Below are 211894 nucleotides of genomic sequence, written 5' to 3' on the forward strand. Positions count from 1 at the left end.
TCCCACTCCCCTTACCCTATTCCCCAACCTGAACTTAATCCATTTCGAAACATGAAAGTGATTACTGTAGTACAGTCAGAGAGTTCCAGGAGAAGCCCTCTAATTCTTGTTTGAGAAGTGAGAGAAGGGGGAAAGTCCGTCATTTTCCCCTTTATTTCTCTTCTCTAACATCCCAGGCCTCAGCCAGTCATTCAGTGGCAGCAACAGTGGCAGCAGTGAAGCCGTCAGAAACCAATACTCTTGGAAAGGGGAACCCTTAGTCTCTGCTGAAGCTGTGGCCATGAGAGCAGAATCACTTACTGTTGCTCTTTTTATCTCTCTGTTTTCCCACTGCTTGTTTTCAGATGTGGCACAATTGCAGAAGTGAACAATTTCCAACTGGAGGCATGAAAGGGAAATCCCAGGGTAGCACTGGTGAGATTGGAGAGGTAGGAGTCCAGGAAAGGGACCCCATAATGTTTTTTGTTAATGAGCTCCTGGATACCCACCAATAACCTGTGCCTATGTTGATTAGATCCCAATGAGCATAGCAAAGAACTGAGATAACTGACTTTTATCTAGATTCCAGACTGACCACTTAGTGGCACATACCAGACAAATCTGAGTTAACATTTGAAAACTGAACTGACATTGGACCGTTAGCCCACAGCAGGCTGGTGGGAACATATGGCCTGAACCTAATCAGATTAACTGCTAAAGCAAAAATATAAATGCTTTCCATACTTAGAGTTTTATAATGTCATATCTAAAATGTCCAGGATATACTCCAAAATTATCAGGCATAGAACAAACCACGATGATTTCAAGTTGCATGGCAAAAAAATACATTTAAAATTAAAAATAAAAATAAAAATAAAAAAACCACCACAACCAAAGGATGCAGATGTTGCACTTATCTGAAAAAGACTTTGTCAATTAACTGTTAAAATTAGAAATGAAAAAAAATAAAATTAGAAATGGATAGCAGAAACACTCTTGGAACAAATGTTAACATACAAAGCCTAATGAGATAACTAGAAGATATAAAGAAGTAAAAACTAGGTGACAACTTCAGAATTGAAAAATGCAGCTGTTGTTGTTTAGTTGCTAAGTTGTGTCCGACTCTTTTGCAACACCATATGGACTTTAACCCCCCAGGCTCCTCTGTCCATGGGATTTCCCAGGCAAGAATACTGGAGTGGGTTGCCATTTCCTTCTCCAGGGTATCATCCTGATTCAGGGGTCAAACCTGTGTCTCCAGAAATGGCAGGCAGATTTTTTTTTTTTTTTTTTTTTTTTTTTACCACTCAGCCACTAGGGAAGCCTGAAAAATACAATAACTGACATTAAAAAAAATTCACCAAATGGGCTTAATAGCAGAAGTATGATGTCAGAGGAAAGAGTCAGTAGACTTATTTTTTTTAATTATTTAATTTTAATTAGAGGATAATTACTTTATATTATTGTGATGTGTCTTCCCCAATGCTGAAACCCCCTCCCACCTCCTTCCCCACCCTATTCCTCTGGGTTGCCCCAGAGCACCTGATTTGAGTGCTCTGCTTCATGCATTGAACTGGCACTGGTCATCTATTTTACATATGGTAATATACATGTTTCAATGATATTCTCTCAAATCATCCCAACCTCGCCTTCTCCCACTGAGTCCAAAAGTCTGTTCTTCATGTCTGTGTCTCTTTTGCTGCCTAGCATGTAGAATCATCAGTACCATCTTTCTTTCTTTCTTTTTTTAAATGTATTTATTTTAGTTGGAGGCTAATTACTTTACAATACTGTAGTGTTTTTCCCCATACATTGATATGAATCAGCCATGGGTTTACATGTGTTCCCCATTCTGAACCCCCCTCCCACCTCCCTCCCCATCCCATCCCTCTGGGTCATCCCAGTGCACCAGCCCTGAGCACCCTGTCTTATGCATCGAACCTGGTCTGGTGATCTGTTCCACATATGATAATATACATGTTTCAATGCTATTTTTTCAGATCATCCCACCCTCACCTTCTCCCACAGAGTTCAAAAGACTGTTCTATACATCTGTCTCTTTTTCTGTCTCACATATAGGGTTATCGTTACCATCTTTCTAAATTGCATATATATGTGTTAGTATACTGTATTGGTGTTTTTCTTTCTGACTTACTTCACTGTATAATAGACTCCAGTTTCATCTACATCATTAGATCTGATTCAAATGTATTCTTTTTAATGGCTGAGTAATATTCCATTGTGAATATGTACCACAGCTTTCTTATCCATTCATTTGTTGATGGGCATCTAGGTTGCTTCCATGTCCTGGCTATTATAAACATTGCTGCGATGAATATTGGGGTACACGTGTCTCTTTCAGTTCTGGTTTCCTTGGTGTGTATGCACCCGTGGACTACAGCTCGCCAGGCTTCCCTGTCTATCACCAACTCCCGGAGCTTGCTCAAATTCAAGTCCATCAAGTGGTTGGTGGTTGGTTGATGGTGGTGATTCCATCTAATCGTCTCATCCTCTGTCGTCCCAGTCTCCTCCTGCCTTCAATATTTCCCAGCATCAGGGTCTTTTCCAATGAGTCAGTTCTTTGCATCAGGAGACAAATTATTGGAGCTTCAGTATCAGTCCTTCCAATGAATATTCAGGACTGATTTCCTTTAGGATTGACTGGTTCGATGTGCTTGAAGTCCAAGGGACTCTCAAGAGTCTTCTCCAATGCCACAGTTTAAAAGCATCAATTCTTTGGTGCTCAGGTTTTTATTATATTCTTTGACCCTCTCTCACATCCATACATGACTACTGGAAAAATCATAGCTTTGACTAGGTGGACCTTTGTCAATAAAGTAATGTCTCTGCTTTTTAATATGCTGTCTAGGTTGGCCATAGATTTTCTTCCAAGGAGCAAACATCTTTTAATTTCAAGGCTGCAGTCACCATCTGCAGTGATTTTGGAGCCCAAGAAAATAAAGTTTGTCACGGTTTCCACTGTTTTTCCATCTGTTTGCCATGAAGTTATGGGACTGGATGCCATGACTTTGTTTTTTTTTCAATTTTGAGTTTTAAGCCAGAAAAACTCTTCTCTTTCACTATCATCAAGAGGCTCTTTAGTTCCTCTTGGCTTTCTGCCATAAGGGTGGTGGCATCTGCATATCTGAGGTTTTTGATATTTCTCTGGGCAATCTTGATTCCAGCTTGTGCTTCATCCAGTCTGGCATTTCACTTGATGTCCTCTGCATGTAAATTAAATAAGCAAGGTGACAATATACATCCTTGATGTACTCCTTTCCCAATTTGAAACATTGTTCCATGTTTGATTCTAACTGTTGCTTCCTGACCTGCATACACATTTCTCAGGAGGCAGGTAAGGTGGTCTTGTTTTCCAATCTCTTGAAGAATTTTCTACAGATTGTTGTGATCCACACAGTCAAAGGCTTTGGCATAGTCAATAAAGCAGAAGTAGAAGTTTTTCTGGAACTCTCTTGCTTTTTCTATGATCCAGCGGATGTTGGCATTTTGATCTCTGGTTCCTCTGCCTTTTCTAAATCCAACTTGAACATCTGGAAATTCTTGGTTCACGTACTGCTGAAGCCTGGCTTGGAGAATTTTGAGCGTTACTTTGCTAGCATGTGAGATGAGTGCAATTGTGCAGTAGTTTGGGCATTCTTTGGCATTGCCTTTCTTTGGGATTGGAATGAAAACTGACCTTTCCTAGTCCTGTGGCCACTGCTGAGTTTTCCAAATTTGCTGGCATATTGAATGCAGGACTTTAATAGCATCAACTTTTAGAATTTGAAATAGCTCATCTGGAATTCCATCACCTCCATTAGCTTTGTTTGTAGTGATGCTTCCTTAGGCCCACTTGACTTCGAACTCCAGGATGTCTGGCTCTAGGTAAGTGATCACACCATCGTGGTTATCTTCATCATGAAGATTTTTTTGTATAGTTCTTCTGTGTATTCTTGCCACCTCTTCTTAATATCTTCTGCTTCTGTTAGGTCCATACCATTTCTGTCCTTTATTGAGCCCATCTTTGCATGAAGTGTTACCTTGGTATCTCTAATTTTTTTGAAGAGATGTCTAGTCTTTCCCATTCTATTGTCTTCCTCTATTTCTTTGCATTGATCACTGAGGAAGTCTTTCTTATCTCTCCTTGCTATTCTTTGGAACTCTGCATTCAGATGGGTCTATCTTTCCTTTTTTCATTTGCCTTTAGCTTCTCTTTTCTCAACTATTTGTAAGACCTACTCAGACAACCATTTTGCCTTTTTGCATTTCTTCTTCTTGAGGATGGTTTTGATCACTGCTTCCTGTACAGTGTTTCAAACCTCTGTCCATATTTCTTCAGGCACCCTATCAGATCTAATCGCTTAAATCTATTTTTCACTTCCACTGTATAATATTAAGGGATATGATTTAGTTCATACCTGAATCGTCTAGTGGTTTTCCATACTTTCTTCAATTTAAATCTGAATTTTGCAATAAGGAGTTCATGATCTGAACCACAGTCAGCTCCTGGTCTTGTTTTGCTGACTGTATAGAGCTTCTCCATCTTCGGCTGCAAAGAATATAATCAGTCTGATTTCAGTGTTGACCATCTGATGATGTCCACGTGTAGAGTCATCTCTTTTATTCTTGGAAGAGGGTGTTTTCTATTACCAGTGCATTCTCTTGACAAAACTCTGTTAGCCTTTGCCCTGCTTCATTCTGTAAGGCCAAACTTGTCTGTTACTCTAGGTATCTTTTGACTTCCTTCTTTTTCCTGTTCCCTATGGTTAAAAGGACATCTTTTTTTTGGTGTTAGTTCTAGAACGTCTTGTAGGTCATCATAGAATGGTTCAACTTCAGCTTCTTCAGCATTAGTGGTTGGGGCATAGATTTGGATTACTGTGATGTTGATGATTTGCCTTGGAAACAAACAGAGATCATTCTGTCATTTTTGAGACTGCACCCAAGTACTGCATTTTGGACTCTTTTATTGACTATGAGGGCTACTCCATTTCTTCTAAGGGATTCTTGCCCACAGTAGTATATATAATGGTCATCTGAATTAAATTCTCCCATTCCAGTCCATTTTATTTCAGTGATTTCTAAAATGTCGATGTTCACTCTTGCCACCTCTGATTGACCACTTCCAAATTACCTTGATTTATGGACCTAACATTCCAGATTCCTATGTAATATTGTTCTTTACAGCATTGGACTTACTTCCATCACCAGTCATATCCACAAGCTTTGGCTATATCTTTTCATTCTTTCCAGAGTTATTTCTTCACTTTTCTCCCAGCAGCATATTGAGCACCTACTGACCTGGGGAATTCATCTTTCAGTGTCATATCTTTTTGCCTTTTCATTCTATTCATGGGGTTCTCAAGGCAAGAATACTAAAGTGGCTTGCCATTCCCTTCTCCAGTAGACGATGTTGTGTCAGAACTCTCCACCGTGACCTGTCCGTCTTGGGTGGCCCTACATGGCATGGTCATAGTTTCATTGAGTTAGACAAGGCTATGATCCAAGTGATCAGTTTCGTTAGTTTTCTGTGATATGTGGTTTGCATTCTGTCTGGCCTCTGATGAATAAGGATAAGAGGCTTGTAGAAACTTCCTGATGGGAGGGACTGGCTGTGGAGGAATGTGGGTCTTGCTCTGATGGGTGGGGCCATGCTCAGTAAATCTTTAATACAATTTTCTGTTGATGGGTGGGGCTGTCTTCCCTTCCTGTTGTTTGGTCTGAGGCCAAACTTTGGTAGGGGTATTTGTTAATGGCGACCTCCCTTAAAAGGACTTATGCCAGCACTGTTGTATTCAGTGTCCCTGACCCCACAGAAGGCCACTGTCAACCCACGCCTCTGTCGGAGACTCCTGGACACTCACAGGCCAGTCTGGCTCAGTCTCCTGTGGGGTCACTGCTCCTTTCTCTTGGGTCCTGGTATGCATGAGGTTTTGTTTGTGCCCTCCAAGCATCTTTTTCCCCAGTCCTGTGGAAGTTCTGTAATCAAATCCCACTGGCCTTCAAAGTCATATTCCCTGGGGATTCTCAGTCCCTTTGCTGGACCCCCACGGTGGGAAATCTGTTATTGACCCTGAAACTTTTATTACAGTGCAAGAACTTCTTTGGTATAATTGTTCTCCAGTTTGTGGAGTGCTGTCTGAGGGAGGACTAGCATGGTGTGGTGAATGTTGATTTTAGGATCTTGCTAGGGTGTGGGGAGTGGTGAGAATCGGCAGGTTCATCTCCGCAGCATGTGTTCACAACAAAGCCGTTAACTGCTGGACATCGTGCTGGGCTTTTGGAATGGAGGGGTTGTAATAAATGACCCTTATGCTTTGCAGGCAGTTGGGTTCAGGGAGTTATTAATGCATCACAAACATATTCTTTACTTTTAAATTATGTAAGCAATGCAAAAATACATTATAATAAAAAATAGATAACTCATACAGCACTTACCGTGTAAAGATTTGCATGGATTAAACCGTATAGCAGTTAGCTGTGGAACCTTCAAGAACCTAGTCGCTAAGTCCTGTCTTTTAAGACTGCATGGTCTGTAGCTGGCCAGGCTCCTCTGTCCACGGGATTTCCCAGTCAAGAATGGTGAAGTAGGTTGCCATTTCCTTCTCCAGACGATCTTTGTGACCCCAGGGATTGGATGTCTCCTGAAGTTTTCAAAGAAATGCCTCTTTTAAATACCTGACTGCCCATACCCTATAGACCTAACTTTGAGAGCCCACCTGCATCTCCGTTTCCTGAAACTAGCCAGAAGAATCTACAATGGTGGAGGAAAAATTTCTTCCTCTTGACAGTGTGAACCTGCAAAACCCTAAGCACCCCAACCTTGGACCCTAACAAAGGCAGAGCCGCAGATTCTGTCTGAGTTCTCTCTCTCTCTCCACTTCTCCCACCCCATGACTTCACAGTGTGGCCCTGGAGCATGTTGTGTACTCTCCAAAACCTGAGTTGCAAATATCATTACTTCCTATAGTCCAGCTGTTACCCATCAAGGTTAAAGGAAGGAGTCAGAGAATTGACACAATTCATCTTGGCACAGTGAACAGGGGTGACCTATTGGTGACTTACCTCCCTTCTGTGCTTGCTACTTATTAGCTTGCACGCCTCAGAGATCAAGCCCTGAGCCTTTGGAGTGGGAGCACTGACTCCAAGACCCTAGACTACCAGAGAATGAACCCTAGGGAGTATCACATAGTCAGAACTCACACAAACGAAATCCCTTGAATACAAGTCCCAGCATCACCCAACCACCAGTAGTACCCTGTGCAGGAAGCCTCATCTAAACAACAAACAAAACAAAAATACAAACCCAATCATTAGCAGACAGGATTATCACCTCACTCAGCCTTACCCATCAGAGGAAAAACAAGCAAACAAAAACTCAGCACAAATCTCACCCTATATGAAGCTTACACAAACTGCTGGACCAAACTTAAGAGGGAAGAAACCAAAAGAAAGAAAGAATTCAACCTTCTTCAAGGAAAGAATTCAACTTTTCTTGAAGCCTGTGAAAAGTAGACCTCAAATACAATAAGTTAAAAAAAAATGAAAAGGCAGAGAAATACAATACAAATGAAGGAACTAGAAATGCAGAAGTCCAAATAAATGAACAGGAAATAGGCAAACTACCTGAAAAAGAATTCAGAATAATGATAGTAAAGATCAAAACCTTTAAAAAATGGAGAAAATGCAAGAATCAATTAACAAAGACTTAGAAGAATTAAAAAATAAACATGCAGAGACAAACAACACAATTACTGAAATTAAAAATACTCTAGAAGGAATCAATAACAATATCTAAAGTAGAAAAACGAATCAGTGAGCTGAAAGGTAAAATGGTGGAAATAACTTCTGAAGAGCAGAATAAAGTGAAAAGAATGAAAAGAACTGAGGATAGTCTCAGAGACCTCTGGGACAATATCAGACACACCAACATTTGAATTATAGTTGTCCCAGAAGAAGAGAAAAAGAAAGGGTATGAGAAAAATTTTTGAGGAGATTAGAGTTGAAAATTTCCCCAACATGGAAAAGAAAATAGTCAACCAAGCCTAAGAGGCACAAAGAGTCCCATACAGGATAAACCCAGAAAAAATGCCCCAAGGCACATAGTAATTAAACTAAAAAAGATTAAACACAAAGAAACAATATTAAAAGTAGCAAGGGAGACGCAACAAGTAACATACAAGGGAAACCCCACACACTTAACAGCTGATCTTTCAGCAGAAACTCTGCAGGCCAGAAAGGAATGGCAGGATATATTTAAAGTACTGAAAGGGAAAAATATAAAACCAAGATTACTGTACCTGGCAAGGAACTCATTCAAAATTGATGGAGAAATAAAAAGATTTTCAGACAAGCAAAAGTTAAGAGAATATAGTAGCACCAAACTAACTCTACAACAAATGTTAAAGGGACTTATATAGTCAAGAAATACAAGAGAAGAAAAAAGATGTACAAAATCAACCCCAAACAATTAAGAAAATGGCAATAGGAACATATATATCAATAATTACTTTAAATGTAAATGGATTAAATGCTCCCACCAAAAGACAAAGACTGGCTGAATGGGTACAAAAACAAGACCCATATATATGTTGTCTACAAGATACCCACTTCAGACCTCAAGATGCATATAGACTGAAAGTGAGAGGATGGAAAAATATATTCCATGCAAATGGGAAGCAAAAGAAAGCTGGAGTAGCAATTCTCATATCAGACAAAATAGACCTTAAAATGAAGAGTATCACACTACATAATGATTAAGGGATCAATCCACGAGAAAGACATAACAATTGTAAATATCTATGCATCCAACATAGGAGCACCTCAATACATAAGACAAACAGTAACAGACATAAAAGGAGAAACTGACAGTAACACAATAGTAGTAGAAGACTTTAACACCCCATTCACATCAATGGACAGTTCATCAAAACAGAAAATTAATAAGGAAACAAATGTCTTAAATGATACATTATATGAGATGGATCACATTGATATCTTCAGGACATTCCATCCAAATGCAGAAGAACACACTTTCTTTTCAAGTGCACATGGAACATTTTCCAGGATAGACTACATCTTGGGTCACAAATCAAACCTCAGTAAATTTAAGAAACCTGAAATCTCTGACTGCAATGCTGTGAGACTAGATATCAATTACAAGAAAAAGATTGTAAGAAACACAAACACATGGAGATTAAACAACATGATTCTAAGTAACTAACAGATTACTGAAGAAATCAGGGAAATAAAAACATTTCTAGACACAAATGGCAATGAAAACACGACAACTCAAAACCTATGAGATGCAGCAAAAGCAGTCCTAAGAGGGAAATTTATAGCAATACAATCGTACCTCAAGAAACAAGAAAAATATCGAATAGACAACCTAACTTTATGCCTCAAACAAATGGAAAAAGAACAAAAATCCCTCAAAATTAGCAGAAGGAAAAAAATCATAAAGATCCAAGCAGAAATAAATTAAAAAGAAATTAAAGAAACAATAGTAAAAACTAATAAAACTAAAAGCTGGCTTTTTGAGAAGATAAACAAAATTGACAAACCTTTAGCCAGACTCATCAAGAAAAAAAGAAGAATCAAGTCAACAAAATTAGAAATGAAAAAGGAGAGGTTACAACAGACAATGCAGAAATACCATGGATTTTAAGAGACTATTATGAACAACTATATGGCAATAAAATAGATAACCTGGAAGAAATGGACAGATGCTTAGAAAAGTTCAATCTTCCAAGACTGAACCAGGAAGGAGTAGAAATTATGAACAACCCAATTACAAGCACTGAAATTGAAGCTGTGATAAAAAAAAATCTCCCAAAAACAAACGTCCAGGACCAGATGGCTTCAAAGAAGAATTCTGTCAAACATTTAGAGAAGAGCTAATGCCTATCCTTCTAAAATGCTTTCAAATATTGCAGAGGAAAGAACACTTCCAAACTCATTCTCCAAGGCCACCATCATTCTGATACCAAAACCATTCAAAGACAACACAAAGAAAACTACAGGCAATATCAGTGATGAACATAGATGCAAAAATCCTCAACAAAATTTTAGCAAACAGAATTCAGCAACACATCAAAAAGCTCATATACCATGATCAAATTGGGTTTATTTCAGGGATGCAAGGACTCTTTAATATATGCAAATCAATTGATGGGATACACCAAATTAACAAACTGAAAGATAAAAACCATATGATAATCTCAATAGATGCAGAAAAAGCCTTTGACAAAATTCAGCACCCATTTATTATTAAAGCTCTTCCAAAAAATGGTCATAGAAGGAACCTACCTCAATATATTAGAGGTCATATATGCTAAGTCTACAGCAAACATTATTCTCAGTGGTGAAAGACTGAAAGCATTCTCTCTAAGATCAGGAAAATGACGAGGATGTCCACTGTTGCCACTATTATTCAACATAGTCTGGATGTCCTAGCTACAGCAATCAGAGAAGAAAAAGGAAAAAGGAATCCAGATTGGAAAAGAGGAAGTAAAGCTCTCACTGTTTGCAGATGACATGATACTATACATAGAAAACCCTAAAGATAGTATCAGAAAATCACTAGAGCGAATCAATGAATTTAGCAAAGTTGCAGGATACAAAATCAATACACAGAAATCACTTGCATTTCTATACACTAACAATAAAAAATCAGAAAGAGAAATTAAGGAATCAATCCTATTCACCATTGCAAGAAAAAGAATTAAATATCTAGGAATAAACTTACCTAAGGAGAGAAAAGAACTGTACACATAAAATTATAAGACACTAATGAAAGAAATCAAAGACAACATAAACAGATGGAGAGATATTCCATGTTCCTGGGTAAGAAGAATCAACATTGTGAAAATGACTATACTACCAAATGCAATCTACAGATTCAATGTGATCCCTATCAAATTACCAATGTCATTTTCCACAGTAATAGAATACAAAAATTCACAATTCATATGGAAACACAAAAGACCCCGAATGGCCAAAGCAGTCTTGAGAAAGAAGAATGGAACTGGAGGAATCAACCTTCCTGACTTCAGATTACACTACAAAGATACAGTCATTAAGACAGTATGGTACTGGCACAAAAACAGAAATATAGACCAATGGAACAAGACAGAAAGCCCAGAAATAAACCCATGCACCTATGGGTAACTTATTTTTTACAAAGGAGGCAAGAATATACAATGGGGCAAAGACAGCCTCTTCAATAAATGGTGCTGGGAAAACTGGACAGCTCCATGTAAAACAATGAAATTAGAACACTTCCTAACACCATAAACAAAGATAAACTCAAAATGGATTAAAGACCTAAATGTAAGACCAGAAACTATAAAACTCTTAGAGGAAAACAGGCAGAACACTTGACGACATAAATTAAAACAAGATCCTCTATGACCCACCTCCTAGAGTAATGGAAATAAAAACAAAAGTAAGCAAGTAGGACCTGATTAAACTTAAAAACTTTTGCACAGCAAAGGAAACTATAAGCAAGGTGAAAAGATAACAATCAGAATGGGAGAAAATAAAAGCAAATGAAACACCTGACAAAAGATTAATTTCCAAAATATACAAGCAGCTCATATAACTCAGTACCTGAAAAACAAACAACCCAGTCAACAAGTGAGAAAAACCTAAACATTTCTCCAAAGAAGACATACAGATGGCTAATAAACACATGAAAAGCTGCTCAACATCAATCATTATTAGAGAAATGCAAATCTAAACTACAATGAGATATCACCTCACACCGGTTAGAATGACCCTCATCAAAAGTCTACAAACAATACATGCTGGAGAGGGTGTAAAGAAAAGGGAATGCTCTTGCACTGTTGGTGGGAATGCAAATTGATATAGCCACTATGGAAGAGGGTATGGAGATTCCTTAAAAAGCTAGGAATAAAATCACTATATGACCCAGCAATCCCACTCCTGAGGAAACCAAAAAGAAAGAGACACTTGTATCCCATTGTTCATTGCATCACTATTTACAATATGTAGAGCATGGAAGCAAGCTAGATACCCATCGACAGATGAGTGGATAAAGAACTTGTTGTACATATACACAATGAAATATTAGTCAGCCATAAAAAGGAACACATTTGAGTCAGTTCTAAAGAGGTGGATGAACCTAGAACCTATTATACGGAGGAAGTAAGTCAGAAAGAGAAAGATAAATATCATATTCTAACGCATATATATGGAATCTAGGAAAATGATACTGAAGAATTTATTTACAGGGCAACAAATGGAGAAACAGACCTAGAGAATAGACTTATGAACATGGGGAGAGGGGAGGAGATGGTGAGGTGTGTGGAAAGAGTAACATGGGAACTTAAATTACCATATGCAAAAGAGATAGCCAACTGGAATTTACTATATGGCTTGGGAAACTCAAACAGGGGCTCTGTATCAACCGAGAGGAGTGGGATGGGGAGGGAGATGGGAGGGAGGTTCAAAAGGGAGGGGATTTGTATGCTTATGGCTGATTGAGTGCGGGAGGAGAAGGGGACAACAGAGGATGTGATGGTTGGATGGCATCACCGACTCAATGGACATGAGTTTGGGTAAACTCCGGGAGTTGGTGATGAACAGGGAGGCCTGGCATGCTGAAGTCCATGGGGTTGCAAGGCGTCAGACATGACTGAGTGACTGAACTGAACTGATGGCTGATTCATGTTGAGGTTTGACAGAAAACAAAATTCTGTAAAGCAATTATCCTTTGATAATAAAGAAATAAACCCAGGCAATTAATAAGTAGAAGAAATTAAAAAAAAGATCAAACCAGTCAATCCTAAAGGAAATCAACCATGAATCCATTGGAAGGACTGATATTGAAGCTGAAATTCCAATATTTTGGCCATCTGATTTGAGGAAACAACTCATTGGAAAAGACCATGATGCTGAAAAAGATTGAAGGCAAAAAGGGTGGCAGTAGAAGAGATGGTTAGATAGCATCACTGACTTAACGAACATGAATTTGAGCAAACTCTGAGAGACAGTGGAGGACAGAGGAGCTTGGCATGCTTCAGTCCATGGGGTCACAAAGAGTCAGACATGACTTAGTGACTGAACAGCAACCACAGTTGGGAAAGAGAGAGGCAAGACAATGTAACAGACATCCCAGAATTAGACCCACACAATTATGACTATTTGATTTTTGAGAAAGGTGCAAAAAACAGTTCTGTGATAATTGCAGTCTTTTTTACTACATGGTGTTGGAGCAATTGAACATCCATATGCTAAATGATGAACCTTCACCTAAACATCATTCATTATACAAAAAATGAGCTCAAAATGAGTCATCGATTTAAAACTAAAACATAAAACTATGAAACCTTTAGAAATCAGTATAAAGGAAAATTTTTGTGACCTGGAGTTAAATTTGGGTTTCTGAGCAGCAGCACCACTGACATTTTTGGCCTGACAATTTTTTGTCAGGGAAATGTTGCTGTGCATTGTAGGATATTTGGGTTTCCCAGGTGGTGCTAGTAGTAAAGAAGCCACCTGCAAATGCAGGAGACATAAGAGACATGGATTGGATCCCAGGTTCTGGAAGATCCCTTGGAGGAGGGCATGGCAACCCACCCTAGTATTCTTGCCCGGAGTATCCCCATGGACAGAGGAGCCTGGCAGGCTACCGTCCATGGGGTTGCAAAGAGTTGGACATGACTGAGCAACTAAGCAATACATGCATGTGAGATATTTAGCACCATCTCCAGCCTTTACCCATGAGAAACCCTAATTCATGACAGCCAAAAATGTATCTAGACATTGCCCAATGTCCCTGGGGACAAAGTAACCCCTGGTTAAAAACCACTGAGTTGGTTTTTTAGATATGACAATAAAGTACTGTCCATAGAAGAAAAAAATTATGAATTGTTCTTTTTATAAAAATGTAAAAAGTTTTCCTTTGAAATATATTGTTGAGAGGATGAAAAGACAAACTATGAACTGGCAGGAGATATTTGGAAATCATATATCTGAAAAAGAACTTGGATCCAGGATATATAAAGAATTCTGAAAATTCAATAATGAGTAAATGAAAAACACAGTTATAAAGAGGGAAAATAATTTTAGCAGCTATTTCACCAAAGAAAACTTGAATATGACCAATAAGCACATGAAAAGATATTCAACATCATTAGCTATTAGGGAAATGCTATGAATGGGTGCCACTGAACACCTGTTAGAATGGCTAAAATAAAAATGACTGAATATCAAGAGCTGGTGAGAATGTGTAGGAAGTGAAACTTTCAAGCATTGCTTTTTTGTATGCAAAATGGTACAGCCATTCTGAAAAACAGTTTGGAAGTTTCTGATCAGGTTAAACATGCATTTATCATATAATCCATCAATCATACTCCTGGGTATTTATCCTAGAGAAGTGGAGACAATAACCTGGATATACATGTTTATAACATCTTTATTAATAATTGCCTAAAACTGGAAACAAACTAAAAGTCCTTCAGTGACTAAATGGATAAAGAAACTAGTAGAGCAATATAATGGAATGCTATTCAGCAATAAAAAGGAACAAGCTGTTGATCGTATAACAACTTGAAGGACTCTGAAAGGCATTATGCTGAGTTAAAGAAGCTTGTCTCAAACGGTTACATATTCTATGACATTCTTGAATGGACTAAACTGTAAGGATGGCAAATAGATAAGTGGTTAGAGGTAAGGTTAAGTTACCTTAAAGGAATTATACAGGACTTCCTGGTGGTGTAGTAAAGAATCTGCCTGCCAATGCAGGGGACACAGATTATATCTGTGGTCCAGGAAGATTCCACAGGCCATAAAGCAACTAAGCCTGTGTGCCACAACTACTGAGCTTACATGCTGCAACTATTGAAGCCCACACAACCTAGAGCCTATACTCAGCAACAGGAGAAGTTGGTGCAATGAGAAGCCCTTGTACCACAACTGGAGGGTAGACCTGCTCGCCACAACTAGGGGAAGCCCATGTGCAGTGACGAAGATCCAGCACACCCTAAATTAATTAATTTAATGGAATTATATGAAGGAGATTTATGGGGTAGTGGAAACTTCTGTATCCTGATACTGATGGTGGTTACATGATTATATACATGTGTTAAAGTTCACCAAATTATACACCAAAAGATAAAAAAGCAATTCTATTGTGTGATAATTAAAAAAACAGGTAAAATTCAATTCTGATGGTACTTTACTAGGTTTATAGGATGTAGTGTAAACTTTTTAGCATGAATTACAGGGCCCACCCTGGTGGTAGCTCCTCAGTAACAGGGCTGTTTCCCTCATAAAACATAAGAATATCGTTTTTATGGAGCGACTGATGTATGGTCCTAAAGGTCACAACTGTTTTGTCTCTAAGTAAGAGACAGATTTTTTGGCTCAGATGGTAAAGAATTTGCCTGCAATGCGGGAGACCTGGGTTCAATCCCTGGGTTGGAAAGATCTCCTGGAGGAAGGCATGGCAACCCACCCCATTATTCATGCCTGGAGAATATCCATGGACAGAGGAGCCTGGCAGGCTACAGTCCATGGGGTTGCAAAGAGTCAGACATGACTGAGCGACTAAGCACAGCAGCACACAAGAGATAGTAGTACTGGAAAGTTGAGGATTTAGAATATCCATTCTTATGTGGTGAGAAATGCTGGTATAGCATTTTGTGGAATCCTGGTCTAGTATAGCCTCAGTTGCCTCTATTAAATGTGACTAATAACTGATTCTCCCAGTGTCACTGTTGGGCAGAAACTGAACCACTTTTTTTTTTTTTTTTTTTTTTTTTTTTTCAGTGGGTTTTGTCATACATTGACATGAATCAGCCATACAGTTACATGTATTCCCCATCCCGATCCCCCCTCCCACCTCCCTCTCCACCCGACTCCTCAGGGTCCTCCCAGTGCACCAGGCCCGAGCACCTGACTCATGTATCCCACCTGGGCTGGTGGTCCGTTTCACCATAGATAATATACATGCTGTTCTTTCAAAACATCCCACCCTCACGTTCTCCCCCAGAGTTCAAAAGTCTGTTCTGTATTTCTGTGTCTCTTTTTCTGTTTTGCATATAGGGTTATCGCCACCATCTATCTAAATTCCGTATATATGTGTTAGTATACTGTAATGTTCTTTATCTTTCTGACTTACTTCACTCTGTATAATGGGCTCCAGTTTCATCCATCTCATTAGAACTGATTCAAATGAATTCTTTTTAACGGCTGAGTAATATTCCATGGTGTATATGTACCACAGCTTCCTTATCCATTCATCTGCTGATGGGCATCTAGGTTGCTTCCATGTCCTGGCTATTATAAACAGTGCTGCGATGAACATTGGGGTGCACGTGTCTCTTTCAGATCTGGATTCCTCAGTGTGTATGCCCAGAAGTGGTATTGCTGGGTCATATGGCAGTTCTATTTCCAGTTTTTTAAGAAATCTCCACACTGTTTTCCATAGTGGCTGTACTAGTTTGCATTCCCACCAACAGTGTAAGAGGGTTCCCTTTTCTCCACACCCTCTCCAGCATTTATTGCTTGTAGACTTTTGGATAGCAGCCATCCTGACTGGCGTGTAATGGTACCTCATTGTGGTTTTGATTTGCATTTCTCTGATGATGAGTGATGTTGAGCATCTTTTCATGTGTTTGTTAGCCATCTGTATGTCTTCTTTGGAGAAATGTCTGTTTAGTTCTTTGGCCCATTTTTTGATTGGGTCGTTTATTTTTCTGGAATTGAGCTTCAGGAGTTGCTGATGAAAGAAATCAAAGAGGACACAAACAGTTGGAGAAACATACCGTGTTCATGGATTGGAAGAATCAATATTGTCAAAATGGCTATTCTACCCAAAGCAATCTATAGATTCAATGCAATCCCTATCAAGCTACCAACACTGATGAAAGAAATCAAAGAGGACACAAACAGTTGGAGAAACATACCGTGTTCATGGATTGGAAGAATCAATATTGTCAAAATGGCTATTCTACCCAAAGCAATCTATAGATTCAATGCAATCCCTATCAAGCTACCAACGGTATTTTTCACAGAATTAGAACAAATAATTTCACAATTTGTATGGAAATACAAAAAACCTCGAATAGCCAAAGTAATCTTGAGAAAGAAGAATGGAACTGGAGGAATCAACCTGCCTGACTTCAGACTCTACTACAAAGCCACAGTCATCAAGACAGTATGGTACTGGCACAAAGACAGAAATATAGATCAATGGAACAGAATAGAAAGCCCAGAGATAAATCCACGAACCTATGGACAGCTTATCTTTGACAAAGGAGGCAAGGATATACAATGGAAAAAAGACAATCTCTTTAACAAGTGGTGCTGGGAAAACTGGTTAACCACTTGTAAAAGAATGAAACTAGAACACTTCCTAACACCATACACAAAAATAAACTCAAAATGGATTAAAGATCTAAATGTAAGACCAGAAACTATAAAACTCCTAGAGGAGAACATAGGCAAAACACTCTCCGACATAAATCACAGCAAGATCTTCTATGACCCACCTCCCAGAATATTGGAAATAAAAGCAAAAATAAACAAATGGGACTTAATGAAAATTAAAAGCTTTTGCACAACAAAGGAAACTATAAGTAAGGTGAAAAGACAGCCCTCAGATTGGGAGAAAATAATAACAAATGAGGAAACAGACAAAGGATTAATCTCAAAAATATACTGAACCACTTTTGATCCGAGGCCTAGCCAACTTTGCATCTGACAAGAACAATCCTTCCCACTCCAACCCTTCTGGAGGGGAGAGGAGTATGTGATGTGTGGTCAGTTGAGGGGAGTACACTGTATTGTCGAGAGTTTTTCTAGTTACTTTTTGCATTTATGCATCTAGTTAGCAATCTGGGCTGTACTCCTCTACCTCACTTCACCTCCCCTGTAACCTAATTCATTTCATTGGAATCTGGATTCTGCAGAGAACTGGCTTCTAGAAGAAATATGGTAGCAGGTATATTTCCCCACAAGTTTGTCCTGAGTTGTTTTAGGTTTTAGAACTTTTTGAGGCAGCCCTTTTAGTGTTATGATCACCCTGACGGAGAATCTTGGTTTGTGCTGCTGCTGTCCCCATCCCACCCCCACTGCCACATGCCATTTCCTACATGCATGTGGCTTATTTAGAGCTTGGATGACCACCCCAGCCCACTCCCCATTTCCACCACCATTCAACTCCTCCAATCCTGAGGTAAATGATGAGATATTGGTGTTAATTATGCTTATCCATTTATTAAAATACTTTAAGAAGCAAAACTTTATTAACTTTGAATACTGGTGTTCCATTTTGTGGGGAGGAGGAATAGGCACACTTTGTAGACCTTTACTTTCTGCTTTTTTGCATTACCCCATAACTACCCCAGTTTCCTCCCCCCAACAAGCCCCTGGCCCCGCTGCTTATTTGCAGGGGCCTTTGAGGAATCAAAACAACAAATAGAATACAACATAGATTAAAGATTAGACAAATAGACAGATGCAGTTCCACAAACCATAAAACCAATCAAGATCCTTTACAAGGATGGAATGGTGCTAATGAGTTTGGTTGCCTTGGTATTATTTTCTACTTCTTATGAAACAAAAATTCTTCTACTTGTGTCTCAAGGGAAGATAACGTTGACCCCAACTATTGCTTCTGCTCAACCTTTAACCTAAGTTATTAAGTTGAAAATGTCTTCCTTATTCTTCCCTTGTTCCTTTGGACACAACACAGGCCTCTTTTTGGTGAAGGGACTGATAGCCGCTGACCTCCTGTATTGTTGACACCAAAAGCAGTTGATGGCAGTCCAAATCTACTGGCATTCTGCTTCCCCACTAGTTCTTCTTACTAGGAATTGCCCACTCAATCAGTCCATCAGAAAGTGCCAGAAAGATGCAATCAAATCCCAGAACTTTGGCTCTTGATGGCAACTTTGAACAGAATTGAGATGGATATTTGGTGTCTGGCCCCACCACCTGAACAACTATATTACTGCAAGAAGTTAACCATGAAGTCCTGAAAGGAGCTTATGCTTCCACAGGCTGAGCCAACTCCCTTGAAAAAGAGATAACCACTTCTTGTTTTGTTTTCAAGCTAGTATGAGCAAGAACAAGTGCTCAGCAGAACTGTCTCCCTTTTTGGGAAAACAACTGGTAACTAAGCAGTGTAGGAGGTAACCAAGTGATTTAGCTAGCCACATCTGCTCCTATGTCTCATGGCCTATCAATTCTGCTCCGTGACTTGACTCCAGCTTCCAATCCTAGTGGTTTTATTCAATATCATTCTGAATCAGGCTGGGAGGACAGGGTGAGTGAAACAGAATCCAGGCGATACAACAGAGCAAGAGTAGTATTACAACATACAAAGACATGTAGTAAGTCAGCAAAGTAAGCACAATAGATGGAGTACTATTACAGTTTACTGTCACCGGTGATTAAAAAATAATTACAAGACACAGCTCTGCTTAGGCACTGCCAAGTAAAAGCTACCCTCTCCCAGGACTTTCTTTTGTTTCCTTAAATTTACTCATTTGACTCTTCTGAGAAAAAAATGCAACTTGGTTCCCAACTCTGTGAGTGAGCATGTGTGCAGCTGTTAGTGTGCAGCTGTTAATGTGCAGCCACGGAGGAGTCAAGTTGGGCTGCAACAACTGTGGCCTTACTGATTTGATCGAATACCTCCTCCTGGGAAGAAAGAGTAATGCAGAGAAAGCCAAATACACAGGAACAGCACATTCCCCACTTAAATACATACAGTAAGTTAACATATTCTGATGCTTAATTAAGTCTTAAATGTTTTCTCTCAATGTTTTTCCATTAACTTTCTTAACTAGTTGTAGAGCTAAGACTTTTTTCTTTGTTTGGCACAGCAATCAGACATCTGGGGACTATCCCCTTGTTAGTATGTTTCTCCTCACCCCTGCAGAGGTGGAACACAGGTGGCTGGTTTAAGTGGGCTAGGCTGGTGGAATTCCAGAGTTGAGAACCAGTGCTTAGAGTTGGATTGTGCACCTCGATGAACCAGCCAGTGGACTGAGTCAGGTAACTGAGCACGCTAAGTTTGTCTGAGAAGTGGGGAGAGGCCAGTTTCCTGGCTTTCTGTTGTAAATGGGAAGGGACATTTACCTAAAGGTATAAATTGAAGGTGGGTGGGGATACAAGGCAGACTAGAGGAAATCACTGGGGAAATACTGGAGTTTGATTAGATTTGCCTGATTGGGCACAGGCATTCAAAAAAAAAAATGCTAATTGGGATTTGGAGCAATTTTGGCCTGGTTTGTTTTCTTGAGAAATTTGGAAGAAGAACCATGGGAGAAGCAGAAGCTTTTAGCCTCCACTTTCCCAGGCCCTTGTTCTCTCTGATCACTTTGAATTTCCCTCTGGTACTCAAGGGAAAGGAGCAAGAAGGGAGATTCAAAGGTGATTTGGGGACTTAACCAACAGCAGACCAAGATGGAGCTTGTGGGGAAGGGCCTAGGCTGTGGCTTGATTGTCAGGCAGTCCTTTGCTCAGACATCTAAGTCAGAGAGCTCAAGGCCTCGTTGCTCCATATAGTTTCTTGGGTGAGGGGACAGCATAGGTTGGGGCAGTTGCTGATGTCGAGTCCAGGACAGATAGAGCAAAAAGGCAGCATGCCAGCTTAGCCCCCTTCTCTAGGGCATTGATGTTTTTGTTCCCCTTTCTGTGGCCTGGCTCAGAATTTTAAGGGGGCGTCGGAATCAGCTGGGCCATAGGTAGATCCCAGCCACTTCTGAGACGCTGAAAATGCACCAAAAGTTTAGGAGCTCCACCAAGAACTAGGGCAGTTGGTAGAGGCATATGTGTGTGTGTAGGGTAGTGGGGGTGGGGAGGGATTCCTGGGTTAGCACAATTAATTATAGGGTCATTTAGAGGTCGAGTTGTATTTTCAGTTCTTAAAAATATATATATATATTTATATATATACATCTTTATATGTCTCTATATATAACTATACTGCAGCACAGCAGCAAAACATTTAGTTAAAAAATCCAGCAAGAATGCAGCAAAACACTCCATGGAGGCATGCAGGCTAGGATGAAGGCAGTAGGAGGGGAGCCTGTATGGTTGCCATAGGGGTGAGTTCCAACCAATGGGTGGCCCACCCAGCCACCAGAGCACCACCTGGACATGTGCAAAGACATACATGCGCACATGGAAAAGCAGAAAGGTTTTGCAGAGAGAGCAGTCACCACAAGAAAAGATCTCACATGGCCATTGTAACAGGCAACTGCACAAGCCCCCATGACCTAGTTCTCATTTTAATAAGTCAACTAGTAGAGACCTCCTGAAGTTACAAGTTGCAATTGGCAGGGATTGGGGGAGAAATACCACCACACCTGGCTTTCCTGACCCCTCTCCTCACCTCCCTGAGAGTATTTCTTTCATTCATTCCCTAGCATCAGCAGTTTTTCTGCCAGTCAGAGAAAAACATTCCCCAACTCCCTGAAAAAGTGAACTCCCTTGAATCCTTTGCAGATCCCAGGCCATTCACAAAAAGCATATCTCAATTAAATATTGTAGTTGCTCAAGATGCACGAAGAGAACTGAACAAGACAACTCGGAACAAGAATCTTTGGCCAATGAGAAAATGTAAACCTCTAAGGAGACCTGATTGAGTCCAGACAAAAATGTATTAGTGTAAAGAATTGGAGGATCTTTCTTGGTGGTGCTCATGTTTGTTCTGAAATAATTTAGTCTAGCCTGTATTGAGGTTTCAAGAGTTTTCAGTAGAATTCTAAATGTTGTCAGTTCTTCCAGCTTTCCAGGATTATAGTTGAGATCCTGATGGAGTTGGAGGATCATCATATTTTGCTTCATCTTCATGATGTCTGCGATGCCACAAATTTCCTTTAGAGAAAAAAAGCAAATATAGAAACAAAGAGGTTAGCACATTGCCAGCCTAAATGTAGGGACCCTAAAGAGAGCAAACAGTCTTTTAGGAGACAGACTCATTTGTTCATATTGTATCAACCATCTCTGAACCATCTTAGAAAACCAGCTGATACCATGAGAGCCAAACACAGATGGGATGAGTTCTTAGAACCTGATAATCCATGAAACTGCTATTGACCCCTTCTGAGTATTCAGAAAGACTCTCAAGCACCATGGGTCTCCTAGTTGGCAGATTCTTTGGGACTCAACATAGCTGGACCAAACATAATTTGATCCAGGAAATTCTCTCTTGGCATCTGTGCAAGTCTTAGTTTCTCAAAATACAAAAAACTACCACCCTCCATCCTTTTTCCTCTATGTCCACAATTGTTATCTCTCTCAAGCTTCCAGGTCATCTAGGCTCAGAATTTAGGAGAGACCATTGACGTCAGAATTGGTATAACTGACAACTCTAAGGGAACATTCTTTTGAGTTCCACTGACATGTCAAGAACATTTAAGTCCAATTCTGAAGAAGTGCTCAGTCACTTTAGTCATGTCTGACTCTCTGTGACCCTATGGACTGTAGCCCGCCAGGCTCCTCTTATTTCCCAGGCAAGAATACTGGAGTGGGTTGCCATGACCTCCTCCAAGGGTTCTTCCCAACCCAGGGATCAAATCCATGTCTCCTGTGTCTCCTGCATTGGCAGGTGGCAATCTTTATCACTGTGCCACCTGGGAAGCCTGTATTCTGAAGAGGTGGAACCAAAATTCAAATAATGAAACAAAGTTTGCATTTCCAGGGACTGACTATAACAGATACAGAATAGGAGCGTTTAGATAGATCATAGAACTGTTCCTGATACTGTAGGTGCCCATACCGACACCCCCAACCCATGTCAAATAATACTGCTTTCTGGAGCAGGACCAGAAGCTTGTAGTTGTATTTGACTGGGAAAGAGATATAAATATGACTATTTTGCAATACTTTATCAACAAAGACAGGAATGAGTCAAGTGGAAAGTTAACCGCTTATTCTCTTTTTTCTCTGCAGCTGTTTACATCACAGAGACTGCACTGTAAGGTTGCCGCTCAGGCCCTCTCCTTGTCAGTGTCCATAACCACTTGCTTTTTTTTCTTAAGGGTCTTTCTTTCTTTCTTTCTTTCTTTTTTTTTTGGTCACACTGCACAGCACATCGGATCTTAGTTCCCCAATCAGGGACCAAGCCTGTGCTCCCTGCAGTGGAAGCATGGAGTCCTAACCACTGGACCGTCAGGGAAGTCCCTCCATATCACTTTCTAACTCATACCTCATCCAAGAGACTTCTTGGCATCACCTAAGGTTGGCTCCCAGTTGGCTGCCTCCTCCATTACCACCATTTCTAATGTGAGCTTCAGGTCTTTAGGAGGGAGGAATCCAGGCTGCTGGGAGGTCTTCACGACCTTGATGCCTGTGGGGGAAACTTACCAATAAAACCCTGGATGCCTTGGCCTGATTTAGGCTTGCATTCCTCTTCTGACTTCTTTTTCCCCAATTTGGGGAACTTAACTTTCAATCTGAAGCTTTTGCTGTCAGTGTCTGAGGACTTTTCCTAGTAAAGCACAACAAAAGGAAGATCAAAATGTTAGTTGCCTAATAGAAACAATTCTTAGAGGCTTGGAGAGATTGTGAACAAGGATGGCTGCAGGAAGCCGGCCAATCTGCTATCTATTCAGGTATGGGAGACATCCCTACTCACTAGTACCATACCTGAGAAGGCATCTGGTCTTTACCAAGATCCTACTCTGTGCCAGATGCTTTGCTAAACACTTTAATGTGTGTGTGGTCAGTCGCTCAGTCATGTCCAACTCTTTGCGACCCCCATGGACTAGCCCCACCGGGTTCCTCTGTCCATGAAATTTTCCAGGCAAGAAATACTGGAGTGGGTAGCCATTCCCTTCTCCAGAGGATCTTCCTGACCCAGGGTTAGAACCTGGGTTTCCTGAATTGCAGTTGGATTCTTTACCACTGAACCACCTGGGAAACCCCTAACCCCCAAATAAATGCTCTCATATGTATAACTGATCTTCTGAATTGCCTTTCATAAGAAACCTAAAGTAAGGGCACAGGACCTTCCCTCTCAACCAAAACTCTGGAAAGCCCAATGAATAACTGACTCTTCTCCTGCTTTTCCCCATCAAAGTGGATCTGCATCTTCTGTGGCATTAAGGCAAGCAAGTTGGGTGTTAGGTGAATGATCAATATCTTCCTGCCTTTCTTTCAATCTACTCTGCCATTCTTTAGAGCCTCATCTCTTCATCTTTATGGAAATACTGAAGTCCAGAAAAGAGATTATGCCCAGACAAGGCAAACTCAAACATTGAGACCTCAGAGCATGGACTGTTTGTCTTAGTTCTCTCAATATCCAGTCTATCTGTCTAGGTCAGGGGCTTGGTGCTAGACAGTTGAACTGAGGAAGAAAGTGCTACAAGAGTTTGCTTCCTTTTCTGCATAACAGCATGTTTTCCTTCCCCAGAGGGCTGCTGGTCAAGAGCAGCAAAGGCATATGATAAAGTTATTAAATTATTTAAGACCTGAATTTGCCTGTGGCTTTTTCTCTTAAATGGTAACCTAATTGCTGCACTAGTCCAAATCCTTGTATGTCTTGCTCACATTCATACAACTGGTATATAAAGTCAGAAAACAGGTATAATGAGTAGAATAAATAAGGATTCCTACACGGTGTTGAAATGAGCAATTCCATGGTAGAGAAGTTTAGAGAAAAACCCTGTCAGACCATAATGGGAGTAACTTACCTGGTGATAGGTAGACATCTTCCAGTCATTTGATTTATGAAATGTACTATTTTTCCATCTCAGGAAAGCACTCAGAATTGTCAAAAAATGACAACATCCCCAGAGCTATATTGTAGCCACTGCTGCCATGCTTGATTTTCTTTAAAGCCACACATCTGCTAGGGGAAGGCACTGAGAAAGCCTGCTTTCCTCCCAGAGTGAGAAAGACAGAGAGCAGCAAGGGAGAGGTGATACTTGGTAGATTTAAACACCAGTATGGCCTGGGCACCAACCATTTAGAACAAATGTTGGCTGTAAACAACTGGTATTGGCCCTAATGGTATGTACCAGATGAAATTCAGTCCTGGCAGCAGGGGAAGGGAATTGTGACCAGAAGAAAAGCACAGAAAAAGACCAATCTTGCTTATTCTTTTCCAATCTTCTCTACAGAGCTGTTCTTTCTGGTTATGTTCCCATGGTCATCTAGTTTTTCAATGTGCCTTCTGCCTTGTCTACTTAAATGGTGAGGAGATGCAAGGAGGAGGCTCCATTAAGCATAAGCTGAAAGCCACTACTAGTCTGCCTCTGCTATATCAGTCATTGTGTCCTGGCTTACACTGGAAGGCAAAGCCCTGGGGAAGAACCCCTCTTTCCCTTTATTTCCCAACCCACAGGTCACATACCTCCGGAAAAAGGATTGAATTCATCCAGTCAATCTTGGATAGCTTTTCAAACTCCTTATTCATGGCATCCAGGGAAATTTTCAGTGTGGCCTCATATTCAGCATTTCTCAGCTGATGAAAACAGGAAAAAGAGTGAGTATCCAATGCCTAGTACTTTACCTTCAAAGATTCTTGCTTTCTCCCCAACTCCCAGTCCATGCCTAGTGGCCATTAGACCACAGGTTGCCAACTTATACCTCCTCTGGTCCATAGGGTCACTGGAAAGTATAGTCAGCCAGCTCTTTACTTTCTCAATAGGGAGATTCAGGAAAAAAATCAGATAGTGATGCTTTCCTTGGAGCTTGGCACACTCACAGTTTGCAAGCAGAGAGGCCCTTTGACCAGTACAAGTTAACACTGAGTTGTACCCCAACAACTTAGGGTCCAGGATAAAGGTCCTACTCTTGATCCTCAAGTCCCTGGAGACATCTAAATGTTCTCATAAAAATGGCTACCAATTTTTGAGCACATACTATATGCCAGGCACTATGCATACATGATTTCATTCCATCTTCTCAATAGCTTGATAATACCTTATGATGTACTGTTGTTCTCATTTTATAGGTAGAAAAATGTACTCGAAGTTTAGTGCTCAAGATCGCATGACTAGACAGAAACCAGATCTATTTAACTCTATAGCCTACCCTCTATACCATACTAAAAAGGGTATGTGGGGTGGCTAGATGTTAGGGTTGGGGGGAGGGAATCTTTATTACCCAGTTACCATAATTTAAAGGCTGCTTTATGAGGCAAAGGGGAGGGCTAGAGAGAGACAGGCTCAAAATCTCTCTTCCTGGCAAAGAGGGTCTGCCTCTCTAGGCTGTGCTTTTAGCCCCTAGCTATTCACTCTTAGTAAATAAGAAATAGTTTCAGATGGTTTGTCTCACACATTCAGGAAACAAAGCTTAAGCATTCCCTAGTATCCCCCAGCACCCACAGGATGAACTCTGTATACTCCATGGAAGAGTTAAAATAGATTCTTCTAAAACCATCTCCAACTTAGAAGACCCAAGTCCAGACCAACAACATAGGTAAGATAGTTCATATTCCATTAGTGAGCTGGGAGGACAGATACATGCTGATATCATCAGCCCTGATGTCCTTTCCAGCTCACCAAACTTGACTTTGTCTCTCCTCCCTGGTATGTGCTCTCCTTTCAATTTGGTACTTATGTGACTCCTTGCTGTGCATGAGCCAACCGTCACAAATGAGTGGCAGGTGAATGAGCAGGGAGTGGGATTGGAGGTTATGACCAATCAGGATGGGATATGAGAGGGTGACCAAGTCATGCTGACAAATGATCTCCTGCTCTTGCTTTACAACTAATGATTTAGGACAGTACAGGGTAGCCCAGGTGCACAGGACATGTGTGTGCACACAGTGGTGGGCTGGGGATCAGTGGTGACAGATAGAAATGGCCATCACTTGAAGGTAAGGGGGAAAGGGGCAGGGGTCCTTGTGGGCACACTTACAAGCAATGCTCAAAAGGGATTTGGTAGGCAAACCCAAAGCCACAGAGTGAAATGAGTAGCTGGGGCCTTAGAAAATGATTCCTGATCATAATAGCAGAGGAATAAAATGGCTTCCTAATAACTTCCTATTTGGCACCTAGAGAATTAGGCTCTGAAAAATAGTATGTGGGTGGGCCTGAATCTCATGCTATAGTCTCTTGTCCTTCTGGCTCCAAGAGAGACCTTGTCCAGGACTCTTCTCTGAGATAAATGTGCAAACTGACTCAGGGGACTTTGTTGCTCACTTCTTGTTCCTGTCCGAACACATCACTAAGTCAATTTGCCAAATAAGGGAAGTGGGAGTTACTGGATGGGATTTTCTTCATCAAAAGGCTACAACCCTCTCCCAACACTGAGCTCCTTATTGTCCTCCTCCTTCAAAGGGAGGAATAACAACATTTAATGAAATAAACCTTATGTCCATGTCAACTTCATGATATGGCCTTTCTTAGCTTCCATTTGCACCCAGGTCTCATTTGGATGTTTGTATATGTGTGTGTGGGTCCTTACCAGGTTCTTTATTAAGTGTGGTATGTGCTCAGTTTGGGTTGTTGGCTGGTATAAATAAATTTTCATGAGCCCATGAGCCTCAAGAAAGCCTGAGTGTCAATGAGAGGCCAGGTTCCCATATTTCCTTCTGCCCAAATTGGCAAGGTCATTGAGCTCTACCTATATATAGAAGGTACTTCTGGTGCTGTCTCTAAAGGTTGAAACTCTAGCCTGGGGCTCAGATGCTGGGACAGTCTGGCCTGATTGTCTTTGCCACTCTGCCACCTGTGCAGTGTGCCAATTAGATGTGCAAATGGAAGGGGGAAGTGGATGCACTTCTTTCAAAATCAACTCAGAGGCCCCTCTTCAAATAAACCTTAATTAGATGAGAAGCAAGAACAGCATCTTCCTCAGGGCTGTAGCAGTGAAACTCAAAGTGGGATGGTCATGATCAGTTGCCTCATTAGCACACACTCACCAGGTGTGCCTATGGGCTTTGCAGTATGAGAAATAGCAACTCTTCTTGTAGCTCAAAAACTGAGCCTCAGTCCATTTTCCCTAACACTGATAAAATCTACCATCTGTCAAGCTGCTAGGCAGAGCTAGGCACTTAATAAACAGTAGTTTGTTTAATCCTCACGACAACCTGGAGAGGTAGAGATTACAATCCCTATTTTGTAGGTTGGGAAACAGAGGTGAAGTTACCTCACATAGATACTGTTATGGATTCATTTGTGCCCCTCTAGAAAGATATCTTGAAATCCTAACTTTCAGTACTCAACTATTGGGAAATAGGGTCACCGAAGATGTAATTACTGAGATCATTGGCCTGGTCTGGACCCTGGTGTAGGGTTGGCCCTCATCCAGTATGACTGGTGTCCTTTAAGGAGATGGCCATGGGAAGACAGAGAGACCACCATGTGAATATGGAGGATTGGAGCAATGCATCTATATTACAAGCCAAGGAATGCTCCAAACACTGCCAACAAATCACCAGGAGCTAGGAAGCGGCAAGGAAGGATTTCCCTACAGGTCTCAGAGGGAACATGACCCTGCTGACACCTTGATTTCAGGCTGCTAGCCTACAGAACAGTGAAACAATGACTTTCTGTTGTCCAAAGTCACCCAGGTTTCAGTGTTTGTTACAGCAGCCTTAGGAAATTAATATAGTTAGTAACTGTCAGATTTGAACTCAGAGACTGCCAACTTTCCCCACTATTCCTTACTCTCTTCCCACATGGTGAAAGACGTATTGTGGAAACTTGGGAGATGCAGAGCAGCTCAAAAGAGCTCACCCTTTTCTACTGAAGCTGTATTGGGTATAGTGAGAACACCCTACTTCTGTTTGGTCTCGTATGGACCTAAGAGACATTTGCCAAAGGAGAGGAGGAGATTTTTCTTTAAGGATATGATAGTTCCTATGGACTCACATAATTTATGAAATGACATGATCAATGATAACTCTAGATGAGGATGACACAGCAGGGACTGCCAGATAAGCACCTGGGCAAAATGCTCCTACATGTTTTTCAATGCCCTACAACCAAGTGCAGACTGTGACCAACTTCATATGGGATACATTGCCCTCCCTTGTTCCAAACCCATCCACTCACCAAGTTTTCATCCAGGAAAGCTTTGGTGTCATCGTAGAGCCCTTTAAGACTAAACGTAACATCTACTGCATCATTTCTGGTTAAAGTCTGAGAGGAGAAGAAAAGAAAGGAAGGGAAAGGACAAAAACAGAGGAGTTATTGGTTAGTAAGCATGCAACTGGCTTTTCTATGGGAAGGTAGGGGCAGGCTAGTAGGGTGTGGCTGTAAGTGAAAAAGTAATATTCACAATATAACACAACTAGTAGTTCAGCATGGGTACCAACTAGTCAAAACTGATGCCAGCTATCAACTACAAGTACAGCTGTACTGGTGTGTCTTATGTAGTGACATAGGACAACTTTGCATTTCTCATCACCGATTGAGTACTCTGGGTATTCGGAAACACAAAATATGCAAACTGGACATAAGTTTGAGGCCACTTCTTGCCACTAGTTAAAGCCACCTTTTCCAAGGAATGTGGAATTAGGCATTGTGGAATTAACCATCTCTCTTCTTGAAACTCCACGGAGAAGGCAATGGTACTCCACTCCAGTACTCTTGCCTGGAATCTCCCATGGACAGAGGAGCTTGGTGGACTGCAGTCCATGGGGTCGAGAAGAGTCAGACATGACTGAATGACTTCACTTTCACTTTTCACGTTCATGCATTGGAGAAGGAAATGGCAACCCACTCCAGTGGGACGCAACTGAAGTGACTTAGCAGCAGCAGCAGCAGCAGCTTCTTGAAACTCCAGGCCCCTTCCAACGAAGATTTGGCCCCCAATAAATAGGTTGCCTATATTTTAGGAGGCCCTGATCCTGTATGTGGCCCTTTTGTATGGTTTTCTTAGCATAAAGTTACTTTATAAAAACATCACTTAAAAATCTTCTGCCAGTGGGTCAAGTCATGAGATGGCACATTTAACATCAAGCATCCTAATCTGGACCATCCCTCAAGAGGAAAACCAAGGCAGCCTGGAGTTTAGGTTTCAATGACAAGTATCACCTTAACAGGTTATACAGGGATCCACTTGGGATGAGGAAGGGCCAAAGCCAAGTTCCTCTCCATTCACAGGCTACTTCTCCTTGAGACCAGTGTGCTAGATAGCTCTCAGGCTGATGAAGTCTGCTATGGGATTCTCCCAGTAGCCATTCTGAACCTGTAACAAGTCAAGGAATATCTGCTTCCCTTTCTACTCCATCCATCAGTTTCCTGCCATGTCATTTGCTCGGTTTTCCTATCCAGCCTCTGGTTCCTCTTCCTTCCCTTCTATTCCCTTTCCTATTTGGTTGACCCCTTTCCTTCATCTGCCCCTTCCTCCCTTACCTCAATGGGAATGCAGGAAGCTGCAGCTGTCTCATTGTTACTCTCTTGTTTGTAAAATACATCGTTTAGGGTTTTAGCACTGGCATTCACAGAATCCATGAGGACAGACACATGCTGGTGGACCTTGCTTAGGTCAGTAAGTCTGTAATAAAACAACAAGAGATAAATGAGTCTAGAGTTCTGAAGGACGTCTGGTCTGAGGTACTTGTAAGGGTTAGGATTAAAAGTAAAAATGAAAGCTCTGAGTACCTGAATTGTATTCTTTACTCCCTCCTGTTATTTCTACTCATTTCTAGGTAGCCACTTATGCCAGAAAATGTTTCTACTCTTCTGTAGGTATTCACTTTTGCCCATCCTCTTTTGGGGGATCTTAGTTTCCCAACCAGGGGTTGAACCCCAGGTCCTGGCAGTGAAAGCACCAAGTCCTAACCACTGGACTGCCAGGGAATTCCCACTTTGTCCATCCTTATCTCACCTGAATTAGATACTAAGTACTTTGGAAGAGTGGGAGGCTAGAATAGAGGAAGGAGCTGATTCCAGAAACTCTAAGGCCTTCCTGATATTTAAGGCCAAGGATAAACTATTTTATTTTATTTTTTTAGGAAAGCATACTTTTTCCTTTAATTTCTTTAAGGCTACATATATATATATATACACCATTTATTTTTATTAGTTGGAGGCTAATTACTTCACAATATTGTAGTGGTTTTTGCCATACATTGACATGAATCAGCCATGGATTTACATATGTTCCCCATCCTGAACCCCCCTCTCACCTCCCTCCCCATCCCATCCCTCTGGGTCATCCCAGTTCACCAGCCCCAGTACAGTATACTAACACATATATATGGAATTTAGAAAGATGGTAATGATAACCCCATATGCAAGACAGAAAAAGAGACACAGATGTACAGAACAGACTTGGACTTTATGGGAGAAGGCAAGGGTGGGATGATCTGAGAGAACAGCATCGAAACATGTATATTATCAAGTGTGAAACAGATCGCCAGTCCAGGTTAGATGCATGAGGATAAACATTTTAAATCCTACTGGGTCTGAGGCAGCAGGAAGAGATCAAAATTCATCTTTGGACTTAATGGGAGAAGTCCAAGCTGACCACAAAGACTATTTACAATCTGGATTGTTAGGGTCCCTTTCAATCCTCAGAGCTCTTGGGCAAGACTCCTTTCTGAGGTCAGGCTCTCCAGTAACCTACAGACACAAGTTGGCTCCTTCTCCCCATCCCTTCGTGGGATTCCCAGCCTGTATCTGGGCCAGACCACTTACCTGCTGATGAGGTTTTCTGCAAGCCGAGTTAAGTGCTGCATCTGGGCATACTCCTCATCAGAGAGGCTATCTTGAGATTCCTGGGTATCCAGCTGGGGCTGAGAGGCAGCTTGGATTTCAGAATGCTTGCACTCCCACATTTTCATTGAGTTCTCAAAGTCCTAGAAATGAAGACAGTGGCAGATCCTAATAGTTGCTGTTAGCTAAGAGGGCAAATGACAAGGTCTGTCTGTGAGTCTGATATGTGTGGGCCAAGGGGAATGAAGGCCCCACATATTCCCCCATACACCCATCTCCACACTTCATACATCTGTCCAACATTTTATACAATGTCTTTAATACTAAGCACTTTTAGTTTTGTTGTTTTTACTGTTACCATGCCAAGTCTTGGGACAAGAACCTTGAATCAGACAGATGTCTGCCTTCCAGAAGATTCTATAGGAAGGCATCATGATCAGTAAGACAGTGAAGCCCCTTTCATGCTCGCTTCTTTGCCAAATCTAGGCAATATATGCTGATGGATTTTAGAGTCAGATGTATCTAATTTAATTTTGAATTGTGCTTCTGTCATTCACTAGTCATGTGACTTTTAGCTACATATTTAACCTCTCTGGTCCTTATTTTCCTCACCTGTAAAATGGGAATAAGTGTATCTACCTCATAGAAAGAAGAGAGTGAAAATGTTGGCTTAAAGCTCAACATTCAGAAAACTAAGATCATGGCATCCGGTCCCATCACTTCATGGCAAATAGATGGGAAACAGTGGAAACAGTGGCTGACTTTATTTTTTAGGGCTCCAAAATCACTGCAGATGGTGATTGCAGCCATGAAATTAAATGAAACTTACTCCTTGGAAGGAAAGTTATGACCAACCTAGACAGCATATTAAAAAGCATAGACATTACTTTGTCAACAAAGGTCCATCTAGTCAAGGCTATGATTTTTCAAGTAGTCATATATAGATGTGAGAGTTGGATCATAAAGAAAGCTGAGTGCCGAAGAATTGTTGCTTTTGAACTGTGGTGTTGGAGAAGACTCTTGAGAGTCCCTTGGACTGCAAGGAGATCCAGCCAGTCCATCCTAAAGGAGATCAGTCCTGGGTGTTCATTGGGGGGACTGATGTTGAAGCTGAAACTCCAATACTTTGACCACCTGATGCGAAGAACGGACTCATTTGAAAAGACCCTGATTCTGGGGAAGATTGAGGGCAGGAGGACAAGGGGACGACAGAGGATGAGATGGTTGGATGGCATCACTGACTCAATGGACATGAGTTTGGGTAAACTCTGGGAGTTGGTGATGGACAGGGAGGCCTGGCGTGCTGTGGTTCATGGGGTTGCAAAGAGTCGGACACGACTGAGTGACTGAACTGAACTGAACCTCATAAATTGTTGAGAGGATCTATTTGAGAGAATATATGTAAAGTGCCCAACACAAAGCAGGTAGTTTATAAACTAGACATCCCATCCCTTCACTATTGTTGTGTCTATGGACTGTGCATAGGCCACAGTTTAAGAAAGCCTGTAATCACTGAACACTGATTAATAATGGCTCCTTTCTAGCTTTAGGTGGTCTAGCTGAGGTGGGTGATATTTGTGAATGCAATATTTTAAGATGCCGTGAAAGTGAAAGTCACTCTGTGTGCCCAAATCTTTGCGACCCTGTGGACTATACAGTCCATGGATTTCTCCAGGCCAGAATACTGGAGTGGGTAGCCGTTCCCTTCTTCAGGGGATCTTCCCAACACAGGGATTGAACCCAGGTCTCCCTCATTGCAGGCAGATTCTTTACCAACTGAGCTATCAGGAAGGCCCTTTAAGATGACTTAGAGGAACCTAAAGATCCTATTCAGTGAAGAATCTCTTGTTGAGGGAGCAGATTTCTCCATAACCACTGAGGTCTTTAGCTCTCTGTGCATTGGAAGAATGAGGACAACTTTGTTGAAAACCACAGGAGGCAGTTCCTTGTTTCACTCTCTTGGACAGTGCTTTGCAAGTGTCTCTATGTATAAGAGTATCTCAGAGAGCTTGTCTGCAATTGCAAGTTCTCAGGTAATACCCATCCCCATTCTGATGCAGTGGGACCTTGCGGGGCCTAGGAATGAGCATCTCTAACAGGCACCCAAGGTGACTCTGAGATGTCATGCAGACCTCCCTTTGAGAAATTCTGCCTGACTGGAAGCATTCAGTACTCAAGTGATAGCTGTAGATGAGACAATGGAGGAGCCCAAGATGAGCCTTTCCTTTCTTACCCGATCTCTGGTCAACATCTGAGCAGTGTTCTTGTATCTAATCTTGATAAGGCCTGGCCTCTGAACCCAGGCCTCCCCATCCACCTGCACTGGGATACCTTCTTCACCATTGATAGTTATCATCACCTCACGGCACTGCCAGAGAAGAGAAGGAGGGAGAATGGGGAAGAAAAATCAGGCAATGACTACAGACTAATCTGATAATCTCACAGTCACAGCCTAAATGCGTATCTGAACAGGATCAGCAAACATGTGAATCAGATTATCCCAGGGAGGAAACATATGTTTGCTATAGACTTTTTGCTCCTTTGGTCCCTACCACCTCTATTTCTAACCTCAGCCAGCACCTTGCTGCCTACCAGATACCCTACTCCCTCCACCCTGCCATTCTTATACCTGGTTAATTCCTGGGAGCAGCCCACATCCTGTGCTGTAGCCACAGGGCTCAGACCCTTTTTGGTGCCCACCCAGTGTGTTCCTACCTGGGCGATGCGATGATGATGCAGGTTGATGATACGAGACATGGCCATCTGTACAGAACCAAAGATTGCCACTACCTCTAGCTTCCCATCATCTATCGCAGGAGCCTCGTATTCCTGAAGAGAAAGAACTGTGTCACAGAGCTCACTCTCGAAGAACCACACTTTGTCACAAGCAGGTATGCTTTGAAAGCTCATGGTAAAGGTTTTTCTAGCTCATGAAGAGTGGAGAAACTACTACATTATTAAAAGGGAAAGGATGAGGTCAGGAAGCCAACTTGGGAGAAAGGCACTGAGATCTAAACTCAGCTCCTTTTGAGATCACAACTCTTAGCTGGTTCCCTCCCTGTCCAATCTAGCATCATAAATCCCCAAAGCCACTGGTCTCATGGCCTTCTTGGGTGAACTCAGAGGAAAGGATTCATGACCAATTTCTTAGGAGATTTTATTGACAGACCTCCTTAGAGAAAAGGTCATGATGTAGCCAACCTTTCAAGGATCTGTCAGGTTTGAGAAATGGAAAATTCAAAGTCCATGCAATACAGAAGAATTAATCTGACCCTCAGGTTTTCGGTTGATTCTTGTGCTCTAGGGTGGTAATTGCCTTAAAAATACTCGTCATACAGCTGCTGCTAATAATGGTCCCCAGCCTGCCTCCTTTTCCCCCCACACTCCAGTCAGTTCAGCTCTCCTTTCTGATAGACTTTAGAGGTGTCAAGATTTTCTCCCTCCTCATTCCCTGTTCCATACTCACTGTGGTTGCCGTGCTGCTTCCCCAAAAGTTGACACCTCCGGCATAGCTGGTAATGTTGAGCACTACAATGCCTTGCAGATTTGGCAAGGAGATGGCCTCTCCATCACACTGAAAGAAAATAGTAGCCCTTATTGGCTGGCTCTTCAGATACCAGTGAGAAGGGATATTTACAGACATGGGGGAAGGGCTCTGTCTTCTCGTCATGCTATCATTTTCTTATCCATAAAATGGAAAACTATCTTCATGCTTTCCTCCCATGAGTGAGGATCAGAGTTAAAGCTTGAGAAGAACTAAGAATATAGAGGGAAATTGATTACCAAGGTCATAATATTTCCTTTCTTCATGCCCAAGAAGGATCATCCTCTTTTTCCACTAACCTCCAGGTGCACTCGTTCTTCCAGTTTCCTATAAGAGCGCTGAAAGAGTTCCTTGCTTCCCAGAAGGCCATACCACATCTTGTTCTTAAAGCGGCTACTACAGGGAGATAAAGGTAAGGAAAGATAGTCAGAGGGTGAATAATATAAAGGTAAGAGGATAAAGACAAGTAAGACGAGATACCATCTTATTCCTCAAGTGCCTTGTTATAGGGTGGAGTCATGGTAACGTGACACAAGAGGGGATGCTAGGATAGTGTAACTGGAATCCTTATTCATATACCAGCTGTAATGGGTTCCTGGGTGTCCCTGAGACCTCAGCATCCCATTGATTTGTCACTTGCTGTTGATATTGGTTCAGTTTTGCAAGAGTCAGACTATATTAAAAAATAAAGCTCATAAAAAGCTGTGAGCACAACTGGGTTGTACGTGTTAAGTCACTTCAGTCATTTCTGACTCTTTGCAATCCTTTAAACAGTAGCCCATCAGCTTCCTCTGTCCATGAGGTTCTCCAGCCAAAAATACCGGAGTGGGTTACCATGCCCTCCTCCAGGGGATCTTCCTGACCCTGGGATCGAGCCTGCTTCTCTTACATCTCCTGCATTGGTTTCTTTATCACTTGCATCACCTAGGAAGCCCAATTGGCTGGTACACACCAGCAAGTTCCACTCTGGGAGGTCAAAATTTCAGCCGCTTGGAATCTGTTTCATTTGAAATATGTGACAGACTGCAGTTTCTTTGAAGCATAACTTTTGTGGCAAAGTGGAGGGATTTTGTAAGACCTGTATCTCAAAGACTTCAGTTCAATTCAGTTCAGTTCAGTTCAGTCGCTCAGTCGTGTCCAACTCTTTGAGAATCCATGGACTGCAACACGCCAGGCTTCCCTATCCATCACCAAATCCTGGGGCTCACTCAAACTCATGTCTATCGAGTCAGTGATGCCATATCCAACCATCTCATCCTCTGTTGTCTCCTTCTCCTCCTGCCTTCAATCTTTCCCAGCATCAGAGGCTTTTCAAATGAGTCAGTTTTTTGCATCATGTGGCCAAAGTATTGGAGTTTCAGCTTTCAGCATCAGTCCTTCCAATGAATATTCAGGACTGATTTCCTTTAGGAAATCCTTGCAGTTCAAGGGACTCTCAAGAGTCCTCTCCAATACCACAGTTCAAAAACGTCAATTCTTTGGCACTCAGCTTTCTTTAGAGCCCAACTCTCACATCCATACATGACTACTAGAAAAACCATACCTTTGACTAGATGGATCTTTGTTGGCAAAGTAATGTCTCTGATTTTTAGTATGCTGTCTAGGTTTGTCATAGATTTTCTTCCAAGGAGCAAGCATCTTTTAATTTCATGGCTGCAGTCACCATCTGCAGTGATTTTGGAGCCTAAGAAAATAAAGTCTGTCACTATTTCCACTGTTTCCCCATCTATTTGCCATGAAGTGATGGGACCTGATGCCATGATCTTAGTTTTCTGAATGCTGAGTTTTAAGCCAACTTTGTCACTCTCTTCTTTCACTTTCATCAAGAGGCTCTTTAGTTCTTCTTCACTTTCTCCCATAAGGATGGTATCATCTGCCTATATGAAGTTATTGATATTCTCCTGGCAATCTTGATTCCAGCTTGTGCTTCATCCAGCTCAGCATTTCAGATGATATACTCTGCATATAAGTTAAATAAGCAGGGTGACAATATATAGCCTTCACGTACTCCTTTCCTGATTTGGAACCAGCCTGTTGTTCCATGTCCAGTTCTAACTATTGCTTCTTGACCTGCATACAAATTTCTTAGGAGGCAGGTCAGGTGGCCTGGTATTCCCATCTCTTTAAGAATTTTCCACAGTTTGTTGTGATCCACACAGTCAAAGGCTAAACACTTAATTCAGTGCTATAGAATAGAGTTAAGCTTACCAGACAGATTATAAAGGAAGGCCCAGTGGAGAGAATATGGGAAAGGCAAGGATATCAGGAGACTTGTGGTGGAGGTGGGAAGAACAAGGTCCTGCTCACTGTAGAGTCTCTGATAAAAGCAGGCAGGATACTCACAATCCCTAGAAAGGCTGGATAGAATCTACTCTGAACTCTCCAAGTAGGGTCACAGAAGTGAGCCACCACAAGGCACGGGTTTTGAAATGTAACAAGGCTAACACAAAATTATTTGCACTCTGCTTCAAACCATAAATTCTCTGGACACTTTAGTTTCCTCATCTATTAAAAATCAGAGCTTAGTTTGCATATGGAAATGCAAAATACCTAGAACAACTAAGACCATTCTTTAAAAAGAACAAGGTTGGAGGACTTTTGTCTCCCAATTTCAAAACTTACTATAAAGCTATAGTTATTAAGACAGTGTGGTGCTTGCATAGGATAGATACATAGATCACTGGAACATACATGAGAGTCTAGGGGAAAAGCCCTTATATTTAGGGTCAACCAATTTTTGACAAAGGTGCCAACACAATTTGTTGGGGGAAACACAATTCAAAGGATAGTTTTAAAAAATGGTGTTGTGGGGGAAAAAAATGGTGTTGTGGTAATTGGATATCCATGTACAAAAAGATGAACTAAGTTCTTACCTAACACCTCACATAAAAATTAACTCGAAGCAGGTCACAGACTTAAAGGTAAGAGAAAAAACAAAAATTTTGGAAGAAAACAGAGCAAATTTTTAAGACCTTGGGTTAGGCAAAGATTTCTTAGATACAGCATCAAAGTCATGGTCCGTAAAAAGGAAAAATAATAATAGGAATGCATCAAAATTCAAAACTTTTGTATATCATAAGATACCATTAAATTAAAAGACAAGCAATAACAACAGAAAAGCAACTGGAAAACAATATTTGCAAAACGTTTGTTTCTCAGCCCAGACCTGCTCTGAGAAAGAATTTCTGGTGGCAGGTAGCAGGGGTGATGATGGTGGATGGAGGAGGTACTTATTTTTCTTCATAATTTCAATCTACCAGAAGAACTCTGAGGCTGCCTTAGGGTATATCTGCAGTACAAAAGTACTGGAAGGTGCCAAGCAGGCCAACCCTGGATGGGGTAAAATCAGTAGGTCCAGGGGAACCAGGTTAAGAACCCTAAGAACTGGAGAAGGCAATGGCACCCCACTCCAGTACTCTTGCCTGGAAAATCCCATGGACAGAGGAGCCTGGTAGGCTGCAGTCCATGGGGTCGCTGAGCCGGACACGACTGAGCAACTTCACTTTCACTTTTCACTTTCACGCACCGGAGAAGGAAATGGCAACCCACTCCAGTATTATTGCCTAGAAAATCCCTTGGACAGAGAAGCCTGGTAGGCTACAGCCCATGGGGTTGCAAAGAGATGGACACAACTCAGGACCTATGCATACCAGCATACCATATCATGGTGCTGCCAAATATTAAAAGCTGAGAACTCTTAAAGCCACAAGCACACATGTGAGCTGTCTTCCAAAAGACAAAACAACAACAACAAGAAACCCCAAATTATGTTAATTTGTTCAGAGGTATGAATGATGTAGCATACACCATTGTAATTGACTAAGCCAAAGCCTTTGACTGTGTGGATAACAATAAACTGTGGAAAATTCTGAAAGAGATGGGAATACCAGACCACCTGACCTGCCTCTTGAAAAATCTGTATGCAGATCAGGAAGCGACAGTTAGAACTGCACATGGAACAACAGACTGGTTCCAAATAGGGAAAGGACTACGTCAAGGCTGTATTTTGTCACTGTGCTTATTAACTTATATGCAGAGTACATCATGAGAATTGCTGGGGTGGATGAAGCACAAGCTGGAATCAAGATTGCTGGGAGAAATATCAATAACCTCAGATATGCAGATGACACCACCCTTATGGCAGAAAGCAGGGAGGAACTAAAAGGCCTCTTGATATAGAAACGAATGAAAATGAAAACACAACAACCCAAAACTTATGGGACACTGTAAAAGCAGTGCTATGGGGAAGGTTCATAGCATTACAAGCTTACCTCAAGAAACAAGAAAAAAGTCAAATAACTAACCTAACTCTACACCTAAAGCAACTAGAGAAGGAAGAAATGAAGAACCCCAGGGTTAGTAGAAGGAAAGAAATCTTAAAACTTAGGGCAGAAATAAATGCAAAAGAAACAAAAGAGACCATAGAAAAAATCAACAAAGCTAAAAGCTGGTTTTTTGAAAAGGTAAACAAAATTGACAAACCGTTAGCCAGACTCATCAAGAAACAAAGGGAGAAGAATCAAATCAACAAAATTAGAAATGAAAATGGAGAGATAAAAAAAAAAAAGAAAGAAAATGGAGAGATCACAACAAACAACACTGAAATACAAAGGATCATAAGAGACTAGTACCAGCAGCTCTATGCCAATAAAATGGACAACTTGGAAGAAATGGACAAATTCTTAGAAAAGTATAACTTTCCAAAACTGAACCAGGAAGAAAGAGAAGATCTTAACAGACCAATCACAAGCACGGAAATCGAAACTGTAATCAGAAATCTTCCAGCAAAGAAAAGCCCAGGACCAGATGGCTTCACAGCTGAATTCTACCAAAAATTTAGAGAAGAGCTAACACCCATCTTACTCAAACTCTTCCAGAAAATTGCAGAAGAAGGTAAACTTCCAAACTCATTCTATGAGGCCACCATTACCCTAATTCCAAAACCAGACAAAGATGCCACAAAAAAAGAAAACTACAGGCCAATATCACTGATGACGATAGATGCAAAATCCTTAACAAAATTCTAGCAAACAGAATCCAACAACATATTTAAAAAGTCATACATCATGACCAAGTGGGTTTTATCCCAGGAATGCAAGGATTCTTTAATATCCACAAATCAATCAATGTAATACACCACATTAACAACTTGAAAGATAAAAACCATATGATTGAGAGAGGAGCCAAGATGGCGGAGGAGTAGGACGGAGAGACCACTTTCTCTCCTAGAAATTCATCAAAAAAATAACTGAGCGCAGAGCAAACTTCACAAAACAACTTCTGATCGCTAGCTGAGGTCATCAGGCGCCCAGAAAAGCAGCCCATTGTCTTCGAAAGGAGGTAGGACAAAATATAAAAGATAAAAAGCGAAACAAAAGAGCTAAGGACGGAGATCCGTCCCGGGAAGGGACTTGATAGAGGACGTTCCCAGACACCGGGAAGCCCTCGCACTGGCGGGCCTGGGGGAAGTGTTGGAATCTCAAGAGTTTGAATCTGACTGGGAGGGATAGAATAAATAAAACCCACAGATTACGAGCCTAAAAGCAACTCCCAGCAGAGGAGTACCCCAGACGCCCGCATCCGCTGGTGGCGGAACGGAGAGGAGCGGGCGGCATTACTTGGGGCAGGGTCCGGGCCTGAGCGCCCTGAGGACAATCAGAGGGAGCTTTTGTGAGTTGCCAGCTTGAACTGTGGGAGAGCAAAGAGAGAGAGAAAGCTAACCGGCCCGAACACACTGCCGGCCGTTCGCAGAACAAAGGGACCGAGATTCTGGGCGACCGAAGTCCGCCGGGAGGGTCGCGGCGAGACGGAAGGCGCGGGCGCCTGACCGGCGCGGGCGGGGGCTGGGGCTGGGGACGCGGAGGGCAGAGGGCGCGCACGCCCGACTGGCGCCGGCGGGGACTGAGTCTGGGATCGCGCGGGGCAGAAGACGCGCCGCACCTGGGGAGAGAGCGCCCGTCAAGCGCCTGGCTGCCTGGGCCGCTCGGGCGGCGTGGGGCCGGAGCGCGGGCCCAGCTTTGTGTGCTGCGCTTTTGTGAATCGCCCGAGGGCTGGAGCCGCGCGCAGAGTGGCGCGCGCTTCAGACAGAAGAGCCTGGAGCCTGAACAGCGCAGACCGAGAAAAGAGCGCAAGCCTCTCCCGGGAGCGCCGGCCCCTCCCCGCACGGCCCCTCCCCGCACAGCCCCTCCCCGCAGCGCGACGGAACTAGCTACCTGAATAAGAATCCACCTCCGCCCCCTGTGTCAGGGCGGAAATTAGGCGCGGAAGAGAGACCGGCAACAGAACCCAAATAAAGGGAACCGCTTCAGAAGGGACCGGTGCAACAGATTAAAATCCCTGAAGAAACCACTGACTGACTACACCGGAAGGGCCTGTAGATATCGAGAAGTGTAAGCTGGAACGAGGAGCTATCTGAAGCTGAGCCGAACCCACACTGACCGCAACAGCTCCAGAGAAATTCCTAGATATATTTTTTCTTTTTCGTTTCTTTTTTTTTTTTTTTTTTTTAAGTAAGGAAAAAAAAAAATTTTTTTTTCTTTTTTCTTGGGTCTCTTTTATTTTCCTTTAAAAATTCCTTATTACTCCCCCATTACTCCTTAACTTTCATAGATTTTTACGATTTTTTTTAATTAGGCAAAACAATTTTTTTTTCTCTCTCTTTTTTCTTTTTTTTCTTTTTCTTCTTTTTCTTCTTTTTTTCTGTTCTTTTTTCTTCTTCTCTTCTATTTTCTTTTTCTTTTTCTCTTATTTCTTTTAAAGCCCTCTAGCACTCCTTTTACTACGCCTTAATTTTCACTTTCAATCCACTATAACCTTACAGAAGAAAGGAAAAAAAAAAAAAAAAGAAGAGAAGCCCTATTTTTATACCAAACTTCATATATATTTCTAAAATTTCTTTTATGTGTTTTGGTTTTTGTTTTTAATATAGTATTTTTAAGAGTCTAACCTCTACTCTAGATTTTTAATTTTTGTTTTTCAGTATATGATATAAATTGTGAACATTTAAGAATCCAATATTCAGCTCCCATTTTTATTCACGAATGTGTTGATTATTCTCTCCCAATCTTGACTCTGTTTTCTACCTCAGAACACCTCTATTTCCTCCTTTCCCCTTCTCTTCCCAATCCAATTCTGTGAATCTTTGTGGGTGTCTGGGCTACGGAGAACACTCTGGGATCAGACAACTTCGTAGATCTGTCTCTCTCCTCTTGAGTCCCCCTCTTTCTCCTCCTGCCCATCTCTATCTCCCTCCTCCCTCTCCTCTTCTCCATGTAACTCGGTGAACCTCTCTGGGTATCCCTAACGGGGGAGAAACTTTCCACCATTAACATAGAAGTTTTATTATCAGTGCTGTATAGTTGGAGAAGTCCTGAGACTACAGGAAGAATAAAACTGAAATCCAGAAGCAGGAGACTTAAGCCCAAAACCTGAGAACACCAGAAAACTCCTGACTACATGGATCTTTAAGTAATAAGTGACCGTACAAAAGCCTCCATACCTGCACCGAAACCAACCACCACCCAAGAGCCAATAAGTTTTAGAGCACGACATACCACGCAAATTCTCCAGCAACGCAGGAACATTGCCCTGAACGTCAACATACAGACAGCCCAAGGTCACACCTAACACATAGACCCATCTCAAAACTCAGTACTGGGCACTCCATTGCTATCCAAAGAGAAGAAATCAAGATCCGCACACCAGAACACTGACGCAAGCTTCGCTAATCAGGAAACCTTGACAAGCCAATCGTCTAACCCCACCCACTGGGTAAAACCTCCACAATAAAAGGAACCACAGACCTGCAGAATACAGAAAGCCCACTCCAGACACAGCAATCTAAACAAGATGAAAAGGCAGAGAAATACCCAACAGGTAAAGGAACATGAAAAAAGCCCACCAAGTCAAACAAAAGAGGAGGAGATAGGGAATCTACCTGAAAAAGAATTTAGAATAATGATAATAAAAATGATCCAAAATTTTGAAAGCAAAATGGAGGTACAGATAAATAGCCTGGAGACAAAGATTGAAAAGATGCAAGAAATGTTTAATAAAGATCTAGAAGAAATAAAAAAGAGTCAATTAAAAATGAATAATGCAATGAATGAGATCAAAAACACTCTGGAGGGAACCAAGAGTAGAATAACGGAGACAGAAGATAGGATAAGTGAGGTAGAAGATAAAATGGTGGAAATAAATGAAGCAGAGAGGAAAAAAGAAAAAAGGATCAAAAGAAATGAGGACAACCTCAGGGACCTCTGGGACAATGTGAAACGCCCCAACATTCGAATCATAGGAGTCCCAGAAGAAGAAGACAAAAAGAAAGGCCATGAGAAAATACTCGAGGAGATAATAGCTGAGAACTTCCCTAAAATGGGGAAGGAAATAGCCACCCAAGTCCAAGAAACCCAGAGAGTCCCAAACAGGATAAACCCAAGGCGAAACACCCCAAGACACATATTAATCAAATTAACAAAGATCAAACACAAAGAACAAATACTAAAAGCAGCAAGGGAGAAACAACAAATAACACACAAAGGGATTCCTATAAGGATAACAGCTGATCTATCAATAGAAACCCTCCAGGCCAGAAGGGAATGGCAGGACATACTGAAAGTAATGAAAGAGAATAACCTACAACCTAGATTACTGTACCCAGCAAGGATCTCATTCAGATATGAAGGAGAATTCAAAAGCTTTACAGACAAGCAAAAGCTGAGAGAATTCAGCACCACCAAACCAGCTCTTCAACAAATGCTAAAGAATCTTCTCTAGACAGGAAATGCAGAAAGGTTGTATAAACGTGAACCCAAAACAACAAAGTAAATGACAACAGGACCACACCTATCAATAATTACCTTAAATGTAAATGGGTTGAATGCCCCAACCAAAAGACAAAGATTGGCTGAATGGATACAAAAACAAGACCCCTATATATGCTGTCTACAAGAGACCCACCTCAAAACAAGGGACACATACAGACTGAAAGTGAAGGGCTGGAAAAAAATATTTCACGCAAACGGAGACCAAAAGAAAGCAGGAGTCGCAATACTCATATCAGATAAAATAGACTTCCAAATAAAGGATGTGAAAAGAGACAAAGAAGGACACTACATAATGATCAAAGGATCAATCCAAGAAGAAGATATAACAATTATAAATATATATGCACCCAACATAGGAGCACCGCAATATGTACGGCAAACACTAACGAGTATGAAAGAGGAAATTAATAGTAACACAATAATAGTGGGAGACTTTAATACCCCACTCACAACCATGGATAGATCAACTAAACAGAAAATCAACAAGGAAACACAAACCTTAAATGATACAATGGACCAGCTAGACCTAATTGATATCTATAGGACATTTCACCCCAAAACAATCAACTTCACCTTTTTCTCAAGTGCACACGGAACCTTCTCCAGAATAGATCACATCCTGGGCCATAAATCTGGTCTTGGAAAATTCAAAAAAATTGAAATCATTCCAGTCATCTTTTCTGACCACAGTGCAGTAAGATTAGATCTCAATTATAGGAAAAAAATTGTTAAAAATTCTAACATATGGAGGCTAAATAACACGCTTCTGAATAACCAACAAATCATAGAAGAAATCAAAAAAGAAATCAAAGTATGTATAGAAATAAATGAAAATGAAAACACAACAACCCAAAACCTATGGGACACTGTAAAAGCAGTGCTAAGGGGAAGGTTCATAGCATTACAGGCACACATCAAGAAACAAGAAAAAAGCCAAATAAATAACCTAACTCTACACCTAAAGCAATTAGAGAAGGAAGAAATGAAGAACCCCAGGGTTAGCAGAAGGAAAGAAATCTTAAAAATTAGGGCAGAAATAAATGCGAAAGAAACTAAAGAGACCATAGCAAAAATCAACAAAGCTAAAAGCTGGTTTTTTGAAAAAATAAACAAAATTGACAAACCATTAGCAAGACTCATTAAGAAACAAAGGGAGAAGAACCAAATTAACAAAATAAGAAATGAAAAGGGTGAGATCACAACAGACAACACTGAAATACAAAGGATCATAAGAGACTACTACCAGCAGCTCTATGCCAATAAAATGGACAACTTGGATGAAATGGACAAATTCTTAGAAAAGTATAACTTTCCAAAACTGAACCAGGAAGAAATAGAAGATCTTAACAGAGTCATCACAAGCAAGGAAATCGAAACTGTAATCAGAAATCTTCCAGCAAACAAAAGCCCAGGACCAGATGGCTTCACAGCTGAATTCTACCAAAAATTTAGAGAAGACCTAACACCTATCTTACTCAAACTCTTCCAGAAAATTGCAGAAGAAGGTAAACTTCCAAACTCATTCTATGAGGCCACCATCACCCTAATTCCAAAACCAGACAAAGATGCCACAAAAAAAGAAAACTACAGGCCAATATCACTGATGAACATAGATGCAAAAATCCTTAACAAAATTCTAGCAAACAGAATCCAACAACATATTAAAAAAATCATACACCATGACCAAGTGGGCTTTATCCCAGGAATGCAAGGATTCTTTAATATCCGCAAATCAATCAACGTAATACACCACATCAACAAATTGAAAGATAAAAACCATATGATTATCTCAATAGATGCAGAGAAAGCCTTTGACAAAATTCAACACTCATTTATGATTAAAACTCTCCAGAAAGCAGGAATAGAAGGAACATACCTCAATATAATAAAAGCTATATATGACAAACCCACAGCAAGCATCACCCTCAATGGTGATAAATTGAAAGCATTTCCTCTGAAATCAGGAACAAGACAAGGATGCCCACTCTCACCACTACTATTCAACATAGTGTTGGAAGTTTTGGCCACAGCAATCAGAGCAGAAAAAGACATAAAAGGAATCCAGATAGGAAAAGAAGAAGTGAAACTCTCGCTGTTTGCAGATGACATGATCCTCTACATAGAAAACCCTAAAGACTCTTCCAGAAAATTACTAGAGCTAATCAATGAATATAGTAAAGTTGCAGGATATAAAATTAACACACAGAAATCCCTTGCATTCCTATACACTAACAATGAAAAAACAGAAAGAGAAATTAAGGAAACAATACCATTCACCATTGCAACAAAAAGAATAAAATACTTAGGAGTATATCTACCTAAAGAAACAAAAGACCTATACATAGAAAACTATAAAACACTGATGAAAGAAATCAAAGAGGACACAAACAGATGGAGAAACATACCGTGTTCATGGATTGGAAGAATCAATATTGTCAAAATGGCTATTCTACCCAAAGCAATCTATAGATTCAATGCAATCCCTATCAAGCTACCAACGGTATTTTTCACAGAACTAGAACAAATAATTTCACAATTTGTATGGAAATACAAAAAACCTCGAATAGCCAAAGTAATCTTGAGAAAGAAGAATGGAACTGGAGGAATCAACCTGCCTGACTTCAGACTCTACTACAAAGCCACAGTCATCAAGACAGTATGGTACTGGCACAAAGACAGAAATATAGATCAATGGAACAGAATAGAAAGCCCAGAGATAAATCCACGAACCTATGGTCACCTCATCTTTGACAAAGGAGGCAAGGATATACAATGGAAAAAAGACAATCTCTTTAACAAGTGGTGCTGGGAAAACTGGTCAACCACTTGTAAAAGAATGAAACTAGAACACTTTCTAACACCATACACAAAAATAAACTCAAAATGGATTAAAGATCTAAATGTAAGACCAGAAACTATAAAACTCCTAGAGGAGAACATAGGCAAAACACTCTCCGACATAAATCACAGCAAGATCTTCTATGACCCACCTCCCAGAATATTGGAAATAAAAGCAAAAATAAACAAATGGGACCTAATGAAAATTAAAAGCTTTTGCACAACAAAGGAAACTATAAGTAAGGTGAAAAGACAGCCCTCAGATTGGGAGAAAATAATAACAAATGAGGAAACAGACAAAGGATTAATCTCAAAAATATACAAGCAACTCCTGAAGCTCAATTCCAGAAAAATAAACGACCCAATCAAAAAATGGGCCAAAGAACTAAACAGACATTTCTCCAAAGAAGACATACAGATGGCTAACAAACACATGAAAAGATGCTCAACATCACTCATCATCAGAGAAATGCAAATCAAAACCACAATGAGGTACCATTACACGCCAGTCAGGATGGCTGCTATCCAAAAGTCTACAAGCAATAAATGCTGGAGAGGGTGTGGAGAAAAGGGAACCCTCTTACACTGTTGGTGGGAATGCAAACTAGTACAGCCACTATGGAAAACAGTGTGGAGATTTCTTAAAAAACTGGAAATAGAACTGCCATATGACCCAGCAATACCACTTCTAGGCATACACACTGAGGAATCCAGATCTGAAAGAGACACGTGCACCCCAATGTTCATCGCAGCACTGTTTATAATAGCCAGGACATGGAAGCAACCCAGATGCCCATCAACAGATGAATGGATAAGGAAGCTGTGGTACATATACACCATGGAATATTACTCAGCCGTTAAAAAGAATTCATTTGAATCAGTTCTAATGAGATGGATGAAACTGGAGCCCATTATACAGAGTGAAGTAAGCCAGAAAGATAAAGAACATTACAGTATACTAACACATATATACGGAATTTAGATAGATGGTGGCGATAACCCTATATGCAAAACAGAAAAAGAGACACAGAAGTACAGAACAGACTTTTGAACTCTGGGGGAGAACGTGAGGGTGGGATGTTTTGAAAGAACAGCATGTATACTATCTATGGTGAAACGGACCACCAGCCCAGGTGGGATACATGAGTCAGGTGCTCGGGCCTGGTGCACTGGGAGGACCCTGAGGAGTCGGGTGGGGAGGGAGGTGGGAGGGGGGATCGGGATGGGGAATACGTGTAACTATATGGCTGATTCATGCCAATGTATGACAAAACCCACTGAAATGTTGTAAAGTGATTGGCCTCCAACTAATAAAATAATATTTAAAAAAAAAAAAAAAAAAAAAAACCATATGATTATCTCAATAGATGCAGAGAAAGCCTTTGACAAAATTCAACACTCATTTATGATTAAAACTCTCCAGAAAGCAGGAATAGAAGGAACATACCTCAACATAAGAAAAGCTATATATGACAAACCCATAGCAAGCATCACCCTCAATGGTGAAAAATTGAAAGCATTTCCCCTAAAATCAGGAACAAGACAAGGGTGCCCACTCTCACCACTACTATTCAACATAGTGTTGGAAGTTTTGGTCACAGCAATCAGAGCAGAAAAGGAAGTAAAAGGAATCCAGATTGGAAAAGAAGAAGTGAAACTCTCACTGTTTGCAGATGACATGATCCTCTACACAGAAAACCCTGAAGACTCTTCCAGAAAAGTACTAGAGCTAATCAATGAATATAGTAAAGTTGCAGGATATACAATTAACAACAGAAATCTCTTGCATTCCTATATACTAACAACGAAAAAATACAAAGAGAAATTAAGGAAACAATACCATTCACCATTGCAACAAAAAGAATAAAATACTTAGGAGTATATCTACCTAAAGAAACAAAAGAGATGGACAGGGAGGCCTGGTGTGCTGCAGTCCATGGGGTCGCAGAGTCAGACATGACTGAGCGACTGAATTGAACTGATACCACTGTAAAACTTTGCAATTTCAGCTGTGGGTTATAGGCCTGAAGCACTGATATTACCTGGGATCTTGCTAGAAATGCAGAGTCTTAGATCATACAAAACCTGCATTTCAACAAGATTCCTGGTTGTTTCATACGTACATTAAAACTGGGGACTTGCAGATGCAGAGGATCCTAGAACATAGAGTTATGAGAATTAATAATCTTACTTCCTAGACACCATTGTATATTTAACCTTCCTGGCATAGCCATTTTTGCTTTCTCAGCACTTTTTCATTTCTTTATATTCTCTAAGTTATCATATGTTGCTCTTCTCATTCCATCTGTAGCACAAAATATTACATATCTCTAAGATCTAGAAAATTGTAGCTGATCAGTCATCCACTGCCTTTTCTGTCTTCATTCAAAATATCTTATTTAATTTTGAAAAGCTGTATTAAACTTAGTTTCTAATTCCTTAGAATAAACAGATACTAACACAAATATAAACTGAGACATATTAATTAACCAATGTTTATCTTTAATAGGAATCATGTACATCTTACTTTCTCAAAATTTCTATCCAGTTATTTAGATAATTTTGTTATGTGACGTGCTTACTTTTCTAGATTCTTTTCTAAGAAGTATTTTGCTATCTGCCTTTTCTTTAAATAAGAGCCATAGCACCTCAGGTAAAATTAACCTTGGTCTGTTAACACAAACATTAGACAGTGTTTGGTCTTTAGATGTTTAAATATATTTATATCTGTAACATTCTGGAGAGGGAGGTCACTGTTGTGTGGAATATCAGCTCTGAAAATACTTGGCTTGAACCTCGAGCAATCCAACCAACCTTGGATCTTCTTTGTCTCCAGATCATCTACAAATGTTAAGGTTTTTTCCTATGTCAATAAAGAATATACACACAAAAAAAAAAAAAAAAAAAAAAAAAAGAACCCTAAGAACTAGTAGAGTGATCTTTGATGCTTTGCAGCCTTGCCAGGCAAAAGCAGACCTGAAACTACTACTAGGATCTTGTCAAATTCTCAGACAGAACAAAGATAGGGAATTGGCTGAATCAAGTCAATGTAATCTGTTTTCACTAACAGTAACACAGTTAGCTGTATTTACACAGCAGTCCACAGGTCAAGACTATGAAGATGGCTCCAAGTTCAGAATACCAGTGCAGTCATCACAGATTTGGTCAACATTTGGGGCGAGCTATCCTATTAGGCTAAACTTCAGACTAATGTGTTTTACTTTCAAATGACAGACTCTCTACTTATCAAAAGAGTTCTGTTGTTTGGAATGTGGGGGATGTAGGAGTATATGTGTGTGTTGTGACTGTGTGTTTGCATGTGGGCAGGGAAGTTTCTTTTCCTTACTTGTATTGTCCTGGGTGTTCATCTCTTCTGGTGTTGAATTCCAGAGAAATTTTAGCATCTAGTCCAATTCCAAAATAGTTGTTCATGACACACTTTTCTTTGAAGCGTCTGAAATTAGCCAAAGGGAAGAAAAGAGTAGACGTTGGTATAGGAAAGAAGTGCTGTTATCACTGGGCTGCAGACTTTATCTGAATGTTCAAAACCAATGAGAGAAGGCCTGTTCTACATTGGGTACAAGGCTTAATATTCTTGAGAGGCACATGTAGATATCCTATTTTGTTAACAAGTAACTTATTAGCTGTAAGAGAGGATACCCAGCCAGCTGGGAGGATTCAGTGGGATTGAGACTCATAATGAAGAAGTCATCTTTGGAGACTGTCAGATATGAGTGGCCAATATTTTCTCTAGAGGGAAATAAGAGTAATTGACTTATTCCTAAAAAGAACCTTTGAGTATCTCAGATTAAAATGTATGATGAGAGGAAACTCTGTATCACTGCTTTTAGAGATTTCTGAACTCCTTTTAGCACTTTCACATCCAAGGGCAAAGTGACCACACATTTGAGGGGGAAAGATCTTATAAAAGATGATAGATATATGTAGAACAAAAACAAACAAATAAAAAAACCAAGCAGTTTATTTGATTCTTTTGCATCCATCCATTAAAACCAGTGGTGTGCTGGAGGCAGTTCATATTAGCTTATGTAAGCTGATTATGCCTATAATTCCTAACTCTGCAATCAATGACATTGTATCAGTAGCTTGAAGTAGGCCATAATGGGAAAGTTTATAACAGGAATAAATCAGGGCTTCCCACCTGCCACCCACCGTGGGAGCTGGTTGTTAAATATTTTTCAGCACACCATTGATCAAAGTGATAAGTGATAAGTTCACTGAGGTCTCAGATATGAACTTAAGCTAGGGGCAAAGTGGAGGGAAGTGGGAGTTGAAAATGGGGGGAAGCTGTAGAAAACATATAATTGCTAACTGTCTTTCAAGAAATGAAAAATAGGTACAGTTTAGCTACTTAATCACAGATTTTTTATAATTCACTACTAAACTGATCCTACATCTTTCATGTAAGATTTTCCTCCCTTGACTATAGCCCAGATATTGGGATTTCTTTAACTGATATAACCAGTCTTCTTAATGGAACTCAAAATGAGTGAGTGTGTTGGAGCTTGGCTACTGGGAATATTCTAAAGAGGTAGAACGGTTACTGAGACAAATGTCTTTACGTTTGCTTCCTAGTCCCCTAAATGCCCACTTATTTCTTAGCAACTTCAGTTGTTTACTATTAAAGGCAACAGTGAAAAACAGGTCCTTTGAAATGAAATGAAGTTGTGATAATAATAATAATAACTATAACACATATAAACCTAACTATGGATGCCAAAGACTGATCAATGTAAGTACTTTGGATAAATAAACTCAATAAATACAACAAACCTATGTGACAAGTTCTACACTTATCTCCATATTATACATGAGGAAACTGGTTTGGTTGAACTACTTGTGTAAGGTCACACAGTTAGTAAGTAGAGTCAGCATTTGACTCTAGGTATCTTTAGTCTATTCTCTCAACCAGAGAAAGGAAGAAGCCATAGAAAGGTAATAGGTCTATAAATACTTACATAGTTTCAGGTGTAAAATGTAAGTGCTCCAAATTGAGGTTTTCTAGGTCTTCACTTTTGAGAGAAGATATAGAAGACAGAGTACCAAGACGAGAACCTTGACACAAAAGATACCACCTTGGTGTCAGATACAAAAATGAAAGCCCTTCCCCTACTTTTATTTCACCCTACTTTCTCTGTTGGAACAGAGTCAGCTCAATGACTTTCTTTTAGATAATGTTCAGGGTTCTCATTCCAAAGAGGGATCATCTTGGATGGACAGGGACTTCCACTGAGAGAATAATAAGGCAGGGCAGACTGCTTGCTGGCAGTGAAACAGCTTCAAATCTTGGGTTTCATGAGGCCTTTTCAAAGAACCTAATGGGGTCATTAGGAGATACTTCTGGAGATAGGCATGGGGCCTTATAGTGTGGGGTTTCTGGAGAAGAGGGAGGGATCTCTATGGCAGAATAAGTGAAAGTGAACATTGCTCAGTCGTGTCCGACTCTTTGCGACCCCATGGGCTGTAGTCCATGGAATTCTCCAGGCCAGAATACTGGAGTGGGTAGCCTTTCCCTTCTCCAGGGGATCTTCCCAACCCAGGGATCAAACCCAGGTCTCCTGCATTGCAGGCAGATTCTTTGCCAGCTGAGCCACATGGCAGAATAGGATTAAGGCAAAAGGAAGAGCATGAAAATACTAAAGGTATATTCTCTGGGAACTAGAAGACAGAGATGAAGCGTAGAATAAAAGGAGAAAGATCCTTACGGTGTCTTGGGCTCATCTGGTTAATATCTTCTGAGTCATCTTCTAGGAAGAAAGTTGAACTGAAGTTCTTAACTGATATTGTCTGTCGGCTTTGCTCATCAAGAACTACAGAGAAAAAATGGAAGGAAGGAGGGAAGGAGGGTTGGAAGGAAGGGAAGGAAGGAGGAGGGGACAGAGGGAGGAAAGGAGAAAAGGAGGATTGGTCACATTTCTTGAGCATCTCTTTTGTTAACACCAGTCAGTGCATGGGGAGACAACGGAGACTCCCATTTGATCATCATCTCTGCTTCATGATGCTGTTTGTGGTTTCAGTTTTTCTATAGTATTGGCATGTTTCTTTATGTCCATGCTTGAGCTTTCTCTGTTTTACTTGTTATTCTTTACTTATACTTGTTATTCTTACCTGTTTTACTTGTTATATCTATACTCACAACCCAGTAAATGTGGTTGTGAGTAGAAGCTGGGGGCCAGGGGTAGGTGGAGCAGGATAGGAAACTCTCTGCTCTTCTACCTCCATCCTATTTGTAATTCATTTCATCCTATTTGTAATTCATTTACTCATGTGCCCTTTGTTCTAAAGTTAACCCTCTAGGACCATGCCTTTCTTTCACTCAAATGTCTCACCAATACCCAGAATATTTGAGAAGTTGCCTTCCTTTCACCAACCTATATATTAATATCATATAGCTCAGGTGCTTGGCCTATGCCAAAGCCTCATAGGTTCAATCCTTATCCTACCCAGGGGTGCCTTTCTCTGTTCCATGGCCACAAACTATACTTCTAAACCTGACTTATGTATTAATGGAGCAGGTTGAGTACTAGTTGTGACAGTGTTATGGCTACATCAGATTGATCTGATCCCTCCTCCTTGGAAACTGTGCATGCGTGCATGTTAAGTCACTTCAGTCGTGTCTGACTCTTTGCGACCCTATGAACTGTTGCCTGGCAGGTTCCTCTGTCCGTGGGATTCTCCAGGGAAGAATACTGGAGTGGGTTGCCATGCCCTCCTCCAAGGGATCTTCCTGACCCAGGGATTGAACCCACATCTCTTGTGTCTCCTTCATTAGCAGGCGGGTTATTTAACCACTAGCGAGCGCTACCTGGGAAGCCCCCTTGGAAACTACCTACAGAAATGGAGGCAAATTGGCTCTTTAATTACTTCACACTGCAGAAGGGATATTTCCTTTTTTTTCTTAGAAACTTGGCTGAGGTTGTACCTACATGCACCAAGGCAGGAGAATATACCATAGGTAAAAGCCAAAGGCCAGCCAAAGGGACTTCCTTGCTACACGAACTACTGCTCAATTCCAATATCTCAGGTAGAACACACTTGGTATTAACATAATTTTCTGATCTGTTTTTCAAAGAAGCATTGTGGAGAAGAAATGGAAACCAGAATGTTAAATTAAGAAGTTGGAGGAGTTGAAAGAGCTTTCATACTGAGTTGGAAGCTTGTAGGCTGCCATGAATTATGGGAAATGGCAATGAATGTCAGAGCTGCCAGGACCACTCTCAGGGCCCTTGTGCCTGGTGAATACTGTGTAAGACATGCAGAGATGAACACTATTTTCCTTCTAAAATCGTCATAGGCTCAGTGGCTGGAAGGGGATAGGAGCAGGTAGAAAAAAATTTCATGGCTGGAGGTGGAAGCTGACAGAGCTTTGAGCCAAACCTCTTAGCAGCTGTAATTGTTTAGGATGAATGTTAGTTCCAAAACTAAATAAGTAGCAAGAGTTTAGTCTCTGTGAGGTAGGAGGTGCCAAAGGGGCAGCTTATCAGGAGTGAGACTTTTCGAAGTCAGTCTGAGGACTGATTTTTGATGCTTTATGAATGCAGAATCTAGTCAAGTTTGGGTAGTGGTGTCAGAGTGAGGTAGATCAGTAACCATCCACAGGAACCTTCTCTTTCCCCTCCCTCAGGCAACACAACCCTGGGAACTTTACCTTGTTCAACTTGGAATATGATGAGTTTCAACGACTTTTGGAGATTCTGGGCCTTTGTAGCCAGCTCCAACTTGCACTTGGCTATGTGGTCTATTTGAGGGATGGAGGGCTCTCCATCTGCCTTGGCACTTTCCTTATGTGCTTTGGCACTCTTCTCAACTGCTACATCCTCAGCAAGGATATCAATCAGGACACTGAGTTTGTCGTACATTAAGTCGCTCTATATAGGGAATGAGACAGAGCATTGTTATGAGAAATTCATGCTTGAAAGGACAGAATGAGTAGTTAGATAACATGGAGAGAAGTGCAGAAGGGTAACAGTTGGCCAGGACACTGAGCGTAGGAAGCTAAATGTGGGGAGATGAAAGTTTAGGGAAAGAAATTTTGGGTAGATGTGATAAGATAGCCAAAGGGTGTTAGGAGGTTAAAGAGACATCATTTGTTTCTGAGCAGCTGCAGGCACCAATGTATGTTGCCTAGTCTTTCTCATGTCCAAATGGTCTGTAAAATGATGTACAACATAGCAAGATTGAAGAAAGATAAGCAAACATTTCTGGATTGGTGTTTTCATGGGCATGCTCCTAATGGATACAGATGTGGCTCTGCATGGGTGCCTGGTGTCTGCTTTTGTCTGTGTGTATGTTTGGGGAGGTACTGCATGATTATGGCCTGATTCCCAGCTCCATCACTTAATAGTTTGTGAACTGAGGCAAGTAACTTAATCTCATTGTGCTTTTATATTTTTGAGAAGTTGTGAAGATTAAATAAGTGAGTACATTATAAGTGCTTAGAACAGTTCTTGGCACAGAATAACTGCTATAGAAATATTAGCTATTATTGTTACTGTTGTAATTATAGAGGTGACCATGGGTGTATTTCTAGCATGTATTTGTATGTAGTTTCAAGAATGTTCTGGTATACAGCCATGTGCATACATGTTGGTGTATGCTTGTGTCTAGGTGTGGACAGATGCTTAACATATGCTTAGGTACATGGTACATGGATAAGCATGTACAGTGCCACTCTTTATTTGGTGAAAGGTGGAAGTTCAATGAGGATTTTCACCATCAGGGAGGCTTACCAGCTGCTTCTCCTTGCCTTTTAATGATTCCCATTGAGAGGGACATTTGCTTTTATTAAAAAATGGGACTCTGGTGCCACAAAGAGTACAAGACAAAAGGATGGAAACTTACTTTCAAAATGACAGACTCTATTGCTGTATTGTTCTGCTTTATCCGGCTCCAGGCCTTTACAATATCAACCACAAAATCTTCCACTGCTGAGCACAGGAATCTGGAAAGATAAGATAGATGGCACAATGTGACGTGGATACGAGGTCCAGAGCCCTTCTGTCTTATAATGTCATTAGTTTCCATCTTCCTCCTCTTCCTTCTCCCTCTCTCTTTTCTGATCTCTCCTTTATCCCTCTCCTTGTCCCTCTCTCCCAACTCCCTCTCCTCTCTTTGTTTATTCTGATTCTTCACGTGCATTTGGCAAATATGCCAGTACCTAAGAGAGTTTAACTAGCATTTCTTAGCCCAAATTCCAAATTTCCAGAAAACAGAATTTAATTGGTATAACTTGGGTCTGGATTTCATCCTGGGTGAAATCAACTACGGTTCAAGGACCCAGCTAATTTAGTACTAATATAATGACATTGGTATTATGGCCCATGTAGGGACTGTTTCTCAAAAAAGATTGTGGTAGACTTGGAAGGACTCCACCAGAGTCCCAGGAGGAATGAATGCCCCATATATTTAGGAGAATGTGTTGCTCAGCTATGAGAAAGCAGCAGTAGTAGGCACCACGGAGAGTTTTCCAGGTATTAGATGGAAAAGCTGTCCCCACTGGAGGGGGCTATGCTATGCTCTTGAGTGGTATGGAATGTTGTGTTTCCCTTCTGTAACCCCTCTTCCAAATCTGTGGCTTGCAATTTTGTCATGTTGGGGTAGCAGGAGCCCTCACCCCAATCTCATCTTTTTTTTAAATTTATTTTTCATAAACTTCCCACTCAGGAGATTTGAGTTAGAAGAAATTTGATTTGGGAAGGTAAACATATGCTTTCTTTGACCTCAACCCCCAAGCTATTAAAATGAGCACCATCTCTGACTGATAGAACAGCCTATGAGAAAAAACACCCCAAAAGGTTGAGAGGCAAAGGAAGACTGACCTGGTTGCGATAATCATCTCTGTCGGGTACTTGGCCTTCAGGATTTTGTTTAACTCAGTGGTTGCAGATTCTAAGTGTTGGATGGCAGCAGCCTAGGGAGAAAATGAGTGTTCAGCCCTGGAATCTTAGCACTGTGACATAGTGTGCTACCCATCCCCACCTTGTCATTATTTCCTACTGATGCTTTACCAGCAACACAAGTGCTTCTTTGAAAATAATACACTTAGAAAGAATTCTTGTTGAAGACCTCCACAGATAATCTTAGATCTGTGGTTACTCTAAAAATAAGAGATGTATATTATTTCCTCTCATTTAAATTAATATTAAAAAACTAACATGAAGGGGGTACTGTTTGTTCCATGTTTCAAATGAAAAAACCATCTCATATCACATAGCTAGTAAATAATAGATATGGGATTTGAACCTATATCTTTCCAACCAGAGTGTCATCTCTAATATATAATATTAAAAATAATAACCATTCTCATGTTCCATCATATCAAACTCTTTGTGACCCCATGGACTGTAGCCCACCAGGATCCTCTGCCCATGGAATCTTCTAGGCAAGAATACTAGAGTGGGTTACCATTTCTTTCTCCAGGGAAAAATAATAACAGCATCCACTTATATAGAACTTGCTATGTGCCAGGCTCTGTTCTAAGATACACACACACACACACACACACACACACACACACACACACACACACACATATATATATTTTCAGATAACCTCTATAACAGTCCTATGAAATAAGGATTATTATCCCCATTTCACAGAACAGAAAACTGAGGCATAGGAAAGGGAGAGCTGTTAAATGATAGAGCCAGGACTTGATTCCAGGTAGTCTGGTTCTTGAGTCTGCACTCCTAACTATAACTTATATTCACCCCTGTCGCCCTCTACATTGAAATATATACCAAGATCTGATGATTCTATCACTTGAATATGTTTTAAATATGCCCTATTACCACTTCAGCAGTCCAAATCACCATCATCTTTTGCCTAGAAAATGTTAGCACTGCCTATCTTTTTTCCTTGCCTCTAAGCTTTATTCCTTCAATTGCTTCTCCATATACCACGGAAATATTCTGCTTAACACCTTTCTATTAGCAGAATAGATATGAGATAAAGTATAGTGAAATATTAATGGTAGAATCTACCATTCAAAATTTCCTATACGTTTGAAAATTTCATAATAAAATAAGAAAATGTTCTTCTATAATTCTTACTGGTCTTAGAATAAAAGTTCAAATTTCCTGGGGGAGAGGTCAAGACAGATTAGGAGGACATGGAACTCACTTCCCCCTATGAACACGAAAAATACATCTAAATGTGGAGAAAGTATCACTGAAAACTAACTAGAGATTGGCAGAAAGACTTTTGTACAACCCAGGCTATAATAAAGAGCCATAGAGAATCCAGTAGGAATGGAGGATTAGCAATCATGTCGGGACCTGTGCCCTTGGTGGGGGGCACAGAAGATGAAGAGCATTACAAAGGCAGAGAGCCTCCCTGGGGAGTGAGCAGTTCAAGCCACATATTGGGTGCCACATCCCTGGAGTCTGACACCAGGAAGACAAGTCCCCTATCCTGATCAGAAAACCAGCGGGACTAACAGGAAGGCTGTAAGAAACCTAGACTCAGAGGGATTCAATTCAAGAAGGCAGAGTAGGGGGATATGGAACTCAGCTTCCCCCATGAATATATCAAAAATACATCTACACGTGGAACAATTATCACTGAAAACTAACAGGAGACTGGCAGAAAGACTCCTATATAACCAAGGCTATAAGAAAGATTCACACAGAATCACATAGGAGGGAAGAGAATCGATCATGATGGGACCTGTGTTCCTAGGAGGGGATGTGTAGAAAAAGGGAGACTACATGTGTACATGCCCTCCCTGGGGAGTGAGCAGTGAGAGCTACATACCAGGCAATCCATCCCCAGGGTTCAGCAAAGGGGAGACGAGTCCCCTTGGCTGGTTGGAGGGCTAGTGGTGAAGCCTAGCTCTGCTTGAAAGGAGCCCATGAACACTTGTAGCTCCCTAAGCAGTGCAGAAATGGTGGGTTGAAACCACCCAGGGCTGACTGGTTTCCTCTGACCACTCTGGTGTGTGCCCCAGCCTGAGCCAAACAAATGCTCCAGCACCATTAGCAGCTCCACACAGGACTAAGGGCTGCCACAACAAGGAAAAAACTTTGCAGTAAGATGCTATGGTGTAACAATCTACAGGGGAGAAGAATCTGAAAATAGAATGTGTGTGTGTGTATAGAACTTTGCTATACACCTGAAATATTGTAAATATAGTAAATAAGTAAAAAAGATGCTATGGTGGATAAAACCTTAAGTGGGATCTGAGCAGGGAGGGGGCATCCACTACTGGAAGTTGCAAAGTTGAAGCATCAGAGGCAGACAAGATCTCTGATGGCAGCCAGACCACCACAGCCCATGCCTCCACCCCTGCTGAATACCCACACTAGCCCCTCTTGCTCCAGCAGTGTTCTGCTCAGGTGAGGGTGCCAGCGATGGGAGGGGGAAGAGCACACACTTAAAAGGAACTTTTATATGTGGATTTTTGTATATGGATATATATATGCAGCAGGCATTCCATCCCTGGGGTTCAGCAAAGGGGAGACGAGCCCGCTTGACTGGTTGGAGGGTCAGTGGGACTAATAGGAGGACTGTAGGGAAGCCTGGACTCTGCTTGGAAGGAGCCCATGAATGCTTGCTTGCCTGATATGTAGTCCATATATATACAACTTTTTCACATTATAGGCATTGCAGAAGGGGGAAAGAGAGAGAGAAGGGGATTGAAAATGTATTAAATGAAATTATGGCTGAAAACTTCCCAAGCCTGAAAAAGAAACAGATATCCAGGTATAAAAAGCACAGAAGTTCCCAAATAAGATGAACCCAAGCAGATCCATACCAAGACATATAATTAAAATGTCAAAACTCTAGATTCTAATGGCACCAAGAGAAAACTAAAGAGTCAGTTACAAGTGAACCCCCATAAGGCTATCAGCTGATTTCTTTAGAGAAATGTTGCAGGCCAGAAGGGTGTGATAAGAAATATTCAAAATACTGAAAAGGAAAAACCTGCTACCTAGGATACTCTGCCCAGCAAGGTTATCATTTAGGAGAGATAAAGACCTCTTCAGACTAGCAAAAACCAAAATAAATGAGCAATACTAAACCTACTCTAAAAGAAATGTCCTACTCCAAATGAAAAAGAAGTAAGAATCTATAGGAAAGGGAAATTCCAAAATAGGAAAGGATTTAAGATAACCTAAATAAGCAAGCACATAGATTAAAGGGCTTCCTTGGTGGCTCAGTGGTAAAGAATCTGCCTGCCAACTCAGGAGGCATGGGTTTGATCCCTGGGTCAGGAAGATCCCATGAAGAAGGAAAAATTGTAAAATCAACTATAAAGACAATAAACAGTGAAGGAAAAAGTGTAAAGATGTAAAATATGATTTTAAAAAATACAAAACGTTGGGGAAGGGAATAAAAATGTAGATCTTTTAGAATGTGTTTAAACTTAAATGACTATCAGTTAAAATCACATAGATATAATTATGGGTCAACATATTTGAATCCCATAGTAACTCACTGCAAAAGACATACAAAAACCAAAAAGAAAGGAACCTAAGCATACTACTAAAGAAAATCATTAAACCACAGTGGGAGAAACAGAAGAAATAAACAGAGAACTATGAAAATAATTGGAAAACAAGTAATAGAATGACAATAAGTACATGTGCTGTGCTGTACTAAGGTGCTTCAGTCATGCTGAACTCTTTGTGACCCCGTGGACTGTAGCTTGCCAGGCTCCTCTGTTCATGGGATTTTCCAGGCAAGAATACTGGAATGGGTTGCCACGTCCTCCTCCAGGGGATCTTCCCAACACAGGGATTGAAACTGTGGCTCCTGCAGCTCTTGTGTTGCAGGCAGATTCTTTACAGCTTAGCTACCTGGGAAGCCCAGTAAGTACATACCAATCAATAATTACTTTAAATGACTTTAAATGCCAATAGACTAAATGTTCCAAAAGACAAAGGGTGGCTGATTGGATTAAAAAACAAGACCCTTTAATATGCTGCCTTAAGGGAAGCTTTTCAGGGCCAAAGACATATAGAATGAAAGTGAAGGAATGGAAAAAGATACTTCATGAAATCGTTAATGACAAGAAAGTGAGGGTAGCAATATTCATACAGATCAAAAAGACTTTAAAATGAAGGCTATAACAAATGACAAGTGCATTATATAATCATAAAGGGATCAATATATAAAGAAGATATTGCTCTTGTTAACATATATGTATCTAACACAGGAGCCCCTAAATATATAAAGCAAATACTAGCAGACATAAAGGGAGAATTTGACAATGATACAATATTAGTAGAGGACTTTGACACTCCCCTGATATCTATAGACACATCATCTAGACAGATAATAAGACAACAGTGAACTTAAATGACACAATAGACTAGTTGGACTTAATAGATGTCTTACAAGACATTCCATCCCCAAATAGCAGAATACACATTCTTCTCAAGTGCTTATGGAATGTTCTCCAGGATAGATCACATGCTGGGCCACAGAACGAGTCTCAACAAATTTAAGATAGAAATTATATCAAGTATTTTTTATGACCAAAACAGCATGAAACTAGAAATCAACTACAAAAAGAAAAATGGGAAAATAACAAACACATGGAGGCTACACAACACACTACTAAGAAACCATTGGGACAGGATGAAATCAAAGAGGAAATCAGAAAGTCCCTCAAGACAAATGCAAACAGAAACACGATTTTCCAAAATCTATTAGATGCAACAAAAGCAGTTCTAAGAGAGAAGTTAGTGCCAATACAGGTCTTTCTCAAGAAACAAGAAAAATCTTTCATAAAACATCTTATCACCTAAAAGCATTAGAAAAAAAACAAACAAAACTCAAAGTCAGTAGAAGGAAGAAAAAGATAAAGATCAGAGAGGAAATAAATAAAATAGAGACACATGTACACCTGTGGCTGTTTCATGTCAATGTATGGCAAAAACCACCACAATATTGTAATTAGACTCAAATTAAAATAAATAAATTAATTAAAAAATAAAAAACAATAGAAAAGATCAATGAAACCAAGAACTGGTTCTTTGAAATGATAAAATTGATAAACTTTTCACCAGGGTCACCAAGAAGAAAAGAGTGAGGACCCAAATAAAATAATGAAAGAGGAGACAAAAGAGCTAATACCACAAAAATTTAAAAAATCATAAGAGAATACTATGTTATATGCCAACAAAATGGACAGCCTAGAAGACATGAACAAATTTTAAAAAAATACAGCCTGGTAAGACTGATTCAAGAAGAAACAATTTTAACAGAATAATCAATACAAGTAAAACTGAATTTATAATAAAAATTTCCAGCTAACAACAGTCTAGGATCAGATGACTTCAGAAAAGAATTCTAACAAAAATATTTGTTACTGTTCAGTTGCTCAGTCATGTCTGACTCTTTGCAACCCCATGGACTGGGAAACCTGGGCTGTAGCACGCCAGGCTTCCTAGTCCATCATCTCCCAGAGCTTGCTCAAACTCATGTCCATTGAGTCAGTGATGCCATTCAACCATCTCACCCTCTGTTGTCCCCTTTTCCTCCTGCCTTTTATCTTTCCCAGCATCAGGGTCTTTTTCAATGAGTTGGCTCTTTGCATCAGATGACTAAAGTATAGGAGCTTCAGCATCAGTCCTTCCAATAAATATACAGGGTTGATTTTCTTTAGGATTGACTGGTTTGATCTCCTTGCAGTCCAAGGGACTCTCAAGAGTCTTCTCCAACACTGCAATTCAAAAGCATCAATTCTTTGGCATGCAGCCTTCTTTATGGTCCAACTCTCATGTCCATACATGACTGCTGGAAAAACCATAGCTTTGACTAGACAGACCTTTTTCAACAGAGTGATGTCTCTGCTTTTTACAAAGATATAGACAAGAGTTAATAACTATCCCTGTCAAATTGTTGTAAAATTTGAAGAGAAAGGTATATTCCCAAATTTATTCTACAAGGCCACCCTTATCCTGATACCAAAATATGAAAAAAAATCTACAAAAAAGAGAAAATTATAGGCTAATATATACATATACATATATATATATATATTTAAAGCTTTTTATTTTGTGTTGGGGTATAACTGATTAACAAACAATGTTGTGATAGTTTCAGGTGAACAGCAAAGGATCTCAGCCATGAGTGTACATGTATCCATTCTCCAACCTCTGCCACATAAGATTGAGCAGAGTTCCACTAGGTCCTTGTTGGTTATCCATTTTAAATATACCAGTGTGGACATGTCCATCCCAAACTCCCTAACTATCCCTTCCCCTCATCGTTCCTCCTGGCAACCATAAATTCACTCTCTAAGGCTGTGAGTCTGTTTCTGTTTTGTAAGTAAGTTCATTTGTATCATTTCTTTTTAGATTCCATATATAAGGGATGTCATATGATATTTCCCCTTCTCTGTCTGACTTACTTCACTCAGTTTGACACTGTCTAGGTCCACTCATGTTGCTAAAAATGGCATTATTTTATTCTTTTCAATGGCTGAGTAATATTCTGAAATTGCATATATGTACCACATCTTCTTTATCCATTCCTCTGTCGACTGACATTTCGGTTGCTTCTATGTCTTGGCTATTGTAAACAGTGCTGCAATGCACATTGGGGTGCATGTATCCTTTTGGATCATGTTTTTCTCTGGATAAATGCCCAGGAGTGTGATTGCAGGGTCTTATGGTACCTCTATTTTTAGTTTTTTGAGGATGCTCCATACTGTTCTCCATAGTGTATAGGCCATTATCTTTGATGAATATAGATGCAAAAATCCTCAACAAAATATTAGGAGACTGAATCCAACAATATATAAAAAGGATCATACACCATGATCAAGTTGGATTTATTCCAGGATCAAGAGGGTGGACTAACATTTGCAAATCAATAAATGTGATGTACAACAGTAGTCTCCAAACCTTTTGGCACCAGTGATCAGTTTCACAGAAGACAATTTTTCCACTGACCTGCAGGTAGTGCAGAGGGGTGGAGGATGGTCCAGGTAGTAATGGGAGCAATGGGAATCAATGGGATGCAGCAGATGAAGCTTTGCTTGCTCACCTGCCACTCACCTCCTGCTCTGCAGCCTGGTTCCTAACAGGCCATGGACCAGTAGCGGTCCATGACTCAGGGACTGGGGACCCTTGATTCACAACATTAACAAAAGGAAGGATAAAAAATGTCACATGATCATCTCAATAGATGCAGAAAAAGCATTTGAAAAATTTCAACATCCATTCATCACTTCATGGCAAATAGATGGGGAAACAGTGGAAACAGTGGCTGACTTTATTTTTCTGGATTCCAAAATCACTGAAGATGGTGATTGCCGCCATGAAATTAAAAGACACTTACTCCTTGGAAGGAAAGTCATGACCAACCTAGGCAGCATATTAAAAAGCAGAGACATTACTTTGCCAACAAAGGTCCGTCTAGTCAAGGCTGTGGTTTTTCTAGTGGTCATGTATGGATGTAAGAGTTGGACTATAAAGAAAGCTGAGTGCTGAAAAATCAATGCTTTTGAACTGTGGTGTTGGAGAAGATTCTTGAGAGTCCCTTGGACTGCAAGGAGATCCAACCAGTCCATCCCAAAGGAGATCAGTCCTGGGTGTTCAGTGGAAGGACTGATGTTGAAGCTGAAACTCCAATACTTTGGTCACCTGATGCGTAGAACTGACTCATTGGAAAAGACCCTGATGCTGGGAAAGATTGAGGGTAGGAGGAGAAGGGAACGACAGAGGATGAGATGGTTGGATGGCATAACTGACTTGATGGACACAGGTTTGGGTGGACTCTGGGAGTTGGTGCTGGACAGGGAGGCCTGGCATGCTGCGGTTCATGGGGTCGCAAAGAGTCAGACACAATTGAGCGACTGAACTGAACTGACATTCATGATAAAATTCTCATATCATATGTATAGAGGAAACATCTCAACAAAATTAAGGCCATATGATAAACCCATAGCCAACATCATACTCAGTGATGAAAAGCTGAAAAACTTCTCATTATATTCTGGAACAAGACAAGGATGCCCACTCTTACTACTTCTGTTTAACATAGTAATTGAAATTCTAGTCACAGTCATCAGAGAAGTAAAAGAAATAAAAAGCATCCAAATTAGAAAGGAAGAGGTAAAAGTGTCACTATTTGCAGATGACACTTTATTTATATAGGGAATTCTAAAGTCTCTGCCCCCACATATTAGGACTAATAAATGAATTCAATAAGGTTGAAGGATACAAGATTACTATATAAAAATATATTGCATTTCTATATACTAACAAGGAAATTTTAGAAACAAAAAGTAAAACATCATCCTGCTTGAAATCACAACCAAAAGAATAAAAAAGAAAGTGGGAGGGGGGATTGGGATGGGAAATACATGTAACTCTATGACTGAGTCATATCAATGTATGACAAAACCCACTGAAAAAATAAAAAATAAAAAAAAATTTTAAAAAAGATACTTGAATCTTAACAAGAATTGAAGTTATAAAATTAAAACAAAACAAAACAAAAAAAACTTAACCAAGGAGGTGAAAGGCCTATAATCTAAAAACTGAAAAAACATTGATTAAGGGAATTGAAGATGATTTAAAGAAATGGAAAGATACCTTATGCCCTTGGATTAGAAGAATAAATATTTTTTAAGATGGCCATACTACCCAAAGCAATCTGCAGATTTAATGGCAAAGAATCTGCCTGCAATGCAGGGGATCCGGGATCAATTCCTGGGTTTGGAAGATTCCCTGGAGAAGGGCATGAAAACCCACTCCAGTATTCTTGCCTGGAGAATCCCATGGACAGGGGAGCCTGGTGGGCTACAGCCCATAGGGTTGCAATGAGTCAGACACGACTGAGCAACTCCACATTATCTACATCTATCATTTTTCACAGAACAAGAACAAATAAAAATCCATATGGAACTACAAAAGACCCCAAATTTCCGTAGCCATCTTGAGAAAAAGGACAAAGTTGGAGCTATAACCCCCCAGACTTCAGAATATACTACATAGCTACAGTACAGCATGGTACTAGCACAAAATCAGATACATAGATCAGAGGAACAGAATAGAGAACCAGAAATGAACCCACACATCGATTGTCTATTAATTTATGAGAAAGGAGGCAAGAACATACAATGGAGAAAAGACAGTCTCTTTAGCAAGTGGTATTGGAAAAACTGGACAACCACATGTAAAACAGTGAGATTAGAACATTCCTTCAGACCATATACACAAATCAACTCGAAGTGGTTCAAAGACCTGAATGTAAGACATGACACCATAAAAGTCCTAGAAGAGAACATAGGCAGAACACTCTGACAAAACTGTAACAATATTTTGGTCAATCTCCTAAGTCAAAGGAAATAAATGCAAGAATAAAGTAATGGGACCTATTTAAATTTAAAAGCTTTTGCACAGCAAAGAAATTATCAATAAAATGAATATACAACCTATGAAAGGGGAGAAAGTATTTCCAAGTGATGTGGCTGACAAGTGGTTAATATCTAAAATACACAAACAGCTCATACAACTCAATACCACAAAAAGAAACAACCCAATCAACAAATGGGCAGAGGACTTCAATAGATATTTTCCCAAAGAAGACTATATGGCTAACAGGCATATGAAAAGATGATCAACATCAGTAATTATTAGAGAAATGCAAAACAACAATGAGATATCACCTCACACCTGTCAGAATGGCTATCATCAAAAAGTCTACAAATAACAAATGTTGGATAGGATGTGGAGAAATGGAAACCTTCATACACTACTGGTAGGGTTTTACACTGTTTCCAGTCCCTATGGGAAACTGTATGGAGCTTCTTCAAAAAACTAAAAATAGAACTATGATATGATCCGGCAATTTCAGTGCTAAGTGTGTATTTGCAGAAAATGAAAACACTAATTTGAAAAGATGCATGGACCTCACTGTTCATAGCAGCACTACTTACAATAGCCAAGATATGGAAGCAACTTGAGTGCCCATCAACAGATGAATGGATATAGATGTGGTTTATACATACAATACTACTGGAATACTACTCAGCTCCCCCCAAAAATGGAATCCTGCCGTTTATAACAATGTGAATAGACCTTGGGGGTATTATGCTTAATGAAATATGTCAGTGAGAAAAAAAAGAATACTCTATTTTATCACTTATACATAGGATATGAAAAGCAAAACCAATGTATGCTTAAAGAATAAAAACAGACTCACAGGTGTAGAGAACAAACTAGTGGTTACAAGTGTAGAGGAAACAGGGAGGGGTGAGATAGGGGTGTCAGATTTAGAAATACAAAATAAATATATATTTATACAATATAAGTAAGTTATATATAGAATAAATAAATAACTTGGATATATTGTACAGCAAACAAACCAAAGAAACCTTTTTCAATTTTTTGCTAGTGATCACACATACACATGTGCTTTCTCCTGAAACAAGGCAGAAGAAACAGATTGAAACTGAATAGGACTCTGGCCAGTTTCCCACAACCTCTGGCCCATTGCCAGCCTGAGCCAATAACCCATTTTATCCCATTTGCTTCACAACAGTAGTTCTACACTAGAGTGAGAATGGCTGAGGGGAGTGCTCAGATGTGAGGGACTATGCCAGCCCAGATCATGAATGGCATCTGAATGAGGCAGGGGCCTCAAACTGGAGTTTACGGAGGCACTACCTCAGAAGTATTCAAGGATTCTAAGTGAAACTAGGGGCACCACAGTCTGTGCCCAGGCCCATGGCAAGTGCCCTCTCCAGCCCCTCTTGCTCCAGCTCTATTCCCCTCTGGGGAAATGTGCTGGTACTGGGAGGGAAAGAATACACTTAGATGGAATAGAGCTATCTTAGACTTGACCCTCAGGGCTTCTGCTCCAGCAATTTGGGACCTGCCCCCACTCTAAGAGGGTAATGTTGGCACTGAAGGAAGGCGAAGCCCTGCCTCACACCTGACTCTGGCTCTTGCTGGTCTATCTCCAGCATTACCTCCTAACAAGATGATAGCGCTAGCACACTCCGGGGAAAGACATGACTTGTGCTCAAGTCAGATGTAGCTCTCCCACTAAAGTCCTTGGGCACAGGCAGAGTGTGTGGGGATACCCATAGACAAGGACACTCCTTCAAGGCTGGAAAAAGGTAATTGTTTCATCTAATTTCATAGAATACATACAGCAAAAATGAGAAGACAGAGGGATTTGTTTCATTGAAAAAACAGGAGAAAATCCCTGAAAAAGCAACTAGTGAAACAGAAATAAATTATTTGCTAGATAAAGAATTCAAAGCATTAGTAATAGATAGGCTAGCTGAATTAGGGAAAAGAATAGATGCACACTGAGAATTTTAACACAGAAATAAGAATTTTTTAAAGATGAAATGAAAAACATGCTAGAAGGAATTAACAGGAGCCTAGGTGATACAGAAGAATGCATAAATTATCTGGAAGACAGAATAACAGAAAGGACACAGAACAGCAGAAAGAAAAATTTAAAAAATGATAACAGTTTAGTGATATTTAGGACAATATTAAAGCATACCAACATCTGCACTATAGGGGTCTCAGAACCAGAGTGAGAGGAGGGGGGTGTTGAAAATGTATTCGATGAAGTTATGGCTGAAAACTTCTTAAACGTGAAGAAGGAAACCAATATACATGTACATGAAGCTTAGAGAGTTCTAAACAAGATGAATTCCAACAAACCTACACCAAAAAGTAATTAAAACAGCAAAAGTTTAAGATAAAGAATTCTAAAGGCAGTAAGAGAAATCAAAAGAATCATAAGAATCTTATGAAGAACCTTCATAAGGCTATCAGCTGATTTCTCTGCAGAAAACTTGCAGGGAAGAAGGGAGGGCATGCTGTATATAAAGTGCTAAAAGGGAAAAACCTGCAACCTAGGATACTCTACCCAGCAAGACTGCCATTTAGAATTGGAGGAGAGATAAAAGAACTTCCCAGACAAGCAAAAACTAAAAACACTGAGCAATAAAATCCTATCCTAAAAGAAATGTTAAAGGGTCTTCTCTAATTGAAAAGGCTACATTTACATTTGCTGTTGTTTAGTCACTAAGTCATGTCCAACTCTTTGTGACTCATGGACTGTAACCTGCTAGGCTCCTCTGTCCAGGCAAGAATACTGGAATTGGTTGCCATTTCCTTCTCCAGTGGATTTTCTGGACACAGGTCTCAAACCCATATCTCCGCATTGGAGGCAGATTCTTTACCATTGAGCCACCAGGGTAGACTTAACATTTACATTAGTAAAGGCAAATATATAGTAAAGGCTGAGAACCAACCACCTAAATAAGCTAGTACAAAGATTGAAAAAAAATGTAAAATCAATTATAACTACAATAAACTGAAGGGATAAACATGGAGATATAAAATATGATATCAAAAATAAAATGTGGGGGAGGGGAGTAAAAAAGTATATATTTTAGAATGTGTTTGAACTTAAAGGACTGTTTTTAAAAAGTAGGTCAACATATAGAAACCCATTGGTAACCACAAATTAAAAACCTACAACTGAAATATAAAACTACAGTGAAAGAATATAAGTATACCAATAAGGAAAACCATCAAACAACAAGGGAAGAAACTAAAAGAAGAAGAATGGATAAATACAAACACAAGTAGAATATAATTAACAAGTTGGCAATAAACACATACCTATCACTAATTACTTTAAAGGTCAATGGACTAAATATTCCAATTGAAAAACTTAGGGTGGCTGATTGGATCAAAATAAGACCCATATATATGCTGCTTACAAGAGATTCGCTTCAGAGTTAAAGACACACATGGACTGAAAACCAGAGGATGGAAAAGGATATTTCATGTAAATGAAAACACTAAGAAAATGGGAATAGGAATATTCATATAGGAAAAAACAGTTTTTAACAAAAGATGAAGGGTGTTATATAATGACAAAGTGACAAAAACAATCAGGATACAATACTCCTTAACATATACACACCTAATATAGGAACACCTAACTATATAAAGCAAATATTAATAAACATGAAGGAAAAAATTCACAATAATACAAATATGGTAGGGGACTTCAATACCTCACTTATGTCAGTAAACATATCATCCAGAGAGAAAATGAAGAAGGAAATGATGTCTTAAGTGACCTATTATACCAATTGGACTTAATATCAGTAGATATCTACAGGACATTCCATCCCAAAACAGCAGAATACACATTATATTCAAGTGCACATGGAATGTCCTCCAGGACAGATCACATGATAGGCCACCAAACAAGCCTCAACAAATTTGAGAGGATAGAAATTATATCAAGCATTTTTTCTAACCATGACAATACGAAGATAGAAACCAATTACAGGAAGAGAGATGGAAAAACACAAACATGTGAAGACTAAATAACATGCTACTAAAACAAAATTCATGGGACAATGATGAAGTCAAAGAGAAAATCAGAAAATATCTTGATACAAATGAAAATGGAGACAGAACTTTCCAAAATCTGTGGGAAATAGCAAAGAAATTCTAAGTGGGAAATTTACAGGGATACAGGCCCACCTCAAGCAACAAGAAAAATCTCAAGTAAACAACTTATACTACCACCTAAAAGAGAAAAACAGTAAATGAAGTCTAAAGTCATCAGAAGGCAGGAAATAAAGTTCAAGAGAAAATAAATAAAATACAGGCCCCCATAAGAAAATAATAGAAAAGATCAATGAAACCAAGTGTTGGTTCTTTGAAAAGATAAAATTGATAAACCTTCAGCGAGGCTCATCAAGAAGAAAAGAGAAAGGACCCAAATAAGAAATGAAACAGGAGACATAACAACCAATACCACAGAGATTCAAAAAGAATACTACGAACAGTTATATGCCAATAAATTGAACAACCTAGAAGGAATGAGAACATTTCTAGAAATATACAATCTTTCAAGACTGAATAAGGAAGAAATAGACAATCTGAACAGACTGATCACTAGTAGTGAATTTGAATTTGTAATAAAATAACCTCCCAACAAACCAAAGTCCATGATTGTATGACTTCACAGGAGACTCTACCAAACATACAGAGAAGAGCTAATACCTAGTCTTCTCAAACTATTCCAAAAAATTAAAGAAAAAGGAACACTTACATATTCGTTGTACAAGGCCACTTTTACCCTGATACCAAAACCAGACAAAGACATCACACACACAAAATTTCACACCAATATCTTTGATAACTATAGATGTAAAAATCCTCAGCAAAATATTGGCAAACCAAATCCAATAACATATAAACATAATCATACACCATAATTAAGTTGGATTTATTCCAGGGATGAAAAGATGGTTCAATATTTGCAAATTAATCAATGTGATATATCACATTAACAAAAGGAAGGAAAAAAATCACATGATCATCTCAATAGATGCAGAAAAAGCATTTGACAAAATTCAAAATCCATTCATGATAGAACTCTCACCCCAGTGGGTATAGAGGGAATATATCTCAACATAATTAAGGCCATTATGACAAATCCACAGGCAACATCATACTCAGTGGTGAAAAGCTGAAAGCCTTTCTTCTAAAATCAAGAATGAGACATGGATACTCATTCTTGCTACTCCTATTTAACATATTATTGGAAGTCCTAGCCATAGCAGTCAGAAAATAAAAAGAAATAAAAGGCATCCAAATTAGAAGGGAAGTAGTAAAACTGTCACAAATTGCAGGTGACATGAAACTATATATAGAAAACTCTAAAATTTCCACAAAACACTATTAGAACTAAAAAAGAATTTAGTAAAGTTGCAGGATACAAGATAAATGTACAGAAATCTATTGCTTTCCTCTACACAAATGATGAGCTATCAGAAAAAGAAAGCAAGAAAATAATCCTGTTTAAAATTGCATTGAAGAAGAATAAAATAACTAGAAAATTACCTAACCAAGGAGGTGAAAGACCTATACTCTGAAAACTATAAAACCTTGATGAAAGAAACTGAAGATGATACAATGAAATGGGAAGATATCTGTTGTTCATGGGTTGAAAAAGTTAATATGGTTTAAAATGTCCATAGTATTTGAAGCAATCTATAGATTTAATGCAATCTCTATCAAATATCAAGGATATTTTTCACAGAACTAGAATAATCCTAAATTTTATATGGAACCACAAAAGAACCAAAATTGCCAAAGCCATCTTGAGAAAAAAGAACAAAAAGGGAAGTATCATGCTACTTGACTTCAAACTATATTACAAAGCTACAATAATCAAACAGCATGGCACTGGCACAAAAACAGACATAAAGATAAACGGAACAGAAGAGAGAGCTCAGAAATAAACCCTTAGATTTATGATCAATTAATCTATAAGAAACGAATCAAGAATATACAATGAAGAAAAGACTATCTCTTTAATAAATGGTGGGGATCACTGGTCAGTTACATGCAAAAGAATAAAATTAGGACATTTTCTTATACCATATACAAAAAATAAACTCAAAACTGGTTAAAGATCTATAAACCTAGAAGATAACATAAGCAGCATGCTACTTTACATAAATTGTAGCAATATGTTTTTGGATATGCCTAAGACAAAAGAAACAAAAACAAAATTAGCAAGTGGGACCTAATTAAACTTGAAGGGTTTGGCACAGCAAAGAAAACCATTGACAAAATGAAACAACATCCTACTGAATGAAAGAAAATATTCATATATGATATGACAGTATTAGGGGTTTATAGCCAAAATACATAAACAACTCATACAACTCAAAATAAAAAAAAAACCTGCAAACAGGCAAGTCTCCCAGAATAATAGAAATAAAAGCAAAAATAAACAAATGGGACCTACTTAAGCTCAGAAGCTTTTACACAGCAAAGGAAACAATAAACAAAATGAAAAGACAACCCACAGATTGGGAGAAAATATTTGCAAATGATGTAACTGATAAAGGATTAGTCTCCAAAATTTATGAACAACTTATGACACTTAACAACATCAAAACAAACAACCCAATCAGAAAAAGGGAAGAATAGATGTTTCTCCAAAGAAGACATACAGATGCAGAAGAGGCACATGAAAAGATATTCAACATCATTAATTACTGGGGAAATGCAAATCAAAACTACAATGAGATAACATCTCACACCAGCCAGAATTACTATCATCAAAAAATCGACAAACGATAAATGCTGGAGAGGGTGTGGAGAGAAGGGAACCCTCCTACACTGTTGGTGGGAATGTAAATTGGTACAGCTACTATGGAGAACAGAATGGAGGTTCCTTAAAAAACAACAAACTTAAAATAGAGCTACCATAAGACCCTGCAATCACACTCCTGGGCATTTATCCAGAGAAAAACATGATCCAAAAGGATACATGCACCCCAATGTGCATTGAAGCACTGTTTACAATAGCCAAGACATAGAAGCAACTTGGATGTCAATTGACAGAGGAATGGGTAAAGAAGATGTGATACATATATACAATTTTGGAATATTACCCAGCCATTAAAAAGAAAAAAAATATTGTCATTTGCAGCAACACAGATGGACCTAGACAGTGTCATACTGAGTGAAGTAAGTCAGACAAGAGAAGGAGAAATATCATGACATCCCTTATATATGGAATCTAAAAAGAAATGATACAAATGAACTTACTTACAAAACAGAAACAGACTCAGAGACTTAGAGAGTGAATTCATGGTTGCCAGAAGGAAGGGTGGGGGGAAGAGACAGTGAGTTTGGGATGGACATGTGCACACTGGTATATTTAAAATGGATAACCAAAAAGGATCTACTGTATAGCACATGGAACTCTGCTCAATCTTATGTGGCAGAGTTTGGAGAAGAATGGATACATGTATATGTATGGCTGAGACCCTTTGCTGTTCCCCTGAAACTATCAAGCATTATTTGGACTACACGCAGTGCAAAATAAAAAATTTAAAGTAAAATGGGCAGAAGACCTGAATAGACATTTTTCCAAAGAAGATATACAAACCGCCAAAATGCTCAAGAAAAAGATGCTCAAAACTGCTAATCATTAGAGAAATGCAGATGAAAACCACAATGACATACCACCTCACACCTGTCAGAATGACTATAATAAAAAAGACAATACATAGTAAACATTTGTGAGGATGCTGAGAAAAGGGAACCTGATTATACCATCGGTAGGAAAATAAACTGGTACAGCCACTATGGAAAACAGTATGAAAATTCCTCAAAAAACTGAAAATAGAACTACCATATGATTTAGGAATTCCATTCCTAGGAATATATCTGAAGAAATGAAAACACTTATTTGAAAAGATACATGTATCTCAATATTCTTAGCAGCATTATTTACAATGACCAAAATATGGAAGCAACCTAAATATCCATCAACAGATGAATGGATAAAGAAGATTTGGGGTATGTGTGTGTGTGTACACACAAAATAGAATATAACAGTCATAGAAAGAATGAAATTCTGCTATTTTCAAAAACGTGGATGAACCTAGAGGGTATTATTCATAGTGAAATAAGTAAAAATAGAAACACAAATACTGTTACCACTTATATGTAGAATCTAAGATATAATACAAAAGGATTAATACTAGAAAACAGAAATAGACTCAGATAGATATAAACTACTATCTATAAAATAAGCAACAAAGTTATATTGCACAGCTAAATATAGCTATTATATTGTAATAACTTTAAACTTCGTGTGCATGTGTGCTAAGTTGCCTCAGTCATGTCTGACTCTTTCCAATCCTAGGGACTATAGCCTATCATACTCCTCTATCCATGAAATTCTCCAGGCAAGAATATTGGAGTGGGTTTCCATGCTCTCCTTCAGGGGGTCTCCCCTACCCAGGGATCGAACCCAGGTCTCCTGCATTGCAGGCAGATTCTTTACCATCTGAGCCACCAGGGAAGCCCTAAATCAACTACATGTTGAAAGTGTTAGTTACTCAGTTGTGTCTAACTCTGCGACCCTGTGGACTGTAGCCTGCCAGGATCTTCTGTCCATGTAATTCTTCAGGCAAGAATAGTGGAGTGGATTGTCATTCCCTTCTCCAGGGGATCTTCCTGACCCAGGGACTGAATGTAGGTCCCCTGCATCGCAGGCAGATTCTTTACTGTCTGAGCCACTAGGGGAGCCCTAAATCAACTAAAAAAAGGTTTAAACTTCCTGCCATGGTTTACCAGGTCCTTCCTGGCCTGACCCCTGATTACCTTTTCAACCTCATGTTTGGTTACTTTCCCTATATACCCACTCCCTGGTCCCTATGCCTTAACCATTATGAATGCATTTATGTTCTGTGAATATTCCATGCTCTCTTTCCTTTGTAACACATACTATTCCATCTGTCTGAAACAAGCCTCCTCTTTTCTTATTATCTGAATTAACTCCCTCTGGTCCTTGAATCGCTTCTGAAATGACCTTCTGAGTTTTCCCTGATTTCCCCCAGACTGGGCTAGGTACATGTGTGCTAAGTCGCTTCAGTCATGTCTGACTCTTTGCAACACTATGGACTGCAACCCACCAGGCTCTTCTGTCCATGGGATTCTCCAAGCAAGAATACTGGTGTGGGTTCCCATGTCCTCCTCCAGGGGATCTTCCTGACCCAGGGATCAAACCTGCATCTCTTACACCTACCTGCATTGGCAGGTGGGTTCTTTACCACTAGCACCACCTGGGAAGCCCCAGATTAGGTACACCTGCTGGGTATTTCCATTCCCTTGTATTTCCTTATATACAAACACTCATACTATTTTATTAAACTATTTTTCTACCACTGCACATAGACTTTGGGCTCCATGACAGCATGATTTCAGTGTCAATCTTTTTTGCCAATTCGTATCTCACACACTATAGTTAATCCATATTTTCTGATGGAATTATATCCCCAACACCTCACACAGTTTTGTTTGGTAAAGAACTACTGATTGAAATGTCCCAAATGCTCATTGATCTCATCGTCATCAAGCCCATGGATGATACAAATGGTTCTCTCTGGGTTTTACCTATTATTTCAATGCATAATAAAGATGTTGACTTGAATTACAACTAGGCAGTAGTTACCTCAAATCGGGGTACGTCCATTTCAACTTGCCCTCTTAGCAATGGAGTTTGTCTGGGAGTCTCACGGATCATCACACTCCATCTGAGATGAAGTTTAAAGACAAATATTTAGGGCTCTGTTTCATTAAAGGGTGGCATCAATGCTTCATATGTCATGAAAAAGGTCAAAATATTTATGTGGTGAGTCATGACGTGTTGTAGGGGATGCCCAAGTTATCTCAGGTCACTTGATCTCAAGGTATACATCAAGAGGGTCCTCTGCCTCATGACTTCTCAAGGCCAGTTTGATGGAAGGAATTCTACCACAGGGTTCTCAGAGAGCAGCACTTCCCACGCAGTGATAACTATCAAGATCACCTGAGGTGCTTTTTTAACATACACATACCAGGTCCCTACTGAAGACCTACTGAATAAGAATATTTGTGCTAGGGCCCAGCTTGGTACCTTGAAAAGGCTCCCAAGGATAGTCTTATTAGCAGCCATAAATCAAATAGAAACCTCATAGAAAATCTTTCTTCTCAGAAGATTAGAGGGCAATATTCTCTCTTTTCTAGGGCACAAATAATCCAGGTCAATTTTTTATGAATCCTCTTTTTTAATTTCTTTGAGAACTGGATGAAGCTATAGAACTATAGTGTTTTATACAATTTTAGAATAGAAAGATGGAAACTTTCCCAAGGAAAAACTATGCTTACACCGATAATTAGCTATGTGATTTTAAGGAGGTTCAAGAACTCTTGAAATTTACTGATGGGGGTTCCTGCTCTAGGATCTTTTAAGTTTGAAGAGGGGCTTCAGTGATGTTTAAAGGATACATGGTAGATCCTTTTTTCTTAATAAACAAGATACCCCAAATTTCCCTGCACTGGAACCAGAAAAGCAATGAGGCTCTGTGAAGGAGTTTAGAACATCCCTGATTGAGATAATGTAACTGAGAGTAACTGGTAAGGGACTGGAAGAGCCAAAATGACCTGATCTTTCAGCCACTCACCTGTCTAGAATCCTCACACCAGCTTGCTCTACTCTGTTGAGGATGTTCAGAGGTGACTTGTTTTTGTTCCAGAATGCACCCCAGCCGAGGACACGGGCCAGATCATTACCAGTTCCAAGAGGGATGACTGCCAGTTGACACTGCAAGAACAATACCAGGTACCCTTTTCAGACAATCCTACCAAGATCCACCCATAAAAGGACCCAGAAGGTGCTTTTTGGGAAAGAATATGGTCTCAAAGTCAGTGGCAATAAAGGACTTGTGATTTTAAGAAGTGTAATAATAGGAAGATGTTTGAAATTCAGTGAAATTTTCCCTAAGTGGTTGGGTCCCACTCTTGGCAATACAGAACTTTTTCGGTAAGTGGAAATGTTGCTGGAATATGCCAGTATTTGTAGTTATGCTTCTAAAAGAGAAACATAGCCACAAATTTTTATCTAGGCTGGTCCAAGGAGATGAGGTGCCTCAATGAGACAAAGTTACTGCAGTCAGAAGAGTAGGGGGCTACTTAGGGAGAGCAAGGTGAGGTAGAGGTAGAGGAACATTCTGCTACACTTGAGACTCAGCGAAGAAAATAAGTGGCCTCAGGAAGCATAGGGAATGGGTGTTGAATGCTGCCTGATGCCACTTCTTTTTTGCTTGCTCTCATCCCCTTCAAGTCTTCATCTTGGGGCTTGGGGAATAGAGCATTGCTCATTTTTTCTGCTAATTTCTTCTTTTCTCCTTCCTATTGATAGACCCCAAAATGGTATAGGTTTAGATTGGGAATCTACCAGTCAGGTTGACTGTGACACCAGTAGGAAACATACATTCTACAGACAAAGAGAGTAAAGACGGGGATGTCATGGGATAAGCAGCTCCATACTCCTAGTCTCTCTAGTGATGGTTAAACTAAATGAGCTAGGGACTCACCTGTTCATGTAATCCAAAGGCATCAATCAGAGATAAGACCCAGTTCACGCTGCCATCTCCACCACAAACCACCACACGAAAGCGAGCAAAGTTCTTGAACATGCAGAGCCTGGAAAGAAGAAGGGAAAGGGTGGTCATTTCATGAACTGACAAGTTTTAAAACTTTCCTACAATGTGCCAGGAGCTAAGGACTGCTCCTTCTGCAGTCTGCTATTAGGTTACCTGTCTCCTTTTCCTTAATCTCTATCTCTCTGTGTACTTAAGATCATAGGAAATGCTCCCACAGGCAATCCTGGAGAGCAGGCCTTGCCTTGACCCACATTTTTGTTGGCTCAACCTTGTTCTGTAAATTACTAGTGGCCTAGCCAAATCTACTTGCTGAGGCCTAGGAAGAATGTCTTGCATAGTTGCCAGTGGGTTCACAGAAACCAGGGCTGAACAGCCAGATGGTCTCTAAATAATACAGCCCTCTAGCAGAGATATACCTACTTGGCCCCAGGAAAAACAGTGAATGAGAGGAAAGGTGTATAGTAATATCAGTTTGCCTCCTCCTCTGAAGTCAGGAGACATAGCTTTGCCTTTCCCAACTGGAAAAGATGAAGCAAATCTGAGAGCAAGACATAGGCTTGAAAGGATTTCTGGAGAGGGCTAAAAGTCCTCTAGCCAGCCAATTCAAGATGTTCTGGAGCTGTGTTTGTGTTCTGTCTTGAGAAAATAGATCTTTCCTGCCCAGGTACAAGAACTAATTCCAGGAAGCCTATCCTACTCTAGAATGTGTAGAGAGGGGAATTATTTCTATATGCCCAACTACATCCCTTACCCTATGCTTACCCGGCTTCAGGTCCACCCTTCGATAGGTCAAACACTTGAGATGGGTTAAGGTACTGCTTGAATTTCCGGAGGAAGACGATCCCTTGATGATCGCCACTTTTGGAGTTGATGAAGATGAGAAGGGGGCATGAACAGGCTGAAGACCAATCAAGATTCCAAAAGTCTGGAGATACTACTAATTGGCCTAATAATGCACACAACAGAAAGAAAAGGAAAAGAAAAAAGAAAAGGGCCATTGAGATGACTTAACATCAAATTTTGCAGACTTTTAAAAACAGCTTTATTGAGGTATAACATATACAAAGAATTGCATATATTTAATGTGTACAATTTAATGAGCTTAGACATATGTAAACACCCATGATACCATCACCACCATCAAGATAACAGGCATCTAATACCTCCCACAGCTTCCTTGTGCCTCTGAGACTGAAGAACAGAAGGGAAGTCAGATGCAACCCAAAGGGGCTTTCATTAAAAAAAAAAAAAAAAAAAAAAAAAAACCAGCTGGTCTTTGCCCAGCTGTTGCCAGGTAACCAATATTTCCTAAGTAACTACTACATACCAATCATCATGCTAGACACTTCTAGGGTTCTAGGCCTTGCCCTCAAGCTGGGGAGACAGACATACACAAGAGTGTATTGTAACACAAAGAATAAAAAATTGGTACCACAACCAAAGATCAATAAAATGCCAAGAGGAAACTAAGGAAAGAGAAGACTGAGAGTTTAGGAGAAGGATCAGTACACCTAATGAGTACTAGCTCAGTGAGTGATAGCTCAGTAGCTACACTGAGAAGATATAAAGTCAGGAAAGATAGGTAGGAAAGGCTGCCTTTCAGCCAGGAACTAACAACAGAAGATATCAACGTGGGGTGCAACGGGGCGCTTTAATTGCTCCTCTAAGGCTCTGGTAGGGCAATCTAAGTTATCATATCAACTTTCAGGGGAAACAAGACTATAGGGAAATTGTCTGGACAAGACAGAAGCTTTTAATAATCCCCAATAGTAAAACTCCCCGTAGAGAAATGGAGTTATAGCAGTCTAAATTGCCAAAGCCTGCCAGCTCATGCTGAGTCGTAGAGTCTGTTGGCAGGGAGACAGGCAGTGAGCAATGGCCTCATAGGAGATGCTAGACAAATTGTGAGCCCCCAAACCTCTGAGCTCACGGCTTTGCAGGGATTCCCCAGCAAAAATAAGTGCAAAGAGGAAGAAGGATGTGGGTTGCTCCTGAATGGTGTGGGCCAGTGGGAGAGAGGCAGGTTGAAATGTCCCATTTGTTGTAGCCTGGATAAAAAGGAGCCTGAAGGAAGACTATGACTTAAGCAGATTTTGTGACTATTTTACCTGGAAAAGTCTAAAGCAAGCTTCCTCTATGGGCCAAGTTCTACTCACTGGCTAGTGGAACTTGAAGGCATCCTGAACAAGTTAGGCTGTCATGCACCAAATTTTCAGGGCTTGCCAGGGCTCATAACTACATGAGGAGTCTGATATGTCCCTTCAGTAGCAAAACCTGGAAGTAATTATCCTCCTTGAACACGTTATCCCTTTTTAACACTTGTTTTTTTTTTTTTTTTTTTTTTACAAAAAATATGTTAAAATAATGGTAGTTAAGACATTCATTCATTCAACATATATGTATTGAGGGCATTCTTTGTTCTTGTCCTTGTTATGTTCTGATATATAATGATAGACAAGATAGAAACAATCTTTGCTTTTGTGGAACTTATATTCTAATATAAGGATATAGATCATAACAAATAAATATAGAAAATAATGCGATATAAAGAAAAATAAAGCAGGAAAAGGAGATGGAGACTGAAGGGGATGTTATTTTAGACAAGATGGTCAGGAATGGTTCCTCTGGGGAGATGACGTTTGAGATTAGATTTGAATGAAGGGAGGTAGTAAGCAAAGCAGATATCTGGGGGGAGAGTTTTTTAGGGGTCAGGAGGAAGATTAAGAAGCTACCCAGAGAAGGGATATGGCCTGGGATGTCTAGGGGCAGTGAAGAGAAGAGCATGGCTACTGTGGAGTGAGGGAGAGAGGTGACAGGGACAAGATAAAATGACAATAAGTGTTAGATGAATCCTGTGAACAAGGTGACAAGATTACTACATGGATAGCAATGTGGGCTAGGATATAGCAATGTTAGGAAGATTCATAACCAAGTAAATAATCATGTCCACAAGGTTGCTTTTGAGTAGGCTAATGTTAATTGTAAGGGAATGTCCTACATTATTCAGCAATTTTAACTAATTAAAATAAAAATATAGAAGGCCAACTTGTCTAATTTGAAGTACCTACAGCTGGAGGGAGAACCACTGGATGACAGAATCAAGATTGACAAATGACCTTAACAAGCAGTTGGGTCAAAGTCAAATAGCTGAAAAGGGGATAAATATGAAGCTTGGCCTTTAGGCCCAAGGGCATAAATTGCAGCAGAACAGGACAATAGGAACTTGGCTTGGCAGCATCAAAGTGTGAAAAGGGCTTAGGGGATTTACTTGACTTTAAGCTCCAGATGAGTCAACAGTCTGAAAGAGCCTTTCAAAAAAGAGCTCATGCTTCTTTGAGCTACGTTAATATAATCACAGCACCCCAAACCAAGGAGCCAACAGTCACTCTCAAACTTGTTCAGTTCATACCACAAAAAGATGTTAAGGTTGGTTTCCTGTTCCCCTTCCTGTATTTTAAAATCCTCTTTTACAAATGTTAACTCCTCATTTAACCCTCATAAGGCATTCAAGTACAAATTTATTCCCTATTGGCAGAAAACAAATGGTACACAAGGCAAAGAGAGGTTAAGTAACTGGTCCAAAGTCACACAGTTAGTACATGATGGAGTGTGCTCCCAGGACTAGTAGTATCAGCATCATCTGGGAATGTGTTAGAAATGAAAATTCTTGTGCCCTACTCAGCTCTACTGAATCAAAAGCTGTGGCACAAGGACTGGGGCCTAGAAATCTGCGCTTTAACAAGCCTTCCAGATGATTCTGATGCATTCTCAGATTTGACAAATACTGCATATGAATTTTGCCCCCATGCGAATCAGGGATTCTGTCTTAGTCATATCCTATTCTCTACATTGTTCATCACTGAGCCTTACATACACTTGGTATTCAGTAAATGTATTAATTAATTCATGCAACAAATCCTGACTGTGCATATGCCATGTATCCAGGTTTAAGTGCTAGTGGTACAAGAGCTCCCAGTCTGGAGTAGGAGACATTCATGTGATGAACTATAATGTAGTGTGGTAAGTGCTCTGAGCTATGTGTTCTGGGTTCACAGCAAAGAAAGTGATTTATTTGTCAAGAGAAATGGGGAAACCTTTTTTGTCAAGAGAAATTACAGAAACCTTTAAACAGGAGATAAGAATTAACTTTGTTCTCACCCTCTAGGATGAGAGAAGAAATTTACCAAGTAGATTGGGTAGGAAAAAGGGGAAATTAGAAGACATTCTCAGAAATTAAGAGTTTGTTGACTGAATAAATAATGAATGAATAGATGAGTGCTACTAAACAATGGCACATGTTTCCTCAGATGCTTCCACTCTGGGATACTGGAGAAGGGATTCCCTAGCTTGGTCAGAGGGGTTGGTCCAAATAATTTTCAATGATTTTATCATCTCCAAGATGGGTGGGACTTCCCAACAGGAGACCTATCCATCCATTAAGGAGCATATCTGCCTAGACCAAGAAGCCAGAAAAAGTCAAGAAGAGACAGAGGTTGTAAAAGATACTCCTAAGAAACCAAGTAATACATGTTAGAATGACGGGTTCTCAAGAGTGACATTCAGTTGGATCAAGACTGCAGATGACAAGGACAAAAGGTTAACTCATGGGGCATTAATATAAGTCACTACACAAAAAGAATGGCTTAGCATAGGTGCTTCTAAGCAATAATATGACATTGGTGAAAAGCAAAAGGAAGCAGCAATGCTATTAGTTGACCATCTATAACAGGAATAAGAAATTATATAGGATGGGAAAAAACAAACTAAAAATCTCTAACTTCCACCAGGCCAGGAAACAGAACCTGTTGGGCCAATTACAAAGAAGAGGTGGCAGCCCCTTAACACTTATTTGGGAGTGATTTATTAGATGCTGAAGTGGCTATCCTTCAGTCTCCTGAAAGACATCTTCCCCAGGTCCCTAAAGTGGTGAGCAGTCTCAGGACTTCAGATTCAGGACTTCATTGACTTTCACTAGGAGCCTGAGTACACTTGGCTGACTAGTTTGTTACTTTTCCTGTTCTATCAACTCTATCTTTCCCGTAGTCCCTTTTTTCTCCTAGCCAATCAAGTATCTATTATGTACCAAGGCATCAGTCTCATGACCTCTCTAGTCACCTATCTTGTAGGTGAATCTATGTGGATAAATATTTGAATAGGTCTGAGATTATTGTATGCATGCATCCCTGAGTGAGGGATATGTGCCTGAGCATGTCATCATGGGGACATATAAGTATGCTTCCCTGCAGAAAACTGTGTGAGAGGCTCATTCCATGTACCAATGTCTGTCTGTATTTGTGCTGGGGTTAAGAAAGAAACTGGAAAAGCCTAGAGCAGCTCACATACATGTATGTGCACATATGCTATGTCTAGTTCTAAAACTGTTGTAATGATTATAGGAATCCTTCCTCCTTCTGTTCTGTAAGGAAACTATATACTCTTTTTTCTTTTCCTTTCTCTGCTCCCAGCTAATGTTGGGTTTTCCTTGGCAATGAAGTAGGCAGCAAGCAAACAAAATTATTTCATGGATTATCTAGTGTCTGGAAATCATGAAAAAGCTGAAATGATTTCTGATAATTTGGAAACAATTGTGACAGAGGCTACAAAGAACATCCCCACATACAGATACATCAACATTCACCATCCCAAAGGTCTAAAGAAAATCATGAGCTGTCTCTACACATAGGGGCTTCCCTGGTGGCTCAGCAGTAAAGAATCTGCCTGCAATGCACAAGACACAGGAGATGCAGGTCTGATTCCTAGGTCAGAAAGATCCTCTGGAGGAGGAAATGGCAACCCACTCCAGTATTTGTGCTGGGAAAATTCCATGAACAGAGGAGCCCGGTGGCCTATGGTCCATGGGGTCGCAAAGAGCAGGACACACTGAGCAACTGAGCACACAGGCATGCTCTACACATTTGCACACTTGTACTTTCAGAAATGCTTGACTGGTTGACCAGCATAATTTAATTGCAGTCATTTCCCCCAGGCATTGAACCTTCCCTCCCTCCTGTATTTCTGAAATTAACGTTTAGCTACTCACCATCACCTTTAGGGTCGCTCAGGGCAGTGGGAGGAATGACTGATGATCGATGACTTCCAAACCAGCATTCCTTGGAAAACCGTCTCCTGCAGTCGTCATGCACCTGGAACGACAGGAGAAGAAAGAAAGAAAAAAAAAAAAGAAAAACATGAGTGGGGTGACAAAAGGGTAACATAGAGCATCATTTTGTCTCAATTCCAAAATTTAAGTGCTCAGTACTCAAAACTCCCTTTTTGAGATTTGGTGCCATACACATACTCCTGACTCAATGTCTTTCTACATTTTGAGTCTGCATCATCCCTGAATGTGGTTTCTGAACCCTGTTCCTTTCAAAGATGCCTTTCAGAAGATACTATTATAGGCGCTGAGTAGATGTCAGCCCTAGGGCACATTTTAGTGGCCTACAGAATGGGGAGTTTACTTGCAGTATAAGAGTGCTAATCCTGATAAAATGTTATTATACTTCAAACCTTACAACAGTGATGTGTGTTAGGGAAGACATTATTAAATTTGTTTTAGAAATAAGAAAACCAAAGCTCAGAGAGGAAAAGGATTTTGCTCAAGGTCAAACAACTGGAAGGTAAAAAACCTAAGACTCGGCTACCTTCCCCACTAATGGCATACTTCCCAGATTTCTGATATCTTCAAGCATCACTTCCCGAAAAATTACACAGTTACTAGATGACATGAACCTGGCCTAATTAGGCAAAAGTAATTTTAAAAGGTCCAGAAGACAACCAGAGTTGTCTTATTTTTTAATGACAATAAAATTGAAATAAACATTACATTAATTTCAGGTATACAGCATAACGACCTGATATCTGTATACATTGTGAAATTGTCACCAGAGTAAGTCTAGTTAAATCAATCATTATACATAGTTACATTTTTTTCCTTGTGATGAAAACTTAAGATTTACTTTCCTTTAAAATTTTTATTTTATACCAGAATATAACTGATTAACAATGTTGTGTTAGTTTTAGGTATACAGTGAAGTGATTCAGTTATACATGTACATGTCTATATTCTTTTTCATGTTTTTTTCTCATTTAGCTTATTATAGAATATTGATGACAGTTCCCTGTGCTGTTCAGTATGTCACTGATGGTTACTAGATTTACTTTCTTAAGGAATCCTAACATTACTAAAGGAATCCGTCAAAACACAAGAAACCAAGAGGAGAACTACAGAGGAAACCAACAGAGAACTACAAAAACGACCAGAAAACAGTGAACAAAATAGCAGTAAGTAAATACCTATCAATAATCACTTTAAATTTAAATGGATGAATTCTCCGATCAGAAGAAATAGAGGGCAGAATGGATACCAAAACAGGGCACATATATGTTGCCGACAAGAAACTCACTTCGGATCTAAAGACACACACAGACTGAAAGTGCAAATGGATATTAAAGAAAGCCATAGTAGCAATACTTATATCCAACAAAACAGACTTTAACACAAAGACTGTAACAAAACAAGGAAGGGCATTGAATTATGATAAAGGGGTCAATCCAACAAGAATATATAACATTTGTAAACATTTATGCACTCAACAGAGGAGCACCTAAATATGTAAAGCAAATATTAACAGAAATAACTGAAGAAAGAGACAGAAACACAAGAATTTTAGAGGACTTTAATATCCCAGTTACATCAATGGATACATCAGCCAACAGGTAGTCAATAAGGAAACACTGGCCTTAACAAATTAGATTACTTTAACACATGAGATGAGATTACCTTAATAGATATACATAGAACATTCCATAAAAAAGCAGCAGAATACATATTCTTTTCAAGTGTACACAGAACATTCTCCAGATACATCACATGCTAAGCCATAAAACAAAGTCACATTAAATATAAGAAGAATCAAATCATGGTAAACATCTTTTCTGACAACAACACTATGAAACTAGGAATCAACTACATGAAAAAAAAAACTGGAAGGAACACAAACATAAGGACACTAAACAACATGCTGCTAAATAACCAATAGGTCAATAAAAAAAATCAAAATATACCTTGAGACAAATGAAAATGGGAACAACTCTAAAATCTATGTTGTTGTATTCAGTGTTAAGTCGTGTCCAAATCTTTGCAACCCCAAGGTCTGTATCATGCCAGGCTCCCCTGTCCTCCACTGTCTCCTGGAGTTTGCTCAAATTCATGTTCATTGAGTTGGTGATGCTATCTAACCATCTCATCCTCTGTTACCCTCTTCTCCTCCTGCCTTCAATCTTTCCCAGCACCAGGGTCTTTCCCAGTGAGTCGGCTTTTCACATCAGGTGGCTGAAGTATTGAAGCTTCAGCTTCAGCATCAGTCTTTCTAGTGAATATTCAGGGTTGATTTCCTTTAGGAAGGAAACAGCAACCCACTTCAGTATTCTTGCCTAGGAAATCCCATGGACAGAGGAGCATGGCAGGCTATAGTCCATGGGACTGCAAAGAGTCGGACACAACTGAGCGGCTAACACACTGACTGGTTTGATATCCTTGCAGTCCAAGGGACTCTCAAGAGTCTTCTCCAGCACCATAGTTTGAAAGCATCAATTCTTTGGCACTCAGCTTTCTTTATGGTTCAACTCTCACATCCATACATGACTACTGGAACAACTATAGATCTGACTATATGGTCCTTTGTCAGCAAAGTGATGTCTCTGCTTGTTAATACACTGTCCAGGTATGTCATAACTTTCCTTCCAAGGAGCAAGCCTTGTTTTAATCTCATGACTGCATTCACCGTCTGCAGTGATTTTGGAGCCCAAGAAAATAAAATCTGTCACTGCTTCCAATTTTCCCCCTTCTATTAATAGTTGCCATTGAGTGATAGGACCAGATGCCATGATCTTAGTTTTTTAGTGCTGAGTTTCAAGCCAGCTTTTTCACTCTCCCTTTTCAGCCTCATCAAGAAACTCTTTAATTCCTCTTAACTTTCTACCATTAGAGTGGTACCATCTGCATATCTGAGGTTTTTGATATTTCTCCTGGCAGTCTTGATTCCAGCTTGTGATTCATTCAACCCAGCATTTTGCATGATATATTCTGCATACGAGTTAAATAAGCAGGGTGACAATATACAGCCTTGTCATACTCCTTTCCCAATTTTGAACCAGTCAGTTGTTCCAAGTCCAGTTCTAACTGGTTTTTTCTTTTTCTTTTTGATCTGCATATAGATTTCTCAGGAGGCAGGTAAGGTAGTCTGGTATTCTCATCTGTTTAAGAATTTTCCACAGTTTGTTGTGATCCACACAGTCAAAGGCTTTAGAGTAGTCAATGAATCAGAAGTAGATGTTTTCCTGGAATTCCTTTGCTTTCTCCATGATCCAATGAATATTGGCAATTTTTTTCTCTGATTCCTCTGTCTCTTCAAAACCCTGCTTGTACATTTACAATTTCTTGGTTCACGTACTGCTGAAGCCTAGTTTGAACGATTTTGAGCATAATCTTGCTGGCATGTGAAATGAGCACAGTGTAGGGTAGTTTGAGCATTCTTTTGCATGTCCGAAAATCTATGGGTCACAGCAAAAGCAGCCCTAGAAGGGAACTTTATAAAAATATAGGTGTACTCCAAGAAACAAAAATCTCAAATAAAGAATCTAAATATCCATTTAAAGGAACTATAAAAAGAAGAATAAGCAAAGCCCAAACTTAGGAGAATGAAGAAAATAATAGATGATAGAGGAAATAAATGAAATAGAGTCTAAAATATACAAAAGATCAATGAAAGTAAGAGTTGGTTCTTTAAAAAGACAAGCAAAATCAAGAAACTTATATTTAGTTAGGCTGATCAAGAAAAAAAAGGAGCACCCAAAAAAAGAGAATCAGAAATTAAAAAGGAAAAATTACAACTTTACACAACAGAAATACAAAGGATTATAATAGAATACTATGAATAATTATATGCCAACAAATTAAACAACCTAGAATGAATAGAAAAATGTCTAGATCATATAATCGCCCAATACCCAGAATCATGAAGAAACAGAAAATCTGAATAGACTCAACTCATTACTAGTAATGAAATTGAATCAGTAATCAAAAAACCCCGCCACAGAAAAATCAAGGTCCAGATGGCTTCATGATGAATTCTACCAAATATTTTAAGAAGAGCTAATATCTATCACTTTTTAAAAAAATGACAAAGGAATACTTCCAAACTCATTCTATAGGGCCACCATTATCCTGATACCAAACCAGACAAAAACACTACAAGAAAGAAAATTACAGGCCAATATCTTTGATAAACATAGATGCAAAAATCCTCAACCTAGCCATAGCAATGGGGTAAAAAAAAAATAAAAGCATCAAAATAAGAAAAGCAAAAGTAAAAGTCACTATTTTCAGGTGACAGAACACTATATAGAGAAGACACCAAAGACTGCACCAAAAATGTAGTAAAGCTAATGAATTAAGAAATTTGCAGATACAAAATTAATATAGAGGAACCTGTTGCATTTCTATACACTAATGATGAACTATCAGAAAGAAATGAAGAAAAGAATCCAATTTATAATTGCATCAAAAATAATAAAATACCTAGGAATAAATTTAACCAAGGAAGTAAAAAGACTCGTAACCTCAAAATGATAAGACAATGATTAAAGAAACTGAGGATGACACACCAAAATATGGAAAAATTACCACAGGCATGAACTGGATGACTCAATATTGTTAAAATGTCCATACTCCCTAAAGTAATCAACGGATTAAATGCAATCCCTATCAAAATATCAATGGCATATTTCATAGAACAAGAAAAAAAAAAAAAACAGTTCTTAAAACACAAGAGACTCCTAATAGCCAAAGCAATCTTGACAGAACAAAACTAGAGCTGTTACACTTCCATACCACAAAGCTATAGAATTCATAGCAGTATGGAACTGGCACAAAAACAAGACACACAGATCAAGGGAACAAAGCAGAGAGTCCAGAAATAAATCCACACTCATATGATCAGCTAACTTATGACAAAAGAGACAATAAGAATATAAATGGAAAAAAGACAGCCTCTTCAATAAAACTGGACAGCTGTATTGAAAAGAGTGAAACTGGACCACTTTCTTACAAATATATGAAAATAAAATAAAATGGATTAGAGGCTTAAATGTAAGACTTGAAACCATAAAACTAGAAGAAAACATAAGCAGTGAGCTCTTTGAGATATTTTTTGTATATGTATCCTCAGGGAAGGCAACAAAAGCAAAAACAAACAAATGGAACTATATGAAACAAAGACTTTTGCACAGTGAAGGAAATCACCAACCAAATGAAAAGACAGCCCTCTGACTGGGCGAAGATATTTGCAAATGATATAACCAGAAAAAGGTTGATATGGAAAATATATCAGGAACACATATGGCTCCATTAAAAAAAAAAAAAAAAAAAAAACCTGGTTAATAAATGGGCAGAGGACCTGAACAGACATTTGCCGATGCAGACATACAGATAGCCACAGGCACATGGAAAGATGCTCAACATCCTTAATCATCAGGGAAATGTAAATCAAGATGACAATAAGATATCACCTCACAAGTTTCTGATGACTGTTGTCAAAAAGACAAGAAACAAGAACTGATGGTGAGGATGTGGAGAAAAGATTCACTTGTGCAATGTTGGTGGGAGTGTAAATTGATTCAGCCACTATGTACAACATTATGGGGATTCCTCAGAAGAACTAAAAATAGAACTACAATGCAACCCATCAATTCCACTTCTAGGTATTTATCCAAAGAAATAAAAACACTAACTCAAAAAGATATACATACCCCTATGTTCACTGAATACTATTTAAAATAACAAAGATATGGAACCATTATAAGTGTCCATCCATAGGTGAATGGATAAAGAACATGTGATAAATACATACACACATACACACACACACACACACACACATATATAATGTATACATATACAGTAGGGACAGTAGTGAGAAAATACCTCTCATCCAAGGTAAGGAACAGCGACTGCACTTTGCTGGAGAAGCCATGAAGAGATATCCCATGTCCAAGGTAAGAGAAACCCAAGTAAGATGGTAGGTGTTGCAAGAAGGCATCAGAGGGCAGACACACTAAAACCATAATCACAGAAAACTAGCCAATCTGATCACAGGACCACAGTCTTGTCTAACTCAGTGAAACTAAGCCATGCCGTGTGGGACCACCCAAGACAGATGGGTCATGGTGGAGAGGTCTGACAGAATGTGGTCCACTGGAGAAGGGAATGGCAAACCACTTAAGAATTCTTACCTTGAGAACCGCATGAACAGTAGGAAAAGGCAAATTGATAGGATACTGAAAGAAGAACTCCCCAGCTTGGTAGGTGCCCAATATGCTAATGGAGATCAGTGGAGAAATAACTCCAGAAAGAATGAAAGGATGGAGCCAAAGCAAAAACAATACCCAGTTGTGGATGGAGCTGGTGATAGAAGCAAGGTCCAATGCTGTAAAGAGCAATATTGCATAGGAACCTGGAATGTTAGGTCTGTGAATCAAGGCAAATTGGAAGAGGTCAAACAGGAGATAGCAAGAGTGAATGTCAACATTCTAGGAATCAGCGAACTAAAATGGACTGGACTGGGTGAATTTAACTCAGATGACCATTATATCTACTACTGTGGGCAGGAATCCCTTAGAAGAAATGGAGTAGCCATCATGGTCAACAAAGGAGTCCAAAATGCAGTACTTGGATGCAATCTCAAAAATGACAGAATGATCTCTGTTCGTTTCCAAGGCAAACCATTCAATATCACGGTAATCCAAGTCTATGCCCCAACCAGTAATGCTGAAGAAGCTGAAGTTGAAAGGTTCTATGAAGGTCTATAAGACCTTTTAGAACTAACACCCAAAAAAGATGTCCTTCTCATTATAGGGGACTGGAATGCAAAAGTAGGAAGTCAAGAAACACCTGGAGTAACAGTCAAATTTGGCCTTGGAGTATGGAATGAAGCAGGGCAAAGGCTAATAGAGTTTTGCCAAGAGAATGCACTGGTCATAGCAAACATTCTCTTCCAACAACACAAGAGAAGACTCTACACATGGACATCACCAGATGTCCGAAATCAGACACCGAAATCAGATTGATTATATTCTTTGCAGCCAAAGATTGAGAAGCTCTATACAGTCAGCAAAAACAAGACCGGGAGCTGACTGTGGCTCAGATCATGAACTTATTGCCAAATTCAGACTTAAACTGAAGAAAGTAGGGAAAACCACTAGACCATTCAGGTATGACCTAAATCAAATCCCATATGATTATACAGTGGAAGTGAGAAATAGATTTAAGGGACTAGATCTGATAGACAGAGAGCCTGATGAACTATGGATGGAGGTTCGTGATATTGTATAGGAGACAGGGATCAAGACCATCCCCATGGAAAAGAAATGCAAAAAGGCAAAATGGTTGTCTGAGGAGGCCTTACAAATAGCTGTGAAAAGAAGAGAATCGAAAAGCAAAGGAGAAAAGGAAAGATATTCCTATTTGATGCAGAGTTCCAAAGAATAGCCAGGAGAGATAAGAAAGTCTTCCTCAGCAATCAGTGCAAAGAAATAGTGGAAAACAACAGAATGAGAAAGACTAGAGATCTCTTCAAGAAAATTAGAGATACCAAGGGAACATGTCATGCAAAGATGGGCTCAATAAAGGACAGAAATGATATGGACCTAACAGAAGCAGAAGATATTAAGAAGAGGTGGCAAGAATACACAGAAGAACTGTACAAAAAAGATATTCACGACCCAGATAATCACAATGGTGTGATCACTCACCTAGAGCCAGACATCCTGGAATGTGAAGTCAGGTGGGCCTTAGAAAGCATCACTATGAACAAAGCTAGTGGATGTGATGGAATTCCAGTTGAGCTATTTCAAATTCTGAAAGATGATGCTATGAAAGTGCTGCATGAAATATGCCAGCAAATTTGGAAAACTCAGCAGTGGCCATAGAACTGGAAAAGTTCAGTTTTCATTCCAATCCCAAAGAAAGGCAATGCCAAAGAATGCTGAAACTGCTGCACAATTGCACTCATCTCACACACCAGTAAAGTAATGCTCAAAATTCTCCAAGCCTCTATTTCTGTTTTGCATATAGGGTTATCGTTACCATCTTTCTAAATTCCATATATATGCATTAGTATGCTGTATTGGTCTTTATCTTTCTGGCTTACTTCACTCTGTATAATGGGCTCCAGTTTCATCCATCTCATTAGAACTGATTCAAATAGGAAACGGGTGGAGAGGGAGGTGGGAGGGGGGATCGGGATGGGGAATACTTGTAAATCCATGACTGATTCATGTCAATGTATGACAAAAACCACTACAATATTGTAAAGTAATTAGCCTCCAACTAATAAAAATTAATGAAAAAAAATTCTCCAAGCCAAGCTTCAGCAATACTTGAACTGTGAATTTTCAGATGTTCAAGCTGGTTTTAGAAAAGGCAGAGGAACCAGAGATAAAATTGCCAACATCCACTGGATCATCGAAAAAGCAAGAGAGTTCCAGAAAAACATCTATTTCTGCTTTATTGACTATGCCAAAGCCTTTGACTGTGTGGATCACAATAAATTGTGGAAAATTCTTCAACAGATGGGAATACCAGACCACCTGACCTGCCTCTTGAGAAACCTGTATGCAGGTCAGGAAGCAACAGTTAGAACTGGACATGGAACAACAGACTGGTTCCAAATAGGAAAAGGAGTATGTCAAGGCTGTATATTGTCACCCTGCTTATTTAACTTATATGCAGAGTACATCATGAGAAATGCTGGGCTGGGAGAAGCACAAGCTGGAATCAAGATTGCCAGGAGAAATATCAATAACCTCAGATATGCAGATGACATCACCCTTATGGCAGAAAGTGAAGAGTAATTAAAGAGCCTCTTGATGAAGGTGAAAGAGGAGAGTGAAAAAGTTGGCTTAAAGCTCAACATTCAGAAAACTAAGATCATGCCATCCAGTCCCATCACTTAATGGGAAATAAATGGGGAAACAGTGGAAACAGTGTCAGATTTTATTTTTTTGGGCTCCAAAATCACTGCAGATTGTGATTGCAGCCATGAAATTAAAAGACGCTTACTCCTTGGAAGCAAAGTTATGACCAACCTAGATAGCATATTAAAAATCAGAGACATTACTTTGCCAACAAAGGTCCGTCTGGTCAAGGCTGTGGTTTTCCCAGTGGTCATGTATGGATGTGAGAGTTGGACTGTGAGGAAAGTTGAGCGCCAAAAAATTGATGCTTTTGGACTATGGTGTTGGAGAAGACTCTTGAGAGTCCCTTGGACTTCAAGGAGATCCAACCAGTCCATCCTGAAGGAGATCAATCCTGGGTTTTCATTGGAAGGTCTGATGCTGAAGCAGAAGCTCCAATACTTTGGCCATCTCATGTGAAGAGTTGACTCATTGGAAAAGACCCTGAATATGGGAGGGATTGCAGGCAGGACGAGAAGGGGACAATAGAGGATGAGATGGCTGGATGGCATCACCAACTCGATGGACATGAGTTTGAGTAAACTCTGGGAATTGGTGATGGACAGGGAGGACTGGCATGCTGCGATTCATGGGGTTGCAGAGTTGGACACGAACAAGCAACTGAACTGACTAACTAACTGACTTCTCCTTGGAAGGAAACCTATGACAAACCCAGACAACATGTTGAGAAACAGACATCAGTTTGCTGACAAAGGACCATATAGTCAAATCTATGGTTGTTCCAGTAGTCATGTATGGATGTAAGAGTTGGACCATAAAGAAGGATGAGCACTGAAGAATTGATGCTTTTGAATTGGGGTGCTGCAGGAGACTCTTGAGAGATCAAACCAAGTCAATCCTAAAGTAAATCAACCCTGAATATTCATTGGAAGGACTGATGCTTAAGTTGAAGCTCCAATACTTTGGCCACCTGATGCAAAGAGCTGACTCATTGGAAAAGACCCTGATGCTGAGAAAGATTAAGGCAAAAGGAAAAGGGGTGGCAGAGGATGAGATGAAATGGTTAGATAGTATCACTTACCTAATGGACATGAAATTTAGCATACTCTGGGAGATAGTGGAAGACAGAGTAGCCTGGTGTTCTGTAGTGCAGGGGGTCACAAAGAGTTGAACACAACTTAGAGACTAAACAACCACAACATCAATATATATATGTATATATAATTATTAGATATACATACAAAGATCCTGATGCTGGGAAAGATAGAAGCAGGAGAAGAAGGGAATGATAGAGGATGAGATGCTTGGATGGCATCACCAACTCAATGGACCTGAGTTTGGGGAAGCTCACGGAAATGGTGAAGGACAGGGAAGCCTGACATGATTCAGTCCATGGGGTCACAAACAGTTGGACATGACTGAGTGACTGAACAACAACCATACATACAAAAAAGAGAAAAGAATCTAAACATAACATTAAAGAAAGTGAAAGTAAAGTCGCTCAGTCGTGTCTGACTCTTTTGCCACCTTGTGGACTACCAGGCTTCTCTGTCCATGGGATTTTTCCAGGCAAGAGTACCAGGGTGGGTTGCCATTTCCTTCTCTGGGGATCTTCCAGATCCAGGGATCGAACTCAGGTCTCCTGCATGCAGGCAGACACTTTCCCCTCTGAGCCACCAAACATAACACTAAAGGAAGCCTTCATATCACAAAGGAAGAGAGGAAAAGAAGAAAGGAACAAAAAGAAATAAAAAAATAATGAACAAAATAGCAATAAGCACATACTATCAGTAGTCACTTTAAATATAAATGAACTAAATGCTCCAAACAGAGTATGTACAGCTAAAGGGATTAATAAAAGAAAACAGACATATGCACCTACAAGAAATTCACTGCAGATCTAAAGATACATGCAGATTGAAAGTGAGAGGATGGAAAAGAGTATTCAATGCAAATGGAAATTAAATAAAAGCCAAGATAGTAATAGTTATATCACACAGAATAGAGTTTAAAACAAAGACTGTAACAAAGACAAAGGAAGATGTTACATAATGACATAGGGATCAAACCAAGAACATATAACAATTGAAAACATATATATACCCAACACAAGAGCAAATAACTATATGAAGCAAATATTGGCAGACATAAAGGGGGAAATTTACAGTAACACAATAATAGGTTTTTAACAACCCACATATCAATAAACCGATCGTCGATATAGAAAACCAATAAGGAAATATTGTCCTTAATACACAAGACAAACTGTTTTTTATATATATATTCCACTCAAAAGCGGCAGAAAATAAATTATTTTTGACTATACATGGAAAATTATCCAGAATAGATCACATGTTAGGCTGAAGAAAACATCTCAATAAATTTTAAGAAAATTGAAATAATATCATAAAACTCTTCTGGTCACAATGCTATGAGACTATAAATAAAAAACAAGGGAAAAAAAAAACTGAAGGAGGGCAATCCCAAGATGGCAGAGGAATAGGATGGGAAACCACTTTCTCCCCCACAAATTCATCAAAAGATCATTTGAATGTTGAGCAACTTCCACAAAGCAACTTCTGAACACTGGCGGAGGACACCAGGCACCCAGAAAGGCAGCCCAATCTCTTCAATAGGAGACAGGACAAAATATAAAAGACAAAAGCAGAGACAAGATTTAGGGATGGAGACCCTTCCTGGGGAGGGAGTCGTGAAGGAGGAGAAGTTTCCATACAGTAGGAAACCCTCTCACAGGCATGTCTGTGGGGAGTTTTGGAATCTCAGAGGGCAACATAACTGGGAGGGGGAAAAAAATCCACAGAATATGTGCCTAACCACAACTGCCAGCGGAGAAGTGGCCCAGACGCTCATGTCCTCCAGCAGTAAATGGGTGTTGGGCAAGGGGACGTGGGCTGCATCATTGGTCCTTAGGGTAAGGGCTGGGCCTGAATGCCCTGAGGACAATCTGAAGGAGCTAATGTGAGATAACAACCCAAATCCTCGGAACACCAGAGACAAAAAAAGAAAAAAAAAAAAAGACTTTTCCTGCAAAAGGCTCTAAAGCCTCACAGTGACCCCTGGCACAATCACAGAACAAAGGATTGACCGGATATCAAAGGAGAGCAAACTGGCTGCCACATAGGGCCCTCCCTCCCCGGAGGCAGAGAGGCAGGCCTGCGACAGCCAGAGCCGGAAGGCAAGGGGCTGCTGCAATCTCGGCCCCAGAGACCGCATCTTCCACCAAACTCTGAGCAGGTTCCCAGTTGCTAACCACATCTTCCTGGGTTCCTGGAAGGTTGACATCTGTCAGGAGTGTCACAGCCTGAGATCAGCTCCCCAGAGGAGACACACGAAACACCTGGGGCTGTGCTCTAGTGGCACACCTGGGAAACCGAATGACCAGGACCAGGGAGGTTAATAAGATGCACAGCCCACCTGGGACAGTGCGCTCGTCAAGCACCCAGGTGCCTGAGCTGCTCGGACCTGGGAAGGGCACAAAACACACAGCCCATCTGGGTCTGTGCCCCTGCGGAGAATCTGAGTGGCTTATGCCTGGGAATTGCATGAAATGCAGGGCCCACTTGGGACAATGCCCCTGCAGAGCACCCTAGAGCCTGAGCAGTGTAGACCTGGGAAATACACACTGCCTTGGGCTGTGGCAAACCTAGTGTGGTCCATCCACTGCAAGTACTCCCCCCACATACCAGTGGTATTTGCAGTGTCCCTCCCTCCCCACAACACAACTGAACAAGTGAGCCTAAATAAGTGGCCACCATTGCCCCCTTGTGCCAGGGTGCAAATTAGATACTGAAGAGACTTGCAGAGAAAGCCAAAATAAACAAAGAAGGGGGAACCACTCTGGAAGTTACAGGTGCAACAGATTAAAACACTGCATTTAATACTGGAGACTGTGCATTTGAAGGGCACCTATAGACCTTTAAAACAAGTACAAGCCAGAACAAGGGACCATTTGATACTGAACTGACCCCACACTGCCCACAAAAACCAAAGAGGAATTCCTAGATATATTTCTACTATTATCACTTTTTAATTTTTTTAAAAAATTAGTTTTGTATTACTCCTTTCACTTTCATTTTTATAGCCTACTATTACTTTAAAAAAAAAACCTTATTTTTTTAAAAACAAGTTCCATATATATTTAAAAAAATTTTTGTGATTGATTATGTTTTGTATTTTTTATATTGTATTTTTGAGAGTCTAACCTCTATTCTAGGTTTTTAATCTTTGCTTTTTGATATTTGTTATCACTTTTGTACCTCTAAGAATCTAATCTTTGGTATCCATTTTCACTTAGGAATTTGATTACTGGGTTGATTGCTCTCTCCCCTTTTGACTCTCCCTTTTCTCCTCCTGGTCACCTCTATCTCCTTCCTCCTTCTTCTCTTCTCTACATAACTCTGTGAATGTCTCTGGGTGTTCCAGGCTATGGAGAGTACTTAGGGATTTGATTACTGGCTAGATTGCTCTCTCCCCTTTTGACTCCCCCTTTTCTCCTCCTGGTCACTTCTATCTCCCTCCTCCCTCTTCTCTTCTGTATAAAACTCTGTGAATCTCTTTGGGTGCTCCTGGCTGTGGAGAATCATTTCACCAATAACCTAGGGGTTTTATCTTCTATGCTGTATGGATGGAAAAGTATTGAGGCTACTGTAAGAGAAGGACCAAAACCCAGAGGCAGGAGGCTTAACTCCAAAACTGTGAAACATCAGAGAACTCCTGACTCTAGGAAACATTATAGACAAGACCTCACCCAAAAGTGTCTACACCTACACTGAAACCAAGCTCACCCAAGAGCCAAAAAGTTCCAGTGCAAAACACACCATAATAATTCTCCAGCAAAACATGAACACAACCCTGAACATTAAAAAATGGGCTGCCCAAAGCCATGCCAAACCCATAGAAACACCAAAACTCACTATTGGACACTTCATTGCACTCCAGAGAGAAGAGATCCAGCTCTACCCACCAGAAGACAGACACAAGCTCCCCCAACCAAACCTTGACAAGCCATTAGTCTAACCCCACCCATAGGGAGCAGACTCCACAATTAAGAGGAACCATGAACTTCCAGCCTGCAAAAAGGGCACCCCAAACACAGCAATCTAAACAAAATGCAAAAGCAGAGAAATATTCAGCAGGTGAAAGAACATGATAAAAATCCATCAAAGCAAATAAAAGAGGAGGAGACAGGGAGTCTACCTGAAAAAGAATTCAGAAGAGTGATAGTTAAGATGATCCAAAATATTGAAAACAAAACAGAGTTACAGATAAATAGACTAGAGACAAGGATTGAGAAGATGCAAGAAATGTTTTAGAAGGACCTAGAAGAAATAAAGAAGAATCAATCAATAGTTAATAATGCAACAACACTCTGGAGGGAACCAACAGTAGAATACCTGAGGCAGAAGAGAGGATAAGTGAGGTGAAAGATAGAATGGTGGGAAAATCTCATATAAACAATCTATAATATTATACCTAAAGGAACTAGAGAAAGAATAACAAATATAACCCAAAGTTAACAGAAGGAAGTAAATGGTAAAGATTTCTTTTCTAAGAAATAAATGAAATAGAGACTAAAAAATGGAAAAGATCAATGACACTAAGAGCTAGTTCTTTAAAACATAAAATTGATAAACCTTTAGTCAGAATCATAAAAAAGAAGAGAGAGGATCCAAGTAAATAAAATCAGAAATGAAAAAGGAGAATTTACAACTGATACCACAGATATACAAAGGACCATAAAAGATTTCTATGAAAAAGTATATGATAATAAAAAGGACAATGTAGAAGAAATAGACAAATTCCTAAAAATGTACAGTCTCCCAAGACTGAACCAAGAAGAAATAGAAACTATTATTAGATCAATTACTAGTAATGAAACTGAACCAGTAATAAAACACCACTCTCAAGAAACAAAAGTCCAGGACCAGATGGCTTCACAGGTGAATTTTACCAAACATATAGATGAGTTAACACCTATATTCTCAAAGTATTCAAAAAATTGAAGAGGGAACACTTCCAAATTCATTCTATGAGGCCACCGTTACCTAAACCAGACAAAACACTACAAAAAAGAAAGTCAAAGGCTAACATTTTTGATGAATATAGATGCAAAAATCCTCAACAAAATATTAGCAAAACAAATGTTACAATACATAAAAAGGATCATACATGATGATAAAGCAGGACTCATTCTAGAGCCACAAGGGTGGTTCAACATACACAAATCAATCAATGTGATACAGCACATTAACAAAAAGAAAGAAAAAAGCACTTGATAATCTCAATAAATGCATAAAAAGCATCTGACAAAATTCAAAATAAAAATTCTCATCAAAGTGGATATAATAAAGATGAGTTTGTTTACAGCAAACTCATGGAAAACATAATACTCAGTGGAGAAAAGCGGAAAACCCTCCTGCCAAATTGAGGAATAAGACAAAGATGCCAACTCTCACTGCTTCTGTTTTACATATTATTAGAAGTCTTGGCTGTAGCCATGAGGTAAGCAAAAGAAACAAAAATTGTCCAAATTGGAATGGAAGGAATAAAACTGTCATTATCTGCAGATGACATGCTACTCTATATACAGAATACTAAAGTTTATATGTAAAACTACTAGAACTAATAAATGATTTCAGAAAGGGACTAGGATAAAAGTTTAATACACAGAAATCTTTTGTATTTCTATACACTAATAATGAAATATCAGAAAAAGAAAGTGTAAAAAATCTCATTTGAAGTAGCATTTAAAAAACTCTAGGAATAGAGGTAACCAAGGAGGTGAAAGACTCATAGTATGAAAACTATAAAATTTTGATATAAGTGATTAAATATTACTCAAAGAAATGGAAAGATAATCACTTGCTCTTGGAATGGAAGAACTAATATTGCTAAAATGGCCATACTACCCAAAGCAATATACAGATTTAATGCAATCCCTATCAAAATACCCATAACATTTTTCACAGAACTAGAACAGATTATCCTAAAATTTATAGGAAACCACAAAAGACCCAGAATTGCCAAAAAAAAAAAAAAAATCTTGACAAAGAAGTAGAAAGCTGGAAGAATCACACTCCCTAACTTCAGACCTTCAGACTTTGTAGTAATACAAAGCAACAGTAATGAAAACATTATAGTATTGGCACTAAAACAGACACATGGATCAATGGAATAAGATAGAGAGCCCAGAAATAAACCCACACACATATGGCCCATAACAAAGGAGGCAAGATTATACAATAGAGAAAAGAGAGTCTCTTCAGTAAGTTGTGCTGGGAAAACTGGACATCTAGATTAAAAAAAAATAGGTGGTTTCCCTTAAACCACATACAAAAATAAACTCAAAATAGTTAAAGACCTAAATGTTAAGACATAATACTTCTAGAAGAGAACAGGGGCAAAACATTCTTTGACATAACTCATAGCAATATTTTCTTAGATCAGTTTCCCAAAGCAAAAGAAATAATTGGAAAATATTTTAAAATAGGACATAATCAAACTTAAAAGCTTTTGCACAGCAATGAAAACCATCAACAAAATGAAAAGATAACCTATGGAATGAGAGAAAATACTTGCAATGTGACCAAGAAGCAGTTAATATCCAATATATACAAACAACCCATACAACTCAATATTGAAAAAACAAACAACCCAATCAAGAAATGTGCAGAAGACTTAAAAAGACATTTTTCTAAAGAAGAAATATAGTTGGCTAACAAAAAGATCTCAATATCACTAATTATTAGGGAAATGCAATAGGGAAAAAACTATAATGAGGTATCTCTTCATAGCACTCAGAATGGTTATCATCAAAGGTATATAAATAGTAGACGCTGGAGAGGATTTATAGAAAAGGGAACCCTCCTACACTGTTTGTGGGAACGTAAATTTGTGTAATCACTGTGGAAAACAGTATGGAGTTTTCATAAAAAAGTAAACCATATGATCCAGCATTTCTACTCCTTGGTACGTATCTGGAAAAAAATGAAAACTCTAATTTGATAAGATACATGCATCTCGATGTTCTTAGCAGCACTATTTACAATAGCCAAGATGTGGAAGTAACCTAAGTGCCCATCAAAAGATGACTGGTTTAATCCATGTCCTGGTTATTATAAACATTGCTGCGATGAACATTGGGGTGCACGTGTCTCTTTCAGATCTGGTTTCCTCAGTGTGTATGCCCAGAAGTGGGATTGCTGGGTCATATGGCAGTTCTATTTCCAGTTTTTTAAGAAATCTCCACACTGTTTTCCATAGTGGCTGTACTAGTTTGCATTCCCACCAACAGTGTAAGAGGGTTCCCTTTTCTCCACACCCTCTCCAGCATTTATTTCTTGTAGACTTTTGGATAGCAGCCATCCTGACTGGCATGTAATGGTACCTCATTGAGGTTTTGATTTGCATTTCTCTGATAATGAGTGATGTTGAGCATCTTTTCATGTGTTTGTTAGCCATCTGTATGTCTTCTTTGGAGAAATGTCTGTTGAGTTCTTTGGCCCATTTTTTGATTGGGTCATTTATTTTTCTGGAATTGAGCTGCAGGAGTTGCTTGTATATTTTTGAGATTAATCCTTTGTCTGTTGCTTCATTTGCTGTTATTTTCTCCCAATCTGAGGGCTGTCTTTTCACCTTACTTATAGTTTCCTTTGTTGTGCAAAAGATTTTAAGTTTCATTAGGTCACACTTGTTTATTTTTGCTTTTATTTCCAATATTTTGGCAGGTGGGTCATAGAGGATTCTGCTGTGATTCATGTCAGAGAGTGTTTTGCCTATGTTCTCCTCTAGGAGTTTTATAGTTTCTGGTCTTACATTTAGATCTTTACTCCATTTTAAGTTTATTTTTGTGTATGGTGTTAGAAAGTGTTCTAGTTTCATTCTTTTACCAAGTGGTTTACAACCTAGATGCCCATCAGCAGATGAATGGATAAGGAAGCTGTGGTACATATACACCATGGAATATTACTCAGCTGTTAAAAAGAATTCATTTGAATCAGTTCTAATGAGATGGATGAAACTGGAGCCCATTATACAGAGTGAAGTCAGCCAGAAAGATAAAGAACATTACAGCATACTAACACATATATATGGAATTTAGAAAGATGGTAATGATAACCCTATATGCAAAACAGAAAAAGAGACACAGATGTATAGAACAGAATTTTGGACTCTGTGGGAGAAGGCGAGGGTGGGATGTTTCGAGAGAACAGCATGTATATTATCTATAGTGAAACAGACCACCAGCCCAGGTGAGATGCATGAGACAAGTGCTCTGGCCTGGTGCACTGGGAAGACCCAGAGGAATCGGGTGGAGAGGGAGGAGGGAGGGGGGATCGGGATGGGGAATACGTGTAACTCCATGGATGATTCATGTCAATGTATGACAAAACCCACTGCAATGTTGTGAAGTAATTAGCCTCCAACTAATTAAAAAAAAAAAAGATGACTGGTTTAAGAAACTATGAAACGTATACACAATGGAATATTACTCAGTCATAAAAGGAAGGAAATCTTTCCATTTGCAGTAAAGTGCATGGACCTAGAGAATATTATGCTTAGTGAAATAAGTCAGACAGAGAAAGACAAGTACTATGGATGACAGAGGATGAGATGTTTATATGGCATCACCGACTCAATGAACATGAGTTTGGGTAAACTCCAGGAGTTGGTGATGGACAGGGAGGCTTGGCGTGCTGCGGTTCATGGGGTTGTAAAGAGTTGGACACAACTGAGCGACCAGATTGACTGATATGATATTATTCTTATGTGGAATCTAAAAAATAATACAAATAAATTTGAGAAATAGACTCACAGAGAAAGAAAAAAGTTTGGATTTTCAAATGGGAGAGGAAGTAGAGGAGGGACAAATTAAGACTACGGGATTAATAGATACAAAGTACTATACATAAAATAGATAAGCAACAAGGATTTACTATATAGGGAAAATAGAGTATATATAGTATATATACTGCATGGGGAAGCATATACAATATCTTGTAAAAATCCATAATGGAATATAATCTGCAAAATATTGAATACTGTACACCTGAAGTTAGCATAATTTTATAAATCAATTATACTTTCATTAAAAATGAACAAAAGATTATAAAGAGTGTAGATGAGGATAGGAAGAAATAGAAACACTTAGAATGGAATATTAATCATCCATAAAAAGGAACAAAGTATTACATTCATTCTTGTTGCTGTTGGGTTTTGTTTACTAGTCTTTTATTTTTTATCTGAGTAGAGTTGCTTTACAATGTTGTATTAGTTTTTACTGTACAGCCAAGTGGATCAACTTTCAGTTCAGTCACTCAATTGTGTTCAGTCCTTTGTGTCCCCATGGAATGCAGCACGCCAGGCTTCCCTGTGGATCACCAACTGCCAGAGCTCGCTCAAACTCATGTCCATAGTCAGTGATGCCATCCAACCATCTCATCATCTGTCGTACCCTTCTCCTCCTGCCTTCTATCTTTCCCAGCATCAGAGTCTTTTCTAATGAGTTGGTTCTTCGCATCAGGTGGCCAAAGTGTTGGAGTTTCAGCTTCAGCATCAGTCCTTCCAATGAATATTCAGGACTGATTTCCTTTAGGATGGACTGGTTGAATCTCCTTGCAGTCCAAGGGACTCTCAAGAGTCTTCTCCAGCACCACAGTTCAAAAGCATCAATTCTTCAGCACTCAACTTTCTTTATGGTCCAACTCTCACATCCATACGTGACTAATGGAAAAACCATAGCTTTGACTAGATGGACCTTTGTTGGCAAAGTAATGTCTTTGCTTTCTAATATGCTATCTAGGTTTGTCATTGCTTTTCTTCCAAGGAGCAAGCGTCTTTTAATTTCATGCCTGCAATTACTGTCTGCATTGATTTTGGAGCCCAAGAATATAAAGCCTCTCACTGTTTCTATTGTTTCCCCATTTATTTCCCATGAAGTGATGGGACTGGATGCCATGATCTTAGTTTTTTTTTTTTTAATGTTGAGTTTTAAGCCAGCTTTTTCACTCTCCTCTTTCACTTTCATCAAGAAGCTCTTTAGTTCCTCTTTGCCATGAAGGTGGTGTCATCTGCATATCTGAGGTTACTGGTATTTCTCCCAGCAATTTTGATTCCAGCTTGTGCTTCAGTCAGACTCGCATTTTGCATGATGTACTTTGCATATAAGTTAAATAAGCAGGGTGACAATATATACCCTTGATATACTCCTTACCCAATTTGGAACCAGTTCATTGTTCTATGTCTGGTTCTAACTGTTACTTCTTGACCTGCATACAGATTTCTCAGGAGGCAGGTAAGGTGGTCTGTTATTCCCATCTCTTGAAGAATTTTCCACGGTTTGTTGTGATCCATGAAGTCAAAGACATTAGCGTAGTCAATAAAGCAGAAATAGATGTTTTCCTGGAATTCTCTGGCTTTTACTATGATGCAACGGATGTTGGCAATTTGATCTCTGGTTCCTCTGCCTTTTTTTAAATTTGTTTTTATTAGTTGGAGGCTAATTACTTTACAATATTGTAGTGGGTTTTGTCATACATTGACATGAATCAGCCATGGATCTACATGTATTCCCCATCCGATCCCCCCTCCCACCTCCCTCTCTACCCGATCCCTCTGGATATTCCCAGTGCACCAGGCCCGAGCACTTGTCTCATGCATCCAACCTGGGCTGGTGATCTGTTTCACCCTAGATAATATACATGTTTCAATGCTGTTCTCTCGAAACATCCCACCCTCGCCTTCTCCCACAGAGTCCAAAATTCTGTTCTGTACATCTGTGTCTCTTTTTCTGTTTTGCATATAGGGTAATCCATTAAAAAGAATTCATTTGAATCAGTTCTAATGAGATGGATGAAACTGGAGCCCATTATACAGAGTGAAGTAAGCCAGAAAGATAAAGACCATTACAGTATACTAACACATATATATGAAATTTAGAAAGATGGTAATGATAACCCTATATCCTCTGCCTTTTTAAAATCCAGCTTGAACATCCAGAAGTTATCAGTTCATGTACTGTTGAAGCCTAGCTTGGAGAATTTTGAGCATTACTTTGCTAGTGTGTGAGATGAGTGTAATTGTGCAGTAGTTTGAACATTCTTTGGCCTTGCCTTTCTTTGGGATTTGAATGAAAACTGACCTTTTCCAGTCCTGGGGCCACTGCTGAGTTTTCCAAATTTGCTGGCATATTGAGTTCAGCAATTAAACATCATCATCATTTAGGATTTGAAATAGCTCAGCTGGAATTCCATCACCTCCACTAGCTTTTTCAGAGTGATGCTTCCTAAGGACAACATGACTTTGCACTCCAGGATGTCTGGCTCTAGGTTTTCTTGGTCATGAAGATGCTTTTTTGTATAGTTCTTCTATGTATTCCTGCCCCCTCTTCTTAATATCTTCTGCTTCTGTTAGGTCCATACCATTTCTGTCCTTTATTGTGCCCATCTTTACAAGAAATGTTCCCTTGGTATCTCTAATTTTCTTGCAGAGATCTCCAGTCTTTCCCATTCTATTGTTTTCCTCTATTTCTTTGCTTTGATTACTGAGGAAGGCTTTCTTATCTCTCCTTGCTATTTTTTGGAACTCTACATTCAAATGGATGTAGAGTTTATCCTTTTATCCTTTGCTTTTTGCTTCTCTTCTTTTCTCAGCTATTTGTAAGGCCTTCTCAGACAACCCTTTTGCCTTTTGGATTTCTTTGTCTTGGAGACGTTTATGATCATGGCCTCTTGTACAATGTTACGAATCTCCGTCTATAGTTCTTCAGGCACTCTATCAGGTCTAATCCCTTGAATCTATTTGTCACTTCCACTGTATAATCAGGGATTATATAATCAGGGATTTGATTTTCATAATTGAATGACCTATCGGTTTTCCCTACTTTACTCAATTTCAGTCTGGATTTTGCACTAAGGAGTTCATGATCTGAGCCACAGTCAGCTCCTGGTCTTGTTTTGCTGACTGTATCTTCTCCATCTTTGACTGCAAAGAATATAATCAGTCTGATTTCAGTATTGACCATCTGGTGATGTCCATGTGTAGAGTCGTCTCTTGTGTTGTTGGAAGGGGTGTTTGCTATGACCAATACGTTCTCTTGGCAAAACTCTATTAGCCTCCGCCCTGCTTCATTTTTTACTCCAAGGCCAAATTTGCCTGTTACTCCAGGTATCTCTTGAATTCGTACTTTTGCATTCCAGTCCCCTATGATGAAAAAGACATCTTTTTTGGTGTTAGTTCTAGAAGGTTTTGTAGGTCTTCATAGAACCATTCAACTTCAGCTTCTTTGTCATTAGTGGTTGGGGCATAGACTTGGATTACTGTGATATTGGATGGTTTGCCTTGGAAATAAACAAAGATCATTCTGTTGCTGTTGAGATTGCACCCAAAGCATTTCAGACTCTTATTGAATATGAGGGCTACTCCATTTCTTCTAAGGGATGCTTGCCCACAGTAGTATATATAATGGTCATCTGAATTAAATTCACACATTCTGGTCCATTTTAGTTCACTGATTCCTATGATGTCGATGTTTACTCTTGCCATCTCCTGATTGACCACTTCCAATTTACCTTGATTCATGGACCTAACATTCCAGATTCCTATGTAATATTGTTCTTTACAGCATTGAACTTACTTCCATCACCAGTCACATCCTCAACTGGGTGTTGTTTTCACTTTGGTTCCATCTTTCCAGAGTTATTTCTTCACTCTTCTCCCCAGCAGCACGTTGCGCACCTACTGACCTGGGGAGTTCGTCTTTCAGTGTCATATCTTTTTGCCGTTTCATATTATTCATGGGGTTTTCAAGGGAAGAATAATGAAGTAGTTTGCCATTCCCTTCTCCAGTGGACCACATTTTGTCAGAATTCTCCACCATGACACGCCCATCTTGGGTAGCCCTACACAGGCATGGCTCATAGTTTCACTGAGTTAGACAAGGCTGTGATCCATGTGATCAATTTGGTTAGTTTTCTGTGATTGTAGTTTCCATTCTGTCTGGCCTCTGATGGATAAGGATAAGAGGCTTGTGGAAGCTTCCTGATGGGAGGGACTGGCTGTGGGGGAATCTGGGCCTTGCTCTGATGGGCAATTTCATGCTCAGTAAATCTTTATTTCAATTTTCTGTTGATGGGTGGAACTGTGTTCCCTCCCTGTAGTTTTTCCTGAGGCCAAACTATGGTAGGGGTAATGGCAACCTCCTTCAAAAGGACTTATGCTGAGGCTCCCAGGACTGTTGTATTCAGTGCCCCTGACCCCATGGCAGGCCACTATTGACCCACGCCTTCACTGAAGACTCCTAGACACTCACAGGCAAGTCTGGTTCAGTCTCTTGTGGGATCACTGATCCTTTCTCCTGGGTCCTGGTGTGCACAAGGTTTTGTTTGTTCTCTCCAAGCATCTGTTTCTCCAGTCCTGTGGAAGTTCTATAATCAAATCCCACTATCCTTCAAAGTCAAATTCCCTGGGGGTTCTCAGTCCCTTTGCAGACCCTCAGGTTGGGATATCTGTTGTGGGCCCTAGAACTTTCATAACAGTGTGATAAATTATTTGCTAAATCTGTTCTCCAGTTTGTGGGTCATCTGATCAGTGGCTCTATGGAGGGGTTAATGGTGACCTCCTCCAAGAGGACTTATGCCACCCACTGAACCTCCCAGGTCTGCTGCAGCCAGAGCCACTGTCTCCGCAGCTGGCTTCTGCTGACTAGTGCCTCTGCAGTCGACACTCAAACATTTGAGCCCTCTGAGCTTCTCTGGCAGATGTGGGGTTTGATTCTAAATACGATTTCACTCCTCCTAGCATCTTTTGGGGCTTCTCCTTTATCTTTGGATGTGGGGTATCTTTCTTTTGGTGGGATCCAATATTCTCCTGTCAATGGTTGCCCAGCAGCAAGTTGCAGTTTTGGAGTTCTGGCGGGGGAAGATGAATACACATTCTTCTACTCAGGCATCTTCGATATACTATATGTATACATATATCTCCTCTTTTTTGGATTTCTTTCCCACTTAGGTCACCACAGAGCACTGAGTATGGTCTCCTGAGCTATACAGTAGGTTCCCATTAGTTACCAATTTTATACATTGTATCAATAGTGTATATATATCAATCTCAACCTCCCAATTCATCCCAGCCCTCCGTTTCCCAGCTTTGTGTGTACACATTTGTTCTCTATGTCTGTGTCTCTGTTTTGCAAATAAGATTATCCTATACCATATTTCTAGATTCCACATATATGCATTAATATATGATATTTGCTTTTCTATTTCTAACTTACTTCACTCTACATGACAGTCTCTACTACATTTATTCTTATACACGGATGAACCTTGAAAATATTAAGCTAAATGAAACATCAGTCAAAAAAAGCCACTATTGTCTGATTTCGTTTATATGAAATGTCCAAAATAGTCAAATTCTGAGACAAAATGTAGATTAGTGGTTGCCAGAGCCTGCAAAATGGGGTCCTGGGGATTGACTGCCAAAAGGTGTGTGGTTTCTTTTTGAGGTGATGAAAATGTTCTAAGATATTGTAGTGGTGATTACACAACACTGTGATATACTAAAAACAACTGAATGTACACTTTAAATGGGTGAATTGTGTGGCATGTGAATTATGTCTCAATAAAGATGTTACAAAATTTTTAAAAAAATCCTTAACAAACTATTAGTAAACTGAATTTAACAATGCATTACTAAAAGGATCATATATCAAGTAGTATTTATCCCAGGGATGTAAAGATGATTCAGTATCTGCAAATCAATCAATGTAATACACCATATTAACAAACTGAAGAATAAAAATCATGTGATAATCTCAATAGATGCCTAAAAAGCTTTTGACAAAATTCAGCATTTATTTATGATAAAACTCTCCAAAAAGTGGGAATAGAGGAAACTTACTTCCACTGAATAAAGGCCAACTGATAGCGAACAAAATGACAAACTGATAGCTAACAGCATACTCAATGTGAAAAGCTGAAAGTATTTTCTCTGAGGTCAGGAACAAGACAAAGCATTCCACTCTTGCCACTTTTGTTCAACATGATATGTTGAACCACACATGTGTCCTAGCCACAATAGAAAAGAAAAGTAATAAAAGGAATCCAAATTGGAAAGGAAGATGTAAAATTGTCACTGTTTGCAGATGACATGGTATTATACATAGAATACCCTAAAGATGCCTTGAAAACACTACTAGAACTCATCAATGAATCTGGGGAAGTTGCAGGATATGAAATTAAGACACAGAAATCTGTTGCATTTCTACTCACAACAAACTATGAGAAAGTGGAATTAAGAAAACAATCCTATTTACAATAACATCAAAAGAATAAAATACCTAGGAATAAATCTAACTGAGGATATTAAAGACCTTTACACAAAAAACTATAAAACACTGATGAAAGAAATTGAATATGACACAAGATATACCATCTTCATGGATTGGAAGAATTAATGCTAAAATGAACATATTATCAAAGCAATCTACAGATTCAATGCAATCCTTACAAAAATACCAATGTCACTTTTCACAAAACTAGGACAAATAATTCTAAAACTTGTGTGGAAACACAAAAGACCCAAAAGAGCTATAATAATCTTGAAAAAAAACAGAGCTGGAGGTATCAACCTCCATGATTATAAGCTGTACTACAAAGCTACAGTAATCAAAGCACATTGGTACTGGTACAAAATGCCATAGATCAATGGAACAGAATAGAGTGCCAAGAAATGAACGCACACTTTTTTGGCAATTAATATATGACAAAGGAAGTAAGAATATACAATGGGGAAAAGACAGCCTTTTCAATAAATGGAGCTAGGTAACCTTGGCAGCTACATGCAAAAGAATAAACTGGATTACTCTCTCATACCATGACAAAAAAATTTCAAAATGGATTAAAACCTTAGATGTAAGACCTGAAATTGCAAAAATTCTAGAAATAAACACAGGCTGTAAGTTTTAGTAATATAAATATTACTGGTCTTAGTAATATAAATATTTTGGGAGTGATGCTCAGGCAAGGGAAACAAAAGCAAATGGAACCTAATCAAACTATTAATACAAAGCTTTTGCACTGTGAGGGTTACTGTCAACAAAATGAAAAGACCATCTAGTGAATGGTAAAAAATATTTGCAACCAATATATCCAATAAGAGTTTAATATCCAAAATATATTGTACAAAGAACTCATATAACTTAACATCATAAAAACAAAAAACTTGGTTGAAAAATGGGCAGAGGACCTGAATAAATATCTCTCCAAAGAAGACATATAGATGACCAACAGGCACATGAAAAGATGCTCAATGTCACTAATTATCATGGAAATGTAAGTAAAACCCACAATGAAGATTGGCTCAAGATGGTGGAGCTGAAGGACGTGTGCTCATCTCCTGTGGGGGGACCAAAATCACAACTGCTGAACAACCATCAACAAGAAGACAGTGGAACCCAACAGAAAAGATATCCCACATCCAAAAACAAAGGAGAAGGCAGGAGGAGTGCAATCACAATAAAATCAAATCCCATACCCACCAGGCGGGTGACCCACAAACTGGAGAACAATTATACCACAGAAGTTCTCCCATTGTTGTGAAAGTTTTGAGCCCAATCAGGTTTCCCAGCCTGGGCATCCAACAAAGGTGATAGCATGCAGGGCCCTCTGGGGCTCCAAGGCACAAAGCCTTTCTGTGTCCCCCATTTCTCTCAGCATTCATTCAGCCTCCATAACCTTCCCTGAGTACCAATGGACAGATTCAATCAATTGTTAATTAGAGAAGGGAGAGGAGGTGAGACCAGGGAGAAGCAGTCAAGAGCAGCCTTGGGGCAAGGTCCTGTTTTCCCATCAACTGATACACAAAACAATATCTTTGAGCTATTTTGTAGATACTGAACTCCGCTCCATGTGGGAGAAGTTAACAGTTAATGGCGATATGCTGCCCATAAGCATGTAGACCTCAGACCAGTTAGACCTGAAGTTTGATGATGCTGACTCCTACTTAATCTCATCACCAACCCATCAGAAGAATGTCCAATGTATGACAAAACCCACTGGAAAAAAACAAAAAAAAAAGAAGAAGAATGTCTAAAGCTGATCACATCCCCTTTGAACAATTACTATAAAACTTCTCACTATCTTCCTCAAGTTGGGACACACAGTTTTGAGGGCATCAGCTGGCTGTGGCCCCCTTGGCCTGACAAAGTAATAAAGCTATCCTTTGCTACTTCTCCCAAAACCCTGTCTCTGAGATTTGACTCAGCACCAGTGCACAGAGAAGCTGAGCTTTTGGCATCCAAGGGACTAGGAATCTTCAGAGAATCTCACTTTGAAGGCCAGTGGGATTTGGTTGCTGGACTTCCACAGGACTGGAGGAAACAGAGGCTCCACTGTTGGAAGGCACACAACAAAACTTGTGTGCACCCAGGACCCAGGGGAAAGGAGCAGTGACCCTACAGGAAACTGAACCAAACCTACCTACTAGTGTTGGAAGGTCTCCTACAGAGGTGTGGGGCAGCTGTGACTCACTGCAGGGACAAAGACACTGGCAGCAGCAGTCCTAGGAAGCACCCATTGGCATGAACCCTCCTGGAGGTCATAATTAGCCTTATCATAGAGCCTGTAGACTCCAGGGCTGGTTCACCTCAGGCCAAAGAAATAACAGGGAAGGATCACAGCCTCACCCATCAGCAGACAAGTGGATTAAAGTTTTACTGAGCACCAGAGCAAGACTCAGTTCTACCCACCACCAGTCCTTCCCATCAGGAATCTTGCACAAGCCTTAGATAGCCTCATTCACCAGAGGACAAAGAGAGAAGAAGCAAAAAGAACTACAATCATGCAGCTTCCAGAATGAAACCACAGTCACAGAAAGTTAATCAAAATGAAAAGGCAGAGGATTATGTTCCAGATGAAGGAACAAGATAAAATCATATAAAAACAACTAAATGAAGTGGAGATAGGCAACCATCCCCCAAAAGAATTCAGCATAATGATAGTGAAGATGATCGAAGATCTTGGGAAAAGAATGGAGGCAAAGATTGAGAGGATGTAAGAAGTGTTTAACAGAGACCTAGAAACAAACAGAGATGAAGAATACAATAACTGAAATGAAAAATACACTAGAAGGAATCAACAGCAGAATAACTGAGATAAAAGAACAGATAAATGACCTGGAAGACAGAATGGTGGAACTCACCGCTGCAGAAGAGAATAAAGAAAAAGATTGAAAATAAATGAAGACAACCTAAGAGATCTCTGGGATAACATTAAATGCACCAACATTTGCATTATTAGGGTCCCAGAAGGAAAAGAGAAAGGACCCATGAGGTTGCAAAGAGTCAGACACAATGAGGCCACTAAGCATGCATGCACACGTTATATAAGAAAGTTGTTAAGAGGGTAAATCCTAAGTGCTCTCCTTATGAGGATGATAATGTTTTTATTTGTTTAATTTTGTGTCTTTATGAGATGATATAGGCTCACTAAACTTATTTTAACAATCATTTCATGATGTATGTAGTAAGTCTAATCATTATGTTGGATAGTTTAATCTTGTATGGTGCCAATCTGTTGTTCAGATGACTTTGCAACTCCATGCTCCATGGACTGAAGCATGCCAGGATTCCCTGTCCTTCACTATCTCCCTGAGTTTGCTCACTCCTTGAGTCAGTGATGCATCCATCCTCTGCCACCCCCTTCTCCTCTTGCCCTCAATCTTTCCCAGCATCGGGGTCTTTTCCAATGAGTCAGCTCTTTGCATCAGGTGGCCAAAGTATTCGAGTTTCAGCTTCAGTCAACAGTCCTTCCAATGAATACTCAGGGTTGATTTCCTTTAGGGTTGACTGGTTTGATCCCCTTGTTGCTCAAGGGACTCTCAAGAGTCTTCTACAGCATCATAATTCAAAAGTATAAATTCTTCGGCACTCAGCCTTCTTTATGGTCCAGCACTCACATCTGTACATGACTACTGGAAAAACCATAGCTTTGACTATATGGATCTTTGTGGGTGTAGTGATGCCTCTGCTTTTGAATAGGCCATCGAGGTCTGTCATAGCTTTTCTTCCAAGGAGCAAGTGCCTTTTAATTTCATGGCTGTGGTCATTGTCCACAGTGATTTTGGAGCCAAGAAATTAAAATCTGCTACTGTTTCCATTTTTCCCCATCTATTTGCCATGAAGTGATGGGACTGGATGCCGTGATTTTAGTTTTTTGAATGTTGAGTATACAGTCCACTTTTTCACTCTTCTCTTTTATTTTCATCAAGAAACTCTTTAGTTCCTCTTCATTTTTCTGCCATTAGGATGGTATCATCTGCATTTCTGAGGTTGTTGAAATTTCTCCTACAATCTTAATTCCAGCTTGTGAGTAATCCTTCCCAGAATTCGCTTGATGTACTCTGCACAGAAATAAGCAGGGTGACAATATGTAGCCTTGACCTACTCCTTTCCCAATTTTGAACAAGTCCATTGTTCCATGTCCAGTTCTATTGCTTCTTGACCTGCATACTAGCTTCTCAGGAGGCAGGTAAGATGGTCTGGTATTTCCATCTCTTGAAGACTTTTCCACAGTTTGTGATCCACATAGTCAAAGGTTTTCACATAGTCAATGAAGCAGAAGTAAATGATTTTCTGGAATTCTCTTGCATCTTCTATGATCCAACAGATGTTGGCAATTTGATCTCTGGTTCCTCTGCCTTTTCTAAATTCAGCCCATACATCTGGAAGTTCTTGGTTCATATACTGTTGAAGCTTAGCTTGAAGGATTTTGAGAATAACCTTGCTATCAGGCAAAATGAGCACAATTGTATAGTAGTTTAAACATCCTTTGGCATTGCCTTTCTTTGGGATTGGAATGAAAACTGACCTTTTCTAGTCCTCTGGCCATTGCTGAATTTTCCAAATTTGCTGACATGTTGAGTGCAACACTTTAACAGCATCATCATTTAGGATTTGAAATAGCTCAGCTGGAATTCCATCACCTCCATTAGCTTTGTTCATACTAATGCTTCTTAAGGCTCACTTGACTTCACACTCCAGAATGTCTGGCTCTAGGTGAGTGACCACACTATTGTGGTTATCTGGGTCAGTAGGACCTTTTTTTGTACAGTTCTTCCGTGTATTTTTTCCCACCTGTTAATTTTTTTCTGCTTCTGTTTGGTCCTTTCCATTTCTGTCCTTTATTGTGCCCATCTTTGCATGAATGTATGTCAATTGTATCTCAATAAAATTGCAAGGAAAAAATACGCCGTCATCTCCAAAAAGTGACAGTTTTACTTCTTCTTGTATGATTTTGTTACCTTTTGTTACCTTTTCTTGCTCAGTTGCTGTGGCTAAGACTTCCAACACCATGTTGGAAGTGACCAAGTTAAAAGTGGCCAGAATCGGCATCCTTGTCCATTCTCATTCCTGGTCTGAGAGGAAAACTTTATAGCCTTTCCCATTAAATGTGATGATAGCTGAGAACTTGCCATATATTGCCTTTATCATGTCGAGGTGCATTCCCTTTATACTCCCTTTATTGAAGGTTTTTATCATAAACAAATGTTGAATTTTGTCAAATGCTTTTTCTAAATCTGATTAGATGATTGTATGATTTTTATCTTTCATTGTATTAATGTATCACATTGCTTTATGAGCAGATGTTGAATCATCCTTGCATCCTTGGAATAGATCTCAGTTGAAAATGGTATATGATCCTTTTAATGTATTTTCTAATTCAGTTTGCTAATATCCTGTTGAGGATGCTTGCATCTGTGTTCATTTGGGGTATTATTCCATAATTTTATTTTCTTGTATCATCTTTGTCTAGTTTTGTTGTCTGGGTAATTTTGACCTGGTAAAATGGGTTTGGAAATGTTCCTTCCCTTTTATTTTTTGGGGAAAATTTGAGGATTGCTATTGATTCTTTTTTGAATGTTTGGTAGAATTCAACAGCCAAGAGCCATCTGTTTCTGCACTTTTGCCTTTGGGGGAATTTTTTGATTACTGACTCAGTCTCATTACTTGCAATCAGTTTGTTCAGATATTCTATTTCTTCATGATTCAGTCTATGTTTTTAGGAATTTGTACATCTCTTATGTTTCCACTTGAGAAATAGTTCACAGTAGTCTTTATGATCCTTTACTTCTTAGGTGTTGATTCAATCTCTCCTCTTTCAGTTCTGATTTTATTGATGTGAATCCTGTCTCTTATTTTCTTGGTATGTCTAGCTAATAATTTGTTGATTCTGCTTGTTTTAATTTCACAATTTTTTTCTGCTTACTTTTTAGTCTCTGTTGCATTTATTTCAACTCTGATCTTTATTATTCCCTTCTTCCTACCAACTTTAGGCTCTATATTTTCATTTTTTCTAATTCCTTGAGGTACAAAGTTAAGTTGTTTATTTCAAAAATTTCTTCTTTCTTAATGTAGGCATTTATCACTATGTATTTTCTTCTTATGGGCTGCCCTGTTGGCTCAGTGGTAAGGAATCTGCCTGCCAATGCAGGAGATGTGGGTTTGATCCTTGGGTTGGGAAGATCCCCTGGAGAAGGAAATGGCAACTCACTCTAGTATTCTTGCTGGGGAAATCCCATGGAACAGATGACCCTGGTGGGCTCCAGTCCATAGGGCTGCAAAAGAGTTGGACACAGAGACTAAACACAACACACTTTCTGCTTAGAACTGCTTTTGTGGTATGCCATATGTTTTTGCATGCTTTTTAAAAAATTTTCATTTGTCTCAAAGTTGTTTTTGTCTTTTGATTTATTCATTGACCTATTGGTTTTTCAGTAGCATGTTGTTTAATCTCCACAATCTTTGTGAATTTTCCAGTTTTCTTCACGTAATTAATTTGTAGTTTCATACTATTGTGGTTAGGAAAGATGATTTCAATATTTTCAAATTTATCAAGACTTGTTTGTGGCCTTACATATGACTTATCCTCAAGAATGTTCAATGTGTGCTTGAGAAGAATTTGTATTCTGCTGCTTTCGGATGAAATGTTCTGTATGTATTTGATATACCATATCATTTAAAGCCAAAGTTTCCTTTGAGATTTTTTCTAGATGATCTATCCATTAATGATAATGGGATATTAAAATCCCCTGCTCTTAGTATACCCTGTACATCCCTCCCTTTCCACTGGTTAATATTTACTTTATAATTTAGGTGCTTCTATGTTGAGTACATAAATATTTATAAATACTATATCCTTTTGTTAGGATTTTTTAAAAATTTTGTTGGATTATCCCCTTTATCATTATATGATGGCCAGTTTTCGTCTCATAACAGTCATTGTTTTAAAGTCCGTTTTGCCTGATATAAGTATAGCTGCCCTTACCTTCTTCTGCATTAAATTTGCACAAAATACCTCCTTTCATCCTGTCCTTCAGCCCTTATATCTGTAGTGAGTCTCTTGTGGGAAGCATATAGATAAGTCATGTTTTTCTATCTCTTCAGCCACTCTATGTTTCTTTTTTTCCCCAATTATTTTTATTAGTTGGAGGCTAATTACTTTACAATATTGTAGTGGTTTTTGCCATACATTGACATGAATCAGCCATGGATTTACATGCGCTCCCCATCCTGAACCCCTCTCCCACCTCCCTCCCCATCCCATCCCTCTGGGTCATCCCAGTGCACCAGCCCCGCACACTTGTCTCATGCATCCAACCTGGACTGGCGATCTGTTTCACACTTGATAATATACATGTTTCGATGCTGTTTTCTCAGATCATCCCACCCTCGCCTTCTCGCATAGAGTCCAAAAGTCTGTTCTATATATCTGTGTCTCTTTTTCTGTCTTGCATATAGGGTTATCGTTACCATCTTTCCAAATTCCATATATATGCGTTAGTATACTGTAATGTTCTTTATCTTTCTGGCTGACTTCACTCTGTATAATGGGCTCCAGTTTCATCCATCTCATTATAACTGATTCAAATGAATTCTTTTTAATGGCTGAGTAATATTCCATATGTACCACAGCTTCCTTATCCATTCGTCTGCTGATGGGCATCTAGGTTGCTTCCATGTCCTGGCTATTATAAACAGTGCTGCGATGAACAATGGGGTACATGTGTCTCTTTCAGATCTGGTTTCCTCGGTGTGTATGCCCAGGAGTGGGATTGCTGGGTCATATGGCAGTTCTATTTCCAGTTTTTTAAGGAATCTCCACACTGTTCTCCATAGTGGCTGGACTAGTTTGCATTCCCATCAACAGTGTAAGAGGGTTCCCTTTTCTCCACACCCTCTCCAGCATTTATTGCTTGTAGACTTTTGGATAGCAGCCATCCTGACTGGCGTGTAATGGTACCTCATTGAGGTTTTGATTTGCATTTCTCTGATAATGAGTGATGTTGAGCATCTTTTCATGTGTTTGTTAGCCATCCGTATGTCTTCTTTGGAGAAATGTCTGTTTAGATCTTTGGCCCATTTTTTGCTTGGGTCTTTTATTTTTCTGGAATTGAGCTTCAGGAGTTGCTTGTATATTTTTGAGATTAATCCTTTGTCTGTTTCTTCATTTGCTATTATTTTCTCCGATTCTGAAGGCTGTCTTTTCACCTTGCTTATAGTTTCCTTTGTTGTGCAAAAGCTTTTAAGTTTCATTAGGTCCCATTTGTTTATTTTTGTTTATGTTTCTTGATTGGAGAATTTAGACCACTTACTTTGAAAGTAATTACTGATAGGCGTGTGCTTATTTCTATTTTATTAATTGTGTGCTGGATGTTTTGTATTTCTTTTGTTCCATTCTTTTCCCCTTGCTTTCTCCCTTTGTGATTTCATAATTTTCTATAGTGGTATGCTTAGATTCCTTTATGTTTATCTTTTGTGTATCTACTATAGGTTTTTGCATTGTGGTTAACATGAGGTTTACACACAAGGACTTATAACAGTCTAATTTATGTTGATAACAATTTAAGTTTGAGTGTCTTCTAAAGCTCTAAATTTTTACTCTCCCTTTACAACTTTTAATGTTTTTGTTTCCACAGTTTACCTCTTTTTCTTTGTAGTTATGGTTACTCTTTACTACTTTTGTCTTTTAACCTTCATACTAGTTTTTTTTTAATTAATTTACTTTTTATTGAAGGATAATTGCTTTACATAATTTTGCTGTTTTCTGTGATGCCTCAACATGAATCAACCATAGGTATACATATATTCCCTCCCTTTTGAACTTCCCTCCCATCTCCCTCCCCATCCCACCACTCTAGGTTGATACAGAGCCCCTGTTTTAGTTTCCTGAGCCATACAGAAAATTCCCATTGGCTATCTATTTTACATATGGTAGTGTAAGTTTCCATGTTACTCTTTCCATACATCTCACCCTCTCCTCCCTTCTCCCCATGTCCATAAGTCTATTCTCTATGTCTGTTTCTCCATTGTTGCCATGTAAGTAAATTCTTCAGTACCATTTTTCTAGATTCTGTATATATATATTAAAATATGGTATTTATCTTTCTCTTTCTGACTCACTTCACTCTGTATAATAGGTTCTAGGTTCATCCACTTCATTAGAACTGACTCAAATGCGTTCCTTTTATGGCCGAGTAATATTTCATTGTATATATATACACCACAATTCATTCATCTGTCGATGGACATCTAGGTTGTTTCCATGTTCTAGCTATTTAAATAGTGCTGCAATGAACAATGGGATACATGTGTCTCTTTCAATTTTGGTTTCCTCAGGGTATGTGCCTAGGAGTGGGATTGCTGGGTCATATGGTGGTTTTATTCCTAGTTTTTTAAGGAATCTCCATACCATCTTCCATAGTGGCTGTATCAACTTATATTCCCACTAACAGTGCAAGAGTGTTCCTTTTTCTTCACATCCTTTCCAGCCTTTATTGTTTGTAGACTTTTTGATGAGGGCCATTCTGACTGGTGTGAGGTGATATCTCATTGTAGTTTAGATTTGCATTTCTCTAATAATGAGCAACGTTGAGCATCTTTTCATGAACCTTCATACTAGTTTTAAAAGTGATCAATGTACAACCTTTACAAAATTAGATTATTCTGAATTTTACTGTGTATTTACCCTTACCAGTGAACTTTATACTTTCCTATGTTTTCATGTTAGTGACCTTTAATTTCAGCTTAATTTACATTTAATATTCTTGTAATGCTAGTCTAGTGGTGATGAACTCCTTTAACTTTTGCTTGTCTAGAAAACTCTCTTTTTCAATTCAGAAGGACAGATTTTTCTGGCAGAGTTGGAAAGTTTTTTCTTTCAGCCCTTTGAATATATTGTGTGATTCCCTTCTGGCCTACAAATTTTGTGCTGAAATATCTGCTCATAGTCTTATGGGTGTTCCCTTGTACATAACTGTTTTCTCTTGCTGTTTTTATGATTCACTCCTTGTCCTTAACTTTTGATATTTTAATTCCAATGTATATTGGTGTGGTCTATTTGAGTTCCTCTTATTTGACTCTTTCTGGGCTAAGTGGTCTGGATGGCTGTTTCTTTCCCTGGGTTAGGGAAGTTTTCAGCTGTCATTTCTTCAAATAAGTTTTCTGCCACTTTCTGTCTCTATTCTATTACTATGACCCCTATAATGTGAGTGTTTGTCTGCTTGATGTTGCCCATACATTCTTTGAGCTATCTTCACATTTTGTCAGTCTTTTTTTCCTTTTTGCTGCTCTGATTGGATGAATTCCATTTCTCTGTCTTTGAGTTCTCTAATCTTTTCTATTGTTTCATCTAGTCTGCTGTTGAAACCCTCTAGTGTATTTTTCAGTTTAATTATTTTCTTCAGCTCTATGACTTCCATTTGGTACTTTCTTTTAATTTTTATCTCTCTGTTGAGGTTCTCACTGTGTTCATCCATTTTTTTCCTCAACATGGTGAGCATCTTTATGACTGTTATTTTGAACTCTTGATTAGGTAAATCACTTACCTCTGTTTCATTAAGGACTTTTTCTGCAGCTGTTTCTGTTATTGTTATTTCATTTAGAACATATTCCTCTGTTTCTTCATTTTCCTTGACTTTCTGTGTTTGTTTTTAGCATTATATAAAACAGTTACTTCTCCCAGTCTTGGGGAAGTGGCCTCATAGAAGATGAATCTTATTGATCAACCCTTCCCTAGGTCTTGGTTGTTTCTCAAGCTTTTGTGATTTTCCAAGCAGCCTATTTTAATTCTAGTGGATCCCAATATTTGGGGTGTCCCAACTAGTGAAGAACTAAAGATCCTCTTGATGAAAGTGAAAGAGGAGAGTGAAAATGTTTGCTTAAAACTCAACATTCAGAAAACTAAGATCATGGCACCCAGTCCCATCACTTCATGGGAAATAGATGAGGAAACAATGGAAACAGTAACATACTTAATTTTGGGGGGCTCCAAAAGCGTTGCAGATAGTGACTGCAGCCATGAAATTAAAAGACACTTGCTCCTTGGAAGAAAAGCTATGACCAACCTAGACAGCATATTAAAAAGCAGAGACATTACTTTGCCAAAAAAGTTTTATCTAGTCAAAGCTATGGTTTTTCCAGTAGTCATGTATGGACGTTGAAAAAACAAGAAAGCTGAGCACCAAAGAATTAGTGCTTTTGAACTACAGTGTTGGAGAAGACTCTTGAGAGTCCCTTGGACTGCAAGGATGCCAAATCAGTCAATCCTAAAGGAAATCAGTACTGAATATTCATTGGAAGGACTGATGCTCCAATACTTTGGAGCTGAAACTCCAATACTTTGGCCACCTGATGAGAAAAACTGACTCACTGGAAGAGATCCTGATGCTGGGAAAGATTGAAAGCAGGAGGATAAGGGGACAACAGAGGATGAGATGGTTGGATGGCATCATCAACTCGATGGACATGAGTATCAGTACCTAGATTCAGGTTAATTGGTAGCTGGGCCCTCAGGCTATAGCTTTTAGAGTATGCCAATAGATATAGTTCTGTGGGATTGAATATGTAAGTCCCACTGGTCACCAGAGTTAGGTGACCTATAAGTGTCACCTATGTGGCATTTGTAAAAACTGGCGTGCCAGATGAGTATACATGCTCCTTTCCAGTAGATGTCCATGACCTGTTGTAAATCATAGGGAGAGCAGAATTGTGGCATCCACCATCCTCAAAGAGCATCTCAGTAGATTCTTAGATGAGTGTGAAGCCAGAGGCCTGCTCTCCATGCCAAAGCTCCAGGACAAGTAAACAAGCCTCTTTCACAGAAAGATGAGTTGTGTTTCAGCCTATTGTCTGTGTGTGCCCTTCGGGTGGTGGTTGGCCAAAAACTCTCTCTCTGTTACAGTCCCGTGGGATCCCAAAATGCAAGCTCCATTGGCCACCAGAGCCAGGCAATCAAGAGTTGTCCCTTGAGCAGAAATCACAAAACACCTGGGCACAAAGCATGTGTAACAGCTCTTCTCCAGGAGATACTAGCATTTTGGATCATGTCAAAAAGAAAGCGTGAAAAAGCACCTGCTTCTAAGGTCTATAGAAAGGATTACAGTTGGCCCTTAGATATATGTTTAATTAAAAGTCTATTCCTCAGGCTGCAAGGATGAAGATGACAGACCTCTTTTGCAGAAAGATTGGGCTCCTCAATCTGTGCTTCTTGCTGTGCCCTGGTGGTGACAGTTACAAGAACTCTTTCTTCATTTGTTACAATTCTTTGGGACCTCTGAGCATAAATCCTGCTGGTCATCAGATCCAGGTGATCTAGAGGTGTTCCCTGGGGGGCAGGTGCAAAAATCAGGACACCTGATGAGAGTTCAAGCTTCCTTCCAGGAGATAAGTAAGCTGGAGCAGAGCAGAAGGAAATTACAAAGATGATGTCCACTGGCAGAAGCAAGGCAGAGGAAACCAAGATCTTTTAAGAAGAAGTTCATACTTTCATTTCTTCTTGTTTAGAATGATCGGTTTTAAAGAAGCATATAAAAGGCTACAAAGACTGGATCAGTGTTTCTCAATATCATTGCTATTGATATTTTGGGCCAAATAGTTCTTTGTGCTATCCTGTGTATTGCAGGAAGTTTAGCAGAATTTTAGGCCTCTATTCACTGGAAGTATGCAGCACATCCTTTCCCCCTGAGTTGTAACAATAAAAATATCTCTAGACAAAGACATTGTAACAATAAAAATACCTCTAGAAAAAGACATCAGGCAAAATGGCAGAGTAGAAAGACCCCAAACTCACCTCCTTTCACTGGGCACACCAAAATACAACTATTTACAGAACAACCATCCATGAGAAATTTTGGAGCTTATCAGAAAAGATCTTCTATTAACACAACTAAAACTATAAAGAAGGAACCACAACACGATGGGTAGGAGGGGTGGAGTTGTTGTATAGTCAATTTTCATACCCCTGAGTGGGCAACCAACAAGCAGGAATTACAATTGTAGAAGTTCTCCCCAAGAAGAGAGCGGTCTGAGCCCCATATCAGGCTACCCAGTCTGGGGGTCCTGCCCTGGAAGACAAGCCCCTAGAATGTTTGTCTTTGAAGGTCAGCAGGGCTTACTTTCAGGAGTCTCAGAGGGTTGTGGGAAATAGAGACTCTACTCTTAAGGGCACAACAAAATTTCATATGCTCTTGGACCCAGGGTAGAAGCAGAAATTTGAAAGGAGCCTGGGTTAGACCTAACTGATGATCTTGGAGAGTCTCCTGGAGAGGCAGGTGGCAAGTGGAGCTCACTCTGGGGACAATGGTTGCAGCCATTTTTGGAAGCTTGCTCTACCATGGGGGAACTGGAGCTAGCAAGCACCATTTTGGAATCATCCCTCCATCTTACTAACCTCAGGACCCATCCCCACTCCCACTCAACAGTCCATAGGCATCAGTACCAGAATGCCTCAGGGCAAGCCCTACCCACCAGCACACATGCTGCCTTAAGATCATCTGAACCCACAAACATCCCCCTACACATGTCCACCAGAGGGCCCAGGAAGTGTCCCCACACACCAGTGTCTGAAGGTACTAGACCAGGATCCCTAAGAGCCTGGCAGCCAGAGACCTGGGACTGACCTCTACCCACCAGTTGGCAGGCTCCAGCTCTAGAATGCCTGGATCCACCCACCAGCAAGACTGCTCTAGCCTCAGGACCAGCCTTACCCATCAGTGGACAGGGACTATCCACAAGACAACTACAGCCTCACAGCCTGCAGACTCAGCCCTCCCAACAGTAGTCCAGCACCAGCCATGGGACCACTGGGCCATAGTCCTGATTGCCAGCAGGCCAACACAAGCTTCAAGACACCCCAGGCCAGTTGTGTCAGAAATTGGCCTACCCACTGGAGTCCAACACCAGCTGTGGGGCCCTGAAGCCAAACCTCAGGACTCAGTTCTTTCTGCTAGTGGGCCACCACTAGTCAGAGGACCTGACTTCAACCACAGGTCTGTTGGCAACAGCCCCAGGATCTCTTGGACCCTGGCTCTGACCACCAGTAAGCCAGCACTAGTCCTAGGGCCCCCTGCTGTTTCACAGCCAGCCGCCTAGTGACTTGGTCCTGCAGCACCCACACGAGGCAAAATCTATCAACCAGCTGGACTGAAGGTCAACCATGACTACCAGACCACCCATAGTAGTCGACCCACCACAACAGAAAAACCCATGTAGCCCACATAGGGGGCACCCCTAGAGAATTAGCTCTGGTGATAAGAGAGGAATATGTTTCTGGGACACAGAGGATGTCTCTTACAAAAGGCTACTTCTTCAAGGTTGGGAAATGTAACCAACCTACCATATATATACAATGACTTAGGCAAAATGAGGTGACAGACAAACATGTTCCAAATGAAGGAACAAGACAAAATCCCAGAAGAAAAACTAAGTGAAGTGGAGACAGCCAATCTAACTAAAAAAGAGTTTGGGGTAGTGATCCTACAAATAATCAAAGAACTTGGGAGAAGAATGGATGCACAGAGTTGAGAAGTTAGAAGTTTTTAACAAAGAGTTGGAAAATATAAAGAAAAACCAAAAACAGGTGAAAAATACAATAACTGAAATAAAAAATACACTAGAAGGAATCAACTGTAGACTAAACGATACAGAGGAATGAATCAGCAAGCTGGAATACAGGGTAGCAGAAATCACTGATGCTGAACAGTAAATTAATGAAAAGAAATGAGGACAGTTTAACAGATCTCTGAGACAACATCAAGAGCACTAATATTCACATTATAGGGAACCCAGAAGTAGAAGAGAGAAAGGTGCTGAGAACATAACTGAAGAAATAATAGCTGAAAATTTCCCTAAATTGGGAAAGTAAACAGACATTCAAATCCAGGAAGTGCAGAGTAACCCATACAGGATTAAACCAAAGAGGGACACACCAAGATACACTGTAATTAAAATGGAAAAAATGAAAATAAAGTAAGGTGAAAGTCATGCTCAGTCATGTCTGACTCTTTGCAACCCCATGGACTGTAGCCTGCCAGGCTCCTCTCTCCATGGAATTCTCCAGGCAAGAATACAGAAGAGGGTTGCCATTCCCTTCTCCAGGGGATCTTCCCAACCCAGGCATTGAACCTGGGTCTCCTGCACTGCAGGCAGATTCTTTACCGTCTGAGCCACCATAGAAGCAATAAGGGAAAAAGCAACACATTACAAACAAGGGAACTGCCATAAATCTATCAGTGGACTTTTCAGCAGGCTAGAAGGGAGTGGCATGATATATTTAAAGTGGTGAAAGGAGGAAAACCTATAACCAAGAATAAGCTACCTGGCATGGCTCTCATTTAGATTGATGGAGTGGTGAAAAGTTATACAGACAAGCAAAAGATAAAAGAGTTCAGTACCACCACACAAGTAGTACAAATGTTAAAGAGACTTCTCTAAGTGAAAAACAGAAGCCCACAACTAGAAACATGAAAATTACAATCGAGAAAAGCTCATTGGTAAAAAATAAATATACAGTAAAGGTAGAAAATCAACCACATAGAAAGTAGGAAGGTTAAAAGAAAAAAGGAATAAAATAATCTATATCTGCAATAAATAGTTAAGGATTACACAAAAGAGTTAGATACAAAATGTGATGTCAAAAACAGTAAATTGTGAAGGGAGGAGTGTACAAATGTTGGATTGCTAAAATGTATTTGAAATTAAGAGATCAGTAACTTAAAACAATTAAGTATAGATATAGATATAAACCTCATGGTAACCACAAACTTAAAATCTATAATAGGTACACACACACAAAAGACAAAACAGGAATCCAAACATAACACTAAAGATAGTCATCAAATCATAAGAGAAGAGAGTAAGGGAAGAAAAAAACAAAAAGAATACTGGATTGGGTAGCCTTTCCCTTCTCCAGGGAATCTTCCCGACCCAGGGATTGAACCTGGGTCTCCTGCATTGCTGGCTGATTCTTTACTATCTGGGCCACCAGGAAGGCACCTTGGTAAACTTAAGAAAATTGAAATCATATAAAACATCTTTTCTTTTCACAATATTATGAAACTAGAAACCAACTAAAAGTGAAAAGAAAAGAAAAAGAAACTTGTGAAAAATAGAAACATGCAGAAGCTAAACAATATGTTACTAAACAACCAATGGATCACTGAAGAACTCAAAGAGAAATAAAAAAATCACCGACCCAGGTGGGATGCATGAGACAGGTGCTTGGGCCTGGTGCACTGGGAAGACCCAGAGGGATCGGGTGGAGAGGGAGGTGGGAGGGGGGATCGGGATGGGGAATATGTGTAACTCTATGGCTGATTCATATCAATGTATGACAAAACCCACTGAAATGTTGTGAAGTAATTAGCCTCCAACTAATAAAAAAAAAAGAGAAATTAAAAAAAAGGCTGAAGACTGATGAAAATGAAAACACACAATCCAAAATATATGAGACATAGCAAAGCAGTTCTAAGAGAGAATTTAATAGTGATATGTTTACCTAATAAAAAAAGAAAAAATCTCAAAGAAACTAACCTTACTCCTAAAAGAAGCAGAAAAAGAGATCAAACCCCAAAGTTGGTAGAGGAAAATTCATAAAGATTGGAGTAGAAATAAATAAAATGGAGACTAAAATACAATAGAAAAGATTAATAAAACTAAGGGTTAGTTCTTTGAAAAGATAAACAGAATTGATAGACCCTTAGCCAGACTCATCAAGAAAAAAGAGAGATGGCCCAAATGGATAAAATTATAAATGACAATGGAGAAGTTACAACTGATACCATAGAAATGCAAAGGATAATGAGACTCCTACAAATAATTATATACCAATAAAATGGACAACATAGAAGAAATGGACAAATTCCTAGAAATGTACCATCTATCAAGACTGAACCAGGAAGAAATAGAAAATATGAACAGATCAACTACCAATAATTTAATTGAATCAGTAATGAAACAACTTCCAAGAAACAAAAGTCCAAGACTAGATAGCTTCACAGGTGAATTCTCAGTTCAGTCAGTTCAGTTCAGTCGCTCAGTCATGGTCAACTCTTTGTGACCCCATGGACTGCAGCACGCCAGGCTTCCCTGTACTTCACCAACTTCCAGAGTTTGCTCAAACTCATGTCCATTGAGTTGGTGATGCCATCCAACCATCTCATCCTCTATTATCCCGTTCTAATTCTGCCTTCAGTCTTTCCCAGTATTAGGGTCTTTTCCAGTGAGTCAGTTCTTTGCATCGGGTAGCCAAAGCATTGGAGCTTCAGCTTCAGCATCAGTCCTTCTAATGAATATTCAGGACTGATTTCCTTTTGGATTGACTGGTTTGATTTCCTTGCAGTCCTAGGGACTCTCAAAAGTCTTCTCCAACACCACAGTTCAAAAGCATCTATTCTTTGGCACTCAGCTTTCTTTAATTCTACATCCATTTGCGATAAAAAACTCTCCAGAAAGTGTATATAGAGGGAACATACCTTAGCATAATAAAGGCCATATATGATAATCCCACAGCTAACTTCATATTCAACAGTAGCACAAAGCTGAAAGCATTTCCTCTAAGATCAGGAAAAAGACAATCAGGAAAAGACATTCCCACTGTTTTTATTCAACAGTATTGGAATTCCTAGCCACGGCAATCAGACAAAAAAAGAATTATAAGGAATCCACATTAGAAAGGAAGAAGTAAAAATGTCACTATGTGCAGATGACATGATATTATATATAGAAAATCCTAAAGACACCATCAGAAAACAAGTAGAGCTCATCAATGAGTTCGGTAAAGTTGCAGGATACAAAATTAATTATATGGAAATCTGTTGAATTTCTATTCACTAACAATGGACCGTCAGAAAATTATGGGAAAATCCTAATTACAATAACATCAAAAAGAATCAAATATGTAAGAATAAACTTTTCTAAGGAGGTAAAAATACCTGTACTTATATACTGATGAAAGACAACACAAACAGATGGAAAGATATACCTTTTTCATGGATTGCAAGAATTAAAATTGTTAAAATGACCATATTACCCAAGGGAATTTACAGGTCTGATGCAATCCTTATCAAAATACCAATGGCATTTTTCCAGAACTAGAACAAATAATTCTAAAATTTGTATGGGACAAAAGACCCTGAAAGTCAAAAAATTTTTAAGAAGTACTCCCTAACTTCAGACCTTACTACAGAGCAATAGGCAATAGTAATGGCACTAAAACAGACATATAGATCACTGGAACAAAATAAAGAGCCCAGAAATATACCCACACACTTATGATAAGTTAATCTACAAAAAAGAAAGCAAGATTAGACTATGGAGAAAAGACAGTCTCTTCAATAAGTAGTACTGAGATAACTGGGCAACTACATGTAAAAGTGAAATTAGTACATTTTCTCATACCATATAAAAAAGTAAACTCAAAATGGATTTAAGACCTAAATATAAGACCTGAAGCTATAAAACTACTAGAAAAGAATATAGGCGAAACACTCTTTGACATAAATTATAACAATATTTTTTTAATCTGTCTCCTAAGGCAAGGAAATAAAAGCAAAAATAAATGAATGGGATCCAGTTAAAATTAAATGCTTTTGCATAGCAAAGGAAACCATCAACAAAATGAAAAGACACCCTACAGAATGGAAGAAACTATATGCAAATGATATGACCAATAAGGGGTTAATATCCAAAATATATAAATAGCTCATACAACTCAATATTTAAAAACAACCCAATTAAAAATGGAAGGGAGGCTCAAGAGGGAGCCTAAATAAATATATATATATATATTATATTTATGGCTGATGAATGTTTTTGTACAGTAGAAACCAACACAACATTCTAAAGCAATTATCTTCCAGTAAAAAAATGGGCAGAAGACCTAAATAGACAATTTTTCCAAAGAAGATATATAGAACACCAACAGGCACATGAAAAGATGCTCAACATCACTAATTATCAGGGGAATGCACATCAAAGCCACTATGAGATATCACATCACACCTGTCAGAATGGTTATCATCAAAAAGACCACAAATGACAAATGTGGGCAAGGATGTGGAGAAAATGGAACCCTAGTATACTGTTGGTGGGAATGTAAACTGGTACAGTCACTCTAGAAAACCGTATAGAGGTTCCTCAAAAAACTAAACATAGAGGTATCACATGCGTGTTCGGTCACTTCAGTTGTGTCCAATTCTGTGACCCTATGGACTATAGCTTGCTAGGCTCCTAGCATCCAACAATCCTACTTCTGGCTATATATCTGAAGAAAACATTAATTCAAAAATATATATGCACCTCAATGTTCACAGCAGCATATTTTGTAATAGTGAAGATATGGAAGCATCCTTACTTAGTGCCCATCAACAGATGAATTGATAAAGAACAATTGTTACATACATAAAAGTTGGAGTGGCTAAAAAGTTCTTTTTTTTCTGTTATATATAATGGAATAGTACTCTGACATTCAAAAGAATGAAAATTTGCCATTTGCACTGACATGGATGGACCTTGAGAGTATTATGCTAAGTGAAATAAGTCAGACAGAGTTCTTTTATATACAGAATCTAAAAAATGAACTAGTGAATATAACAAAAAAGAAATAGACTCACAGGTATAGAGAACAAACCTGTGTTTACTAGTGAGGAGAAGGAAGAGGGGAGGTGAAGATAGGGGTAGGGTATTAAGGGGTACAAATTATTAATATTATGTATGAAATAAATAAGCTACAAGGATATATAGAACAACACAGGGAATATAGGCAATATTTTATAATATGTATAAATGGAGTATAAACTTTAAAAATTGTGAATCATCATTTTGTAACCCTGAAATTTATATAATATTATAAAACATCTATACTTCAATAAATAGAAAAAATTCCATCAGAATATCATTGGATACAAAAAATTCTCCAGACATTGTCAAATGTGTCCTGGGGGTGGGAGAAAATAACCCCAGCTGAGAACCACTGGTTTAAAGGTATGGTAGTTAAGAGCACAGTTTTTTGCACAGTTATGTGTAAATCAAGACTGTTTTGCTTACTGGCTGCATGACCTTGAGCAAATCACTTCACTTTTCTGAACCTCACTTTCCCCTTCTGTAAATGGGGACAATGAGGGTTGGTTTAGGGTTGTTGTAAGATTAAATGAAGTCATGTATATAAAATAATATATAGTGGCAGTAATAATGTACTAATATTATTAACCATTATTAATTAACAAAGATTACAATTTCCTAGGAAATGATAAATGAGGAAAGCAGGAGGTTTCTTAAGGGTATACTGAGAACAAATTTTTTAATTGACCATAATGTCATAAAAGAGTTCAGCTCTTCCCATCTGCTAGCAGGCTTCACCATTTAAGACCCTCAAAGATAAGAGGGAGTATTACATCTTTCTCTCAAAGATTCCATAGCAAATTTTAGAAAGGTAGGATATTGAGTTCTACACTATAGAATCTGTATAATCTATATCTGACTAAGGGTCACTGAGATTTCTATCTATGTGTAGGCACAATCAACCTCCAATCCACCCCTTCTCTAGAAGTCAATTCTCTTAAGTATCAAGGAAATGAGAAGAGTCTTACCGTAGAATTACACCAGAGACACCGGAAATCTTGAAGTCTCTGGTAACTGCCGCAGTTCTCATGACATACTGCGCACTGAGAACTGGCAGATATGTTTCCTTCTACCCATTGATGAGGCATGGTTTTCTGAAGGATAGAAAGAGACAAGATATAGAAGTTAGAGATATAAAGAGAGGAAGGCCAGCTGGAATAACCATTCTACCCCTTGGAGGACACTAGATAACCCTAAGGAAGTTCTCCATTGTCCTGCTCTCCCTACTTCGATACTAGTGACCAATGACAGGTGGGAGATGGGAGGAGGCTTTCATTCTTACAGATTTGTTGGATCATGAGCTTAGGGAACACGCCTACTTGGGTTGTCTGTGTGTCCTGACTGAAGGGGAGATGTAAAAGGGTGATTACGAGAAAGCATGGCTGGTACTCACTACTTCATCTGCAGGCATGAGGAGGTCATCAGTAATGGATAATGTATTCCATTTGCAATCTTTGTTTGCTCTTAAAGCACATAATCTGTGAGACTTTACTTTGCACACTGTAAAAAGAAGAAAAAAAATGGATGTTAATCTGGTGACAATAAAGATTCTAATTTCTTTCCCTAAGCTGCTCTAAAAGCTAGAACCTAGATGCATCTAAGAAGTTATGACTTAACTCCAAAGGCTTATTTTCCATATATTTCAGTTTCTCTTCATTCTTCCTGGCCAAATTTTCTACTACCCAACTTGAATGGAAATTGATGATAAAAAAAGAGATGATTTTCTGTTTGTTTGTTTTTTTTTCAACCATGTGACTGTATTGTCCAGTCCTCCCAGATCCAACCCTCTCTTTTGATTCATGAAAATTCTCCCTCATGCCAATTTCCTCCCATCTTCTTTTCCCAGTCTGTTAAATATCATGTTTAATCTTACACTAGAGTCAGTCACGTGGTTTGAGTCAATGATACTAAAGCCACATGAACTTTTTCACCCCTGTCTCCACCCACTGAGCTCCACTTCCTAAAGGAATCAGAAAGTTACCTTCACAGATGATAACATTTTGAGATAAGGCAGGAATGCTCCCCCGACAAACATTGCAGTGCTGGGTCCGGGGACTGTGGCTCGAATACCAGTAGTGCATTCCAGTAAGAAAAGGGTTGTTTTCTGCTGCAGGTATCTAAAATAAATAAAAGAGAACAAAGAATAGAGAGTTAATCACAGAGATGGATTAGGGAAAGCCAGAAAACCTGATGCTAAGGGTGAAATGGCCAGCTATATAAGGTGTCAGAGCATGTGAAGAGTAAGAATCAAAATTGAGCTGACAATAAACCTCCCATCTCTATTTTTTTCCCCAGTGGTTTTGGAAAGGGAAAAAGAATGAGGGGGTGGAATTCCCTGGCAGTCCAGTGATTAAGACTCCACACTCCCAGTGCAGGGCGCATGGGTTCCAAATCCTCTGACCAGGCAAGAAAGAGAGGAAGTAGGGCTCTGACCCTGGGCTAAGGAATGCTTGTCAGGCTTTAGCTTCCTCCTGAAGATATATGTTACCCTTCCTGGCTTACTGTTGCCAAGTGAGTAGAGAACTGCATTGCTGGGACAACAATTTCATTTCAGAAGCTTCTGGCCAAAGCATTCTTTTCTGAATACCATGCTCTGGCTGCCCATAGAAATTTTCTGGTTAATCAATTCAATTCATTCAAAATTCCTTAAATATTTACCGAGTAACTACTATGTGCTTGGCACTTTTCAAGGCACTGGGGATATAGTGATGAATAAGACAAAGTCTCTGCCCTCTTGAAACGGCATTCTGTTTGGTGTCCCTCTTTCATGGTATTGAATTCGATGTTTACTATTAACCTGCCTGTAAATGCTGCATTTGTTTAACACAGCCTATTTCTCATGACTGTTCGGCAGGCACAGGGTATAACAGCAACTAGTTTTGGGGTTAAAAGGAGAAGGGGGAGGGGTGGGCATCAAAAACCCTCCAATTTATTCTGGGTGTGCATTCCACAGGACACTTCCACCTTTTCTCTAATTCCTGTGAATGCCTAATCTCTTCTTCCTCTGCCTTCCTCTGGAATGTAGACATAGGTATACACATTCAGCTATTTATTCTTGATGTTATAATCATTTGGGCATGTAAAGGCATAAGACCTTAAAATGAAATACACATTCTTCCTGATAGCGGTCCAAGAGAGAGAGAGAGAGAGAGAGAGAGAAGGATAGGAGAGAAAGGAAAAAAGAGGGGGAGCAAAGAGGGCACTATTGAGGGACCTAGCACATTTAGTCTTCAACTTTGATTAATTTAGAGGAATTAGTCATCTAAAACATAGCCTGTATATGGTACTCTTTGAATCCTGCTTCCCTCTCTGGCATGCTATTTATGTGCTAAACTGCTGTTGACCAGGAAGCTTCTGGAAGGAAAAGCTACTTGGATGAGACAAAGGCTCATCTAGTATGAGGTCACTTTGTGATTGTATTATTTTTTTTATATTGACACCCTGGCAAAGTTCCAAGATCAGAGTAGAGAGTGGAGAGTCATGAGGAAATGAGATAGACTTGGTCTTGACATACTGAGTAACCAGCACCTTTCCATTTCCCAAGCCACAAGATTATAACTCTACAAGTACCTTCCTTCCTTCCAGCTTCCCCCTCTTCTCCAATAACTACGAAGAGCTACTTTGTGTCATCTACAAAGCTAGGAACTAGAGATGTAGAGATGCATGATCCATAGTTTTTGCCCTCAAGGAGCTCAAAGTCTACTGTAGGAGACAGCTTCCTAAACAGATCCTTCTAGTATAGAGTTACAAGTGAGCTCTCCTATAGTGTTCAAGATTCTATAGGACAAATGGAAGAAATGAAGAACTCTGAGTAGAATACTGAATTTCATGGTACAAGTGGCTACATAATATAAACATTTATAAAATGGACATTGTTTTGGTTCAGCAGTAGAGGAAATGGGATTTATATTCCTTATGTGCATCTTCTTGTATAAGGAAACTTTGATGCACACAACCCTGAGTGAGTATGTGTTGTATGCTGAATTATGTCCCTTGCCAAAATATGTTTAAATACCTAGTATCTGTGAATGTGATCTTATTTCAAAATAGGATCTTTATAGATGCAATCAATTTAAGATGTGGTCATAATGGATTGGGGTTCCCTGGCAGCTCAGACAGTAAAGAATCTGCCCACAATGCAGGAGACCTGGGTTTGATCCCTGGGTTGGGAAAATTCACTGGAGAAGGGAATGGCAATCCATTCCAGTATTCTTGCCTGGAGAATTCCATGGACAGAGGAGCCTGGTGGGCTACAGTCTGTGGGGTCACAAAGAGTCGGACACGACTGAGCCACACACACACACACACACACACACACACACACACACACACACACACAGAGTGGATTAGAGTAGGCCCTAAACCAGTGACTACTGTCCTTATAAGAAGAGGGCAATTCAGACATAGTCACAGGAGAGAACAGCAAGTGCTGACAGAGGGTGAGATTGGAATGATGTGTCTACAAGTGAAGGAATGCCAAGGAATGCCTGTAATCACTAGAAGTTAAGAAGAGGCAAAGAAGGATTCTCTTCTAGAGGCTTCAGGAGACCATGGCCCTGCCAATACACTGATTTTGGAATTCTAAACTCCAGAACTGTGACAGATTAAGTTTCTTAATTCACACAATTTGTGGATTTGTTGTAGCAGTCCAAGTTCTTGCAGTCCAACCCCAATTAGAAGTTTGCGGTCCAACTCTCTGTGACCCCATGAACTGTAGCCCACCAGGTTACTCTGTCCACGGGATTGCCCAGGTAAGAATACTGGAGTGGGTTGCTATTTCCTTCTCCTGGGGATTGAGTTTATTTTAGATGCCACATATAAATTAAGACATACAATACTGTCTTTCTGTGTCTGGCTTATTTAACTTAGCATAATGTCTTCCAGGTTTATCCATATTATTACAACTGGCAAGATTTCCTTCTTTTTAAAGGTTGAACAATATCCCATTGTATTTGTATATAAAAATATTACATTTTTAACCCATTAAGCCACTAAGGGACATTTAGGTTACATCCATATCTTGGTTACTGTGAATAATGCTGAAAGAAACATGAGAGTGATGATACATATTCAAGATCCTGATTTCATGTCCTATAGCTATATATACCCAGAATGGAATTGCTGGAGCATAAGGTAGTTATATTTTTAATACTTTGAGAAACTTCAATACTACTTTCTATAAGGCCTGTACCAATAATAATTTATTATTAATCTCTTTTCTCCACAATCTTGTCAGGACTTATTACCTCTTGTGTTATTTTTGTTTTTAAACATTGAAGTATAGTTGATTTACAATATTGTGTTAGATCCAGGTACAGTAATTTAATTATATATGCTGTTGTTGATGTGCACTTGCTAAGTCCAGTCTGACTCTTTGGGACTTCATGGACTGCAGCACACCAGGCTCATCTGTCCTCCACTATCTTCCAACTCAATGGTGATTCTATCTAACCATCTCATCTTCTGCCACCCCCATCTCCTACTGACCTAAATCTTTCCCAGCATCAGGGTCTTTTCCAACAAGTCATTTCTTTGCATCAGGCAGCCTCCTATATATCAGTTTCTTTTTAAGTTTGAGTTAATCTTCCGCATTATCTCTAAAACCTTCACAGTAGAACTTTGCTTTAGGATGAACTATATATCACTCTCTTTCTACACCCTGGGCCCAAGATTACCCTTAGATTCATTTATTCATTCAAAGAGTATTTATTGAGCCTCTACTATGTGCCAGACACTGCTCTAAGTAAATAAATGACAAAAATCCCTCCCCTCTTGGAACTTACATAACTTCTAGTGCAGTAGGTCTGTAGAAGACTGAGCAGAGGGCATAGCCCAGAGTTGCAATGGTAGCACCACTTGTTGCAGGGAGCAGTAGCCCAGGGCTTGGTATTATTAAGGAGAAAAGGAACCCTGCCATACTTTGGGGAAGACTGTTCCTTGCTCCTCCCTCTACATTTCCTTTGTTGTGAATGGTAAACAGAGAGGCAGAGGGGCATAAGGGTTAGAGACATAGGCTTTGGATTCACATAGCCTGGGTCTAAATCTTGGCTTTGCAACTGAGTAATTATTTTGTCTTGGTCTGGTTCCTTATCCTTGAGCCTCAGTTTCCTTAGTTGTTACTATAGTCACTCAGCAGACTCAAGTCAAGACTGCTGATTGCAGCTATGCTATTAATAACATAAGAACATCTAAGTTAGCTTCTCACATACATCTTGAGTACCTCATCCATTGAGCAAACAGTGACATCTATATATAAAGTGGATGTGTACAGAGGTATCTAAACCGCATATTTACCAAGGTCTGAGTCTAAGTGAATTAATTCTATTTATAGACAGATTTCCTAATGATATACATCCAAAATTCCTGATCAGATGGTATCTGCTTCCATTTTATTACTTCCCTGTTTGAAAGGTGGCTTAGCTAATGCAGTCAATTAAGTGTTTACCCATGAGAGTTGAGTGGATTCTCTATTATTTCCCCTACCTTACGAATTTCTCCCTGTTGCACGGTTTTTATGACGTTAATCCATTCTTCCATGTCTTTCCGATTGGGTGCAGCCAGCGTAACATTTCGTTGTGGTGTGATCACCTACAGAAAGTCACATTATTAGCTGGTTCCCAAGTCAAACTTTACCCCAAACAGAGCATTTGAACTCTCTAAGATACTAGACAGGTCTACCAAGCACACCCAAAGCAACTTCTTAAATATATGACAGCAGTTCCTAGAGCCACCCCAACTAATAACAGTAATAAACAGCAATTTAAAGGCACTTACTATGTACTGGGCACTCTTCTATTGTACTTTATGTATCTTATTTATTTCAATCTTCATTACAAATCCAAGAGCTAGGCAGTATTATTTTCCCTCACTTTATTTTTTTTCATTTATTTTTATTAGTTGGAGGCTAATTACTTTACAATATTATAGTGGTTTTTGTCATACATTGACATGAATCAGCCATGTATTTACATGTATTCCCCATCCCGATCCCCCCTCCCACCTCCCTCTCTACCCGATCCCTTTGGGTCTTCCCAGTGCACCAGGCCCGAGCACTTGTCTCATGCATCCAGCCTGGGCTGGTGATCTGTTTCACCCTAGATAATATACATGTTTCGATGCTGTTCTCTCAGATCATCCCACCCTCGCCTTCTCCCACAGAGTCCAAAAGTCTGTTCTGTACATCTGTGTCTCTTTTTCTGTTTTGCATATAGGGTTATCATTACCATCTTTCTAATATTTTTTTCTGTGGCAAAGGGAGTTAAATGACTTGCTCAAGACAAAACAATAGGTAAGAAACTAAGCCAGAATTTGAATCTAGATTCTTTGGCTACAGCACACATGCTCTTAAACACTAGCCCAAGCACCCATCTGTTACTCAAATAAAGTTGCCTGAAAATCTTACTTGCTTACTTGCTGCTCTATCTACCTGAAATGGTAAAAGTGTTTAATTTTCATCAGGGTGTGCCTATTTCTGTTTGAGGGGAGAGTGAGACTGCAGTGAGGAAACTACAAATCCAGTTTCTTTCTTTCTTATGGTTAGGGAAAATCTGAAGAGAATTTTACTATTATCTCTTTTAATCCTGCTTGGTGCAAGAACCTTGCAGAAACAATGAGAAAGCCATGTTGAGGGTCTAGCAGAGGTAGACCATGCTAATTTCATCTTTTCCTAAAGGGCAGGAGGGAGCATGGATAGCTATAGCATCAGTCATTGCTTCAATGGCCTTACTTATCTTCATTACCAGTTCCCGCCTCCCCAAGCCCAAATCTTGCAGCTGGAGCTCACCACACCAACAGACAATTTTGTTCTTGTGAATGTAGCACAGCATGATTCTGTGATAATGCCAATAGGGACTCGTTGGAATTAGTAACGACAGCTACTCCTTTGGTCTAAACCCATTCTTATGTGGGGTTGATGCATAGTGCCTCTGTGTTTTAATTAGACTAAGGGGAAACCTAGCCCTTGGAATTTTTGTAGAATGGATACCCCAAACATTTTCTTGTATGCTTATCACTAAAAAGTTAAGATTTTTGGAACTGGGTCAACAGAACCCTCAGCTTTTTCCTGGGTCAGTATGATGCAATGAGAGAGAAATGAGAGTAGGGTCTCCTTTCAACTGCTCTCCTTTCAAAGGAGAATAGACTGTGGACCAGCCATGGAAGCAGGGTATTGGGCCCGTAGCTCTTTAGTCTGCTAAGTACCACTCTCCACCTCCTCCATAGCCCACCACTGAGGTTGAGAAAAAAACATTTTTGTGAGGAGATGGGTAGGAGAATTCTTGGGGCAATAGACTTGTTATTTTTCAGTGAGATTTTTGTTCTGAATTTACCTGAACGACCGTCTTATGACATTTTAGCAGTGACATGCCCTTGAATACACCCCTAGAAAATCCTCTGCTTTCTTTGAGGTACTCTCATTAGTAATTTCAGCATAGAGTAACTTTCACTTTGGATTTAGATTCTTATGTTTCATCAAAGGAGAGAATGTCACATAGCTCAAATATCTTGATATAGTCTACAACATATTAGCAGTCTCTTGAAAGCCTCTCAATGATATTCATTTAAATTACCTTCACCAGAAGGATTGATTTTTGAAATAGCCACCCCAATCCTGAAATCAGCTCTGCTTTTATATCAAACTGGTAATAGAGACCAGGGCAATCATGTTTTTCCCCCATCAGTGGGCTGATAGAAAATACTCACATGAATAATATTTAGCCCTCATTTGCAATGCTACTTTAAGTGGATTTCCAAACACATTTTGGGATCATAGAAGACTTGGGAAATTTGAATTCCAAACAGGCGACAGGTGGGTATGGAGACCCCTCTTCCCAGCTATCTCTCACCCTTGCCCATTCAGGCAATCCTAATTTTACTTACGCAAAAACTGTGGCAAAGGTTTCTACAGCTGCTTTCTGCCAAGGCAACTTGAGACAAATCAATTGTTTCAAAGCGTGCAAACTGGAAAGGTATGAGAAGGAGAGGGAAAAGGAACCATCTGGTTATTGAGGCAAAGATACACTAAAAAGTAAACACACACATAGGCACACTAACAGGCATTTTTGGCAGTTATAATCCCATTATTTCTTTGGCTTGAGTGCTGGATTTATTTAGCATCACGATTTTGATTTATATATCATGTAACAAACAGAAAATTAACCAAACCAAACCAAAAACACAACTCTTCCCAAAACTTATCTGTGGATTTATAGGAAAGTTTATGTAGTTCAGGATTATTTAAAACTAAAGGTTTATGCTAGAGAATATAGTAGGATATTGCCTTCATGGATCACAGCCTTGTTGTGGTGAAGGGCCTTGCATAATTCAAGGAAGCTATAAGCCATGCCACGCAGGGCCACCCAAGATGGACAGGACATAGTGAAGAATTCTGACAAAACGTGGTCCACTGGAGTAGGGCATGGCAACCCACTCCAGTATTCTTGACTGGAGAACTCCATGAACAGTATGAAAAGGCAAAAAGGTATGACACTGGAAAATGAGCCCCCAGGTTGAAAGGTGTCCAATATGCTACTGGAGAAGAGTTCAGGGCAATTACTAATAGCTCCAGAAAGATTGAGGCTTCTCTGGTGGCCCAGGGGTAAAGAATCTGCCTGTAAAGCAGGAGCTGCAGGAGATGTAGATTTGATCCCTGCCTCAGGAAGATCCCCTGGAGGAGGGCGTGGCAACCCACTCCAGTGTTCTTGCCTGGAGAATCCCATGGACAGAGGAGCCTGGCAGGCTACAGTACCTAGGGTTGCAAAGAGTCGGACACGACTGAAGTGACAGCATGCACTCAGGCCAGAAAGAATGAAGTGGCTCACTAAGAACCTGACAGAAACAGAAGAGATTAAGAAGAGGTGGCAAGAATACACAGAAAAACTATACAGAAAAGGTCTTATTGATCCAGATAACCATGAGGGTGTGGTCAATCTCCTACAGTCAGACATCCTGGAGTGTGAAGTCAAGTGGGCCTTCAGTTCAGTCCCTCAGTTGTGTCTGACTTTTGCGTGCGACCCCATGGACTGCAGCATTTCAGGCCTCCCTGTCCATCACCAACTCCTGGAGTTTACTCAAACTCATGTGCATTGAGTCAGTGATGCCATCCAACCATCTCATCCTCTGTCATCCCCTTCTCCTTCTGCCTTCTTTCCCAGCATCAGGGTCTTTTCCAATGAGTCAGTTCTTCATATCAGGTGGCCAAAGTATTGGAGTTTCAGCTTCAGCATCAGTCCTTCCAATGAATATTCAGGACTGATTTCCTTTAGGATGGACTGGTTCAATAGAGTCTTCACTAACACCACAGTTCAAAAGCATCAATTCTTCAGCATTCAGCTTTCTTCATAGTCCAACTCTCACATCCATACATGACTACTGGAAAAACCATAGCTTTGACTAGACCTTTGCAGGCAAAGTAATGTCTCCGCATTGTAATAAGCTGCCTAGGTTGGTCATAACTTTTCTTCCAAGGAGCAAGTGTCTTTGAATTTCATGCCTGCAATCACCATCTGCAGTGATTTTGGAGCCTTGCAAAATAAAGTCTGTCACTGTTTCCACTGTTTCCCCATCTATTTAACATAAAGTGATGGGACCAGATGCCATGATCTTAGTTTTCTGAATGTTGAGTTTTAAGCCAACTTTTTCACTCTCCTCTTTCACTTTCAATAAGAGGTTCTTTAGTTCTTCTTCATTTTCTGCCATAAGAGTGGTGTCATCTGCATATCTGAGGTTATTGATATTTCTTCCGGCAATCTTATTTTCAGCTTGTGCTTCATCCAGTCCAGCATTTCTCATGATGTACTCTGTATATAAGTTAAATAAGCAGGGTGATAGTATACAGCCTTGCTGTATTCCTTTCCTGATTTGGAACCAGATTATTATTCCATGTCCATTTCTAACTGTTGCTTCTTTACTTGTATACAGATTTCTCAGGAGGCAGTTCAGGTGGTCTGGTATTCTCATGTCTTGAAGAATTTTCCACAGTTTGCTGTGATCCACACAGTCAAAGGCTTTGGCATAGTCAATAAAGCAGAAATAGATGTTTTTCTGGAACTCTCTTGCTTTTTCAATGACCCAACACAGATGTCGGCACTTTGATCTCTGGTTCCTCTGCCTTTTCCAAATCCAGCTTGAACATCTGGAAGTTCACAGTTCATGTACTGTTGAAGCCTGGCTTGGAGAACTTTGAGCATTACTTTGCTAGCATGTGAGATGGGTGCAATTGTATGGTAGTTTGGGCATTCTCAGGCATTGCCTTTCTTTGGGATTGGAATGAAAACTGACCTTTTCCAGTCCTGTGGCCCCTGCTGAGTTTTCCAAAATTGCTTGGATATTGAGTGCAGCACTTTCACAGCATCATCTTTTAGGATTTGAAATCAGATTGATTATATTCTTTTCAGCCAAAGATGGAGAAGCTCTATACAGTCAGGAAAAATAAGACCAGGAGCTGACTGTGGCTCAGGTCATGAACTACTTATTGCAAAATTCAGACTTAAACTTAAGAAAGTAGGGAAAACCACTAGACCACTCAGGTTTGACCTAAATCAAATCCTTTATGACTATACAGTAGAAGTGACAAATGGATTCAAGGGATTAAATCTGATATACAGAGTGCCTGAAGAACTATGGACAGAGGTTCATGACATTGTACAGGAAGAAGAGATCAAGACCATCCCCAAGAAAAAGAAATGCAAAAAGGCAAAATGGTTGTAGAGGAGGCCTTACAAAAAGCTATGTAAAGAAGAGAAGTGAAAGGCAAAGGAGAAAAGGAAAGATATCCATCTGAATGCAGAGTTCCGAAGAATAGCAAGGAGAGATAAGAAAGCCTTCCTCAGTGATCAATGCAAAGAAATAGAGGGAAACAATAGAATGAGAAAGACTGGAGATCTGGTGAAGAAAATTAGAGATACCAAGGGAACATTTCATGCAAAGATGGGCACAATAAAGGACAGAAATGGTATGCACCTAACAGAAGCAGAAGGTATTAAGAACAGGTGGCAAGAATACACCGAAGAACTATACAAAAAAGATCTTCACGACCCAGAAAACCATGATAGTGTGATCACTCACTTAGAGTCAGACATCCTGGAATGCGAAGTCAAGTGGGCCTTAGAAAGCATCACTATGAACAAAGCTAGTGGATGTGATGAAAGTCTAGCTGAGCTATTTCAAATCCTAAAAGATGATGCTGTGAAAGTGGCCCTTAGAAAGCATCATTACAAACAAAGCTAGTGGAGGTGATGGAATTCCAGCTTAGCTATTTCAAATCCTGGATGAAGGTTGGATGAAGCTCAAGCTGGAATCAAGACTGTCAGGACAAATACCAACAACCTCTGATATGCAAATGATATCATTCTAATGGTAGAAAGTAAAGAGAAGCTAAAGAGTCTCTTCATGAGGCTGAAAGAGGAGAGGGAACAAGCTGGCTTGAAACTCAACATTCAAAAAACTAAGATCATGGCCTCTGGTCCCATCACTTCATGGTAAATAGAAGGCAAAAAAGTGCAAGTAGTGACAGATTTTATTTTCTTGGGCTCCAAAATCACATGGACAGTGATTGCAACCATGAAATTAAAAGATGCTTTCTCCTTGAAAGGAAACCTGTGACAAACCTAGACAACATATTAAAAAGCAGAGACATCACTTTGCCTGCAAAGGTCTGTCTAGTCAAAACTATATTTTTTCAACTAGTCATATATGGATGTGAGTGTTGGACCATAAAGAAGGTTGAGCACCAAAGAATTGATGCTTTTGAAATGTGGTGCTGGAGAAGACTCCTGAGAGTCCCTTGGACAGCAAGGAGATCGAACCAGTCGATCCTAAAGGAAATCAACCTTGAATATTCATTGGAAGGACTGATGTTGAAGCTGAAGCGCCAATACTTTGGCCACCTGATGTAAAGATTGGAAGAGACCGTGATGCTTGGAAAGACTGAAGGCAAAAGGAGAAAGGGGCAGAAGAGGATGAGATGATTAGATAGCATCACTGACTTAATAGATATGAATTTGAGCCAACTCCTGGAGGTAGTGAAGGACAGGGGAGCCTGGAGTGCTGCAGTCCATGGGGTTGCAAAGAGTCCAGGATGACTTAGGGACTGAACAGCAACAACATAATGGGATATGGTCTAGCTAAGGACATAGTGGACCAGATTAGGATTATCCACCTTAATTCTTGCTAACATGTCTTTACCTCTTGGTTTATCTCCTCTCAAAATATTCCCTGGTACCTACCTACTAACACAATTGACAAGATTGTATATATATATATACATATGTGTGTGTGTGTGTGTGTGTGTGTGTGTATTCTCTTACCGCAGGATGGTGTGCAAAGCAGAGCCTTTGTCCTCGAACCAGAAAATATCTAAGCTTCCATCTCTTGAATGAGTTACAGTTCTTTAGCAGAGGTCCTTCCTTCAGTATTTTCTGAAAGATAGAAGCATAGCTTTGAGTAATTAGGTCAATTTGCAAGACCATATCACTTGTCCTTTCATTTGAGAAGTTCAGATATCTGGAAGGCCCTGTCACATATCTGAGAAATGGCCTAAGGGCCAGGCAAGAATACAGAGTAGTTAGTTTATTCAGAAAAAGCATTAGTTACCCTTGGATAATACATTCCAAATCATATAGGCTCTAAGTTTCTTAGGACACATGGCCCAACAACCATGGAAAACATTTTCATTTGTGGTAGGAGGAGGGGTTGAGAGACAGAACATATAAATATAAGAGCTACATTCCTAGGGAAGAACAAATGGTTGGGGGAGAGGCTGAGTTCAGTAAGGGCAGATATTTTGGAAGTCTTCAGGTTGCAGGCCTAGACAGGGCTTTCCTATCCGCTATTTTAGAGTGTTCTTTTTGAATAATAAGTTGAATCATATCCTTTCCTGCTTGCAAGCCTCCAGTAGCTTCCCAACAGTTTTAGAACCAAATCCCAAGTCTTTACCATAACCATCAAGGGATTCATGATCTGGTGAGAGCAAAAAGTGCATGAAAAAGAATTACCATCTTATTACTTTATTTACATATCTCATAGTTTTACCAACTGATTTTTCTGTTACTTGCCGAACAGATTGATTCTAACCAAGCATAGAGTCTGCTTACCATATTACCATTGGGGAGGCTTTCCCCAATGTAACCTTATAGGATACAAGTCAACATGCAAGACTACCACTTGGGAGAACTCACACCCACCGAGCTGCAAATAAGCCCATGCTGAATGGATGAAGAGACAGACTTAATTCATAAAATCAAGGCTCAACCATGAATTCCATCCATCATCTAAATTAGAATTCACCATTTGGTGGTTGTGGAAGCGTTTGCTTGGCCCACCTTGTGTTTTTCAGTTCTTAATTAATTGATGACATTTAAAAAGCAGAAGATTTAAGATAAAAATCCAAGTTTCTATTAAAAATATCTGAACATCTGGTAATAGGGGACCTACATTTTCACATGGCAACAGTCTGCGGGGACAGAGTAGCAGCTTCTCCCTTTAGATGGGGCACCCGATTCCAGGAGGTATTTAAGTTTGGGACCCACTTAAACAATCATTTGCTACTCCCACTCTCCCAAATATAACCACATCTGTTATACTATCTGTTCAATTCTTTAACCAATAAGTTAGTACTAATGGATAGAGCCTCTGTATGTCAATTGAAAAGTCAATTCATAGCAATCAAAGTTTACCTGAATCACCTTGATAACTTATGGGAGTTTCCAAGTTATTGTACCACCCTTGAGATGTTTACAAAAGAATGGTGCCAAGGAGTCAAGACAAAGAGATAAAAAGATCTTGTGGGAATGTGGCATGAAGAGTGAGAAATTACATTTAAATTGTTGAAATTGAGTCATCAATGAGAAAACAGCTCTGTGTAAGCTCTGTGATTCCATCATTCTTCCTCTGGTCAGATGGCCTATGGAATATGTTCTCAATGATGGCATTTGGTATTCTCTATCCCAATCTTTTCAACTTCATGCCATGTATTGTTCCACACTAAGTCTTCATGATACCTAGACAGTCATATTTACTTCTCTCTGCCAAAGACTTAAGCTCAAAATTTTAAGTGCTCCAACTTTGTACAACTGAAGCCACATCTGTTATTTCTTCTCCTTTCCCAAGCTATTTTACTTTGTCAATTGCTAAATTCTTCCATTGTTCTTATTTTACCATGTATGGTATCCTTTGTAATAGTTTATTTACAGTTTTTGGCTGGATATTTCCCCCATTCCATTTTAAGTTTAAAACATCTCTTAATTTCAACTGCTTTTTCTTACCCCTGCTGCCATACCCAGGTTCCTTCTCCTTCTGTTGCTTTCAGGATTAGGATGGTGGGATGAGGTGGCAATGATGAAATGAGGAGGGGGATTTATTTCTCTAGAAGACTCCCAGAACCCTGGACCCTCTGGTTCCCTCAGAAAATTTGCCATACCCTATGATTTGACATACTAAAACAAATAGAATTCAGCCTCTTCTCCCCAGCAACTTCCTTCTGTCAACCTGTAGTAATGATCACTGTTTAATTCCCCGTCCTGGTACTTAAGAAATGTTCCCTTTTCTTCCTTTACTTGTGCCCTACTAATTAATCATGTTATCCACCTAAGCACACAGAAAACCAGTTAATTAATTAGCTAATTAATCCATTAATCTGGAGACAAAGCAAATCATCAAAATGTTCAGTTCTCATTTCATGAACTCAGCATTTGTCACGGTCAAGAAAAGAAAAGAAAGAAAATGACAGGTGATTCAGTTAACTAAGAATTGTTTTCTTTCAGGGTAAAAGCCATGTAACCAATATCTAGCTACTCTAATTGTAAGGACTGGATAGCTTTAATTGCATGCATGTTAGTTTACTTTAATAAACTTCATATTGCTATACTTAAAAAAAGAAAGACTTTTTTTTTTTCATTTTTTTTATTAGTTGGAGGCTAATTACTTTACAGTATTGTAGTGGTTTTTGTCATACATTGACATGAATTAGCCATGGATTTACATGTATTCCCCATCCCGATCCCCCCTCCCACCTCCCTCTCCACCCGATTCCTCTGGGTCTTCCCAGTGCACCAGGCCCAAGCACTTGTCTCATGCATCCAGCCTGGGCTGGTGATCTGTTTCACCCTAGATAATATACATGTTTCGATGCTGTTCTCTTGAAACATCCCACCCTCGCCTTCTCCCACAGAATCCAGCTAACGAATATATATGGAATTTAGAAAGATGGTAATGATAACCCTGTATGCAAAACAGAAAAAGAGACACAGATGTACAGAAGAAGAAAGACTTTATGGTGCATCTATCACTGGATAGAATGCTTCATATTTTCTGAGCTCCTACTATTGACCTCACTGTTTGCTAGGCCCTTAGGAGCAGCTAAAGAAGTTGCAAGCACCTTCCCTGGAGATAGAGGGACAGATAATTCATGTAGACAAACACAAAGTTATATGAGCTCAGAGAATCATTTGAAGGAGCTTTGGGAACTTCATGTCCATCGTATTAAATGTTTACCTTCTGGTTCAAATAAGAGATTCCACTAAGATAGTGGCTATCCACTCATACATCCTACCATTGGTACACCGGCCAAATCACAATTATCTCCTCTCTGTTCCATGATATTAAACTGGTCTTTATGAATGCATTAGTTTTAAGTGCAGGGCTGTCTACTCAATGACAATAGAAGGCTAGCTGGTTACAAAAGAGTCAACAACCTAGCAGGGGAACTGGCGAGCTCAAGCCCAGTTGCTGCTAAGTTCTAGGGGATTATTGAATGAATTATTACCAATTCATTCCACTTTTCAAGACAAGTTGGCAATCCAGGTGAAAATTTTTGTGTGAAGTTTTGGAATATGGACATATTAACTACTAATTAAATTAAAACAAAAAACTTGAGAGGGCCAAACAAAACATAGATGAGGCCAAAATCATGCCACAGACAACCAATTTGCAATTTCCGAACTGTAACTGCTCTTAGTTCCTCTAGATGACAAAATGAGTGAGTGGTGGGTATTCCTGGCTGGCAACAGAAGAGATTGCAGTGTATGAGTTCAGAGTTTGTGTGCCTGTATATGTAAGATATATATTACCAAGTTGGTAGCAGATAAATGTTTATGTGATTTATGTATAATAATTAAGGAGAAAGGTTAGAAGACCATTTAAAAGTTTCTTAACACGTTATTGACTGGGGGATTTTTGCAGAAACCAATGCCTCCAGCGTTAATATGTCTCTGGTAAATAATGTACCAAGTTCTAAACTCAGGCTCTATATTGTCAACTCTGAACTTCTACAAATATCCATTAATCCATTAGTGTTCAAAAACACCCATTAATGGGTTGAGAGAAGGTAAAATTCCTATAGTTTCTTTCTTTTTAAACTCTGTCCTCATTGGGGAGATGTTTCTAAATAAACCATGGTTTACTTAAAAACCCAATAAGTGGCTCCTAGAAGTCAGTTTGAACAAGCAGAAGCTAAAAAGCCACTCAATCAATAGGCTACCATAAGTCAATAAAATATGTGCATGCAAACGAAACTTTACCTGCCTACGGTCACTAAGCTTAACAAGGACATGAGACAAAAATTGGAAGAAACAAACCAAAAAATACAGCCTGTAAAGTGAGGCATTAGCAGAAGAGCCCTCGCCTATCCTGTAACAGGATTTTCAGTTTCCAGATAACATCATTTCATAGACCCCTTGCCACAACCATGTGAAGTATTACTTCCAATTTCCAGATGGGGAGTTCTTCTGTTTCTTTAAAGTGACTATCCAAGAATAATTAGAAAAGTAAGGAGAATTCACATGCATAAAGAGCTTTACAATGGATAAAGTGCTTTTACTTTTGTTATTGAAACTTCCCAGCATCACTCTGAAGTAGGTAGTGAAAGGCACCTACATCAATTCTGTCCTATGAAGGATACCCTGAACTTTTATTTCTTTAAGTGACTAATATTTTTATTTCTAAGACATTATCAAGACAGTTGAAAATTTCCTTCTCAAGTAAGATGGTCAATGTTTGATATTTTTGAGATTTTGCAGCATCTTGGAACTACAATATTTGTCAGAAGAATGCATCTCTAGTGTTATTATGGGAGGCAATAAAAAACAGGATTATGTATGGGAATTGGTTTTTGGTGGCCATGTTTATAGGCACACAGATAGTTCATAAAATGAGGCACATCTGTAATCCTCTTGGTTTAAGTTGCCACATTCCTGTGGCAATATGTCTGGTGCTGCAGATAGGAAGAAGTTACGAAGGGTCACTGGATCCTTGTACATACTGAAATACTTCTTAAATCAGAACATATTGCACGCAGTTCTATCTGACATTAAAACACAAATAGCACTGATATCTCTACTCTTAAACACTCAAGGCTGGGTGTTTCGTAGTGGGAGTGAGTGTGGTGCTGAGTTCCATCACTACAGCCATCAACTGACTTCATTCAAATCCAAGAGTGCAGGATTTTTTTTTTTAATTAAAAAAAATTTTTTTTAATTTATTTTTTTTCAGTGGGTTTTGTCATACATTGATATGAATCAGCCATAGAGTTACACGTATTCCCCATCCCGATCCCCCCTCCCACCTCCCTCTCCACCCGATCCCTCTGGGTCTTCCCAGTGCACCAGGCCCAAGCACTTGACTCATGCATCCCACCTGGGCTGGTGATCTGTTTCACCATAGATAATATACATAAGAAGAGTGCAGGATTTATCATGCATGTGCGCTCAGTTGCTTCAGTCCTGTCCAACTCTTTGCAACCCTATGGACTGTAGCCCGCCAGGCTCCTCTGTCCATGGGATTCTCCAGGCAAGAATACTGGAGTGGGTTGCCACACCCTCCTCTAGGGGATCTTCTCCACACAGGGATCAAACCCCAGTCTCCTGTGTCTCCTGCATTGCAGGCAGATTCTTTACCCACTGAGCCACCTGGGAAGCCCCCAGAATTTATTGAGGCTAGTTAATTCAGGTCTTGAGTATAGCATTCACACGAAACATCTTTGCCTAACCTGTGGCAGTCCTTGAGGAGAAAGCAGTTTCTTTTTGTGTTTTCTTTAATAAGCCAATCCCTCAATTCATTATTCCCAGAAACCCCTGCACTCTAGCACCAGTGATCTTTCTCCCTGATGTTCTACAACTCAGCATGTACAAATTAATTGACAACAGTGATGGTAAGGATTTCCTTTGCTCCATATTTATACAAGTATATTTTATAAAATATCTCAACAGGGTCTGTAAAGCAGCCCAATTGCCTATATATAATTAACACCTGCCTGCTGCTTAGTTGGGAAAGGGCAAGTACAGCTGCTTCTATGAACCTTTCCTTGTGCTCCTCCAAAATCCTCCAAAGCTTCTACTATCTGTTAGGCCTGTTTTTCTGTGGCTCAGTGTTTTTTTGCTGGATGAGGCTTTGGAGGATTCTCTTACCCTTTCCTAGCAAAAGGAGCCCCTATTACATAGCCAGAGTGAATTCCACCCTCACCTAATCAAAAAGTAAGCAAGTATCATGACATACACCACTACCTGTTATTAGCTGGCTGTTCTTCTGTTTTACTTCCTCATGCTGTTCTTGGGAGGGAGGCTGGACCAAGTTGGGATGAGTGGGTTACCATTCCTCCAGTGAAAACCAGACTTCCACTATGAGCACAGCTAAGGAAGCCAGTTTTATATCTATGGCTCCTTCGGTCCAAAACCTGGAACATCTATTCTCTTTGCTTTGGGGGTGGGGGTGGTGGGAAGAAAGCCATTTCGTAACCCAGGCCTGCCAAAGTTGATTCAGAGCAACAGTGTTTGATTTGGTTAAAATGCAACTCTGGGAGCTTTTAGGCTTTAAGAAAGGCCAGGCCCACTGCGTCTCTGAAAGCTTTACATTCCCCAGGGTCCTTGTTGACGTTGCAGGAGTCAGACAGACTGGCTCCAGCACTGACTAGCTGTGTGACCTTGGGCAAATCACTTAACCTCTCTGAGCCTCAATTTCCTTGTCTGTCAGATGAGAATACCTTGCAGAGCATGTGCCTGCCAGCCACCATCTAAATGTGAGTCCCTTGTGGTTTGTGGGGGCAAACAGTCCATTCATCCCACTACTGGGAGCTCCCATCTCTGGCCCTACTAGCTGGCCTGGCTGGCTAAAGGCTGAAGCAGAAGAATGAGGAATAGGGACAAACTGTCTCAGTTTTCCCAGGACTTTCAGTGCTAAAACCAGAAGTCATGGGCAAACTGAGACCTGTTGGTCACCCTAGCACCCAGGAGCCAGGTCTCTCTACTGCTTAGGTCTACAAGGACTATAGCTGCAAATCCCTCCTGCTGCTTTCTGTGCTAAGGAAGAACTGCAGAGGCTCAACCACATCCCTATTCTCTATTAGCGAAATAAAAGACAGTTGAAAATGATGTCACTTTTTTCTCTGAATATGCAAAAATTTTAACCAGTTCTTCCATATCATTCCAAAGAGATTTTATATACTGCATAAACATGCGTTGTGCTCTGCTGTGCTCAGTTGCCCAGTCGTGTCCGACTCTTTGCAACCCCACAAACTGGAGCCCGCCAGGCTCCTCTGTCTATGGGATTCTCCAGGCAAGAATACTGGAGTGGGTTGCCATTTCCTTCTCCAGGGAATATTCCTGAGCCAGGAATCTAACCCATATCTCTTGCATCGCAGGCAGATTCTTTACCATTTGAGTCCCAGTTTCAGCCTTGGGAGAACCAAAATCTTGGAAGCAGGAAATCCAGTTAAAGGAGCAGTATAAGTAGAAGCTTAGTGGAAGCAGCAGCTGCTGCCTAGAAAAGGAAGCTCTACGGTCACACAAAATCCCTCAAGGAAAGATATTAGGGAATTTTGGACACTGGCCTTCAACCTAACCAAGCTCACAGAGTCTAGGACACACATTATCATATCTAGTGCCACAAGGAATGACAAAACATAACTGCTTCCAACTGCTTTCTTCCCCATATTTTCACTTGACTATCTGTAGTCAGAAATGGATAGGTTCTTATAACATCCTGTGTATGTTTCTTCTTTCAGGGATACTGCCCCTACTGCTTCTAGCTCTTTGGTGCCACTACCATGTCACATGCCTTCTCTGTCCTAACCACCTTCTGTGAGACATGTGGCTCCTGTTCTGACTCTGGTGATATCCTCATAGAAGCAGCCAGGGCAGCATCTTCTCTAAGCTTCTCTTCAATTATCTCTCTCCAGAGGAAGACAGTTGTTTCTGGCTGACAAATGTCTGCTATCTGCCTTTGTTTTATATGCATTTTCTAATTTATTGCCTACAGAAATTGTCCTGTTGGGGAGGTGGGAGAAGTTGAGGATTAGGGAGCTTAAGTAATTAGTTCCAAGTCACAGTGAGTGGTGGAGCTGGGGTTTAAAGCCAACTCCGTTTGACTCTACTGCCTCTCCCCCCACAAAATCCTAAGCATCAACAGAATGATGGTCATCATGATCTGGCATGGGTGTCAGATACAATCTGGGGATCACTTCAGTCCACTTATTTCTTACCCTCAGTTCAGTTCAGTTTAGTCACTCAGTTGTGTTCAACTCTTTGTGACCCCATGAACTGCAGTATGCCAGGCTTTCCTGTCCATCACCAACTCCCAGAGCTTATTCAAACTCATATCCATCGAGTCAGGGAGGCCACCCAACCATCTCATCCTCTTGTCGTCCCCTTCTCCTCCCACCTTCAATCTTTTCCAGCATTAGGGTTTTTTCCAATGAGTCAGCTCTTCGCATCAGGTGGCCAGAGTATTGGAGCTTCAGCTTCAGCATCAGTCCTTCCAATGAATATTCAGGACTGATTTCCTTTAGGACGGACTGGCTGGATCTCCTTGCAGTCCAAGGGACTCTCAAGAGTCTTCTCCAACATCACAGTTCAAAAGCATCAATTCTTAGGTGCTCAGCTTTCTTTATGGTCCAACTCTCACATCCATACATGACTACTGGAAAAACCATAACTTTGACTAGACAGACCTTTGTTGGCAAAGTAATGTCTCTGCTTTTTAATATGCTGTCTAGGTTGGCCATAGCTTTCTTTCCAAGGAGCAAGCGTCTTTTAATTTCATGCCTGCAGTCACCATCTGCAGTGATTTTGGAGCCCCCCAAAATAAAGCCTCTCACTGTTTCCATGAAGTTTCCCCATCTATTTGCCATGAAGTGATGGGACCAGATGCCATGATCTTAGTTTTCTGAATGTTGAGTTTTAAGCCAACTTTTTCACTTTCCTCTTTCAATTCCATCAAGAGGCTATTTAGTTCCTCTTCACTTTCGGCCAAAATGGTGGTGTTATCTGCATATCTGAGGTTATCAATACTTCTCCCGGCAATCTTGATTCCAGCTTGTGGTTTATCCAGCCTGGCATTTCGTATGATGTACTCTGCATATGTCCTGAATATTCATTGGAAAGACTGATGCTGAAACTGAAACTCCAATATTTTGGCCACCTAATGCGAAGAACTGACTCACTGAAAAAGACCCTAATGCTGGGAAAGATTGAAGGTGGGAGGAGAAGGAGACAACAGAGGATGAGATGGTTGGATGGCATCACTGACGCGATGGACATGAGTTTGAGTAGGCTCTGGGAGTTGGTGATCGACAGGGAAGCCTAGCATGCTGCAGTCCATGGGATCGTACAGTCAGACAACGATTGAGCGACTGAACTGAACTGAACTCTCCTTACAAATTAAATAAGCAGGGTGACGATATACAGCCTTGGTGTACTCCTTTCCCGATTTGGAACCAGTCTGTTGTTCCAGGTCCAGTTCTGACTGTTGCCTCTTGACCTACATACAGATTTCTCAGGAGGTAGGTAAGGTGGTCTGGTATTTCTTCCCCTAGAGGCCACTATTTCACTTAGGAGGCAAAGTCATGGCCAGTAATGTCTGCAGATTTCCCATTAGTTTAACGGAAGGAGACCATGTATTATAAAAGATTTCAGGGGGATCGGGATGGGGAATACGTGTAACTCTATGGCTGATTCATGTTAATGTATGACAAAACCCACTGAAAAAAAATAAAATAAAAAAAAAATAAATAAAAGATTTCACAATGGAAGAAAAAAGTCAGTGTTTTTGAGGGATGCCTGAAATATCATAATCCCATATTTTTCATATGTTGATACTTTGTAACAATATGCTCGACCATGTCTGTTGCTGCTAAGTCGCTTCAGTCGTGTCCGACTCTGTGCGACCCCACAGACAGCAGTCCACCAGGCTCCCCTGTCCCTGGGATTCTCCAGGCAAGAACACTGGGTGGGTTACCATTGTCTAGGAGCTCCTAAACCTGAGGACTTCAGCTTTTAGAGGTATTTTAAAGTGCTTGCAACCTGAGGCCAAAAAAACTTTGTAAGCATGCAAATATGTAGTTCATTTGGCTATAACTCACTTGAAGAGCAAATCAATGAAGATTTGATTGGTGCTTTCTATGCTTTCATCTTTAGAAATATCTCTTTCAAATCATGACTTCAAAAGTCTCTGATAAAGTGGGCTGGATGAGCCCATATCACCTAACCATATGTACTTGGGGAGATTGCCTTATTTTGAAACTGGCCCCATGCAGACAATCATCTGAAGATGTGCACAGGACCTAAAAATACAGTCACTAACAGGTCCTCTGGGGATGAAGTGGTTAGATGATAAAAAGGGGATGTGGGATTTTTCATTTTAATTTGTTCTCAGCCTTATGAATTGGTGTTGACAAGAATTGTGATGTTGGAAGACAGAAACTGATGTTAGAAACAGTTGGTTTGCTTGCTTGTCTGCTTCTTGCATCAGTAATAGTCTAGGCAAGATGAAGTTCACTAATTCACTAGTGGTTGTGTGTTGGGAGGGAATAGAAGATCTATAAGCATATTGTGCGTGTGTGTGTGTGTGTGTGTGCGCACACACTTGCCCACTTTGCCCCATCAGTGGCAGGTGAGAGCAGGAGAAAGGTCTCAGGTAAGGGAACCTTAGGGATGGGATTGGCCTGGGAGCAGGGTGAGGGACAGAGCCACGGGAGACTCCAGCCAACGACTAAAGCTGCGGATAGCCTTGCTGCCTCTGAGTAGAGGACTATACCTGGCGGAGTAAAACTGCCTCATGCAGAGTGTCAACTGAAAATTGACACTTGCCATAGGTGCTTGCCATCTACCTCTACAAGGATTAAAGCATGTGCTGCTGTAGCTGCTGATTTTCAACACCCCCTAAAAGAAGTTCAGGGTGGAGAGCAGAAATGAGGCACTCTGTGCTCAGAGAAAAACTGGCAGAACAGGTCTTCAAGAGAGTTAAACATTTTCAGGAGGCAATTTATTAATATGAGCTCAATTCTTGTATCTCCTATCTAGAAAAGTACTAAAATCCTTCATGGTGATGACTGTTCCTTGTGACTAGCAGAAAGTTTCATGAGACTAGCAGAAACTTTCTGGAAAAAAATATATGTTTGATTGCATGTATTTTCCTTTCATCTAAATCATGTATATTCTGACTTCCCCCTCCCCTGCCTCTTTGGAGCAGTTTCTCAGAGCTATCTGAGGTGCTGTCTCCCTGGCTGCAGTCCTCATTTTGCCCCAAATAAAACTTAACTTGCAACTCTCACATTGAGCATTTTTACAAGTCAACAGGAGGCTGGAGGTATGGTAATTTGATAGCCCACCAAGCCTGGAGGGGAATGGAGGAAAGAGGTGTGATTGCAGGAGACATTAATCTGTCAAAGAGGTGACTATGTTGTAGGCTTTGGTTATGGAGAAATCACTGGCAAGATAACAAAGTTGAAAAGCTATGCCAGTTAGTAAAAGGAGGCTGCCAGGGACAAGCTTTCTGGAATAGTAATAGTAGTGTAGTAGTAGCAGTAGTAACATGAATTACTAACAGTTGGTAAGCCTTTACTATGTGGGAAGCACTGTATTAAATCATGCTACATCTCACTTGAGCCCAGCAACAATTCTAAAAAGTAGGTGCCATACAATTTTCATTTTATAGATTGAGAAACTGAGGCTTAGAGAGATTAGGTAACTTCTCTAATAGGCTAATAAATGGTAGAGTGAAAATCTCTCTTGAAGTTTTTAGGACATGGAAGACAAGTTATTCCTTCATTGAAAGAAAAAAGAGTAGGGTTTAAATCACTGGTCTTATTATAAGTTATACCCTATTCTATGTCAGTCAACAGAAGGAGGCAGGATAGCCAGGGGAGCTTGGTGGTGTCAGTTGCATGTATTTGGTTCAATCTTAGTTTTGTTTTTAATATTACAATGCTAAAGTAATTAAGACAACAAAAATGTTTAATTTACACAGCACTTTATCAGCTATAAAGAGCTGGAAGATTCTCATTTGACTCTGAAAATAACTGTGAGGAGTCAACAAGGGAGGTAATACTATGGGTTAGTTTCAAGATAAGAACGATGTGACTCATGGAAGTGAAGTAATTTGCCCAAGGTCACTATGTGGTAAACTAGCTCTGGCCTCCTGACTGCTGGTAAATGACTCTTTTCACTGTATCTCTGTATTTTATGTTTTCTGTGTTGTTTGTGCATGCTGAGTCACTCAGTCATGTCTGACTCTTTGCAACAGTATGGACTGTAGCCCACCAGGCTCCTCTGTCCATGGGATTTCCCAGGCAAGAATACTGGAACAGATTGTTTTTTCTTCCAGAAGATCTTCCCCACCCAGGGTTCAAACGTCTGTCTCCTGCATTCTTGCATTGTCAGGTGAATTCTTTACCACTGAGCCACCTGGGAAGCCCTCTATATTGTTTGATATCATTTTAATTAATAGTCTATAGTTTCAAAGTCCAATTGCCCCTTATCATCCTTTTTCTGCCATCCAGCAATAGAACTCTCTGCCATCACTGCTGGTAAAGAAGTATGTACATAGTCAAGTGTGCCATTGGCAGGCATCTTCATGGTTAGTGAAGGTAGTACCATGCTGGACCCAAAGGGAAACTCTTCTCTGACCTGGATGACTCTTAGTAACAATGATGAAAAATTAACTTGGATGTGAAACTACAGCACAAAAGCATTCTACAAAGATCTTACTAGGATAGACTGAGAACACTGCTATTACTGTTCACCTCCCTTCCTAGGGGCCACTTCCCACAGTCTATTCAGATGCTTTAACTGGAAGACATACTGCTATTCTTTTCATAGTTTTAGACCTTTATTTATTTCTCTGTTGAAAGACTGCATTCTTCTTCACCTTCTCCCTGCAGTCAAACACCTGGTAAAACACCACCACCCTCTCTAGCCAGGCTATGCTTAAGGGATTAAGACTTCTTCACTCCTAAGTGGCTACTAACTACAGTAATCAAATTCTAACGCCCACTGACCAGGGCTTAGAGCAAAGCTGACTGAGTGTTTCTGGTCAGTTTTTGCACTATTCAGCTCTTTATAGCTTATCCAGAAGGGGCCACCAGAAAAGTACAATGGCACTGAAGAAGAGGGAAAGAGAGAGGGTAAGAAAGTTAAGTTGACAGGCCTGGAAAAGGGGAAGAGAGGAGGAATAGAGAAGAAATAAGACTAGGATGAGCATGGAGGGGTGACTGGGGCTAACTGAAAACACAGAATAGATGACACAAGAGGCTCATTTCCCCACCAGTGATGCATAGGACTCTCGTTGATCCTGGAACCTTCTCTCAACCACAGTTTCATTGGCTCTGAGATTGTGCCCTAATCCATATGTGCAGTTCTCTGTTCTAAGCATGCTGGGGAGAAGAGAGCGCTGACTAAAATGGGAAGAGAAGGATTTCTCAATGGAGATCTGGGGGACAGCTAGACCTGAGTCACACAAAAAATAAGCAGTAAGCAAAATTGTCCTCTGGAAGGGGGAGGGGACTGTTCTTTAATTGGAAACAGAGCCTAAAAACTAGCATTGTTTAAGAAAGGAAAGAAGCAGAGGAGATGGCAGGGGAAACTCAGGATGAAAAAGACTCACTAATAGCAATATACATACACCAAAATTGATACAGAGAAATATGGAGACACAAGGCCAACCGCTTTTGCCCCTTAAGTTTGAAATCCACACCTTTTCTGAAATGTCCACTACAGTTAGGCATCTTGCTAAGCGAGTTATATTCATTAGTAATAATACAAGAAAACTGTGAGGTAAGTATTATTAGCCTCACATTACAGATAAGGCACTGGAACTCAGAATGGTCAGCTGACTTTTCTAGGATCACACACAGTTACAAAGGAAGATGACTATGAACCCAGGTCTGCCTGATTCTAAAGCTTACACACATTTCTACTCATTATAGTGTATACCTAGCCTCTCTCTCCTGGAAAGTGAGAGTTGATTTGGGGTGGGGGGGGGGTAGGTAGTTTGCAAAACCATGGGAGATCTGAAAGATCCAACTTGTGAGTTTTCACAGAAATATTTGTACACGGGTGTAGTACAGGCAGCATATGGTGCCACGAAAAGGTAGTGGATTAATGGACTATGAATTCCATACAGTTTGGGCTCCAGCAGTAAACTGCTATGTGAGCAAGTCACACCACTTCCCCAAGCTCTCAACTTCATGCTAAGAATTGCAGATAAAGATGCTAAAATTTGGCACTTGATTCATCAAGGGAAGACCAACGCACAACAGAACAAAACTACTAAGGTTGCTCAGGTCTATTGTCACAAATAACCTCCTACCAAATTAAAGATGGAAGCAAAGGATAGGCCCTGGCCCCAGAAATAGAAATTATTTCAAAACCAAGCAGATCAGGAAGGCAAACCTCAGTATAAAGTTTTCTTGGTAATCACAAATATATGTTACAGCTGAGTTATGTCTGACAGCAAAGTGCCCAGAGTGCTACAATCTACCCATAGTAGGTACTTGATAAATACTTATAAAATGAAATTGAGTAAGGGAAAACACACCTAGAGAGGACAATGAGAAACTGAAAATGAAAAATAAAAAAGGTGTTCTCAAATGTTCAGCCTATCACTTGGCTCCTAAAAGCCAGTTGCTGTTGCAGGAAACACATGATGTTCTTTACATTTCTAACCACAATTGGCAAAAACCAATTTGGTATGGTGTAAAGGACTGTAGATTTTGGAATCAAATAAACCTGGACTTGAAACTAACTCCATCACTTACTATGTGTTTGTTTTTGGGCAAGTAATTTAACTTACAAACCTCAGCATTTTTATCTGCAAAACAACATATGAAGACATTCAACTCTAACAAAGATCAAGGGAATATATGAAAGTGCTTATGGCCAAGTAGAAATTTAATGTATATTTCCTCTTCCCTTCTGTGGATATGGTGGCAATATTTTGACCTCTAAATTGGACCACAAGACTTACCAAGTGTAAGTGTATATGTGGTTGCAATGGGGTATTGGTGGATTAATTTGAAATCAGTATTTGCCCCCAAAATTGGGAGCATAATTTACATGCTAATAATCTAAGTCCAGGGGATCTTTTAATACTTGTGGTTAGTGTGCTTTTGATTTTTGTGGATTTAGTCCATGCAAACACAGACTATTTCCTTCCCATGAGTAACAGAACAGGGATGGCTGAGAAAGGAAACAAATACTATAAATAGAAAATCAAATTTAAGTCTGGAGATGAATTTGTGCCTGCTGTCCACATAAAGATACCCATAATTCTGGGACTTTTCAACTCCCCCCCCTTAAAAAAAAGAATGTAGAAGATCAGAAAGGCTTCTGATTGTAGGCCTGAATATTTAAGGCAAGTTAAGAGGAATGTTCTGTTCAAGCCTAGAAGAGAAACCAGTGTGAGAACAAGTGCTGATTAGAACAGTTAGGATTAGTAAGCTCAAGTGTTTCTATCTCTTTAAACTTAGCACATAGACATTTCAAATCTAATCTTCTGTAATGTTTATGTTAAAATAGTGAGGCAAATTTTTAAGGACAAAAAGGATAACTGAGTTGAAAATATCCTCTCCTATCGTATTCCATTAACCACAACTATGGGAAACACAGTTTTCAAAGGCAGCTATAATCTGCCATAACTAAAGCACCTGGTGGCATTTTATTCTACTGATAGTATTCCTATTATTCCAGGCCAGTTATCTAGGAGGAAATCATTAGCTTTTAGAAGTCTAATCTTGCAAACTTAAAACTAGTTAAATGAAATAAACAGAAATATCATAAGGCAATTTTGCCACATAACTAAATAAATCAGGGTTATATCATACCAACTGAAGTGATCCTTTACAATGGACTGAACCCAGAAGTCTGCAACTATCCATATAATAGCTTCTGCATGTATATATCCTAAAGCAAAAATTCCAACCCCTTTTTATTCTACCTTGCCACTGATGTTTCTTGGGTTTTCAAGGAAATTCTAAATGTACAGCTATACACTGAAAATGGGCAAATTTATCTTTTCATTACACGTGTCCCTTTCAAGACCTTAAGATGGTTGCAGTGGACTTCACAGTCAACAAATCCACCTCCTTGCCCATGACAATGGGAGAAGACTATATACTTAAGTTATCTCATCCAAATGACTGTCCTTATTTTTTAAATCTTTTTTGGTTCTTACTTTTCTTAAAAAAATCTTTCTCCTTTTACCATTGATGCAAAGAAAGGAGATGCTCATTCTTCTTAGCTCTCAATTCTGCAGGAGCAGTTGAAGATTTACCCTACTAACTTGAGACCAGTGAAAAACCAAAAGCACATTTCCTGCAGAGAAATGAGTGCAGAGGACATGGAGATTGCCTGTGCCAATGAATTCTCTATGGTTATTACAGAGAAATGAGCTATAAGTGAGGGCAGGAGGAGAAGGGGGTGACAGAGAATTAAACGGTTAGGTGGCATCACTGAATCAACAGACATGAGTCTGGGCAAACTCCAGGAGACAGTGAAGGACAGGGAAGCATGGTGTGCTGCAGTCCATGGGGTCTCAAAGAATCAGACAGGACTTAGTGACTGAACAACATGTTTGCCTACAATCCCTAGGGTTTTCCTCATGGGAAGAATTTCCACCTTGGCATTCCCAACTGATGAGCTTTTTGATTTCTTCAGGTCTTTCTCGCCTGGAAACATGAGCCTTTTCCAGGCTCATGATTCACTGAACTGCTTTTAGCTAGGAGAAGCAACTTATGTAATGAAAAATAACAAAAGAAAAGGAAACTGGAAACCTTATGAGCCTTGAGTAAGTGTGAAAGGAGATAATCTTTCTGACCCCAAAATGTGTAAAGTACATATACATGACATCTTCTCATTCAAGTACTTAGGATTGTTTTGGGATGCCCTTTGGTCTGTCTCAGTTTCCTGAGTCTCACATATATATTTCCTCCAAATAGCATGTTCAGAAGTAAGAGGACATGTTCATTGATGACTTGAAACTAGGGTAGGTATATGGATATTTAGATAACAGAAGGTAGTTCTGGACTGAATGGATAGGAGAAGCAAAGAGAGAAATGGTAATTAGAATAAATGGTGTCAGTGAAGGAATTTTTCAGTGTGTAAAACATTTTATTATATAGAAAAATGTTTCAAGCATATATTTTGCATTAAGCTTAAAATACTTTGTATACTCTGCCTGATTTATCCTTACAACATCACACAAAGGCAATGTTGTTGTTGTTGTTCAGTCACATATCATGTCTGACTCAGTTGTGTCAGACTCTTTGTGACCCAATGGACTGCAGCACGCCAGGCTTCCCTGTCCTTTACAATCTCCCTGAGTTTGCTCAAATTCATGTCCACTGAACCAGTGATGCCATCTGACCATCTCATCCTCTGTCACCCTCTTCTCCTTTTGCCTTCAATCATTCGAAGCATCAGGGTCTTTGCCAATGAGTCAACTCTTCACATGAGGTGGCCAAAGTATTGGAGCTTCAGTTTCAGCATCAGTCCTTCCAATGAATATGCAGGGTTGATTTCCTTTAGGATTGACTGGTTTGAGCTTGCAGTCCAAGGGACTCTTAACAGTCTTCTCCAACACCACAGTTCGAAAGTATCTATTCTTCGGCACTCAACCTTCTTTATAGTCCAACTCTCATGTCCATACATGAGTACTGGAAAAACCATAGCTTTGACTATATGGACCTTTATCGGCAAAGTGATGTTTCTGCTTTTTAAAATGCTATCTAGGTTTGTCATAGCTTTTCTTCCAAGGAGCAAGTGTCTTTTAATTTCATGGCTGCAGTCACTGTCCTCAATGATTTTGGAGCCCGAGAAAATAAAATCCGTCACTGTTTCCACTTTTTCCCCATCTATTTGCCATAAAGTGATGAGACCAGATGCCATGATTTTAGTTTTGTGAATGAGGAAGTAGGTTATCATCTTTGTAACTCACTGCCTCAATAGGTACACTTAGTGCTTTTCCTTCTCCAAGTTTAAAATGTAGCAAAATGTCATATTTTCTCAGTAGCATCTACTTCTAAGAATGTGAAAGTGTGTTATAGATCATGGTCATTTTGTAGTATCATCACTTATATGCTTTTTCAGAATGTGTGTAGACATATATTAGTCTAGGTATAAACCTTTTAGTAAACCGATATAAAGAAGTGAAAATGATCTTATTCTCCTGGGCCCAAATGCTTTCAGGAGCTCATTGATACAATTCAACAAAGAATCCTGAGGAAGTTTACTGATAACATTCTTTATTCTCTTTTTAAATTCTGATGCAAACTACAGCCCCCAAAGAGGCTTCCTGAATCAAAATATCTGATTAATTACCTAAAGTTTAATGTCACAAGGCCATTTCTCCATGTTATAAACAACCAGGAGCAACTAAGAGCTATGAAATATGTGAAAAATACATTTTTCAAGTCCCAAGAAAGTGTTCTTGAGTACTTTTCATGAGTCTAAGATGTAATTTATTGCCATCTATTTTCTGAATGGAATATTGAAGTCGCTCAGGCTTATACAAGCATATTTAAATGAAAGTGTAAAACCTATTTTAAAAGACAAATATAAATGTATTTTAATTAGCTTTACAACAACTGAGGACTGATTATTGCAAAATCCTAAACAAAAGATCCTATTAAATTTGTCAATTACAGTTTAACAGTGGGCTGTAAAACTCTGGGTTTGGCTTTGTTAGGTATCTCCCATTTTCACCCTGGCACCCTATACCACAGAATTATTTATTTTTACATTAGAAGATATACTTTATGCTATATTTTGGCACAAAAATATAAAATTATTTTTAATACACAGAAATTATTTGTAATGCAAAAAAATTGTGCTTATATATTAAACAAAATATGCAGCATCCAAAAATATTATTTTTGTTCTTTTAAACATAAAACATTGAAATAATTACAGATTCACAGAAAGGTGCAAAGAAATGTTCTGTGCACACTTCACCCATCCTCCCTCAATGTTAACATCTTGTATAACTGTAGTACAATATCAAAATCAGGAAACTGACATTCGTACAGTCCATAGAGCTTATCTAGATTTCACCAGTTATACATGTACCCATTTTATATGTGAGTTGTGTGGGTATGTGTGTGTACCTCTATGCAATTTTATCACATTTGTAACTTTGACTAAACATCATACTAATTAAGATACTGAACTGTACCATCACCACTATTGTGGTACCATCACCACTCCCTCACACTACTCCTTTATAACCACACATTTTTCCTCTGGCCCCGCCTCTTACTCTTCACCCATAGCATCCACAAATCTGTTCTCCATCTCTATCATTTGTTATTTCACAATTGTTACATAAGTGGAATCATTCAGTGCATATTCTTTTAAGATTGACTTTTTACACATAGGATAGTTTCCTTGAGGCTCATCAAAGTTGTATTGTTCAGTAGTATTCAATGGTATGCATGTATCACAATTTGTTTAGCCATTCAATTTAATGAAAGACATCTGGGTACTTTCCAGCATTTGTCTATTATGAATAAAGCTGCTATGAACATATGTGTACACATTTCTGGGTGAAAATAAGTTTTTATTTCTTTGGAATATATGACCAAGTATGCAATTACTGGGCCATATGGTAAATCTACTTTTGGTTTGAAAAGAAACTGCCAAGCTATAATTCACAGTGCCTGTACCACTTTACATTCCCACCAGCAATTTATGAATGATCTAGTTTCTCTATATCCTCTCTAGCATTTGGTCGTGTCACTACTATTTTACTTTATAGGTATATCGTAACATATTACTGTGGTTCTCATTGCATCTCCCTAATGGTTAATGATATTGAACATCTTTTCATACACTTATTTACCACCTGTATATTCTCTTGGATGAAATGTTTGTATATGTCTTTTGCTCATTTTCTAATTGGATTTTTTTGTTTTAAAATGTTGAGTTTTTAGAGTTCTTTATACATTCTAATAACAAGTCCTTCGATATATATATATATATATATAAAATTTGAAAATATTTCTCCCAGTCTGTAATTTGCCTTTTCATCTTCTTAACAAGATCTTTTACAGAACAAAAACTTTACATTTTGATGAGGCCGAGTTTATTACCTTTTATTTTTATGGATCATGCTTTCGGTATCTTATTGTTAAATGCCTATTTTATAACACCTCTGGAGAAACATTCACCATGACTTCCTGCTGTCTTTCTTGCCTTGGAAGGCTTTTCCATGGGTGTGTGTGTGTGTGTGTGTGTGTGTGTGTGTGTGTGTGTGTGTGTGTGTGTGTGTGTACACCGGTCTGTCTAGAAGAATTTGAGCTTATTGCTTTTGTATAATTACTAATGTATTGTACTACTATGTGGCTCCTGGAACTGAGTATAATACTATAAAATACACCTAGTGAATTTTGAGAGTTTATTTACCATGCCTGATATGAGCAGGGTAGAAATAGCTCATAAAATTACAATTTTTCTTTGAATTTTGCTGTCCTCCATTTAGAAAAGATACAGAAGCATGACTAATATATATACAATGTCATAAAAATCTGTGAAATTTCTACCTTAAAAATTATGTGGCCAGACATAAAATGCTTGACACATCTACTTTTAGTAAGTCGCCAACATGAATCAAAATTGAGTAAAATGGGACTCAGAGCAGGACAGTGGTTTTGGGTATTCCATATGAGGACAGTCAGATTCCATGAGTTTATATTGCCAAGCACTGACTAGTTGTCATTATCAGCCTTTGAAACTCAATTTGGTATAAGGTAGGGCTAGATCTCTGATATATTGGCTTAGTTTTTACCACTATTTGACAAATTCCAGTTATTTTCCCCTTTGAGATTGGGGCAGAGAGTCCAAGTGACTTACTTGGATTCCTAGTGGGAAATCCTTTCACAGTCAGGAATGATGGGCAGTAACCTGACTTTTCTGGATTCTTTTTGGAAATCCTTCAGGATATAAATGCTGCTTTCTTCCAAAGGAGTGACTTTAAAGGTGGTCTAAAAATAACTTAAGTACTGAATAAACCACCTCTATTTCAGTCCATTCCCAGATAAACATGGCGGGAAGCTTCTTTGGAACCATTAAGCAAAAACATCATCAAAGATCCTTTGACCCTTGGTTAAATGCAAAATAAATAGATCTCTAGTCACCTGGACAACTCAAATGCAAGAGCTATTTGTGTGGTATTTCCAAACTTTGAAAGAGAAATTAGGCATCTGGCAGGAACCATGTCCTTTTTAGAGGCTATTCTTTTTAAGCTTTTACCAAACCTCCTTTCTCCCCTCCTCCTTTCCTATCCCATGCCCAGCACCTCCATTTTGTAGCCTCTAGTCCCAATATCTTTCCCCAGGCCACAAATGGCTGGTCTGATATTGGGATATTTAATCTTCTGGGAACTTCTCAAAGAGTTCTGGTTTGAATTGGTCCTTTTTGTAACCAGCCTGGTTTGCTTAGGGACACCTGGAGGTGGGAATTTTTTTCTAAACAATTGCTCTGTTAATTCTTCTGAGAATGTCCCTCCTAGGACTTGACTTAAAAATATAATGCTAGACTCCTACACAAAACACTAACCCACACTGGTAGGAAGAGAAGCACACATACATCACCAGGGGCAAATCCATATGAAAGTGCATAAGTATACAAGCCATAAATGGACTCAGTAATGCATAGAAGGGGTGCAGTAGCGGGTGGCGAACTTCAAAATAGATTCTCCTGTACTTATTAGGGTCTGTAAAGTCTTCATAGCTATCAGGGCCTCATACTGAGCACTGGATAACCATGTTCCCTTAAAAGTGGTGACTCAGAAGATCAGGCACCTACTATGAGTCACTGTGGAAGGTGCCTCAACAGTAAACCACACTGCAATCCACAAAAGCTAAGGGCTGCATCTTGCCCCCTGACATGCAATTCTTCCTGCAGGATTCACTACAAATAGTGGTCTTCACTGCCCTAGAGGGATGGGACTGCAGGGACCTGTGATGTTGGGAGGGGTGGGGAGTTGCCTCTGTATCCACCCTGACAAAATAATTGCCAGGATATCAGAATGAACTGAGTGGTATCTTTACCTATGATGATTCTTTGGATCGTTTTCCTACAGCAAGGGCGGGGTAAAGCAGAGGTCATTATCATCAGCCTATACCATCAGTAGCCTGCCCACACTAGTTTTGTTTCTCACAAAGAATATAAATTTCTTTCTTTGTTGAGGTCACCACTACACTACCCCTGTGAGGCAGGAAGTCCAAGCTCTGGACTGTAACATGCTAAACTACTGCTGACACCAAAACCCAGGAACTGTGTGCTCCTTAGGATGGCAGCCCAGGGAGAGGTCAGAGGGAGAAATAATAGCATCCGAGCTATTACCCACTTGGAGCCTCCCCTCCTCCCTCACTCCTCCCACATTTCTCCTCCTCAAGCAGAAGCTGGGAAAGACCTACCTGAAGGTGATGACATACCCAATTGCCCCACCAACAGCTATTCCACAAAGGAAATGTCTGCTGTGGTGAAAGCCTTGAGAGCTAAGACAAAGCTAAGACATGTAACAGCTAAGACCAAGTTCATCACTGATAGGACTAAAAGACACTGAGGAAAGAGAAGGCCAATTGCTACTTTGTTTGCTTTCCCCTCCTCTATCCCAGAGTTAGAAGGAAGCCATATGCCAGAGGACAGATATACTACGCAGCCTCAGAGCAAAGAAGGCAATGCATCATGCATATACCCTAGTTTTCAGGCTCCCTAGAGAGAAAGAACAATAATAAAGCACTCTGACCATAAGAAGTGAACTGGCTCACTATTCCAGGGCTATCATCTATGCTATTGGTATGATGCCCACTCTTGCTCAGACACACAGAGAGTATAGAGTGATTCAACAGCTCCCACAGTGAGTTAAGTCAAGGGGAATGTCTTGCTATGTTTCAATGTGTCTTGGAAGCTTCTCTTCATCCTCTAGGCTTCTGATTACCTCACTTCATCACATACTGGTTGTTGAATTTCCAGCTTCCATTGATAATCCACAGAGTGCCAACTCAGAGGAACTGAGGGGTGATGGGAACTCAGATGTTGCTGCCTTGACTTTTGATAGTGCCCTCCTTGTTCCATTGGTGAGATTTAAGGGGTAGCTTTCCACTGAGTGCCATCCGTGGACAGAACTTGATGCTGTTGCAGGATGACACATAAACTGGATTTGTTCATGCTTCCCAGAAGTGCAGTGCTGTCATTTATAATACTTCGCCTGTCTCCTGAGGTGTGTGCTTAGCAAATGCAACCATCTAACCATAGCAGTATCTAAATGACTATCCTTGGAATTTAAGTGTTATTTTTAAACTACCAAGTCCAAGAATTTCTCAGAAGACAAGAGATGTGCTCTGCTATGAGCCTCCTTCATAAAATCTCAAGGCTACTTGGCACCATGGATTTAGTACCTAAATTTGTCTTTATTTCACCTAGAGATGGAGAGTTGGTTATACATAATATGATCCACTATGAGGAGTCTTAGGATCTTGGAGACCTTGTCAAAAAGCCAAACTTGATATCAGAGTTCAGGTCTCTTAATAGCAAACATTGTTGTATTATCAGTGCATAAACATCCTTGTTCCCTACACTTCTTAGATATAAATCCATGTGTCAGAAAGTGAGCCTGACATTACTAAGAAAATATATCTACTTGAAAAATCTCTCTTGGAGAGTCTCCAAGTGAAAAAAAAAGTATCTTTCAGGACTTAGGTTCCTATGGCAACTTCTTCAAATATTAGAATAAACTTAACACTAGACTTTGTAAATTCTCATTTCGCTTGATCATGGAAGTTCATCATCATGAACTTGATGTTCAAATGAAGATCACTCAAGTGTTACTAACATTCTTGCTGGAGGCCAGCCCAAATTAAATTGGTACCAATTCTATGTACCCTGGAGATTATGATTATCTATCTATCTATCTATCTCTACGTGTATTAGTTTCTCAGTTATATTCAACTCTTTGAGATCCCATGAAATCTTTTTCCTCCCATGGGGAAAGAGAAAGCCAACTGCTACTTTGTTTGCCTTCCCCCCACTTTACCCCAGAGTTAGAAGGAAGCCATATGCCAGAGGACAGATATCCTCTGTAGCCTGCCAGTCTCCTCTGTCCATGAAATTCTTCAGGCAAGAATCCTGGAGTGGGTTGCCATTTCCTTCTCCAGGGGGTCTTCCTGATCCAGGGATTGAACCTGGGTCTCCCACACTGCAGGCAGATTCTTTACTATCTGAACCACCAGGGAAGCCTTATCTATAACTATCTATTCTGTCTTCTCTATCACCTATCATCTATCTATGCATTTATTATCTATGTATCTATCATCTCTATATATGTATCTATGCATCTATCATCTATGTATCTGACTGTATCTATTAATCAATCATCTATCTATCAACTATCTATCATCTCTCTCTATGTTGTGCTGTGAGCTTAGTCGCTCAGTCGTGTCCAACTCTTTGTGTCCCCATGGACTATACAGTCCATGGAATTCTCCAGGCAAGAATACTGGAGTGGGTTGCCATGCCCTCCTCCAGGGGATCTTCCCAACCCAGGGATCGAACACAGGTCTCCTGTATTGCAGGCAGATTCTTTACCATCTGAGCCACCAGGGAAGCCCTCTCTATATATATCTATCATCTATCTATTCTATCTAATCTATCTTCTATCTATATCTATCATATCTATCTATCTATCATCCATCTTTCTTTGCAGGTCTACACAGATAGGTGTTGCAGATTATTTTCCCCTGCAGTCCGCCGGCAGTGGTGGGGGGGGCAGGGGTTGGGGGGGGGTTCTTTCTCCTCTCTCACTCACACATAAGATTGTTTTCAAATAAAATTGCTGCTTTTCTGGGGAAAAAAATCCTGAGAGATATAAGTAGCTCAAATGTCAGGCAGAATTGAAATAATTAACTAGAAATTTAGAATTCTATAATTAATTAATACGAATGAAATATCTGCTCTTACCAATAAATTATGGAAAGAGGAGAGAATTTATTATGAAAGAAGTCAGAGATGCAATTACTAAGTGCTCAAAAATACTTGTTGAATTGAATTGCAAGTCTCTCTCTTGACATGCCCTTTTCAATTTAACTAGAAGAAAGCAGCAGTAAATAAAGGGGGGGTGCCTATGACTCTGATGTTAAGATGAATTGTTAAAAAGCTACAATAGGGGGACTTCCCTGGTAGTCCAGTGGTTAGGGATCTGCCTTCCACTGCAGGGGTCGATCCCTGGTCAGGGAACTAAGATACCACATGCCACAGAGCAACCAAGCTGGTGTGCTGCAATTACTGAGCCTGCATGCCAGAACCAAGACCTGACACAGCCAAAAATAAAATAAATTTTAAAAACTTTAAAAAAAGCAATGATAGGGATTTCCCTAGTGATCCAGTGGTTGAGACTTTGCCTTCCAATGCAGGGGGTGCAACTTTGATCCCTGGTTGGGGAGCTAAGGGACTTCTATGTATTAATTTTATACCATGTGACATTACTAAATTCACTGATTAGCTCTAGTAATTTCTCTGGTGGTATTTTTAGGGTTTTCTATATATAGTGTCATGTCATCTTCAAACAGAGTTTTATTTCTTCTTTTCCAATTTGGATTCCTTTTTTTTTTCTTTTTCTTTTCTGATTGCCATGTCTAGGACTTACAAAACTATGCTGAATAATAGGGGTGAGAGTGGGCACCCTTGTCTTGTTCCAGAGGAAATGCTTTCAGTTTTTCATCATTAAGAATAATGTTTGCTGTGGGTTTGTCATATATGGCCTTTATTATGTTGAGGTAGGTTCCTTCTAGGGTCTTCCCCGGTGGCTCAGTGGTAAAGAATCCACCTGCAATGCAGGAGCTGCAGGAGATGTGAGTTTGATGCCTAGGTTGGGAAGATCTCCTGAAGAAGGACATAGCAACACACTTCAGTATTCTTTACTGGATAATCCCATGGACATAGGAGCCTGGTAGGATATAGTCCATAGGGTGGCGAAGAGTTGGACACGACTGAAGCAACTTACTAGCACCCACACATGCAGGTTCCTTCTATGCTGATTTTCTGGAGAGATCTCTCTCTCTTTTTTTTTTTTTTTTTGTTTATCATAAATAGGTGTTGAATTTTGTCAAAAGCTTCCTCTGCATCTATTGAGATGATCATATGGTTTTTATCTTTAAATTTATTAATATGGTGCATTACATTGATTGATTTTCATGTACTGAAGAAGCCTTACATCCCTGGGATGAACGCTACTTGATCATGATGTATGATCCTTTCAATGTGTTGTTGGATTCTGTTTGCTAGAATTTTGTTGAGGATTTTTGCATCTATGTTCATCAGTGATACTGGCTTGTAATTTTCATTTTTGTGTGATATCTTTGTCTGACTTTGGTATCAGCGTGATGGTGGCCTCATAGAATGAGTCTGGGAGTTTTCCTCCCTCTGCAATTTTTGAGAAGAGTTTGAGCAGGATAGGTGTTAGCAGCTACCAATTTTACAAGAATTAACTAGGTACCAGGCACCGAAGTAAACACTTGCTATGTTATCCTTACAGCAACCACACAAAGTGGGAATTATTAATCTCATATGATAAGTGAGGAAAATGAGACTCAGAAAGGTGAGTGAGGTTCTTTGCCCAAGGTCACAGAACTAGGAAGTGACAGAGATAGATCTCAACCCAAATGTGTCCTACTCTAGGGCCCATTAGGTTTACATTGCATCTCCCATGGTTAGGCTCATGTATTGTTTCTGCAGTTGGAAGCGGATCTTAATAGCTCCATTTTATAGATGGAGACATTAAGGCATAGGACAGAGAAATATTATTCCAAAGAGTTTAAAACATTTTCCCTTCCACACAATCTAGCCTTCAAAGGGGAGAAATGAAATAGAGAATTAGCCTTCTTCACTAGGCTTCTACCTAAGAAAAATCTCTACAAGGGGAAATTAGTTGTAATGACATATGACCTCGCAGGAGGTGGCATGTAGGATGAACCAACTTGCTGTGGCAACACCACATTGTGGCAGAGATGAAAGGGGAACACAGATCTAAGCTGTACCTATTAAAAAACAGTAGTAGGCAGGCAGAAATCCATGCTTTAACCCTGTCTTCATACACTTGCTTTTAATGAACTAATTCCACCATGTATTGATGCCACAGTCATTTTGAAGCTGTACAAAGTGCTTTACAGGATTTGCAAGGCTTTAAAATACCTTTGAGCTTAGAATTTTAAAGTGTTTCCCAGATATTATATGATGGGAATTATGCTTACTTACCAATGGATAAATAAGAAGTGAGAGGTTAAAGGATTTACCTCAAATCACAAAGGCAGGAATAGAATCAGCCTCTTAAATCTCAATTCTGGGCCCAAACCTCTAGATGGGTGTGCTTTCAATCTCTTACAAACTGTAGAACCTTTTGAGAATTCTGATATTGGGAAGTACCAAACTATTTACACAATGAATCATCATTATAAGCACCCAAAAGAATTTTTTCAGAAAACAACCATTACAACCAACTTAAAGCTGTGTCTCATTTTAAGCTTCTGGATTTGTTAGCTTTAAGGAAGGTAATTAGTCCTAAGATAAAGGCAGATGGCCCCCATTATCCTATTTTGTTTAGAGGATCCTGGATCATTTCTGGGCTCAAGAGGGCTGCTTTGAAAACCTTGTACTAACTAGCCTGACATGGATTAGGGATTGGATTTGGCATTAGGAGCCTTGGGCTTGAATCTTGACTCTGATTCCCTTTAGCCTCATTTTTCTCATCTGCACAATGGGGATAGAACCAATATCACAAACAGAGTTGGGGTGAGAATTCAAGGACATAGAACATGGGAAATACGAAAGCATTTTAGGAGGCTGTAGAGTAAGATACAAATATCAAGTAGTAGTCTAGTAGTCTAGCCATAACATTTTATGGCTATAACATACCTGATTGAGAAGCATCTCTGAAGGCTCAGTTTGAAATGTACTAAGAAATGAATTAGGAATACTGTTCCTTACATGCGTGACAAAGCATTCCAAAGGCATGCCAAAAAAGCATATAAAGGCAGCAAAATTGAGACATGTCCTCAAATACCAAAGATTGAATATGGATGCTGCTTAGTGTCAAAACGGCCCTGAGTAAGATACGTGGGAGGGGGAATCAGTTCCCTTCTGAGATCAGGGCACCTCTGACTATCAGTCAGGACCTTATGTCAGAGAAGATTGTGCATAGAAGTGGGCAGGCCAGGAATGAAACAAAAGTATCCCAGACCCTTGGAAAGAGTCCAGACAGAGTTTGAGCAAACTGTGAGCTGCAAAGCAGAAAAAAAAATTAGAAATGATTAATGTCCCTCCTCTTTACCTGTTCACCCCCATTTGCTTGCCCTGTTTTCTCCCTCTCCTAGCTCTTTATTTCTGTTTGCATCCCACATCCTCTGGTTTCCAAAAAATACCCAGTATTTTCTCACCTTGGTTCCTTTGCTCACACTATTTTGTTTGCCTAGAATTCCCTTCTTAGCACTCTTCCCTGCATCTCTTCTCAAATAAGAAAAATTCTGGAATGTCCTTTTACTCATTTCCAAACCCAAGTCTACACCATCCTGCTAGGCTGTAATCAGTTCTTATCTCCTTTGAACTCAGAGTTTCTCTCATGACTATTGTCATTTTCTACTTGGGGCTGGTAGTTATTTTATACTCAGTCTTATTTTTCTTACTTGGCTATAATTTTCTTCAGGGAACTTATAGTTATTGGCACGGTGCCTGACACAGAATAGATGTTCAAGAAGTTATTTTAGATGAATGAACAAATGATCATCATTGTTTTCAATAAGCAGGCCACCATCATCTCTCACCTGGATTTTTGCAACAGCCTAAGTAATCTCCCTGCTATTTAACTTATCCCACTCTAGTCTATCCTCTTCATTATCACAATATATATCTCATAAAATTACCTTCATTATGCTACTTTCTTATACTCAAGAACCTTAAATAATGTCCTGCTATACAGAATAATGTGCAAATTCTCCTGCTTTTCTCTCAAAACTCTTTGATATCAGTTGAATAGAGTCATTGCTGTTTCCGAGTCTTTGTATATGTTGCTGCAAGCTCTAAGTTACATTGATCTCACCTCTATCAGGAAGCCTTTCCTCACTTCTCCATCCCTTATTGTCCCTCTTTTAGAATTCTGTAACATTACTCTCTGACCTACACATGTTGTAACATAATCATTTATTTTCTTATATTATTATGTACCTGTCTCTGGTGTACATGTTTTGTTTTCTAAGTGAGACTGCAGACTTCACAGCTTCCCTTGCTCTTTCCAATCAACTAGCATAGCAAAGGTCTGGGGACCTACCAGGTCTTTAGTTCATATTTTCAAACATTTGTCAATTTATTCCCTGATTATTCCATTTGGCTTTTCCTTTGTTTCCTTTCACTGCCTGCCACTATTTTGAGGGGCTTATTATTCAGTTCATACCTAAAAGACAAAATTTACCTGGTAAGAATAGTTTTTCTTAAGAAAGCCCCCACCTACCTTCAATATTTTCAGAGCAAATCTTACAATACCTTAAGTATATCTCAGCTTGCTGTCTTTGGATATATCTTAATATCACAAGATATCAAATTTATAAGAAATAGCATATGACTATTTGTTATTTCTTACAAATTCAACAGTTATTAAGTGACTACGATATGTGAAGAGCTTTAAAATAGAATCTTTATGATACAGAGAACAATATATTCTTCTTTAACACAAGAGAAATATTCTCATGGTCTTCCTATCAATAACTAGATAACTGTTAACCTTACTTACTGGTTTCCCAAAACACAGTATATTCTTAGACTCACAGATAAAGACTTGAGTAATAAGAGAAAAGCTACTTGCATTCTATCCAAGGACAACACATGAACAATATCCCCATTCAGAGAATTTTTCTCAACAAAGAGAAAACAGTCAAAGGAGAAGATAGAAAAGTTGTTGAAAAAAATTACTCAGAATCAACACTTCCAAAGAAAATGTTTCTGTAAAAAACTACAAAGTCTCTTCTTTCTCCCTTCTTGCTCAATATTTCAAATTTGAAATCAATATCATTTTCTCTGCCTATGTCTCCAAACATTTTTTTTCCATGTTCATCTCTCTTTCATTATCTGATTCTACTGATTTTGTTCATTATTTTCAATTAGTGTGTATGTGTGTGGTGGGTGGGGGGAGAAACAAACTTTTCTCACCCTGACTACATTTCATGGCAAACATACATACTTTGGTCATTTAACCCTTAAGTTCTCACCCTTTTCCAGAGAAGGCAATGGCACCCCACTCCAGTACTCTTGCCTGGAAAATCCTATGGATGGAGGAGCCTGGTAGGCTGCAGTTCATGGGGTCGCTAAGAGTCAGACACGACTGAGCAACTTCACTTTCACTTTTCACTTTCATGCATTGGAGAAGGAAATGGCAACCCACTCCAGTGTTCTTGCCTGGAGAAGCCCAGGGACGGGGGAGCCTGGTGGGATGCTGTCTATGGGGTCACACAGAGTCAGGTACGACTGAAGCGATTTAGCAGCAGCAGCAGTCTCACCTTTTTCTAATCACTCTCTTGAGCTTAGGTGTGACCAACACCTGAAACTCAAAATTTCCACGACTATACTCATAATCTTCCTCTGGATTCTACCTAAGCCTGTTCTTGCTCTTGTTTTCTTTATCATTTTAACAACTTCGGGCTAGAAAGTTGAGAGTCACCTTCCATTCTCCTTTTTCTCCACCATCCACACCAAATGAGTTACAAACCAAATCCTGACAGTATCTCTTCTATCCACTTTTTCTCATACTCATTGCTTTAGGTCCTCAGTATCTCTTGCCTAGATTAATGTCCCTTTCTCTAGCATTTTCCTGGCTAACCCATCCTATATATTGACAGTTTTCTTAAATCTAAAGCTAGTCATGTTACTCTCAATCAGAAGAATTCCATAATTCTCTACTGCTTATGAAATAGAACACACGATTCCTTCATCTGACATTCAAGGCCTTCTGCAATTTAGCTTCCAACTAACTTTTCTAACCTTTCTTCCTGATGCACTAAATGTTTCAAACATATCCAGTCTTTGTGGGATTCTCAGAGTATCACTCTTTCTACTTCTTCCATGTCTATACTCAAGATATTCCCTCTGCCTCCCATCTCTTTCCTATGCTTGCTTATCCTCCTCAATCTTCAGACACAGTTCAGATCTCACTTCCATCAAATAACCTTCCAAGACTGAGTGACTTCCTATATATACTTAGCCCACTTCTTTGTCACTAGTATACCCTAGAGATGTTTGTTGAATTGAAATCACATAACAGCATGTAAACTTTAGGGAAATCATTGCCTAAAGAAGACAGGGAATGAAACAGCTTGAAAAAAAGGTTAAATAGGAGAGCTGGGCAAGAACTTGATGCCAGAGCCTCCTTCTTTATATTCTTCAATGTGCAGCTAAATCTCTATTTATCTCTGTGTGCATGTGTGTGTGTTGTGCATGCATGCATGTGTGTGTGCACACGCCTACCTACCAGGTTGTTCATCTATTGAAGAACATATACTTGGGTATGTTCGTGGGAGTGAATCTACCAGTGTGTATCCATGGATGTATACCTTTCCATGACTGTGCCCCTATAAACTCCTGGTTCAAATCCTTGTCACAGTTTTCTGTTTTAAAATGATGCTCACATCTAGCAGAGTGGCACAGTGGATGTGTGCTGGGTCCATAAAATGTTAAATGTGATATGAAGTAAAATAGGGACTTCTAAAATCAGTTCTGAGCATATAAACCATATAGTTTACAGGCTTCTGGGTGTGCTAAAGGACCTGCTGTATTTAAATGTGAGGAATTAATATCAGGATTAGCCCATAAGACACAATAGGAAAATGTACCATTGCTAAAGATATTTTAGTTTCTCTTGTCAGAAAATTGTCACAAAGCAGTTGACCCTTGAGCAAAATGGATTTGACTGTTCAAGTCCACTTACAGGTAGAATTTTTTCAATAGTAAATACTATAATAGTACACGATTTGTGGTAGGTTAAATCTGCAGATGTAGAATCTTGGATATGGAAGAAGTGCATATAAGGAGGAAGTCCAAATACAGAGGGTCAACTACAAATTATACACAGATTTTTGACTGAGTGGAAAGTTGCTGCTCCTACCCCCAGAGTTGTTCAGAGGGGGGTCAGTTGATTTTGTTAGTGTGAGGCACTTGACTGCCATCTGCAGGAAAACTGTTAGAATAAATATCTGTATCTACCTTTATGATGTCTGCTTTGCGAAAGGCGTCCCTTTAGGCATGGCAGCCTCACATAGTGTGCAACCGGCACAACTTTATGTGGCGATCCTGCCTAGTAGCTAGTCTAGAAATGGTAGAAGTTTTCCACCTCGTTTAATGGAGAGGCTCCCTCTGATTGGAAACAAGATGGCCATTGGAGTTCCCTGCTAAGCAGAGACTCCATGTTCACTTTTTTGATCAGGGCATTTTCAAGGTCAGGGTGCTGATCTGATCAGAGGCATTGGTAAAATAAATTGAGGCTTTTCCTGTAACTAGTAGAAAGCTATTTTGGATAAAACTTGAACTGCCAAGGGAACATCAAAGCTTAATTTTTGCTTCTTATTCCTCACAAGAAAGGGAGAACCTCGGAATAGTCATATTGACATTTACCTTCAAATTCAGGTGCCAGATACAGGAGAAATTTGACACCAAGATAATGAGTCAGGAGCTTTTCAATTGTGGTGAAAAGAATACCATAAATAAATTAAATTCTGATTAACAGTTAAGATGAGTGAAAATCGTGCCAAGTAGTTAAACACAAAACCTTGCTCTATATATGCTATAATATTCTTTAGTGTTGCTATACTTGTGTTTTAATAAATTTGCATTTTTTAAAACAACCTGGCTAGATAACTCATCATTCTCATTTTTATCAGGATTACACATATAACTCAAGACTAGTAATTCAAGTTCACATGATCAATACATGAGTGCTAATAATATACAGGGTCCTTCTGGGTGAGTTAGAAAAAACTTCAGCCTTCTGGGAGGATAGGAGGCAGTCCTGCCTCCCATCACCTATTGGTAATGCACCTGCGTCATTATGTCCAGTTTTTGAGGGGTGAGTATATTAAAACTTACCTGCATACCTAAAGAAAGAAAGTGATGATGGCAAATATCATGGCACATATGCAAATGATATAAAATAAGCCAGCATTTGCATATTTTTATTTTTGAGATATGTATTTTAAATATAATTTTTCACTCAGTCTTTATATTTTCATAAAGTAGTTCAGTCATCATGTATGGAGTGGCATGCAGTATGTTAGGCCCTAAGAGCCTTATCTTTATAGCCTTAATGGGACACAAGCTGATAATCTCAGTTCATGAGAAGCAAATGAGAAGCAGAAGTTTGTACAGGGTGGTGGTACAGGAGTCCAGAAGAAGGGCACCCAACCCAGTTAGGATACCAGTAAAGACTTGCTAGAGAAGACTGCTGAACTGAACTGAGTCAGCCACACATTACTGGCTTCATTTAAGGTCATAAAAGCTAAGCCATAGAAAGATTAAGCAGTTTACTCCTTATTACACAGCTATATAAAGAGGGATCAGGACTAGAACCAATGTGAAGTACTTCCCAATCCAAGAAAGAGTCAAAACTATTGAATGTCTGGTTACAGGGTATCATTTTGATTTATTTCAGAAATAAGTTTTATTTGAGAAAGTTCCATACTTATATGCCTCTTAGTCACATACATATGTTAGAATATTAGAAAAATTCAGGCACACCAAAATAATCCAAACCTGTAGCCTCTTAGGATAGCTAATTAACACCTATGCCGCAGTCCTGGCAATCTCTTGTTCTTAATTTTGTGGTTGCTACAACTTGCAATGCAGGAGACCTGGGTTCGATCCCTGGGTCGGGAAGATCCTCTGGAGAAGGGAATGGCAATCCACCCCAGTATTCTTGCCTGGAGAATCCCATGGACAGAGGAGCCTGGTGGGCTACAGTCCGTGGGTTGCAAAGAGTCAGACACGACTGAGCGACTAACACACACACACACACACACACACACACACACACACACACACACACACACACACACACACACACACACACAGCTTGCTACAGGAAGATGTATTGCATAAAAATGAGGCATTAGCTCTAAATTCCTCGGATACCAACTTTAAGAAACATGAGTCATTCAAATCATTCTGTAAAGTTCTTCCACCACCAAAGGCAGAAGACAAAAGCACTGCTAATTAAATGTGTAATTAGGGTTTATTATAACTAGTATATATTAAAGCCTCATTCACCACTGCTTTGAATTGGTTTTGTCCTGTCTTTATTTGTGCTTAACTGTCCTATTTTATATGTGTTTAATTTTGTAGGATACTTTATATTCTTTTTGGATGCAGGCAGAGTGTGAATTCTAAATAAATAATAACAATAGATTACATTTATGTAGAATGGGCTCTTTTATGTGCTGAATGTGCACATTAAAAAAATTTTTATTGGAGGATAATTGCTTTACAATATTGTTTTCTGTTTACAATATTGGTTTCTGCCATACATCAACATGAATCAGTCAGAGTTAAACATATGTTCCCTCCCTCTTGAGCGTCCCTCCCACCTCCGACTCCATCCCAGCCCTCTAGGTTGTCACAGAGCTCTGGGTTGGACTCCCTGTGTCACATAGCAAATTCCCACTGGCTATCATTACTCAGCTATAAAAAAAAAATGCATTGAGTCACTCCTAATGAGGTGGATGAACCTATTGTATAGAGTAAAGTAAGAGTAGAGCAACCTATTATATAAAGAAAGAAAAAGACAAATATTATATATTAACACGTGCATGGAATCTAGAAAGATGGTACTGATGAACCTATTTGCAGGGCAGCAGTGGAGAGACAGACATAGAGAACAGGCTTGTAGACACAGTGTGGAAAGTACATGGTGGGATGAAATGAGGGAGTAGCATGGAAACATATACATTACCTCAAATGCACATAGTACAGTACCCTGGGGCTCCTTACAAAATCAATGTGTATGATACATCTATACCCATTTTATAGGTCTTGGAACAATTTCACTGTTTTAAATTGTTATATTAGCTTTTATCACCTACCTTTTTTTCATTTTTTAAAAATTTTTCTTCTTTTTTATTTATTTTATTTTCAATTATTTTTATTAGTTGGAGGCTAATTACTTCGCAACATTGCAGTGGGTTTTGTCATACACTGACATGAATCAGCCATGGAGTTACATGTATTCCTCATCCCGATCCCCCCTCCCTACTTTTAGTTCTATCTACAATTTATTTGTGGTGTCCTTAGTCAGGAACACAATCCCCAATAACAAAAATGCTTCTACAAGCAAAGACAGTGTACATTATAACAACCTACTTTATAAGACAGCTGTAACACATTCCTGGGGTGGTGGGGAGGGTGGAACTCTCTAGAATGACCATGTTTCCAGGACAATATTATCTAGTTCCTGGAATATTAGGTCAAATTTTAAACTCTGACTTTCTTCTTTTTATTATACAGCATGTTCCTACATCACCAGCACCCTTGCTAAGAAGCCAGTATTAAACAGGGAGTACAAACTGAAAGATAAAGACCAATACAGTATACTAACGCATATATATGAAATTTAAAAAGATGGTAATGATAACCCTATATGCAAAACAGAAAAAGAGACACAGATGTACAGAAGAGACTTTGGGAATCTGTGGGAGAAGGCGATGGTGGGATGTCCTGAGAGAATAGCATTGAAACAAGTATACTATCAAGTGTGAAATAGACCACCAGCCCAGATTGGATGCAGGAGACAAGTGCTCGGGGCTGGTGCACTGGGAAGATCCTATTAGCTTAAAATAAAGAATTGGGAAGGTAGGTCAGTTACAAATCCAAATTAGCATCGATAAGGACTAATGAAATACTTCTTGCATTTGTGTTAAATATTAGGCTTTCATTTGACTTCATTGAGAAAAACATGAAAAGATTCTACTGCTAGAAAGGTTGTTTAAAACACTGGGCTAGTGTTTTAAAAACACTCCAAAGGTCCCTTTCATGATAGTCTATGGGTCTACAATACTGAAGATAAAAGGTTTCACTGGATTCCCATCATGGTTTCTTATTTTCTCTGTAGAAAATCCCGTGGTATGAAGTAGGAAAAATACTGAAGAGAAAGCACATCAGACTCTTACAAAAGTGGAATGTGGCCAAAGAAGGCCCAAAACAATAGAAAAGGGACACTAGATAATGTAATTATTTTCTTCCATTTTTAGTTTTAGTAGTTTTATTTGGAATTTGGTATACAAGGAAATTAAAAGTTAATGTTTAATTACATGCCTTACCAGCCAACCCTCTGCTTCAGTCATTATTTTACTAATCAACAGCTCTCCAATGGTTGTACCTCATCAGTTGAATGACACACACAATTGTATAAGTTGCCTTCAAAGTTTCAATAGGACTTTCCTCAATCCATGTTATTTTCCACAACATTTCAATCTGTAGTCTACAATTTTATCAAAGTGGCCTTTACTTCTAAATCCATATAACTCACTCTCCTGTCTGTAGACCCTGGCCTCACTTGCCCAATTCAAGCATAATTCTTCTTCAAGCATACTATAATTCTTCAAGCATACCACATTTCTACCTGATATTTTCCACTGTCTCTGCTTAATTTAATTCCATTTTTCTCTAGATTTGAGGAAGATAAGATTTAATTCCACTTTCCTCAAACAACTTCATTCTTTCTCTTAAATTTCTTATATCAAAGTAAATTTGCTAGTAGGCAATCCCTTATGTCTGAATCTAACCCATCCATGAAAAGTTGTTGGAGAGTGAACTTTGGGTAATGGGCAAATTTATTCTATTTTTATCAATTGGAAAAGTCATCGTGCCTTCCCATTCCATTTTCAAAATCCTTAACTGACTTAGTGTTTTCATTCAAACACTCTAAAATACGTATGTAACTGTCCTCCAAATATGTACAATATTGTAAAGCATTTAACATGTGCTTTTTAAATGTAAAGCATTTAACATGTCAATGCATGTGTGCTAAGTTGCTTCAGTCATATCCAACTCATTGCAATCCTGTTGCCTGTAGCCCACCAGGCTCCTCTGTCCATGGGATTCTCCAGGCAAGAATACTGCAGGGGGTTGCCATGGCCTCCTCCAGGAGACCTTACTCACCTGGGATCGAACCCGCATTTCTTACATCTCTGCATTGACAGGTGGGTTATTTACCACTAGCGTCACCCGCAAAGCCCAGAACATCAATATCTAATTATTAACACTTAATGAACTAATTGGCAGATATGTGTAGTTCACAATGATGCTTATGCTGTACTGTACACAAACAAACAAACAAAAAAACCAACAAAGCTGGCTTTCAAGTTGCCTTGGAATGTATATTTTTGATTTGCACCATTAGAAGAAAATAATTTTTCTTCTTTTTAAAAAACTTTTTAAAAACTTTAGTTCTGATAAGGGATGTTGGAAAGGCAAAATATGGCTTTTCCAAGAACTTCTAGACAGAGGACTCACTAGTGAGAAGCAATATAACAGGAAAACCATGAAGAGAGCCACTGAATGTGTGCTTGGGTTCCATGTGAAACCAAAGTGAAGTCAAAAACAAACAAAAATGTCCTGGAGACCTTGCTACCAAGTTGAGTACATTAAAGCAAAGGAGACCATGGTAAACACCAAAATTATCATTTTAATTAGTCTTAACATTAGTCAAGCTGATTAAGGTGAGGGAGAAAGGGACAACAGTATCCAAATTATGGGTAAGAGAAAAGTTATGTTCTACTCAAGTCTGGCAGGAGGGAAATCGTCACAATAAGCATTAACTGAGGTTAGTGAGAAGGGCACCAACTTGTTAATTTTCTGAAATCAATAATCTTGTTTTATAGCCTCATTTACTTTCCTCTCTGCTATTTATGCTTAGCTGTTTTATTAATGCTGCATCACATTTTCCTTTTATACTGCAAGGGAGATGTACAGTGATGTAAGTAAACCATGAAATAGTATGTTAAAGGTAGGTAATAGATGCAAATGACACTTATTAAAGGAAAGTTAACAATCAAGGCAATTCTAAAATAGGATGTGGCAACTACTGTTAGAGTCGGGATTTGGAGGATGATGCTATGATGCTGAAGCCACTTCAGGAGAATGGGAACTCAATTGACAAAGCCCAGGGTTAATGAAAAATTTTCCTGATTTCAAGCATCTCTACTCAGAGCCAAGGAGATGAACAAATTTTACTCAGCAGGTTCCTTTCATTTCCTGTCTCAAGTTGCAAAATCCCAGAAGAGAACATTAGCTGCAGCAGAAAGCAAATGAATGAACATCCAGAATTCTGAGTGTTCTTAGTTGAGTCCTGTGAGCAGTGCTTCTAGCCTCTCCTACTCCTGGAGGCAGGGGCCAAGCTCAGTCCCCATGCTCATCACTTCTTGTTTCAGAAGCACAAGAAACACTTCTTGTTTCCCATCCAAAGCTCTGGGTGGGAGCATCATGCTTACCTCTCAGAATCCCACAGTATCGCGTGCATTGCCTTGTGTTGCTATGAGGGGAACAAGGCAATGGGAATCCCTGTCCTCAGGGGCCAATATCTCTCTTACAGGCTCTTTAAAAGCAAAAGACTTAAACAGCAAATACTCGTAACACTTTGGAAGATGAGAATCTCTAAGTGCTACAGACAAGGCTGAAGATTCTGATCTTAATACTGCATTGTTATTGCTTAGTTACTAAGTCGTGTCCAACTCTTGTCACACCATGGACTGTAACCCATCAGGGTCCTCTGTCCATGGGATCTCCCAGGCAAGAATGCTGGAGTGGATTGCCATTCCCTTCTCCAGGGGATATTCCAGATCCAGGGATGGAACCCACATCTCCTGCAATGGCAGGCCGGTTCTTAACCACTTATCCACCCAATACTGCATTACATTTGCCTTTTAAATTACTGATTCAACCTTGGTTGGATTGTACACATTTTGTTAACTCTCTTAATTTTCTATATGGGGTTAATGAAAGCTGGATAACTTGAATAGTCTATCTCCTAATAATTGCTGATAATGTCCTCACACATAGGTATTTCCCTTCTGGGTAGGAGGTACACAGAAAAGCATGATTCTGTAATTTTGTGTTAAAGAGACAAAGCCATGAGTACGTTTTTGCATATGGCTAAAAAAATAGTCTCAGAAACTTAGATTTTCCTTTTGGAAATTTAACAGTGAGTCTCCCCTAAACTCAAGTCACAAACTTAGCTGGCAAATGAAATCTAGATGACCAAGTAAATGTGAGTTCAGTCTGCTATTTATATATGAGACATTTTGTTTGTGTAGAGACAACAATTGTGTATACATAAAATGTATACTCTCATTGCTTTATACCTCAAATACATCCCTTAATAGTTATGTTTCAAGCACATGTTTAGCAAGCATATCATACAGGTAGATACATTCTAAGCTAAAATTAATTAGTGCTTATGGGCCGGGAAGATCCCCTGGAGAAGGGAATGGCTACCCACTCTAGTATTCTTCCCTGGAGAATTCCATGGACAGAGAAGTTTGGCGGGCTACAGACCATGGGGTCACAAAGAATCAGACATGACTGAGTGACTAACACTTTCACTTTTTTTCACTTTCAAATACAGTGTAGAACAATGCACATGATCTAATGATTAAGTGAGGGAGGTGACTGGGGTAGGAGGAAGCTTGAGACATAATTGTACATTCCCTAACATCTTACTATTGTAGACTATAAGCATATATTCAGAGAAAATAAATGGGAAAAATATATGAGCACTTATCTCTTGATTGGTCAGTTGCTATATAATTTTTATTTACTTTTTGGAAACTTTCATGATTTTCCACATTCCATGAAATTAGTATATATTTCATTATTTTATTGAGTCACATTTTTGTTTAAGAAGAGGTATGCTGAAAGAATTGACTGAGTGAATGCCTTGGTAAAGCAAGCTGGGAAAGCAAATAATCACTCCCTGTACATCTGTTTTGGTAACTGGATCCCTCATTTACTAGTGTTGCTTCAAGGAAATCTCATCTATGTGATTTTGCCCACCATGGATTCCTCAGTGCTAAGCAAGTAGGGACACAAAGGAGGCACTCAGTGTAATTAAAGTTTTTTTAAACCCTTTAAAAAACTGAAGTATAGTTAGTTTACAATGTGTTAGTTTCAGGTGTACAACAAAGTGATTCAGTTATATATATATATATTACACATACCTATTCTTTTTCAGCTTATTTTCCATTATAGGTTATTACAAGATCTTGAATATAGTTCCCTGTGCTATACAGCAGGACCTTCAATTTAATTTTTAAATAAGTAAATGAAGTTAAAAACCACTACAATATTGTAAAGTAATTAGCCTCCAACTAATAAAAATAATTGGGAAAAAAATTTGGAAAACATTGAGTCTTATTCTCTGCTTATAAACCTGACTTGGAAATTGTATGTATTTGTAAGAGCCAAGTCCTTTATCACTCTACAAGAACAGACATTTAAGTGAGCACATGATTAGACAACCACAGTCAGAACACCATTATTGAACTGGCTAAGCTCCTTCTTAGCTAGGTAGGGGCGTGTATCTAATTTGAAAATTAGTAGTAAGAATGTCATTGCTTTAAGTTTATCATCAGCTCTTGAAGTGCTATAGTATTAGAGAGGCATAACAATACAGCTAATTCCCAAATTATTTCTGTTTGGTTTGAAAAAGAAGTATATGATTTTTTCCTCAGAAGGTTTTCCTTATTAATTCTGTTTTCCATGGACAGGATTTGCCTTTCCTGAGTGTACACCCTGACTGATGGATGGGAGAGGTTAACCAGAAATGGGCCGGGGGGCAGAGAGAAGCCAGCCTGGAATTAAACACTGACTACACTTCAGCCTACTTGGTGGTTCAATGGTAAAGAATTTGGCTGCCAATGCAGGAGGCATGGGTTCCATCTCTGGATCAGGAAGATCCCCTGGAGAAGGAAATGGTAACCCACTCCAGTATTCTTGGCTGGAGAATCCCATGGACAGAGGAGCCTGGTGGGCTACAGTCCATGGGGTGGCAAAGAGTCGGACACGACTTAGCAAGTAAACAACAACAAACTCTTCAGCCTCATGTTCTGAATTTAAGGTTCACTGGTGTGTGTGCCATGCCTGCTAACTCACTTCAGTCGTGTCCAACTCTTTGCAACCCTGTGGGCCTTAGCTCACCAGGCTCCTCTGCATATGGGATTCTCCAGGCAAGAATACTGGAGCAGTTTGCAATGCTCTCCTCCAGGGATCTTGCTCTCCTCCAGGGGTTCTTCCTGACCCAGGGATCGAACCCACATCTCTTAGGCCTCCGGCATTGGTAGGCAGGTTCTCTACCAATAGTGCCACCTGGGAAGCCCTAGGTTCACTGGTTCTAGAATGATATAACCTTTTCTTTGTGTAATAATTTCTAGTCTTTAGAGTGGGGTGGGTAGAGAGGGTACTTTTTCTTAAAAGACTGGTCTTTTTCTCATTTTTGCTCTTTCTTTAAAAAATTTCTTTCGGGGAATAAAGTTCAAGGCTGTTGGTGAGATTATGGTCAATTTGCCTTAGGTTAGGAGGGTTTCTCTTCTTTTCCTCTTAAATTTCTTTTTTTCCAAACCCTTTTGAGTGCAGAGAGGAATCATTATTGATTTTAGTGAAGTTGAGGGTATCTTTTATGATGGAAAATTTTTTCTTTAGAGGGAGCACCTCTCTTTAGATTTGGAGGACTTCCATTTTTTTTTTAAACAGGTATTGTGGACAGGAGCTCTAAGGGCCACTGGCTTTAATGAGATTGAGGAGCCCTTCTCAGGAGGATTTCTCTTTCTTTCTTTAAAATAAGTAATCTATTTGGAAGAAGTAAGATTGAGAACATTTGTCTTTGAAAGAATTTATTATTTTCCTTTTAATAAAAAAACATATTTGAAGGCTGGAAGATAGATAAGGTACTGGGGTTCCAGTGAGACTGGGTGCATCTCCCTTTGAAGAAGCTTTAGAAAGAGATTTTGTGTTTATTTCTCTTTTTTATGGGAGGTGGGGTGGGTTGATTATCAGAAATAACATTCATTATTTTCAATAAGGCATTGGTTCACCTCCTCTATGAATTTCTTCCTTTAAAAAATTACTCCTTAATTTATTTTCTTCCTCCTCCTCTTCCATTCTTCCCTCCTTTCTACCCTTCCTTTTCCCCTCCCATCCTTTCTCTCCCTTTCCTCCTCCTCTTCTCCCACCTTCCTCATTCTCTTTCTTTCTTTCTTTGGAGAAAAAGTGTTCAGGGACTTTGGTGAGTTTGGGAGCTTCATCATTCCCTAAAAAGGAGATTTCTCTTTTAAAATGTTATATTATTTTCTTTCTTCTTTCTCCTCTAATTCTAAATGCATTACTTGTTTTGAGAAAAGGGAAATTTATGGAGACTGGGGACATCTTTCCTTAAGAGGACTTTATTGGTCTTGTTTCTGTTTCTCTCTTACCTTTCCAAGTTAAAAATTTCTTATATTAAAAATGAAGCTTTGAAAAAAAAAATGAAGCTTTGGGGTTTGGATGAATTCAGGTCACCTCTCACTAGAAGGATTTCCTTTTCTTTTTTTCTTCTTTTTAAAAATTGTTTGCATTTGTTTTCATTGTGTTTTGACAGAAAAGTTCATGTGTCTTTGTGAGATTGGAACTTCTTTTTAAGAGGATTTTGTATTCATTTCTTTGATATTATCCTATCCACCGACACACATGTATTTCCATCATTAATTTTCTTTTATATCTTAAAAATCCTAAAGAAATTGTAGTTTGAAATAATATTCATGTGCTTGGTGAGGATGGAGCATCTCCCCTTATTTATTTATTTGTTTTTCTCCCTTTCATGGGAATTAAACATTCAGCAGATTTGGTAAGATCAGGAACCTTATCCTTTAATATTTCTTTCTTTATTAAGTTAAAATGTTTGCATGTATCTGGGTGGAGGAGTTCATAACTTTCATTGATTTTGATGATTTTGAAAGTATATGCCCTTGAAGAGATTTCCCCTTTTGTTTTTTTCAAAAGAAAAAAAAAATGGAAGAGAATAAAATTTATTTTTCTTGGTGAGGTTGGAGGGCGTTAAGAGGATCCTCTCTTTTAAAATTTCTTTTTTTTTTTAAATTTCTTCATTTGTTTGCTTATTTGTGGGAAGGTGGTAGGTTTATTATCACATAGTTGGAGGAACAATCTCTTATCTTTTTAATTAAGATATAATTCACATACCATAAAATTCACAATTTTACAGCATACAAGTCAGTGGTTTTTAGTATATTCACAAGCTGTGCAAACATCATGCTTGTGCTCATCATGTCCGACTTTGGACTATAGCCCACAGACTTCTCTGTCCATGGGATTTTTCAGGCAAGAATACTGGAGTGGGTTGCCATTTCCTCCTCCAGGGGATCTTCCTGACCCAGGGATGGAACCTGCATCTTCTGTGTCTCCTGTATTGCAGGTAGATTCTTTACCACTGAGCCACTGGGGAAGCCCCACCCAGACATCACCATTGCCTAATTTCAGAACATTTTTATTGTCCTCCAAAGAAACCCTATACCTTTTAGCTATCACCCACACATTCCCTACCCCCCTTCAGTTCCTGGCAACCACTAAACTACTTTCTGTCTCTAAGGATTTGCTTATTTTGGACATCCTGTATAATTGGAAGAGATGACTGTAGGGAGCTTTGATGAGGTTGGAGGACATCAACTTACTTTTGCCCCCATTGGTTTTGTGAGAGACTGGGCATGGGCCATGAGGTGCAAATAAAGTTTATAAATTTCAAGAAAATTTTAGGGTGAAAAATACTGTTTACCTTGAGATGATTTCTCATTCTTTCATTTTTTTCATTAATTATTTTCTCTTGGGGACATGTTTCATGGGCTTTGTTGAGGGAGAGGAGCTCATCCCTTTAGAATTTCTTTTTTTTCCTTAAAATAATTTTCAGGGGAGTTTCATTATCTGGGGTCATTGTCCCTTTCTTTTTTTAAAAATTTGTAAATTTGTTTCTTCTATTTTGAGAATAAGGTTTATTTGCTTTGGTGAGGGTGGGGGCATCTCCCTTTCGGAATGGTTGCTTTCTTTTTTAAATGCTTTAAGTTTTTTTTTCCCCCACTTAGAGGATTATAGTAGGCAGGCTTTGGAAAGATTGGGAACCATATCCCTAGCAGAATTTCTATTTATATTCTTTCCAGAAAAAAAGGCGGGCTTCTTTGGGAGTAATAGGCTCAGGGTCTTGTGCCTCTTCTCCTTCCTTCTCAGGCTCCTGTTCTATGATGGTCTCCTCTGGGAGCATCACACAGGGAAGAGCAATCACTACTTTGGGAAAAAAAAATCAAGGCTAATGGAATGTCAGCTTAAAAGTTTTTCTTAAATGAGCATCCTGTGTGTCACAGAAAGGCATATGTTGGATTTTTAAAAAATCTGTAATAGATAAATTGATAGTTACACCCTATTAGCTGTCACTGGAGAAGGAAATGGCAACCACTCTAGTTTTCTTGCTTGGAGAATCTCATGGACAGAGGAGCATGGTGGGCTATGCCCGTGGGGATCACAAAGAGTCAGACACCACTGAAGCGACTTAGCACGCATGCACTCATTAGGTATCACATTCTATTCTTGCTCTCTCCCACCCTGCTGCCTTCTTCAGGGTAATAAAAGAGTTAATAATCCAGAGGAAAGCATTCTACAAACTGTAGAGTACCATACTAGCAGTAGGCATTATATAATCCTTGTTATAATGCCCCTGAATGCTTTCCTGGCCTCTGTGGATTTTTCCCCTTTCCCTGGAAGCACTTTGGGTAACTGATGGCTCAGCCGTTCCTGTGCCTTTTAGGCTGCAGATCCGCAGAAGCCCCAGTTGGAGATTTTAATAAACACATAAGAACTGTATTCTCAGAAAAGAAAGACCACTGGCCAAATATCTCATTATCTTTTTTAGAACATCCTGCAGCAAATGCTCAGGCACTCTCAGAATATACCAAATATATCATATGGTGTCATCAAAACCTGGCAAGGAGGGGGAAAGAGCCTAAGAGGAAAGAAAGTAATTTCATCCTGACCTTCAACAGGTTAAACATTCGAATCTACAATCCTGAAGCTGTTTACAGTCACTGCAGATATTCTGTTCATTTAGGGAAAAAAATGTATTACCCCTGAAATCAACAACATCATTAGTCTGCTGCTGCTGAGACTGCAGGGAATAAGGACACTTTCCAAATCAGTTTTTTAATTGTTAGTAATTTGCTTCTTAATTATGATTTTAACATTCATTCTGAAAATGGAAAGATTGACTGCATTTCCCCAAGGGCTATATATTCCAGGCTATTTAAATAAGCATTTACTTATCCCTCTGAAACAAGTGAGAATGCGTTTTTTATTCATTCACAGAAGCAGTCTCTACGTCATTGCTGAAAATGGAGTTGATAGGTTTCAAGCTTCAGCAAGTGTTTATTGAGCAAAAATAGTAAGGGCTGAATTGTATTGGGCACTGGGAAGGAGAAATGGTATCTACCTTTGAGAAGCTTGGTCATAGGTAAGATAATAAAGCATTCTAGCAAGAATTCCCGGGTGTCATATAAGCAAATGCCTGCTGCTTTGCAAGAAAATGTGTGCAAAAATACCAAGAAACTGTTCTGTTATGGTTTGGGATATAATGGTAACTGCTGTGTAGTCATTAGGAGTGAAGGATACAGAGGCCCCTCTCCATCCTAGAAATAAAAGCCACAAAAGTGTATTTCGTCGGTCACCTGTGTGGTGTGATTATAATTTCATAGCTGATCAAACCCAATGAATAAAAATACAAATGGTCTTTCTTCAACCACAGCTGAGGGAAAGGAAGTAAATATGGATCACATATAGGCAAACCCCCGCCCCGCCCAAGAGAGTTATAACATTGTTAAAGAACCAATTCACACGTCTTTACTTACACTTGCTGCCACCAGGTGGGAGACCATGGCTCATTTCCTGGAAATTAAACCATTTCAGAAAGGAAGGAAATAGATTTGGTTCACAGACTGTTATTCTGGTAGCTATTTGGAAAGAAAATATGAGCCCTCTTTTCTCTGTCTCTACCCTTATGCTTGTCATAGATTTGCAACCAGCAGATTCTGAAACTCCCAAAGAGAGAAGACCACACACTGGAAGACTTTTTTTAGTGCAGTACTGGTCAGCAAAGTTATCTGGGAGAAATTTGCAGTCACATTCAAAGCCTTGGTTTCACTCATTTTATCCTTTGATTTATCAGGCTAGCTTCATGCTACTGGTACTGACTGTGCCTTACCATGTAGGATTTCATTCTATAATGAGAGCTATATATTGTTTTGATCTCTAAGATTTTGTGTGTGTGTATATATATACATATATGTGTGTATATGTATGTGTGTGTGTGTGTATATGTGTGTGTGTGTGTGTGTGTGTGTGTCATTCCCCAAGCTTGCCTCAAGAAGGCAGTGTCTGAGAACAATGCAACAAAACCTTAGATAAGATGGCAGCCTGTTTGCCTTGAATGTTAAAATGCAAGTCAGCTAATTATGGGTGCTATTTGCCTGAGGAGAATGCAGCAGAGAATGGTCCTATCGCTGAAGATCATATGTTCTCATCTGCACCAGGGAGCAATTGCATAGCAACACCTAGACTGTTGGAGAAGTGTTTGCTCCTGGCAGTTTTAGCATTACCCAGATTTTTGCATCCTTCAAAACACTCTATGGTTTGTGTGTATGGCCCTTTTCACAGATGGGAAGAAACTCACTCTACAAGGTAAGTGACTGAACAAAAAGACCAGCTCTACTTGGCAAAATCAAAATGGAGGGAGGTGGTCATAGTCACCTGCCGAGATGGCCAAATACCTGTGGGTCAGCTGGCTAGCACGCCTGAATGGACACTGTGCCGAGGAAGTTAACCTTGTTCCCCTACCTTGATGCTCCTTATCTGTCTGGCAATAGAAATTTTCTTGTCAAACTGGTGAGAGATGCTTTCCCTCTGTCACAGGGCTCATCCCTGGAGCTCCCGACCTTCAGTCAGTCTTTCAGAGGCCAAAGAGGCCATACATTCACTGACCATCCTGGGAATTAAACCCTCGGGTGTCAGTTTCTAAGTCCTGCTGTTGGAATCTCAAGAAGGCCACAAGTCAGGTCAGCCTTATTGGTCTCCTTCTTATCAGCTTTATGCAAACTCTTCCAAAAAGACAAGAGCAAGCACCTGGTTAGGGTGACCTCCCAGGTCCAGCTGTCCTAGAGATCACTGCAGGGAAGGGCTGCAGGAGGAAATGGTGGGGCGTGGAGATCCACCCTCTGTGAAAGCGGGATTGTTGGATTTTTTTTAAAATCTTAATCTCCTGCAGTTCTGTTTTCTTTCTTTTGAAACCTGTGCACTTTTTTCCCATGTGAAACTTTTCCCTTCATTGTCCCTCTTTTTTGAAAACTCAAGCCTCTCTATTCATAACTCAGGAAGCAACCAGTGCTTCCATTTCCATTTGGAGATGACAACCTCTGTTCCCCATTCCCCTCCATTCTACAAGTGTGCGGTCCAGAGTGACAGGATTCTGAGCCTTGTCCCTATGCCCTGCTAAGCAGCAGGTTGGTGTGATGTGTTGTTTCTGTGTTTTGTGTTGTTTTTCTTTGGGGCGAAGCTCAATGAAGGTGTATGTATACATTATTATGATTTTCACAATCTTGGTGAACGAAGTTCAGGAAAACGAAGAGTAGGGGGAGCACAAAGAAAGCGTGAGAGAGAGACTCCTGAAGATCAGACGCGGTTTTCGGGGTTTCAAGGTCCAAGGAAAGACCGAAAACCTTCTTTCTTCCCCCCTCCCCCCTTGGCGGGAGGATCCCGGTGAAGTGCAACATTTACAAACGCGTCTCTGAAGACTGGAAGAGAGGAGGGTTCCCATTCACACGCTCTCAAATATCAACTCCGATTTTCCTGTCTTTCTTTTTTTTTTTTTTTTTAATATTATTTTATTAGTTGGACGCCAATCACTTCACAACATTTCAGTGGGTTTTGTCATACATTGACATGAATCAGCCATATAGTTACACGTATTCCTGTCTTTCAACCGGGACTTCTGTACCGTTCCAACTGGCAGCAGTGCGGGATGCCAGTCGCCCGCTTGTGACGCGGCCCATCAATGTAACGCTGTGTTTGCACCTACCTGCCGGGAAATCCTGCGAACAGATGGAATGGTGGCTTCGACGCACGCATGCTCTCCCAGTCCTCTCGGGCGAACCCTGCCCTTCCCCTGCAGTGCGCGTGGGCGCCGCCCAACCCCTAATCCCCACCCGAATCGGGTACCAGCGCCCAGCGGGCAACAGAGACTCCGGGCCCTTCCCTGGAGCGCTGCCAGTCGCGCCCAAGCTGAGGACTCCCTCCCCAGTGGCAGGGAGGGGGGTCAAGCAGACGACTGCGGCTCCACAGCTTGGGCCTCTGCGGCAGTGACCGCGGCTAATAGGTGTATCCCACCGCCCCCACTCAATCCCATGCCTGGGTACCGTGGACCTGCCGCTAACACCTCTCTAGGTCTCTTTCGCTCCCTGGGTCGTCTTCCTCTTCTTTTTCAAGATATAGGCGCTCACCGCACTGTCCCTTCTCATAGGGAACACTGCTCTGACTCCCAACCGGTGCTATCACCCCCGTTTCTAGCACCCCGCAGCCCACTCTCACTTCCACATGTTGCTTCCCGCCTCCCAACCGCTTCCCTCTCCCCTGGGCTCCCACATCCCCGCATCTTTCCGAGCATCTTTGCTAGTCCGTGGCAACCAAATGGGATGCTCAGGGTGCCCAGAGTCCCGAAAGCAGGATAGCCATACGGCCTCGCCTGGCTTCGAGCCCTCCCGCCCCAGAGGGTCTTTTTCTTACCTTTATACTGGACAGTGGCGCTGGCACTGGTGTTCGCGGTGTTGGCGAGGTCCTTAGACCCTTCTCTGGAGCGACCACCGGACACTGCAATAAATGTGGTGCTGGGCTCTGCTCCAGACGGGACACTTGAGCCGGCTCAGGGCAGGACTCTGTGGCTGGTTCTCTGGCTGGTACTGGGGCCGGCTCGGGGGCCGGTTCTACGGCTGGTACTGTGATCGGCTCAGGGGCTGGATCTGGGGCTGGTTCTCTATCTGGTTCTGGGATCGGTTCTGTGTCTAGTTCTGACGCTGGTTCTGGGGTCGCCGCCGGACCAGGTTCTGGAGCAAGCTCTGGACAGAACTGCGGTGCCGGTTCCGGCGAAGGCGCGCGGAGCAGCCGAGGAGCCCGCGCCGGCGGCGACAGCAGGAGCGGCGGCTGCGGCGGCGGCCACGGCGGCGGCAGCTCCGGAGATTCCGCGGGCTGCTCTCCATCCTGAGGCGGGGCAGTGCCCTGGGCCGCGGCAGATCTGCGCTCCATGGCCGCACACCGCCTCAGGTCCGGGCAGCGGGCGCCCTTGAATTCGGAGAACTAAAGTACCCTCGGGCGCCCCGCCCACCCCAGTTCAGCAACCCCTTTCAAGGTGCCAAACTTTCCCCCGCCCCGCTCCATGGCTGGCTCCGCTCTGAGGTCTAACCGGGGGATGCTCGGCGTCTCCCAGTGCTGGAACACGCCCCTCGGTGAGCGCACACCTCTTCGTAAGCAGCCACGGGCCGGATGGGCGGGAAGCAGAGGGGCTTGAGAACGCGGACTGGACAGAGCGCTTGATGACCTCCTAGCGACGCGCGGGAGGGGAGGGGGGAAGACAAAAAGGGGAGGGGGAGTGGGGAGGCGTTGAGAGGGGGGTGTTGGAGCCCCGCTGTGTTTAACCCTTTAGTGACGCAAATGCAACAAAAATAAAAAAAATAAAAAGCTAGACGCGAACTTGAGGGTCTTTGCAATCCCCCTTACCACCCAGCTGTGAGCTGCTGCTCAGGTCGGCTTCCATCCTGTGTCTGCTCTCTCACCTCAGCAGCAGGTGAACCGAGCCTCGGACCAACCTCTTGCCCCCCTCTCCAAGCCTCTGTGGGCAAGTAATCCTTTTTTTTTCTAAGCAGGGAAAAGAAATTAGGTGGCATGGGATTGGGGGTGTGTGTATCTCTGTGTGTCTCTGTGTTTGTGTTCAGTCTTTGGGGCCGAAGTAAAATGGGTGTGTGTGTGTGTGTGTGTGTGTGTGTGGTGTCAATCTTTTGCATTGAAGTAAAATTTGTCCCCCACCTCAGTGTTTGCATTTCTGACCTTTGCCAGATCCGAGAGGTTTACCGTAGGGTACAAGGTTTGGGGGTGCTTCGGGAAACGTGTGTTATGAAGCTGGGCGAGAGCCCTGGCTTTCCGCAGCCCGCGGATGTAGCCCAAGAACCAGGCAAGAGTGCCCGGGTAGCGGCGGCTCGGTTGTGCTCTCCTGAGCTGAGGCTGCCCGGGGATCCGCAGCGATCCGCCGGGCGTCTGTCTGGCTCGCCTTTACGGTAGGAGACTGCCTTTTGCTTTTAGCTGGACTTGTCAGGTTTCAGGAGGACTTTTTACTGAACTTGTTAATGTGTGTGTGCATCTTGGGCTGAGGAAATTCACTGCAACACCCACACCTTTTTCACCTCCCGATACCTCGGAAGCATACTCTTGCAAAAAGAGCGGCCGGTGCCTGCCGCATCACCCTTCCCACCACATCTGGAGACTTTAGAAGCTCTCTCGATCGTTAGTCATGTACATGTTCACGTACATACAAACTATCACCTCAGTCAGAGCTAGACTTTAGATGCTAATATACTGCAAAATTGCAATTAAAAATTGAGAAGACCATTCGTTAAGTCACTGCTCTGTGGGAGTGGGGGAAGGAGCACCTATAAACCTAATTTGAAATATGAAAAGTGAATTTATCTCTGACACACATAATGCTGCTGTTGTGGATGGCAGCCCTTCTTTTGCAGCCCCTCCTTTCCCCGTTTCCTCCCAGACCATATCCTCCACTAATCCATCTTCTTTTGCCAGCTGACAGTGACCCACCCGGAATTTTCTAGAATCTGCAACATTTTTCTGTTTCCCACACCACATCCCAGCACTAACTATTAATAATATTTGCTTTATTATTATTATTAACACCTCAGAAGACAGTCTCCCCTAGCCCCCTCCAAAGACCAGAATCTCTGATGAGAGCTGCTTTTCCCAGATCCTCACTGCAGCATCCCAGCCTCAGCCCACTCTTCTGGAGAATGGTTACACTGGCAGCTACTAAGCTAGTACAGGGACCATCCTTAACCTCTGGGGCTGGAGAAGTCCAGGGAAGGTGAACCTTGTCTATCAAGTTCTTCACTGATGGCAGAACTCCTCCCAGTAAACCCACACAGAGAGTTCATCTTCTTCATCCTCCTTGGGGTTTTCTTCCTCTCTTCTATCCCTTACTCAAGCAGCCAAGCTGCTTTTACCCCTAAGGGTTCAGGACTGAACATACAGATGCCAGACCTGACCAGCCAGTAAGCCTATGCTTGGAGCTCACTTCTTGGGCTTTTAGGCTTTGGTGAAATCTCTAACCTTAGAAAGGGCCATTATCTCACATTTAAATCTTATTTTCACTAGGCCCTGGCATATTAGTAGAGCTGAAGGCAGAGGAGTCACTGAGTAGAATGACCTCTTGGGTTAGAGAGTGATGGGGTGCAGTTTGGCATAGACCAGGTGTCATCAAGCAGGGCACCACCAGGGGAAAACTTGGAGCTATTGCTTTATATATGTTAATTGATACTCTTGTCTATTCTTCTATACTTAATCACAAGGAGTCCAAAATGTATGATGTAAACTCTCGCTGCAAGGTTAGGTTGAGGATGAATGTTAAAACAGTTGTCTGTGTGTGATTTTTGCTCCATTAGGGTGTGTTACTGGAGATATATTGGCTAGATTGTATTATGACTAATTTAATAGAAAGTTATCAGCACATCAGCAGCTGCCTTATTGCCGTTACAGCAGCGTTTTGTTTTGCTTTTTATTCTCTCCTTATCTCAGTGTTGAATGCAGTGATTTGCATGGGACCATGGTTTGCAGGGGTTTGGGGCGGAGGAGAGAAGGGGAGGATGGTTAGAATGGATTGATAGGTGCCTGAGTTAGGGAGACACTTTTGCTGTATCTTATCTATACCTTTCTTTCCCCCATAGTCTACTGGTCTCTTAGAGAGAAAGTTTTACTTGGATGCTTGTGTATTTTCTTTAAAACGTAACCCAGGGCCGAGGCCATAGTAAGGATTCAGGAAATGTCTGCTAAATGGATGTGCAGCTTACCAGTTAGGTTGTCTTTCTTTTCTGAATTGCTTCTAAAAAGTATTTGATATTCCAGATGATTGATGATCTCCTAAGAGGCTCTTTTCTAATTCAACAATACTGACAGAAGGGCCAAGAGCTACATAAGAGTAAGAATGATGACCATCTCCACAGAGGCTTGAGTGGACATGATTCTGTGTGTCCCAGGGCAGACATGGTCCCTCAGCTTGGACTTTTGGGCATATTATATATGTTACCCAATTGGGCAGGATGAAGGATTGATCAGTATGGTGGGCTCATACCTTTGGGTATGCAATATGCTACCTCACCCCCACCCCTAGCATTTATCCCACTTCCACACAAAATAAAGTCAATCCAAGTCAGAACAGAGATCTTTGATTTCAGGCTTGTTAGAAATTCTGGAGAGGCAAAGTAGAGAAAACCCAAGAAATGTGGCCAAATTAAAGCTCATAATACTCCTTTTTTCATTTTCTTTTCACTATTGAGTGAGAGTGTGACACTGCTGAGCTAGAGTGGAAGCCCATTTTTTCCTTGACCCATAGCTTCAATTTTCCTAAACCTTCCCTTTTAGAGCAATTTAGTGCTGAAATAGGTGCCTCTCCTGAGTCTTAGCTGCCAACCTCCCCCACTTCTGCTACCTTGGCAGTGTGCAAAGCCAAAATAACAACCTTTATAATACTCTACTAAATAAAATAAAGAGATGGGATGAAGAACAGCATTTACTGAGGAAGGTAGAGGATTCAGAAAATTAATTTCAATGGGATTAACATGCAAACCCATTATCCTTCACTTGCTCTAGTCCCATAGGATTTAATTGATCCAAAATTGGGGGTTTAAGAGTTAATACCTTGTATTCATATAATGCCTTTGCTTTCTAAAGTACATTCACATATATTATCTTTTTTTTTTATTTTTTTATTTTTTATTTTTCAGTGGGTTTTGTCATACATTGATGTGAATCAGCCATAGAGTTACACCGTATCTTACTTGAGCCTCACAGCAAATGTGTGAGGCAAAGCAAGTCTAGACTTCCATTCCACACCCCTCTAACATTTTACAGATGAGAAAACACAAGTGCATTGAGATTAAGTGATATGTCTTAGGTCACAGAGATAGTTAGTGGTGGAACAGACATTTAGAACTTGTGTCACTCAACTCCCAGAGTGTAGTGCTGAGTTGGGGTTTGCGAGACAGGGGCCGCATAAATCCTCTCCATCACAAAGCAGGAGGTCTGCTTTAAATCCCTTCTGTTTCTTGAGCCTGTAAGAGGAGCAGTGATTCTTACATTTTTACCCTTAGGTTTCTCAACTCTCACTCTTTCTCTCGATGGTAGTTAATGATCTGTAGCCAGGCTCACTATAGGAGGACCCTGCTTAGAGGAACCTTTTTGAATATGTATGTAACATAGTCATTCACCCAGTGTGTACTTGTTTTATTGGTTCTGTTTTTATATTTTCTTGAGGTGAAGCATTCCACGGTTAAGATTTAACTGGCATTTACTGCCAGTCTGAAGTATATACAGCCCTTTTAGCTGCGATGGGGAAGGAGAAGATGGAGCAGAAATATTAGACAATATCCTTTCCCTCAAGAACTTTTAGAACTTGGTGATTGAGATAGGACAAATACAGGTGAAAAAAAATCCAAGCACAGATGTCAGTTTATGATTATGACTTCACACTTTGTTCCACTTTGTAGCAGTGGAACAAAGTGTTACAGTGTAGAAAGGAAATTGCAAAGGGAGCCAGGAACTCTGGCTTCAGATTAAGTTCTACCACTAAACTTACAGCATGACCTTATACAAATCATTTACTATCTTTGGGCCTAAAGTTTTCTCATCTGAATAAAGGGGGTGAGGGGATAAAGTTGACCTTAATCAGCTAGCTTTAAAATCTGTTCTAGCACAAAATATCAGTGACCCTGTAAATTAATCAGAGAAAGCTTCTTGGCAGAGAGCATACTTGAAGTGGGTCTTGAATGATGCAGTTAATATGAATCAATAAGGAAGCTGAAGGGAGAGGAGCAGGAATTGAAACCTGGTGGTAATACGTCAATGGTTGAGGTAGGGGGACCCTACCAAGGGCTGATGAAAGATGAATTTAGAACAGAGTAAGTGTAAATGGTAGGAAGAAAGCAAGTTGTAAAAGACACTGAATGCCAGACAGAAGGATTTGAAGATTTTATTTTAAAGGTAATTGGGAGTCAATGAATATTGTTTGCGTAGGGGTGACATGGCAAAACGGTAAAACTAACTAGTGAGAAAAATTATCCTTGACAGTGTACTTAGTTTTGGAAGCATGCACAAAATCTACTTTGCTCCCTTTGAGTTGGTATCCAGTTAATTTCAGGTCATTTGTGAAATCATGATTATTTTTGTTGCAGTCTCTAGCTTTGTGTGTTACTGCCAAGGCTGCTGGCCCAACCTGCTTAACCACTTGCCTATACATTTGGATTCAGTCCAAAATGGGTCATTTGACTTCAGTGGGCTCAACATCATAATGGAGTTCCTAATTTGAAAGTCTAACTGATAATGAATGACCAGCAGACTAGAGGAGATGAGGGAAAAGTCTTATGCAGACAGGAATGGGATGGTTGTGGACCTGAAAGCAGTTTAAGGGATTAGGACAATCTGAAGGAGGATAAGAAAAGTGGATCTTGGTAGTATCTTTGACTTACTATGGTTTTAATATGGGGAAAAGCTGATGAGGAACAGCCATCCAGTCAACAACTGCCAAGGATCTAAACTGAGCTAGGAGTAATAAGAGAAAACAGATTGCTCTAATGCCATAGAGAAAACAGTGGTGTGACAGATCACAGGTGTGTGGGAGGGTAGGATTCGGGTGAGGGAAAGCAAAGAGCTGATAGCTTTCCTAAGGCGATGGTGTTTAGAATGACTAGAAAAGATTCTGTCTTAGAACCCTCATGGTATGACGTCAATAATGGAGGCAAGCAGACAACTGCATTAGTCATTCTCTGTATTTGAGTGTGCATGTGTGTGTCTTTATCCAAAAATGAAAAAAGATTCTTTTAGTAAGGATTATCCCTGCACATAATTACTTTATTACCCCACCACTCTCCACAAGCACTTCTTTCTGGCACCAATCTGGTGGGGCGGAATGATGGAAGAGTGAGAAACAGGTAGGGAAAGGAGATTAAGAAAAAGAGAGGCTGGGGAGATCCCTTACAGTCCAGTGGTTAGGACACAGCGCTTTCACTGCCATGGCCCCATGTTCAATCCTTGTTCATGAAACTAAAAAATGTGTTAGTCCAATCATGTGTGACTCTTCATGACCCCATGGACTGTAGCCTTCCAGGCTTCTCAGTCCATGGAATTCTCCAGGCAAGGGAACTAAGATCTCACAAACAAACAAACAAACAAACAAAAAGACATTGATAGGCAAAACTGCTGTGATGAAAAGAGTTGAGGAGTAAGGGAGATTTTCTTTCCTCCAAAGAATTACCAACTGTGTTCTTAGGGGCCTCATTTTCTCTTCCCTGTAGCTCTCTTCCATTACTGAAAGTTAGCTCGAAATGCACAATTCATCAGCTCTGTGGGAAGAGGGAATTTAAGGAAGTCTTTACACAATTGAAGTGACTTGCAAAGACAAGATGTCACATAACTCAGTTGTCTTAGATGGAGATTAAAGCATTAAAAAGTCATTTCCAGGACCTACCCATCATCATTCACATTTTAGTTTTAAGTCCCTATCCTGTAGTTGTAACCTTTGGGGTCACTGCCATTTCAGGTTAGTGATTATTCCCTTTCATCACAGTCCATATGCCAGAATGAAGCTGAGTTCCTCTCTTTTTCCTCTCTTAACTTCACAGGTATCTGAAATAACAAGACCCTTTTGCAACTGTGCGTCAGAGCCTTAACTTGGCTGTAGGGTCAAAATTGCAGTTCTCCTTTTCCATTTTTTCTACCCGAGTTTTGGAGGCTGCTTCATTCATTCATTCATCCTATAAGTAATTATTGAACATCTATTATGTGCTAGGTAGGCACTTGTTTGAATGCTGAGAATTCAAAAGTAAATTAGACAGATACCGTCTCTGTTTAAATAACATTTATTGGGTAGGGGCTTTATGCATTAAGCAAATGAATAAATAAAATGAATGCGTTAGAGATGATAAACGTAATGAGGAAAACAAAACAGGATAATGTGATAGAAAGTGGCTCCTTTGGTCAATATTTTTACTCATTTGCCTAATCCTATTACATATGCAAGATAGTTTGGAATTACTTCACAAATATACTATCAACAAACCTACTAAGTAAAGTTCAAGACTTTTTTCCACCAACTTTTGATTTGGCAAGTTTTCAATTCTACAGAAAAGTTGCATGAATAAAATGGTGAACGCATGTATTCTTCATTAATATTCACCAGTTCTTAACATTTTGCCACAATTTCTTGATATCTATAAACTATCAACTTTCTCACTCGCTCTCTGCTTTAAATCATTTGGAAATTAATTGCAGACATCATGAACTCCACCCATAAGCATTTTAGCATATATCTCATAAGAACAAAAGCATTCTTGCATATATACTTACCATATTAAATATATATATATTACATATAATATATATTTAATATAAACCATATTTAATTTATATATGTACTTACCATATTTAATATATATATGGTAATATATAATTACCATATTTAGGAATTTTAACAATAGCACTATTATCTATTATTTAAACAACATATATTAAAATTTCTCCAATTGTCCTAATAATGCTCAGTATAGCTTTATAAAAACAGAAATAAAGAGTCAAATCATAAATTGCATGTAACTGTTCTTGCCTCTTTAGTCTCCTTTAATGTAGACTAGTCCCAGCTTTAGTTTTTCTCTCAGGACACTGGCATTTTCGAAGAGCCGAGGTCAGCTGACTTTCAGATTGTCCCTCGATTGGAATTTGTCTGATTGTGGAAGGCATCTCTAAAGGGGCAACTTTCAGCTGAATCCTGAATAAGAAGAAGGATTCAGCCATGCAAAGATCTGGGGAGAGTGATTTCTGGCAGAGGGAATAGGAACCACAAAGGCGCTGAGTTGGAAACAAGCTTGTGTTTGAGGAAGAGAAAGTAGACCAGAGGGGCTGGAGCCTAGATATTGGTGGTGTGGGGAGTGGTATGAGATAAAGTAAGATAGTTAGATATGACTCAGAGCCCTATACATCATGGGAAAGAGTTAGAATTTTATTCTAATTGCAATAGTAAACTACTAGGAGTTTTAAACAGTTTGGCGACATGATCTGATTTGAATTTTCTTTTAAAAGTAGTTTTTATTTTCTAAAATTTTTACTTTATATACAGTTTAAAGAGAAAAAATTATTTGTCACAGCTGTCAGTGTCCCCTGCCCCCTTTATGTGCTGTGCTGTGCTTACTCTTTGCGACTTCGTGGACTGCAGCCCGCCACGCTCCTCTGTCCATGGGATTCTCCAGGCAAGAATACTGGAGTGGGTTGCCATGCCCTCCTCCAGGGGATCTTTCCAACCCAGGTCTCCCTCATTGAAGGCAGATTTTTACTGTCTGAGCCATCAGAGAAGCCCACTCCTATTATCTGCTTCCCAGAGGCAACTACTTTCAACCCCTTTAGTCGAATAGCATGCTTATAAAGCTAATGCATAACTTTCAGATTAAAGCATTCTATGGAAAAGGGGAGGTTAGCTCATCATCACCATCAGCCATCATGCACACACAAACACAAACTTCCCATTTCACCAATTTCCTAGTATAATTATGTCATAATTTAATTACATCCATATTCAGTGTTTACATTATTATTACTAGGGAAATTCTATTCACAGTAAAGTTATGTAGCATTCTGTGATTACCTTTGCTTTCTTGCACATCTGTTTGTTTTTAATAGAGCTGATAATTGTCTTGTTTATTCAATTTCTTAATTTTCTATATACTCAACATTACTTCATCTGTAACCTGTTCTCCAATTAACTAAATCTTCTCCAAATATGTGGAGATTGAAAGCATTGAGAACATTGACTCTTCTATCAATTTCAACTTCTGGAGACATTCTTTTGAATTTCTCCAGTATGGCCTGTTTGCTCTGTAGATTTGTGGCACTGCTCTCATCCCATGATATCCCTAAATAATTTTGAAGACATTGCTTCATGGTGTTCTAGCTCCTAACTTTTAAGAAACCTAAAGCCATTCTTATATCTGATATCTTACAATGTGCATCATTCGTGTCTAACTCAATCGTGTCTAACTCTTTGCAACTCCATGGACTGTAGCCTGCCAGGCTCCCTGTACATGGGATTCTCCAGGCAAGAATACTGGAGTGGGTTGCCATTTCCTACTCCACGGGATCTTCCTGACCAAGGGATTGAACCCAGGGATCCTGAGGCTCCTGCATTGGCAGACAGATTCTTTAACACTGAGCTACCTGGGATATCTTATAAGTGACCTTTAATTTTTTTCTTCTCTGGAAGTTGTTAGGTTTTTTGTTTTGCCTTTAATATGCAATATCACACTGAAAGACCCTAGTGCTTATCTATTTTCTTCCATTGTGGTGGGCATTTTGTGGGGTCTTTAAATTCTAAAACTGTCCTTTAAATTATGATAAATTTTCTTTATTTATTTCATATTTTTTCTCTCCATTTTTTCTGACTTTTTTTTGGAAGTCATGTTATTCTTATATTGGGCTTCCTGCACTGATCTCGTAATTTGCTTATATTTTATTTTCTATCTCTCTTTGTCTCTTTGTCTGTTTTACTTCTGGAAGATTTCCTCAGTTTTATCTTCCAAACCTTCTGCAATACTGACACTAGCTACCCAGAGTTAGCACAGACTTCACTGGTTAGGTGTACAGTTCCCAATAAGATCACCCTCCTTTGATACACCAGCCAAAATTCAGGGGTCTCCACGTGACTCACATTTCTGACCAACTGATTACAAACTTAGGGGTTCCCAGTATCCCCTCAGACTTGGTAATTCCCTAGAACAACTCACATAACTCAGGAAAGTGCTATGCTTGCAATTACATTTTTATTATAAAGGATGCAAATCAGGACTAATCAAGTGAAGAGATTCATAGGATGAGGTCTGGATGAGGGGGGGGGGGAGTACGCAAAATGAAGCTTCCATACCCTACCTCCCATGATTCCATGGGATCAGGATGCATTGCTTTCCTGGCATATTGATGTATTCACCAATCAGGAAGCTCACCTGAACTTTCCTGTCCAGAGCTTTTATTGTGGTTTCATTATGTAGATATGTTTGGTTGAATGATTGGACTCAATCTCCAAGTCTCCATTCCCTCCCCAGGTATCAAGTTGGATTTATATAATCTGGCTCAAAGCCCTGCCTCTCTAGTCACATGGTTGGTCATTCCAGCACAGTCAGCTCCCATCCTGAAACTATCTAGAGTCATACCATCATTACCTAATTAGCATAAATTTAGGCACAGTCCCAGAGACCTACCATGAATAACAAAGACAATCCTATCACTCAAGAAATTCCAAGAGTTTAGAAGCTCCATCCCAGGATCCTGGGATAGAGACCAAATTCCTTATTTTATGACACTTTCTAATAAGAAATTCAAAAGCAGGAATTTTTAAGAGTAATTTTTTGTTTTCTGAGTGTTCTCTCCCCCAACCCTTATGTATCATCCTGTTCTTAGTTGGTGGAGGCATCAGCTTCTGGAATCTCTTTGAGGATAATATTTTTTCTCTCTCCCTATTTCTTTTTTTTCCATTTATTTTTATTAGTTGGAGGCTAATTGCTTTACAGTATTGTAGTGGTTTTTGTCATACATTGACATGAATCAGCCATGGATTTACATGTATCTTTGACAAAGGAGGCAAAAATATACAATGGAAAAAAGACAACCTCTTTAACAAGTGGTGCTGGGAAAACTGGTCAACCATTTGGAAAAGAATGAAACTAGAACACTTTCTAACACCATACACAAAAATAAACTCAAAATGGATTAAAGATCTAAATGTAAGACCAGAAACTATAAAACTCCTAGAGGAGAACATAGGCAAAACACTCTCCGACATAAATCACAGCAGGATCCTCTATGACCCACCTCCCAGAATATTGGAAATAAAAGCAAAAATAAACAAATGGGAAGTCCCTATTTCTTTTAAGTTTTTGATTTATTTGTTGATTTAGATCTCTACCTTGATATCAGAGACTTTCCTCAGATACCTCATCATCCTTAGCTTTCTGCTCATATTTATGAGTAAGTTCCTAAAAATTGTGATTAGAAGATCGGGGTGCTTAGTTGAGACTTGTAGACTGTCTCAGTACACTAATTTTCTATTGCTGTGTAACAAATTACCACAAACTTTATGGCTTAAAATGACACATTGATTATCTCACTGTTTCTATGCATCCAGGAGGGTGGAGTATAGCTGGGTCTTTTGTTCAAGGTCTCACAGGGTGAGTCAAGGTGTGGGTCAAGATGCATTCTCATCTAAAAATTTGGGGAAGAATTTGCTTTCAGACTCATTCAGGTTTTTGGCAGAATTTATTTCCTTGTGACCATATACTTGAGAACCCTGGCTTATTGCTAGCTATTGGCTGAAGGTCACCCTTAGGTCCTAGAAGCCACCCACAGTTCCTTAAGGCTGCTGGCAGTTCTTTGCCATGTGGAATTACCCAGCATGACTTCTTATTTCATCTAGTTCAGAAGAAGAGACTCTGGCTCCAATCTGCTAAGCAGAACTTTATATATCATAACTTAAAGATGGGAATGAATCATCTTTGCCATATTCCATTGGTTAGAAGCAAGTCACAGGTTCAACAGCATTTAAGAAAAGAAAATTATACAAAGGCATGAATATCAGGAGGTGGGACTCATTGACAATCACCTTAGGGTCTATCTACCATGAGAAGCTTCACTGCAAGATGATCTGGTTGAGTCATTTCACTGGACGACCACATATGCCAGCGTCTTTAAGTCTTTTCTTAGACTTCTCACATTCTTAAAGGAGAATATTCCAATACTCTGCCTGACAGCTGACTGCCAACATTCCAAGAACCAAGTGAGATAAGGGGCTAGGGGTCTCAACCATCAAAATGTGAAATTTTTAAGTTTTCCATATGATGCCTCTGCCTCAGCTATACTCAATGTTTCCCCAGTCCAGAGAACTTCTGTTTTACTCTCTCTAGAGAATAAACCTCACATCTTCTGTTAAGGAGGAGGGCATAGACAATCACCTAACTGTGTGAAGTTTTATAGGGGATCTTGGGATCTAACTTCTTAATAAAAATTTCAAGTAATACTCTTCTTTTAAGCCTCCCATTCACCTTCACTTGTAGAAGTACTGATACCACTGATTGCTAAGCCTTTGGGGGTTCTTTGTTTCAAGTTGTGTAGCTTATCAACTTCCCCCACTGCCAGTTTTGGATTCAATTTCCTCTGGTATGCAAAGGCAGTTTTTCTTGTATTTCTATTTTCCAGCTCAAAAAAAAGATATTGTTATCATCATCTCGTCCCTAATTACTGTCATTGAGTTTGCCAAAGGAGTGGAGGTAAATGTGTATGTTCAAATTTTTATGGTCAGTGGGATGTTACAATTTACATACTAAGAAGATTACACTGACCTTTTTGTGAAGAATAGACTAGGAGGGAGGAATAAGAGAAGGTGGGAAAGCAATTAGGTAGCCAGTCAAGAGTTATTTAAGAGAAGAAATAGAGCTTGATGGTAGATTGAGTGTGTGTGTACGTGTGGTACGTGTATGAGAGAGAGAGGGAGGGGGGAGAAAGAGAGAGAGAGAGAGAGAGATGTCACTGATGACTCTCAACCTCGTGTAGCAGGATGGATGGTACATTTCATCTATTTTTTGATTTACCGTCAGGTTGTTTTCCAGGACTGCTATCAGCTCACTTATCTCCCCTAACTACCACAATTGATGTCACCACAAAACTGACTCAGAGAAACCTAATATTGCCAGGCACACAGTAATCATGTTAAATTAAGTTATCTTAATTTAAACAGCACCACCAGCAACAACAACTACAACAGTGGCTCCCATTTATGAAGTAATTACCATAAGCCTTGTTATACCCTTTCTAGATATTATTTCATTTAATTTCCCCAACAGCCCTGGGAGGTAAATACCCACTATGGTTTATTACTGTTGGATCCTTCAAGTGGATACTTTCTAAATCAGTCAAGGTCTGGGGAGAATAGTTTCCCTAAAAATTGTGTCAGGTCTCTAGAAGTGATAAAAGGGCATTACGTGAGCCATCGTCTTTCCTAATCATTTGCTGTACAAGGGTTTGCTGTACCAAACCTGTGGTAAGAGATATCTGCTCTTTATCAATATTCCCTCCCCTGCCCATGAACCACTTCCTCCCATTCTTTCCTTTTAAAATCCTTTCTTATGCTTTATTCCATCTGCAGCGTAGAACTGCAGCCTTATTCTACTCCACAGCTTGTTCATAGGAGAAATAGAGACTTAGAATGGAGATGAAGAGAACTTTGCAAGCTAATGTGCAATTTGGGGAATAAAGCACTTAAGAATGGAAATGTCTTAAATTGTTCACGTGAACATGGCTTGCAGAAAGACAACCAAGGGGATCTGGGAGAAGTGATTTTAATGCAATTTGGAACTTTTCTTGAGCTTCCTGAGAAATAGAATAGTTGGGAGAACCGGGAATAGACAGTATACACTAAATTAATTCACCATTAATTACTTGGGGTTGTGACCCTTGGGAAAACCTAGGAGGATATCTTAGTCAACTTGTGTTGCCATAACAAAATGTGATAAACTGGTTGACATTATTAAGCAATAGTAATTTATTTCTCACATTTCTGTAGGCTGGGAGTCTGAGATCAAGATGGCTGGGTTCTGGTGAGAGCTCACTTCCTGGCTTGCAAATGGCTGCCTCCTCACTGTGTCCTCATACAGTGAAGAGAGAGCAAGCTTTCTGTTGTCTCTTCTTTGAAGGGTATTAATTCCTCCACCCTCAAGACCTCATTTTTTAAATTAATTTATTTTTATTGAAGGATAATTGCTTTACAGAATTTTGCTGTTTTCTGTCAAACCTCTCCAAACAAACTCTCAAGACCTTATTTAAGCCTAATTACCTCCCAGAGGCCCCACCTCTAAATCCCATCACATTAGGGGTTAAGGCTTCAGCATCATGAATTTTCATAAGACACAATTCAGTACATGGCAGAAGATCAAACTCCATTTTGTGGGGTCCTCATTGAACCTCCCCCTCCCCTCATTGTTAATCAGTAGAGTGAGAACATAAGGCACTGAAAACAAAGTCAGGTTGTTGTCTCAAACACAGGTGAGGTTTGCATGCATGTCCATGTTTTCCTAGGTACCACTAGCTATGGCAGTGCCTGTAGAGATGACTCACTCTTTGCCTTTAACCATTTTGTTTCTGCTGAGTTCTGGTTAGATTTTTAGTCTTTCTCTGTAAATTTCTTTCTTCTGTGCTATATTAAGCTTCATCAAGACATACTTCTGGTATGCTGATAAAAGAGATGACTAGATTGATTGACTACATACTGAAATATCATAGATTTTCCTCCCTTGATAAAGGTTTTTTTTTTATTTGACTAGTGAAGGTGGATGAGTGGAAGTCAGAGGATAGAGTTCTTAAAAGAGATTTGACTTCTTTGGAGTCAAGAATGATGAGGGAAGATTTTGTAGTCTTGACGACATCACACATGTGCTTGCTCTCTCTCCTCCATGGAAACTGAAACGTGTGAATGAGACTCAATAAGTCAGCTAATCCTGACTCCCCCCCTCCACTCCCACCTCCACCACTAGCCTTAAGGGTGAGTGTTTTTCTTCTGCACTGAGAATGAATGTACTAAAGAATGAAAAAAAAATCACAGTGCCATAAGTAACTAAGTAACTTAGTTTCTGGGTTATTATAGTTCAGGTTGCTGCTATAGAATCTTCCATTATTGCCCTAGGCACCTTTATAATAGAGTTCATACAGCCATTGACTGTGAACCCAGACGTTTGAGTTTCAACTAATTAATGAGTCTCAATGCATGCATGCAACTCTGGATAGGGAGTAGTTTTTATTAATTTTTTTTTTTTTTTTGGTTTAGTGCCTGTTTAGGCAGTCAACCATATTCACCCTTTCACCAAGCATCTATTGAGCATCTACTCTATGCCAGTTACTGTAATAAGTATTGACGGTGTAAAGACACATGTGCTGTGTTGTCCTCAGTCACTCAGTTGTGTCCAGTCTTTGTGATCCTATGGGAGGGACTCCCCACCCCCGCCATAGCCAACCAGGCTCTTCTGTCTATGGGATTTCTCAGGCAAGAATACTGGATTGGGTTGTCATTTCCTTCTCTAGGGGATCTTCCCAACCCAGGGACTGAACCTTCATCTCATGAGTCTCCTGCATTGGCGGGGGGATTCTTTACCACTGTGCCACCTACAATTTACTGCCTTCCATACAGCTACAGCTCCATAGACAGATCTCTCTCTAAGACAAAAGCATGCACAAATCACTGAAATACAGAATAATAGGATTAGATGCCTAGATGAAATGATAACTCAGAAGAGGAATAATCTATCTTTGCTCCAGGGGAACCAGAGAAGTGTTCATAAAGGAGGTGACAGTTGAGATATGTTTCGAAGAAGGAGAAAAAGGGAAAAGTCATTCCAGGCATAAGAAAAGGTATTTGTGAAGAAACAGAAATATAAAGGGGTTTAGAATATTCAAGGATCTGTAACAAGTTCAGTTTGACTGAAGCAATGTCAAATGATCCTGCTAGAAGGGGAAATTAGGGTGATTATGAAGGGCATCCTTAAAGAACTTGGACAGCTTTGAATGTTCACAGGCAGAAGCATCAGATAACATTATTGACAACTGACAAAGTTCACTCCAACAACTACATGGAGGACAGTTTGGAAAGAGGCAAGAATGAATGCAGGGAGAGCAATTAGAAGACTGTCAGAACAATCCAAGTGAGAGGTGATAAGGATCAGAACAAAGGCAGTGACAGTGGAAGTCATAAGGAGGTAATATGATTAAGAGGCAATTCTAAAAAAGATTATAACAGTATTTTGTGGCTAACTGAATGTGGTTACTGGGGAGAAGAAAAAGTTTTGTGTGATACCCAGATTTCCAGTTTAGGTGACTTGATAGATGACAGGGCCATAAGTTGGTTGAAGAGATCCAGTAGATAGTTGAACACATGGGTCTAGAGTAGAGGAGAGATGTGTAGGTTGGAGGTAAAAATGTATGTATCATCAATGTAGTAGTTGTGGCCATGGGAGTAGAGAAGGTTTCCCTGGTAAAGTTTGCAGACATATAAAATGGGCATTGTGAATAGGCCCTCTGGAAACAGCAGTCTTTAAGGGATAGGCACAGTTTGTTGAAGGAAGAGAATGAATAATTAGAGAGATAGAAGGAAAACCTGGAGATATGAAAGGCCTGGTTCCCAGTGTCAATTACTATGTAGAGGTCAAGAAAGATGATGATAGGAGATGGGCCCACATGATTCAGTACTAGAGAGCATATTCATAGAGAGTAGAATTGCACCAGAAGAAACCCAGGCCAAGGGGATTGAGATACAAATGGGAGAGAAGGAAGTGGAGACTGAGAGATTACCCTTTTGTGTTTACTTTGCATTATGGATTTATAAACATTCCAATAACAACAAAACTTGCCCTGAGAGTCTGTTGTACACTGAGATGCAGTGATTAGCAACAGATTCTTTTTATCTGAATCTCATATTTAGTATTTCTTTTTGTATATTGTACTGTGGTTTACATAATATACACATAAGCAAAGATACATATATGAGGGTGTCTTTGGTTTCTCATAAGGTAAGCACAATTACAGTGTAGGAACTCCCATCTGGAGAGTAAGGTCCATAGACCTACTGACTCCTTTGGTTTAAGAAAAGCTTCTACCTGCATAAAAAGCTCCCTAACCTAGCAGGAATGTTATTCTGTAGGGTATGAATCCTTCCTGGAATCATCTGAATTAATACATGCTGGGAATATTGCTCTTTCTGTGTGCCTTTTATAGGCATAAAGACTTCTCTGCAAATCAAGACTGAGAAGCAATTCTGAGTCCATCAGGGATCCTCAAGGCAGTTATGAAGACTAAATTCTGAAATCCATGGAGGAACCATCTCAGACGCTGGAGCTTAATCCTTTCCTCACTCTATCACACCAGGAGTGGGGTTGTCTGACGTGCAGTATCAGAAACGATAATTCAGTTATAGCTAAGAAGAGAGATAATAATGATGGGCCACTTTTATTAAATAGCCAGACGTTTGTCCTCAACATTTTACATCAATTAAGTAAATTACTGTGTTCCCAGGATACAGATGTGGAAACAAAATCAGAGAGGTCATGTGACTTGTCCTGACAGACCACTTTTTAAGAAGTGTGGTGGTAAAGGAAGACAGAAAGTGGAAAGAACAGTTTTGGAGAAAACAGGTGTATTTTGCCATTTAACTGAATTCTTATTTGAACTCTGTCCTCTTTGAAGAAGATATAGATTGTGTGCCTAGTCCAGTGTCAAGGGAACACTGGGGACAGATAAGAGATGAAGATGGCAGAGTTCCTGACTTTGTGGTGCAAATGGAGTATTTGATGAGGCAAGAAACAGACATGTAGAAAAGTGAAAACTAAATGATGCTTCTTAAAGTTTGGTTGTAAGGCAGTTGCTTGGAACTTAAAGTGCACTTCATATCAGGAACTTGCTAAAGATGGGTAGTATAACAGATGCATCCACAAATAAAATTTGTCCCATGACATAGCTGAAATGCTGTATATTTGTTATAAAAATTAGTATGATAAACAATGTGCTTTTGTTGTTGTTCAGTTGCTAGGTCATGTCCGAATCTTTGTGACCTCATGGACAGCAGCAAACTAGTATTCCCTGTCCTTCACTATCTCCCAGAGTTTGCTCAAATTCATGTCCACTGAGTCAGTGATGCTATCCAGGCATCTTATCCTCTGTCACCCTCTTCTCATTTGGTTTCAGTCATTCCCAGCATTAGAGTTTTTCCCAATGAATGGGCTCTTTGTATCAGGTGGCCAAAGTATTGGAGCTTCAGCTTCAGTATCAGTCCTTTCAATGGCTGTTCAGGGTTGAGTTCCTTTAGGATTGACTGGTTTGATCTCTTTAAGAGTCTCAGAGAGTCTCAAGAGTCTTCTCTACACCACAATTTGAAAGCATCATTTCTTGGGCACTTAGCCTTCTCTTTAAAGAATGTTTTTAAAGATTCTTCTTAAAGAATCCGCCAGCAATGTGGGAGAACTGGGTTCAATCTCTGGGTTGGGAAGATCCATACATGATTACTAGAAAAACTATAGCTTTGACTCTGTGGACCTTTGCTGGCAAAGTGATGTCTTTGCTTTTTAATATGCTGTCTAGCTTTGTCATAGTTTTCCTTCTAAGGAGCAAATGCCTTTTCATTTCATGGCCACAGTCAACGTCTGAAGTGATTTTGGAGATCAAGAAAATAAAATTGGTCACTGATTCCACTTTCTCCCCCTTCCATTTGCCATCAAGTCATGGGGCCAGATGCCATGACTTAGTTTTTTGAATGTTGAATTTTAAGCAGACTTTTTCACTCTCCTTTTTACCCTCATCATGAGGCTCTTTAGTTCCTCTTCCATTTCTGCCATTAAAGTGGTATCATCTGCATATCTGAGATTGTTGATATTTCTCCCAGTAATCTTGATTGCAGCCTGTAATTCATCCAGCCCAGCACTTTATGTGATGTACTCTGTTCAATTCAGTCACTCAAGTCATGTCCAACTCTTTGCCACTCCATAAACTGAAGTATGCTGGGCTTCCCTGTCCATCACCAACTCCCAGAGCTTTCTTAAGCTCATGTCCATCAAGTCGGTGGTGCCATCCAACCATCTCATCCTCTGCCATCCCCTTCTCCTCCTGCCTTCAATCTTTCCCAGCATCAGGGTCTTTTTCAGTGAGTCAGTTCTTCGTATCAGGTGGCCAAATTATTGGAGCTTCAGCATCAGTCCTTCCAATGAATATTCAGGACTGATTTCCTTTAGGATTGGCTAGTTTGATCTCCTTGCAGTCCAAGGGACTCTTAAGAGTCTTCTCCAAGACCACAGTGCTCAGCTTTCTTTACAGTCCAACTCTCACATCCATACATAACTGCTGGAAAAACCATAACTTCAACTTGACAGAAGTTTGTCTGAAAAGTAATGTCTGCTTTTTAATATGTTGTCCAGGATGGTCATAACTTTCATTCCAAGGAGCAAGCTGCAGTTACCATCCCATCTGCAGTGATTTTGGAGCCCAAGAAAATAAAGTCTGTCACTGTTTCCATTATTTGCCCATCTATTTGCCATAAAGTGATGGGACAAGATGCCATGATCTTTGTGTTTTGAATGTTGAGTTCTAAGCCAGCTTTTTCACTCTCCTCTTTCACTTTCATCAAGAGGCTTTTTAGTTCCTCTTCACTTCCTGAGACAAGGGTGGTGTCATCTGCATATCAGAGGTTATTGATAGTTCTCCCTGCAGTCTTGATTCCAGCTTGTGTTGCATCCAGCCCGGCATTTCTCATGATGTATTCTGCATATAAGTTAAATAAGCAGGGTGACAATATACAGCCTTGATGTACTCCTTTCCCAATTTTGAACCACTCCATTGTTTCATGTAAGATTCTAATTGTTGTTTCTTGACCCACATACAGATTTTTCACAAAACAGGTAAGGTGGTCTGGTATTCCCATCTCTTTAAGAGTTTTCCACAGTGTGTTGTCATCCACACAGTCAAAGGATTTGGCTTAGTCAATGAAGCAGAAGTAGATGTTTTCTGGAATTCCCTTTCTTTCTCTGTGATCCAACAAAGGTTGGCAACTTGATCTCTGGTTCCTCTGCCTTTTCTTAATCTAGCTTGTACATCTGGAATTTCTCAGTTGACGTACTGCTGAATTGTAGCTTGAAGGATTTTGAGCATAACCTTGCTGTCATGCAAAATGAGCACAATTGTCTGGTAGTTTGAACATTCTTTGGCACTGCCCTTCTTTGGGATTGGGATGAAAACTGACATTTTCCAGTCCTGTGGCCACTGCTGAATTTTCCAAATTTGCTGAAATATTGAATGCAAGACTTTAACAGCATCATCTCTTAGGATTTAAATAGCTCAGCTGGAATTCCATCACCTCCACTATCTTTGTTTGTAATAACGATTCATAAGGCCCACTTGACTTCATACTCCAGGATGTCTGGCTCTATGTGAGTGACCACACCGTCATGGTTATCCCGGTCATTAAGGCATTTTTTGGTACAGTTTTTCTGTGTATTCTTGCCATCTCTTCTTAATCTCTCTGCCTCTGTTAGGTCCTTAACATTTCTGTCCTTTATCGTGCCCATGCTTGCATGAAAACTTCCCTTGTTATCTCCAATTTTCTTAAAGAGATCTCTAGTCTTTTGCATTCTCTTGTTTTCCTCTACTTCTTTGTATTGTTCACTTAAGAAGGCCTTCTTATCTGTCCTTGTTATTCTCTGGTACCCTGCATTCACTTGGGTATATCTTTCCCTTTCTCCCTTGCTTTCACTTCTCTTGTTTCCTCAGCTATTTGTAAAGCCTTCTCAGCAACCACTTTGCCTTCTTGCATTTCTTTTTCTTTGGGATGATTTTGGTCACTGTCTCCTGTACAATTTTATGAACCTCTGTCCATAGTTCTTCAGGCACTCTGTTTGCCAGATCTAATCCCTTGAACTTATTTGTCACCTCTACTGTA

At 39.8% G+C, this 211894-nt stretch overlaps 1 protein-coding gene across 1 annotated transcript; it reads right to left on the bottom strand.

Annotated features, from left to right (window-relative positions):
• Positions 1–18357: 18357 nt before the first annotated feature.
• DGKK (diacylglycerol kinase kappa) lies at positions 18358–191373 on the bottom strand. Its single transcript, XM_065915452.1, has 28 exons — positions 190858–191373; positions 142030–142140; positions 137603–137683; positions 135209–135313; positions 130707–130842; positions 130119–130225; positions 129694–129819; positions 83819–83921; positions 78541–78724; positions 77710–77818; positions 76798–76937; positions 75807–75888; positions 56627–56718; positions 55650–55749; positions 54457–54676; positions 52514–52618; positions 51767–51863; positions 50134–50241; positions 35424–35520; positions 35047–35154; positions 34296–34409; positions 33814–33948; positions 31563–31723; positions 30276–30417; positions 28971–29057; positions 25319–25429; positions 23329–23452; positions 18358–21837 (listed from the first exon to the last, which is right to left on the bottom strand). Exons 1-28 carry the CDS (start codon positions 191371–191373, stop codon positions 21758–21760), a joined length of 3681 nt encoding a protein of 1226 aa, XP_065771524.1. The 3' UTR covers positions 18358–21757.
• Positions 191374–211894: the final 20521 nt, after the last annotated feature.

This window comes from Muntiacus reevesi, chromosome X (assembly GCF_963930625.1).
Source record: "Muntiacus reevesi chromosome X, mMunRee1.1, whole genome shotgun sequence".
In the NCBI taxonomy this organism is placed as follows: Eukaryota; Metazoa; Chordata; class Mammalia; order Artiodactyla; family Cervidae; genus Muntiacus; species Muntiacus reevesi.

What these genes read in the sequence shown, in the direction of transcription:
- DGKK (XM_065915452.1), bottom strand. Translation starts at nt 191,373, where the DNA reads ATGGAGCGCAGATCTGCCGCGGCCCAGGGCACTGCCCCGCCTCAGGAT. An exon ending in AACAGGGAGAAATTCGTAAG is followed by an intron (nt 130,843 to 135,208) that starts GTAGGGGAAATA and finishes TATTTATTTTAG; the next exon opens with ATACCTGCAGCAGAAAACAA. An exon ending in CTTCCTGCATTCCCATTGAG is followed by an intron (nt 29,058 to 30,275) that starts GTAAGGGAGGAA and finishes TTCTCCTCTCAG; the next exon opens with ACTTTAACCAGAAATGATGC.